The sequence below is a fragment of the Cygnus atratus genome, chromosome 27, assembly GCF_013377495.2.
Source record: "Cygnus atratus isolate AKBS03 ecotype Queensland, Australia chromosome 27, CAtr_DNAZoo_HiC_assembly, whole genome shotgun sequence".
NCBI lineage: Eukaryota > Metazoa > Chordata > Aves > Anseriformes > Anatidae > Cygnus > Cygnus atratus.
This window is the reverse complement of record NC_066388.1, coordinates 2,851,053-3,079,710: the sequence shown is the minus strand read 5'-3', so window position 1 is coordinate 3,079,710 and position 228,658 is coordinate 2,851,053. Positions and strand designations below refer to the sequence as shown.

At 42.3% G+C, this 228,658-nt stretch overlaps 1 protein-coding gene across 4 annotated transcripts; it reads left to right on the top strand.

Annotated features, from left to right (window-relative positions):
• Positions 1 to 22,581: 22,581 nt before the first annotated feature.
• On the top strand, positions 22,582 to 155,337 carry EBF2 (EBF transcription factor 2). 4 transcript variants are annotated; one of them, XM_035562827.2, is made up of 16 exons: positions 22,582 to 22,866; positions 25,067 to 25,223; positions 26,221 to 26,284; positions 26,581 to 26,636; positions 26,999 to 27,072; positions 33,530 to 33,598; positions 119,516 to 119,597; positions 128,939 to 129,056; positions 130,814 to 130,944; positions 131,528 to 131,654; positions 140,446 to 140,534; positions 141,617 to 141,682; positions 141,792 to 141,969; positions 143,441 to 143,626; positions 145,122 to 145,289; positions 154,016 to 155,337. In XM_035562827.2, the coding sequence occupies exons 1-16, from the start codon at positions 22,736 to 22,738 to the stop codon at positions 154,033 to 154,035; spliced, it is 1,716 nt and encodes a 571-aa protein (XP_035418720.1). In that variant the 5' UTR covers positions 22,582 to 22,735; the 3' UTR covers positions 154,036 to 155,337. The 4 variants fall into 4 exon arrangements, with proteins under 4 accessions (XP_035418720.1, XP_035418719.1, XP_035418722.1 ...); XM_035562826.2 differs by having other exon boundaries at positions 153,914 to 155,337; XM_035562829.2 differs by lacking the exon at positions 22,582 to 22,866 and adding an exon at positions 23,957 to 24,245.
• The last annotated feature ends 73,321 nt before the right edge of the window (positions 155,338 to 228,658 follow it).

Below are 228,658 nucleotides of genomic sequence, written 5' to 3'. Positions count from 1 at the left end.
ATAGACATCAACAAAACAAAGTAATCTGGGCTCATGTTTCCACTTGCATCTTGTCAGAAATCCTTCCAGTTGAACGGGAAGGTAGGAAAGTTAACTGATCTTGGAAACAGGCTTTATTCCCTAGCAATCTGCACTCCCTGGGATTATATAATGCTTTATAAACTGGAGCTGCCTTCATTTGATTTACAAGTTGTATCAGTGGAGGATCTGCTTTGCTTAGTACTGACCTGCAGCCATTTCTGGGGTAGGTTTTGAAATCGGTTAAGTAGTAAATAAGATGACAGCACAGATCAAAAAGGGTACTAGAGTTTTTCTTTATAAAATCAAGAGTTCATAATTAGAAGGCTGACAAGGAATTTACAGAATCTGAGTTTTGTTCTCTGTTGTTTCACATTTCACATCATGAGCAAGACAAATCATTTAATTTCTTACTTCCTGTTTTCTACAAGCAGGAGCAATAATGGTGTCTTTAGCTAGGTTTTGTGTGTTTGGGTTCTCTTACTGCACCTAACGTTAAGGACTCTGACTTCTTTTTGTACCTCTTGATGCTACATGAATGATACTGGGATTGTTATTTAATATGTGAGAGCTGAAGTTTATTTGGGTTTAGGTGTAAAATGTATGCTGGGCATACAAGATGTGATGTCAGAAAAATTGCAAAAGACAACAAAATGAAAACATCAGATAAAACTGCTTGGGAAATTCACGGTAGGAAGTAAATACCCTTGGTGGAATTTAGCCAAGATCACAGAAAATAACAACCGGTGCTAAGATATGCAGGTATCGTAAATGCTTAAGAAATACTTAACACGTGGAGGAAAATAAAGTCATTGCCCCTTTAAACGTATACAAGTAGTTAGGATCTTGGTTTTTTTAATCTCCATCAGAGAAGGTGTAGTATTTCATGGGATGTGCCAAGCATGAGGACATGATGCTAGATGGCTCCAAGCAGAATGGACACTTGCTTGGTTATTTTTGGACACGAGTACTCCCGTCAATGCTGCCAGTGTTGCAGCTGTAACAAAGAGAGGCTTCTGTTTTGTTGTGGAGATAAAACTTGAGTGGATGCCTGGAGGAGGGGCAGAAAAGAGGAGGAAGAGTTGTTGGCATGACCCATATCACGTTTTGCTAACAATAGAGTTAACTCATTGCTTAATTAAATAGTTAATTAAGTTCAGTGTGTGGGCTAGATAAAGCAACTAATTGTGGGCTCATTGCATTTTTCAATTTGTTGTAAGAAAACAAAAATCAATTCATCATCATTCCCTGACTTTTGCCTACCTCACAGAGCCCTGACCTAATCGATGTGACACACACTAGCTGCTCTTTATGGTATTAATGGGTCATGCTGCAAGAGATTCCTGTGCTCTAGGGAGAATATTTAGCTCAAGGGGAAAATTCAGAATATTTAGGGAAAATGTTTGAAAACAGGAATGGAAATTTGCTGGTCAGTTTTAAAGAGCGAATCTTGGTATAATGGTTGAAGTAGAGATAAGACTAGGGGGAAGAGCTTGAGTGGACGGAAGACGTTGGAAAATCACAAAAACTAAAAAATACTAAAAAAACCAGATACTTCTAAATATTTAGAAATATCTAAAAGGAATTTAGAATTTATCTAAAAGGAATTTAGGAATTTATCTAAAAGGAATGTTCCTTTATTTTTAGCGGGAACGAAGACTGTTGGTTCAAGTGCTGTGAAACAGCAGGGAAGCCTGGAGAAGTTACAATTAACTTTCAGATCTGTGTAACAAGAATATAAAAGTCACCATCAAAATGTAAAAATTTTATGTGAGGCTTCCAGTTTATGTTACAGTTATCTATGAAATGTTATGATTTTTGGTGGGGACTTGACAAAGTTCTCAAAATGCTTCAAGTGGAAACCTCAGCGGAAATCCCTCCACTCTTTCCCCTTTGTTGAGATTTATTTTGGCTCCCCACAAAAATAAATCCTAGACGGGCTTGGTCAGTCTCTCCCGTTTATGTTTACAAAGGTATGTGGCATTTCAGTTAATACTTAGGTCCAGGAATACTTCCAAGTTCTTCAGGGCAACTCTGGGTATTTGTCCTTGATGTACCTAAGGTTGACATTTGATGTGCGGACAGGGTGTTAGCTGTACCAGGATGGCAAGGAAGTTTGATATGGGAGTTCAGAAATGCTGGATAATTTCTATTCTACACTGCAGTTGTTAAATGAGCCAGCATAACTTATAGAACACAGAATGTCTTCTCTTCAGCCTTCTCTAAAGGCTTTGGTTTATACGTCTGCAATTTTCTTTGTATTTTTTAGGATGAAAACAGCCAGGAGAGGGAAGCAAAAGCATAACCAGATGAGACAGATGTGAAACAACAGCAGTGAGAAAATAGGCAGCTTCCTTTGGGATATTTCTTTACCAGCACCCTAAATACTGAATGTAAATGGGTAAGCAGGAATTCTGAATCACATGAACATATGAAGCTGATTAAGCAGAGACCCAGCTAGCTGAGGGAAGTCAGTTGTAGAGTCTTCTGCTACTACTGTGTGTATGACAGTGTGATGCTGGCTTTGTCTACAGTTAAAAGTTGTGCTCTAAATGTGCTGTGTTAGGGAGTAACCCCCCAGATTTTCTTCATTTATCTCCATGTGTAGTCAGCCATAACACAGATGTATGCATTGCCAGTACAGCCAATTCAAGACTCACAATGAAAACTAAATTATAACAGCTGCATACAGCTGGTCACAGTAAGTGTGTTTTATGATACTATAATTGTATTTAGTCACCTAATTAGTGGTGAAAGACAAAAATACCATACCAAAAAGCAGAAAAATTTGATTAAGGGTGCCTGGTGAGGGCAGCCATAAAGGTAACAATAAAAAACAGCCCTAGCCTTGGAGAGGTCAGAGTCTGTTACTGGTGGGACATTTTCTGAGCAGGTTCACCCTGAATCTCTAATTTACTCACTAATCTGAAGAAGACATATGTTTGCACAAATTTTAAGGAAGACAGTATGCTTTTCCAAAGTCACAAATCAGTTTTTAAAACATAGGTAACGCCTGTTTAATGTTCACCAGTGCAACTGTGCATTGACTCTAAAATTCAGAGCAATATAATGCCTACTAGAGGGACCGACCCTAAGGACACGTGACAGCTGCTTGCAATGCTGAAACTCCAAATGAGTGCTTACCTAGTTTAAAGTCCTCTAAATGCTGCTCTTGATTCCCATGATGTTTGCACCTTTCAGGACTCTTCTCCAATGCTGTGAAAAGACTGATTTAGGAAATTCTGTGAAGATTTCTGTGTTAACCTATACTATGGGAAATGAAATGTCTGGAAAAGGTGAGCTGAAGAGTAGAAAAAGCACTTAATATTTTTTTCCTTTTCTTTATAGACATATTCAATAAAATTGCTGGTTTAGCTCCTAAATCAGAGCTAGATTCATGAGTCAGCTGCTATTTTATTGCTACCCCTTCAATTTTGGGTGGGAAATGTTTTATATAACTGCACTGTGTCACATTTTCAGCTGAGAAAAGACATATATTACTCTGCTCCCCCATGTCCCGAGAGGCCTTCTAACCCATAAAAATGATAACGTTACATTATACTCTCCTATTAGGCACACAGTGAAATATATCCACTGATTGTTTATCTTCCAAACAGATGAAAGATGATGATTGAGATGATATACTCCTTCCCTTCCTCCCCACCTCTATCTGCCCCATATCTATCAGGGACAACAAGGAATGCTCAGGAGTTTAGTAATGGAATCCAATCTTTCCCTTCCAGGTCAGCAGTTCAAATCTAGCCCAAACTGGAGACAACAGTGGATACCATTTACTCTTTATTGGCCTGCAACATGATGACTTTTTTCTGGGTTTCAGTCTAATTCCTGCAGTATGGGTGTCCATGAAAGTAAAAGCCATCATCCTAGCTGATACACTTTATTCATTGAGACATCAGAAAAGTTAAAGTCATGGAAGTCCTTTCTGGGTGATAACCCCCAAGAGGGGCAGCTCTCATGTCAAATCCAACTGACTATATATTACTATTTGGCTCTACGGATACTTACTGGTGGTTGGACTGATGTTTTTGAAAGCATTGGTGTACTGTTGCAGAGTGTCGAGATCTTTTTGGTTCAGGCAAGGCTCATTTATGTGTGAAACAACTCTTTACGAACATGGAAATGTCGATCTCTCCATTTCCCCCAACATCTGAAAATAAAAGTGATTCCCAAGCACATGGAAGATACTATCTTTTTGTACCAGCATCATGTTGGATGTGCCAGCAATCTGAAGAAGCTAGCTATGTTGTTACGTGCACTATGGATATAAGCAGAGAGCTTCAGGCTGCGATTAAGCCAATGCTTTGCACAAACCCTAATTTGGTGGTAGTTGCTAATAGCTTCTCAGAGGGATTACATCAATCATTTTAAAACAGCTTATAGAATACAATACAAACATATAGGAATGTGAGAATTACCAAATTCCTTCCTACCCGTGAGCCATTTCAAACACTATATTTCACATAGTATATAATTATTAGAACAAATTAAATTTTTCCAAAGGCAAAGAAACCCCAAAGAAGACACTTAGGGTAAAAATATGCCCTTTCACAGGAGCCTCATAATAACTCCTAACAGAATCTTAATAAAGCTCTGAAAGTAAAGCTTTTTATTAGTAGTAACAGGCCTATTAAAAACTATAAATTAGCAGTACCAATACCAAGTTCATTATTAAGCCTTATTCAGACACAATTACAACCCTTCTGTTGGATGCTTTTTTTTTTTTCATTCATCCTCCAGGTTTGCATGGCTGCCTGTGTTGGGTGACGGCACTATAGAAAAGTAATTAATTCCTAGAAGGTTTTTCCCATAAGGGAGTTTTCTATCAGTGCTGAAGCGACCATAATGCTCATCTCCGTTTCCTACTGAAACGCTGCAGTAATGCTGCCACCTATGGAAACTTTCTCAGACCCGACCTTTGCAATCTGCCTAATGCATTTGCAGCTGTGAAAACAGGATTTGAACGTGCACAATTGATCTGCAGATAAAACTCCGTATTTGTTACTGGATCTTTGTTAATCTAGACATGAGGCAGCTCAAATTCTCTTCCTTCCAAATAAATTAGTTTTGAAATTGAAATTGTTTCCGGAAATTGGTCCTTAAGACAATATTTTTGCTTGACAGTGGCACCTCCAGGCCCGGATGTGAAATACTGCTGCCCCATTATGCTAAGTGCTGTAAAAACATCAGAAAGAATTGGGCAGCACTTCCAGCCCACTTCTTTTCTTACAGAAGTGAGGATGATGTGAGGAAAAATTCCATGTTTCAAGTATATACCTGATTTACTGCATATATGTTTGTTTTCCATGTGCATGCTAGGGCAGCACACAGGGCCCTGAGACTGCACCATGGCCTTGCCCCCTGACCCGGCGCCATTTTGTGTGCTGAAGGAGGCGCTTGGCAGGGATGCTGCTTATCAGGTACCTTGGTGGGATGAGGCCACATTTTAGGAATAAGGGTGATGTGCTAGGCTGTCACTAGAGGCTCTGCACCCAAAAGGCACTTTGGGGGCATTACTAGCCGTTTCCTGCCCTGAGCTCCCCCCAGCACACAAGAGGAGATCTGAAAATGCACAGGATATGTGCTGAGAAGGGGCCTTTCCCTGCTGAAAGATGTGGGAAGGAGATAATCCCAAATGCTTGAGATAGATCTACAGCTTTAATGTGTTTTTCCTCAGAGGAAAGCACAGCCTTAGCCTCCCCACTACCTACTGACCTTGCATATGGCCTTAGAACAGAGAATTTTGAGGAAGACACAAACAACACATTCATTTTACTCTCTTTGCACCATGTAGCAGAATAGTGAGTAGATTTAAGGTGTGTGAGAAGAAGAAGGGACAAGTTACCTGAGGTACAAGTCACTACAGATGCCTTCACAGAGCTGCTGAGGGGTTCCGGAACCTTCCAGAGCTGGGTAGAACCACCCCGGCCCCTGAGGTAAAACCCCTTTGCTGAAGATATTCTCCTAGTAGGAACTGATTTAATTCATTAATTCTTTCTTCCCTTGATTATGGCTGTTCATTACTGGGTTGTAATCCTGCCTAAATGGGGGTGTTTTCAGTGAGCAGTTTGGGGAAGGGGGGATGGTTGTTCTTGGACAGCCCCCCCCCCTTTTCTTTTTTTTTTCTTCCTTTTTTCTTTTTTCTCTTTTTTTTTTTTTTCAAAGTAGTGGTTCATTTTCCTTCTTTGTGGTCTTTTATGGAATGGGATTACCAGTTCAGTGGGATTTACTGTAATCAACATAATAGTTAAGTAGTCAGCAGAGAAAGCTGCTGTAGGCTGTTGGCACAGGTATCTTGTGCAGGTCCAAGGCCTGCAGATAAATAGAGGAGTTGGCTTATAAATATTAATAAATGTTCTTATTTTCTATTTTAACTTCTTGTGTGTTGAAGAAAACAAATGTAAGGTGCTCTTTTTACAGGAAAAAATGTGTAGGGTGTATATAGCCACTGTGTTTTGTGTTCTTAGCTGTTTAAACTCAAGACAGTATTCTGTTCTTAAGCCATCATTTCTACAAATTTTTGCCTTTTTTTTTTTTTTTTTCATTTCTAGCTAGTGGGATGAGGCTAGGAGAAGGGATGTAGTGCTAGAGTAGTTTTAAGAAAGGGTCATGTCTCCTGTTATGTTTGTGTCAAACAGAAAGGGTGTTGTTACCTGCAGCATTAAAATATAATGGTAGGTAAGCTGTAATACGGCTTTCTCTGAAAGCAGGTACAGGATTTCAGCTGCTCTGTGGAAACGAGGACTCCAGCTCCTTGTTTTGTTCAAATCTAGCTCTTGCTTTTGAAAAGGGAAATTGAGTCTACTTGAACTTATTCATGCACACAAAGGTCTGGAAACACCTCCTTGAACAACCTCAAGTCTCCAATTTGTTTTCCCTTCTGAGCTTGTGTGAGGTGATGGTGAAAAGAAGAAAACAGGCATAAAATAATGACTATGCATGTATACTGATATCTCTTTTGGAAACCTGGTTGGAGGATGAATACCCACTGTGGTCTTAACGTTGTTAGCTGTTTACTCAGATACTCAGTGGCTTGTGATTTGGCATCTGTCTTGCTTGTCCTGTGTAGGGCTGTCACCTTACACAGAGGTGGCAATGTGAGGAGGGACACGTGAAATCAATCCAGTGTTAATGACGGCATTGCTGTTGTACTGTCTAGCAGTAAGAGTTGAGCAAGGAGCAAAGGCCCAGATGCTCAGGTGGTGCTCAAAAGACAGGGTTCAGCAATCACCAGTGTGCGTTGCCTTAAAATTAGCACTTAGTTACTGTGGGTAAGACTGGGTTTGAAACCCTTGGTTTATATTCTTGCTCTTTTTAGGTGACCTGCAGAAATACTTTTAAACTTCTTTTCTTTCCTACTGCCACTCCTTAAAAAATGCTCAATAGGATTTAGGTACTTACAGTGCTTATAGACCCTTAAAAATAAAAAATAAAAAATAAATAATAATAAAAAATATAAAAACTATAGAGATGGAACTGTTCTTAATTGAATGTGCTGCAATATGGCTGTGACCTAATTATGTCTGACTCTTAACTGTATTTCAAAGAGGTTGGTTGTCCCATATGTTTCACTTTTGCACATTGAAATATTTTAGGAAACTTGTTTATTGAGATAAGTATCTGTAAATCTAATGTTATACAGAAGCATTATGGTAATGAATGTCTCCCTCTTATAGTAAGGTATAACAATTTTGTTTGCTACTGACTATTATCTGTTCGAAAACATAATGATCTAAGCTGCCCTATGCTATGCATCATCTAAGACTCAAAAAAGAACCAGGGCAATGATGAGCTGAGGGATATGGAGGTAAATATCAATCTGAGTGCAAGAAATGTCCTAATGGAGTAATGAAGTGGTAGGAGTTGTTCGCTTGCTGGAAATGTTTCTCTGTGCTTGTACCAAGCACAATAGAGTTCTGAGTCTTGGCACTGTAATGATTCTAGAATTGCAAAACTCAGAATGAGCTGTTACACTGATGTAATTTGGAGCTGCTATGATTTGCACTTTTCCTCTGCATCAAGCTTTTAATCTCTGGCTAGTATACTTGAAGATAAGCACAGGTACCAGTGCTTCTCTGGAGGGTGTTAGGACAGATAGTCCCTTACGAGCAAGGATGCAATGAGCATAGGTGTCTTTGTACCTTGATGAGTCTTGGTCTGCTTTTTGAGTTATTTTTTTTGACTTAATGCATCTTCTCTTGAAGTATTCCCTTTGAATTCTGGTGCAGTGACAGGTCTGGGGGGAGCAACTTATATGCCCCAGATCTTTAGGGTGCCTGTGCTTCTTTTCCCCCAAGCAGCAATGTGGAAACCTCAGTGGGGTAGTTCTTTTATGCCATGATTGTCCTCGGGGTGACAAGTGACTTAACTGGGAATGAAGCCCAGCTTCGTGGGCTGTTACAACGTTAGATTGCACCAAGAATTATCTTCCAAAAAATGGCTTGACCCAACTCATGGATTATCATGCAGTGAGTCAAACAGTTCACGGATGTGAAGCCGTATGGTAGCCAGTCACCGTCTCTTTAGCCCAAGGACTGTACGCTTCATTTAGCGGCGGTGTGGGGTGAGGTAGTAAAGCTGGAGTTTTCAGAGACTCTCATTGGAATTCAGACACTATTTGCATTTAATGGGGTTTGAGGCTAATGCTTCTGTGCTCTTATTTTGTGTGTTGGACAGTTCTGGTGCATTCCAGCCTGTTAGGGCTTTGGGCTGCTTTATTTTTACTACCACCAAGTCCTCAAACACATAACACAAGGTGTGGTCTTTTGAGTATTTCAAATAGTTTTAACAAAAAAATATTTAATATGTAAGCATACAGTGAAAGTTGGACTTACATGTGTTGTTACCTGTGTTACATTTTATTAAAGCAATTCCTTTTAACTCCTAGTTCTGTCAGATACTTACTGTTTGCAAATGAAATGCAATCCCTGCACGATAAGGCTATTTTTTTCCCCAATGAGTATTTATGCTAACTGCAGAAATACATATTGGTGATAAGGACCCTATTGTGTTAAGTGTGCTGTGAATGCTGTAAAGAGACCACAGTGTTTGTAATTTAGATTAAGAGATTAAAATGTAGTGCGTGAATGTTGCAAATACTAGTGGGCTTTTGGGAAAGGAATATGAGCTAACTTTCAAAGGAACTCAAGGGACTAGATGCTCAAATGCCTATGGAAATTGGACCTTGGAGCTTATCTGAGTGAGAAAAGTGACAGGAATGACTGCAGGACTGTTCACAGCCTCTTATTTCACTAGCAGATTTCTGAGGCTGCACTGCATGGGCCTGGAAGGCTGCAAGGTAGAAGGAAAGCAGCAAGAAGAGTAAAGGTAGTAGCCTTTGATATTTTTTGAATGAGTTTGTGATGTAAAGCTCTCTGAAGTCTCTGACGATTTGGCAAATGTAAGCTGAACTGCAAAATTAACTGGTAAAGCAAGTATCAAACCAGCAAGGTAGCATGTGTTGCATCAAAGAGCTGTAGTGCAAATGGAGGATATAATTCTGCCCCTGAGGAGGACGCTGCAGACTGTCAATGTCTGTTTTTTGGAAGGTGTTTTCTTGGCTCCGATGTGACCCTGAACCAGGTCTGTGTTGGTCACTGCATGAAAAATTCCTGTAAATGCTTATACGTGTTAGTATCCTGGAAAGCAGCCCAGCTTTACATCATACAGGATGTCTTGATTATATCAGTAGCAGATATCTGAAGTATTTTTATTTCTTCATGGCAGTTTTAGATAAGCTTTTTCTAGTTAGAATAGAACTGAATTTTGCAATAAATAGTCATTCTTTTCCACTGTGGCCAAACATGATAACTTTTATATTATCTGTTTTCTTTTGCTTGTCATCTGTGGATCTGCAGTCGTGCTGCAAAGGCATGATATGCTGATCTAACAGGTAGGGAAAGGAGACAGACATGTTTCGGGCTGTGGAATAACTTGTTAGCAGAGCCTGAGATTGTTGATCTTCCTTTTCCTGGTCAAACTTGTTACTGGTGTGGTCTATGTAGGCACCAAAAGTTGGTCTAACCCAAAAGATAATTCCTCCTTTGGAGGAACTCCTTTGGGTTGTAGGGGGTTGTGCTTCTTGCTGTTTACACGGTGTGCCTACAAATCTACGCTGCCATTCCTGCTTGGAGGGGCAAAGAGTGTTGGTGTGGAGGAAGGGATCTCATGAAGCAACCTCCAAGGGACTTGGCTTTGATTGAGGTCATGGCTAGTCAACACATTTTTGGGGCAGTGCTGTAAACTTGGGCTCCTGCTCTAGTGACTGGCAGAGTTGCCCCCACAAGCTGCGCACCCAGCCTGCTGAATTTGCATGTTACTGTGGGTCTTGGGACTCCGACCTTCAGAGAAACTGCTTGTTGTAAGTTCTGTGCTTGAAACAGGCAGCATGCCCGTACTCTTAGAGCTAAAAGATGGGCCTTAATTTCAGAGGCTGCTGCTATTCCAGAGTAACTGTGCTATGGAGTTGTTTTTTTCAGGATGAGGTGAGTAGGAGGTGTCATGTCCGTTCGGTGGATGCAGCCTGCCCTACTAGCTGTGGTGAGAACAGGTAGCAGCTCTGCAATAGCAGTGTGTGAGCAACCACGCATCAAATTCCACCAGTACACACCAGAAAGAGCTACTCGGGTTGTTCAAGTGAAGCCTAAGCAAAGTTATCTCAAAAGAAAACAGCAAGAGAATACGAGGTTTGCTTACCATTGGAGAAATGAAGATTCTGGTGGTGCCATGACTGCAGAAACCACAAGGTGGTGGCATTGCACAGGTAAACGGTACACGGAACGCTGTCCTTGAGGTTTGTCTTGTGTGCTAGCGAGGTTTGTTTGGGGAACAGAAATCAAACGTGTGATTTTTCATCTGTTCCGTTACTAACCAAGAGTCAGAAGGACCTTTCTTGATGGAAGGGGCTCTTCTTTGTTAGGAAACTTCCCCTTCTGCTTCCCCCAAGCCCATTATTAAGCAATTTGGAGTAACTGCCCTACAGGAGGACTGAATATGGTCGTGGTTTGGAAAAACAGCTCTGGGAATTGGCAGAGTAGGGCTGAGTTCCTGTCTTTGTGTGATTTCAGGCAAGTGGTGGAACTTTTTCATAGACCTCCGTTTCCAATCTGTAAATTAAGAGTACACCATCCTTCTGTTTCCCTCTTGTGCTCTGTGTGGCCTCTTCAGTCATGGCATGTGCATGGAGTGCTTAACTTGCTAGCATCCTTTCTCTTCTTGAGCATGTAAAGTACTCTTGTAATCTTTCCAGATGTTAAGAGGTACAGCACCACAGCATTTTTCTTTTAATTGTTAACACATTTGCACAGGTCATTAAGTACCAGGGGCTCAGAGGAGATGCTAATCAGTGGGCAGCCTGTACTGAGACAGTGCTGAGCCTTTTTTTTGCCATGTGGCCTCTCTCTGTGAGCCTCCAGATTCCCACTTTAGTGCTGTAAAGATGTGGTTTTTTGTCTTCCTACCCAAATTGCCAAGGCTCTCCCTCTAGGACTGGGATCTCCTGCCTGTGTGGGTCTGCTGACAGCTGCCGTTCTCCCCACGTTTCCTCCTAGCCTGCTGAAAGTACCACCAGTGGGATCATCTTGGGTCATCAGTTCAACTACACCTCCGCCTCCTTCTGTTCCTCCACCAAAACAACAGTTCCTCTTAGATCTTTCCATTGCTTCTTTAGGGCCTTTCAGCAGTGCTCTGAGCTGCTGCCTTATCTGCCTGTTTGTCATCGCCTGTACCCTGAGAGCAGCGAAGGCGTAGCCGCCCCCTCCACGTACACACCTTCCCTTCTCGATCATCTATCAGTGTCCGAGGAGAAAGCTGCCTGCCAAGCGCCTCAGACTTTGGAAAGTTAAAACAAGATGGGTAATCTTTTCTCTTTCCTAAGAATTACCTTTCTTGATGAGCTTCACTGGGGTGCTTGTGGTAGGAAAAAACGCAGGTCAGAATTGATCTGCTTTGCTATGAAGAACTTTAAACAATGGTAATGGATTAAATCATAGAATTGTGATTTTAAATCCTATGGATGTCATCTGAATGATCAGTAAGGACTTCTGTTTTCTGCCAGCTCCTGCTCTTACATCTAACCGGCAGGAATATGTGCCTTTGATTGCTCTGACCCATACTCGTTGACTTTCACAAGTTTGAACTCTTGGATACATGGACTGCCTTGCTGGGCCTGACTGCACAGCACCCTATACAAGACACAGCTGGTCTTCTTTTAGATGGCCAAGAGCAAGTTCACTGACACTGAAACTGATGGTAAAACTTCCACTGGTCCAGTTCCCCAAGTGTATCTGTGGTACTCGGGAACAACAAATCTACCTAGGAGACTAGGGGAAAGGAAACCGGTGCAGATGTTGAAATGCATCAGATGATCAAATATTTAGTTCCTATCTTAAAAAATAATAAGTTCAGGTGTAAAATGGCAGTTCTGTTAACTGTTAATACTTGTAAACTACATTCCTCGTTTAAAAAGTGTGGAAGTGGAAACTTTGCAGCTGTTGAACAATATTGTGGAACGCCACAGTAACATTTTATCAATATCTTAAGACTTACCTCTAGTGGAAAGCCAAACTCACATTTATACACATTATAAATGTACATATGTTCACATGTGCTATGTACGTGTTGGTGTGTAAGAGCAGTGATTCAAGTTTCAAGATGCGTGAAACACAAGTCAATGTGTTTGGCTGACTTAACCAGGGCTGGGTGGAAAGGCAAAGGTTGTCTTGTTCCCAGCCCACAGCATGTTCCTCAAAACAGATGTTTGTGTCTTGGCTGTTGAAGGTTTATTTTTTAAATGTTGCTGTTTTGCAGGGTATATGGCAAATGTGCCAATAATTGAGCCTTGGGGAAATACTTTCCCATTCATGGATAGCATTGTCCCAGAATCCAGGAGCTCCTGAGATCCAGCCCCATCCCTGCAGCTGACCTGCTCTAACTTTGGCTTCTACGTGCTCCTACTTCCTCTGTTAGTGAGCAGGAATAATCCAACAGCATTTACCTAATGCAGGTGCTGAGGAGCTTGCCTTTGTGATTGTAATTTTAAAAAAAGAAGAAGGAAAAAAAAAAACAGACAACCATTTTGTAGGGTTTCTTGATATTGTGTGAATGAAGACATTCAGCTTATGAGCTAACCTAACTAACAAAAAACTGGAGGTGTAAGGTAAGTGTGTGTGCTTGGGTATTTATTCAAAAGGCTTTTGTCAACTTATGGATAATGAAGAAATAACTTGTTTGACTGTCGCAGTATTGTACTTTCATGGGAACTAGCTTGCAGTGGCAAGCAGCAAAATAAAATAAAAATTAAGAAATGAAAACATAAAAAAATAAAGGAAAATTAAAAAACAAAACTGCCAGTTCTTCAAAAAGTACTCCTTCAAATTGGATTAACCACTGAAGAAAAACTGACTTTTGCTTGATGATTTGGAGCTATGAAATAGGAAGTGATTCTTAAGATGACTTAGTTCATCAAAAATATTGTGACTTGTTGGTGCTACATGGTGCTTACCCTGCCTGATTGAAAAAGTGACATGCACTAGAAACAGTGGATCAGGGGTTTTTGCTTTGAAACATGAATACGTAACCAACTGGCCAAACTCGCGTAAGTTACATGCTGTACAAGACTAAACACCTAGAAAAAAGTCTTCTCTTGTTTCATCTTGTACTTTATTTCTTGCCACACTGAAGTAGCAGGTATACATGAAACACAATTTTCCTCCTTTCTACTTTCATGCGATCTTTTACATCAAAATAGTTTCCTGTCTGCTTTCTCTCTGGACACGAGTACAGCCCTGTAATTACTTGGACACAGTGGCCACAGGGCCTAGCCTTGGGAAGGAAGCACTGGCTGGCTGTACTGCTGGCAGAGAGCCAAAGCAAAGTTTGAAGCTGTTTGATACCTGCAAAGGCCTTTTATTGCCTGTAGGCTCTGTCACCATTAACGTTATTCATACTCTACATGGGGAAAAATAAGATGCCATAAACCATCTTGTAAAATGCTTTTCCTCTCTGGGGGCTGTGTGAGCTGTGCCTCTTGGCAGCTGGGCCTTCTGCACAGCGCGTGCTCCAGGTACCCTCAGGTCAGGGCCAGCAGAGGAAATCCGGGGTGTAAGGGTGCCTGCGTACACCTCGAGGGGAAAAAGTGAGAACATTTTCTTAAGTGACAACCCAGATCTCATACCTCGGAAGTTCAGGGGTATCTCCAATGCTGTAGCTATTAGGGCACATGCTTGTAGGGCATTAGTTCTTTGTGAGGTTCTCTTCTAGGCTGAGTATGAGGTGGGGCCAATATGGGGAAATGTTTGAGGCAGCTTTCACTGCTGTGGGTTGAAGTTCTTTGCCTCTGTCCCATGGAATACTTGGAGAATGCTTTGACCAAATAGGTGACTTTAGTGAAGGGGAGAATAAACAGATGGCAAGTCTTCAAAAATGTCTGACTGTTCTTGAGATACTCAATAGCTACGCTGCGTGGTCTGAAGTGTCCTGAGTGGTTGTCCTCTTTTCTCCTTCTGGCTTCCCTTTGTCTCTGCTTTTTCTCTCTTCTAACATTTGGCTTGCGAGCAGTGCAGTGAAGGAGCTTTATTTCTTCTGGATTAGACCTAAGTCACTGGGATGATGTAAGGGCAGAATAAGTTGATAGCGCCACCCCATACTGTTTGTACTTCCAACAGGAGGTGTCGGTGGAAGTAGCAAGCACATGGAAAGCCTTTAGGTTGTGTGGCATGTACTTGCTGTAATCCAATTCCTCAGACCATCCTTAGCGATGATAACTTACTGCTTTACTGACATTCGCTTGCATGTAGACGATGCTGAAGGACGTGGCAGTGGAGATATTTCCAAAGGAAAGCTGGAGCCTCTACTTACGAAAACTGATTTTGCTGTCTTGCTACAGATTATGAATGGAAAAAGAAATTATATGCCATATGCTCCAACATATTCTACCCTTCAGATGCTCTGAACACATGCTCTTGAAAATAACAGAGGGTGTTTTCCTTCCCTAAAGCCAAAGAATACATGTGGATGACAAAGCTGTGTCTGCTTAGGGTGGTGTTCCGAAACTCTCAGAACTTGCTCATTGCTTCTGTTGTCGCTGATGCCCTGTGGCTCTGGAGTCACCAAAGACCTCATCTTACCACTTCAGCAAATAGCTAAATGCTGGGGGAGGATGCACATGGAGAGCTGGTGTTCTTCCAGTCCCCTTCTCGCCCGTACCCCGTATCAGGCCACCGGTGCACAAGAACTCTGCAAAGCTCGGGCAGCCCATCAGGAGGGGCACATCCCGAGCAGAGGCAGCTTCTGATGGCTCACAGCGTGTGTGGCAGTCCTTATTCTTCTATCTCCATGAGAACACAAAGCAAAGAACACGTCTGAATGGAGTTACGGTTTCCTGGTCTGCTACGATTCAGACGTCTCGTGGCTCACAGTGAAGCTCACGCAGGGCACAGCTGCCCACTGCCCAGCCTGGCTCTGCTGCGTGTCCCAGAGGTGCCTGTCACTGCCCGAATGCTCCTTCACCAGCGTGAGCCCAACCTGACTGAGCGCTCCTGCTGATTCCTTAATCTGGACTAAATCCTAAAGTGTGTACGGAGATCCACTTCTCATGCTATACATTCATGTTTAGATTTTCCCCCTAACCACTATTAGAAGAGGCTCATCTGCTCACCCAGGTGTGATACTGCCAATCAGCCTTGGGCCCATCACCTTCCACAGGTGTGTGCGGGTTTCTTTATCCATCCTCTTTACTGTTTCTAGTTTTTGGATATGGAAAACATGCTTGAGGTTCCCCACCTACAAGTGTTATATACATACAAACTGTAAAACATGCTAGATCCACTAACGTACAGTACGCCTATCAAAGCTAACATGGGAGCTTTTTCTTTATCCATCTGTTCTGGCTTAGCTAGCTTGCAGGGCACATGTGGTACAGCCTTTTAATTTTTTTAAATAAATGTATTTATTAGCAGTGCTCTTCACTGGAAATACTCGAATAGTATCAGGTTATTTAGTAAAACATTACTTCTCCCTACCTGATACTGATGATGGGAAAGTGATGATGTTCAACCAGGCTGACCAAATACTTTTAAGCAGCAGACCCATTTAGGTACGTGTACATTTCAAAGCATCGATATTTACCCTACGAATGAATACTCAAAAACTGGTGATGAAAGAAACAGTTCACATGGTAAGCTGTAACTGACTAGCACAGAAGGCTTAGAACTCTGGGTAGATTTCTCCCCTCCTAGTAAATAATGTTTAGGCTAAACAAGGTTCTAATCACTTAGAATAAACTCCCAAATGAAAGCTCGGAATTCTAACCTTGCAGAAATCTCTTGTGAGCAGTTGGTGTTGCAGCTTCGTTGCTTGTAATACAAGGATAAATGTTTGCGGGACCAGAATCTGGTCATGTAACTTGGCAGCTTTTGAAATGCCGCTTACTGAGATACAAGTCTGGTTGGCTTTATGAAGTTAGGTGTGTTAATACTTCTGTTCCACCAAATCAAGAAAAAAATGTTCTTCGGATTATTGAATACAGTTCAGAGAAGAACAGAACTGTCTCTCCAAGGTTGTAAAGCTCTAATTATGATATACTGAGCTTTTAACTACCTCCTTCTTGCCTTATGGAAAGAACATAGGACTAGTCAGATTAGATTAAGCTTCTTGTATATTCTATTTTAGCTTCAAGTACCAGATGCTTTAAAAGAAGGCACAGGAAAACTTTGCAGGAGGCAGATGTTTTGATTATTGATCATTCCCAAGAGATATCTTCCTCATCCTAATAATTTGTCCGATGGTAGCACCAATAACCTCTAGCCAGATTCAGAATCTTGATGAGTGAGTTTTTGTTACACAAAATGGTTCAAGTTCTTCCTTGAAGCCTGCAATTGGAGGCTCCTGATAATACAACTTGCTTTAATTCTTAAACCACAAAACTCGACAGCACTTTGAGAACTGGTTTGCATGAATTTCTGTAACTGCAGATCGAAAACCGCCTGCATCAGCACCACATCCATGAGCAGCACAAAGTAAGTAGAACCCAGCCAAGGTTCTTTGTGCATGCATGTTATATGACTGCACACTCTTAGGTCTCATGGGAGGCTCTGTGTATTGGGAAAATGGCCCAGTAAAGGAAAAATCACCTTGGAGATGATGCTGGACCCTTATTCTCTCTTGTGTACTGTGACTTTTTTGGTGCCTCAGCTTCTTGGTCATCAAACAGTGTTGCATGACTTAAGTAAGTTTGTCTCTGCAAGTATCTTGAAAGCTTTACAAGCATTGAAATTTAGACGTAAAACCATCTCAAAGTAAAAGAAACAAAGGCTATAATTGAGCTTAACAGCATAATATTGGTCTGATCCAAAACCTGTTAAGTCAAACCATTTTGACAATGTACTAGGCTTTCAACCAAACCCCGTAACTTCCTCTATCTTTGTGTTGAAACCTGGGATTTATCCAAACGATGAAAGGTTATTGGCAAGTCTGAGGTGTCTGCTTATTGGAGTTATGCAAGGATGAAAAATCAGTATACTTGTTTCCTAGAAAACATATACACATACCCGAGTCTTCTCTAAGAAATATATGCACATATATGTGTGTATGTGCCTGGAAAATTCCAGATTTTGGAAGCAAAGCTTTTCTGGGTAGTTAGCCCTAGCTGGTGGAACTGAAGTACAGCTGTACTGTTACAACAGTACAACCAGGGAGGCTCTAGATATCTTTCTAGATATCTATTATTCACAGGCAGAGCTGGAAAATTAGGAATTAAGTGCAAGTTGGGCACTCCTGCTACAGTCTAGTTTGCATGAAAGTAGTTGTTTAGTACGGTAACTTGAAATTCCAAATGGAAGTGTTAGGCTGTGCTCCACCAAAAGAGCTGCAAGTCCAGAGTGTTCCCAATTCTCTGTATTTTGAAACACTTTAAAAATCAAGTTTTTATCTATCAAGAGGCTTAAGCTGTGCTGACTCTTAAGTAGGCAAAGTGTCCCCGTGGCATCACTTCAGAGTGCCTATTGAAGTAATTAAAGTTAGACACCTGTTTAAGACAGAGCTGCATTGAGTTGAGGCGAGGAAAAAGAGGCCCTCGCTGTGCAGATGTTTAAGCATGAGGTTAAACATGTGCATATTGTCAAGTAATTCTTGTAAGGCCACTCTGGTGACTAATATAGGTTACATATAAGAATGTTTGCAGTATTGGGGACCGCTTTTATTTGATTCATATGTTAATGAGTGAATGTAATTCTGCTCTTCAGTATGTCTGCACTTACCCGGTTCTTGTGGGCAATGTTTGACAGCTGGAGTTGGGTCATGAGTGTGCATCGGTGGTGGAACTAAAAAGGCGTGATAACCTCAACTTCTCTTCTTCCTGAGGAAGATTAATTTGGGTAGCTGACATGCAAAGACATAATAAAAGCTGCCCTTGATTGTTTTCTATAAACTGGAAAATGAGACTACGAGCACAAATATACACCCACTTAAAGCATTTTTCCTGACTATGCCTGGTGGTTCAAACCTCCATGTGGTTAGAAAAACAAACTTCAGCACTAAGACTTCTCAAATCTGCATTATAAAATAAAATGGAACATATACTCCCGATGGTAAAATATTATTTGCTAACGTGTTCCAAAAACCATGCTAGGCAAAAGGCAGTAAAAGTATCTTTAAAACAAAACAAAAAACCTGGATATAAAACCTAGCAGATGTGTTTTTCTGTTCTACTGCAAAAAGCACCTACTTATCAGAGTGAATGGGAAACTCGGAAGAGGATATGATGGATGCAATATTTTCTCTTTTGGGAAAGATAAGGTGGAGAAGAAGTTATTAAATGTTTACTTATGCACTTGTAAGTTTGAAAGCATTCCTTTGTTCAACGCTGCTAAATGTGATCAGTGGAATCTCTGAAACTTGCACACTATAAGTGTTGATCAGTCGGGAGAGTTGACTCCAGTAAATGGCACCTTTACGATGCAAGAGGGAAGGGGGAGAAAGAGGGAGAGCCCAGGTACAGCTCAGGATTTTATAGCTGTAAAATCATGTTTCTAGATATTTCCAAATGCACTTGGGGGGGAGGAAGGGGAAAGCAATTTTATACTTGGGGATTAAACTTCTTCCAGCAATCAAATCGTGAGTTTGCTTCTGAGAGAACCTTTAGGTTTATTGTAAGCCCAGTTTTATGTACCCAATCCAACCAAAAGCACCTCGTTGTTTAAGTCCTTGTTTTGCATGCACCATTCAGTTCAGAGCTCGATTTGCTTACATGGTTTGGTTGCATGCACCTGAACTGCTTTAAACTTCTTGTATTAAACGTTTTAAGAAGCATTGCATATTCTCCTGTTTCAGTTAAATGAGGGTCTTGTAAATCAGGAGTACGTTCCTGAATCGGAGTGGATTTCTAAACCAGATCTTTAAGTGCTTTGACCACGTACCAGGAGCTCAGATCACAACCTGCTCTCGTTTCTGGGAGCCACGTCTTTGGCACAGGGCATCCTCTGCAAGCGAATGATTTGTTTGCTCTGCTCTTGGGCTCCTGAAAGTTCTTTTCGGGGAGCTCTTTGTTTGACAAATACCGTTGTATTTCCAAACATGTGGTGTGTGCTTGCATGCAAACAGCCTGCCTTGTGCAGGACTTAATTTTAAGCTGTTTGTAACGGGAACGTTTATTTTCTGGTGCAGTTGTGAAGGGAAACTTTCAGTGAGATTATTGGATAAAGACGGAAAGAGTTATCAGTGTCAGAGGGAAAAGGATAACTTTCACCTGCCGTCTGTTCCCTTGAGACACCTGAAGGATGCAGGCTTCTCCCGAGTGAGTAGGAACGCGAACGAAACGCTGCCTTTCCAGGGTCTTCTCCAGGCGCAGGTTAGCCTTTTTCATTCCCTTTTTCGCCTTAAACGTGAGAGGAAACAAGCGCGTTTTTAGGGTAATGCTTTGAAAGTACTTGATAATCTCTCCAGCCTAGGTTTCCCCCTGCTGCGGGGCCCAGGAGCCTGGGGCACGCTCCCGGCCGTGCCGGGCGCTTCTCGGAGCTGTACGAGAAGAGGATCGGCTGCTCGGGGCTGCCTTCTCCTGCCCGAGCTGTCCTCGGCAGGGCTCGCAGGGTTTCGTGTGTGCGTGTTTTCTTTGGGTTTTGGTTTGGTTTTACCAGGCTCGTCCCGCCGCCGTTCCCTGGCGGCATTCACCTGGCACCGCCCGCTGGAAGCGGCTCCCGTAACCCTCAGCGCGGACCCCAAGGCAGCGCGGGGGCAGCGACGCCGCTGCTCGCTTCTCTCGGGGAATTGCCGTCAGGAGAGCCGGGCCGAGAGGGGCTTTTCGCAACTCTCCGTAACCCAAGTGCTTGAAACGGGGGCTCTGGACGCGGTGTTCGGCGTTCCAGCAGTGTTTAAGAAGTGCCGCCTCTTGCAGATGCACCCCAAAGGGGAGCGACTTCCCGGCGGAGCGATGCCTCCCCCCGGCCCGGCGCTGCCCTCGGCTCCCTTCATTTGTCCCCGAAGTGCCAAATTCTGGTGGCAGCTGTTTGGGGTGAGGAGAGAGCAGCTCCTCTGACCTGCGCCGCTGCCCTCTGACCCGCCGTGAAGCCCTAAAAGCCCGGCTCCCCGCGGCACACGAGTCCCCATTGTTCCTAAAGCTGGCCCGGCCCCGGGGCTGGGGCTGGGGGGGCTCTTGGGCTGGATCCGGATCCGCAGCCGAGCGGCTGGAGGTCGGGGGGAGCACTTTCCCCATGGGAACCCAGCAGCCCCGCTTGGGGAATTCCGCAGGGTGCCGCTGCCCCAAATAATCCTAGTACACAGAGGGGCTCTTACCGGGGGAAAGGTACCCGTGCCTATTGCGAAAGTAAAACCAAATTCGCTGTAACGCGTCCGTTTACATTGCATGTTCTTATTCTATTACCTTATTATTTTTTTGGGGGGATGTGTCACCCTGTTTCCTGACCGGAGAAATCGCATCGCAGGGCTGTGAACATCCCGGTGTTGGCCTCCGGTCGGAGCAGCGCTGAGCTGCCCGTGCTTTGCTTTATAACGCCCACCTTGCCCCTGGCCAACGTGACAAATTCACCGGGTGCGCGTTGATCAATTTGGGGAGGGGGCTGCGGTGGGAAACGTCCTTGAGCAGGGATCGGGTGAGATCTGGATCACCTAAAAGTCTGTCGCTTCTGTAGGCAGAGCGATCCGGAGTGCCGGCTTTGCCCTGATCGCGCCTGAATTAAGGATACGTTTTATGAAAGTCTTCGGGGAAGGTTTGAATTTGTGATTTTTGTTTCAGGAGAAGGGTATCAAACTTACTGGGAATAACCCGGCATTTAGCAGAAAGGTGCCTTCTGAAATCTAAGTGTGCGCGGGTGGAAGGAGTTAGAAATACGAGATCGATTTCCGAATTAATCTCATCCCGTTAAAAAATAAAGCGGGTTAAAGAGGAGCTGCGGATAATGAGCGAAGGAAATCCTGGCGCTGTCCCTTTAACTACCGAACATCTGATTCCCTCATCTGGCAGATGGTCGCTGAGCACAGATTTGCATTCATTGTCTTGAAATCTGTTTTCGCGTTGCTGTTAGATGGATTTCAGAGGCGGATCTATACACGGATCCCGCTACAAAAGGGCCGGGGGGGGAAATATCAGCGAGACAAAGTGGTTTTAAGAAAAAACCCAACTAAAACCACAGGTAGCGTCCTGCCTCACCGCCGGCTGGGCTGGGGGAGCTCCGCTTTCCTTTCCCGGGCCATCTTTCCCTCGGCAGGACCTTACGAGAAGTTTTAGGGCCGGAGCCGGCAGCGGCTGGAGGAACGGGGGCTGCCCTGTCCGTGTCGCGACATGGCGCTCAGGGTGGCACCCGGCGGGCAGACCCTCCCTGGGCAGCCCCGTTCGTCGCTCGATCCGTTTCAAACCCGGCGCCCCGGCACGCGGGCGGCTGCTTTATTAATTAATTTATTCTATATATTTATTAACGGCTTTGCGGAGCCGCCCGGTTACCGCGGCTGGACCGCGTGGGGCTGAGAGGCTGCAAGCCGGGGGCCGAGCTGAGGTGCCCGGGATCCGCTACCGGACCCGGTTCCGCTCCGGGTCCCGGTCCCGGCCCCACTCCCGATCGCGCTCCTGGACCCGCTCCCGGCCGGGCACCGGGGCCGGAGCAGAGCGGGGGAGCCGCGCCCTGAGCCCTCCAATCGGGGCGGGCCATGCAAATGAGATGCCCTTTTATGGTACCCGGCCCCGCCCCCTGCCCGCCGTGCCCCATTGATGGTGTCGGGGCCGGGAGGCTGCGGCTCCTCCCCGGCGCGGGCTGCCCGCCGCAACGCTCCGGCTCCCTCCCCGCTCCCCTGCCTTCCCCGAGTCATCCCCAGCCCTTCTTCCCCTTTTTTTTTGTGTTCCCCCCCCGGATTGGGCAGCAATCAATCCTTCTCCCCCTGTCTTTCGAGAAACAGGTGATCCTCGTTACCCGCGAGCGGTTGCTGGATGCAGTTTCCTCGCCCGCGTTTGAATGATGATGATCCCAGGCAAGAGTGAATCAGCGTAACTTTTGCTCGGCGAGAGGACAAACTTTTTCCCCCTCACTGAAGGCATTAAAACACACGTAGCACCTAAAAGCAGAAGAAGTTGGTTTTAACGCTGAAGTTCTCCACTTCCCTGGGATTTGTGTGTGTCACTTGCAGAGGCTGCGTGTTTTTCTTCTCCTCCCGCATCCCCCCCCAAGGAAACTGTTGCCAGTTGGAATAGACTTTTTAAATGTTTGGGATTCAAGATACTTTAGGAAGAGGACCAATTCTGAAAGATAAATCTCTAGGTTCTGAAATGGATTCCGTCAGGTCCTGGGTCAGAAACGTTGGGGTTGTGGATGCAAACGTAGCAGCACAAAGGTAACCGTCACTGCATTCCCCCTCTTCTTCCGTGCTTCTTTTTTATTTTTATTTTTAAGCAAACCTTTTCCTTACTCCCTCTTGTTATTTTCATTTGACATTAAATTTATTTTCTCCCTTTCTGACACCCCCCTTCCTCCTTCCCGGTCTTTTCTACTCACTGAAGGCTCAAGACAATACGGCTGTTGCTGGGGACAGGCGCTCCAAACCCGGAGAGCATCAGGAGCCCTAAAATCCAGCGCGGGCTCGGATGACAGAGCTCCGATCGTTTTCCTTTTTTTTTTTTTTTTTTTTTTCCTTAGCGCAGAGGGCTCTCGCTGGGAACCGCTTGTACGCAGCGCTGTAGGCGACCCCTTCCCACTTTCGGGGGCAGACAGCCGAACAGGAGGGAACCGAGTTAAAACCAACTTCGGTGCCGCTCTTCTCCCCCGCCCGCCCCCGCGGTGCATCTTGGTTTCCTCAATTCGGGCGGCTCCGGGGCTACCGGGGGCAGCGGCCAGATCCCACCCCGCGGCCCTACGGCTGCTGCTGCCGGGGCAGGAGCGGACCTGGAACCGCGGGGGGAGCCGCCGGGGCTTGGGGTTGGTCGCTGTGGGGTTTGGGGCCTTTTTTTTTTTTTTTTTTCCTTGTTTGGGTGGGGTGGTGTTTTGGTGTCTTCCCCCCCACTTTTTTCCCCTCTCCTATCCTCAGCTAAATCTGCATAGGACCGCTGTCCCAGTCTCTTCCCTTTTTGGATGAGGTGATAAAAACTCCTTTAAGTACCATATGTCTACTTGTCCCCTCACTCTCTGGATACATTTTTTCCCCCCCAAAAAATACCGGTATAGCGCCGGGAAGGGGAAAGCCGAACGAGCTCGGGAAGCCAGCTGCTTTTCAGTGAATATAGCGACAAGGTGAGGGCACGCACCGGCGGGTGGGACGTTGTAGGAATGGTAGGTACCTCGGTGCCCCCACCCGCGGCCTGACCCAAGGTTTCCCAAGCACCATGGGAGGAGTTATCAGAGTTCTAGGAATGCCGATAGATGGTTTAAAAAACACGGGGGGGTGGGGGGGACCGGGGACGTTTATTCCCGGGAAAACCGAAAGTAAAAGGAAAGGGCTGCGGAGGAGCCGCGGAGGTGCAGCCGCGCTGGGCTGTCTGGGGGCAGCGCCGCTTTTATTTCAGGGATCAGTAAGAAACCCCAAATCCGAGCTCTTCGCTGCAGGGCGAGAGGCAGCCCCCCCCAGGTGCGGTTGTGGCAGATGCGGGGAGTTCACCCCGTGCCTCTCTGGCGAGGGAAAGCACGGGGAAAGCTCCGAAAGCCTTGAATGCTTGTGCCCGTGCAGCAGAGCTGTTGTGGGGACACCAAAGCAACTCTGCCTCCCAGCTTGTCCTGCAGGTAGACTGGATTTGTGTGTTCCGTACTACGGAGGTGCCCACGGGCACCTATTTTCTCTGCAGGAGGTAAAAATCAGCGTTAGGAGAGGGAGGCTCGGCTCGTTTCACTACCAAACAGGGCTGCAGGTCGGGACACGGCGGGCACACAAACATCCCAAGCCGGGAGATGCGTGGGAACCATCGCCGGGGCTGAGCGGAGCCGGGGGCTCCCTAACTCAAATCCTCGCCGGGTAAATCACAAACCGCACGCCCAGGCGCCGGGTCAAATAGCCAGCCGCTAAAGCCCGCGGCGACCAACTTTGCTGCTGGGGCAAGCAGGTGCTGTGCCCGAAGCCGGCTGCCTTGTACCGCAGCTGGTGTCGGTGCCGGTGACAGTCCGGAGGAAACGCGCTCAGGTCGGTTGTCTTCTCCGAGAAAAGCAACCCAGGCTGGGAGGCGCCGGGAGCGCTCCGTGCCCGGAAAGGTGCCGGCCGAGGAGGAAGAAAAACACCTCACCGCCTTCAGCACCAACTTCTCGGGTTTAACGCTCCGAGCCCGGCGGGTTTTTTGCCCTCGGAGTGCAGCTACGCCGCCCGGGGCCGCGCAGGACAGAGCGGCTGCAAATTTGGGCACCGCCGCCGGGGGAAGCGCCAACCTCGGAGCCGGCGGTGGCAGGGGACGGGGGGGACCTGGAGCGGCACCTGCACCGGGCCGACCGCTCCGGGCTTCTCCCCGAATCCCTTCTGCCTTGCCCGCTCGTCGTTTTGCTCGTACTGCTGCTGCACGGATTTGTAATGTCTTTGTCTCTCCCCCCACACCCTATCCCGTGTGTTTCCTCCACAGCGGAGTAGCTTTGTCCAGAGCTCACTTTGAAAAGCAGCCACCCTCCAACTTGAGGAAATCCAATTTCTTCCACTTTGTTCTGGCTCTCTACGACAGACAAGGGCAGCCTGTGGAAATAGAGAGGACAGCTTTTGTGGACTTTGTAGAAAACGATAAAGTAAGGCTTGTTGTCTTTCTTTTCCCTCTTTTCCCCTCCAGATTTCATCTCTTCTCCCTCACAGAGCTGCTCACCTTTAAAAATACCTGTTGTACTGGTCCTTAGCAAAATAAAACCAGCTCTTGGTCCAGGGTTCAGGTGCTTTGGAAAAGCTGCTGCCCTCTGTGTGCTGCTCTAGCTGAAAAGGCTTGTAAGGTTGTATCAGGAATACAAAGGGAATTTCACAAATCCACTAAAAATAGAACAAAAAAATCACGGGGGACAAAGAATGATTGATTTTATTTTTTATTTTAAAAATCAATCAGATCTGCCAACTTTTATTAGTTCCCTAAGAGGAGTGGAATCTGACCTGTAATGTGTCACAGTATCTAGTGGGCTATGTATTTCTCAAGGCTCCAAAGTCAGTGGCAGGATCTGAAAAGCATTTCTTTCTGTATTTTAAATCCGTGTGTTAAGCACTTCATGTTGTTTCATACTATTGTTTTTACAGTTATTTTCTTAGTCATAGAAAAAGACTTTTTAATTGTAAAAGATGCTCATAAATAATGCTTTTAGAAAATTACATTAAAAAAAATCCTGCAAGAAAACACTCTGTAATGTAACCTTCAGGATATAAATATCAATAGTGATTCCAGATAACACTGTTGCAAAGTAATGAACACGTTAAAGACAAGAAGCACTAGGTCTACTCTCAATCTGTTTTATATTAGCTGACTTGCAATGTGCACGTTCATCTTGTTGCCTTGAAAAACTTGAGAGCATAATAGCAAATAAGAGAGGAAAAGAAGTTCTTGAACTCCTCCAGGAAAAGATGTCAGCAGTATTTTGTAGTTTGTCCTGGGTCATTCGGAAGGTTAATATATCCCAATCAGTGAATTCACCTCGCAGAATTTTAATGAACTTCATTGTCACTTCCATCATGATTATCAGTTTTTGCATTTTAAATGTGCCAAATAAGTTCTGGAAGATTTTTTTATTTTTTAAATTCTCTTTCCAGGAGCAAGGCAATGAAAAGACAAACAATGGCACACATTACAAACTCCAACTCCTTTATAGCAATGGTGAGTCCCCTTTCCAGTCATCTTCTGTGGGCACTGAACTGAGGCAAGGTTTGTAGGCACTGTCACGATGATTTCTAAAATGCACTGCAGTTCCCTTCTGTGGTGCCTCCTTATCACAGGGATGGGCTCTGAAGATTACCTCGTGGTGATGGGTTTGGGAAGCACACTAGAGGAAACAAAAGTAGCTGGTGTTGCTGAGGATTTTTAATAAGGCACTAGATGAAACTAAATGTGTATGTTCTGTAAGGAAACGTGCATGTAACAGTATTAATGGCTGCGTTTCTCTCTCGCTCTAGGTGTCAGGACTGAACAGGATCTATATGTTAGACTCATTGATTCAGTCACTAAGCAGGTGAGCACAGCTAATATATGCCAGGCTACCCTGCTCCACCTCATCCTCGCTCTTTTCTTCTCTTCGCCCCGCATGATTTTTCATCTCTGGTTCATTTTTGTCTCTTTTCCACATGTGTTACAGTCCCTATTTTTGCGAATAATTAAATTATTCTCTGAAGTTGTGCCCCCCTGGATTGTAGGGTTTTGTCCACATTTTATCAACACTACTGTATAAGCTGCCTTCCTGTTCAAAAAGGCTTTGAGAAAGGCATTTATTTGCAGATCATGACAAAGGTAAAAAGCCTTCACCTGAAATTTGAATATTATCACCAGCAAGTAAAACCCTGATGCTATTGACTTACCCCTTTTCTTCATTTTTAGCCCATAACTTACGAAGGACAGAACAAGAATCCTGAAATGTGCAGAGTTTTGCTCACTCATGAAGTCATGTGCAGGTAAGGTGACTTTATTAATGGCATACAATTTGTTAGGCTTGCTTGCATGGATGTTGGAAGGGCTTTTCAGATGAAGTTGTAGGCAGGACGAGTTTGATTTTTGAGTCAGAGACACTGCGTGTCAACCGACTTTTTTTCTATATGTGGATAAGATTTGATTTGGATTCGATACAGATTCCTTTTTTTGTTTGTTTGTTTTTTGTGCAACAGATTTAGCAGGCTCAGGCCCGCAGCCTAAGCTGCATTCTTTTTCTTCTGTAAGCTAGGCCTCTGGATGTGCCGTCTAAATTGATACTTTGCGCGTACTTATTTCTTACAAAATTCCTGTGAACCTTTCATGAACAGTTTGACTTAGACATTTTACCTGAAAACTAGAAGGTATTCTCCTTGTAATCTTCTTCGGTGAAATATTCTACTTTTCTTAATTAAATTAACATAATTAATTTTGCTTAGTTCCTCCCCTTCCAAAAATTCTAAGCAAGGAAGAAAACTCTCAAACCAAAGCCCAAATCCTTCCCTTCTATACTTTGTAAGCAATATTTATAGGACTTCAATCTTTTAATTAAAAAAGACACTATTTTTAATATGTAAAGTTATAAATTAGAGGGTAAAATGAGTTGAGGATGCTTTTAATAACATTTGTATAAATCTGAAGTTACATGTACCTTATGTATGTACATCGTGCTTCCATGGTAACTTATTACTTTTCCTGTTCTCGTGTAATTAAATTTTTTTCAATACATATAACAATGCAAACAGTCAATGTTCTTATATTAAAATGTGCTAAATTGTGCGTAGAATGTTCTTTCATAAGATGAAAGGCAAAACCAATCTTGACCTTTATTAAACACATTTTGTGATTTATTGTATTAGTGGGGGGGTGGTGAAGTAGTTGGACTGAATGTTGCTTCTTTTAATGCTGCTATTTGCTACTACTTTTTTTTCCTTCTAAGTCAGCTTCCAAGTTACTATAGTGGTAAGAGCAGCTTATTTGGGCAGGCTCGTCAAGGGGAAGTCTCAGTTTTAGCACTTAAAAGGAACAGAATAATTGATGTAATTGTTAAATGTAATAAGAATCAAGTAAACGCATAGTGTTTATCTGTTGTGCTTTGCTCTCCTTAATTAAGACGCTGAGCATTGTTACTTTTGAGCAATTATCACATATGTATGCGCAAACACAGCTCGTGTTGTGGATGGGCTGCATGCAACGTGCGCTTTACGAGGACCTATAGATGCAGTAGCAAAGATCAAAGGGTTGTGTGTCACTTTTTGGCACACCTGGAGGTTACGTACAGATTTAAATATATGTCCTTTTCCTGCTAGTGAAAGTCTCTTCTATAATTAGCTGAATGTGAAGCAGTAAAATCTTTGAATTGCTACGCGATTGGGTTCTTGCTTGTGAGAATAAAATAAGTCAGCGGACTTTGTCTGTCTCTGCTTTTCTGTACAGAGAGAGGTTCTATTCTAGAAGTTAAAATAGCACAGCAAACGTAGTGCTTTAAAATAAAATTGGCTTGTTTTTCTTCCCTGCTTCTTCCCTCTGCCTTCACAGTATCAAACACTCTGTTCATCTCTTACATACCTGGCCTCCACTGGTGCCTATAAGCATATTCCGTGCTTGATTTAAGGTGGCGTTCTACAAATGTAAACCATTATTCAGATTGTGCTGAACTTTCCTGCTTGATAGATTAGCCAAGGAAGAATTACAGCTCAGGGGTGTCCTTTCCATGTAAAACACAGATTAGTGAACCAAATCAAAAGCGCTCTGCAGCCTAATCAAGACATTTGATTTTAAATGTCTTGTTTTCCTAAAGTATCTCTGAACAGGATGCTGTGTATCCTGAAGAGGCATTATACCTATCACTTTGAATAATGCCCAGGGAACGGATCCAATTCTAGTTAAACTTGACATTTTATTTTATTTCTTTTAAGTACAATAATCAAATGTTCCTCATTGTGTGCTGCTTAAGTGGCAGCATCAATTTTTAAAGCCCCTAGTTTAGTTTGCATTAGTAACAGTATATAAAAATTTAATGCACTGTACCCACTCTGCTGTCCAAATTGATGCCTCCTGTTTTTAAAAAGCAGGGTCTGGCTGTCTTTCTGCTTCCCTTCTTCCAATCTTTGCTAGTTGAAGGTAGGCTCCTTTTTTTTTTGTATTTTTTTCTGTATATAGTCACACACGCAGATATTCTTGCTGTATAGAGAGACAAACGCATCCAAAACTCCGCATCTTCCACTCAGACAGTGACAGATGCATGCTTAGCAGGAAAGTTGTCTAAATATTGATACGGCTACAACAATCTGTCATACCAATTGAAAGTTAAACTCTCAACTCTCTGTAATTAGTGCTTTCCATGAGAGGTTTTATTTATTTATTTGCAGATCTGAAATTTTTCATTTGGGTTATTACAGCCTAATGGGAACAGTTCCTATTAGGTGGATCTCTCTCAAACACGCAGCCTTCCCTGCAGTGGTTGGAAATCAAGGTAAACAGTCTCCTCTCCTGGAATAACTTTTTTTTTTCCCTTCTTCTTTTTCTTCCAATTATCAACTAAGAGGAAACTAGTTGTTATGCTGCTGCCAGCAACCCTCTATGCCCTCAATGCTCAGAGGGTTAAAAGGTATTATAATTTGAACAGAAGTAGTCTCAGGGCCTACAGCTGGCTAATAACAGAGTTGTATTGAGTGCAAGCAAGCCCCACAGCTGTGACTTTCGCCACAAGGCTCAGACTAGACAGGAGCTCTAATCAGCTGGGCCAGGCGGCCACTGGGGCCTGTGTCTTTATCGGCCAGATGGTGTGAATTTAGACACTTTTGTTATGCAATTGCAGGGAGGAGTTGGGGAGAAGAAAACAAAACAAAGGCCACCATGCTGTGAGCTTATTTGAGTTTGAAATTAGAGACAGATTTTTTTTTTTTTTTTTTGGGAGGGGGGGTGAAGGGAGGGAAGTTGAGGGCTGAATTTTAAAACCATTTTAGGCAAGTGTGAGGGGGGAAAGGGGGCAAGTTTGCTTTGCCACGAGCCTTCTGGGGTGTTCGGTTTGTAGGTCTGGTGTCTGTGATAGCTTTTTGGGTTTGGTGTTTGTTTTTAGTTTTGCTTTCAAGACTGTTCGTAATGTAAACCACCATTTTTCCCATGTAGATCTAGTTAAAGAGCAAAGTGGTACACATCAGTCTAGTAGGAATATGTGTAGACAATAAGTCTTTGGCCTTGATATTCCTGTTTTTAGCAAAGGAGCACCTCTGGAGGTGTGTTCCTAATACGGCATAGAAGCAGAAGCTTAAGTATGAGTGAAGTTGTGCCAGTAATTTGCTCTAAGATAATATTGTAGGCTTGGCCCTGGACCCCACCAGGGTCTGGGATTTTTGCCTTTGACTTATATTGGAACAAGTCGATTCTGTTAGACAGCACTTGTAAAACAAACCCAGTGGAAATGTGGACTTGGATACGGCGATGAAACACTTGGAAATAGAGATTTAAAGATTTGAAAGGTACTTTTGCTAAAACTCTGGGCTGAAACTGCCTCAGTCTTTAGAAAGCACTGATTTTCCTGTGAACTAGTCGTTTACTGGAAACAAGTGACTGTTTTGCCTGATCAAGAGATTTCATGTATGTTGGGGCTCGAAAAGTACGTACTGTCCAAGGGTAATAATTGAGATCTCTAACAAAAGTCCATTACCCAAGTGCGCTGAGTGATAAGAATGTAGGTATTTGCAAAATATCTGGAAAAATTAGATTTAGCAGGAAAGTTTACTAAATGTAAAGTTCTTAACTGTGATAATGGTACAAACTATAAAATAAAGTGACACATTTATTTCAGAGCCCAGCCTCATTGCACTCCCATTTCACGTAACTCATTCTGAGCACTTACTGTGCCAGGACATGGCCACCTCGAGGAAGCCTGTATGAGCTGAGGAGATGTGGTGGAGGTGCTGCTACTTTATTCTGCTTGGACTTTACTCTGGTGTAGTGCTATCAGAAATATTTTTTTTATGACCATATGCTAAAGTTACATGACTAAGGGATATCTCATTTAGTATTACCACAAAGAGAGGAAAAGCCAAAAAAAAAACACTTTTAAAAATGGAGTTGCTTTTGTTGTTTTATTACAGCGGCACCGAAACCACAAGGCATTTGTTCCCAGAGTTATTTCCAATGCTTTGTAATATTGGACATGTCAAAAGTATATGCCGAATTTATATTCTTCCCAGCGATGGCTTTCTGTTTTGTTTTCCTTTTTTCTTCTTTAGGATATATCTTGGCTGTTATTACAAAAAAATATGCAGTTCTGTATAAACAATCATTAGGCAGTGAAACGCATAAAAGATACACTTAAAACAAAGTTGGGAGTAGGAGGATTTGGGATATTCTTAGCTAGTGTGAATTACCATAGCTTCACTGAAGTCGATGGAGCTATGACAATTTACAGCAGCTAGAGGGTCTGCCCCAGGGATTTTTAAATATTTAGTGTATCCTTTTATTTTAAAAGGACTAGCATCGATGAATAAGTGCAGGTTTGAGGCAAAAGGAATGTAGAAATGTTGAAACAGTTAGAGCTGCTATTCAAATAGATCTGGTAGTTGTATCTCATCTTGCTGGGCAATTTCAGCTTTTAAATGGGAAGTTCCTGGCACACTGTAACTCATGCAGAAAATGCATGTATTTGAAATCTTTTCATACCCAAAGTGATTTTTTTTCCTTTTTTTTTTTTTTTTTGTCTAAATGCCTATCTTAAGTATTTATTGTTGAATATTCAGGAAGAAAAAAAAGGTGCTCTTTTATATTTTATACTGCTTTCAGTGAATTCAGGCATCTTTTCTTAACTCCTCTGCTTGAAATTGCTCTCAGGTGGAAAACAGTGGGATTCAGACTCGCCTGGGAATTTTGTAAAAGTATTCAGCACCTATTATATCACTGTGCAAAAAAAAATATATATTTTTTTTATTCCATAGGTGTAAATTTGAACAAACTCAGCAGAACGTGAACAATGTAATTTGGAAAGGCTTTTATGCAGCCTAGAATTTGGTCTGGTGTCTTTTGAGGCATATAGGAGTTCTGGTACAGTCTACGTAAAGTTCCACAGCGATACTCTTAACTTCTGGCTGCCTACATCCTTCCCCTCCCCGTGTTAGTTTAGTCAGAACAAACTATTTGATCAGCAAGACAGCTGAAAACTTCTAACAGATTTCTGTGCTGCTCTCAGCCGAATTTTTAAAATGAAGTAATTCAGAGCACGGACTGTTTTTAATATCTATTGAACTTGTGGTACTTGTAGTAAGTGCAGGGAGCACCACTCGTGTCAATGAGTACATCAGTGGAAATCAAATAATGAGCTGGCTCTCATTTTATTTTTTAATTAATTATTATTTTTAAAAATAGATAAGGTAAATGCAGTGATTCTGTTCTTTCCTTAAGCACAGTTAAACTCACTGGGAGTGAAGAAGCCCAAATAGTTTGTGTGGGTTATATTCTTCTCTCTGAGTGTGTGTGTGTATATATATATGTTAAAAAAAATATATTCTGAATGTGCACACGTCTATATGTACACACGGTTGTCTTTGTATAAGCATGAAGACACAGACACAGCCATAATATGGATATCATCCTGCAATTTGTACCTTACTGCAATCTCCAAAGGGCGGTGGCATTATCTTGCATTTTCTTGCCAAGCCAGATAAATATATTTATTTTATGTTGAAAGCTTATCAGAGAGAGTTATTATAATTTTTATGCAGTCATGCAGGTAGCCACACAGTATAAAATGTGCATAAATACAAGATTAATCTCAAGGGCTAATCGTCACTGAAACAATTGCAAAGGGATTTGCAGACAAAATGCCAATCTGAAAAATCTCATCAGATTCTTAATACGCTCTGACTTTATGTTCAGTTTCTGCTTTTTTCTTCTTTTTTTTTTTTTATTTTTTTCCACATTGGTGCTACTGTACTGCTGAAGCTTTTTTTTTTTTTTTTTGTAAGCATATGAAATTTAGGGGGTTACTAAGAATTCAATAAATGCCGAATCAGTTATTAAAATATAACAAATCAGTAAGTTGCTTATAGTCAGTTTTAACACCTTTTGGTGGATTATAACCATACATAGCACAAGATACTCATGTCTGTAATGTTGTTATGACATCTGTTAATCATTTATAAGTCTTTTTATATGTAGTGCCTTAGTCTAAAGTGTGACTATACTGCTGTTCACTTTGGCTGTGAACTTCAAAACAGACTAAGGGGAGCCAACTGCCAAGCTCTGGCTGAAATCAACCAGGATTTGGGCACCCAGTTCTCTTACTCCTTCTCCTTTCCAAAAATCCTAGCCAGAATTCTCTCAGTCACTCTTCTGGGCATATATTGAGCCCTAAAGCTTCACAGAGAAGACATTCAGCTGGTTGTTTTGCTATCGACTGTCACAATAATTCTTCCATCTTGCTTTTCTTCCTCTCTCTAGTCGGTGCTGTGAGAAGAAAAGTTGTGGCAACAGAAATGAGACTCCGTCTGACCCCGTGATCATTGACAGGTAGGAGATGAATCTTCCTTTTTCCACAAAGCAACCACCAAACTGTTGTGTGTCACGGGAGGCAGCTGAAGGTCTTGGTTCTGTTGGCATCTGCTGTTCGGAGGTGTCTGTGCTTCCTGACTCCTTAGAAAAATGCCAGCCTAAAAGCCGGTTACCTTTACCCCATCTGGGCTTGCCTTGACAGAAGTGTTTATTTTAGTTTTTTCAATTATGTTCTACGTGTGTTATTTTCATTGTGACCAAATGTATGTATCTGGAATGTTTTCTGCTCACCAGGCATGTGTTCCAAACAGATCATGGAGAGGATAAAGCTTTGAGCAACCTGGCAGCTTCAATAGCATTTTTTAACAAAATAGCAATATTCCCTAAGAAGTGCAGAGAGGAAGGAAGGGGTAAAGGCAGACGTGCAATGTATTAGCGAGGATTAAAACTGATGGTCTGGGGATTGTGAGCAATTTTATGCAAGACAACAGTTTCATGTATTACTTAGTTCCAGATCCAGCCCTAGGTTCCGCTTGCCAGTTTCTAGGTAAAACCCATAAATGAAGGAGAACAGCATTTTGTTACATGAATTGGTACATTCAAAATTGTCAGTATTGTGGAGGCTTAGGAAACTAGCCTGTGGAATTCACTGACTCCAAGTCTTGTTTGAGATCTGGAACTTAGCAAGATTCAGAAAGGAAAAATAAGAATAGACAGAGCTCTTTCAGAAAGTCCATAACCAAGATCTCCAGGAAGGGAATAGTAAACAAGGAAAAGTCAGGAAGAAGCCTTTTTTCCCCAGACAGATTTTTCTCTATATTAATTGTTTTAAAGAGTTTTTCTCTGAAGCAGCTGGTATAAGGGGCCAGTGGAAAGCTGATGCTGAGGTGAATTGATTGCAGATTCAGTTTTATGTCTGTATGTGTTTGGCATCTTCTATCTACATTCTAATAAGTGTTATTTGTCATAATATTTCTTGTGAATTTGTCTTGGCATTCAGAATGGTCAAGCTGGTTTGAATAAAGAGCTACAATTATATCCTTCATTTTTTCATCAGGGAGTTAATCAAAATTGTTCGTGCTGTGATGAAGTTCTTCCTCCCACTCCCTTACCCCCCTGATTTCCCTTTTATTTTTGTACTTCCAGTTGTGGTTGGGGACAAAGTTGGCAATTCCAGCAAACTGGACTGTTTGCATGACTGCGCGGCGGTGGTGGTGGGTGGTTTCCTGACTAGAAGCGGAGGTCCTAGATAATGCCACCTTGACCTTTTCTATGAAATTGCTAATTCAGTTTTGGCTGTGTTAATGTTTGGTATGAATCTGCATTTGGGAACCTTCCAATCTAAAGTCTGAATTTGGTGAAGCTTGTCTTGCTGCTGGAGAAGCAGCATGGCATAAGGCAACGGGCTGGCCTAGGAGTTGACTGTTCCTCACGAAGGGGTCCTCTCACTACCTGAATTTGTCATCTTGAGCAAGCTGTCCATTCCCATGCAAAAAATCTGATGCTTTCTGCAGGGATTTGAGATCTGTTGATGTAAAATGCAATAGAAGTGAAACAAGAAAAGAGAAACAAGAAAAGAAAGAGCAGGGTGGGTGGCTTTTTGTTGCAGTTGGTTTTTGTGGTTTGTTGTTGTTTTTTAAACAACCGAGTGCAAAATATGCACGACACATCACCGTGGTGCTCAGTGAGTCCTAAGCTCTCCGAATTTGCTCTGAGCCTACAACTCAGATTTGTAACTCCCCTGCTAACTGCCGTAGGCATCCTGCCACTCGCATGGAAGTATCTTCTGCGGTCACCTTGCTGTCGGTTTTCTGCTGTCAGTTCTTCCGCCTCTCTTTGTTTGTGTCTCTTGAAATTGCAGGTGAACTCTAGAGTCCGATAGGGGTAATAATAAGGTAGGTGAGAGAACTGAGGAGTGCTCCCTGATAAAGCTGTTTTAACTTGTTTAAGAAGCAATGTCACCAAAGTGGATTTAGGCCACCAAGGAAAGAAATTACTGCAAATCTGCACTGCTGGCTGGTGGCGGCATGGTTTAGTGGGCAGCGTGGTGAAGAGAGAACTTGAAGCTAAATCTGCCTTGTTCTGCCTCTGGTCCGTAGTGATGCCTCAGGCACATGACTTGCTTTTCTCTATTTCCTGTTACTCCAGCATTTTACCTGGTTAAGCATATTTTGGGGAGTTAGAGATAATCTTGTGCACTATGTCTTGATCAACATCTGAAATGCAAACGTAATAAAGTCATGCTGCACACGGCTGTGCAAAGGAATTTATTGTCTAGTCTGTCATCCTCAGACATTTCCACAGCAGTAAGTACAACTGCCTGGGTGTTTGTCTAAACAGTCCCCTCTCCTGAGTTATATTCAACACGACTGACTTTTCTGCCTTTCACATGAGCAGAAAAGTCTGCTGAGGTGTCATGAGAGCTCTGGACATGCTTGGGAATCCGGGTAGCAGTGTTCTTCTTTATTTAGGGGGACTATATGTAGCTTCTTAGGAAGAAAACATTTATGCTTAAGAACTCAATAGCAGGTGGAATGCCATTTCTAAAACGCAGCTTGCAACCCTCTGCTGTCGTGCAGGCCAACAAATATGGTAAGATTTATGCATGTTTTGCAACTTCTAAATTTAAATGCTTTCTTTTCGGTTCAGTGCTGGCTTCGTACTGTTTTGTCTTAGTTTAAAATGAACTACAAATTTTCTTTAAAATAGAGTAATCGGAACAAAGGTTTTTTGTTGTTTAAAATAAGTAAATATAAAATTTGTCATATAGCAATACAGCTGTTAGATTATCATGCTTTAGTGGGAGGGAAGTAAAATAAAAGGAAAAGGGATTGGGAAAATACATTTGTGTTATGCAGAGCCATGTCTAAACAGCGTGTGCGAAGTGAAATGGGACAAGAGTAGAAGGAAAATGGAGGCCAGATATGAACTTGGCTGTCTGCAGGTGCTAGGTTCTCCCTTTGAGCCTAGGTTAATTAATATGCATTGCTCCTGCTGCAAATGTGTGTGAGGAAATTGTGACTGGCATGCAGGAGGTGCCATCTGCATTGTAATTCTGGCGGTGCGAGGGACCTTCGTGGTTAAAACGTGGCTTGATTGTACAACATAGAAAAGACCCAAATCTTCACAACTGTGTTAGGTGACTCCTAAGGTGTGGGAGCAGAGGTGGAACCCAGTTTTAGGATGAGCTGTGTACAGCTTAGGTCTAGGTAAGTTCTGAGTTTGATTTGCAACTCCTGCAGAGGCAGCGGCCTACTCAAACACAACGAATTCAGGAGGACACCGGATTATTGATTGGTGCTAACCTCTGAGCTGCTCGACTGAAAGTCGTGTGGCAAGCAGGTTCCCTCAACAGCAAAGGAGCTGCAAGGTGGAGAGGGGTTTCGAGTCCAAGGTGAAGCAAGTTCTGCGTGGTAATCCAAGGTGTGCCCCTACTGTGAGCGGGCACAAGTTAAATTAACTACCTGGGTACCTATGAGCGTGGTGAAGGAACAAGCAGGGCTGCTGTTACTGGGTAGAGGTGCACACTGATGTCTGTTACTGCAACTTTATGATTTCCTTTTTTGCCTAGACCAGCTGCACTAAGTGGCTGCATCTGCTGTGCCTATCAGCAGCGTAACTGTGTGCTTCTGACCCTGCTGTAAGTCTGTAGTACAGCCCTCACTAGGCTGGTAAGGCGTTCAGATCAGTGCAGGTTATAACCTCCCACTTCATGTTGAACTGAAGTAAATACCCATGAACTTTAGCTAAGTTCAGGGACTATACCCTAAATTGCTGTAAATTAACTCTATCATTTCCCCCTTTGTTTCTCTTCCCTTTTCCTCACTTTGTACGCTGTCACAGACTAATGCTTAGATTATTGTGCTGGTTTACCTGTTTACTGCTGTAGGGAGGCACAATTCATTTTTGTTTGCCAAAGCATAGAAACTTGCATCCCCGTTTAAAAAAGAAGAAATAGTTTGGTTGAAAAAAATGTCAGCCATATTGTTGTTGTGGTTTTTTTTTTTCTACTCCTTGAATGAATTCCAAGAGTTTTTATACTGAATAAAGCATTTCTGCTGTGACCTTTGCTCAGGGGACTAGATTTAGATACTAAGGAGCTTGTAGTTATTTTTTCTTCACTCTTGGAAACTAGTGCTTTTCTGTGTGAAATGCAGCTTCTTCACTGAAATTCACCACGCACCCTCTCCCCCTGGCAAGTATTTGTAGGGTACACTAGAGTATTCGTGATCCTGCAGCCTCCTTCTGATCCAGAATTCCAATGAAACTGGGATTGGAACCTGACTTCAGGACACTACCTCTGTGCTGACAGAGCTCAAACCCTCCGGTGGTGCTGCCTGCTAACATCTGCAGCGGCAGCAGGCACAACCCCCTCGGAACGTAGGACTGGAAGGAGCACCTGAAGGTACCCAGGAGATTCATGACCAATGTCCAGAGTTGTTTGCAAAATACAGGCTTCAAGTTTTTTAGCCATGGTAACTTCTCAAAATGTGAGGGCAAGCTTTAATTTACTTAGAAGATCAAAATTCACCAGATCTAAACCGGTTCTAGTGTGTTCCCATGGGGGATCCTGACACTGGTGGATTCCCAGGGATCTTAACTTCTATTTCTGCTGTCCTCCTGCTTAATTTCTGAAATTAGTACCTGTGGTAGTCATAGTTTTGACAGTTTTGAGAAAATGTGTTGACAGTTTTGAAAAATGTGTAAATAGTTTTTTTTTTTGTTTTTTTTTTTCCTTGTGGCTGAAGTGGTTCTTCTCAACTTATCTTGTCGTTCATGGAAATTGCTTTGATCTTTGCCTGCTAACGTCTTTCCTTTGTTGAGGTTGTAGACAGTGACATGAAGTGGATGGGGTGGAGTGGCTTTCGGAGAGAAGTGTAGAAGGGTAATTCTTTTGCACAGGATACTTTCCAAAGGAAAACTGTATTTTGTCACACCTATATTAGAATTATTCCCCCTCAGTTATGCAAGTAAAAGGAAACTTGGTCTATCGATTAGGAGGCCAGAGATGACTACAAATGAATTTAATCCATAATTTTACTGCAGATTGTCACTTCAGGTGAGTTGTACGATTTTGGATATAAATTGCCCACCCATCAAGTGTGAATGATATTTTTTTAGTGCTTTGTTTCTTTAAGATTTAAGTTCTACAGAGCATGCTCTTTTGTGCACTTTTAACTCAGTGCTTTTTCTAGTTTTCTGAAGCTGCAATTGAATGGAAGCCTCCAGGGTACTGAAGAGAACTGGGTGGCTTTTTTGGTTGAACAGTTTATTTGCTTATTATTACTTTCTCTTACTTCTAATAAAAGATAAATTGTCAAGAGAAATTTCTACTTAATTAAAAAAAAATCTTAATTCACTTAAAACGATGGAATGTAACTGGGATGGGACAGCCTCTTCTGGGTCTATAGGTGAAATCACTTGGAATAGCACCGTAAAATGTGAGTGTGAGCTGTGTGCCACGTGTAGCTGGGTGTCTTCATGGTTTTACCGTGTGGAGGCTCTGGAGTTTTCCACCGCCTTCAAGCTGGCGGAGCGAGGTTGTTTAGCTCACAGTTACGCTTTTAGAATCGAGCTTCTAGGTTTGGTTCCTGCTGCTTTAACCCAAACTCCTCTTAACTGCCCTGTAAAGAACCCGATGAGGTTTGTTCCCACCTTTTATTTATTTATTGCAAGGGTTGGTGTTGGGATGGGATGGGATGGGATGGGAGCGAGCTGCGGGGCGTGCAGCACAGCGCCCTGCAGCCAGGGGCTGGGGGACTGGGGCCAGGCCTGCAGCTGGCTCAGCGGCATGGGCCTGCCCCAGCGGGGCTCTTGGCACGGGGATTTCAGGAGATGGTGAACGACAGGGTTGGTCCGCTGACACACGCTGTAAATATTTAGCCTTTTCAAATTATTTTTAAAGAATCCCCCAAACCATAAGCACAGCTGGCATGCTTGTTAGCATCCCTATAAAGAAGCCAAAGAGGCTGCGTTATGTTCGTGTAGCGTGGGGTCCGGCCCTTCAGCGCGGAGACGGGGCGGCACGGGTGGAGGTTTCCCTCCCTGCTGACACTCGTGCTCTACCTGCTGCACGGATAAACAGAGGACTGAGCTCTCCCAGGCTGTCTGTCTGGCACGTTTCACAAGCACTAAAACTCTCTTTCGGGAAGACGGCCGTTGCCAGGCATGTAAACATTCTGACCGTGCCACCGTGGTGTCCATGCTGTGCGTTAAAGTGCTCTGTGTGAGACGTCCACATTAATAGCACCGGGCTCTATGTCTTCTTGCGCTGCGTCGCTCCCCCAGTAGGTTAGCTTTCATTTCCACTCCCATCTTTTTGAAAGGTCTGGCCTGAAATAAGTACAGACTTCTGGTGTTTCTCTTTTTTTTTCCCCTTCGTGTCAGTAATCTGAAAAGGACTTTGTCCCTTACCTCTCCCCTTCAGGCTGACCCTGAAATCTGTAGGGTAGTGCAAGGATATTTTCCAGTGCTTTGAGGCTGAACTGCATGAACGGAGAGATCAAATTCCCGCTGACACCGAGCAGTCCTGTCACCTTAAGCAAGTCACATAACTCCGTGCCTCAGTTTCCCCCTTAATGCAAACTGTTAGCAAATGTCAAATCCCTAGCTGTGTGAAATGCTTTCCAGAAAGGCTTTTTTTTTTCTTTTCTTTTTTTCCTTCCACTCTTTTCTTTTTTCTTTTCTTTTCTTTTCTTTTCTTTTCTCCCAGGTTTGTACTGCAAGGAGAATTTCAAATACATGGCAGAGTTGGATTGTTCTTTTTCCACTCCCTTCTTCCTCCTTGTATGCCTGCTGGGGTAGAATAAATGTCTCAAATCTGCTGCTGTGGAGTGAAACCAGGAGCCCCAGATAGACGCAGCCCTTCTCAGCTCCCCACATGCGCCAATCCCCCCTTCCAAGCCTCCAAACCCCACAATGATCTCTTCTCTTGTCCTAAGGAGTCAAAGTCCTTTGTTCACTGCTAAACCCTGCTCTCCTGCAAAGAGCTGCTGTTGTGCCATCTGTCTCTTTATGAATTTTTTAGTAGACTGGATGTTTGTGGGGAGTCAGTAACTTAAAGTGCACTATACTAGCCATTTGACAAGTGGTTCTCTTACTGCATAATTTGTTTCTCTTTCCTTTTTTTTTTCCTCTTTTAAGCAACCAGAAAATTTCCTTACTAGTTTGCTGTCAAAAGCATTTTGAAATTTTTGTTGCATACAGGCATTTAGGTTTGTAAATGGCCAGCAAACTAGCGGCTGGCTTGTGTCACATTATTATTATTATTATTATTATTATTATTATTTGTAATGTAGACAGACAACAGATTTTCCAGGAGGCCAGTGCGTCAAAAGAAGCATAAATATCTCTTGGAGCATGATATAAAAATGAAGAATGGACTTGGGGGTAAAGAACTCGTTTGAGCTGTGGATGTCCTGGGTTCTGCTCTCTTCCCTCCATTGCAGACTCCGTGTATTTTTCTGTGTCCACATAATTTCTGTTTACCAGTAAACCAAGGATGCCTGTGCTTCTCCAGCTTTCACTGATACGGATACATGTGCTGAAAAATGATGGGTGGAAATGCTTTGGGGATGTGGAAACCATTGCTGTTGGGTTGGAGATTGTTTTGGAGTGCTTTACAGAGTTACTCTACCTCAGACTGTCAGTTGCTGCCACCTGGGCTGAAGGTTACCTCTTCTGAAACGAAGCCAAAAATAAATTAGATTAGTTTAAATCACCGCTGATTTCGAGCACAGATTTATTAGGAGGTTTACAGAACTGGAACCTCTTTTCCACTAGCTTTCTGTGTGTGTGCCCCTAGCCGTGTGCTGTCATTGTGTGACTGCAGCCATTTTGTCCTGAGCCCTGCGAACGGGGTGCTTGCTGTTTTTTGGGTGTGTTTGCGTGAAAGTGGGGTTGTGAAGGGAAATATAGTGGGTGGGATTGCTTTGGTCCTACCAAGTCCGTAACTGGAATAGCTGGGACATGTTCTGCTTTCAGAACTGCAAGGTGAACAGGTTGAGCCTGAACCTAGATGAATAATTATGTAATTAAAAATAAAAATAAAATCCGATTATTGCTACTGTTTGGAAGCATTAAGAAAATAAGTCCAAATGAAGACGAGACCAGAAGGATTTTAGCCTCTCTGGACAAATCAGATGAGCTTCTGTGATGTTTTGGTGTACTCTAGACAGTAAGCATGGAGGAGTTCCAGCCTTGCTTAGACTAATTGTGCTTTAGCTGAGATAACGAACATCGTGGTGCTGGCTGTGTTAATCTTGACTGAACAATGCAAAAAATTGGGGAGAGTTAAAACAGTTTGTGGAAAAAGCCTCGCCCACTTTTAAACGGAAGGTTTGCACTGCAGTTAGAAGTTTGCTCCATGTAAGTGCTGAGTTCTCATAAACAGCAAGTGAGGAGCTTAAATGGCTGCATGGCCCGCGGATAACGAGAGGTCTCCGAAGGACAGATGAGATAGTGTGAGGAACCATTAGAATCAAGGGCTTTGGTAGTAGCAGAGGGGAATGGAATAAAAGTTTCCCATGAACTAAAGCACCTCTGGGAATAGGAGCTGGTGATAAATTCACTGTGCAGACAGCACAAGAGAAATCCTGGGTGTGTGGAGCAGGAGTGTGCGACGCGGGGTCTCTCCAAGTCCATTTTTTTGAACGTTGGTCTGTGTTTGCTTGGATCCATCTGCACTCATCATTGACTATGCCAATATTTCAGAGTATCTGCACTCTAATGAAAGCATCCCCTGTATTTATGACCTAAAATGGTCTTCCTTATCACCTTGCCACTCCTCGGCCTCTGTCTAGACCTGGTTTTATGGACTTGTCACTTCATTTGCCCTAACCTTTTTTGTTACTGCCTCTTGCTTCCCTTTTGAACCTTTTGTTTCTGCCCATCCCTTCCCTGTGTGTTTCTGACACCATCTGTTTCTGGTGGGATCTCATGTATTTTTTTACCCTGTAAACATCCCAGGATTTCAGCCTCTTCGAAGTGAGCGTTTCACATCTGAAGAAGACCTCCCAGTGAATGTGCAGTATCTGTTTCCTGCTTTCAGACAGCGTGTGAACCAGTTTTTCTCCTACTCAGAACATCGCCCAAAGTCCTTGTAAAAATGAGGACAAGATTTATACTAAAAGTACATAATATATATCTGGAACGTGAGTCAGTTGGAGCTGGCCTCATAATTTTAACGCTATTAAGTACTTAGGTGATGACCATAAGATCCTGCAGGAGGTGTGTGACACAGTGAGGGGTGCAATCCAAGCTTTGTGTCTTCCAGGCTGGATCGTGTAAGCACGTCCTGGAAATGCATTTCCTCTCGTAAGTGTAGTTCGTATATCCATCTTTCCCTCTTACTTGATTTGGATCCCTAATGTGCTGCTGTCATCCACCCCCACCCCCTTTTCTTTTCTTCCCTCCCATCTTCTCTTCTCCGCTAATTTCCTTCCCAAATAACGAGCTCCATGGGCGTTCCATTTATAACTCCATGTTTGGTGGCTTTTCCTTCAAGTGGAGTCCATTGAGCTTGTAAATTGTGTTGGATCAGTGAGCCTATAATGAGGCTTCTAAGTCCAAACAGTGCAGGTCTGCTGGGATTTTATTGTTCATAAAGCTTCTTCCCTGGGGAGTGATAGAGCCATTAGGTGTGCGCTGTGTTTAATATTTGGTCATGACAGGAAGCAATAATTTTCTATCTTTTACCGTGACTCCCGAGTTGTTTTTAAGCAGTCAGCTTATTTGAGCCTCGGTGACTGTGAACCTATTAGGCAAAAGGGGTTGCTCTTTCCGACCTGGCTTTGTATCTTTCTTACAAAGGCTGTTTCAACAAAATAAAATAAAATGAAGTGGCAACTGATCGCCCTATGGAGGCTTTTAATCACTTGTCCCTCTCGTGAACTCCCAAGCACTGTCACACCTGACAGGAGATGGCATAAAGCTGATTTCACCAGATGATGGCATTTCTCATGTTGAAGGGATTTTTTATTTATTTATTCTAGCACAGAACAACAAGCAGGCTATACATATGGTATGTTGGAGATTTGGGGTTTTATCCCATTTTCATATAAATCCACACCAAGACTTTCTTTAATTTAAATGGAAGCAGGAGCAAGGTATTCAATTATTTTGGAAGTTGTTGTATATAATTTCACAGGGGGGAAAAAAATCAAAAGCAACCAACAATTTTGGGTGCCTCCAGATTTTTTCCAAACTTCAAATATGATCCATTTTCAAAAGGTTCCATCCCTGGATGGCACTACAACTAGCAAAACCACTTCCACTTAGTGGAAAAAAATTCCACTTAGAGTATCTTAAAACAAATTAATGTAACATTCGAAATATACATTTTAAAATGTATTTTTACTGAAAAAAAACCACACAACTCCCCTCCCTCCCCCCCCCCCCCCCCAAAAAAAAAAAAAAAAAGGACTGAAAAAAAGCTTGCTTTTCTAGAAAATTTGGGATTTGCTATTTGGGAAGGAAAATTCTACACTTTTCCAGCATTTTTTTTTCTCTCTGTTTGTTTGTAGCCCTTAGCTTCCTTTTCAAAGAGCAAAGGTATAGCATTATTTTTTAAATTGGGAGTCTGAAGTCAGTTGGTAATTTTCCAGTTCACACGCGCTCCTATTCCCCAAGTGTTTCAAGCTGAACTTTGGCCTGTATTTAACCAGTCTATTGTTTTTGAACCAAGTGCTGTCCAACAGAGCCTCGTGGCGTTTATCCTTAATATATTTCAGGAGAGGTGTGCGGTAGAGGCACCACTGTAACTGTCAGCCAACAGACCCCCCGTTTCATTTCCCCCTTCCAGCAGGAAGTTTTCTCGTGGCTTTAGGAAACGGCAGCGCGGTTCCTTACACAGATTCCTCTTCCTGCACCCGAGGAACCAAACTGGGGCAGCCCGCAGCTGGGGAGAGGCGTAAGGCTGGGTGACAGTGAAAATGTGCCCGTCAGCCTAGGCTCTGCTTCTACTGGGTATGAGAAGGCATTCCCCCATCTGTGAGCAGTTGTTCTCTGGGAAATTCCTGTAGTTCAGAGTGTTATTTAGGAGATAGCTCCTTACTGGTCAGTAAGCAGAACTCCAAGGTAAGATTTCTTTATAAGATGAATATTTCTCCATGGGGAAGAGAAATAGAATGGGATGGAGAATTTTAACTGAATTTAGAAAATCGATAGTCAGATAGCCTCTTTGTGGCTTGTGTTGTAAGGTTCCTGTTGCTCTGTTTATTCAAGATCCTTTACCGAAGGAATAGCCCCAACCCATTTCTGTTACAGGATTCTCACCAGGCAAGATGAAACAAAAAGGCTGAGTTAGAGGAAGCCCACAATGGCCAGTGAAACGGGGAGTTGGCCTTCTGTGGTCCTCAGAGGCACACAGCTGTTAGAAACCCAGCACTTCATGTTAACGAAGCAAGCTTTAGCGGAAGGGATGGAAATTAGGAGGGCTGAAGTCTTGTTTCCCACGGTCTCCTTCCTGTGGCCTGTGTAGGAATTTGGACGAATCACATCCCCCTGAGCCTACCTTGGGGTGCCCATTAAAATTGCAAGACCTTTGAAAGGAGTGTGGCAAGCCAGGTGGGATAAGGGGAGGAGGGCAGTTTTAGCTAGGAGCTGCGTGGGGGTTCTGCAGTGCTAATTGGGACAGCAGTTTGAACAGCATTGCTGGTGCTTGTCAGTGCTGACAGAAGATGTTCTGAGCGTGTTGGTGGCTGGTTGAGGCTGAGCAGAGTCAGACCACGCAGGCTGGCCTGAAAAGAATATTCCTGCTTACATGTTCAGACACCAACCACAGTGTCAGCTAACGGGAGGTTTAGTACACACTGGTAAGTACCAACAATTTCTTTCTGAGAACACAGGCCGCTGCCTGAGCTGGAAGAGTCGGGGTTATAGAAGCGTTGCTGCTCGAAGCATCATAACTTCAGATCCGTATGGCCCGAAGAGGTTAGCGAGCGGAGAACTCCATCTCTGCAGCCAGTGGCATGTTGAGCCCTTTTCCCTCTGCTCCGTTTCTGGCATGAAGGCAGAAACTCCTGCTCTATGGATTTTTCTCCCCTTTAAAGAAAAAAAAAGAAAAAAGAGTAGAGTAACTATTCTCATTGGAAACGTGAATCCCAAGCAAGCTAAAATGATATCATCAAGCACAAGTCTTTTCAGCATTCAGGCTCTGTAGACTGCCAGGAAGTTACTCCTAGTTACTCCTCTGACAGTCTTTCCCTTTTACTCCTGATGCTTCCCTCAAAGAACCAGGCAACTTTCTCCACAGGATGTGCCATCAGTTCTGCGTGCTTCCTCTGCTTTCCATTGTTGCTGCTGACTGCACCACCAAGCTGTTTGTTTTTTTTTTTTGTCTGATTATTGTAGGTGTTCACTTGCTCTAGTTAGGTCTGTTTCTTTGCTCCAGGGGAAAAGTTTTCCACTACCATATTTTCCCTCTGGGTTCTTGTCTTGATCTTTGGAGCTCTCTGCAAGAGGCTTGTATCAGAAAGGGAAGAAATAATTGCCTTGCTCTTATGGCTCCGTACCCAAGAGCAATGTTGCGAAAGCACAGTTGCACAAGGTATGGTTGCATTAGCCAGATACACACGCTCTTTTTGAAAATGCCAGACCTTAGAGGAAGATCACGGACTGTTTGAACAGAGGTGACATAGGGAGGGTAATGACAGAGGCGTTTAAAGCAGTTAAAAGCCAGTGCATAGTGTACAGATGAAATTAGCGGATGGCACAAAGAAATAAGACTTGAAGTTCAGAGTGTTGATGCCAATACAAATTGGATTTAATTGCTTTTGAAGACGTGGATAAATTTTCTTATGCAACGTTGACAAAAAGCTACTTCAGCACATGGGTCCTGATTCAGCAAAGCAATTAGCACTTGATATTAGTTAGCATCAATATCAAGAAACATGGACATAAATGTTTTGTTGAAACTAAGTCCTGAAAAGAAAAATGGAACTGCTAAGATGCCCATCTGAGTTTCTGGCTCATTTCATATTTGAAAACTTTCTATAAGAAATGACAATTTTTATTTTCCTGTGAAAGAAAGGAATAAATCTAGGATTCTCACATTCATCTAAATTTGAGGGGGAAAAAAAAAGTGTTGTTTTGAACAATTGGTAAAACCGAAAAGGTTTGCCCCCTTCACGCATGGGATTTATCTTGTTCTACCTTAAGCTTTTATTCTGGGTAGCTTTTAATGATCCTTGAATTCATCGCTACTAGAAATTTCACTGGGACTTCAAACTAGATTGTGCTAGATACTAAATTTGAGTGTGAGTGAATACTTGAACAGTGATGTTTTCCCAGATCTATATTCTCATTAGGAACATGGGCACTCAGTACCTTGAAGAAAAATAATAACTTTTAAGGTTGAATCCCTGCCAGTGTAAATCATTCTACTTGATGTTGACAAAATATCTGGTCAGTCAAAATTCCTCTGCTAAAGAGAGGAGAAAAAGTATACAGCGTTGTGTCAGTGTCACTTGTTGACATAGAACCTCAAAAAATCCTCTGGGACATTTTTGTTAAAGGGTTTTTTTCTTTTCCCTTTATCTCAAGCATTTCCCAGCATTCCTTCAGGACATCTGGTTCTCTCATTTTCTAGCTTTACTTCAGTGCCTTCAAAAAAATATCACTGTTTCTTTCTATTTAGCCAAGCAACACAAGCGGGCTGATAGCCCTGCTTGATAACTTGCCTAAAACATAGCTGCCCTTCAGAAGCAGCAACCTTAACCATTTCTCTGATGGGTAGAGCGACTCTCTTCCTCTGGCTTTTCTTCTGTAGCTTCAGGGGTTTTTTTAACGCTGATTTTGCCTGTACAGATGAAGATATGTTAAGCTCTCATTTTCTGCATGCGCACGTTTGATGGCTATTTTGCTCCACTTGAGAACGCTGCTTTAGCAAGAGAAAAGCAGAGAGCATTTAAGTGCTGTCTGTCTCCGCAGATCAAAGCGGATTTTAGAGCAGCGTGGATTCTGCTCGTTGGCTAATGTGAACTGTCACGCAGCTCTGACAGTTTATCCGTAAGGTTTGCCTCTAATGCTGAGTGTGTATGGTGCTTGGTTTGGGGCCGTCCTTTTGATGGCCCCAAACTTGCAGTTTTGGGAAATGATACTTCTGGTCCAGAGGACCAGGCTTTGGAGTTTGGTGAGGAATTCTCTACTGGACCAGGAGGCTTGACCGGAAGATTAGGACCTGACAGTATTTGGGTGTAGCTGGAGTCTGGGGGTGAGACAAGAAGCAGCTAGAATGAGCGGGTAAAAATGGGGAAGGGGACTGCTCAGTCAGGGACCTTGTGGTGAGGTGTATGCTGACCTGGTGGGGAGGGATTTTGTCATAATTATGCATTGTATATACCAAAAGAGATTTAAATTAGAGTTGCTTCCTCAACCTTGATTTTAATGTTTATTAGCTTCTGAATGAGATTTACAAGCTCAGTAGTATTCCTGTACTTCAGATCCTGGACATCCTATTTACATTACTTTCAGGTCTGGGTAAAGCTTTGTTTCCATTCAAGCTTCAATATGAGTATTTAAAAATAAAATCTCCTGCGTTTTGAATGCACATTACTTTTTCATCTATAAGAAATCTACAGCTGTTCCAAGAGCTGTTTGGGGGCAGTGGCAGCACTGGCAAAGAGCAAAGCAAGGTAGTTTTTAACAGGGCGTGCAATAGTCTGCAGCGCAGCTGTGATCCAACCCATGTACAATGCCTGTAGGACTTTAACAGACTACTATGATTTTGCTTAGCTTTACCCTACACAAATTGAGTCTGCCCGTCTTCCTCTTTTTTCCCCAGACATAACATTTCAAATGCACCTTGTGTGTCTGTAGTGGTCCCGAACAGGAAAGTTAAAGCTGAAGCCATTGGAGAGACAACCTGATTGGAGTTGCAGCCCTTCCCTGCTAAGACGTGGATCTGAACTTGAAAAATTAACCGAGTCTGCTTCTCCCTGCAGCTGCTTCTAGCCCCCACTGCAAGCGCTAAATCTAAGTGCAGAATGGAAGATGATTGGCAGCTACCTCCTCCAGCAGTGGAGGCCCCACGAAGGACGGTGTGCAGATAATGAATTGGTGTCCTTATCCCAGGAGACCGAGCATTGCGATGCGGTACCCACTCTATTCTCCTGTCACCCACGGTGTAGCGTATCCCCTGGATACAAAGCGAACTCCAGGTCTTAGTGGCATAAATCTAAGTTCTCAGTCTTAAGCGTGCTTCTCCCCCTGCCCCTGAGATCTGTGTGAAATGTGTCATCTTCCCCTGAAGTGGTATCTGTGCCTTTCCGACTGCAGGGGGGTAGCAGCACCTCCTCTGTCTGAGTGCAGACCCGCCTTTGAGCACAAACCCTAAGCGTTGGCCTCCTCTTGCATTTCTTAGAGCAGGGACGTGCCTTTCTTATGACTCGGCACTGTTGCAGGTATCTTTGCTGAATATTCTAGACTTAGGGTGGGGAAAAAGGGAGCTGGGTCTCTTATGCTCAGCATCTCTCTTTGTCAGCGACTCAGTCTCTGTGTTGTCTTGTACAAATTACTCTTCCTTTCGAGGACCTGCCCAAAAGCTCAGGTGCTCATATTCTCACCGCTGCCTTAACCCCATCCATTACCTGGTGTCAGCGAGACTGGAAACAACGTCTTGTTGTCTGTCTGAACTCCGTGCTTAGGTCTGTCTTCAGCAAAGTTGGGTTGCTGGTAGAAATAGATCTGATGGACAATTAGCCTAGAGCCAACTGCAGTGCACTGTTTTGCATGAACTTCTGGGAATGCACTGCCTAAAAGGAGAGAAACCGTTAATACATAGCAAAAATTAAGACCCAGGTCTAATATCATGACTTCTTTGCAGTTTGGCAGTATTAAAAGCCTTAAACTGGGCTCTTGTTTACATTGATTTTAGGATCTCTTTTAAGCTCCTGATGTTTTAAGCCTGCCCAGGACAATTGGCCTGTTTTCTTGCATTTCAGTCGTTCCTTCTCCATCTTTTCTGTTTAGATTGGAAGCTCTGCAGTGCAGGGCTTTTTGTACTTTGATTTTGTACAGTGCCTAATGGATTGGAGCCCTGCTGTAGACTGGGTCTCTAACTGCTCCTAAAACAACATGATGGTTGCTACTGTCCACCGAGACATATTCATTTAGTAAGTGAACTTGAGGGACAAAGTCCCCTTTCTCCCTAAGACACTTTTTTTTTTAATTGATGTGAATTGATGTGAAGTAACTCAGAACTAGCTAAATAACCACTTAAATATTTTCAATTTTTAAAGAAAATTGTTTTCCAGATTTTTCTTAACTTCTCTCCTAATCAGCAAAACATTTCAGTAGGTTCTATCACTTGTTGAAACCATTTTTAAAAAGAAAAAACTTTTCTCCAAAAAATTTTCTTCTGCCCCCAGAACACTGTTGCAGAAGTTTAATTTTTCGCAAAGAAAATGTGGTCTCAGATTCAAAATTTGGGAATTTTGAACTGAAACTGGATTAAATATATCATTAAAATGATTCTCCTTGTATGCCCCAAATAATAACCCCTAATGATAGGGTCTCGTATTTCTGGGCTGCTGGTACTAATTGGCATTATGTGATCTCATCTGTTTGCCGGTCGTTCAGTGGCAACTGAAACGCGAGATGGCTTTCACAATAATTTACTGCTGCAGTAGTGCTGCTGAAGAACTTCTGGTAGTGGACGAAAATCCTGTTAAGTGCAAATGCAAAAACTGGCTTTCAGTCTGTTTTGGCTTGGGCCAATGCCCCCGGCCTGAAGTGTTTGCTGTAAAAGGCACGGCCCTCGCTCCTGCGCGTACGGGGTCAGAGGAGGACGGGGTGGTGTGTACACCTCCCCTGCCTCCTGCCGTCAGGACCTCCCACGGCCTTGGGACTGGTGGCTCCGTATCACTGCGATGATCCGTATGGAGAACTTCCCGCTGGCATTATCCACCAAGAAGTCCACCAGTTAAAACAAAGCTCCTCCCGTATCCCATTGAAAATTTTGTCTGTTGTAGAGTCTCATCCTAAGCCGTGTGTTCTCCTGGAGTTCACTATTGTTTTGTCAGCCCACCCATCACAAAGCAGAGGTCACGTCAACATGACCTTTTGCTGGTACAAGGAGGCTGCTAAATAATTCACGTGGCCAACTTGATTTCGGGGTCCACATTTGTTTTTTCCACTCTCCTAATCAAGATGCTCATTTAATTCTATTCCAGCACCTGTTCAGCAATTAACACCCTACAATTTGCATCTTACCCTGACATTTGCTATCTTTCCAATTAGTTTTTATATCAGTATAATTAGGTAGGGTTATTACAGTGCATCAAGCAGGGTCGAGGATATTCCCAAGCCTTTAAGCTCTTTCCCAGATTTGTTTAGGGAAGCCACTAAGGGTAAACGGTTGATTAGGATCACTGTTTTTCTTCTTCATTCAGATCAGGCGAAAACTGTTTCCCCATGTGGCTCATGAAAGATCAGGGAAATATGTCAGTCTGTAAGAACTAATATTATGTAGTTCGTGACTTTTTGGGTGAATTTACAGGGGATTATAAGTAAGGGTCAGGCTGGGTAGCCACTTCAGTAGCACTCATGAGGGGACATTACGCTCTTGCTTTATATTAAGCTCAGCAAATTGTAACAATGATTTTAATTTTTAAAATCAATTTTTGGAGTTAATGTGTCGGTGGGGAAGAAACAAATCAAAATCAAAGGGCAACCTAACCATATTGAACACTTAGCCTAATTGGTAAAGACTATGGAAGTGAAATGCCTATTCTTAACACCTTTTAAACTTCACGCAGTGAAGTTCTTGCTGTTCAGCCCCTCTCAGATTCGATTCTAGGCACTCTGAGTCCAAAATCACCTTGCAGCCAACGTATGAAGAGTGTCTAGCACAGTGGACCTTCCTAATCCTCCTGCACCGGCAATACTGAATGGGGTGGCTCCTTGTTGCTGATGTTGAATTTTTATCCATCAATATATGATGCTGACATAAGGGGGACTTCTGTGTGTGTAGGGGAAGTGGGACACTGGGAGGCGAGATCTATAGTATGGATCAGAGAGGAGAAGTGTTTTCTGATCTCACACCACCCTGCTCTGCATGGTGCTACTTTTGGTTTGAAATTATCTCCCTCCAACTCCCCAGTTCCCCCACATCTCTCTTAATTCTGTAGGTGCATACAAAGGCCGTATTATCAAGGGGCAATATTGCCCTTGGCAAGACTGCAGTAAAGAAAAGGATGCGATTGCAGGAAGATCACATCTTGCTGGGTAAAGTGAAGAGGTGGATTTGGGAAAAAATAACATAAAATCACGTCTGGTACATCGCTCCTAAATCTGGTTGTTAATTCTGGGCCTTTTTGCAATGCACTTTACTCTAGACCATTTTGGGAAGGGGAGCTGGGAGCCCAGGGGAGGAATCAGCCCATTCGTGTTGCCTGGCCTCAAAAAGCTGGAGGAGCACAGCGCTCGTGTGCTGTATCCCTATGGCCTGAGCTGAGAGCACTTCTAGAGCCCTCAAGTATACACTAGGTTTACCCTTGTTCTATGTAATACTGCGTTCTGTATGAGTTTCATCTCCCCACGTTGTCTTTTTTTTTTTTTTTTTTTCCCTTTCTTTATAAATCTCCAGTTGCTTTGTGTGAACAGGCTTACAAAACTATAGGGTGGTAATGTCTTGGGAAATTGGGGTAATGAGGAAGAAGCGGAACGGAAGAGGAGGCTGGGGATAGAGAAGAAACCTGCGGAGACAAGGCCAATTAATGGGAGTGATAAGATTCAGAACAAGAAAACAGGACCAGCCATTGGACAGGACAGTTTTGAACATTAAACCTCATTTTTGTGGGTGGGCTCTCAGAGTGAGCCATTTTCTCCGATGTCTTGATGTTGTGACTAATTTTTAAGGTTATATCCTTTGCTGCTGCTTCATGATAGCAGATCCTTATGAACGTGTTCTTGTGACCTGTTGGTAAATAAATGAACTGAAAGCCAGTGAGAGGGTTTCCAATAAGGGTGCTTAAAAAAAAACCAAAAAGTTATATGGAAGAGGTATTATTATTTTATTTTCAAAGTAGAACTAAGAGTTTCTGCTTTCCTTGGACAGTGTGGGTGGGTGCACATAAAATACAGTATTAAATTTAAATCCCATACTAGAAAACTTTAAATCTGGTAAATATTTGACTTGGGCTGAAAAATGAAAACTTTCAGCCTTTGTTTATTACCATGGATTGTTCCTGATGTTTCCAAGTCAGAAAGCTGGAAAATAAGGCTGAAGAAATGGATAGGGAGCTGGAATAGCTGCACTGAGGGATTCCCATCTGAAATTCTTTCTTAACCTGGAGATGATAAGGAACGGTCTGAAGAAACTAGCAAGTACACCACGCAAATAAGGCTCTCAGGTCGAAATATCCTGACTCCAGGGAAAGGACTGGTTAGATCCAGACTGTGGGGACTCAACACGCTGTGGTGCTTATTATTATTATTATTTTTTCCCGTTTCAGTGACACGAGACGCCAGGAAGGGGGAAAGCCGAACCTCTGGCTGGGGAACCTTTCCCCTTTCCTGAAGCCTGTGTCAGGCTTCAGTTACATTTCCAGGTTTGCCTGTGTTAGGATTCCCTGGTGGAGAAGGGGAGGATTCCTGAGAGGTTATTTTATGGAGTGGAAGGAAAGGGTTAGGCTTTAAGGAGGCAGAGCAGAACGCGGCTGTAGTTCACTCCCTCTGCTGGTGCAGGGGAACCGGCATTTGCTAATTGCTTTGCTTCATTGCTCTGTGTGAGAGCAACGTCTGATCTGAAAACCAAGGTAGCAAAGAATTCTCCTTTATGACTCTGAACGCCGTATCAAGCTGTACCGGCACAACTCACCTCCTGAAAACACCCGAGGAGGAGAGCAGAAAGGAAAAGGAAGGGAGTTGGGGCAGGGTGGAATCGGCAGCAAGACAAGTTGTGCAAATTCAATTAAAAAGGGGGGAAGAGTCTTCTAGCAAGGAGATTTCCCATCTGATTTTTCCAACTCATGGACTTCATCTGGATGCTTATCTAAGCTAAACCTTGAGCAATGTGAAGTTTTCCCCCCAATGTTCACCTCTGCATATCGTATTAAAATCTGGAGTCTCATGTACTTGCTGGCTGGGTGGAGGAGAGAGTAAACAAATAGTTCGGTTTAAAATGGTAACCATATCCTGCATCATGCAGGGTAATGTCATTATCTGATCACCTTGTCTGCCTTGAAATCTCACACTTCATCTTTTCCCCTTAATAGATTTCACCTTGGAATGCAAATATACTTTGTCACTGCCAAGCAATCTGGTTAATACAGTGCCTGGTCACTCTGGGCCGGGAAGAGACTTTCCTAACATGCATCAGAAATCACTTTCAGAGCTAAAAAGCCAGCAGCTTCTAGCTGAATGGCGTGGAGATCATCTCAAGCTGCTGGTAGGGACATCAGGAATGGTTTTGATTTGTTTGAGTGTGACAGCATCGAAAGGCTGCGTCTTGCTGCTTGCAGGCTGTTTCTTAATCAGCAACTGAAAACTTTCTCTGAAGATGGCCTGCTTAAGGGCCAGGACCCTGAACACTAAAAATGTAAGCTTTAGCTCCCAGAGCACTATTTAGATTGAGATCTTCTGTGTTGCCTAAGAGTTTATAATGGAAATTATAATCCAAATCTAACAGCTAGCTTAGAAATACTTGCCAAAGACAGCAGTAACTTGGGCAAGTTACGGAAATTGCTGGCTCTTCAGCTCTTTTGAAAATGAAGCTGTTCCTAACCTGTTGCTTTTAATGTAAGAATTTGGCTCTAAGTCATCACCTTATCCAAGGGGACATAGCACTGGTGACCTCTTGTCAGGAGAGAGGATGAAGTCAGTTTAAAGAATCTTTTGTCAGTGTCCAAAGAAAGAAATTAAACTTCAGTGCTCAAAACCTGCTCATGGTATTTTTCTCTTTGAATCCTTGGTTTTGTGGCTGACCTGTCAGTGGAATCCTAGGATCATAAAAGTTTGGTCTTTTCCATCCCGCTTAGGTCATCCAGCGCTCTCCCTAGCGTGGCCCTGCCGAGGAATCTCTTGCTGTGTTTTATTAATATATCCCCCTGCTGTAACTCGGTGCGTTGCTTCCCTGCAGGCAGGTGTCCAACGTTAACGGGAGCTACATTCACTGGCAGGGGGACGGGTTAGAGCCTTAGCGTGGTGTCTCTAGGAGTGGAAGGGGAAAGAAGTGAATTAAGTAAATGAATAATAATATTAATGATGTTTGCTAAATCTCTCATCTCGTCTACGAGCCGGTGTAATTGCCCCTGTGCTCTGCGTGAAAGCCAGCAGGCTGATTGAGAAATATAAACAGAATTATTCTCTCCCTTTTTCCCAAACAAGAAGATAGCCATTAATAAGGGCTCTTTGGTTCCTGAAAATAGGAGCACAATTCCTATTATCTAGTCAGCAATAGCTCCGCTGCCAACTGTATAAAATTCCCCCTAGTTTTGGGGGATCTATCAGAGCTTTTGCAGTTGCATTAATAGAAATGAAGTTTCTCCATGTGTATGTGTGTGTGTGAGGACTTGCACTGCTCGGGTTGACCTATTTTTTCAACTCCCAATTTATCAACACATTATTAAACTGAAACGATGTGAACCTCTGCAAATCCTTTTCTAATTTTTAAAAGCAAATTTGGGGGAAAGCAATAATAAAAAAAGGCTTATTTTAAAAGAGGAAACCAAAGTTTAAACAAGAAAGAAATCCCTCCGGTTAGGTAATATCAGGAGGCTATACGGCTTCTCAGTTTCTCCTCCTTTAAATCTTTTTGGATGAGTTCAGTGACTCTAAGCTGTCAGGTGCAAAAGGAGTTGGCTGCTGCCTGGAAATAAATTAATTTGTAGGATGAAAGGTCACACAAAATATTTGGGAATTTTGGAGGCACTGCAGCTGAACTTGGTTGGCACCGGGAGCAGCTGTTTGGCTTGCTGGCTTTCCTCTGCTGGGTCGCTGTTGTGTAATTCTTTTTTTGGGTGGTGGTGGGGAGGGACTGCGATGGAAAAGGGGGAAATCTGGCGAGTATTTGGCTGCCTGGAGCAGGTGACCAAATTGATCAGTTGCTCCCGGGTTTTGTTCGAGGAGGGGTCAGGGAAGAAAACGCGGGGGGAGGCTCTGAGTGGCTGCGTTTTAGCACCTTCTCTGCTAAGCAGGAGGCCAGCTCAGGGTGCTAAATTCCTGTCTGTGGCTGTCTGTGAAATAAATCTGTGTGTTGTGTAGTCCCAAGCTGTCAGCAACGGTTTGCACTGATGGACTCTGAAAGAGGTTTCCTCTCAGTTCATGGAGTAGCCGGCAGCCGCTAGGGAGCTGTCTTTAGCTCATGTTTCAGAGTTAGCTCATTAGACCAATAACAGCAGACACTTTTTTTTTCCCCTTCAAGAATTTGTGAAGTCGGGCTGTATTTATAGAGTTATGGCTAGACAATAAAAACATTGCATTCTCCTTTACCTGTTGTAACAGCCTGGTGAGTCGGATGGCACGGGATTTTTCACAGAGCCTCACTTTCCCGTTTGGTTGTTCCTCCTGCAAGCTGTGCCCCTTGCACCATCGGGCTCTCTCTGTCTCACAAGGAGCTTGCTCGGGATTGCCCAGTTCTTTGTCTCTCCCAGAGTCAGGGCTCGGCCCTTTAGTTTGATCCCTCACTCAGAGGAAGCCCTGACTGACTTCTTCCTCCCCTTTGCACTGATAACAGCAAGCTGAACAGGCTGTCTCATTCCCATTTCTCTTCCTAAACCTCTCTCTACCCCTCGCTCCCGTCCTCCCAGCTGCGTAATGCCAATAACGTCCTGTGTTGGTTCTCAGCAGCCTTCTTGTGATTCATGAAACAGTGCCAGGAAGAACTGCTGAGCTGAGCTCTTTTCTAGCTCCCCCTGTGAAGCTGCTGCTTGGCCTCTTTTTGCACAAGTCTACTTGTCCAGTTACTCTGCTTTAAAATGTTTCTAGTGTCAGCCTCTGTCTGCCTTACGATGGATTTTATAAGAACCGCTACGGGAAGATGTGATGTTATCAGTCTGGCCACTGGTAAACTTCATTCGGTAGGATGTGACCGCGCTCCCTGAAGAGCTGAGACAGTCTTGGTCACTCCTAGCAGGAGAAGGCTTGGAATGACTCCAGGAGCATAAGACAGGAATTCTGGAGTTGTAATCTGAATATCTGATAGCTTCCCTTCCTGGCCTTAACCAGCCATGTCATGTCTTAGGTCTTTGCTTCAGTTTCAGTAGTCAATTTTGACTGTTTTCCATTGGAAGCGTTCAGTTAGCTAAGAGGAAGGAAAAAAAAAGAAAGAACTTTCACATTATTTTTGTTTCACATTTAATTGCAACTTTAACTGATGAAAACCTTGATCTGCAGCTTTTCAGCCTGATTTAAGTACTAGCAAGCAGTGAAACCAGCTTGTTAAACCAGAGCAGCAGTATCGGGGCTTAAAGCTGGAGCGAGCGGTAAAGTCAGCAGAAACGTGCTGCGCGATCTTACCAGGCTACGCAGCGAGCAGGTAGGAATGCTGGAGGCATTTGTTGTGACAGGGAAGGCAGGATGTGAGTTCAGAAGGAAGGATATGAGTGCACTGTGACCTCCCGGTGTAAAATGTCATCCCGCAACGGCAGGCTGTGCCTGGGAAGCGGGGATGTGCACGGGGCTGCTTCAAACTGTGCGCTTCGGCCAGGCCTGCTGTCAGCCCCCGACGCTCTGTGGTTCCAGCCAAGAGGAGAAATGAGTCAGTGTTCCCGTTGTTCCCCGATAGCGACACCTGACGTGTTGGGCCTGGAACAGAGAGAGGAAAGTTGGAAGTAAGATCTCTCACTGGAAGGAGTGTCCTGGGGTTGAGTCACTGGTCTGGAGCCCGGGAGGTCTCGGTGAGGTCCCTGTCAGTCGGGTGGTGGTCGCAGCTCGGGTAGGTGAGACCCCTCGGGCAGCAGGTCCAGCAAGCTTCACTCCGCCTGTGCCGCCTCCTGCAGCCACCTGCCTCTCTGCTGGCTGCAGCACGGAAAACCTGCGCCCTTCCTCTCCGTTTCAGGGCCCCTTTGCCTCAGGGGTGAAATGGAGGACGGTTACACACCCCTAGCTTACATGCTGATGACTGAAGATATTTAGGTACTGAAGAATTAAAGAGAACTGGGGTGTGGGGAGGAACTGGAGGTAAAGACCTGTTTGGGTAAAAATTTGTAGGGGTGGACATTCAGTGGTGCCGTTCGTTTTTCTGAGCATGCGGTAGCACAGAGGAAAACCCCAAACTGAGCTAATAAAAGTCTTACTTTTTCTTGATGAAAATGCCCTCTCAGCTTTGGATCTTGGCTTAAACTTTTTCTGGCAGGGACATCTCCACGGGGGACATACTCCAAATAGGATTTGGGGGCAGCTGATGTTCAAGTTTGCAAGAGTAGCATAACTGTAAAGAAGTTTAAAAGGTTTTTAATACAACGTCATATTGGTTAGGAGAATAGGGTAGTGGTGGCTATTCCTTACCAAACAGAAGATATGGCTTCCTTTGGTGTCACCATCCCCTAGTGTGCTCTCGTGTAGGACCTAAGGGGAGGTGGCTTTGTGCGTGGTGCTGTAGCTATGGCTCCTGGCACCAGAAATCCCAATTGTGAGTGAGAGCTCCTCAGTTGTGTCCCCTCCTCTGCTCTTCCTCGAGGGCATCTTAGCTGATGGGCAGAGCTGGTGAGACGGCTTTTGGAGCTCGCTCCTCGCAGCACCACTTGAATGAACAAGTCCAACACAGCGATAGCTGGCAAAAAGCACTGGCAAAGTGAGTATTAATTAACCAGCTGATAAAGTTTCATTTGGTTAATTTTCCCTGCAATAAAGGACTAATTATATCGAAATGAGAACATTTCTGAGCACTGCAGCAGAATGGGACTGCAATGACCATGATTATTGCGCTGCGTACAGAACCACCCCAGTCCTCCCACGTGCTGCCACACTGAAAGGAACAGAGGCACGAATGTTTTCAGAGCCAAAATATGAAGACTAGCTCGACAGAAAGAGGAAATGGTGGGTTTTCTGTTTGTTTGTTAAATCTTTCATCAAATCTTTTTATTTTCAAGAAACACTATCCCTGCACTTAGGCTGATGTGGGGAAACTTCAGCCCAAATGCACAACAGTGCTGATAATTAGACATGTTTGGAAGTTAGTTGGTACTTTCTGTTTGCAACTGTTAATTTTTAGACTTTTTATGCACAGTTTTCTTTTCTCAACAATAAGCTCTTGAGACTAGAAAATGTATTTTCAGTTATTGGAAGAAAAAAAAAAGGCAACATTTTTTCCTGCCAAGAATTGCTTAGATGATGATGAGCATTTGTATTGCAATACTTGAGGTCAAAATATTTCCTGGAAGGAGCATAACTAATAATGGAGATAACTGTATTGTAACTGTTTTTTTTATTTTTTTTTTTTCTTCTTGAGAGTGTCTGAAAAGAGCTTGGGGATCCAGAGGCAGAAACAAAGACAAAATTGGAGGACATGAAGGAGTGGGATTGATTAGCAGTACTTCTCCAACGAATTTAATTAGCATCTTTTGTAGTACAAAAAAATACTTTTCAGATGCTTATTTTCATTACCAGCTTACCATTTGGCTGGCAGTGTGCTGATTTCAGGGCATCTTTCTTAATTAATAACCTTCTTATTTACAACCTTTGAGTTGGGTTAATGGATTTTGCTTTGGAACATGTAAAACGGCCAGATTCATGGTGCCAAAATCCAGCGATGATTCCGACTTTGATCTGTGCCTTTGGAATGTATGTCTGCAGAATATGAGAATATATGCTAAGGCTGTTTCAGGCATTCAAGGGAAGGTCAATAATCTCATCTTGAAAGTATTACATAATTCTTTGTGACAACAAGTTTGGATTTAACCCTGGTTCTTCACAGCTGTGTTGCAGTTTGGGTTGCTTTTCTAGGCTGTCAGTCTCTTCAGCCTGAAAGACGTGTAGCCCAGTGAATGAAACGGATCAACACGGCAAATGCTTGCGAGTTCCCTCAGACAAATCTACCTTTCTTATGACAATTAGCCTGCTTGTTTGCTTACCCCACCTGTCTGCTCTGCATTGCCAGCAGGAAGCTGTGGTTCTTCCACTAGAGTCTGTTTTACAGGGATGTTAGCCAGCCTACAGCTTCGGTGTCTCGCTCCCTTTGCTGCTGCCTCTGTTCTGTAAGGACCGGGATGTCTTTCCCAATAGCACCCTTCTCTGAGTCCACCAGGCGTGAAGGCAGAAGGAACCCACGTCCTTTCAAGGTCTCTTTCAGCATTACTTTTTTAATGACCGGGAGCAGTGTAACCTAGCTTCCTTCAGATGGCAATAAGGACGAAGCAACATTGAATGATATTGCCCTGGTGGGGGCATTCCTGGAAATGAAGCTTTCCTGGACCCATCTGGCAGTCTGTTGCAGGCAAGTTCTTCCCAGATGTTACCAGGCTGCTAGTTTCATGCATGATTTTCTGTCAAGGAAGCCATGGGTTTGGGTTGTCTATCTCATCCTTTCTCCTCCCCCATCTCCCCCAGCCTAGTGCAGTTGTTTTTTCTCCTCTGAGGTTAAGCTACCGTTAAAGAGAATAAAATAATGAGTGCAATAAGGAAAGGAAACTGGAGTTTCTTTTTAGCATTTCAATTTTATTTCTGTCAAATGACACTTCAGGAGCTGGAGCCTGTTAATGCTCCCTCCAAGGAGCAAGGTTTCTTTTGAGAGAAGAACTACGGGGAAATGCAGCAGCAACAACAAAAGTGCACCAGAATCCTTCAGACCTGGGCATTCTCTAAAGAGCTCCGGCTGTCATAATTTACACACCTTGCCTAATTCAGAGCACATGTCTCAGCTACAACAGGCATTCGTAGACATGCTGCTGTCTTCCTCTCAGTGGGCCTGCTGTGAGTTTGTCAGCAATGCTGTTAACAATGACAAAGTAGTTCATCGATATATTTTTTTTAAAACACCAATATCCTAGAAGCAGTAAAAATCTTGTGCGCTGCTCCTGTGCAGTCTTCGCTCCTGTAGCCTTGGGGAGAGATGCAGTAGGTAGTAGAGGCAGCTGCTCGGGCAGCTTCTGCTGCTGGATACGTTTCAGTATCGTGTTCCGTGTTCTCCTTTAATCAAGAAATTGGCAGATTGACTTTTAATATAGCCCTGTCTGTGGCTCTCTCTCCTATCTGTGAGTGAGATTATCTGGCTTGTTGGTAAGCTGTTGCATTAGTACAGAGCTCAGAAATCCTGCTGGGCCAAGGATTGCAGTGATCTGGAAGCAGCATTAACTGCATTGCTTAAATGTCTACGCTGGCTCCAGGCAGAGCCCCTTGTACTTCTGCATCATGTTTTCCAGCCCTTCTAGACCCCAAAAGGACAGATCGCTTCGGGTGCTGGACTGGGTGGGCACGGCAGTCCGGCTTTTGGAGCTCAGCCTGTTCTGCGTCTCCTGTGTGGTACACAACCAAGGCAGTACGTCGTCCCGGATCCAGAAGTGCTTGCAAATATGATGCAGAGATATTTGAGCTGCCTCTGCAGGAAATCCATCCGGATGATTCTATTTCCTGGGGATTTTCCTACCGCTGCAGTAACTAATGCCACCTGAATTACATTTTATAATCCCAAAACTTGCACTTAGCTTTGTACCTTTGAGCTGCCCGTTTGCCTCAGGGGTACTGGTGGGAATGGGCTAGAAAATGGTTGAGATTAAAGACCAATGGCTATATAGATTTATATCAAGGCATAACTGAAAACTGTTTCTAGAAGTTGGAACAGAGTTTCGCATGGGGAGAAATAAAAGAGAGTAGGACAAAAAAATCTGTCTAGCCTGAAACTTTTGATGAGTCCCCTATGGCACAATGGGCTGCAGGTTTCATCCTGGAAGGAATACTGTAAAAATGGAAATGGATAAAAATGTAACATGAAGGAATACAAAATAATACTTGGCATGAAGCAGGAACATGGTTTATCATAAATTCAGCAAAAAGAGAGATTAAATCAGAAGGAAAGACCTCAGAAAAAGGTGGGATGAAATAGTATTATCTGAGGTATAGCTGCTTCTGCATTCATTCCCAGCTGATACTGCAGAATTGATGAGGCTATCAAGGTTTATAAACGCCCTGTCTGGATGTGATATTGGGATTAGAGAACTGTGTTTTAAGAAGGACACAGCCAACTGACTGGTGAGTTCTGATACTGATGGGTAGCTCTAACCATGCACTGCAGGATGGGATGTGAAAGGTCAAGTCTCATGTCTGGTGTGGCAAGTCCCATGATCAAAGCCTGTGCGAGTTGGCAGAGCTGCTGAAAAATGTCCTCTAAAACAGATTGCAAGACCAAGTTAAGCAAATAAGACAAAAATGCAATGGGAGAGACCAGACAGAAAGCCATCCATGGCCTTACGCCTTCGATTCCACCTTGTTTCACTATGGAAGTGTGACATGGTTCGTAAGGTTCACTTCATCCTCAGTCTCCGTTTACGGCATCGATCTGCAAGCAGCCAGGAGCCCCTGCACCTAAACCCGCTTACCGGTCGTCATTTAGGATCCACTAGAAATTTACTGGCCAATAAAAGAGGGAATTCCACAATTTTCATACTGCTTTTATGAGTTTCTTGTCAGTCCTCAACTTTCAGCTCTTGGCAGGACTGTTTTCAAAGGGCATGGCTCTGTCGCTGCCAGTCTCTGGTGCTGTGGGATGGAGCACTGGAGTGGGGAATGGGCAGCCTGGGAAATTGCCCCTCTCGTAGCTGGTAAAGGAACCCTGCTTACCTCCTCCCCCTCCTGCTGCTTAAGGAGCTTGGTCTGACTCATGTCTGGCCTTTCGAACATGTGGTAAGAGTTAGGAGGAGGGAAAAAAAAGCAAAAAAGTTGGGGGAAGGGGAGGATGGGCAGGTTCCACACAACTCAGTAAGACTGCATAGAATTTATACTAAAACCCTACAGGGAAAGTAGCCACACCCAGCCCAGGATTTGTTTTTTTTTTTTTTTTTTTTTTTTTTTTTTTTCTTCAAGTTTAGAGATGAGAAAAATAAAATTTGGGTGAATATGCCAGAGAAGGTATGGAGCAAGGGCTTGTACAAAAATGAAGAAAGGGATTTCAAAGAGAATTACAAGTTAGACCCTGCACTTCGTGAAAGTAGGCTCAGAGCAGGTGGAGTGGCATTGCATCATATGCCAGCTGGGGTCTGCTCCCCTCCCAGACAGGGGTTGGGAAGACTGCTTGAACTAACGCTTGGCTGTGACGTTGGGTAAGTATTCAAGGAAATGAACGTTGTTTGAGCCAAAGTTGCAGAATCCATGTTTTTTCAGTCCCATCCGTGTTTTTCATGCCCATGGAAGATGGTTTGGAATTGTTTCTAAATGCAAGGATTTGTTCAAAAATACAGCTCAGCTGTGAAAGTTCAAGCCTGGGTTTGCTTTGTACCCAGCCTTTCCACTGCCTTGATCCAAAGTTTATAGGAATTGGTCTCGAGTGCATTGCGAAGTAGGATCTTAGTGGTATGCCTGCTAGTGTAGATCCTGCGGGGAGAGTTTGTGTTTTCCCTGAATGTCTTAAGGACACATTTGCTTATGTTACCTCTGTGTGGGCTTTTTGGCTGCTCAAGTACTAATTTGTTGACACAAGAATAAAATCATCTTTTCAAGCAGCATCTGCTTGTCTTTCTTCCATGAATTCTGCATATTTTCTTCTGTTTTTTCCAAAAGCATTGGGCCTACATCCAATAACCTCTCCCCAACTCTTCCAAAAAGTGTTTCCGGTAATTGCCCAACAGCCGGAATGAGGATGGGAAAAAAAGAGACTTATCGACATGAGAACAATTGTAACAGAGCAACAGCTTTGAATGCAATAAGCACTCCCCAACTCACCCCCTGCCCCCCATAAAAACACCCACACCTCACAACAAAAATGGGGGCAGTGGAACCCATGACAGCAAAATTTAAAAGCAAGACGGTTGCAGCGGTGCCATGAAATCAGTTTGATATTTTCTCACTTTGGGCTTTGATTTGTGTGTGTTTACAGTACATTAGCTTCAGATGGTGCAAAGCTGGTGGAGTGAAAACTGTGCCTGCATCTTACTCCGGTACGGGCAAAGTCTTAGCTCAGCATGCCCCTGAAGGTGTGTTTTAGCTAAGCGAGGTGGCTTTTACAGCTGGCAGCGCTGGTTAATGCTGCTCACTGTGTTCTCCCAGCCCTGTTCTGAGGTGGTAACCCCCAGAAAAGGAGCGGTACGAACTGCAAAGGGCAGAAACTTCTTTCAGAACGCACAGGTGCATTTGTGAGAGCTTGGCTGTCAGCAGGTTACTCGTGCAAGTTCCTTAATGAAAACCAAGTCAATGATACATGAAGTATGCAGAAGATGAACTTCCATGCCACCCTCGTGCTTCATGGCTTGTGAATCCGGATCGTCAAGCTCCTTTTGAAATGAGATCAATCTTCTCATGCAGTGCCAGATATAGCTCTTAATTGCCCTGTCGTAATGCATTATTCCTTTGCTAATAGTTTGAGTTATTTCTTTGTTAACCTTTACACAGCCAATAACAAATTAAACATCATTATCTGAGTTTAAAATAGGCTGTAAATCTTGAAGCCCTGGTTAATACTCAGGTACTTACAGCGAGGGAGCAATAAAAGGACATTTAATGCCACTCTGAAACGCAACATGGGAAGTGTTGCAAGCAAAAGAGAAGAAAACAGGGCAGTTATGAATTGTCCATGGAAAGATGAGTTTACATAAATGATGTTGTTCTTAAACTGTCTCTGATCACAGGGAAAACAAATGTGGAGAGCTTTTCTTATAAGACATTGGGCAAATAGCATGGTTCCAATGCTCTAAATTGCTTTGACTTTGCAAAATTGAAGGCATGTAGTAAAATTCACAAAAAATGTTAGTGTTCTGCAAATAACATCAACAGGAGAGAAATAACATTGACAGTGAGAAGTTGAAATTTGGATCTGTTCTTTGTTATGACTATTTGTTCCTGTCTGCTCCCTGCACCTTTGGTTCAACGCAGACAACCTGTGCTCACCAAAGGTGGTGCTTTGGTTCCGAAGTTACCTGTTACGTGTGCTATTTTAGCAATCCCTGCTTTTAGCATTGGGAGTGGAAAAAGAAAAGAAAAGAAAGTAATGATTACAGATCAAAAAACATCAGAAAAAAATATTTCTATTGCAGGTATAAATATCTCGCACTGTTTGAGGTATTTGTCGTACATCTTTTGCTCGCTTGATCAGGATATGACAGCATTCATATAAGGTGAGACTAAATAAAGACTCTAACTTGGAAATTACAAAGCAGATGAAGGACTGAATAGAGGTACATGAAGTTATGAATGACCTAGGGAAAATGAGCGGGGAGTTGCAGATAACTTCTTCTCATTTCCCCATCAGGTCACCCTAGCTAACCCTAAGGTATGGTCTTCACACAAATAGGAGGAAAGGCTTTGGCGTCTTGAATTGTGGACTTCCAAATCAATCCTAATGAGCAGAAACATGCTTACCAACAATCCAGAGTGTTACGTGGGACTCAGATGTGAGTGTTGGAGATGGGCTAAAAATTTCCCTGCTTTTGGGGTGGAAGGTGACAGGAGAAGTGATGGTGATGAGTTTGGAAAGCGTTTCCCTTTTGGTGTTGAGAGAACAGTTTCCCCACAGATGTGCTAATAATCCACTGCTTGCAACTGCATAAACCATTCCCCTTCTCACCCCTGCAAAAAGAAAAACTGAGAGACCTCAGAAGCTACATCTAAAAACATGAATTTGTATGCCTAAATGTTGCCGTAGAACTAAGTGACATACTGCTGGTAGTCGCAGAATGACAAGAGGCTGAAAGAGGCGACCTTGGTGTGGGACAGTGGGTAGGTCTGGCTCCAGCTTCTTTTGTACCTATTTGGGAATAAGCATCTTGCCACGGTACCGATGGTCATCTGATTTTCCTCAGCATTACATTCCTGTCACTAAGTTTGGGAGCAAGAGGGATAACAGACATACACCCATAACCTTGGGATCGCAGTGGGCTGTAAGTTAAACTGAGCACAGGCCTTTTGAAAAACGTTGTTGGAGGCCATTTCCTCCTGTAGGACTGTGCTGGTGGTGAATGGCGAGCCAGATTTTTAGTGGTGTCTTTATCCAGCCCTAGAAGCTGAATCTTGCATCTTTTCTTCAGTAAATTCCAGGAGCAGAGACCAGAAACAAGTATGCCTGGGATGCTTCCAGGTTTGCACGCATCGCTTGCTTGCTGAAGTTGTACTATGTTTGAAAAAAACCCCAAACTCACACCCCACTGCTAAGAGGGTGGTGGTTGGGGCTGGCTTGGTGGAAGACAGGTTTCAAGTAGATTTGTTGTTTTTCATGTGTTTCCAGGGAACTGCAGTGTGTTAAGCCCTCTTTTATTTTGATTTTATGCTGAAAATACATTGTGGCATTACGATCCCATGATGGTTTGTTTTGGAAGAGGAAATGTTGGCCGTGCTGTCCTAGCCAGATCCCAATTTAGGAACTGGGTCATTGCATTTTCCTACCTATCATTCCTTATGAGGTTATTGAAGCTGTCCTCTGCGGTATGACCTAACCTGTTTTACATGCATTCCACCCCAAAAGTGACTGCATTTCCATGGAGGGCGAGTAACTCATACTTCTACTGGCACTACTGGAAGGTCCTCCTTCACCCAGGTTTTCCCAAAAACCCGTGAGGATGGAATGTGCTGCACCGACACAAGTTGGTAGGCACTAAGGTTGGCTTGCGAGGAGTTCGTTTTTCTTTGTTTTGTGCTGGGAGGTGCTGTTGCAGGTGGCAGCTTTTGTTACCGCCAGCCTCGGCCAAAGACAAGAAGAACCTGGGCGGAGGACAGATCCTGACTGATTGCTGAGTCTGGGCAGGTCTGCTGACCTCCCGCATCTCAACAGCAAACATTTGTGGGATTGTGGATGCAGACAGGATTTTTATTGATTTTTTTTTTTTAATTTTTAGGGAAAAATAAAGCTGGTTTCATTTTTTAACTCTTTAATATCCATTGTCTTCTATTGTAACCTGAAATATACTGAAAAGAAACAAAAAATAGCTGCTACTTGTTTTCGAGCATTGCACAATCTAACACCACAGGCTTGATGTTTTAACTAGTACAAAACCTGTGCAGAAGACTTGATGGTAAAAGCGCAGATGCCTTTAATTCAGCCACATTGCATTGCAGTGGTATAGAGATTAGCGAAGGAGGTGTGAAAATCCAAGCGCTGCACTCGCCTTCGTGGCCAGAAGTGCCTGCGACGTAGCCTTAGCACAGCTTCTCCCTGCTGCTTGGCTCAGTTATTTATTTCCTACTTGAAGGGACTTTGGAAAGTTTGTGGTGCGCGGGGGGCAGCAGGCCGGCGAGGAGGTGGACTGCGGGCATCATTAGAGGTGTCAGAGGTCGGCGATCTCAAAATTGACACACTTGACCCATTTCCTTGCCACGCTGGACCTTGAGTCTGGAGTGAGCTCCCCCAGGAGCAGCGCAGTGGGTTTGAAGCTGAATCTCCAAGCCTTCCTTCCCATGAGGTGTATAATTCGATATTTATAGCCTTTCTCTCCAACAAGGTCTATGGCACCTCGGGGACCCATTCGGTAAAGAATGCTGATTCCCTTTATGAATTTTTGATGGGGGAGGAGGAGCAAGGGAGGCCACGAGGGGAACTTGTGAAATGTTAATATTTTTTTCTTTTTAGCAATATTATGAACAGCCTCTCTGATTGCGTTTGCTGTGATAAAGTTGTCTGAATGCTCCTTCTCCTCGCTTGCCCCTTTCCCTCCTGCAAAGCAAGAACACAGCACCAAGCATCTCCCCCTCCACAACTTCTCAGCGACACACGGATTTTTCAGCTGCTGTCTTCCTCTCCAGATCCGGATGATCAGTAAACAAGCTCTTTTCCTTGAGTAAGATCGAAGCGAGCCTCCTTTGTTCTGCTTCATTTTGGTGGTCCATGGGGGTGGCACTCCAGGGACTGGGAGCGTCCGACTTCATTGCAGTGCAGAGGAGGGAAGGAGGGTTTTGCTTTTGCTTAGCATGTATCAGCACACATTACTCATAGTTGTCATTTTTCTCCTTCCCATCGCACACATAAACAAATGTACACCCTTGCCTTCCTTTTGCGGGTGAAATGTTCACCAGTGTGACTTGAACCACAGTTTTCATCAGAGGAGGGTGTCTGTGTGCCGTTGTGTTTGGATTCAGCGTGGTAGCAGACCTAGTTTATTAGCTGAACAACATGGGTAACCTGTGTAACTCCTGCTGTGTGCTTTTACGGGGGCTAAGCACTCTGGATTACACAACATAAAACTCTTCTGTTCCCGGCATAATTCAAATTTAAAATAAAAAGAAAAAATAAACCCTCCTCTGCCTCGTCGGGCAGGGCTACTGATGATCATTCTGATTTCTTGTGGCAGTTCCCGTGTATTTATTTTGATTTGTGCTCTGCTAATGCTCATGTTTGGCCTCTTCCTACCTCGAGGAACAATTTTGTGCTTGCTTTAGAGTGCCCTTTGAATGTTCTCAGCTGGATTTGTCCTCAGAAACCTTATCCACCTCCTTCCCCCTTTAATGAGAATAAGCCCTGCTCTCTCTGAGCCATGAAACCTCCAAGGTGATGTAAAATGATGTTGCAAAGCCCTTTTGTCAAAAGCTGCGCACTGTGTGATGGGCTGAGCCTCCTTTTCGGTGCAAGGTGATTCAGGCATCACTCCGATCAGTCCGATAACTCCAACCGTCAGCAGGGAATTGAGACTTCAGACCATTCAGGGCTTTTTACTTGGGGTGAGGGAGGTAGTCGGGCTAACATCTGTAATGCATTGTGTTTTCCCTATTGATCGCCTTGTAAAACACTATTTGTGAAAACAGAGGCAATCACTAACCCAGCCTTGATCCTGCAGACGCCCAAAGCACACGCTTGACGTTGCTGTCTTCAGTAGCCCTGGGAAGCACCCACAGGTTTGGGGTCATCGTGTTGAACTGGCAGATCAGAAAACTGGGAACCGGGACAGTCGGTGTGCTGCTTGCTCTGAGCGGCGTGCGCTGTCCGGCAGGGGCGAAGCAAAGGCTGGAGGGGAAAGGACGGGTCTGCTCAGCCTCATCGCAGTGTGACTTGAGCTGGGGAAGAGGTCTGGATCGTTGGATTGGGTTTCCCCGTCTGTTAAATACAGATTGAGAAACTTGCCTTGCCTCCCAGCGGGGTGTGAAGGGTGATGGATTAGGTTGTTTGGCTGCCTCTCCCTTCCACCTGTTGCGTGCTACGTGATCAACCACGCTAGGTGCTGCCTTCTCCAACAGTTTCCTCCACATAACCTTTATCCTCCTTTCTTTCTGCAAAGTCCAACTGTTTTTTTTGGACTTCATTTTCTCTTCTTAGACTGATCGTCCACAGTTTGACTGGTCCAGCATATGCCTTCATTCACCCAGCCCTTTTTTGTATTTTCTCAAATATTCCTGCTGTGTTCTGTCTCCTACATATGCTCCCCAGTTCCTTGCCTGGTCAACGTTTCCTCTTGCAGCTCTTAATGCCCACAGCAGTAGCAGCGCAAGGTAAATGTGACTGCCCGCCTTCCATTCTGGTAACACTTTCCCAGGATGTGTTGTTGCTCCACTACCTTAGAGAATCGCGGGCTCGAGGCCGTTCTTGTTCCTCGCTAACTGTGGGCAGTGTTCTTCTCCGGGTGCTGCGTGCCAAGCTCTCGGTGCCACCTTCAGGTTTCCTCTTTCCTCTTCTTCTTCATCTTTGTTTTGCCTTTGCGCGCCACTGTCTTTGTAGGTGCCTCTTTAAGGCAGAGCTTTCTGTCCCAGTTTGGCACACATGGGTTACTCCAGCCACAGGAAACCCATCCCCATCATTGCAGCCTCCCTTTGCATCCCTCTGGGTTTGAAAACCACTCCTGGTTTCATCCAACCCTCGTGCAGTGCCTCTACCATTTCCCCATGCCCTCTGGCTGCACCAGGAGTGATTTCTTACCTGCTCACTGTTGTCATCCATTTCTGCAGCCTTTTTTATTTTCTTGTTTTCAACACCTTTGAGAACTTAGAGAATTCCCTGTCTTTTCTACCAAAACAACCTTTGACACTGACCTCAGTGATGAGCCACGCTGCCAGCTCGATGCTGCATGGGCTGCCTTCCTCTTCCTTCTCCCTCCTTCAGTGTGTCAGCTCGTGCGTTTGAATAGGAAACCCTGCGGACGAGCAGTGTTTGTGCAGCATATTGCCAACCGCCCTTAAATTTCTACCAATGCTTTGCAAATATTTGCAAAGGGTTGCTTTACATTGAAATCTGGTTGGGAACGGTCTATGGATGTAGAAAGCCTTGAGTATTAGCAGAGATATGTGCGACAACTTTTCTACCTAATAAAAACAGCTAAACACAAAAGCCTTCACACAAACGTGTTAAAAGTAGGCTGTTAGGGCCTCTTAAATAAAGCACCCAGTGTAATAAAGCGAAGCAGGGCATTAAAAACATCCATTCCCATTCTGATGGAAGTGGCCTAACAGAAACATTGATAAAACCCCACACTGTTACAGAAGTAGGCACAGTTCTACCGCCACCCATATAAACCTCCCCAGCATAATAAACGTGGAGGAGACAGCAAACATTTAACAGAAACCTCGCTCGCTGTAATAAAAGCAAATTAGCCAGGCAAATACCGCAGGCATCTGTCAGTAGAATCCCTGATCTATTTTGAGGAACTCGGAGCATCTTGGTTCCCACCAGCCATCCTGACGTGTGGCTGCACTGTAAATTGCTCAGGGAGAAAGCCAGGCATTTAGCAGGCGTAAAAGGAAAAGCTGCCTGCTGCTGCTTCGTGAGAGGGGTGCTGCTTTCTACGCTTTATTTTCGTGCTCCTGCAGGCCTGCCTTGCGCTTAGCTTCAGGCAAATGTGTCTCAGTTTCTCTCTGGCATGTCTGTCTGTCTGTCCTTATGTCGCTGTTGAGTGTTCCGTTTGCAGACAGAAGCTGTGGGCACGAAGCTTCGTCCTGATTTCTGCACTGTGAGAAGCGCAGGGACGGACACGGCTGATGGGGCTGAGGCTGACCTGGCCTGCGAGACCGACAGTGCTGCTGTTAGTCCTGGTCATTACACCACTTGGCTTTCTCCTGGCATGTTGTGAAGCTCACGGGGGAAACATGCTCCGAGTTTTCTCATGCCGAGACGCTCACAGGGCCAGGTCCTCGCCAAGTGCTGAAGGGAGGTGACAGCCCATTTCCCCAGCAAGATGTGAACGAAAATTTCCCACCCGGATCTTGCCACTTAAGAAACCCTTCTTACTCCTAGCAAAGCTGGCAGCAAACTACTCATCAAATTCTGCGGTAGGACAACAAATCTTTACAGGTTTGGTGCCAGGCTCTGGTCCTCACTACCCAACTGCGGTTCCTGGGGGATCAAGCAGCAGGAAGGCAGCAAGCGTCTGCGAGCGCAGCACAGCCAGGTGCTTGCCCGATCCCCTAAATGTTGCTGCAGGACCTCTGCTGCTTTTCTTTCAGCTGGTGAATGTCTGCGTTGTTGACATTCTGGGCTTATGCAGCTAGATGTATGGATTGGTAAGAAAGATCTTAAATGGACCAAAAGTTGAACACTTGGTAGGTGCAGGTATTTTGCATAGCTTGCTCTGGAGATGCTTGTGTGGTTGAAATCCTGATGGTATTCTGCAGTGCGATTATTTCTGAAGGACTTGAGTTACTGCTGTTCCTAACCTGACCTCTTTCCAGCCTGTTTTCTTGTTAGTAAACAGAAAGTGCCAACTGCTGCTGGTGGTTGTCGGCTGCTTGCTGCTCTGGGTTATTTACTTCAGCCCCAGCCTTGGAAATGCCGTTCCTCTCTATTCCCTAATTGGATATCAGTCAGAAACAACCCGGTCCCAGGAACATGAGATTTTAATGTGCAATGAATAAGTACCTTGAGACTGAAGCCTGTCACTAGAACTCATCTGGAATTGCTTACCACAGGGTAAATTTACCAGGAGCTGTGGCTTAATACTGGAGTTTAAAAGGTGGCACCCAAAGAAATCCTCTTAATGTCTCAACAAGCTGATGTCGACAAGTTCTTTGCATTAAGGACTTGTGGCAAAGTCCAAATCCTTGCTTGGTGTGTTAGACAAATAATTATAGGGAATTTTTATCTTGGTACTTTGCTCTGAGGTATCCATTCATAAAATATTTACAGTAGCTGCAGAGAATGCAACAACCATTTTTTGTGTGTGTGTTCCTTTTTCTTCTTGCTTTTTAGAGCCACAATTCTTATTACCATAGAATTGTAAGAACTGAAAATCAAGCCTTGCATTTTTAGCAAACACACTTCCAAGGTGAGATTTAATTTTTTATTTCCCTGTAAACTTTTTTTTTTTTTAAATATACAAAGCCTTGGAAATTCCAAGCACTGGAAAATATATCAGAATAACTTATAAATAAAAGAAAATGTGGGGAATCAGACCCAAATAATAGCCGTGTTCAGCTGAAGCAGACTGTATATTTTTGCAGCTAACTCCCACTTTATGTCATTTTCCTAAGTCTCTTGCCCAGAATATTATGAGTGCTTCTAAAGATGTCAGATAGCCATTCAGCACCTATTGGGGCCTACAAACCTTTATGGAAGTCAGAAAGCTTAGCACTTTAATAGTGTTTAATAGCAGTCTATGATGGGAGGTTGCCAAATTGGCTAAATTGTACTGGTTTTGATTCTGAAGTGGGGAAATAACATGGAAAAACTGTATGTGGTTTTTAAGAATTACATTCAATAATGATTTAACAATTTTAACCACATCCTTTTCAAAAACAATTTATTTATTTTATGAAACACATGATGCAATGTGATTTATCTTATGAGTAGTTTATTTATTAGAATCAGAAAGAACAAATCAGAACTGACTCATAATAAATATTATTTATACATGCTATTTTTAAATTGGATATGGGTTTAAATATTATTTAAGAACCACATAAAGATTTACTACAGAAGTATCGGCTCTTTTTTTGGATTTGATATTTTTCATTGGTAGCTATGCTAAACTCTGAACAACATCTGTGAGAAACCAGAGATATTTAAATACAAATAGGAAGCTTGCTGCTATTTAATATCTATATATACACATATATATATTTGTATTGTGCCTAATTTTTAATTCTGAAAAATAACTTTGCTATAAGGTAGTTAGCAAAAGGCTTGTGGTTCTCTTTAATTCTTTTGGGAATTCCTTTGGAACAAAACCAGCAATGTATTCTGAAAATTGTTATTTAGGTAAATATAAAAACATGCACGTTACATTCGGTTCCTCTTCTCGGTCGGTTATTTTGCATACAAAGCTTAAAGTTCTTCCAGACAGAGATGGGTTGGATGGAATATTTAAAATGTAGAATTTAATTAGTTGCTGATCATATTGAGTGAACACACAAATACAGGTATTAGAGGGTGGAAACTGATTCTAATGCGGGTTCTTAGCTAAGGCATGCAAACAACTCATGACAAAAAGGAGGAAAGCTTGCTCTTATACCTATTTGCTAAAATCATTGTTTCTTTAATAATTCCCCTGTCTAATTTACCAGGTGAACCCATTCGTTTGTAGCTGGAAATAGGAGACACAAGTACTGACGTTGGTTTGGTGGTGTACGTTCCTTGTAGGATCACAGACTAATTTACTTGGGAGAATTTTCAAAACATTAGCCTCTTTGTTCTAGGTGCTTTCTGAGTGCTCCAGAAAAAAAGGACGCTCTCTGTCCCAAAGTAATGGCAAGAATTTCTAATTTCACATCACCCATGGCTGTAAGAAATGTAGAAATGCTTCCCCCACTGTGCAGCTGGGGGTGCGAGGATGGAGCGGGCTGCAGTGACTTCAGCTGGAGACGGGTATAAACTTTTGTGGGTTTTTTTTTGGTAGAAATGGGTCAGAGCTTAAAAGAACGAAAGCAACAAAATATAAAAGAAACTGCCTATCTCAAATTAATCTTCTGCCTCTGGATTTCTCGTTCCTAGCGGCAGTGGCTATTTCTCTAGCCCAGTGTCAGCTTGGTAACGAGGGGGGAGGAACAGGCAGTAGCTTGATTGTTCTGGATGAACTATCAGCGATCCACTGGGAATACTGGTACCTTGACCTCTCTGACCCTCAAAGTGCTGAGTGTGGAAAATGTGAAGTCTCCATGGACCTCAATATGCACAAGATGTCAGAAAAATGCAGTTCTTGGAAAACTGTACCTTTTTTTAAGGTTGCATCGTTGTGCTAACGTTACAAGTTTGCCTTCTTTTTGTTTGGTTTTGTCCCCAAAAGTGTGTTTTCCTTTTTTTTTTTCATACTTTCGGTAACGTTCATATTTTTATTGCATTTAGGGTGTTTGCAATTGTCCCGAGAGAAGAAAAATGTAATAGAAGATTTTAAACACAGTTACATTGCAAAATTGCATTGTGTTTCTTCTCCTGCCTCCACCACAGAGCTGGGATCTCTTTTAATAATGTCTTCCCCACATTTAGCCAAAATCTCTGCTGAACTTGAGTAAACTTCCTACAGCTCCTTTTGGACTCATTAAGGGCCAAGCTATATTTCAATTTTGATATTTGGGCGTTTCCTTGGCAACAGTTTTTTCATTTGGACACACGGAAGGTTATGGATCATACACTTGCTTCTCTGAATTCCCAAGAATTGTTCAGCGTAGTAAAGCACGGCCCGAGACTGTATAATAACAAATCTGATTGCACACTAGCTGTTTGTGACTGATGTTGCAATTTAGGATTTATAAGCATTTCCAGATTTTTTGCCAATATCCCGAAATGTGTATGGTGAGCATACAACTTGCAGCAAGTTTAGTCAACAGTGTAAGATTTCAGTTAGTGAGCCAAGGGTTTTGTTCCCGTTGGAGGAGAGAAGGGTGTATTCAATTTAAAGTTCATACAGTGTGCCTCTTCGGTGCTGTTTTTTTTTCCTGCTATCCATTCATGCTCTCACCACACCTGCCCTTTCTCTCAGCGTGCCGCGCGTATTTTCTTCCCTGTTCTCCAACACGTGATGTGCATGGATTTCGGAGCTGGGAATAAAAGTTCATGTTAGGCTGGCTTGAACAAATTAGTTTTTATTGCAAATGTGTTGGGTTATATCTTGAAGGAGGAAAAAAAATGACTTTTAGGAGGAATTGAGACCAGATTTGTAAGGAGCCTGAGCAGTTTGCTCTCACAAAGATCCGTACCTCAGCCTAGGTGCCGCAATAGCAGCACAGCCTCGTCGCAGTCTGCTCGCTGGGCTAGTGCTGGCACTCCCAGCTCTCGAGGTGATTTCATTAGGGGGTCTCACAGCATCTCACGGAAGAGGGACAGTAGTTTTTGCATTTGAGTGATTTCAGCATGGATGATGATTTTGTGTTTTGTTTTCAAGACGCTATACTGTAATGAGCGCAATCATTTACACGTGCAGAGAAACCCAACCCTTAATTAACTGAAGAAACCAACAGGCATAAATGACATAATTCTAAAATATAGGCACTGTGTACATGAAGTCCTGTTCCCTTACTGCCTTCTCCCCTTGAAATGGGAATGATTCTTATTAAGTAAAGTCTGCTACTTGCAAATAAAAATACTAGAAGGTTGCCAGAGGAGTAATACTTTTTTAAGGCATGCGGGAAAGGCTTCTCCCTTCACCAGGGTCGCTTTATACCACTCTGAAACTGTAAATCACAACTGCTTCTGGTTGTGAGCCTCTTTAACATCATCTAAACAATGCAATGAAACCTGAACACAAAGAAAAATGGGGCTTATCGTGCTGCGTTATAAAAATAACTGCGTTGTATATATTCAGTATTTTATCAAAGGAGTCTTAAAAAAAAAAAAGGCATTTAAATTCTTCATTCCTGCATTCCTTCCTTATTTACCTGAGAGACCAAACATCTCCGCTGGTGGTTTTCTGGTCTTCCAGGTAAATAAGGAACACTTCATAGGACTGCTTAGTTACCTCGCTCACCCAGGTAAAGTGGTGGTCCCTGGCGTAAATGATGTGTTTTATGAACCTGGTAAGAATTAAGTAGACAAAACAACATTTAAATAATGTTAGTAGGGTTATGTGTTTGTACTTACACTTCCATCTGTGTACAAGTGGGCTTGATCCTAAAGATGAGAAGTTTTGGCAGACATTATTTATGGCTCATACCATTTTGTCTTTGCCTTTTATTTTTCATGAGAGCCTGAATTTGTTAGTATCAGCCTTAACTTTCAATTTCCTGGGGTTTGTCAGCTTAAGCCAGACATTTAACCTTATTCAAAACCGTTTTGCTTTATTTAACTTTTTTTTTCAGGTTTTGTCATGGCAGAAATGTTATGAAAATTTGAAAAAAGACTTGGCTCAAACAGCACTGAAGACCAAGTTATTTTTCAGTTGCTTGAAACAAAGGGGAGTTGAAAAATGCTGAAGTTTCACCACTACTCCCAAGTAGGAAAAGGGGAGGTTGGGGAAGGAAAATGGCTTGTCTGTTTATAACTTTACAAATATGATTCTTAAATCCAGATGTATAATTAAAGTCAGTGACTCAGAAAACTGTAAATATTACGGCAGACTTCAGCATGAAGTATGTACGTCTATTGGCTTAGAGGTAGTATCAACCAGAAGAGGAGGTTTTTTGGTTCATGAACCTTTAGCAAGTGTGGCATACATTAACTTCTCAATTTTAGTGAGTGATTTAAAACGCCAACCACCATTTGCCTGCTGTAATTTTTCTTGTAAACTACTCCTTCTGGACTTTCCTGCAATATCATTCAGGGTTCATAAATCAGTATCCAGAACCATCAGGGTGGTGCTTGCATCCTGCCCTGGGTGTGCCGAGAGCTTTGCTGTCGGGAGCGGGTCATTGTGCGGATGGGTGAGGGTTTTTCACTCTTCCCACCTTACAAACACCCCGAGAGGATGCAACTGGTAAGTCACTGGTAAAAAAGCCAGGCCTTTGCCTTGCTGAGCTTCAGTTTCCCATACGTGTTAAGATTAATAGCACTTCTCTACCCCTAGTGCAGAAATTCAAAGACTTCTGCAATTAAATAGTGAAGAGCAATGGACAAACACTTTTGGGGAAGAACTGAAGGTATTCTTTCCACTGCAGCACTACCAGTGCTCCGTTCTGCTCCGAAGCGCTGCCTCGGAGGGCACTGGGCTTTCCCCCAGTCCGCAGGATGCACGGCACATCGGGATCCTCGCTTGTGAGGAGGGGTCTTGAGATTTTTCCAGCCACAAACTCAGATGGGCCAAAATGCGAGGCCGCTGCCCTTTCCCAGGAGCAGAAAGACTTTCAGAAGCGCTCCCTGCTTGAGCAGCGCTTCCTTTCTGCCAGAGGTGTGAAGCTGGGGGGAGCTGACCCAGGAGCGGGTCTGTTTGCTGCGGGCTGTTTTATTGGGGAAAGGAAAGCAACTCTCCCGGTTTGCAAGTCTGAGGAGAGCTTAATTAAACTGATTTTCTGTTGCTGAAAATACAACTACACCTGCTTCTGTGGTGCTCTGAGAGGCTCCCGTTCCCCAAAGGCCCGGGCAGATGGGGGGAAAGGAGTGGCGAGTCGTATTGCAATTTGTTTTTTTGCATCCGGGCTTGTGCATCTTGGGCTTGTCTGTCTGGATCCGACTGTTTGCATGTGGAAAAGAAAAACAAAATTTAGGTGACTTTTGTGGGGAAAATTAACAGATAGTGGCGACTTCTGCATGTTAAAAAAAAATCTTCAAAAATAAACCAGAATGTTTTCTAAATATAATGATTCTAATTTGGTTATTCACAGCTTTGAAAGATACTGCTCAAGCAATTCTTTTTGCTTCTTATTTTTCTTACTCCACAAGTTTGATACAGAAAAACTGGGAGTGGGGAGGAGGACAGGAAAAGGCACGAAGAGGGGACAGACGAGTATTGTCTTAAACCTGGGAAGTAACTGGGGGAGAAAGCACCCTTACTCCCTTACTGAAAAGTTTCAGGAAGGTGGTTTTTTTTTTTTTTTTTTTGCAAGTGGTTTGTAGAAGAGGAGCCGATGAGAGATTTTAAGTGATAGTCCTTGGCCAGCTCAATCTTGTGGCAGGATTTCAGTGCCGTGCTGTAACACTGTGAGCAGCGAGTAACGAGTCAAAGGTAGGCTCAGCGTAATTGCCTTGCATGGTTACATTCCACCTGTAATAAAATACTGTAATGACCAGTGGGTAAAATTAACTGAGAAAGCAGGTATGTTGAAATACTGCCCTTAATTTACTTATTGTCCAGGAGACAGTGTGGTTGTGGTCACAGAGCGTTTTCAGTGGGCTTCTTGTTGCCATTCCCCGTGTGCGGCGTTCCTCCTCCTGCAGCGTTCGGGGCAGCGAGCAGCAGCAGCAGCAGCAGCAGCAGCAGCAGCAGCGTGCCTCTGGTTTATGAGCTCCTTCTCACTCTGCAGACAGAAACTAAAACCGAAAGAAGACGCAGACCTGTGTGTGCTCGGGTCTGCTGAATACTTGGAGCAGGTTATTGAAGCCACCTGGTGCGACGCGGAGGTATTGCACTTGTGTGATCCCAAACGTTAGCAGCCAGGTGAGCGGCAGCAAGCCGTGCATTTCTCCAGTGACACTGTTCGAGGGCTGGAGGAGAAAGGAGTGCTGTGCCTCCCGGCCCTTGGGGCACAGGTAGTGGGTGGGACGAGGAATCAAGTTTTGGTCTCGCTCCCCAGGGTCTTGGTTGACAGCAGGAAGGAGAAAGGTTGTGCCAGGACAGGGATTAGAGCCGTCTGGTTTCCCAGCAGACCTGCAGGTGAGGAGAAACTCGTTTGTGACCGTCCTGGGGACACGGTTCAGTCACACTGGCCACAGCCCCGTAAGCGAGAGGGCTGTGCTCAGCGTGCCAGTGCCCAGGGAGCTGCTGCGCTGACATTGATGGAGCCCCGTGTTGGTAGCAAGTGGTCGCATTAGCATTCCCCGTGGTAAACAATTACTATAAAAGCTTATTACCGTGAGTAGCTTGGTCTGAAACTGGTGGGACATCCCTTCTGCTGGTTTTGTGCAAAGCATTTGCAAGGCAGCATCCTAAAATGAAATTGTGTAGCTGATCCTGTGCTGTCTCTTTAAGGCAAATGTTGCTGTTTCTTGGGGGTGCATGTGGAAAATCGGGGGATTTTTTTCTTTTTTTCTTTTTTTAAATGACTTTCCTACCGTGCATACGCTGTGGTCTCTCTTTGTCTTCTCACCAGCTGAGCCTCAGCTGCAGATTCCCAGGCTCCTCTTTTCCCCTCTGCTCTCAGCAGTGATTTAATAAATATATTTAAAAATCACTTTTTCCTTTCTCCCCCACCCAGCTGCCAACTCCCACCCCCATAATGTGCGTATGCACATGCATGCATGTGAACTGAATTCACATCCGCCGTCAGCGATAGGTCTGATTTCACCAGGATTTGGTACAATAATGACTTTTTTTTTTCACTCTCCCTCCTCCCCCATGTCCTTTGGGCATCTCGGGTCCTGGGGTAAGAGGCCTTCACCCGGTGCGAATGTGACCTAAATCCATGCTGCAGGGCCGGTCCCTTGGCTGAGAGAGGCAAGCTCAGAGGGACCAAGCCACAGCTAGCAGCAGACACAGCGTATGCTGAAGCTTTTGAGCAAGCCTGTCAGCACCAAGTGGAATTCCCTAACCAGGTTTGGTCAGTGTTACAGTAAATATGCTAATTCTGGTTGCTGAGCGTTCAAAACCACATTGTTTGAATGCAGCCTATGTAACGGGATTGCCTAACGTATGCATGTAGCTTTGCTTTCCAGTGCTTGGATATTTGTGGGAATTTTCTGCTTCTGAGAGCCCAAATTTGGTACTCCTTGGCACTGAGCTGCCACAATTCCCATGGACTTTGGAGGCACTTCTAGCACAGAGGCTCCAAAGGTGAAGTTAGCGTGCCCCATGCCGTGTTCACTGTTCTCCTGGCACTGCCAGCGGTGCCAGGTCTGCACACCAAGATGCTTTTAGCACAAAGGGGCCAATGTGCTGTCAGGCCACAACAGGGAAACTGAGGCTTGGGGGAAGGAAGAGACCTGCCCCCAGGTAGGCTACAGCCCCCAAGTGGCCTGAGCCCTGTCCCTGGACTCTTGTCTGGAGTAACCCTTAGGTGAAACTTCCTTCAGCTTCCTTGGTGCAGTCAGTTTGAGTCAAATTAATGTGTAATAAGGAAAGAAAGAGCAAAATTCTTTTCCTCTGGTCACGCCATTCATTCATCCCAATGGTTAATGACCAATAAAAATGGATGCAACGTATGGAGCAGTTGACCAGCAATAAACTTGAGACGGTATGGCCCAGGATTCTGGCACTTGGTGCACTTCTGAAACATGCATATCTCAGCTCGTCGTGATGCCGTACTGCTGCAGTGGTGTACAGCAAAAGCATTAAGGACCTGAATGTAAGTGAAGTAATGTAAGACAAGATCTGTCAGCACAGGCTTTATTGTTGCTTAACAAAATATGTTACAGTAAATCTTTATAGACTGTATAAGTACGTTGAGTTCCAACAAAGTAAACCAAAGTAAACATTTCTCTTATGGGAAATTAAATTCCATGTGGTTAGGGCAGAGCTATGATTAATTCAACGGCAATGAGAATATAGTAAAGTTATTGACGGCATCTGAGAAACAATTTAATGTCAGAAAAAAAGCAAAAAAGTTTAAACAACAAATAGTAGGAGTGGAAAAATAGAGCCGGAGTTTCTGATCTTTAATTATAAATTAAAGCACTGATGCTGTAGGTATTAAAGTCCCATCAGTTATTGATAACGAGCTCACTGCAGTGTTAGTGAGGAACCATCTTCTGCACCGAAGCGCTGCAGCTACGAAGGGGTGTGTGTGTGTGTGTGCACGCCTGTGTGTGCGTGTGATTTCGTTTACTCCCTTAACCAATATCAACAGGAACAGTGAGCACTCGGAGGGCTGTTGGACTGCAGCCTCAGCCAGAGTGCATGGTTTCATAATGTTCGTTTTAACTTTAAATGATTTTTAATATTCTACATATGGTTTCATGGTTTTAAGCCTCCTCACTGGGAATGAACAAGGCTGCGGTATTATGATGAATAGTGGATCAAATCCAGGAACACCCACTTGCTTCCCTACATATCAAACATGTGGCGCTCCCATTAAATATGGGAATCTCTCTGGGGATTAGAGTTGTCCTATCTAATCCAGTCCTATTTTGTTCCCCCGACCCGGATTGAGTAGGATGCATTGTTCCCATACATTCTTCTTTTAATTAAATGCAGTAGATATGTCATGTCAATGAAATATTCCAGGTCTGTTTTTACATCTGTAGCCATTTTCTCCTCCTTTACTTCCATTTGCCTTCTTGGAAGGAAAGTCTACGTTAAATACAGTCTTGGATTAGTTGATTGGCTGTGTGTATGCTGCCAGAACAGTTCAAATAAAAATCTTAATGTTGTTTTTTATTTTCTTGCCTATGTAAAACTAGACTATAATGTCACAGAGTCGCTGTTCCTCTGAGAAGTTTCAGACCCACCAGAAAACCCAGCCTCAAAATTACCTGCTTTGTATTGTTTGTTTTGTTAAGTGGATGATTTCTGCAGCAATCGCACCAAGCGCTTTCCTCCTTGTTCCTCCTGTAATCCCTACAGGTACTAGCTCGACGGACGCTGGTCTGGGTTGTTTTTAAAATTTGCTGGAATAATCTGGTAACCAATCCAATTGATACAAAGCTTCATTATTATTAAAAGAGAAATCCTCTCTGAATATACGCCAGGCAGATTACCCAGGTTTGAAAACTGATCTGCTTTTTAAAATGCCGTGTTCAATTATTATTTTTAAAATGCTGGATTACAGCGATGAATTCTCTAGAGGTTAAACTGCAGCCTTATTATAAGGGGAACTACAAGTAAACATTATTAATTATATAAAAAAATTGCTTAAATTAGTTTTTTTTCACACCTGCTTCTTTCTTAATTAGCTAGTAGTCCACATATTTCAGTCAGTTGAACTCTTTAGTATTTATTCAAGCATACTTGACATTAACATACTGTTTGATGTTTGATATCCTGAGTTTTTAATTTAACCACATGACAACAAATGGTATTTATGAAATATCAGTGAGCTGGAAAAATATCCTGTGTTGCAGTCGTGCGCTGTAGTGAGCTGAAAGCTGTTTCCTTTCTGAGGTTTAAGAAGGGCTTAAAAGCACAGGGGGGAATATGTGCCTTGTGCTGATACCCCTATTTTTTATCCTTAGCAAGATTTACAGGCCGCCGGGGGTGCAGAGCTACCAAGAGAGTAGCAGGCCTGCCGTAGGAGCTGGGAGGGGGAAGAAACACAAAAATACTTTGTAAATGATGTCATAAGCAAGAGGGTTCTTACACAATGGAATTTGTACCCCCAGCCAAGTCATCAGCAAAGTATGTGACATCTATTTGTCTGGGTTTGTTAGCTATTACTCGTAGTAGTTGGATTGTACCTTCTCCCTCCCCTTATGATCACAGTCATTCGTGAGTTTGTCATCGAAACGTACAAAAATTCTGCTCTTGGAGTTCCAGCCGTGCCCACAGACTGAGCTGGGGTCGGGTCCCTGTGCCGGGTGCTGTTCACTGTCACTGAAGGACAGATCCTGCCAACGAGAGCTCGTGTTCAAAACAGCTTGTATAAACACCGGGTGCTGAGCGCAGAAACCACATAGGCATGTGAAACAACTTCCTTAGGATTTCACAGCGGGGCAGTGGCAGCGCTAGGATTAGAGCATATTCCCCAAATCCCAGCCTCTGTTATGATAGCATTGCCCCATGTATTTATCTATATATATATATATTTTTTTTTTAATGGGGAAACTGAGGTATGAAGTGGTCAGCTGGCTTTTTCGAAGCAGCTCCGTGTTAGGGACAAAACCCAGTCCCTCAGCTCGTATTTGGGTGAAGTGTTAACTTCAGGATGTGTCAGCTATCTGTCTCCAAGTGAATAATCTAACATTTGTAACGGCGAGGCCTCCTAGCCAACAATGACGGCTTCTAGAACTGGCTGGGATTAAACTCACAGAGTCTTTGCCAGAATCTTGATACCTGCTGTTTTGGTCTTCGTCTATCATCCTGCGAAGGTTTACAGGGAAATGGTTGGCTTTGCGGGTAAAGGTTGTTAATAAAAGGGTGGGGAAGATCTGAGTCATCCCTTAAATGCGCTACAGATTCTCTTGGGCAAGTCTCATCCTTTTCGGTCTGTTTCCCATCTGACAGCAAACTTTTCTGATGTGGTTTACGGATGTTACATTAAGCAGAATTTAAGTGTTTTGAATACAGCTATCCTGTTAAAGGAGTTTTCAGTTTGTTGGTTAACGTATTTGAGATCCCAAATGAAGAATTTTCAGCAAACCGGAATGCTAAGAATAGGAAATTTGAGGTTAACTTAGAATAGGCCTTTTGTTTGGGTTTGGTTTTTTGAGTATAAAAACAGAATCTTGTTTAAAGATCAAAGCCCTTATTTTACAAAAAAAAAATAATATATTGATGATATTTTTATACTTTTGATACCTCTGCCCACTATGAAAAATATAACAAATTGCAAGTATCCTTACCTTACCCTACCATTTATTTTTGCTTTTTCTTTTGTTTTGCATATTAAAGCTTCACATATATTTCTGTATTTTAATTGTTATGATGGGATTTTATTTTTTCTAAGCCATTTGAACCATTACACAGGTAAGAACCACAAAAGAATTGAGGACAATTACATATCAATTTGGTTGTGACTCTTGCTTCTGGGTCAGGTAGAGTCCTCTAGCGAGAAAAGATTGGCCTAATGCCCTAATTCAGACGGAATTTAATTCTTTGAAGGTTCCTGGATGTTGCAGGAAGCACCAGTTTACTTATCACCTTGATTTGCCAGTGAATCATTTGAGCTTCAGACACGTAAATTTGTGTCCGTGCTTCTTTTCATCACTACCTAGCTGTTACAGGCTGACACCAGACATTGGCTCTGCCTGCTTTCTGTGCCATCAACGTGGTGGCAGTCGGGGAAGAAGGCAGTCAAAGAAGAGTTGTGTTTAAACCCGGCATCTTACAAGAGTTGTGCACGCTCTGCACTGGGGAAATGCATCTGCTTCATCAGGCCGTGCTGGGTAGCAAATGGAGCACGCGTGAAGAAATATTAAGCATGGATTTAGAGAAAATCCCTCATGTTGGTGGAATGTTCTACTAAACCAAGAGGAATATCTTCATAAAATAAATGGGAGACAGATGCATGAATTTGAAGTGGCGGGGTAAATCCCGAGTGAAGAGAAAGCTTGTTTTTAATGTCACACGTGCCACCAGGCCGAGATCACAGCAGAGAAGATGTGGCTTTGTTTCGACTTGTTAAAATTAATTCATAGCAAAATGGCATTGTCTTTGCTAGGATCGTAACTGTTGATAGTTACCTGTGTGTTAATGAACACGGAAGGAAAGGGCATTTATCAGCTGGTCTGTTGCCCCTCCAGCAAAAACAGCTAAACTTCCATCATCTGCTCTATTTCAGAAGGAGCAGTGGTTTAATCAGAGCCCATCAAAACACGGGGCCTCAGAGCGTGCTCCATTGGTGCCTTTGCTTGAACACAATCTTTCCTTTTCTAAGGTGGTGTTCTTCAGTTGGTAAGGCTGAAAGACAAAACGAAACCTAGAAGTATCATTCCCTCTTTGGTTGCTTGGCATTGGTTTGTCAGGATCATGCAGTATTTGCTTCCGAGGCATGCTACCTAACACACAGTCCACAAGATGAAGCCCAAAGGCTGTTGATGTCCATGGAAGCCTTTCATTGATCTCGATCGAGTTTGTCTGGGATGCAGAGCCCGAAGCAGTGTGTTACAGTGCCTTTGACACGCCAATATTGATGAAGGATCATCTTATTTAGGAATTTAGGAAACGACAGATGTTGCGGTGATGAACTCCCAGTGCCAATACAGAGACTTAACACCTACAGACATGGGAGAGAAAGCGGCAGGATTACAGCACAGGTCAGGAGAAATGAATGCGCTCCTGTAGTGTTGTCCTCGCTTCATCCGTTGCACGTTGCCCTTGATATCCTACCGACTGACTCCCTTGTTCATAGCTACATCTAGAAAACATTTCTTCCAAATTCTAACCTTACATCTTCCCTGCTAGGCTGTGTTACTCCTTGTCTAGAAGTTGAACTGCCTTTGTTTTCCTCATTAGATCTTGACTCCAGCAGGTGGACTTGGTCATAGCGTGGAACAGATGCTTGTTGTCTTTGGGCAGAGTGTGAATGAGCTGCAAGATGCCGAATGTTAGCCACGAGGCAGCTAGCAAATGTGGAAACAGGATCAAAACTGTGAAGAAGCATGTTGCTTTTCAAACTTATTGCTTGGAATAGAATAAATAAATAAAAAGAGAATGCAGCTCAGCAAAGTGTGCAACACATCTGTGTCATAAAACCTTACAAGGAGGCAAGCTCCCTTTGAAAGGCTGAGCTACAACCCCAGTGCTGCGCGAGCCAGGGACAGGAGAATGTGTTGGAGCACGTTTCAGCCCCCCTCACACGCTGTGGGCCTGAAAGTTTCCCTGTGTCTGGCCGTGTTTTTAACATAGCTTTTGCTCAAGTTTTCTCATATTTTCTTGCACAGCGAGGTCAAATGAGAAGTTTCAAGGAGAGAACAGGACCTGGGTTTGCCAGCTACGAAAGAGAATCAGCTCCCAGCTCAGCGTAACGTGTGGTGTTCCTCTGCGAGTCCTCAGAGTTAGGTCCTCCGCTGTCTGAAATGAAGCAGAGATACTGGGATAGGAATGGTTAATTGACACCAAATCCCAGATCTCCGGCCCTTAGGGTAAAGGAGGAAGGCCAAAACCTACGAAGGAAGGAGGCGCTAAAAGCTGTGGGAAGAGAGATCAAAGCTGAGTTACACCGGGGGGAAGCAGGAGGCCTTGCTGCTGCTGTTACTCCATGTTTGCAGGCTTGGTTGGAGAGGAGAAGGGGTCTGGGTGCTCCAGACAGAGCCGGCAGGAGTCTTCGTTTCAGTGTAAAGAGCCTTGAATAAAAATGTTCATGGAGTGGTCAGCTTGCGCAAGAGCAGAAGAGAACGCTTTGGTTCTCTCCCAAGGGAGAAGACTTCTCTGAAGGTAGGACAGCTTAGCTGGAGAAGTTCTTCAGCTTTCCCTGCTGCTACTTTGAACGACTGCTGGCACAAGCTGACCTGTAAGAAGACAAGAAGACAATGAAGAAGACTGACAAGAAGAGACAATGAGCAAGGAAGAAAGGCACCAAAAGCAGTGGCCATGGAGGACAGCTGCAGCGTTTTCAGGTCACAACTTGAGGAAAACACTTCATGTGTTTGTTTAGGGCTACCTTTCCCTTAGCATGGCAGTCCTTTACCTGATCCTTTGGTTATCTCTTGGCAGGTTACATCTGCCTAGGGTAAGCGAGAGCACTGACACTCCAGTTACTCTTTATTAAAACAATTCCTCTCATGTGCGAAAAGGGGCACGAAGTTTTTCAAACCCACCCGAACAGCCCGGTGTAATTTAGAACTTGGAAAGTTCCTGCGCTCTTGAGAACTAGGGTGAAGGCTGAAGTTCTGCTGCAGCTCAGCTTTTGGGTTTCACCTGCATAAAACATAGCTTTCATTGAACTGCTAAGAGGATGATTTTTCTTTAAAGACCACAATCTTAATACCAGTTTATTCCGCAGGTAGGAACAGAGCCAGATCAATAGACCTGTGTAAACAAGACACCACAGACTTTCTTGAATTTTTTTTTAAACTTATATATATGTCTATACACACACACACGTATAAAAAAGAGGCTACTTCAGATTCTGCAGAAGTAATAATAAAACCAGACCTAATGGGTCACCATATGTGGAGAGGAGTTCTCTTGGGTCTTAGGATATACACTTTAAGAGTGAAATAAAGAAAAGGAAAAAAGCAGTAATATTGGCAACTGTTGTTAGGTAGTATAAACAATAGCCAGCCATTGGCTTGGAGCAGAGGATCAAGTTCCAATAGCACTCAATAGGGAGCCTTCCTTAAAAAATTAGAAGAAGCTGGGTTGGAGCTGGTCCATGCTGGGAATGGCAGAAGAAGCAAAAACAAGAGTAAATGAATGGAAATTAAGCAGCAGGAAATGGGGATTTGGCACAAGGTTGGAATTTGAAACTGCAGAGAGGTGTCAGTGATAAAGGTTGGATAGAGTTTCTGGCCAAAAACAGAAAGAAAGAATGCAGATGTGTTCATTGAATAAAGTACAGATGTAGAAAGGGGAGGGGGAGGTGGTGGGGAGAGAGGAATAAAGGAAAGGAAAAAAAAGAGAGAAAATCGAGGGGAAATAATGCTGAAAGTAGGTACATTCGCGTTTAGGGGTTTTCTGGAGGTTTTTTTCTCTGAGCCTGTAGAGAACGGCAGGCCCAGGTTCAGTTCGGGTGGTTCAGATGTTCCCCAGGGAGCCTCTTTTTGCTTACTCCTTGTTGCTGCCCCGCGTGTTTCAGCCGCACGCTCTTGGATCGGGCGGTTCCCAACATCCAGGTGTGGGGTGGGGTTGGGACCCCTCACACGTCCTCTTTGGGAAGGGGAGGTGACTGCATTTCAGGAACCACGGGGTTTCTGCTTCTGCAGTCCTTAGAAAGCCACTAGGATGTAAAAGTCTCGTTTACAGTTTTTTCGTCGTTATCATTTTTCTCAGTTGTTTTTGTTCCTTCCTACCTCTCTTTTGTGGAGTATTTATGGCCAAACCTAGGCATATGGTTGCACAATCAAAATTTATCATGTATTATTTAAACAAACCCACACTGTGGCCATTGACGGTGGGTATGTTCTTCCTAATTACAAAGCAGCCTTATTTGCTTAAACTGTTGTGAATATGAACCCATTTTTCCCTGCAGTTGGGCAGGCTAATTACAGTTTTGTTTCCGTTTCTGCAGTTCATCTAATGAGTAATGCTATTGTATTCTTTCCCTAAAGTCCTTTTATGGCCCACATTGCAGTTGCTTCTGAGTACTTCCCTATATATCTGGCTTCAGATTGCCCCAGTGACAGAAGGAAGCCCCGTCAGCCCTGTGCTACTGCTGCACGTGTGGTAAGCCCAGCACGGTGAGCTCGAAGGCATTTAGCCCTTTGTCTCCTATTGATTTAAGCACATAAAACAAGAAATACGCTCTCTGTGACTTGCCAAATGTTCCCGTAGGCTGTAGCAGAGCTCAGAGTAGTATCTGGGTCTTCAGAATTTAGGCTAGGACCATTGAGCTTCAGTGTTGTGCTTACAGGGTTGCAGCTTTGGGAGTAAACAGCCCAGGGATTAAGCAGCATCCTCCTAGCAGCATAGCTGCATTCACCCTAGAGATCCTACAGCCTTAACTACTTTTAATTGGCATCTTATGTCTTTAACTTATTTTAGTATGGGTATTTAAAATGTCAGGTTTCTGAAGGGCCTGATTGACCCCTGTCCTAGGTGTCAAGTAGGGAAGTTAGCATTTGGTGTCTGCTTTACAGAAAGTTGGCATTTTGTGTCTGCTTTACAGCTGGTTGATACCAACACCCGAAGCACAGAGCTGCACAAGACCACAGCTCTCAGAAAACATCAGCAAAAATGAGTGGCAGCCGTTGAGTTGTATATGGCTGAGTTATAGTGTGGTGTATGGATTCGGGGTGTTAGGCCCTCATCTCATAACTTACACCTACTGTGCCCTGTCGCCTTTTTTAAGAGCCTGTCCAGGGAAATGGTTTCACTGCACTGGGACCTAACCGAAGGCAGTCACAAAGAATCGCCCTCACTGATGGGTTAGGCGGTCACACAGGGCTGGGTGACACTTCTTGCCTACAAAGGACTGGTTATGTTACTTCAAAGTTCAATTTAAGGCTCACAAACAAACTATTCTAGTAGGTAGTTTTAGCTGAAACTTCTAGGGAATTCATATCTCGTGTAATCATGGCAATTAAGCTGGTTGTTTTTAAAGCCAATCCTTAAGCAATGTAGGGTCACAATAATGAATCAAACCTTCATATTACTTCTTAAAAGAAATAAAATATCAGCAATTAGCTAAATCATCATAGGCTTGTTTGCTATATTACTCTAATTGCAGCATTTTAGGACTTGGACATCTGATTCTGGATTTTTTTCCCATTAAGACAGAAAACAAGGGATACTTTGGTGTCCGAGTATCATTTAATATTTTGCTCAAGTATGAAATGTCTTGAAGCCGAGAAGTCTTTGTCTTTTGAACTTTAGAAGGAATTTGAAGGGCTTTTTCACAGCTGTTGTTTTGCTCCTAACTACAAGTAGTTGTTGCACAACATTTCCTTTATATTTCAGGGTATTATAAAAAAAATCCAAATATTTGTCTTATATTATTGTCTATTATGAATTTTGCCACTCTGTTCTGCCAGAACCATCATCCTCAAACCCCAGAGAACTCTAAAACTGAGAATTGGCAGGTGGGGAAGGCTTCTCCATGCTGCAATAACAACCCCTTCCCAGCCCGTAACATTTAGATAGTTTTGCCGCTCAATTAATGGCTGTTATGGAATTTACCGTTGAGGTACCCAGCGACTTTTGTATGCCTAACTGCTGTGCAAATTCAAAGGCCCTCGGCACCTTTCCAGGATGTAGATACACAGATCTAATATCTGAGTCCCTGTCCTTGCTGCCCTCCTTGAAGCGCTGCCTAATTTCAGCTTGCAGGAGCGTTGGCTGATCACACAAAACGAACTTTGAACGTTACCACATTTAAAAATCTCTTCTAAGTGGTCTTGTGTGCAGTGATTTAACTAAAGATTGTATCCTGCAAAACATTAAATTCCCTGAAGTTGGAATCAGATGATATACTGATGAGATCCCTTTGCATAGGGCCAGGCCTGTGAAGCACTGTGCCTTCCCTGCCCTTACTCCCAGACTTTCTAGGGTTTCCTAAGGCGATGAGATGCAGAGACTGCGCCTGGTTCCAGTGGGAGCTGAACGCCTGTGCCTGGTACTGGAGCAGCTCTGAGGAGCTGCAGTCACCAAACCGGGTGAGAAAGGTGCTGTGCAAATGCAAGCACAAGCGGATGGCAACGCTAAGGACTTTGCGGCTGAACTCCATTCAACTCCTTTGTGAAGTGTTTGTTTGGTGGCCTAAATATTAGCTGAGAACTCTTGCCTTTTCCTATGTCAAATCCTGGAGGATGTTAATAAACAAGGCCATAAACCTGCAAAATCAAATGCACTTTTAAAGGGACAAAAATCCCGGTCATTAAAGGGATTGTTATCCCTGCTTTTAAAGCAGCATCTGGCCACCTTTCTTTTTCTATTTCTCCATTTCTGCTTCGTCTCTCACTCCCTCTCCTCCTGCCCTTCCCTTATGGAGTCTTTTAAGTGTAGATGCTACTTACATGCCTAAACAGCTGTAAAACTACCAGTGCAAACCCCTGCAAATGCTGAACAGATGCGCGGTGGTGAGAGATACATATGGACAGCACTATCACCACATCGGAGGCCTGGGCTCTTCACCCTCTTCCCCCACCAGAAGGGCAGCAGAAAGGAGAGCACTGCGGCACGTTCAGCTCCTATGCTAGGGCAGGAGAGGCAACGGTGAAGCTTTTGCCTGGATAGCTTGGTAAGGGCGTATCATCTTCTTTTTGATTTAAAAAAAGTAGAAAAGACAAATTAAAAAGTTACAAATGCTGGTGCAAGGTAACAAAGTGGATCACATTTTGACATTCCCTCCAACTCTATCGTCTCTCATCCTATACACAGATTTAATTGTACAGACCAAGGGCTTTCACAGTCCTTTCACCAAACCCCACAATTAGGTGTCCTATCGTCACTGGAGGAAGCAGTGGTGGTGTAAATCCTGTCTCTCTTCTTTAAATAGGTATAACGTATGTCTGGGAGTCAGGGGTTAAGTCCTCGGTGAGCAGTTTGTTAAACTGGTGTTTCTGCTGGCACCACGCATCTTGGAGAATGTCAGCCTGCATGGCGGGGCTGGGAGTGCCTCCCTGCAGCACAGAAGCTTTATGAAACCTAGGGGATGTGGAGCAAAAAATGCTGCAAAAAGCAAGCAGTGTGCTGGATATTTTTCAAGATCATCTTGCTGCGTCTTCTCCATGAAGTGTCTACACGTAGACAAATAGGATTTGCTTCTCTGGCAAAGGGATTTTGTCAGACTTTGCTGCCCTGTCCGTGCTGCAGCAGGAGGTAGGCACAGGGAATTTCTGACAGCTAGATCAGAGGTTTGCTTGGGGGGTCTCTGTCACAGGCTGGGAAGCACAACCTGTTGCTCTATGGCAGTAAGCATCTTTATATACGTGGGAGCTGCAGCTGGCTGGCTGTAACTGTGGGTAACGTTAGCTCCTCACCACTCGCCATCCTGCATGCCCAGACATCTGGCTTAGTGCACTCTGGTTTTCAGCTTTGTGTAATGCATGCATCTGCGGATTCTTTGCAGCACATTTGGCACAGGACTTCCAATTTCAAAGCTAGCCTCTTAGTGCCCCGTTCTCATGTGAACTCTCAAGTTTCTCTGTCTTCTTTGCTCTCCGCCCACCCTTGTCAGCAGTCTCCGTATAGCTGAGGAATGTTCTAGCTACCAGTTACCTAATGGACTTGGTTTGTTTATTTACTTCGGCTAAAACCAAACAAACACAGAGACAAAGAGATGGAGGTTGTGATCGGAGCTCTCCCAAGTATCTGGGAGCACTGGGAGCACAGAGTTGGCTTTCTGCCTTGTGTGAAGTTGGAAGTGAGACCCAAACTGGAGAAGTTCTCCCTAGAGCACTTCAGCAGGACTCACTTCTGCTCAGTGCCTTTCTCTACGTTGTTTTCTGGGTTAACAACATGGAGGTGGGATCTTCTCCTGCTAATTTACCTTCAGAGTCCTTGGGTGTCCAGAACGGTTCGGTCCCAGGAGTAAGAAAGGACATCACAGCCAACAGGTATTTATCTGTGACCCTGAGGGTTGTAGGTGTTGTTTGAGGACAGGTCTGGTCCTACGTCTTGGGCTGACCCTTTGGATGAGACAAAAATGACATAGTAGAAAGTAGCCTTAGAGGATTCTGAATGACAAACCCTGTGCAAATACAAGAGAGAGATATCAAGTGATGTAAAATGGATGCTTAAACCCCCTCAAACCCTGATTAAATGATCTTGCAGTACAGAAACATCATTTGAAAAAAAAAACACAGACCAACAAAACAGAACACAAACAGGTGAGAACTAACAGTAAAGCTTTTGATTTACAGAATTTAAAAAAAGGCAAGTCTGGTGAGAAGTCTGTAAACGGTGGTTGCTGATCTGCTCTTGGCCAGGGCAGGACTTGGTGGGCAACCTGAAGTTTCGAATAGTGCAGCCGGCTGACTGCATTGCCAGGGGGAGCACTGTAAATACCACCACGACAGAGCTCATTTCCACCGGAGTTCTGCAAGTAGATATGTTAAAATATCACCTCTTACAAAACAAAATCAGGAAGAATGTTACAGGGTCTGAAACCAAACGCGGTATGACAGCACAGTTAAGGAGATTTGTTGTGAGCCAAAGGTGATTGCTTTCTTTGTTCCTACTCTCTCCGTCCTCAAGTAAGTGTCTGTTTCCCCATCCTTGCCGAAGATGCATCAGGCACCTTTCCTTAAGGGCCCATTTTATGATTAAACAATCCTTTGCTGACAAAGAAGCAGTGGTTAGTTGAGAAGCAGTCACTTAGTTCAGGATATGTTAGTGCCGAATGGTATCTAGATCAGGGACTGGAAGGTTATGTCATCGAGCAGAAGCAGAAACGTTTCCACAGCTGAGATCCTCGCTGTTAGCCAAGCCGTGTGCAGTTCTGCCTGTGACACAAGTGGGCTCAGTTTTAAAACTGCAGATGTTGGCATGCAGGCCTACAGCAGCCTGGCTTCGCTCAGGCAGTTGTTATCCGAGATGGCTCTCGTGGAAGGAGAGCATGGGATGCGATTCCCATGGAACTGTGGATCTTCGCTTTGGTGGGTACCTACTTTTGGGGTCTATCCCAGCTTACTGGTTCAGATCTATCCGGGAGATTGTTGTCCACAGGATAAGTGCTGTGGGACTTGCCTCTAATTGAGGTTCTCAGCCATTTTGACCTGTTAACAGTGGACAAAGGTCAAAAGCCACAAATTTTGTACTAACTTTCAGGCATGCACATTTATATCTTAATCTTTAAGTTTGCCTGAGTTGGGGAGATTGATAGGGTGATGACTGGGGAAGGAAGATGGTACTTTTCCAGACTCAAAAATAGGACAAGATTTGCTAATAAGGTTGAGAGGACATCCTGACCTGTGTGGGTGGCTAATGTTGCTGTTTTTGTGTAAAAACTATGCAAAAACTGCAGCTGTGAATAAGGATGTGTCTGAGCCACAAGGGCTGGATTCGTTTCCAGATTCGCAGTCATGGGCGTTGGGATGTGATGATACAGTCTGAGCTACTCCTTGGTCCTGATCCAGTTCAGATTATGGTGTTTTCTTTTCTAGCTTGTTTTGTTCCCTTACACTCAAGCTCACAGCAGAAGTTCATGAAGATTTACAAAACTCTTGGATTCGGAGCCTGCTGTGTGCAGCAGCGCGATGCAGAGCTGCAGCCAGCCCACGTCACTGCTGCCATGAGGGGTGTTGCAAAAACACGAAGCTATTGCGTGCCTGATGAGACAGTCCTGGGTCATATGTGCAGGAATGTCTTTCACTAGGCCTGGTGCTTGCATTAAACCGGAGTCATTGTTTCTTGCGTCACGGCTGCGTGATCCTTGCACATTTCCCTGGTCTCGGTTTGTAATGTGCAAATTGCAATTCCGCTTACGGGGAACCTCTGCTGAAGTTCTGTCCAAGCAATTACTGGGGGTCGAGCGGGGCTTCCAGCAGCTCTTGGTGTGCCTGCAGCAGGGACGTGGTGTTGGTGCTGCCCCCAAACTGCAGTTCTGCCTTACCCCCCTGATTTTAGCAGTTTGGCCAAATGTCTAATTACTGCAATTACAAGAGGACATCATACTGCACATCAATCATCTTACATTGCAAATATTTGCACATAACCAAGATTGAGAAGAAAACAAATATACAAAGCGTGCATATGTTCTAATTTCTATGTGAATTAATAATCTTCAAGCCTGTTAATATGCAGCTTGTTTGGAGCAACACTGTTACCAAAGACTCTCTCTGAACTTGTGCACAGAGCTGGCAAAGCCTAGAAGGAGCATCCTTTTGTTAGGAGGTTGTCCAGAGGGGTTGCTGGAGAAGGAGATCCTTTCTACGAGGCTTTCCAGTCTTGTGTGTGCTTATTTTTAATTTTGTCTCTTTAATTTTGTGGTTGAATTCACTAGAGGAGCTGGAAAAAAAATATTTATTCCTTCCCTCTTGGAATTCTACTGAATAAATATCCATAGGATCCTACATGCTAAATTACGATAGAACCATATGGTTTATTCCCAACTGAATATAGGACTTTTGAAAAGGAGGATGGTAGCAGAATTTTTTTTCAGCCTAACCATCATTGTCTATTTACATCAGCTTCGCAAGTATGTATTAGGGAAATGAAGCCATTAAAAATTCTTTTTTCGTTTTCTGTTCTTTTATTTTTTTAAAGGGTCACTGTGGGATGTTGGGAGTCAATTGTGTTTTTTAAGTGGCGACGTTCTGGCAGTCAAGCTTCTGAACAAACATGGCAGAAAAATCTAGAAATGTGTGACTTTGGGCTACTTCTTCATCCTCTGCCATAGGTCTCTTTTCATTAAAACAGGTTTTGCTTTTTCTGAAAAAAATCTCCTCCGGAAGGCGACGTGCAGCAGCACTCCTGCTTCTGGGGCTTTCTCATCTCTCCTGAAAGCTGGCCGATGCTGTTAGCTCTCTGTCCTGGTTGCTCCTTGCTTTCAGGTGCTTGTTTGGGTCTTCCCTTGCAGCTAAAACTCGCTGGCTTGAACAGATTCGTCTCCATCTTTTAAATATTGTACAAGGTTAAGATATTACTCATCTATGTGTTTTTTAACCCAGGCAGACTTTCTAACAGCTGTGGAGCTATACTGATTTATTTTTTTTCTTTCTCCTTGATTTCTTTTGACTCTTGTGGAGGCAGGGGAATAAGCAGAGAGGAAAGAGAAAAAAATAACATTAACACAAAGGAGCACTTCTTATTAAGAGTAGGTGGGTAAAGGCACTGGAAAAATAATACCTCAAGATGCATTGAAACATTTTAGGGAATTAGGGAATTCTGATCTCCTGCAAAAGAAAAAAAAAAAAGAAGGAAAAAAAAAAGGAGGGGGGAGAGAAAATTAATATTAAAGACAAGCTGTGAGTTTCCATCTGGCCTTGCCGCTTTCGACTAACGCTTCCATGACGGAATTCATCTGTCCATCAACTGTCAGAAATTCTCCTGTCAGTAAATCCCTGGGTACTCCTCCTTGCCCACCCCGCTCACAAATACGCCGAGGCACCGCGGGCTCCCAAGCCTGAGTCTCCCCTTCCTGCCCGCCTCGGCTCCCGGTGGTACGGGTGCTGCAGGGCCCGGCTATCGATTTATTGATGTCCTCCTCCTCGAAACGTGGGGTTCCAGGAGCGGGGCAGCGCCCGTGGAAGGGGAGCGGGGAGCACTCAATCATCTGGAGATTAAATTCCCACCAAGATCCTCCTAAGTCTTTCTATTACAGCCTGACAGCAGACAGCCCACATCTGTTTTAAAACACTGAGTGGTTGTGAAGTGTGAACTCCCCACTGTTTAATGTAACTACATGACTATTTAATGTACACAGTGGTAGAGCAGCTCCGAACGCCAAACTGTTGTGACATGCCTGAAGGACATATATAAACATAATATACAGTGGTTTATTGTGACAAAGTGCATCTATGCCACAAATAGAGAAGGATCGCTTGGCTCTCGAGCGGAGTCAAATGGGAGCAGAGCGCTATTACCAGGGCTGGCTCTCCTCATCGCGGACGAATATACATGAAACTTATGTTCCTTAAAATTTCATGCAGTCTACTTAAATGCTCCAAAGAAAGATTGGTAGCTGAGGAGTCACCTGAGCACACGCACCCCGGGTTGTTGCTGGTGATAGGGACAGAACTTCGGGCAGCAGGCTGCTGGCTGCATCGCCTGGCTCTCGCCCCAAGCCCTGCTCCGTTCGTGTTCCCGGAGATGAGAGGCGTTACACACCCCACAAAGTGCTTTTGTGGGATCTCTCTCCAAGCTTGCTTGATCTGAAGTAGGGATTTGATTTCTCTCTTCTTGACCATGCTGAAAACTAAATCTGCATTTGAAGCAGCTGCCTCTTCAGATGGTGGGAAGAGGAGTGGGAGAAACGTTCAATCTCTAAAAGTACATTTTGTTGCAGTGTTTTTCCTTCAAAAAAGTGTTGGTTACTTGTGGCTTCTGACACCTCATTAATCAAGTGATCAGAATTCACTATTTTACAGCAGCAAGACCAATTAACCTTTGCTAGCTACATAGCAGCCAAAAATAATTTCTAATTGTCAAATGAAGGGGGAAAAACCCCCAAACACTGAACCTCTGAAGCATGTGAAGATTGAAGGGGTTTCTTGTTTGTTTTGCGAGCATTTAATCAGAGAGAAATTCTGAACTCCGCATGCGTGCCGTTCTTTTGTGGACTTCTGAGAGTAACGAAGAAATTTGGAGAGAAGAAAGTTCAAAGGTTTGCCCCCGCACAGTTGCGGCGTGCCAGCCTGTAACGTATCTCTCAATCCCTTCGGCTGAAAGCTCGGGCTTTCCTCCCTGTAACTCGAGATTGTGCTTTCTTGAATATGCCCCTTTCCCAGCTAGGCTGTTAGGAGGAGACAAAAGATGATAGGAAAATTTCGGCTCAAGCCGTTTCGGTTCAGCTAAATAACCCGGCCTGTGTGACTCTGCGCGGGCAGCACAGCTCAGGGCGCAGTTCCCTGGGGGCTGCCCTCTGCTCAGGTCCGGCCGTCGGGCTTTGTCTCCTGCTCCCAACCCGATCATTTAACGTTAAAATGAAGGAGTGCTACTTAGGGGTCACTTCTCAGTGAAGACTGACTGCACGACTTTAATCGTTATGAATGATATTTTATTAATATCGGGGAAACCACGGCTTTTAAGGCAATCAAACCAATAAACAGTGCTGTGGGCAGGTTTTAAGGTTAGCAGAGATTTTAAAATAAGTGGAGGCTGATGATAAAATAAGAAGTTACCCATAAAGAGGAAAAGATAACCTAAATTGTTATTATTTTCTGGTTCTTTCTGAAGACTACACAGGGAGTACATCAGAGTTTCATTAGGGATCTCCAGCTACCCACACGTAACCGCTTTGGGGGAAGGGGCCCCACTTTGCAATCTGCTTGTCTACTGTACAACAGCCTCCTGTTTTCTTTATAATGTTAGTAAGAGTTCTCCTTGTTTACCTAATATGGTTTACTTCTTACCCTGTTGCTTAATTCTCTGTTTTTTTTTAATTTTTTAATCATAAGCCATGGGGTGATCTGAATAAGAGCGAAGTCACGCTGAGGTTCAAATCCCACATAAGCTTTGGCAAGGGCCGTCCGAAGGGCACGACTGCAAGCCTGGAGTTCGGTGGGTGGCGAAATTTGCAGTCGGACTCAAGCTCGGCTCCTTCAGCTGAGTGTTGCCGTTTACTCCTGAAGCCTGGCTCGAGGTTTTTCCTTTATAGACTGATAACTTTCATTTTCATACATTCGTTACAGAGGAAAATTTCATCCAAGTATTTGGGTGGACTCCTCTTTAGGAAACATTTCAAACCCTGGGTTTTCCTGGTAGTTGAGTTTCATCAATCAGGCTTTTAATTAAAAAGAAGGGCATCTCCACCCTTCCTTTGGTCATAATGAAATTGTGTAGCGGGGAGGACCTGTGAGCACGGTGGGGTTTTTCTGTTTCTTTTTTTTTTTTTTTTTTTTCCCCTCCAGGTTTCCCCGCCTCCCCCTTCCAGCGTTGCTCAATGTATTCCAAGCAGAGGAGGTCAAAAACACTGGTGCATATGCAAGAGCCAAACAAATAGCCCTTCTGATAGGGTTGGGTGACATGTGTCAACCCCTGTCATCCAGGAACAAGAGAGGCAATGTGCCCAGACAAAGGAGAGGGTGGAATCTCAACACACTGGCAAACCTGACCCACACGCAAGGGCTTTGTGCAGCAGATGCCGCCTCTTATTGTTTCCTGACTCTCTCCCCACCACCCCTGACAACAGCCACTGCCGCTGGCATTCCACCCTGACATCTGTTCAGCTTTATTGATGCTCTCCTGGAGGAATTCCCAGTGTAAACAGGGAATTCTCTACGGGAACCCCATGTTGTAAAAGGGATGAGCTGCATAATGCAAAGATTTAACCACTATTTAAAGGTGTGACACTTGATTGAAAGTGACTTGATTTTTTTTTTCCCTCCCCCACTCCCCAACCACCCTTAACTGTATTTGGCACAAACTGTCTGGGTTGGACTCTTTTTTTTTTTTTTTTTTTGGGTAGGATTTCTCCTCCTCCCTTTCCTTTCTCCCCCTCCTCCCTTCTTTTGTTTTCACGAAGCGGAATTGTCAGGAAGAATGAAAACTAGGAAATGGAGCACACCAAAAATGGAAAACAAAGCGAAAACTAGAGAGAGAAAAAAAAAGTGGGAAAGGTAGGAATGGAAAAACAGGTTTATATGCAGCGGAGTGTAGTTACTCCTGTAAAAGCTGTGGGAGCCCACCCACTCTAAGGGCTGTCAGCAGACATCTCAGAGGTCTTTGTACCTCCTGGAGCCAGGATTCCTTCTGGGGGGCTGAAAACTGGGACAGCATGTTCAACATCTACAGCAATAGGCAGGGAGACGACACACTAAGCCAAAATACATTCTTATTCACGTGCCTTCTCTCTTATTATTTCTATAAAGAAATCTTTCTGTCCACATCCCGCATGCTGCTTTACGAGGGCTTGCAAGCTACCCCTGTGAGAACGCAGATCTGCTCCCGTAGAAAATATTCAGCCGAGTTTTGGCACCAAAAGCCTTGATCCAAAATCCATAGCAGCTGATGAGAATCAGTCCATTGATTTGAATTGGCTTTGGGGCAGGATATTAGATACTGAAGTGGCCAAAATAGCATGAGGACTGGGAATTGCTGTGTGTTCTTGCCATCTAGGGACCGCTATGAAGAGACTAGATCTGGCATTATTTTGACTCCCTGATTTGTTTAAATAAATATGTGAAAATAAACATGGATACTTGAAATGCAAACAGTAGGCTGTCTGCTAACCAGATCAACCAAAAATATACAGAAAACGACGTTCTACAAAAGTCTTGCAGACTTTTAGCAGAATACAACCTAATATTATTTGTTGAAATTGCTCTCTAAAGCCAACATGTCTGGTTCTGGAGGTACAGCTGAGGTTCTTCCATGCACACAAGCACATGCTTATATAAATTAGCTATTCTGGCCTATAAACCCTCATTCTGTGTTAACATTCCTTCTGTGTTTTTTATTCTATGTAAAATTATATGTTAGGTATAAATGTTTGTGTTAGTGGATAAGATAGAGCAATAAGAACATCCCCCAAAATAGTGAAGTACAGTAAAAGAGACACCAAGCCAGCCGTAAAAATCACATGAAGGAAATAAACTGATATAAGTGTGTAAGAGGAACAAGTGCTACATTGCAGTGAAATTTCCCAAGTCTGAAAACGTCACGCTTAAAATCAATTCAGGGTCAGACTGTGTTTGGCTGGGAGAATCCTACATAGTTAGTTTGGTTCTAAGCGTGATATAATGACCCAGGCTAGAGGTTTTATTAGGTTTATGGTATCACTGGGATGAATAAAGTGATTGCAAATTCACAGCGAACTTTCATAGTCTGCATTGGGTTAGGTGTAATGAAACTTCTATGGGAACTGGTACAGGGGAAGGTCTTACTGAAATGGTAATTTCAAGTTTCATTGGACAGTCTGTAGGATTTCAGAGTTAGGTCTGGTTTTATTCTATAATTCCATTGGATTTTTTTTTTAAAAAAAGCTCAACTATGGATAGCATCTGATTTTTTTAATAAGTTTTACAGGATTTTGGAGGAATTTCTCATACGGTTTTTTGGCTAAATTGCATTAATGTCTTTTGGACTTCTCCTTGAGAACGGGAATCAATTTCAAAGCCAGTTTAAAAGCAAAAAAAAAACCCAAGCAGCATCCCCCCTATAAAGCCAACTGCCAACAGAGCATCTTCTCTGCCAGTGAAGCTGACAAGGAATGAGAGGCCTCGGCAGCCTGTGTCAAACCGAGCTGTTAGCATCGTAGGAGGTAGAGCTCCCAGTAAGTCAAAGCAGGATTGGGCCCTTGGAGGTTATTTTGAGACTAAACAGAGGATTGGAGGCAAAGAGATGAGAGACTCCTAATGAAGTTGCAGAGAGGTGGATTTGCCGGTGTTGGTAGGAGTGTCTCTAATTAGAATGTCTTATTTTTCCCCTCACGTCTGCTTTTCCCTTGCCCCTGGTAGCTGAAAAATACCGACTACAAATACCGAAGCGTTGATGGATGGCCAAAGTCGCGGCCAAATCCCACTTTGCTTCCTGTACAGCTTAAACTAAAACACAAAGAGAAGTTGCTACCGGAATTCTCAACAGCAGTCAATCAAGAGCAAATTTACAATAGAAATCCAGCTTCCCCTAGGAGCAAATCACTTAAAGATTTAAAGACATAAACAAATATCTTGCAAGATCTGTTTGAAGCACAAAGTGAGCACAGTTGCATCAGAACATGCCTCTTGACGGTCCTCCGAAGTGCAGCTTTTCTTCCCCTACTGTGTGTATATGTTTGGAGGAGATATTTATTTTCTTAAAAGTTAGCAAACATTCTGTGTATTTGTCTTAATGTGAGAAGAGTGGCAGGAATAATATGTATGTGGATGTGGTTACGCACTTCATACATACATATGTGTGTGTGGGGAATATATATCTATATATAGTAGAGATATAGTATATATGGTATAATATATAGTATAGTATATAGATATAGTATATATGTAGTGTATACATGCATATATATAGTATCTTTGTGTGTGTGTGTGCACAAATATATTTGCATCCAGGTCAAATAACAGCTGTTATTACTAAGTTCAGCTTTTATTATCAATTTGTCTGTAGATTCAAGCACTGTTTAAAAAAAAGGAAAGAAAAAAAAAGTCCACATCTGAGCTTTTTCCTAATCAGTTCCCTCATTTTGCTAATATTCTAACGACTGTCAATTTACTTCAGCGGTGCCATTTGCAGAATTTTCCAATTAGCAGGAAACCTGTTCCACCTTCTCCCATAATTACAAGGGACTCGCTTCAGATCAGCTGTGGCCAGACAGCATATGATGTACTTGCCAAAATCTGTGCACTGTGGGTTTTTGTGTGTGTGGATTTTTTTTTTAACCTTTGCATGAGCTGGCACAGACTTTACGTCTCTGTTTGTAGGCAGGGAGCTCCCTCAGTAGTGGCATGTGTCAAAATATCCCAATAATTTCTAATAAACACACCACAGTGAGAACACAAATAGGAGCCTCTCTGCATTTTGATGGGGCTGCTCTGACGGATGTTCAGTGCCTCGTACCTCTCTGAAGCCATGTGTGTGGCTATGAAAATCAGGGAAATACTCAGGAACTGCTGGCTTCCGCCTGATATCGATGATTTTATTCGAGAAGCATCCATTTGGTTACTTTTTATCACCTTTATGCTTCAGCATCCGTGCCAAGCAGCACAGCGAGGACAACATCGTTCTGCTGCTCTCTGCTATTACCCAGGCTGATCAAAAAGCAATCAGCCCCTTTTTGGGAGCTGCTTAGCCAGCTGATACTGCAGCTGTAACAATGGAGCAGCAATAACTATTATTGTTACATGAAAAGAAAATATATTTAATAATAAGCTCATTGATTTTTAACAGCATCTCTGTGTTGCCTAATTGATGGGAAGTTGTATGTTTGTGTAGCCAACGGGGGTTATGAATTAAATATGGTCGTCATTCCTTGAGGGATGCATGTCAATGCAAGAAAGATGGAGGATCTACATTTCCCCCAAGCTAAACAATCCCCTTGTAACAGACATAGGAAAGCCTGGAATAGGAGGAAGGGGGGAAAGGGAATAAAAAGCATCCATCACTGTTTATTAAGTGCTGCTACTTGAAGGTAAAAGGGGTATTGAACTGTTTTTAAATTGGAAGGAATGTAGCTAGACAAAACATTGATGGTAATATTAGGTTGGTGACAAATTTTATTCTTTTGTCCACATTTATTACAGTAGCAATTTGAAGTGATTTATGCCCCTTACCCCTCTAAGCCCCTCGCTATACATACACACGCATGCAGACGCACAAATCCAGTGTCTGGAGTAATAAAATGAGCTTTTCTGGTACCAGCCACAAAAATATGGGCAGAAAGCATCTGGAATGCTGGACTGTAAACTTAAGGCACTGCACATGCTCGTGCTCAGCACCTGCAGAAAATTAGGCTGTTCTGAAGGTGTCTCAGCCTGGGCACCGGGTACAGAGCCACCAGGCTCTCCTGCAGCCCTGCCTGCCTGGGATGCTAAAAGAACCGCTGGAAATTCAGCACCTTCTCTTTGTCTTTGTCCCTGAGGTGCATCAATGGCAGCAGTTTTGGAAGGAGCCCTTGGCATCCCAGTTATGGGGTCACAAGTGTGCTGAGCTCTTCTGAAGTCTGACTTCCCCAGGGCTGGAGGCGACGAAGCTGTGAGCGGTCACAAGCGGCTCGGTGCCCTGCGTGAGCAATCGCCGCTTGCTGGCCCATGCACATATAGTCCTGTGGTGTGGGCCCTAAATAACAACCGTGCGTTATCGGCGATATATAACCAGGGGTGTTCTCCAACCTGGCCAGCGTCTCCCTTTGGGCATCAGTTCTGCCTCCAGTGAATGTGATGGTTGTTACTCATCCCTCTCAAGTGCCTTTTGCCCACGTTTGGTCTCCCCGTTGTAAGGTCTCCTGCTGTCTGTTGAGGTCAGCCAGACGGATGGTGGCAAGGCCAGGTGAACCTGTGGGCAGAAGTTAGATGGCCACAAGAGCGCGTATGAAAGGATAGATGTCTGGTGGGGCTTGGCTCTGCCTGAGGAAGAACTGAGGACTGCTGGACCACACTGGGCTGGGGAGTTGCTGAACTGCGCTCTAATGGTTTTTAGGAGGTTTACAGATCCTTTCATCTCCAGCATTATCAAAGTGTTCTAAGAAAAACATCTAAATCGTAAATGCCAACTTATTTTCTTCTGAGTACTAGTGTTTTATGGCCAGATCTCTTATTTTCCTGTGATTAATAGGGACTAACATTATGCAGAGCAAAATTTGGAGCAAATGTTGGTTTGCAGGGCATCTACACTGGAGCTCAGCAGTGGGACCGTTTATTTGTTAACCACAAACTTTTGTTGGATCTCGGGCAGGTATTGGAACAATTCCCCCTCCTTGTTGGATTCTTGGAGGCTCCAGAAGGGGGTTATTCTGAATCCTGCTCTTTTATAACTGCAGGGACAATGTGGCCCTGATCCCTCTTTAAAGTTCTTGGACACTGACAGTAAAAATAATTTCTGTCATTGGGAGGGAAAGATGCTCACAAGTCCCTAACTTGGCCAGCTCAGCTTGCCACTCCAGCCTGATACGATGGTACTCTGGTCACGGTGAGCCAGAGCATGGCAGGGAATGGTAGAGGAAAAGCCCTTTATAAAAACAATTTCACTTTTTTCAAAGTTTTGTCATTTTCTAAGCTGAAGTAAAAACACTGCCAAAAATAATAGCTGCGCTATTATTCTTGCTCAGGTGCTCAGGAATACAAGCTTACTCATCAAGTTAAAAAATGAGCAGTTTTTTTTTTTTGTTTTGTTTTTTGTTTTTAAATAGAAAGAAACTGTGTTGTGTGTAAAAGACACTTTTACACTAGTATTTTACTTCCTAATAGGTAAGTATAAAGTAATTGCATAGGACAGATTAAATGGTTTCTAATGTCTCACTCCTAGAATTATAGTGAATGTTTTCCTAAACTGTCCTGTAATTTAAATTGGTCTAATTAAGCAACAAAAAATGTTGTTGGCATTCACTGAATTGTTGCTAAAAAACAGAATTTAGAATTGAAACTGCTTTAATCTTATTATTTTTTTTTAACTATTTTTTTTGGAAGGGAGAGAGGAAGGGAAAGGGGGAATAGAGAAGGGAAGGATCTGTTACTGGAGGAAGTGATGGATCTTATAAAGATCTCCAAGTGTCCTGGCAGAGATCAGAGTTTCTGCCTTGGCATTCATTGGTTTGACGATTCTTTATGAGTGTGATTAGTAGATTTAAACCCCATGAGCTTCAAAGCTATGGCACATCTTTTTAACATGTATATTAAGATGTGCAAGTCTTCTAGCCGGTCTCTATAGTACATGCTGATCTTCTAGAAGGAGATGCAGCAAGATTTTTCTACTAGGTCCCCAAGAAAATGCATTTTTTTGAAATTAATATCTGTGAACTAATCCACTTAACCTTAAATTTTGGCATTAAACTTAATTTGGGGCTGTAAGGATTCAGACAGCAAATGGTACCGTAATTGTTTTATTGAACCAATGATGTAAAGTTACATATACAGGCCTTCTAAGAAGCATATGCAGGCACTGGAGAACAAATCAGAATGGTTTATCAAGTGCTATTCAACCTCACAGCATTCACCAGAGATGTAATTACACATCTACGCATGAAGAAACTTTGCAGACTTGATTTTCTGAGTGGACAAGAACATCTCTGGAAATCTGGTCCTTTAGGGAACACTTCTCTCCTGCTGGCTCTGTATAAAGCAGCGATTTGGGGCCCAGTGGCCATACCTCCTGGAAAAGAGTTGTTCCACAGACATTTCAGTAGCTATTTCTTAACAGATCCAAAGGAGCCGTTGCAAGGGATCACAAAATGATCACAAATGGGGCCATTAAGATATTTTTTGTATATTGGGGGAAAACACAGTTCTGCTATACAGGAGGGGAGGAATGTACAGTAGCTGACTTCCAGGGAACAAGTCTTTACCTGGTTCGAGTTATTGTAACTAACAACTTCTGTACCAGGTTACATAGCTGGGATACAGCTGCAAGTATTTAAACAATTTCAGCGAAAATGATAAATCCTAGTGAGTTCAGTGATCGCAAGGCTGGTCAAACTCCACGGTTACATCAGTGTCATTTAAGAAGTGATTTTAAAAAATCAATGTAAGGAAACTACTGCAAACCTGCATGTAATCCTACTGCCATTTAAACTGATTCGATTTCATAGAACTTAGTGTTGATTATTTCAGAGGTTCAGGTGAAAACAGAGCAGGAGTTTAACAATGGAGACAAAAATTAGGACAGCTGAAGGGTCAAGCTGCAAATTCATGGTGCTTTTAGTAGAGCCCAGGTATGCAGAGGCTGAAGGTTGCACTGTCAGTCTCAAAATCTTAAATCAAATAATCCTATTTGTGTTAAAGTTCTGCACCAACTGCAGTATTTCATTTGGGAGCTCCAGAAATCACGCTTGTTAAATGAGCTTAGTGATCAAGTTTAAAAAGGAAGGGGGGGGAATGGAAATAATTCCTTTTATTTTCCTTTTTTTTTTGTTTTTCTTGTGCAACTAAATCAAACCACATGAAGAAATTAAGCATTGAGAAGGGAAAAGCTCACAATACCCTTTTCATTGCAAGTTCTGTGCAGTTTGTGCTCTGCCTTGCTCAGCAGTCTCTAAGTGCTGTGCTAGTCCTGTGCTGATGCGTAATGCTTTCCACCGAGCTGCATGCCTTCCTTCCTGTAACCTGTCCTGACATTGCAGGGACCGGCTCCTCAGTCTGATGTCTCATCGTACAAGCTCTTTCTAATGACAGTTCTACTCCCATTAGCCTCCCTTGATGTCTATTTACCAGAGCAGCTTTTCAATTATTTAAAATGCAAACATCTGGATTAAATAAATGAAGAAAGCATTCAGCAAATGTTGCATGCACTCTAAAACTTTTCTCCAGGAATTATGACTGCAGTAGAACCTGAGAAGGAAAAAAATCAGAATTCACTGCATGCATCATCTTAGCACACCGGGGATATGGGCAGGAAGTCCGAAAGTTGGGAACTGCCAAGAGACTTTTTTCAGTAGAGAGCACATTGTGATGATGCATGTGGAACGATACCCTGTTATTTAAAGGCTCAAAACAGGAATATTTTCCAGTCACTAAGCCAACTGTAGGCTTACAATCTATGCTCTGCATGTATGTGAGTATGCCTGAAGTTGGGAGGATATAAGACATGAAATACATAGGCATAAAAATATGTCATATGTTTCCAAGAGATAATATGGATTGGATTCACTCCCTGAGAAGCCTTTCAAAGTCAGCAATATGGTTTTGTGTCCAGCTTTAACACTGCCAGACTCTTACAAGAGCCCCATCCCTGGCTTCTGCAGTACCTACTTACACATTGTGTCGAGTCTGTCCCTGTGATCTCTGCAGCTCAGGGGAGAAGATCAGAATTGGAAGTGAATGAGGAGGACAGATCTCAGCTGCCGCAGCTGGAAACATCTGGAGCCCTTGCACAGGCTCATTAGCCCAGGCAGAAAGCAGGGCATTGCAGAAAGCTTCCCTTGATGAGCTTCAAAACAAGCATGAACAACTCGACGCGTGAATGACCACTTCAGCAGGGCACAGGAAGCTAGGGGTTACCCTTTATAACATGTTAATCACGGGCTTGAGTTGTGTGATCTGCAGCTGGGGGCAGAACAGAAAGTTTGGCCAGTTGAGGCTGGTCCTGGCCTGTCCACGTTCAGCACCTTTGGGCAGCTCCCCTCGAGGGCAGGCAGCCCGAAGTCAGGGCTGCATCTGCCGTATAAAAAGACCACGTAATAATATCTTTGTGTTTTTTTGCATCTGGTGCAAGTCCCAGGCCTTGTTTGAGCTTCCACAGGTGGGAGGTCAGGAGCTGAAATTACTGAGCAGTAATTAGGACCTCTCCCAGCAGCTCCAGGAACGTGTTTTGCTCCAGCCAGAGGGTAAGGCTGCATAGCTGACGGTGAAGCTCTGTAACAACCTTATCAGTACACACGTAGACCTGCTGCAGTGATCGAGGGAGATGAGCACTACAGCCTGCACCACGAAGCCCGGGCACTGTCACGGAGCTCGAGGAATCGCCCAGGTACCAGAGGGGTGCCTTGAAGGAGGCCACGGCCCAAACCATCTGAACACATGCACCCATTTGAGTGAGCGGCACATTTTGCATTGTCTAAAGCGAGGTGGGAATAGGTATTACATATACACACTAAAATGAAACCAATCTCATGCTTCAGGGTGTAAATTGATCAGTGGAAAGGTCAGGAAGCAATTTTCCTCTCCTGTTAACATCGCTGCACAGTCAACTTGGGGTTCGTGTGTATGCGTGGGAGAGGGAGAGGGATGGAGTGAAGAGAAGCAATTTCTCCTGTAGCATAAAGTATTTGCCAGAGGCAAAATAACTTGCTGCTGCCATGAGTTTATAGCAAACTGATTGCCCAAGTGTTTGAATTTTACCTTATCTTTATTTCCGGGTGCCCAGTCTAAAGCAGTATGGTTTTCATGACACATTTCATGGAAACCCAGCCTTTTTTTTTTGAATCCTCACATTGTGGACGTTACGAGCAGTTGCACAAAGTGGCTCCTCGAGCATGAAACGTGTGCTTTGAGCTGATGGGGTGGCACGGACATATAGGCACAGAAATTGCATGCTGGTGTTTCGACCCATTCAGTGCCAGAGATATGCACCTTTGGGGACCACGACTTAATACCGCATTATTTCTAAAGGGCCTTATTCTCAGCCTACTGTAGACAGAGCTGATGGTGCTGTGCACCCTCACAACCTCTGTAACTTCTCAGGATAAGACAGCTGCTCTGAAACAACTGAGGAGTCAAACTGGGGGAAGTCCCCTTGAGTCAGCCCAAGCAGAGATACAGAAGCGAAGGGCAGATTACCCTTCTTCTGCTCCCCTTACATTTCTTTTCACTGCAGCCTCCTGCGAAGGTCCTTGGAAAGGCCCATGAACCGTGGGTATTTCTTCAAATCAAACGGCTGCCCCGTTGGAGGCTCAGCCATCACCAGTTAACAGAGTTACCCTGGTACTCTCCTCTGATTCGCGTTCCTACCCCAAAATGCTGCTGCTTTTTTGGCCTCTGGCACCTATGTGCTACATCAAAGGGGACTGAAAAGGTTAATTAAATTTGGGGGCTAGTAAGCAGAGATGAATGAAATGTTTGCAGTGAAATGTGGAATTACTTTAAATGTATTAATTTATTTACTGCACACTAGAAATTTTATATTCCACACCACTACAGGACTGTGCACTATTTTCCCATGGCAAGCTAGTTGGTTTCTGAGGACATGCTAAAACAGAAAAAGGTGGGTTTCAGAGTTCAGATTTTTTCTCTTTAAAGCAAAATTTTCTCTACATATGCACACACATGATCTTTTTTTCTGAGTGCACAAAGCAGGTGATGCAAAGTAGGTAATAGCAAATTCCACCGCCAGAGCCTGGGAAGACGGTGGAAGTCCTGGCCATCAGAAACCTTCTGAAAGATGCGGATGCTGACATATGAGTTTGGCACTATACTATGGCTTCTAAATGTCTTGGAAATTTCTTACTCTGACAAAACAAGAATAGCTTGAAAGGAAAACAGAATTTCAGTGACTTGCTCGTGTACCCTGCTCTGTGGCTCTGGAGACACGGCTTCTATTTCTGCCTCAGCCCCGTGACCTATATATCTTCGGGCCAATTCATCCATGGTCTAAAGTGAGGTGCAGGCAGAAATGAGGAGGGAAAAATATAGACCCAGTCCTGTATGTTTTATTTTCACTCATTACATTGTCTCTGTCTGCTGAGCTGGGATATGGGAAGATAAGAAATAGAAGAATGAGACAGAAAGATGTTTCCTGTTTGTATTTTTCATCTTTTTCTTCTTGAGCTTCCCTTGTCACCTGGTGATATGTTCAGTGGCTATTAGGAAAACAAAGTGTACTGGGGCTGTCCAAAATGAACAAAGCACGGACGCTCTTCCCTGTCTGGAGTCCTTTACTCCAGGGTAATCTGCCACAATGAGCATGTCTCGTGGCATCGCTATGCTTCTGGAGCAGCTGGGATTCCAAGTCTGCAATTCTTCTACAGTTTTAATTTCTAGATGTTGTTTCTTCTCCTAAATATCTTTGTTATACCTGTGCCAAGCACTTATCTTTTCTGATAGATTTACAGTGAGTTAAAGAAGAGCAGGGTACTTTGCTATCTTCCTTGGGCAAAAAAAGAAAAGTTAAATAAAAAAAAAGTGATTTCCCATTGACTGCCCAGTAGGAAATACTAGAATGCGGCTTTGTTGGCACACAGTGCCAAGAACCTGTCCTGCGTGAGCTGGGTCCCTTCCCTCATAAGTTTGCTATTTATATATGGGCATGCACAACCCCAGTCAATTTAAAAGCTATATTTATATGGACAAGGGCACTTGTCCAAATTAAAAAAAAAAAAGAGATTCCAGGCAGAAGTGGCTGGTAAGTATTTTACATCTATCATTTGCAGTAGACAAGACACTTGCAGGCTTTAAGTGGTTCAGGAATCTCTTAGTATAGGAATTCTTTTTATTTTTCTTTTCTTCTTGCTTCCTTTCTTTGGGTCAAATCATGAGGTCTTGCTTCACATTTTGCCTACTCCCAAGTGGAGCAGACACCCAGTGAAGCTGGTGAGCACTGCATTTGGGAAAGATTAAATGAAGACTGAATGGGGATGTTAGTAATAGAGCTGCAATACATATCAAAAGTATATATATAAATACAGTGATTATCACAAGGTTACAAACAATGCTTGTAAGAGTGTATAAATATAAAACACTTCTGTGACTGTTTGCATTCTCATTTGCAAAATACCCTGTGATATTTTGGGATGCTCTTTCCCTCCGACTCTGCTTGGTTATTGCTGGGTGAGATCTCGGGACCCGTTTAAGGTGGAGGGGCTGCCTCGTGCATCAGGAGCAGGCTCCCTGCTAGAGGGGCTGTAACACTGCACGTTGTAAAAAACATATTGATGTGCACATTTCTCTGAATCCGAGCTCTTCAACATTAAAGCGAGACCCTTCATTTTAATCATTACGGAACGAGTCCAGTGCTAATAGCACTTAATTGTTTCACTAGAATGATCTCCATTGGTTTTGGCAGCCGAAATGAAAACAATTCCAAATACCATCAAAGGAGCTCATCCACACACAGCATGTACAGGGAGTGTTTTGATATACAACGGTGCATTAATATCGTAACATCTCCTAATGCTACATGCGGTTCTGTAATCCTTTTCTGTCTCGGGCTATGATCTTGGAAGGTCTGATGGGTAAAAGCAAAAGGAATAAAATAGGCAAGGAAAATCTTGGTCCGTGCCCCTGAAAATAATGCGCTGTTGGTCTCTTGGTTCAGCCCTATACCTATATTAATCCTGACTTTCTTGAAGCCTGCCCGCTAGTTTAAATTTGTATGCGACATCAAACATACCTTTTCACATATGTTCTTTCCAGATTTTTTTTAACAGTTACTTAGCAGTTTATAGAAGGAAGTGAATGATCTCATCAAGCTGCTTAGAAATTAAAAAAAAATCTGTGCTTATTAATTATGCAGGATTAGTCTAATTATAATTCAGCAAATTAATTAGCGACAGAAGGTGTTCTGAAACATTGGAGTACATTTGCATGTTAAATGGAGAGGCTAGTCTGTAATATATGTAAATTTATGCATGGCTTCATAGTTTAATTTAAAAATTTGCAGCTGCATATGGTATGGGAGCAGGTGAAAAGTCAGTTTTAGTTTAATGATGCTAACAAACATTGGATGCTGTCCTGTCTTAGGGAAGGAATGCTCTGAACGTACCCCTCTCTGCCAATCTATAAATCTGTCATAGGAATATAATGTTACACCGGTGTTCCCACTCAAGGTCAGCTGTGACTAGACCCAGAAGTACGACGGGTGCGAGCCTCGGAGAAGGGAGGAGACAAATGAGTGGGGAAGCAACTTGCATGGATGTAAATTTGCCTCTTTAGCAAATGAATGTGTGTTGTTTTTTTTTCATACAAAACCAGTTGAGGGACAGGCAATGCTCCTGACTTCCTAACTGAGGGAGCACTCTCAGCTGAGCGCTACCCACTGTGGCAGGTGGAAAAGAGGTGCCTAACCTTGGGTCTGTTGCTGACAGTCCCATCCCTGCAGCTTCTGGTCTCTGGGAGCTGCAGGAAAGTTGTAATCAGGCCCTACACCAACCGCAGGGTGGGCAGTTTGTATGTGCTGGCCTCTGCCTTCTGGCAGGAAGAGGAAAAGTCGGCAGCCCAGGCAGCAGCAAAAAGCCACTGGTGTCACTGGTGCTGGCTGTGCACCTAGCACGGCTCGGGACATGGGCACTTCAGGAAAATGGAACGAGGGGATCCAAGAGTCAAAAGATAAACCAGGGTTCAGTGGGTGTGGAAAAAATGAGTGGGGATCAGGCTCTGTGCTCGCGTAACACCTCTGCATGCCTTTTCTGGGGTCCATGATATTTGCAAAGTAGAACAGGGTTAACTCTGCACCTGCGAGAGCATCAGGACAAGGCGCTGCCAGCAGCTGGATGGATGCAGCCGGTGCTGCGAGCATCATCGGGCCGGCGTCCATCGGAGAGCCCAGCACTGAGCCATGTGTGTACCGCTGAGGCTGGTCCAGGTAATGAGGAAGAACTCGGCCCTGCTTTCAAAACCCTGCTGAAGGTTAGGCTCTGAGGCAAAGGGCTTTATGAGATTTTTGTCACCACAGAAAAGGCTCAGTAGAGTCGCAGCCGTGGGCTTGCAGGAACGGTGCGTGGTTCTTGGCTGGAAGAGCAGCTCGATGTGCAATGGGGGGTACGTCACTCGATTTCTAGGTGCCTTGACTTCCTTGTCAGTGAAACAAGCTAAACGCCTTTCTTTCCTCCCGTCCTTTGTGTATCTCTCTCCAATAACAATTTCACAACGTGACTGCGCGATGCTTAGCACAGTTGGAGCCCGCAGATCCTGTAATAAAGCAGGGAATAGTATCTGAGCACCCCTTTCAACAGCCCGTCAGCCCCGTCCTCTACTACCTCCCTGCCTCTTGACTCTTGATTACGCTCTGGTATTTGGTTGTGTGCCAAATGGCATGAATAATATGGATCCTACAGCATAAACAAGCTTCTTGCCATTGTCTCCTAAGTTACTGGAAAGTTTTGGTGTGAGAGGAAGAAGGAAAACCCAAAGGGAAAGGGAAACTGCTCGGATTGCAAAGAGTCCTCCAAAGGCTTTTTGGAGAACAATTGCAATTACTAACAACGCTGTTAGTGTTGTGTTTCATTTTCAATTCGAACCCATAGAGTTCAATTATTATTTTCATTAATGGTGTCAGGTTTTCATCAGAGTGCACAAACAAGGAGGTTTTCCTTGGAGATTTTTTTCCTAGCAAGTGTGGCTGTGCCAAATAACTGCTTTCAGCACTGAGAAACGCCTGCCTATAGAACCGGCAGCACACTCTCCTCCAACCCTTGTTTCTTGGAAATGGGATCACTTTGCAAGACAGAATAGGCATTTACCAAACAAGTGGAAACTGCAGTCGTGGAGGTGTACGCCTGCTGCTGCTCTGAAAGAGGGGAGCAGAAGCTACTGCAGAGATGAAAATTGTGCAGAAGGTGGAAAATGTACAGAATATAAATATCAACTTTACTGACGTGTTTGGGGTCTGGATGACATATTGCAGGCTTGCATTCAGACACTATTAGTTTGGAAAGTAAGGTCTTGGAAAAAAAAAGCCACTGGGTACAGGGCAGGGAGCAGTAGGATGTCCTAAGTTGCAGGGAGATGGGATATTTGAAGAGGAGTAGATGTGTGGTTAAGGCATGGGACTGGGAGTGGGACATGAATTCAAGTCCAACCTTTGCTGAGGACGTAAGGGGCCGTGTTCGTCCTTAACCCACCCGAAATATAGGATATCAGCACTTCCATCCTGTACCTTAATACACGGTGCAGAGCATTACTCACCCAAGTGTGATCGGGACCTCTTGGCACCACAAGCAAATTGTAATTCGAAGCAGTTTTAAGATGGGTGCTCCACCCCATAATTTTAAGGTAGAGTTTTAAGGTAGGCTGATCTGTTGGCCTGCCTTAGCTGAACCGCTGATCCTTTTGTGCTGCTCTCGCACCCATCTCTTGGGTCAGCTCCTCTGAGCTCGGTGTTGCAAGGGGCCGGAGACCTACACATCAGGCAGTGTCAGCGGTCTGCTGCCCTCAGCTTCAGGTCTCAATATTCGGCACAATAAAGGTCCCACATCAAAACTGAAAGCCCAAAATCTAATTGGAGTCATTGACTGTGGGTGAAAGAACATGGGATGTTACACCGTAGGTGCTGCTGAATTACATTGGACTATTCAAGCTGGAAGACAGAGTTTGGGTACCTAAAATCATCTGATGTTTCCAATTTGTTTGGGGGATACAATGCCTTGTGGCATTTTAAAATCCTTTTGGAGCTTTTCTTCTTTTTTCAAATGAAAGCACTAATTCCACCTGTTCTCTATTACACTTATCTGATCTGCATGTCTTCATATGCTTTGCACTGCAAGCATCTTGGAAGGAGCGTTCTGCTATTGATTGATTAAATACTAATTTAATAATAACGATGGGCCAAAACTGAAAACTTCTGATCTAGACTTTCCGCAGCGCAAACAATATTTACTCCTGCAGATTTTGGTCCAAACCACCTTGATTTAATAATACAAATACCCAAAGCCTCACATCTTGAAGCCAGCTTCACTTTAGCCATTACAATGCTTCCAACATCAGCACGGTTCCTCCCGACCCGCGCTCCTTAAACCCCTGCAGAAGCAGACCCTGCCTTGGCAGGCTTCTATTTCAGCGCTGGACAAGAACTGCAGAGCACAGGGAAACCTTCCTGTACGGATGGGTTGGGGTCAGTGCCTCAAAGCTGGGAGACGACTGGGGAGGAGGGGTGAGGAGAAAGATGTGATGGCAATGCATTGGCGTGCATGGAGCGGAACAGGAAAATAGGAAGATCCATGGACATCTCTGGGGAGGGGGGTTGAAAGGCTCACTTAGACCATCTCCCCTAGGTTGGCATAGACCTATGCTATTTACTCTCTCCTTTATCGTCTTACAGCCAAGCTGTGAAGGTACAAAGACTGGATAGGAGACTGAATGGGAAGCAGAGGGCAAAAAGAGGCTAGGAAAAGTGTGAGCCTTACAACGGAGGCATTAGTTTGAGGAAAAAACAAGTGATTTGGGAATGTGGTGTTCATTAGACGCAAGTGGGGTCACTGGATCCTACTAGGCAAGGTTCCCATGGTGTTTCAGTGCTCACCTTTCACACACGCTGAGGAGTGCCGTTGTGCTGTTGCTCGTCCTCAAGCGCCCTGAGCTGAAGAAATCACGTTGGACCAAGACACAAGGGCAGAGAAGCGTTCCTCACTTTTCGGATCAAGAAATGAGGACACTGGTGGGGCAGCAGCAGAAGGCAAGAATGCCCACGTGAGTGTTTTGTTACAACTGGAGCCTTTCCCCTAAAAAACAAGCGGCAAACGAACACCACCTCTCCTGGCCCAGCCTGGGGCCCCACTGCCATCCGACTCCTGCTCCCTTCTCTCGCAGAGAATCTCAGCAAAGGCTTCTGACCTACATATGTTGTTTTTCACATTTGTTCAACTGGGTTCACACTTTATGCACAGGAGTTTTGCGAAGATTAATTAGCTGCTGTTTGTGGAGTATCGTATAAATACTCTGGATTATTGTAATAACCTCAATCATTTCGCACACAGTATATGGTGTGTGTTCGTTTAGAATGCCTTCGTGCCATGCCTGATCCCACACTGACTATAACTGCTCAAAAAGTAGGAAATTTGTTCATCAGCTCCCTAATAATACACACTGACATAATAGAGCGGAATTACTCCAGAGATAAATATTCAGATTATAAAGAAGTCTTCTGCTGTGATATTCATTAAAATCAAGATGATGCCATCAAATAAATGCAATTAATTGAATTTAAACACCAGCCTTCAAATGTATGTGCAAAATCTGATCTGGTCCCTTTGCAAGGCAGAGATTTGAAAGCAGATCCTGCTTCGCCACGTTGGGGCAGCGGGTAAGGTTGCTCGTCACACTTATCTCAGAGCTCGCAGTGCCAAGACACACATGGGGGAATCAGGGGGATGGTGTGAGACCCTGACCTCAGAATTTCCTCGCTTTGATGCAGCTGGAGCCAGGCCCTCCTGTAATGATAGTTCCGTGGCTCACTCTTAACATTGTTCAACCAGAGCAAAGATATTCACAGGAACAACTCCAAGCTTTTTATTTCTTTTTAGTTGACTTTGTGACCTCTTGGAAGCACTTTAATTCTTTAATCACGATGCCACCATATAGGGTGCACTTTATATTCTCATTAGATTGCAGCATCCCAGGGTTTGCTGATACCACGATCACACCAGATGGTGGCACATCCTGTGCCATAGAACGGCTGGGGCCAGCAACCCAAACTCTGCAGCAACCCAAACGAGCCAGGACTGTCTCACTGTTTGCTTTACAAGGGATATTTTTTGGAGTGTCTCTCCAAAGGCTGCTCACAAGATCAAGACAGTTGCCTCTCTCAATCCTGCAGCTATGTTTTAGGGAAGCACACGAAGTGGCTGGGAAGGTTAGTTAAGACACAGAGCCAGGAGCCAGGAGACCAGCGTCCCAGTCCCATATCTGCAGCAGGTCTGTGATACAAACAATTCCCTCCCAGTTTCCAGGCCCCGTATCTTGCCTTACACTGGTGGTTACACCACCTGCTGCAGAGGGGGTTGTGAGGCAGAATTAATTGAAGTTTAAATCCCATAGAATGGCGCAATAAAAGTGCAAAGCGTATTTTCTATTTCTGGGGCTCCACATGGTGAGACTGAGCAGTCCCAGGTCTTGTGGCAAGGCTTTGAAAAAACATTAATGGATTTTTTTAAAAAAAAACCCTACACCTTCTGTTTCACGTGGGACTGCTCTTTAGGGCCTGTCTCATCCTGTTGAAGTCACAGAAAGATTTTTTCTGGCTCCAACAGGATTTGATTCAGGTTCTTCTCAACCAGCCGAGATGGAGGAGGAACGTTCTCCGAGGTGGAAGCAGGCTTTCGGATCTGGCCACGTCAGCATGGGGCAGCAGCCCCTTTGGAAAAGGCCTGACAGACACAAGACCTTTCCTACTTTGCCCTTACCCTTTCTCACTAGCCATTGAGAGCCGTCTGCAGGGGAATTTGTCCTCCTGCCGCCTCTGAGCCTCGTTAAGGATCCCACGACGTCGGCCAGGCTGGCCTGCAGTTCTGCTGGAAAGCAGCGGGGATAACACTGTCACCAGTCTCTGGACTGCAGCCAGAGAAGGGCACGTAAATGATTCATCAGCCCATCTCCCCACCACGGTGGGAACTCCCAGTAGGAGGAGCAGTAACTTTTGAAATAGCTCCCTCTAAACCCTAGAAGAAGGAATTTATTTAAGGTGGCGTTTGGGAGACCTCTGCGAGCGCATCAGTCTGTAGATAGAGGGCTTGACCATAGGAGAGAGACAATAGGAGAAAAGAAATGTCTGCAGTATGTCTTAATTAATTTGACATCTATACATGAAGTTAATCAGGTCTTCTATAGCACTGCCAGAACTTTTAGTGGTGGTTATTCAAAAGTATTTAAGTTTTTCCCCAGTGCCCTTCGATGTTGATGTAGGAGATGCCTGTGCCAAGCTCCTTATGCAGTTGTCTGCTAAAACCCAGAGCTGATGCTGGCCTTGGGAAGGAACAAAGGCCAGCTAAGAATCATGAAAATAAGCTAATTTTAATTTTATTTTTGATATATGTGTAGGTTAAGGCCAAAAACTGGCTAAAGTTTCTTATTTAAAAAAAAAAATAATACAGGCCTTCTGCAATTCTCCTGTTCCCCCTAAATCAGCTTCATTTAGAGCTAAACCTTTGCTTCTCTTTGCTCCCCCCAAGTCATTTTTATTCTAATGCTGCAATAAATATTAATGCCTTTCCCAGATGCAACCACTTAAAATATATATGTATATACACCGACCTACCAAATACTTGCTGTGAATGCCCAGTTGCAGCTAAAATTTGACTGGAAAACCTCTGAAAGGAGAAAGAGAGATGTGGATCAACGGGAGGAGAAATTCCTGAGCGTGCATTTACATAAAACTGAATCTAAATGTGGGGTGGCAGGAGGGAAGAGTGTCTTAGCACAGAACACTCAGTGAGCTCCAAAGAAGCTGCACATGTCTAACAGCAATGTACGGGTACTGCCCCGACACTCGCACACTGGGAGCCAGAGCCAGCACTGTCAAAAGTGCAACGAGGAATTACTGATGCCCAGTTTGTGATACCTTTGAGGTACACAATTTCCAGCAGCTCGGGAGCTCAGCAATCCCAGAAAGCCAGGCTCCTTTAGGTCATCTTCGGTGGGATTCTCCAAATTGCTCCTGCCCAAATCTCCTGGCCTGCAGCCTCCAAAGCTCAGCGCGCTGCGAGCAGTCGGTGAGAGCGGGGAATGGCCCGCTGCTTTTGGAGGCAGCCATCTCTAGCAGGAGCTTTGTTTTCTGTGTATCTTTTAGCAGACGCCCATTGGGACGAATCCGCGCTGCTCTAATTAAAGCCCAAGTTCATTTCCACGTATATCGCTGATTTCTTTTAGCTGGGGGTCCAGACCCAAATATTCTGGGGTTGTCTGACAGAAAATAGAAATTGCATTCCTTGCCACGCAACATTATGGTCCGCTCACAGATTTGGTTAAGCACATGTAGAATTTGTACCTGTGTGTGTCTACCCTGCAGGGCTTTGTGCAGGGTGCTGCTGCAGGATCTCGGCTCGTCCCGAGGCTCCCCAGCTGACACAGCAAGTTGGCTTACCGACACCTTCCTGTGCTCCACACTGTGCCGCTCTTCAGCCGCTGTCGAGCCTTTTCCTGACCTGGAGGAATAGCTATACAGCAATTAAAAACATTAAAAACAACCCGAACACCTCCCTGATTCATTTCATCTTTTGTTTTTCCTTGCAAGTCACACCAAGCCGGGAATGTTGGGGGGTTTATTGGATTTGTTTGCAGCCCTCCAAACCAGTCCCTTCTCCTCTGGCTCACTGATTGCCAAGTACAAGTTCCCTGCCTTGGTCTGTTGTGCGCTTTGTAGGCTTTTTCCTGCCTCACTAGATCGCACTAACGGAAGCAGTTGACGTATCTGCAAATATGTTTTGATATCTGTAAGAAGAGGGCAGGAGAACAAGGAGCGTTACCCTGAAATGCGGGGAGCCCTCTGAGCCCCGAAGGACGAGGAGCGACGGTGAGAAAAATACCAGCCTGCAGCACGCACACGCACGGCAAACGTGTAGTGTGGAGGTGTTCAAAGTGTTGGTGACGGATTTAAGGAAAGAAACGCTCAGCGGAAGGATGCGTTTTGTGGCAGGCATTTTACATGACGTTACCGGGCTCGTTTTTGTGGGGTCAGTTGTAGGGAGGTTCTGAAGGGCTTTGGTTTGTTCAAGCAAGGTATAAATGGATCAGATCCTTCACTACCCTTTGTATGGCTGTACGGAGAGAAATGGCACGGTGTGAGCGATGCAAAGAAAGTAGCGATAACAAGGAGAAGCGGATTTCTGCTTTATTGCCTCGCGTTGGGGCTGTTTGGGTTGTTGGTGGTGGCAAAGCCTGGGAAATATACATCTTTCTCCTTTAAAGTTCTAATTCAAGGCATGAATGTGTGAGTTCTGAAGGGACTTAGGGACTGCGGTAAAAAATCGTTGTCATAGTAACAGAAAGGGAAATAGGCCTGGCTCACCTGGGACTTTAACTTACTGCAAAAGCGGATTTTTTTATTTTTTTTTTAAGGAAAGCACTCAGCAAGAGAAATAAATAAATAAAATGTTCTTTGTATTCTAAACCGATTCTTCAACTATTAATTTTTTCTCATATCTGCGTCTTTTTCCTTCCAAACTCATTTAAAAATCTCTGATTTTTTTTAATTGTTGCAGCTAAACCCATTTTGTCCTCCAAAGGGCAATGCACGAGCAGAAAGGAATCACAGAAAATAATTTCATGTAGGATAAAGGATGTCAAAACATTTTCTTGCCTGCTCTGTCTGAATTCAGAAGACACGCTTGTTTTGTTTGTAATCCAACAACTGTGATTTTTGTGCCCTTCTGAGAAGGGCAGACTTCTTTACCTTTGCAATTCACAAATTTAATCAGGTGAATGAGACAATAAAGGGACGAATCCTCTTGTCCCTGGATGAAAAATTTGGTGGAACAGCTTATTTAAAACTGCCTGCCTAATATTTCTAAACTGTAAAATCCATAGGCTGTAACACATAGTGTTGTGTAAGCCCATCAAGCATCCTGAAGATTCAATTTGTGAACACAACAAGCTAAACTCTCCAGAATAATAACGTCTAAAGACAGATATATGTAACAAGGCAAAAATAATCGGCACGAGAACTTTGTGCAATGTTAATGGGTTTATCTGCTTGGCCAGAGTGAGCTGTCACAGCTGACTTCGATTTGTGTTTCTGTTATCCTCTCTGAAAATCTAGGTAAGATTATAATCTGGGCTTCTGGCAGTTCTGCCTCTCTGCTTTAGTCACTGAAATCTTAATAGCTGAAAACATCGTCGTGATGAAATCTCATCAGCTTCTTCTGGGAGCTCTGGTTGTCTCTGTTTTTTAATACCTTCTAAGTAGTTTCAAGGCTTATCTGCCTCGGAGTTGCCCTGTTGGTTTTTGTGTTTTTTACAATAACATTATTCATCTATATTGTTTCATGGAAAATCCATTCAGACAGCGAAAGAAAGACCTGGTATGCATGGAAGAGATAAAGAAAGAAACTCAAATCGTGTGCTCAAACATGCAGTGAAGGAACTGGCATAAATCGAGTAGATATGTTGATTTACATCAACTAATTGCCCATCTCAGTGTGGATTAGGCACGTCAGCTATAATTTACCTGATTTTTATAAAATTGTCTGTGTTTTTTGTTGTTGTTGATTTTTTTTTTTGTAAGTTCTCACAGTCCTGGTCTCCTGATACACCGACATGTAAATCACCGCGATGTGTACTTTAAGATAGAATATAACAACATGTTTTGTTATTCTTAATAACAGTGACACGGTTCTTTATCGTTCCAGATTCTTCTTAAAATTTTTTCTCAAGTGCAATCAGAATTGTTTGAAAACAGCAGGAAACCCAAGAGACATGAGGCGGTTCCAGGTAAGGCTCAGCATTAAGCTGTCTGCTTTTTTTCTCTTTTTCTCCTTTCCTCTCTCCTACATTGTTCATAATAAATATGATGACAGTATATGATAAGCCATATCAGATATTGTTAAAGTTTTTCTCCATTTGTTGTGTTTAAACCTTTTTCCCTCTTCTCTCTCTTTTCCCACTCTGAATCCCCAAGGGGAAGTGATGTACTGTACCAACCAGCAGTGGATATTTGATTTGACACCCTCGGGCAAAGCACTCGCACATACAGCTGCCCACAGCAGGGATCATGTTTGTGATACTTAGATGCCTCAGAATTTTTCAAAGTAGCTCTGTACGTGGTACACAAGCAGTCTCCTCATTTCCCTCCACTCCCTATCTCTTTCCATCTCTTTTGCCTTTTAACTCTTTCACGCCCTCCCTTTCAGCTTCTCTTAAAAAAAAAAGCCACAGTAGTGATGGTCACTTTAAGATCTCACGCAGGAAAGCAACAAGACCCACGGGACAATGACCTAGCTGCTTTGCAGTAAAATCTGCCACTGGTTTCATCATAGCTGTCGCTGATGTATTGTGAATACCAGCTAATAAAAACACAGAAGGAGGTGAAGTGTGTCAGGTTAGAAGCAGCGGAGGAGAGGCAGACGTGGTCTCTCTTCTTCCATACCCTAATCCTTTAAGCAATTACGTTTAATAAATAAGTATTTTCCCTGTAACTTGGCCCTCACAAGAAGCTAAGTGCAATGCTCAATACTTCTAAGTCCTGGGTGTGTGACCAGGTCTTTGTGCAGTGTGAAAAGTGGCATGGAGGAGGATGCTGTAGAGAAGTGGTGCCAGAACTGACCCTGCTCGGGCAGCTGAGAGCTGGGCAGCACAGTCTCAAGGCAGGGGCATGAGATTGCAAGTCACACGGGTACGCTGTCATTTCCCTTGCTTTCAGCCTATACATCCACCTCTCCAAATGGGGCTGCTCACCTCTGCAAAACTTCGGAGGGTTGATTCAGGAAAGGTTTTGGGAAGGCACAGGCATACTTTGCCAGCCAGGGCCTTTGAAATCTGCTGATGAAACAGGCTGTCCGGGTAAACATTTACAATTATTATTGCACCCTCATTGCACCGTGATACCAAGAGGATTTTACCCTACTGGGGGCTGTGTGATTTTCTTGTAGACCCACAAGACTTGTCGGGGGAAGGCGACATGCTTAGCTTTGGCAATTCATGTTTGATTCCTCAGGTGCTTGCCTCATTTTCCTCATTTACCAAAGAAGCAAAAACTCCAGAGGAGTTTACAGAACTGCATAAAACTTTCCACAAAACAGGTTTCCACAGACAATGGATTTTGTTCTATACTCTTACTAGAAATGAAAGATTCACAAGAGGTTTATTCTTATGAAAAAAAAAAAAAACAAAACACAAAAAACTTGTAGGAGAAAGCCAGTAAAGTGAAAATGAGGAATAATGAAAACAAAAATCTACTCTGATCTCTGAAAGCTCCAAAAAATTTAGAGTTTAGGCAAAAAAAAAAAAGTAAAGATTTTTAAAAATTATTTATTTATTTATTTATTTATTTTACGCCAGTGGTTTAAAGAGACCATAGTTACTTTTCCATTCTGTTTTTCAGAGATGGTAAGACATCTGAAGAAAAGAGGTGGCCATTGTTAGCAAATTTTCCCTGATTTTTATTTCACATGGCAATTTCCATAAAGAAAAAAACACCAATTAGACATCATCTGTCAAATATGCGCACAAAGAAGGATTGGTTTGGTTTTGCTCTTCGTACCAAAACCAGCAGCTTAGCACACCCTTGGAGCTTCAGTGTGAGATTTAAGTTGAAACCTCGGAATTAATCAAGGTTAGGCAAAGTCTAGGTTTATCTCACTCTTTGTCAAAACCAAAAATGTTGACTTTTTTCAGAGTTACAAAAACGAACCTTTGAAACAAATGGTATAATGCTTGAGGTGATGTGTGAAAGCAGGATCTTTGTTCAGGCTTGTCCAGAACTGGATTCATCAGTTGATGAGCTTGGTTCTGGGCTACAGAGGTCAGAGTGTATGAAAAAAGATACAAAAAAGTAGTTCCATTGCTGCAATCATATGCATTGGGAGTAAAACAGCCGTGTGTTCCAGTGGAAATCAGCCAGGATGACCGGTAAGGATGATAAGCAAAGTGCCTGGTTGTTTCTAAGGTCAGAAGCACGACTTCCCTGAACGCAACGTAAGAAAGAGCATTCTTGGATGCTCCACTCTCTCTGTCTTCAGGAGCCTCCTTTTTTTTTTTTTTTTTTTAATTTGGACAAATGTTTGTTTGTTTGCATCTTGTTGAGTACGGTCTGTCAGCTACCCTTAAAGTCGTAAGTGGAAAAAAAGCGACATCACTCCAAATAGTAGTAGTGTGCTTGCACGCTGTGAACGTCTTCATTTTCATTGAAGTTGTTAAGAGTTACATCAGGCAGGGCAATTAATGTGTGGGATTGCTTATTGGGTTTGAAGGGACAGTTGTTTGTCCCACCAGTACAAGAACACCTGAGCAGAGTAAAAGCAGGGTCAAAAAGCACAAAAAGCTACTTGACTCGTGATTTAATTCCTTATGCTCTATTCATGGGCCATATCTAAAACATTTGTTGTTTTTTCCTAGTAAATTCTTTGTAGAGCTATTATTAAGACCCTCTTCTTTCAAACATTTCCACACACTCAACTTCCCTTACCCAGACTTCTGCAGCAACGCTGAGTTGAATTTCTTTTAATTTGTACCCGTGTTATTCTAGGGAATCAAATCTCTTCATTTTCAGTGGGATAGAACTTGTCAGATCTCCAGAAGACATTAAGATACTTTTTTATGGTTATAAAGAAAACAGAAGAATGAAACCCTGTCTCAGGCTTCTCATCACTGAAATTGCTACTGAAATCTAGAGCTGAAAGGGTCTCATCCAAACGTTCTCGCTCTTTGAACGAAAGCCCAAAACTCAGGCTTGGTTGTTGAGACACAAATGTAAATAAGAGGCATGGAAATTGTGCCGTACAGTGCCTCTGAGTGAGCTCCTCAAGCATGGAAGAGTGGTTACTCATGTCTGGAAAAGCGTCAAGTTAATGCTTCTGATTAGAGATGGGTGTGAATGTACGGCTTGGGCTTGGTTTGGCTGATAACCAACGCTCCGGGGAGCTGGGATCCAGCCTCCGAGCCTGGCCTCACGCTCAGTACCTCGAGATCGAAGATTTAGCTCTTGTACAGTACAGTTACAGTATAGCAAACTCAATTAAACATTAGATTTCACTTACATCACACCCATTTAAAAAAAAATGGGGGGGGAGAAAAAGGGGTGGAAAGGTTACATTAACGCTGCATTGTAAATTTAATACAGCTCCAGATGCCTGGAGAGGTTTTTTTTTAATTTTTAGTTTGGAGAGCAACGCCAGCTGCTTTGTGATCACGTTAACTACTTGAAATTTGCTTTGATATGAGGTAGAGCTGCAGAGATAAAAAGAAAATCCCTTAACTTTTACAGATTTTTAAAATGTTTCTTACGATGTCTTTCTACTGTTGAGAAGTGTTATACCTCAGAAGTTAAAGGATATGTGATCATTATTTTAATGTTTTTTTTCCCAGTAATAGCATAATTTATTGTGAATCTCAGGCTACTTCAGTGTCTGCCAGTGGCTAGACCAAGGGCAGGGAATCTGTCTAGAACTAGTGGATATCTTCATGGTTATTTGTGTCTGCCCAAGTACATATACAGATCGAGTAATACGTCCTTGGGAATTTAACTGGAGCAAATATTGATCAGTTATCAGCCGAAATATCCCTGAATAAAAAGGAACAAAAATGAAACAACAAAAAAAGCATGTTTGGGTCACTACGCAAACCACACTGCTATGTGAGTTCAGCTAATCTGCAAATCTGAGTTTCCATAGGTATTGTCATTACTGTCACTGCTGTATTCGCACTGAGTGATCTCCCAGGAACAGAATAAAAAAAAACGTGATGCCCTCCACTTAATGAGGACTTCTCCTAGAGAACTTGATTGAAGCCCAATGATACTTAATGGTAATGACCAGTGTGTAATGGGGGACAATAATTCTGTGGAATTAAGATGAGGCACTCCAGCTAAAATGCTTCAGCTGAGAGCTGGTGTTAATGCATTAGCCTCCTGTTGATTGGGAATTCTGCTTCATCCGGTAACACACTGATTAAACAGATCCTACAGTGCCATGTTTGAGGGAACGGTACCAGGCACGAGAACATCAATACATCCTTGAACCAGCGGGATTCTTCAGAGAAGAGAAAGGTCGGCAATTGTCCTCTGTTTTCAGCAGACATCATGACAAGGAATATTTCCTGGCAGGTATCCCTCTCTAGGTGCTCTAGGGAGAAAGAGAAAGGAAAAATAACAAAGTGTGTCCCTGGGGAGATTTCCTTCCTGGCCTCGGAGTGGTTGGATCAGTTCTTCATCAGGCGCGTGAGCCAAGCAGGCTGTGGCTGGGAGCTCCCCCAGCTATGTTCTGGCCCGAAGCACTGAAGGATCTGTGTCGTTTGGGAAAACCGGGGCAGGATGGTGGGCTCGTGCTGTGACTCAAGGATGTCGTGGTCTGCAAAGAAACAAAAAGGGAGGGCAGCAGCAAAACAGAACTGGTCAAAATCAAATCACTTGCAGCCTGATGGTAAAAGGACGTGCTAGAGACCCCCCAGTCAGATTTGGATGTGGACAGAGATCTTTGAACTGCTGTTAGAGAGATGAATACTGCAGGGAGTAATGTCATTACTCACTAATTCCCCAGTTATAGATTGCAAATCAAGAGCAACTGGCATCCAGCTATTGCTGTGTGACAGATCTCTTCGTCAGAAAGTGACAAAAGGTGGTGTTATTTTAGACCCTATATACATGTGAGGGATTGACTGAAACTGCAAAAACAAAACAACAACAACAACAAAACAACACTGAGCTGGTTTAAGACCATTCAATAAAAGCAGCCACATGGTTTAGCTGTCTGTAATAGCAGGAGACTGGATATCAGTGACCCGGGAGTTATCTCCTACCCCTGTGCCCCCATGCCCGAAATAAAGGCCACGTGCACGCTTCCCTGGTAGCCCCGAGTTTGCGGCAGGCCGGGGTATCAGGGAGGATTTCCCAAGGAATTTGATGGAAGGTTTGAGCAGAGAGAAGCCGCTGGCATTTTTCACATTGTTTATCTTATTCCTAATCTAACTCTGAAGCAAACAAGTATCGTAGCATCTACTCCTGTATTACTCGCTCAACCAAAACACCTGACATCAATGGGAGCCCCGTCCAAGTGAAGACAGCAGGATGAGGCCTGACATCTTTTCTTCCGCCCAGCTGGAAAATAATAATAATGATAATTTTTAAAATCCTCATAGTAGTTATTCTTTTGAAAGTTAAAATAACATGGTGCTGGGACTAGAGAGTTATAAGGGAAAGTGCATCAGGAATGTAATATTGTTTCCAGATGTACAATGTCATAAAGAATTTTTTCCACACTTGGAATGGCAACAGGAATTTTTGGGGAGAGATCATTTACACAGTGATGAGATATGTTACATGTAAGTAAACGCCTGTATGCCTGGAATGTTTGTGCCATATGTCTGAAGAGGTGTCTCTGAGCGATGCAGCTTTTGTGTGTTCACTCTCATGTATGGGATCTGAAGTGGAACACGCTTTACAAATATCAATATCATGTATAGACGGGGGAGGAGAGATTGCAGTGCCTCTGTCCAAGCATTCTGAAGCACTTCATGCTACTCTTACATTTTTCAGTGAAATACCTCAGGTAGGTGCAGCACTTGCCTTCCCCACTACCTGCCCTCCACTTTCACGGGCTTCCTTCAGGGGACATTAACCCAGGCTGGCTGCTGCAGGAGTTGAGGATTTCAGCTTTGGAGCTGCTAATGTGAACTGTTGGGATTGAAGGGGGCTGTCAGTACTACTGAATCAGAGAGGTGATCTTTAAGGTACCTGGGTACAGGTTTGTAAGGGAATGCCAACACTTTGAATGGTGCAGAGACATGGAAGAGGGACAGTGCATCTCAGGGATCCCATGTGTAACTGACTTTGGCTGGATGTCACGGTAGGCGAGCCTTCGTTGTGGTTTTTGAGCAGGGAGTGCTTGCAGGAATCCACCTGGGAAGTGAAAATAATGTGGAGATAACAGCACGTGCATTTCTCCAGTACTGCAGCAGAATTGTTGCTGTAAGTCTGTGGCTTCGTAGCCAATAATGAAACCCTCGCAAAGGGAATCCTAAGGAAAATTCAGGGAATCCTGCTGAAAGCCCTGCTCAGAAGGTTGCCGCTCCCGTGTTGTTCATATGGATTGCCCCCATTGGGCTGGCTGAAGGAACAGCTTCATTGCCACATCTGGTCTTCTTGGTTCTTCTTGGTTGGTTGTCCTCTGAAACTCCACCGGGGTGACAAGTTGATCAGCCGCTTGGAGCACAAACTCTTTCTCAATTGTGATGTCTACAGCAAATTTGACTCAAAGCTACGACTACCAGAATCCATCGCCTGATGTATTTTGATGTTCTCATCATTCCCTTAGTCATACATTTTGCAGTAACTACTGATTTTAGCTGAAAGACCATAAACTGAATAGGCAGAGAAGCCAAATTGTCATGCACTAGAAGTAGTGCCATCAGATCAGGAAACAAACCAACAAAGAAAAACATTTGCTGGTAATTCGCCAGTGCTGTAGACATATCTGAGAATTTAAACCTCCAGAGAAGTGTGCGCATCACCTTTCACCAGCACTGCATACAGGAATACAGGTTAAGAAAAAAAAGACCTGAGATGTTTTATGATGTTAGGAGAACAAGTGTTATTGATAAATTTGTGTTCAGAAGGGTATTGGTGAAAATGCATAGAAATGGTTAACAAGGTAATGGTAAGAAACGTTGACCTTGATTTGTTTAGCTAAGATGTAAAGATTTTTGAAGGTCAAAGGTGTTCTTGTGTAGTGTTTTGGAGTCTAACTGTGTCTGACCCTCTAACATTAAGCTGCTGTGGCCTGCAGTTTTGAAGAGTGAAGCAAACCAGGGGGAAAGAGAGAAGGGGGAGAGAACAGGAAATGGAGTGAGGTGTTTCAGGAAGTTGTCAGGAGTTGACTGATTGATTCCAGATGGAAAGGGTCACTCGTCGTGACCCAGGAAATACTCACTGGGGGAAAGCAGTTGGCTTGTGAAAGGGAAGGGCCTGGGAGTTAGAGACCATAGTGGAATGCACATTCCTCTTCCTTTTATCCATAAAACATTGGTTTTTAATCTTTGGTATAAAACAATTGGATTGCCATCTCCATCAGGCGAGAGGGAATGACTGGACCAAACTGGAGGAGTCCAGCACTTTTATGTCCATAATCTTCTTACTCCACAGCAATGAGTTGCCTTGCAGTGTCGTAGTAAGGATGACAAAGGTGTGTGCTGAATTTCCATGGCACCTTGGAGATGCCTCCAAATAAGGTCCAATATTTGAGAAGGTTCTGGTCCAGATCTGAACCTTGCATTTCATCCCGTCCCCGAGACCGCCATATTTATTTACCCTAGGTCCCAGCCTGCGAAATGCCAAGTGGCTTTGACCCTCCTATGATGAATGGGAGAGGTGAATACAAATGGAGCCGCTCGTGGAGAGAGGTCTGAAAGTGCTCCTTCTGCTCCTGCTGTCTCAGAGAACAGAGGATGCTCCACACTTACCTCCTCCACAGAGGACAATTTCTCACTAGTACTCGTACTGCAGGGACCTCTGCGACTGGAGTGTGGCTCTTGTTTTGTGCCCAACATTTACACCCAAGTGGTTATCCAACAGGGAATGTGTGCATACTTGTAGTCCGCGTATATTACAAAAATCTCATACTGAGAGCATGTGTGTGTGTTTATCACATACATACCTTGTGTATGTGAGGTCAGATATGTATATATTATATAATGTAACTGTATATATATGATATACTTTTGATTTACATTTGGTTACAATTTAAACACTTGTCGTAAATATTTCAGACACTGGAATAATTCAGGTCTATTCCCCTGTTGCCATAGTGTGCTCTGTGCTGGCCAGTGAGAGATTAAAATTTATTTCCATTGTTTAACGGAAAATAATGAAGTGCATCTGAGTGGGTTCAGCTATGTCATGCGGGAAATGTTCACTTTGGATAGGAGTCCCACTCCACCCAAATGTGCAATGATGAAATCAGTTGGCACACAAAAGCAACACATTTTGTGACAAGAATGCTTGAGAAATATAAGAGTACGGTATGACAAGAGCCTTTTGGAATGAATTAAACTTGTTTCAAGAAAGAAAGTATTCTTTAAACCAGCACAATCCTGTAGGAAGGCCAGGTTTCTCCTGCTTTATGACAAGTAGAGTTTTACCAACAATTAGAGCTCACCATTCTCCTACCCAGGCCACAACAGCTGTATCTGTGAAAATTCATGAACACAACCGGGGGCAGGTTCTCAATAGCTGTGAAGGGCTGTGCTTGTGGGGCAGCTGAAGGGATTTAAGCTGATTTACCCCAGCTGATGGCCCCAACCTGAAAGTTTCAAAAAGATGCATCTCCTTGCAGTAGGTAAATTCTGCAATTGATTTTTTTCCATAAGACTTGTGGTTTAAAGGTAAGTATATTTCTGGATTTATAGGAAATAGAGCTTTGGATATTGTGTTTTAAAGGGAGAACTAAATGGCCTTCATTAACATCTACGGTTACTTCCTCTATGAATTCAGGTGCCATTGGAGCCCAGCAGCAGAAGTCAGGGAGGTTGAGGTTTTCAAAACTGGTGCTTGGTTCTGGTTGCTCAGGCTTGGGTGTTTCTTGAGAGGCACTGAGCCTGCATATGTAAAAAACCAGACATGATATTAGGTACTTTTTTCACGTAGTAGGAATTTCTATTTTGCTCGGTCAATGGAGACCTGTATTTTTGGAGCAGCTGCGGGTGCATTTGCATGTGTGTGCAGTACAGCAGATGGCTCTGAATCTGCATGGCTGTATCAGAGGGCAAATTGCTGTGGTGCTCTGCAGCCTGCCCTCCTGGTTGGTATATGCAGACCTCTTTGCCATCAGCTATGCTACAGTGCATCACAGGGAACAAATTTTAGGGCCATCTGCAGTAGCTGGTTCATTATACATTAAGGACTTTATATGGTCCTCAGGATGCTAATGTTAAATGGAATTAATGCATAGAGTGGAGGCTGAAAATATTTTCTCCCATCCTTGCTAGGGAGTAAACCCTGTAGGGCACGATTACATTTTACAAACAGAACAGGATTTTAAGTAAACTGAATAATTAATACTTTACAAGCTGAATATCCAAGTAAGTTGTTTACCTGCCTCCCTTTTCCTCCTTTTGCAAATGTCTAGGTTGTGCTATCAACAACAGTGAACGTAGATGGGCACGTACTGGCAGTGTCTGACAACATGTTCGTTCACAACAACTCCAAGCACGGGCGGAGAGCAAGGAGACTTGACCCCTCTGAAGGTAGGATATTGTAGGAAGAACAGCACGCAAACGAGTGCAAAAGCATATTACCCATTCTTCGGTTTCTGTTTGTTTTCAGGAGGGAAGGGGAGCTAAGGGGGAACTACAGAACCTCAGGGGGTTTAGGGAAGGAAAAGGCAGGAAAACAGTGTCTACAGCATGCAAAATATGATCCTCTTCACATCTAAGAGACTGGCTTCCCTCCCCCTCTTCCCAATTCATTAATTAGTTTGTCCAGCAGAGATGAAAAACATAGAAAGATTAAGTATTATCTAAAATTCAGACTTCTTTTTCAGCTGGGATAGATTTGATTTCAGGCAAATTAGGCAACATGACATCTTAGTTAAACAGAACTGTTACAGCACAAGATGTGTATGAAAAAGTGTCACTAGTTCCCTTAAACAAACTATGTGCAAAGCATAACAATGCACAGAAGGAAATTGACACTAATTGATTTTAGTTTGTTTGGCTAAGCAAGACTCATGGCCGTCTGCAGGATGGTTTTTGGACTATATTAAAGTAATTACGACTACTTGTATCTGTTAAGTTTCAAAATGGTTGGCCCCTCCTCTCCCTCTTCTCGTGCATTCATTACCAATGCATTCCACCTCTCTTGTGCAGGCAGTACTCAAAATTACCAGAAAATGCTATCTGTGTCTACTTCTTCCTCCCCTGCAGCTAGTGAAAGTGAGAAGAGCTAGTGATGTTAGTAGAAAAGACAAGCGAGGATATTATTTCATTATAATGTTTTGCTGTCCCACTTCTTAAATGTGCCCTATATCAACCTATAAGAAGAATTAATGAACTGGAAGAAAATGATTGAATCAGTAAAGAATTCAGAGTGGTGTTAATTCTCCCCCAGCGGGCAGTGAAATGGTAGAAGGAAAATCCCAGGATTCCTAGCCTAGGAAGCCATCCAGTTTTTCCTTGACTGATTGGATGTGATTGACTGGCTGTTCAAAGGAGTCTCATGTTTTTGGAGCCCTGCCAAAGTTCCCCTCCACCTCTGACCCTGTCAACATTGGGAATGGAGTGATGGATTGACTTTGGTTATGGCCTGGAAACCATATTGGGTTCCTGATGGGATGTATAGTCCAGAGGCCTTGAACATATGGAAGAGAGAAGAAAAAAAAAATCCGCTCTATAAAATCAAGAAAATTATTAGAAATCGTATTCTGACAAGAATTGGAGGAAACATTTGATATTTCCATATCTCTCTTACCCATTGATAAACTTCATAAATCTTAATCTACCTCCCTTTGCACAGGCTTTAGCTGTTGTGTGATCGTATGCTAATGAGTGTTTTTTTAAAACAGCCTCTGCACAATCATTTAAGCGTTTCATTTTTACACCCACTACAGTTGGCCTATTAGGCTTTAATGACACAATGTTAAGTGCCAGTAATGAATAGGCAAGTAATTAACACTGGCAAGGCAGAAAACACTATTTATTTATATATTTGTTGGGCTTCCTGGAATGGTAAAGCAGCCTTCATGGGTGAATGGCTGGAGGGGACTTGTCCCAGGCCTCTGGCAGCACTGGGGAATTCCTGCCAACCGTGACGCTGCAGCGGTGCAGAAACTCCCAGGAGTGGACAGGTGAAGTTTTGTCTCAGTACGACTTAGGACTGCTTAATGCACACAGAAGTTGGGTGCACACATCAGCTGCAAGGGTTTACACACAGTATTGTGAACAATCTCACAATTGTGCACAAATACAACCCCCCAGCCCTAATCTTAGCCTTTGGTTTTGTTTAGCCACACCGTGCATCAAAGCAATCAGCCCGAGTGAAGGCTGGACAACAGGAGGAGCAATGGTGATCATTATTGGAGACAACTTCTTTGATGGGCTGCAAGTAGTATTTGGAACCATGCTCGTCTGGAGTGAGGTAGGTAGAGGCACCTCCCTGCTACAAAGCTGGAGAAACACTCTGCTGTTATGTGGAAGGTGGAGGGGAGTGGTGTTATTTCCCATTCCAATAACGCTACCAAAATGGTGGCGTGTAAAATGGGCCGTATAAACCTCTTTGAAGGGAATTCATGGGACACGGTTACTCTGTGGAACTCCCTGCTAGGTGACATTACTGAGGCCAACTGCCCAGTAAGATCCAGAATGTGATTGGTTCAGGGGTCTGGAGGCAGGTAAAGGTACAGAAATAAAGCAAGAGGGTATGAATATAGGAAGAGTTAGAGTTTGGGAAGGAGAAAGAATTCCTTTTGGGTCCAGCAAGAAGCCAGCAATTAACCAATAAGTAATACAATTTTCCTTGATGACAATTTATCCTAAAAAGCGTCTTCCTCTCCTGGAGCAAAGAAACTACACCAAATGTATCACGTGCCAGATCTATAGCATCTCCTACGCAGCAATAAGCAGTACATTTACTCATAAAGTATGTTTGGAGGGTGTAAATGCAAGTCGGGGGAGTAACACCAACATATCATAATTGCATCTCTCCTTTTGTTATTTCCCAGCTTATCACACCTCATGCCATTCGAGTTCAGACACCTCCACGTCACATTCCTGGAGTGGTTGAAGTGACATTATCATACAAATCCAAACAGTTTTGCAAAGGCGCCCCAGGCAGGTTTATTTACACAGGTAGGTGACTGTGATTTACAGTGGAGGAGCTTGAGCTCTGAGCCTCTTTGTTTTGGTAAACAGTATTGACAACTCCGTGCTTTGTTTGCTTGCTTGCTTTGCCTCTTGCTGTTTGAAGGCCACTCTGCTAGTTGTGGCATTTGGATACATAAGGAGATAGCTTCATTGCTGTGCAGAGGTGTTAAGGGACTGTTACTACACATGTTAATATTTTTTCCAGATTAGAGCTCATGCTGTTATGATATGGGTCTGTCCGTAGATATATTGAATGTACAGTAACGTGATAGCATTGTTCTGTATATCCAAAGATGTTTTATTTATAACAGTATTTATTTTACATTTCTCTCTCGCTGGGGGTAACCTTTCATTTTCGAGATAATCCCAGAGGACGAGGAGAGTGTCTTGTATTGAGAGAAGCCAATGAGCCGAGTGGAAAATAAATACTTTTATTTATTTATTTTTTTTTTATTCTTAAATGGATTATAAACTTGTTTAGTGCCCTACATTCACCTCTGCTAGCAGGAGAATACTAATATTATGGAGAGAGCAATCTATATATCTGAAAGGAAAAATCAGATGGGGCCAGATGACCATCCCTCACTGAACTGTCAGTACCAGTAGTATCAGCGATGGCGTACCGTGCATACACCAAAACTTCTGTAGCCTGTTAAGCATGGATGGAGAATAATGGTGCACACAGTTGTAAAGGATGGATCTGTATTTAAATTGAATGATTTGCTTCCACCAAATCATATTCAGCCTTCTCAAAATGCAAGGATTGATTTACTTTTTAAAAGCCTCTTATTGCCAACAATATTCATTAAGTAATCATGTACTGTATTTGAAAACAATTAAATCCTAAATTAAAAATAATAACAAGGGTCCAAGAAACATTTTATTAAAAAAAAAAATAAGGCAAAAACTTAACCACGTCTTGAGTGAACTAGTTAGAATTTTTCTAAAACTGGAAAAATTTGAATGGAAATCTGACACTTCAGAGCTTTAGCAAGAACCAATGATTTGTGAAGAACTTCTTACCGCCGTATGCCATTTTATATACACTTTTTAAGTACAAATGCTAAATTACTGTTTACCTATGTATGTGAGAAGGTATTTATTCATAATTGTCATACCTAGAAACCCGCAGCAAGACTTAAGTCTTCCATTATACAAGGTACTCTAAAAAAATATAAGCTTAACGACAAAGGATTATTTTTGTTTTGATAGTGGTCTGATCCACAGTTAGTTGAAGACATTAAAATGATATCCACTGACTGAAACCGAATCAACCTCACGAAGATTAGGACTTTGTTCTGATCTTGCACCAAAATTTGTTCTGGAATTATGCCTGGACCTGTGAGATCAGGATCTGGCCAAAAGCTTTGGAAAGACATTTTCTTCTAAGGCAGTGCGTTCACTCATCAGTCTGTGGGAAAAGTTGAACCTGATGTCTGAGCAGGTTAAGCCTTTCCTGGGTGATAACTGGCCAAAGTCACAAAAGAGGTTAAAATTCCAAATCTGCATGAAAACACAGTTGTCTTTCTGAAGAGAGGGAGGAGATTAATTTACTGGAGTCTAGCAGTACTTAAGCTAGGGAACGCTGTCATTGATGGGCGTGCAGTGAAGGGTTGTAGTGGTAGCGTTAGGTGTGATGCTTTTACCTTTAGAGAGAGAGAGAGAGAGAGAGAGAGAGAGGGACCATTAATTCTTGAGTTATTACAACACGTTGAAACTGCAAAGTTCTCCTATGCCATTTTTTGCTTGCTGAGGCCTTGATCCTCCAGTTCTTCACTACAAGCATTGATCTGAAAGCTGCTGGTATGAGAACTGAAAGAGCTTTAGGAATGGAGCGATGCAGAGATGTGTAAAATAGGAATGTGCATCCGCCTATGAAGGAAAAAGTCTTTTCATTATGGTGAAGCCATTTTAAGTGCAAGACTTACTTGTACCATCCAGGAGGGACTGGAGTCAGACTGTAGCAGTTCTTTCACATATTAATTAGTGTGCTGCCACAAAAAGGGACATGAAGATGTATGTAGGAGCTGGCGGAAGAGAAGAAAGTTAAATATACTATCCCTGTTTTACTGCTGTTACTGGCACAGGGGTATCTGTTAGCATTCTCTGAGGAGTGAGTGGGTGCTCACTGCCATATGTTACAAAACAGCATTTCGCAGAAGATGCCGAGCTGTTTGGGCGAGGGTAGAAGAGACAACGTTTCAATCTGTCTGTTCAGGAACCTGCAGTTCTCCCACCATGGCAGGCAAAATGATAAACACAGCTATTAGGTAGAGGCTCACCTGTGTAATCAATTCCCCCAGGTTGTTGCTGCTAATAGCAGCAAAAACAACTTCTAAGCTATGAAAATAACATGGTGGCATTTTTTTTTTCTTTCTGTGATTGTGCTATCAGAAAACTGCTGTGATCCTGCTGTGAGCAAACACACTGACTTTTAACCTAGGCAAGAGATATTCATGCAGTCGAGGTCCTTCTGCTTGTAAATCTTCTTCAGACCTTCCCTGACAACTTCTGAACCTCTTCACCGGCTTCTGCCTGGTTTTGTCAGAAAGGTAGAAGCACCACAGATGCACAGTCCAAGCACATTTTTCGAAAATGGAAAATCGTAAGAGAGATCTGAATTAACCCATCATTGAAGGAAAGGCTGCAGAGCTCAATCATTATTAGACAAGAGAGAAGCTACCAGAAAACAGCCTCAGGAAATGAGGTTATTTAAATGCCACCGAATGCACGAATATCCATAGCACTCTGGAAAATAGCCTCATATCACAGAAGTGCAGGTATTTGTTGGAAAAAGTGTAGCAGGCAAATATATAAAACACTGAATAGTAGAGTTCAACAGATTTTATAGTCATTGGTGAGGTAGGCCGGTGCATCTCAACAAAAATGTATTTTTTGTGATAATTGAAGCTTATTATTTTCTTGATACTTTTAGCACTTTATATTGCAATATATTCCTCCTAGCTGTCACAAAGTCTGTATCTGACAAAATATCAGAGAATGGAGCAGCTTGGAGAGACAAATAAGACCACTTCTCTCTTCAACTGTCCTTGTCTCTAAAACCAGGAATTTCTACCCTCAATACATCCCCTTTACATTCAGCCTACACTTGACACAAAAATAAAAAATAAAAAAAAAAAAGAAAGAAATGCAGAGACATTAAAATTGAGCACAGGAGACTGAGGAGTGTGAAATCCTGCAAAGTGAAAGCCCGAGCAGACGTAGTTCTGTCAGAATTAATAACAGCAGCAGCAACTAGCAGCCCCAGCACTATCAGGGTCATGTTGTATTAAGTCCTTAATAATTATTAAGTGCTGAGATAACCTCAGATGAAAAGCACAAAGGGTCAAGTCACATGGAAAGCACTGAACAGCTGGCTATGGGCACGTCGCAGGTATAACAATAATAGTTATTCATATAAAGCCAGACCTCAGAAGGTTCATCAGGGCCTCACTGCGTCAGCCGTGGGCAGTTACAGAAGGACACGTGCTTCCATTCTATGCGAGGCACTGTCACAGGAAGCTGAAGAAAGACTGACTGCTTGCCTGTGGTTGTGCAGGAAAGCTGAAGAGAGCCAGGGCAATAGGAGTCCCAGGTCCAAGTCGTATCCTGTAATCACCAGACCACCAAAACTTTTTGAAAAGATGGAAACAAAAGTAGTCATTTTAGTATTGTGCAGTGCATATCTGCCTCTGCCCTCAATATTTAATATACAATCAAATATTAATGTTTGACCTGATTATACTTGAGCTTTTTTTTTTTTTTTTTTAAGGAGTAACAAAAAGACAGGTTGTTTGAAGAAGAAAGTGATAAACTGTTAGAAAGATGAGTACAAAAATTAGATATAAATTTCAAGGGTAAATCTAAACGCCACAGCGGAGCTGTTATGGGAGCTCATATGCGTCCTGTAATGTGTATTTATAATGGGCTCCTAGCGATGTGTGCTGTGCTGGCAGTGCTGCAGTTATGGTGCTGTCAGCATTTCCACTCTTAAGTGCTATCATTCAGGGTGCTGCAACTCAGCCATCAAATTCCTCTCATCGCCCAAATGTGATGCGTGGACTTTTCCATACGGTTCCCAGATGGGAAACTCTTCTAAGAGTGAAACCAACAGGATCCTGTGGACTTGTAACAGTGCACTACAGAGCGCAGCAAAAACCTGGTGAAACGGCTTGCTGCAAGCTAACGGCAACTGCTGAACCAACTTACATCAGTAGTAAGTGTGTACTTAAAATGAGGGAGATAAAAAGTCTGTTTTTACATCACCACAGCTAAGCATCGTCTCCTGGTGAGCCTTAAACTGGTGTGAATGCAGGTAACGCCTACACCTCCCTGTTCAGAGTTACTTTTCTATCATCAGCTGTTCATAGAGTAATAAGGCGTTTGTTCTCTGCTGCTAATCTCACAGTAGCCTCATATTCTGCTTTTAATACTATACAAATTCAAAGTCTCTGCTGGTGTAAGCAGTTCCATTATAGTTCCATTGACTTTAATAACGCTTACCTCAGTTTACGCCAGCCGAAGCTACGTCTCGTAGGCTTTCATATCTTAAGTTTGATCACAGCTCTGAATATGGTTTGTCATAGAGATGCTAACCTGGAAATGTGTATATCAGGGAGATTTTGAACATAATTTTCCTTGCTGAGCAAAAATCCTCCAGGGGTTAACTTGTCAGAGCAATGCAATATAAAGTAATCTGCAGGATATGTTGGACTCCCAGGTTGTGGTGTATCACTCTCTATGCCAGGCACCAAGGATAGGAGGTACTGTTTTGCTAAAGCTTGTAAGTAGATTTGAGAAGGTCTTGTTATCTGATTGTGGGAAATGGTGCTTACAAGGATACAGTGAGCTCTGGAAATTGCAGGTGAGCTCACTTGGCCAGAACGCAACTGATGCGAGCTGAAAGCCCTTGCAGAGAACAGCTCGTACACCGCTTTAGCCTATTAAAGGCGCACGCGATAGGAGACAACGCTGCGTTGGGACCGGGGTATTTGGAACAGCCGTTACTGAAACAGCAAATTTAACACAAGTCACTGCCTGGTAGCATCCCTCCAACTCTACATCTCTAGGTCATAGAGTACTCCTCCGAGCAGGCTGACCAGAACGTGTGTACTTCCAGGCACCCAGGATTAGCAGGAGAGCTTCTGTAGCCAGCGACGTGGCAATGTTTTATTGTGTAGGGTGAACACCAAGCATCTCTTCACTGGTGGTTTGAGTGAGGGTAGTCCCCAGCGCATGGCTGGAATTATGTGTTTAGGTCCAGGGGTGCCTTGTTTTCTCTGTGCTAACATATCTAAGGTTAGCCGTCATACCCCAAATATTGCACGTGCTCTCTGGGTTCCAGCTATATCTAGAGGTATGCATTTGTTGTTTCTCTCATTCATACTTTGCAAACACGGGACTTGTTGGCCTCTGTTCTACTTTGTAGAGTAAAGCAAAGATGCACAACTTTGCTGAGGTCTTTGAATGAGGCCCTTCTTCAACTGGCGGTGAGGGAGCGTGCACAGCTCCCAGGGCATACACTGGCACTATCAGAACGAGCTGTCACTCATGGGGAATTGTGCAGATCTCCATAACATTCTCCTTCTTCCACAGTCTCATGTGCTTTGATGTGTGGTGAAATAATTAATACTTTAAATGTCAGCACTGTTCTTGTTGGGTATCGGAGTTAGTACCCATTGAGGTGAACAGGACCAAGCTGTTGGTTCAGGTTTTGCAAATAAGACAGATGTCGTGGCATCAGTTGCTCAAGTGTGAGAGGTTTTTATTTCCAGTGAGTCTTACTAACTGGAGACTTGTGTTTGAAATGGAAGCATAGATTTTGGAGGCTAAGGAACGCTATAAAAGAGGCAGCTCTTTGCCATACTCTATTCAAGTCTCATCATAAATTAAGTCAGGCAGGCTGTGGAGCATTCAGACCTCTCCCTGCTGCTGACTGTAAAATTCTGTTGTTAAAACAATTATGCTGGAGTGTGGTTTATAAACTAACCGACAGTTTAGTTTATTCACTAGATGGTTGCTCTTTTTTGCATACATTATCTCATGTCATGAACAGTTTTTTAAATTATGTTCTGGGAAATTCAAGAGACCCCTTGTGCCTGAAATTGTGCCTGAAACGCTGGATTTGAGAGTGCCCAAAGGGATTTTGCTGTACCTGAATCTTGTTTTTTCTTGGGAGTTTCATTTCAGATACCTATCTGATTTGTACAAAATAATGAGCAGCCTGCTTCTGTGTCAGACTCCTTTATGGTCTCTGAATCCATAAAGCCAAAAGCATTTGGATATAATTTTCACGTGTCTACATACCGCGCAGATAAACCACTGCTGATCCAATAGCTCTTTTCTCAGTGGAAGTGGTATTGTGGTGGAGCCGTTAAAACTTGCTGGTGGAGCCTATATCCTACCTCTCCTGTTGCAGCTTCAGCTGAAATGGTGCCATTTACTTCCACAAACGCTGGAGGTTGTTTCTTACCAGGACTTCATGACAGAGAGATTTTTGTTTCCTTAATGAGTAAAACTAGCAGTAGGCAATTTTGTTGCAAGCTGTACAGAAAACCTTTTGTGATGAGAGGCATAATATATGCATTGACTCAAAATGGTTGATTTCTTCTCGGAACAGTTCAACATTGTTGAGAAATGATTTGCTGCTGTTTATCTATCAGAACAGAATGAAAATGTCTGTGTCAATACTTCGGAAAAATGTTTGATGGATAATAGCCAATTTTTTTTTCCTGAATTAGAATGCTGTATATTCCCATTAGCTATTTTTAGTCAACTATATATACATATATGTATAAATTCCTGTATATTTTACATTGCTTTTGCCTAGCTTAAGATATAAAACTTAACTGATTAGGCTTGTAATCAAGAAGAGAAATGGCACGTAATGATGTATAGGCTCTTGAGAGAATTGGCCTATAATTCTCAGGATTATTGGCAAAAAAAATCCAGCTCCCCCAAAAAAACCCTCTTCCCAAATGGGATGTAGATTCTGTGGCAGTTGAAATGTGTATTATTAAACTCCTTAAGCAAACCAGAATGGCTCCCAGTGGAGAGCAAAGACATTCTAAGTATAGCCAAGACTAAATTCTCAGGTCTGGGTTTTCTCTTCTCAATTCCCACTTGATTATCTCCTGTAATATTTAAACTTCATGCCATGCCATAATTATTTAATAAAAAGTAAATATAAAATGTATCTCAGTGGGGAATATGACCTTTTACCTTCATGTTGTTATACCAAAGACAGACACAGATAAACAGAGAATTTGGAGCGGTGTAACAGTCTGTCTCACTTGATAGTTTCATTCTCCCCGTATCAGAAATGGTTATCATGGAAGGTGCTGAGTACATTTGGGAAGATGAAATAAGTGCCATCAGCATCTCTTGGAATCAGGTATTTTCAGCTGTGTTGATGTCACTGGTTCTTTCAAAAAAAAAATTTTTTTTAAAGAAGGAAAAACAGTACCGGAAGATGGAAGAAGCCAGTACTGAATGAGGATATTGCTAAACGAGCTACATATGTTACTTATTAAACACTTTGTGGAATTCTCATCAGGATTCTTAGCATGTGATTGCATGAACATGTCATTTATATTATAAGGCACATCCTGAAGTATAAGGAATTTCTTTAAAAATACCTATAATTGTATTAGTTAACACTAATACTCCTAATGTATTAGAGGCAAATCCTATACGCATGCAGAATTCTAAAGAGCTGACTTTGGTTTCTGTATCAATTTGAATCAGAGTTTAATTCTGAGTAATCAGAAACTGGATTATTACTGTCAGATGCAAAGTCGAGAGTATCAGAGTGTCTGAAGTTTTCTGAACTTACCAACATTGCTGTTAGGGCTCTACCAGCTTGTACTGAGGATCTGGGTTAAAATGTTGCAGTTTATACACTAGCTATTAACACCATTACAGTGAAGTGGCTATGTGTGCAGAAGAGCCATGCACGATTTAAGAATTGTATGTGCATGATGAAGGGCTGCACCCTAGTTGCCTGCTGTATCTTTCAGATTATTCACTCAGCCTTCGACAGGTGGTAAGTCAGCACTGACAATTGAAGCAGTTTGAAGTGTACAAGTCACACATTTTCCCCTTATTGACTAAGCCAAACTCACTAGAGTTACCTTTTGTAATGCTTTCAGTTAGAAATCATGAAAGTAGCATGCAGCATTCACATACATTTTGTCATTTGTGTCAATGTATCTGCCTCTGAACGCATTTTTCTGGAATACTGGCAGAAGATGAGCATGTGCGTTCAGTTCAGCTGTGCCCACCAGAAGGAGCAGGCAGAGGGGATGTGTGTGTGTATATATGCATGAACGCACAGAATTCTTTCAAGAGTTAGTTCCAAGCAGGAAGATATCTCTAATTCTTTATTTAATAAATTACAGACACACTGAGGGATTCTCCAGGACCATGCAGTTCATTATACAGATAATGCAGAAACATCTGTACAATTAAATGGGTGGAGTTGGGGTAGCAGGAGTCGGGACACCTGGTCTGTATAATATGGTCCAACATTAATAGCTTCTGTATTGCAGCTTTTTTAGTGGTACAACAAGTAATATCATCAAAAAGAAACTGGGATGTTCGTGCAGAAGTTCTTATATAGTGTCACTTACCGTAAATCTTGTCTCACACAGAGATCAGGGCTCACCTGAGTACTAGGCAAAACCTGGACAAGAAGAGGTTTCAGTGCAGCAGCTGTGAAACTCATCTTTTTATGATACATATTCATATAATACATTGTTTTCTGTTTTCTTTTCAGCTTTAAATGAACCTACCATAGATTATGGTTTCCAAAGACTGCAGAAGGTCATCCCAAGACATCCAGGTGACCCTGAAAGACTAGCTAAGGTAAAATATTTCCAGGCATTTTAAATGAGCCCACAAAGTACTTTCTTCCACTTCTGGCTCATAAAAGAGAGAAAATGATATCTTAAGTGATGATTACACCTGAACGTAAATCGACCAATTGGTTGTAGGTTCAAACACCAATTTGAGCACGTTGACCCCACAGTAATTTTTACCTGTTAGAGCTCAAACACTTTCTGTGAACTTCTCTGCCATTTGTCTTTATCCACATCGGCAAATCTCTGCACCTAAGATACGTGATGAGCATAAAGGAATTGTTGCAGAGGTCTGTTCTTAAGGGAATCTTTTAGTAAAAAAATCACTCGTAGCTCAGCTTTTTCTGTAGCCACAATTGTAGCATGTATGTGTTGAAACAATTGTAGCTGTAATCTTACACGCCGTGTTGATTTAGTACCCAGCACGATGCAGGTGGCATTAAAGACTCTATTCCTTGTTTTTAGTGCACTAAAAGTAACTATTATTATCTTTGCATGGTGACAGGCTATCGTATTCAGATATTATACTGTGGTGTTTTTTTTTTCTTACAACCAGAGGTGACAGAAGATATCTACTGGCTAAAGTGTGTTATTTGATTGATTACCATTATTGAGAAAAAATAACTGGACATAGAGATAAAACAGATTTTATTATTATTATTATTATTTTTACATCTGTGCAAAAGAATATATTGAAATGCATTAGGAAACTGAGCTCCTATTTGAAATTGGGTTATGTCTGAAAATAGTCTCCATTTCTCAAGAAAGGGTGCTTAAAGCAGCTTCAGGACTATGGAGAGCTCCAAGGCCCTGCTGAAGTCGGGCTGTGCAGCACAGCCAGCGGCAGCCGATTTGTCGCACACGCAACACTTTCTAGAGTGACCAGTGATTTTGTATGTCTAGTCTGAGATACTGCAAGGGGGATGATTTTTCATTTAAATGCCAAATAATGCCTCTTTAAGGGACTCACTTCTGAGAATGACCCCACGTAATCACTCATGACCTCAGAAAATACTAGCCCGTGGTTTTATTTGTACTAAAATCCTTTTCTTTTAAAATGTCAATTTTATGTATCTGCTCATCCTGTAGGAAATGCTATTGAAACGAGCTGCTGACCTAGTTGAAGCACTGTATGGCACGCCGCATAACAACCAGGTCAGTGGAACCACTCTCAGCAGGGTAGTGGGATATGTTGAGATTTTTGTAATCAACTCTAGAAATTTTCTCTGAGCACATTCATGAAGTTGTGCCCTTCATTGTGCAGGACATCATTCTGAAACGAGCTGCAGACATCGCAGAAGCTCTCTATAGTGTACCGAGGAATCCCGCACAGATCCCCGCACTGTCCAGCTCCCCGGCTCACAGCAGTATGATGGGAATTAACTCCTATGGCAGCCAGTTAGGCGTCAGCATTTCAGAGTCAGCACAGGGGAACAACCAAGGTAAGCACTGCAAGCAGCAGTGTTAGTTTAAACAATGAAAAGCTAAATCGTAGTCATTTCCGTCCTAGTTCTTTAACTTCTCTGCCTACTCAGCTTCTGAACAGAAAGATGGCTTTAAGCTGTCAGCACTAGGAATGGACGCCTGGTGCCATTTTGGATGCTATTCCTACACACCAGGTTCCAGTCATCCAATTAGCTATGGCTCAAGCCATTCTTGGGTAGATTTGACATCAACTTAACCCTCAGTTCTCTCCCTGCTCCCCTCAATATCTTTTGTTAGATCTCTGTTCTCATAAAAGACGAGGACAACAACTGAAAAAACTCTCACTTAAAGAGGTGGGGAATTTTTCTTTTTTTTTTCTTTTCTTTTTTTAAAGGTTTCTTCCTCAACGTTTATCTTACCAATTTGCAAATGTTTTATATATAAAACGTAATATATAATTGATTTTTAGGAAAAAAAAAAGGCCATAAAATGATATATTAACATCACAGGAGTAATATAACCTTTGGGCGTTTTCTGACTCTTGAATACTTAATTTCTCAGGTTAACGATGTGTTCTGGTAACATAAGAATCTGTGGTGTCTGACTGCATGAATAGCTATGATTAAAACACTCTAAAGCGTTAAAGCCATGTCATATGAAGTTAGTATTAAATGTGCCATGCCAAAAGTAATAATGTAGATAATTTTGTTATTTTTTTTAATAAGGTCTTACCAACCCTGAATTAGAGCTTCATAGTATTAATGGGCAGAAATAACCTGATTTAGTTAAATGGTAACCACTTTTGTATCTATTGGATCATATCTTTCTAATGAAAGCTTTTCAGTGGAAAAAAAATTGTTGCTGTAGTAATAGCCTTGTGATAATAATAATAATGTGTACTAATAGCCCTAGAGTGCTGATAACTAAGGTATTCTCTTTTTGTAGAAAAAAGGCTAAGAAAAGAAAAACACCACACAAATATTTTTAGAATAAAAATTTAAAGACAAAAAAGGGTTTTTATTTACCCAGTTTATTCTTTCTGTTAACTGTAAACTACGTATTGGTTATAATTTCCCCTTAAAAATGTATGTGATTTATCTGTAATTCATCAATAATTTGAAAAGTATAACCTTCCCCCTAAAATTACAGAAAATCACACAAATTGTACATCAGAAAAAATGAGCACACATTTTTTCTAGGTTTCAGAACAGATTTCAACTTAAAAAAAAATCTAGTTAAACAAATATACATAAGTTCATCTAAAAAGTTTAGTTCCCTACCTTGCTTTAAAACTTAATATTGCTTAACTTCAAAGCATGTGCATACAAAACACTGAATTTAATGGTACTTGCTTGACTGTTTAAATTCATCTGGATTTAAATAAATCATTGATTTAACAAGGAGAAAGTATTTTTTTTGTATTTATACAGGAAAAAAAAGTTTTAATTCAAATTCATTGACATGCTGTGAAATGTGTTTTATTTTTAGGTTACATTCGTAATACAAGCAGCATCTCACCCCGTGGTTACTCATCCAGCTCCACGCCTCAGCAGTCCAACTACAGCACTTCCAGCAATAGTATGAATGGCTACAGCAATGTCCCCATGTCCAACCTGGGTGTTCCAGGCTCACCTGGGTTCATTAACGGCTCTCCAACAGGATCCCCTTATGGAAGTATGTGCTTTGGTTCTTTTATAATTGGTGCCTTGTCCTGCTAGCTTAATTTACCACATCAAAAAATGCAGTGAGTGATGTCTTTCAGGAGAAGTTGTCAAGATTTAGTGAAATCCTTTGATTCTAATTTTCTGTGATTCTAAATTTTTGTAAAAGGTTCTGATTTGTGTTCTGGTACGTTATAGTATGAACTAGCAAATGTTCCCATTTTTCAAGAGGTAACAGGAATATCGAATCCTACCTATGCTTTATTCATTTTTTTTCCTTATGCAGATTCCTATGTAAGTGGCAAAGGCTGTAGAGAGAGAGGAGGCACAATTTGTTACTTTAGATGACCAAGCAAGTAGTCAGCACTTAAAGCAAAGAGGCTACTCTGAATCTTTCTCAACGGCAGTCTATGTGTTTTTTATGTCCATATAGAAGTGTATGAACTGCATTAGCAATAACAGAGCTGAATTTTGGATTAATTTCCTGTGAAATTATTTTTACCTTGATAACAACAAAAGCGTTACTGCGTTTCCAGTTACTAGTGTGACCACAAGCAAGTCACTCTTCCTTCCATGCCTTGATTTCCCTCCGTAGGAGTGTGTGTCGATGTGTGTGTATGTACATCTATCTACACATACATGTACACACAACGTTTTTATATTTTTATCTCTGTATATATGAAAGGGCCAACAGTGAAACAGTTTTAATTTATTTATTATTTTATATTATATTCACATCCTCTGTGTAAGGACTGACCCACTTTGCAGTGATGATGAAGGCTTCTTGCCAGTCTGAAACTTGCTAAACAGTATCTTCACACTTTGAGTTGTAATTTAAGTTGCAGCCCTAAGAATGTTCAGGTACTTTGGATTCTTCCCCTGTTCTGGAGCTTTGCCATTGATTTCAGTAAGGAAAGGACCAGGTTTGCAGCATATTGGTGTTCTTATTTCAAACTACTACCTACATGAGACTTGGGGATTTACTTGAAACCACACGAAATATTGTCACTTGTTCCTTCTTTCCAGAGAAATAGCTGATATTTTTCTAGAAGGTAAGCTTACAGTTGCTGTGCAGTGGGACTTTTTCTTCAAAGACACCTCTTTAAAAAGAAGACAATTTAGATTCAAATCTAGTTAAGAGCTTAAAGCATCCCCCCCTAAACTCCAACCAAGGAAGTCTTCGTTTTAAAAAAGCCAGGGAATGGACAGGAGTTATTTATTTTCCCAATTTCGGTGCACAAACTGTAAGTGCACATGCCATTACTCTCTACTGGTTATTCACATTGACTCTCTCTCTCCCTTGCTGACTTACCATTTTCTGATGTCCTCCTCCCTCATTTTAAGATAATTAAACGTATTTTTTTTCTGAGCTAAAATATTCAATATAACTACATCTTTACCTCTAGGCTTACCTTAAGCAGCCAAGTCAATGGATCAGACATTTTCAACAGTTCTACCAAACTTCTAAAATTGCATTTCTGATGAGGATTCACTTTTTTCTTTTGCAGTAATGTCTTCAAGTCCAACAGTTGGCTCCTCCAGCACTTCTTCCATCCTTCCATTCTCCTCTTCCGTCTTTCCTGCTGTCAAACAGAAGAGTGCCTTTGCTCCCGTCATCAGACCCCAAGGGTCTCCTTCTCCTGCCTGCTCTAGTGGCAATGGAAATGGGTTTAGAGGTAAGAAATGTACAATTAATATTCAGCTGGCACATACAGAGCACGCTGTGTTAGCCTCGTAAATACAGTAATCATCTGAAGACCATTACACTATTACAGCATTCACTAGTGAAAATTCGACCCAATTCAACTGGATTAAAGCATTGCTCCAAGGTTTGTCTATTCTGAGTTAAAACAATGGGGGACAGACACTCATTTAAACCAAGAAAGATTTGACCCACGCTGCATTTAAATACCAGCTCTTCTGTGAGGAACGGCTTCTCCTTAGGCTTCAGGGACTTGTAAAACCAACGTCTGCCCTGCAGAGTTAATAGACAGCTCTGTACACAACAGCCAACGTCTTGAAACCTGCTGCAAGGTTTAGGCTCATACAGGGAATTAAGCCCAATAGTACATTTACAGCCTTTTTAAAGGTGATCTGCAAAACAAATGTGAGTATTAAGATAAGAATGGAAACCTGTACTTTCTTTTAACAGGCTGTGGGGGGGCATGCGGCACATAAATACACTCCAAGTCTCCATAAAAAAAAACCTTTATAGGGCCTGAGAAGTCATCTGGCTCCTTCAGACTTCACTAGAGATACCATAGAGAAAACAACTCTGGGAATTCAGCCATGCCAAGAGCCAGTGGTAATTCTAAAATGAGTCCTACAAACCACACCTGTTGATCTGGGTGCATTATAAATCCTTAGCTAGGCCACAGGGACTTACATAAACTGCGATTATTTTATATAACAAGGAAATTTTAGGTGTGTTGAACAAAAATAATTACATTTTTAAAATCTAACTTACAGAATTCTGCTATATATGTGAAACAGCTTATTCCCCTGCCCCAATTTTGTGCCTCTCGAAGATCATCTCCTTTCCCCAGTAATATAACATATTAATATATCCACGTAAATGCACAAGCATCGTATTAATAGGGAACACAATTTCTCTCCTACTCTGGCTAAAGGAGAAGAGTAGAAGGATTTGAAGCAATTTTTTAAATCTATACATATAGAAAGCTTTGTTGGCCCAACAGCTGTGACTATTTAGCTACACCATTTAGAGATGGGTTTGTCTTTGTTAATGATGTATGATCATGGTCTCTAAAGTGTTATCATCACTACCTGGCCTGCAGTTAACTTTAATTCCTTGAGTTCTTCATATCAGCTAAAGCAGGAATGTATTGATTTCACTGTGCTTTTTTTAAAAATAATTTTTAAAAGCACATAGTGAGATTTTAGGTGTTTTAGGGAACCAGTCCAAGGTTATGTGATTTTAAACAGATTTAGTTAAACGTTTAACTAGGAAGGCCCGTCAACTTAAGAGTAGTTTGCTTGTTTAGCTTAAGCCAGTTGGACAGTGCTCTATAATCCAAAGACAAATCACTCAGGAGTTGTTGCGCGTTCAGAGTAGATTTAAATCTGATTTAAATTTAAACTTGTGTAACTGCCATGCTGAGGAGGGCAAATTTTTAAGAAATTACCCAAGGCAGTGCTAACTGCAGATCAGCTCAGTGAAAAAATCACTTTGGGAAGACTGTTTCTGGGAGACAGAAAAAGGGCAGGATAAGAAAAACATTGACTTTTTATTTAGTTAATACTTTTCCTTAACCTACCATGTCTGTCCTGTCTGCCTAAGCCTGTGCTTAGCAAGTTTGTTATTCTTCCTTAACCTTCTTATAAACAGGTGAAGTACCAGAGTCCTTTGGTGCTGTTCATGCCAGTTAGTGTTTACAAAATATTTTATCCAATCTATAAATTGGTAATAAATTCTAGAAATGGAAATTTAATATCAAGTATAACATAAAATCTCAAAGATAAAAACCCAGGACTCTCATGTATACATTTCTTTTACTGGCAAAAGTCCACTATATCCCCTTCTTTGCAGGAAATCTCCTTGTATATCAACACTGTGATAAATAAATACAGTAATATAGGTACAACTGTCATTTAAATAAGCTTTCGGCAGACACCGCACCTAGTACAATGAGACTTGTCAGTCAGGCAGCAACAACAAACAGCAGCTGTGACTCACCGCACAGACAGTAGTTGAACATGTCTGCCCAAGGTTCATTATGCCAGATCTTCATTGCTATTTAACTATTTCAGCCATAGATGTAAATTTTTTCCAACTGAAATATTTAAATTGATGCAAGCTGGGGAGCACATGCTTTGGAAAGGATCCAGATCCACGCAGCCTGATATCCAAATTAACGTTCCCACAGTGTTGACAGACAGATGTGGCCAGAAAGTCAACAGGAGGGTCCCAAAGAGGCTTCTTGAATGGACTTACTGTGCTGCAGCAATGGGAGACTGTTAATCTCCATTGCTATGCCATCACCCTATGTTATATAAGCTAAGAATAGGTGTGCTGGTAATGTAATATTTATTTTTATTTTATTTTTAATATAGGAATCAGCAAAAGCACAGCTCAAGCAGTAAGTATATAAGCAGGCTCCATCCCAAAGCACATCATACAAGGGTTTTGGTATTGCCTCTCAATTTCCCTACCCATAATTCGTGGAAAACATCTCCCCAACAGGGATTTTTTTTGAACTTTAATGTAATGTGTGCAATGTTGTACTTTGGCTACATCTATTGTTCAAGGGCAAAAGTTTCCTAGTAATACAGTCTCCATCCTACTTATTGCATCCTGTTGCCGTGATATTATCAGAAATATTACCAGCACCACAGGGCATGCCACTCTACTTACAAGGAGCAACAAAAATCTTGAATATAGCTTTTGTGTATGTTAACCACAGCCATGTTTAAGCTTTTATCAAAACTAGCTTAAACAGGAGGAGCTCTACAAGCTTCATCGTCAGATTAGCATTCTTATTATTCCTGGCCGTTTATAGAGTTTACAGTGCTCGCGGTATTTATTTTACAAAAATCTTTTTGAAAAAAAAAAAACCAAAACAGTCTTGGCCATACTTAAAGCTTCTGGAGACAATAGGCCAGCTTGTAAAAAATATATTGTAAGTCAAAAGTATTAGCTAAGCATGGAACATGCATATCGACTGGCTTTCAGCTTTGGGCTACACAATACAGCCAAGACATGTGGACTACCCTCAGATAACCCCATCCTGTGCCATGTGTTCTCGCTTACCTCTTTCACCTGCCATCTGCTATACATTCTGACAGCGTAACAGGACATGATAGGTAGAGAACAAGCAGCAATCCATACTGGACACCACTCAGTTCTATATGCTCTCCAAATTGATAGCAGGTGATCTTGATCAGAACAATTGTTTGCTCCATTCACGTCATATGTCAAGGGAGTTTAAAAAAGGCACTGGGAAGATATAATGTGACGTGACGCAACACGGCATGATAAGTACACAAATGCCTAATCAACTCATCTCAGATGGAAGGCAGCTGATGGGGAAAAGTAAGCAAATTGGAAACTGCTGGAACAGCATGGACCGCTGACTGCCCAGATTACCCTTGGCCAGCTCAGCATATCTCAACATAAAAATGCAAGCTCAGTTACAAGGAATAGCAGGCAAGCCCCAGAAGGTCAGATGTTCCATTAACCACCAGGATCCTGGCCAATCCAAAAGGTACTGAAGACTGATATGCTTAGGAACAGCCTTAATTTAGCAGCGGGGACATCTGCACTATTCCCTAAGGAAATACAGGTATTTGAGTTAAAGACCCTAATTGCTCATATCTTGTCTTGACAAAGTTAGAGGTGTCAACAGCACAGGGAAGTCTGGTCCACTTGCATTAAAAGGCTGTACAAACAGGTAGAGAATAGCTGCTCTGAAAAGTTTGTAAAGGGTGGGATTCTGAACAGAGCAATGGTTCCTGATTGGTACCAGTGCCTGACCTGCTGTGCTAGCTTGAAGCCTAGCTTCAGTCAGCACGATGCTGCATTTTAAAATAACTCAGCTATTCTGACCAGGTAAAAATAACTAGGAATGTTCAGCAATATGCTTCTGTCTGAACCAGAATAATTCCAGAGCGTAGCCAGTGCTCTAAGTATGCCAAAGGCTGTAAATGATACACCCATGATGTCAATATATACAGAAAATATCTATCTGTCATCTGATTAAATTTGATATATAGGAAGGATCAAGTACATTTTTCTCCCCAGTTTATTGGCAGAGATGTATGGTGCACAGACTGCCTCTAAACAAAGAAAACCTTGAGATATTTACATTTCTTGTTAACACTTAGCTAAAAAATCCCTCCTGTTCCTATTATTTACTTATCTTTCATTTGATGGGATGTTAATTTTGGTAGCTCATCATATGTCACAAACTTACTCAAGTGAGACAAGAGCTCCATTTTTCATGGGAGACCATAAAAATCTGCACCTATTTTATTTATGGAAAGACATATTCAGGCCTATTATATGTCACAAAAAAAAAAAAAGAGGACTGTGGGTAAGATTTAATGCTTATTTCTCCTTCACAGGCAAAAACTTAGCCACTTTCTAGTCCATCTGGAAACATATGTAACTGCAGAGGGGCTACACATTCCTGTGCTCTTTAATAATTAAGCTAATGCATATCACTTTGCAAACACGTATTTTGATTTTTAAGGCTGTTACTAATTAAATGGAACTAAATTAAAATAAGTGTTCAGGCAGCCTTTTGCACATGTACAACTTAGCACAATGCAGAGATCTGTAACTACTGCAGTATAACTCAATAGCTGAGGCCGAGTTAGCTTTTCCATCTCTAACTGGCAAAAGTTTTGTCTATATTTTTAAAAAAACATATTAAAAAACATAAAATATGGTTTAACCTGCTTATCTTCTAAAGCAGAAAAACACCCGTATTTAAAAATATTTTACTTGCCTGTGCAATCATCTCCTTGCATGTGGCTGAATGCAAATCTTCCATCCAGACACAGATTTTTGCTAAAAGAAAAAAAAGTTAATTTCTTATGGAGGAAAATATAAAAAGAAAAAACAAGTATTTCGTTATTACTTTTTAGTATCTTAGCTAGAACTATCCTCCCAGGTCCTTCACAGATGCTACAGTTTATTTCACTTATAGTCTGCTGTAAAGGATGGTGGTGCCCATCATCCAAGCCACTGATGTTTTCTGCTTAAGTGAGTCAGCTGTTTTCCTCTGGAAGTCTTTTCTTTTCTCTAGCCTTTTCAGCTGATTACTCCATCGTAAAACGGTGCATTGTTTTACAAACTTCTCCCTGGCCTTAATATTATAAGTGAAACTACACATATTCTGGTTGTAGCCACGATGGGAGTCAAAGATCTCAGTAAGGTGAAGCCTGCACCTAGCAGCTGCATCTTTTATGAGCTCAAAATGAATGACACGACTGCTAGCTCTGGTACCAGCAGCTCGGTGGCTTGCCATGTACAAACCTACCTTTATGTACAGGACAGCTCATGCACAGAGATGTTTCTGGCATTGCAGGACAGGAACAGCCGTTTAAGATGCTCATCACAGCAGCACTGCAGCGCTTCGTTCACCTCGTCAGTGAGCTGCAGAACCACAAGATTTGGGTTTGCTGGGAGCTTAGTGGCAAGAGAGGAAACCTGAGTCAAACACCCAAATGAGAGGGCAACACACAATGGCTGAAAATGCTCAACACTCATCTAAAAAGCACAGCCTGTAAAACAGGGCATAATGTAGGCCCCAACAAAGCAGCAGACGTCCAAAGAGCTAGATCAGGGTGTGCACACATGTAGGTGCATACATTAACACAGCACCGAGCCCCTTTCCAGTTCTTCCCAAATGCCTGTGTGAATTGCATGCCGAGTTCTTTCCACGACAAAGAAAGACAGCATTTTCAGGAGCCACTCGTATACACTAGGCTTATGATCATTATTAATTACACCCATTAAAGGTGCCTATCACCATAGCATCTGGGTACTATCCATGTTTGATTATTTATTTATAAAAAAATTCTCCAACCTTGTGACAATTTTAATCAAGTGTTTCAGTTGATAATTGCAAGCTGTCAAGGTTAATACAATAAGGCTCATCTCTAATTCTTTTTCCATTTCCCTCCAAGAAAGAAAAAACAACCCTCTGGGATAATGACTGTGGTTTCTATATTCCCAACTCATCAGGGAGTGTCCTGCATTGAACCACCTTTATTGAAAAGTTACATCGATTCAATATATAGTAATACAGGCAAAAATAATTACAGCTTTGCTAGCAGTGTAAGACCTTAATCCAAACCTCACAAACATTCAATAAAAAGCGATACAGGCTGGGAATAGGCTTTTGACAGTGCAGCCCCAAAGGGGAGTGGAGGTGGGGGTGGAAATGGACAGATAAGGTACGCAAAAAGAGAAGCACGGAGTGAGGCTGTTTACATGAGCTGTGGAAAAAAAGGTGAGAATTCCTCAACTTGTTCTTTGTTGCAGAAAGGGGTGAAGCTGCAACATTGGGATGAAACACCAGGGAAGCGATGAGGCTTTTTGCCTCTTTTTGCCTTTTAAGCATCATCTCTTTAACTACACCGTGAAAATGTACTTGTCCCTCAATTTAAGGAACTTCTCATAATGCTGCATCTACAAGTAGTCTTAAAATATTTTTAAGAGAAATGGAAGAAACTCAGATTTGGTCTTTGATCTGCTGGAAAGTTTTCCTTGGTGAAGAGAATGAAAATAATATTGATAAGAGTAGTATCTGAAAAAGCTTTTATGCCAGTACAACCAATGCCCCTTGGGAACAGAGTTTAAACTACACTGACAGCAGACCCTGCATGTCTCACATTAAGCCATGTCAGCTCTACCAGGGTCTGCTGCCTCTCTGCCCAGACAGCCTAAAAGCCACGGACAGGGGCTGTCTCTGGCTGTGCCAGGAGAACAGATTACCCCCGTATGGACCGACCAGGTACAGGCTGTGTAAGTGCTCCTTCATTTGCTTCAGGCAAAAGACCCAGCCAGGATACCTCAGACAAACAATTTAAATTCTTTGAGCTAACTTGGATGATTTCGCCTGGAGCAGATTAGGAAGTGCTCATGCAGACTGCTCCACTGGGAAACCTGCGGGATGGCCAGGAGCAGCTGAGGGCACTTACCTCTTCTGCAGCCCAGCGGAGTCTGGACGAGGGCATCAATCCAAGACTTAAATCAGACTTTCTGTTCTGGAGGGCTGAAAGGCAGGCATGTGGTTAATGCACAGGGAGAGGGTTCTCCAGGCTGGGACACCACCGACCCTTGAGGAAATGAAGGTCATTCTTCAATCTTGGGAGTGAGGAAGAGGAAAGGATCAGCCTCTGCAGTGCTACAGAAAACCTCTCTTCCTCTAATGTGCACACTGTCACCTCTCTCCTCCCTGCCCCCTCCTCCCCCCAAACAGGCATACAAAGATTTACTTCCCTTATTTAGCGTGATGTAATTGCCTGCTTGAAAAATCTCTGTTTGAAAAATACTAGCAAATTCCCAGGCAATTACAATGGTAGAAATTTGACTTGACTATTCAGTTTCACTTTCTTTTTCAACTATCTGCCAAAATTGGCAGGAAATTTTAGCCCTAGTCACTTACAAAATATGAAAATATTTATTTTCCTATTGTGTTAACTCACAGACCATATCCACAGTTGTTTAAAATCAACAGAGCTCCAATAAAAGAGTCATGTTAGCTGAGGATCTTGCCCTGAGCATTTTTTTAAACACTATGAACATAAGGGTGAAATAAATTCTCAGAGGACAGGGCTTTAAACACTTGAATAATCCCACAAATTTCAGTGAACGTAAATCTTTGCAGGATTAGGACTTTGCACTACACTGAGGCCCCTTTGAAAAATGTGACTCACTCATTTGTTATATAAATACGTATAAACTTAACTTACCCCTCAAAACCTCTGGGAGCAGCACCAGTTCCAGGCAGCTTCAAATGTTGCTGTTGTCAGTTATGAAGCATATAGCTGCAATTAAAGGCACCGGGAGTGACTAATAAATAATTTACATAAGCCCAGTGTTCTGGGACTGTGCCAGGTAAGACTACAGTCATTCAGACATATGGGCTAAACCAAGCGAGAAAGAGAGGCTGGTCCACTGTTTCCACTGGAAGTAAATGAGCAAACCCCAGTTCTGGTCATTCTCCAAGGAATCGGCACGTGTAGTTCTGGGGCTGGGTCCCAGAAGCAGCTCAGGGGCCAGTTCCCATTTGCTTTCCCATCGTCCTTCCTCACTCACAACATAACCTTGCAGGTTGAGTGGGGAACAGAGGAGCCTCCTTGATCCTGATTTTTAAAGAGTGATTTTTGGCTCTTCAACTTGAGAAAGCATCAGAAGGCTGACATTTTGGGGACAGCTCTAAGCAATGGCCAGCTCTGAGAAGTCTCAGGACAACCACCCCAAGATCATTAGGCATTTCTGAAAATTCATGTGCTAAGATTTGAGTTAATCCACTACCTACCTCTTTTATCCACTTAAAAACCACACTGGTCCTGGCCTTTCGGTGAATTGATGATGAAATAACACATTGGCCATTTTCTGGGATCACTGTCAGTCTTGCAGAGTTAGTTCTTCTCACTAAGCATAAAAATATTGGAAGAAACTGAAGGTCTTTTAATGTAGTAGGTTAACCTGCAAATACAGCCCCTGCTGCAAGGCGTGACTGCACACAGAAGGGTGAAGGGCTCAAATAGAGTTTGTTCCATAAAAATATGCCAGCATTTCATCTTTGTCAATTTTCTTTTTCAGCCATGACTGGTCTTGTCGTTCCCCCGATGTAAGGAAGAGGCAGCTTTGCTCCTCTCCCTCTTCCCTTTTTTCCTCTTTTTTTTTTTCATTTTTCTTTTACAGCACAAAACTACTTATTGTGATGGACCACTAAAAAGAAAAAACATAGCACTACAAGCTCTTTTTTGGGGGAAAGCCAGGCCCATGAAAAAAAAAGGAACATTTTTTATGGATTGGACAAGATAGAAGGCTGCATCTTTTACCTGTTTCATATTTCTGACACAACCACATCAACTCCTAAAACATTGTAAACGAAGAATCAGCCAAGAGCCAGGATGACCAACAGTTGGCAGAACGGAATCAGAAATGCAAAGTCTTTCTTGAAAGACACGAAACCTTCCTAAGATTTGTAAAATATTAAAAGGAAAAAGAAATTGGCAAAATGATTCAAGCTCGATATTTTGGATACAATTTGTTTTACTTTGTAGGGGTAAAAAGTTGAAGTTTCTATTTTCTATGGAGCCTTTCAGATATCGATTTAGTTTATGCAGAAAAAAATTCAACAAAACAGGGTACCAGCATGAAAGAATTTCTAGGACAAACTGACACGAATGATGGAACTTTGGTGTATGTGTGTATTTGCTTATAGTTTAACCTCTTTAAAAAATGTAAGATGTTTTACAATTATTTAAATAAATAAACTTGTAACTTATTGTATGTAGAGGTAGAAATTAAACCTTTTTTGGATTTTTTCCTCCAGTTGTACAATGAAGAAAAATGATGCAAAAATGTAGTGACAAGTTCAATATATATTATTACTGCTGCAGTTGCTCCTCACTTCTTCCCTCTTAGTGAATTCATGTGCAAGGATTTGTAGCATTCTTTCTGATTAACAAACTCATCAGAAACTTTTATACGCATTGTGGTATACAAACACTAATTCATTTATAAATTTTCATCCTCCTTATCTTTCCCCTCTTCCATTTTTTCTTTCAATTAAGATATTCAGGTACTGGGATTGTCTGGTGAGTTTCAAAGACCCTACTGGCAAATGAGCAGCACTTGGGGATTTGGACGAATCAGATTTTTCATGCGGTAGTGAGTTTATTTTATACATTCAGTGTATGAGTTGGGAGGGAAGGGGCTCTCTGACATTGTTTTTCCATGTAGTTAGAACAGTTATACTTCACAGTAAGGGTGCATTTATAAAGGGTAAATATGTATTTGAATAATTTATGCACTTTTATCCTGAGTCAATAAAAATGGTAAGTATTTTCCATTTATATACTAAAGTTTATAGAAATAATTGTTTTGAATTTTTCTGCATTTTAGTGTAAGAAAAAATGAGTTCTCCTTTGCTTCTTCTCTCCTGAAATTGGAAGGTGAGAAGGCAACAAAACCAATCACTAGTTATCTGACCAAACAAGAGAACTTGGTATTGATCAAAGAACTCAATTTTGTTGGAAGCCATTTTTTGAGGAAAAAAAAAAAAGTCAGCTATGCTACTCCCCACTAAAATATATAATAACAATATCTGCACAAATAGTTGTTCCTATGATATCTTTCTGCTGATAGATAAACCCTTAGTGTATGGCCCCTGAAACCACCCTTGTCCATTTGCCCAGTACTTTTACTGATGTGTAAGTAAAATGGGATTCTTGGTGATCCAAGAATATATGGTAGGTGATGTTCAATTCAGTACTGGACTCGGGATGGAGAACACCTGTGACAACCTACACGGTTGAGGTAATTTGGAGCCCATTTGGAGCTAATTTGGATTAGTAACAGACTAGGAAGTCTGTATCTAGAGCCAGGGTTCAAATCCAGCTGCAACAGTTAGTGACTAGGGCTTGGTGTTGTGTGTGGTATGACTTCATTATGGACCCTCACTGCATGGACAGGCTTCTGGCATAGGACTGCATTCTGCAAATGTGTAAAAATCATTCCTGTGAATAACCCAGTGCAGGAAAGCTGACTCCCTGTGACCAGACTTCCGAGTCAAACTGTGTGAGAATAGGTCCTCCTTGGAGCTCGATTTTCATGCTGTAGCACAGAGTTCAGCTAATGAGAAATGTACTTGGTATACACGAATATTGACAGGCTGTTTCTTAACCAGAATGCAGCGCAGGAAAGAAGCCAGTGGAGTGCAAAGCCAGTGACACTGGCCTACTCCTGCCATTCCTAGAGGTGATGTGCTTGTTGGAAGCAGCTCTGTACTACTCCTGGCTGTGCCGTGACGCTTCAGTAGGGGATTCCTTAGGTGCTTTTTCAATGCTATTGAATTCCTTTTTTAAATGTGAAGGGGGGGGGGGGGGGGGGGGGCGGGAGTTACTGCCTTCTAAAACTCAAGGCTCAGTTTATCTGCAAAAGTGGCAATTAAAAGCCACTTTCAAAAGAGATTAGGTGAGAACAACGTGTTTTTAAGAAGCATGAATATAGTTAGTCAGAGTCTTGCTGTCAGGTTAGTAAAAAGTGTCTCATTCCAGAAATAAACTCCATGAAATAAAATAACTCACCACTGTTATGGACGTTCCTTGACACTGCAGGCTCTCTGCGTGCCCTTCATGCCATCAGGGAAGCAGCAGTCACTGGCAGTCAGCAAAGCAAGCAACATTAAAGCCAAGTGCTCCCTGGAATATGAAAGAATCATATGTGTTAAAATGTCCGGAGTTGTACCACAGTACTGCCCTACATTCACCTTTGATAGCACAGTAGGGTGCACTAGCTAACCTGATAACTGCTATTCAGAACAAGAAAAATGAATTGCAGACATCCATGGGTACCAATATCCCAGCACAGCTAAGCATGGGAGGTCAAAATTCATGGTTGGATTTCTGCAACCATACAGGGAAAAAAATACAACAGCTTGAGGCTTAGGAAGAGTTGGGGTTAAGAATTCCATCGCGTCCTAGATTTCCAAAAAGTGTCTTCATCAGATTAATTTCTAATATATCATCTCCCTCCCCGCATGTTCATGTACTAAAGCAACTCAAAAACCTCCAAAGCATAAAGGTGTTGGATTTTTTTTCCCCTGCCCCTGTCTGAACAGGCTGTGTTCTAATTTTATATTGCTGTTTATACTCAAAACTCCAAGCCCAGCAAATATTCCAGATAGGAATTTCCAGACCACAGGCAGAAGAGCAGCAGCTCGCAATGACTCCTCACATTTTTTAACAAATAAGTTTTTCACTACAGAATTTCAGTCAGAAAGGTTCCCAATGAAAAACAGAGACATTTCAAGGAAAGTGATCTATTCTGTTAATTCCCCACCCTTCTTTTTTTATTATTGCGTAGTCAGTGTATGGACCTAAAAAGAGATCACTGAAATCTCAGGAAGATTCAGGAAAAAAAAAAAAAAAGTTGGCTAAAAAAATAAAAGGTTGTGAAATTCTCAACATTCCTTTCACATTTCAGTTACTATTTTATTGGCTCCGTCCAGTTGCACGTGTGGGAGAGCTGTCAGTCCAAATAAAAATAAAAAAAGAGAAAAAGAAAACCTCCCTAGAAAGCTACTTCAGGTACTTACAGGAAGAGAAACAAACGTAGCTGCCTAAGTGGGTGTAGACAAGGGAAAATGACTCGTTCGGGTTTGATTTGAGCCAAACAAATGGAAAAAAAGGAAACATAGGAATGATGTAGAACATGAATTTTGCTCATGCATGCAAATCCTCGTACTGCAGACAAGCGTAGAAGTTACTGGTAGCTTTACAAAGAGAAAAGGTGTGTAAATAAATGCAATCAAAAATCCTTGAACGTGAAAAGAGGACTTTGGCAGTGGCAAGACACCCAACAAAAAGGAAAAGTAATGTAAAAAATTTCTGTGTAAGGATTTTTTCAATGTAATAAGCGAACCTGTCCTCTTTTACTTATTGCTATTTACTATTCCCCAACAGCTTTCCTTTTGTCACTAGGAAGATGCAAGTGTTGCAATAGGTAATTACAGATTTTATCATAACTTGGAAAGAGTACATTTTATTTCATTATTTATCTTGGTATAGCATCTTACTCTCCCTATTTCTTTGCACACTTCCAATATGCATGGTTTTTAAAGACCGTTTCCTCCCTTCTGTAAATTAAGGCCTCATTTCTCCCCACTGTATAGTTTTTGGGTTTGTTTGGGGTTGGCTGGTCGTTTTTGTTTGGTTTGGTTGGTTTGTTTTGTTTTGTTATTTTTGTTTGTTTTTGTTTTTGTTTTGTTTTGTTTTGCTTTGTCAGTTATATACGGTATGAAGTTGCTATGCACAGAGCTTTTGTAAAGATAGCTTTTTTTGTTTACTGTTTTTAATGGTCCTACTTATGGAAGAATATCTTGTTTGTAAAATGAATATGTCTACTTCAGTTTTAAACTTTAAATTATCCTAACAAAAAAATAAAATTTTTGTACTGTAAACAAGGGGGGGAATTATCTTAATTTCAGAGTACTCAATGTGCTTTTTTCTTTATTTTTTTCTCATCCCCATGAGTCAATCAAGGCACTGTTACAGCAACGACTCCTTAAGAAAATGTGAATTATACGCTGGGTGACAGGTTCCACATCAAGTCTCCATGCCTGTCTGTAAGATCTCCCCCCAGCATTTGGGAGAGTGAAAGCTGGGTTATACCAGGCACACCAAGGCAGTAATGGTCTCCTCTGACCTCTTCCTTATTACAGCTAATTTACAAAGCAGGCAGCACCTTTGTGAGAATTTCATCCATTTTGGGGTGGGAAGGAACCAAAATGTAGAGCAGATGTAATTTCTTTTTCAGAAACCTTCCCTTTCTGCTAGTCCTTACAGTTAGTCAAAGCATGAATCAAAAGCCAAAGCCTGGAGTGACGGAGAGGGGCCTTTCTGGGCCTGCCCGGGGAACTAAATTTGTGTTTTGGGCCTTGGGCCTCCTTTAGCCAGGTCTTCACGCACACCTCTGAGCCATGACGCTGTGCTGCAACGATGAGTCCCACTGCCACCCACAAACTAAACAAAATAAACCACCATCACCACAACAGCAAAACAAACAACAAAACCATCAAGGATCAGTTAGATTGTCGTGCTGAAGCTATTTTAATATCAATATCTCGCCCAGTTCGTAAAAACACGTGGTGAAACAATTTTTCTTGGTCTCCATTAAGACAAATACAGGCTAGAAATCTACCACCTTCTTAAATCGTAATTCACTAAGCTGAACTCAAGATCAGATTGTTCAGTCTTCCTTTGTAAGACTGCTGCCATGCAAGCAGAAAGAATTTAATGGCATGTGCCCTGTTTTCCAAAGGCAAGTTACTTGGCTAGCCTTTATCTTGTCCAGCGTCCTGAAGGACCGCGTGCTCCTGGCAGCAGCGATGAACCAAAACTCACCTACGCTGCCACCAAAAGCACAGCCAGACTTCGCCTAGGAGCAGACAACTACAGCCAGGCGTGCCCCTGTTGCACAAAAGCCCTCTAGAAAGCCAGATTGGCTCCCACTCTCCTCTTCCTTTACAGGTCTCTTCTAGATGGCTGTTTTGTCAGAACTTGAATTTCACTTTAATAAATGGTGAAACAATAGCCACTCTCTCAACCACTTACGCAGGGCAGCTAGGGAATTGCCAGACCAGTTAAAATATTTATCTCAGTGACAACACACAGCTGTTGAGGTGCAAAGATCTGAAGCTTTAATCGCACCGGGTTATTTAAGTAGGAATGTCTCATTAACTCTGCTTGCAGAACTGGATTAAACAGACAGCTGGTGGCCAGAAGAGAGGGTGCAGACAGAGCAGCCATGACAGAGACAACATTGAGCAAACATCAGTGTAGATAAGGGGATGCAGGAAACCCAACACTTCCCCCTCCCAAAGTGGAAGGCACCAAAACGCTGTCTCGTGGAGGCAACATAAGGAGGTTGGGGCAGGGAAACCGTATCTGCTGGCCTGCTTCCGCTGTGGTTGTGCGAAGGAATCTCCTGTTTACAACACTAACAGAAAAAGGCACGGGAATGGCAAAACACAGGCCCGTCCATTGCCAGTGCCTCTTCCTGTGGTGGCAGGTGGATGGAGCATGCTATTTGCTTATTAGTCTGTGAGCTTTATGGTACGCCTACTTGGGGACACATCCCAGCTCATTTTTGTCCATGGTCTCAAACTCAATCCAGTGTAGCTGCCACTACTCAAGTTTGAATTGAAGTTATTAAGTCTGGCTCTGTAATGAGAAGGTGTAATCTCGACACCATAAAAATCAGTGGGTTCAAACCTACCAAATTTAATCCCGGATCAAGGCTCTAATTAACGTGATTCTGGTCAGAAATGGCGAATTCTCTTCCCTGGAAAAACACATCTTTTGTTTCAAAGAGATCACATCTTCTGTTGCAGTTTAAGTTTAAATGATGTCACAGCAGAACACTTTCCTCTTACTGAGCTGAAACAAATCAAAACATGCACGTTTAGATTTTCTTTATCCTCCTATCCATTTATTTTCAACAGAGCTGTTCTTTTCAATAGAAAAACTGACTCACCCAAAGGCATGCCAGCCGATGCCATGAGTTTGCCTCCTCACCGAAATAACTAACTAAATAAAGCTGCCTTTTTTTTCAGTATTTAAGGTGAGAAAAAACTACCCAGAAGACTTCAGCTACAACACTTCAACCCCAAAATGGAGCAGGGAAAGTAACTACTTTCCACGCATCAGGAAAGAGTTGATCTTAGCCCCAGGACCGATCCCCCATTTAGCTCCTGGGCTTCGTACCAAATACCAGTTTATAAAGGAGCTTCTACACGCAGTGTTTGCTGTTGTATGTATGCAGTTCACTGTGTAACTTTTGTCTATTTTCTAATTGTCAACCTTCCTTAGTACTTGAGGAATAGTGAAAAGGGAGGGGAGAGTGGAGCGGGCGAATAAATAGCTAGCACAAGCCAGAGAGATTGTCTATCGGTAATAATAGCATCTGTCCCTGTTTACAAGCAGAAAACTTGACAAGACATGGGCCGGATCCTCAGCTATCATAAACCTCAGTGAGTGGAGGTGTACCAATTTATGCCATCTATAGAGCTGGCCATATAATTACTTTCCCCTCTGGCCTGCAAACCAGAAGCACAGCTACAAAATAAATGAAAAAAAATACAAGCACTGGATTTCTTTTATGTTCCTGTTCATCCTAGCACAGCACCCAAAAGTGCACACATCACTTTCATTACTTACACTACAATGGTGTGTGAGGGTTCAAAATCCATCCCCACCATGGAGGGCGATGTATAAACAAGTAATGAAAACGCTTCCTGACCCAAAGAAGTTACCATCGATTTTCAGGTTAACACACTCTGCTTGGATTAGGAGCTGGAAAGCACAGGAGGTGGGACGAGAGAAAGGAATGACTTTAAATATAAAGGTGACTTTAAATATCAGCTCTGTTGCCAGTTCTCATGCTTACAGTTTTTTTCCAGTTTGAAGGTCTTTTGCAAATGTCTAACTTCCAGAGGCAGAGGAACTTGAGCTCCTTAAGTAACTCTCTGGCCTGCTAATTTACAGAGGAAGATCCTGAAAAACACAATTCAGCTTTTCAGAAAGGCACCTATGAGTAAGAATAAAATTAACCACAATTGTAAAGTCATGATTTTCTAGGAGATGACTCCTAATTTCTAGGATTAATAGAGCCTACGGTATACAGAAATATTTCCAGTAGCAAGTAGGCTTTTGAGAGTGCTTCAAATCCATTCTGAGAACGCCACTGATCTTGATGAGAAATTCAAGCACCCCTACTTTTCTCAGGAATGTTTGGTTTAAGTGGCTGCAGCAATGCACCGCAACAGACTGCTGGTGCTGCAGGATTCGGATGTAGAAGGAGTTATCTCAACACTTCACTGAGATCGCAGGAACTTGATTGAAATTTACCAGCAGGGTCCCTATGACACTGCAATTGCTGTAGTCATTTCTTTGTCTTTAAAATGCCATATAATTGCTAATGTAATTAGTGATGTATACAGAGGGGGCCTGTGCAATTACCAAGTCCTAAGATCAAGTAATTAATGTTCTGTCAACAAAACTGCAACTGTTTCATTAACAACTGTCTGGATCTGAAAACAGATCAACTCAGAACGTTACCCACTTGCCTGAGTTTTGCAATAGCAGCGAATTCAAACCCCAAAACGTACCAGCCCAGATCAGCTAGGATTGTGGCATCCTCCCCCTAGCACTGCCACTCATTTCTCCTCCCAATGAGAGTCCTTCACACCGCCCACAGAGATAGGTAGTCTTTGTAGTCTGCTTCCATGCTGCCAGCTGAGGTTGCCAGTACTATGAATCTCGAGGATTAAACTCTTGAAAAGGGTTTCAAGGACCTGTAAAATTTTATTAAACATTGTGGAACTTTTTTTTCTTTTTTTTTTCTTTTTTTTTTCTTTTCTTTTCTTTTTTTTTCTGATAATGCTTCCAATTCTGCAGTCCTTTGAATTTGCTTCATATTGCCAAACATTTCTCTACCAGCATGGACACTTATCTCCTAAAGTAAAAGTAGGAGCTGGGTGTCACCTTGACTTGATTTGTCTTTCTTCCTTTACACAGTTGGTATGCTCTGCAGAGAGGAAACAAAGCTGTGCCTTGTCTTTTCCTTACAGCTACTTTCCTTTTGACACATCCCATCCCCTCAAGTGTTAACCAAAGCACTTGTGTGTCTCTCACTTACCTCCTCATTTCAATGCTCATACCAAGAGGCCATTTTCACCAGTGAAACCCAGACATTCAAAGACTAGCAGGAGCTGTACTGCTCCATGACTCAGGCCTGTGCAGTGCAATCTTGAGCACCATCTACTGGTCCTTTATCTCCCAGTTTGCTGCTTAGAGGGGGATTAAAGGTCCTCTTCTCCCAGAACACACCATGGACTCAACACCCTCATGCACCACGGTGCATTTCAAGCTTAAAATACGGGAATGGCCCCTGCAGCTTACATACACCACTTGCTGAGCAATGGGCTTTAACACCACCACTGCCTTCAACCCTCAGATGAGTTCTGCACTTCACAGCCTCCTAATTCACCAGATGATGAAGTTTCCATCATTACTGTACCTGGGAGCCAGCTTCAAAGCCAGGCCTGCTCTCCCTGAATGCGTTTTCCCTGCCGCAGAACTGCACAGTGTACGGTTAACAAGCTAAGTGGTACACAATAGCTGCGGTGGTAGAATGGAATTAAGCAGCAGAAGCAAGAGGGATCAGCGAGGATTTCCGGTGAGATTTGAAACACAAACAAGCATGAGGAACTCTAAAAGTACACAATTTTTCCTCCCGCTCTGTGCGTGTCATTTTATTACAGGGTAATTAAAGAACACTTTAAAATTGTGATTAATAGGCTTTTCAGCTTCAGAGAAATCAAATCTTTGATGTCAGTTGCTTAAACATTCAGTTTACTTTGCCATTGAGGAATGCAAATAAATACGGAATGGCAAGAGAAGGTTTTTTTTTTTTTTTCTTCCTTTCATTTTACTTACTATAAGAAAGTTTTCCTTTCTTCCTTCTTTCGTTCTCTCCTTCTTTCCTTCCTTCCCTCCTTCCTCCAATGAACCCATCTGGGATCTGTACACAGGTGGGGGATGGCTGGGTTGGTTTCCTCTGCCTCTATTCCCACTGCCTGCTGCAGCCTGCAGTCTGAATCATGGACTAGGAAGTCTGCAGCATCTTCAGTACACAGTTCCTGCCCTATCCATGTCATCCTTCTTTATCTGCAGGCCTGCCGAGATCCCCTGAATTGAAGGAGAAGAAGAATTTCAGTCTTGAGGGGTCTTGTCTGTAGATCAATGCAGACCACCAAGAGGTTAGCCTCTGCACATTGCCAAACCCAAGAACTTTGCCTTGTAGACTTGTCTTGCCCTGCTCACTGGGAGATGCGGGTGTCAGCTCGTACATGCTGCTGGACAGGAGGGCACAGGGTCTTCAGATAAAAGGCTGCAATTAGAAGAAGCCACCTTTTCAGAGATACGCTATTCCCTTTCATCCCAACATCTCTTTTATCCCAGTGGCTCAGCCACGAGGTTGAGATTAACCTAAAAACACAGCACACTTCAACAAGGCAACATTCACTGGGCTCGGGGCAGACCGGTTCTAGGACAGAAAGGGGCAGTACACACAGTGTAACCTAAGGATGCAACGCAATCAGGAGTGGAGACAAAGGGCCACAGCCTTGTCTCACACATGCCAGCTGCCCAGCACCTCAAAAACTCCAACATGCCGACCTGCACAAGAGCAGAGCTGCACATGGCTCAAACAGCAGCTGATACTCACACCCAACTGGTGTACAAGACGCTGAACAACTAAATCGTAGCCCTATGCCAAGCTTTGCAGTGGCTGCCTCTGCGCCATCTGACCATACGGTTTTAAGGTTCCCTTTTCGAGAAAGCTCCAACCCAGCAGCAACGTTTCTCATTTTCTCTTAAATTTAGTTTTCAAAGGAGGTGAAGGTAGCAAATGCAGTGGGTGCAGATCCCGAGCCAACACCAGGTGGCTTTGCAGCCCGTTCCCTGGGGATAAGGAACTTCCCCGGACATCACCGAGGGAACGAGCTGCTTGCTCCCTTTCTCTGTAGCAACACTAGCACATCTCAGATGCACAAAGCTTAGTTTGCTGCTTAGTTTGAGCCACTGATTAAGCAATGCCCCTCTAGAGTGGTTGTTTTTATTTCATAGAACTGTTTTTAACCGTGGCTGAATTTACACATGACAGACTTGAGGAAGAAATCAGTTCCAACGGCCCGTATTTGCCCTTTGGTTTAAGATATGGGCTCCATAACCACACAGCATAACCCCTGGTAGCCTGTATCGCACACCTTTTGTCCGAAAGATTCTGGAGGTGCCCATTCCTGTAGCAGTATTTTCAGCCCACTGGCAGCCTATATGGACAATAGTTTTTCTTAAAGAGTAATCGTTACCTTTTCTTTTCCCCCTTTCTTCACTCAGCCTTTCCCTTTACATCCATAACTATGGCTCTGTCTGATGAACATACCTGACCAGAGATCGCTGACACTCCAACACCTGAATGCCTTTGAGGATCTTGCCCCCAAGTGATTTGCCTAAAGCCCATTAGGATGTCTGTGGGACAAGCAGAGACTTAAACCTATGCCCTAGAAGTGACAGAGGTACTTAAGAAAAGAAATAAAATTAAAAAGGCAGGTCTCCAAGTTTGAGCTGAATGTCTGAATCCATTATGCACACACACAAGCATCACTCTCTTTAAATGTTCTTGAAACATTACTGGCAGTGATTTTCTTCCTGGTGCTGTTTACTCTTTCCTTGAATCCTGCCTGACACACCCCCTTCCTCCCAAATATTTGTAACCTGTCACACCTATATGCAGGTTAAAATTATGGATGCTTTTCATTCAATTGCTCTTGGAAGAAAAAGGCGGGGGGAGGACTGGGGGAAAAAAGAGAGCCAGGTTTAATACTCTACAGTAGCACAAACCTCTTGGGCATAAAACATTGTTCAGGTAGACACATCTGGTGAAATGCATCACATCAAATTAGTATCAAGGGTATTGAGATTCTAAGACGACTGGCAGACAATTCCCCTTCTAATGTACTGCTTTTTAGATTGTTGAAGAAACTTGAATCCCAAATCTCCTGTGAAATGAGTGATACTAAACATGCCTGCTCAAATACTGAAAGTGAAGATCAAAGACGCAGTGTCCAAATTGGCTTTGCAAACAAAGCAAGCCCGGAGACCCCCAAGGGAACGTGGTGCTAATTTTATCAGATCTCCTTGACTTCTTCCTCCCAACAGTTTGTCATTTAAGAAAAATAATAATAACGAGAATGCATTTCTCTTTATCTGTCCGGAGCCTTGTTGTAAGACAAACAAATTCATTCCCTTTTAAATATATGCTCTGCAAGTCACCTAATAGTCTTAATCTGGTTTAAATGAAAAAAGAGCCTTTCACCCCCTGAAAGATACCTACATCGAGTCCCCCAGCCACACAGACACAAACACACACGGCCATGAATATTTCAATACAGCTCGGCCTTTCAGATCAATACTGGCAACTCTCAAGTTCTATTGATTTTTTTTTTCAGAGGTTTGGCTCACAAGGGTGATAAAATATTTCTCAAGTTATGAAACCTGAGTTAAGGAGCTTTTGCTGACACTTCAGCATTTACTAGACACATCTCTCTCCCTCCGTCTCGATTTATGACTAAGCAATAAGTCTTGGCAAGGCGGGCAATATCATCCCATAGGGCCCACTTAAGGTCAAAAAGAGAAGTCAGAATAATAGGACAGCCCTTAAGGTCCCTAAACTTCTGTTTTCTGAGGTAATCACTTCTTCTTTTCCACATGCCCTCAAAGTCCTTATTCCAACATTCATTAGGCAGTGAGTGAAATTCCCTTTCAGTGCACCTCTGTAAGCTGTCAAAAAGAAAGGGACACTAAAGCAGACACCAAATAAAGCAACTCCCTGCTGAGGCAAGGAAGCTAATCGTCTCCATATGGAAAGGAAATATACTTAATTATGTATTTATGCATGTCATTGCAGGCTTATATCTTGTTTCACTTTCATCCACAATGATCCAAACCTATTTAAATATAATGAGTAAACATTTCTGTTTTTACAATAACATAAGCAAATGGTTTCTCAGCGTTTCCCAACCATTTCCTCGCAGAACAAGGCAATTCAGTGTAGTTATTATTATATGTACTGAAGCAGCACCCAGGGAAGCTAGTCCTGGACCATGACTCCATTGTGCTGAGGTGTTTGTAAGCACAAAAACCAGAAGGCAATCACTGGCCCCTAAGAGTTTACAATCAAACTGAAAAGCATCTTCAGTTAAGAGGTGGAATCTGTGGATTCCAGTTCCAATATTCCCATTATTCCCTCGCAAAGTGGGTACCTCTGCACAATAAAGAATTAAAGTTTGGGCCTGGTGGATAGCATATGGGCTAACATACGGGCAATTTGGGGACCAAGGCTCTGTGCTGACCCCTGCCAAGAGACCTGTTGCATACAACAGGCTGATAATGCTCCCTGCTCACGTACCTCAGTTTCCCTTTCTCCTCTTTGTGCTGTCCCATCTGCTTACAGTGTAGATTCCTGGGTGTAGGGCTTGGCTACACCAGGTCCAGGCAAAGGCCTGATCTCAAGAAGAGTAGAATATACACTAGCTATAAATCTTACATCAGAGTCTACCCAGGCAACATTAACCTACTTAAAAAATAATAAACACATTTCAAGTATTAGAACTCTGCCGCTGAAATCAAAAGCACCACCTATTGCTGGATGTGTTTGAGGGCAGGCTGATTAGCGGTGGATGCACAAATCAGTTTGCATGCACACATGCACAGATGAGAGCCAAGGCTTAATTCAGTTCCCCTCTTTGTTCTGATCCTTGTTAATAGTTCTACACCTATCATGACACTTATCACTGAAGCATCACAAGGCATTTTTGTAAAAAGATGAGTACTTATCATTCCTTGTGAACTGATAGCAGCAGAAGGAATAAAAACGAGGTTAACTGACTTGACCCACGTAAGTGATCCAGTCCACAGCAGTTCTATTGATTCCCCATTGCCTTCTCCAGCTTTCCCTCCATTTTGTATTAGCGCCTTTGTTTGCAGGAATTAGGATTCATCTGTCATCACTTGAAATTTAAAGACCTTTCTCTTGGAACAACCTCATTAAGCAGGACAAGTCCTACAGACTCTCATTACACACCAGTGCCATCTCCTTTGGAGGACACATATCGGTGTTTACCGCGTACAATAGGCAGGGCGTTGCACGAAATGCTCTCATTACCTTCAAATGGGCGATCTGAAATCTCAGCGTTGCACGTTAAGAGATATTAGCAGGATGGTAATTACTGGCTAGTAGACACAGAAGCCATATTACTTTGTCCATGACCCATTTTGCAGCAGTTGAAAATCTTTGTGGACCGGGACGTTGCTGTGCTGTGGGGCTGAGAGCGAAGGACCACATGCCGATCCTGGCCCTCCAGCAGCAGCACGCCCGCTGAGACCCAACCCTCCAGGCTCAGTTCCGCCTTTCTTATTACTTACCCCGCTTCGGGACCCTTAGGAATTCGGAAGACTTCCATCAACCACAGCAGGCCTCTGGTCTCAGTTTCCTTAGGTAAAATAATTTCAGCTGCACACAACTGTCCTCTGCCACGAATACCAGGCGAAGCCAAGGCAGCAGCTCTCCGACGTGTGTCCGACCTCTCCCCTAGAGCAAATACTCTGCTCCCTGTGAGGACACAAGCATATCTTCAAAGCCTCACTGAACAAATAAAGCAATGCAATGATCAGCCATTTATTTATTTTTTAAAAGTCCTACCTATTGTTGCTTTACACTCTGCTTTTTTTTTTTTTTTTTCCCAGCTGCAACAATATGATGGCATGATGGCTTGAAGGACTTTACTACCACAGCCCCTAAATCCCCTCCCTGATCAGTATGCTGCATGGCTCCTCCATTTAATATGTATTCTCACTTTTGGTGCATTGCCCCCAAGACTTAGCATTTTATATTTTTCTGCATTAAAACAGCATTACCCATTTATTGGTCTCAGAGTCAAGCCCTTCTAATGGAGATAGCAGTACTCCTTGCTCAGTACATCCTCTGCTTTTGGAAAAAATAAGCTAAAATTTATACAGTTCTCATACATACACAAGATAATACTGGGAAGAGAAATTCTCAAGAACACCTACATAACTTCAAATCTCAAGAACACCTACATAACTTCAAATCTTAAAGCATGTAAATACCTTTGAAATACCATGCCTGTGAAGCCTTAATTCAGAAGTACTAAGCAAATAGTTATTATGATACATAATACTTCAGGGAAAAAAAAATAAAAATCAAGATAATTATTTATCCTAAGACACAGTTTAGTAAGTTAACTTCTGGCCTCCTCCCTGAAATTATCACTAAATCTTTTCTGATATATAAAAAAAAGTAAATTAATTAATCTTGTTCCAGATACTAAGTTGCTTTTTGGTAGTTCAGGAGTATAATAATATCTCTGCTTCTTTGTTTAAAACAATATATATATATATATATATATTTTTTTTTTTTGTTCAGTAGCATCAAGAAGCCTTGAGGACTTTGAGACCAGGGACACACTGTGCTAGCCACCATCCACCATGTGGCAGGAGTCTGTCCCAGCCACCTGTGTGTCACAGAGGAGGTTTGAGGGGGAACAAGAGTGCAAAGGAAAGACCTGGCCAGATTCACAGGCTCAGTGGCCAAGGCCAGGTGGAAGCCACAAGAGCCATTCTCAGAGCTGCAGCCTGCAATGTAAAAAGGCAACACAAGGAACAGCAGCATTTTACTTCCAAAGTGATTCACACAAACAGAGGATTTATGTACCTAGCAAAGACCCACTGATAGTTATACTCCTCTGGTCTACGTATGACCTCCAGAAATTATCTGAATTGCATTTAGATATAGCAGTGCACCTAGGAAAGCTCATTTGGGAGACCCTTCCTTGTGGTCACAGAGAGCTTGGCATGCAAGTCCAACTCTTCCAAGCTCCATTTCTCTGCCTGCTGTGATAGTCTTCAAGACTTTCAGGCAGTAGGAGGCAAAAAGAAACCCACTTTATTTCATTTCTTCAAGCAAAACCCATCTTTTCCCCCTTGCCTGGCTAAGAGGATTCATTATTCCCTCCATTTAAGCACATTTCAAGTCGATTCAGCAGCCCAGCTCAGTGCAGGTAAGAGTAGCTCTGTAGCTGCATCCCAGCTTGCCACTTCAGACACGTAACACAAGCACACGCCGCCCAATCTGGACCCTCTGCCTCCCATGGCAGCAATACCTTTGAAGAATTCCAAGTTAGTTAAAGCCTACCTCAAAAGCCCATGTTGGCCATCTCTAATCAAATTACACTTTCCAAGCTGTTCACTTACAAAACCTCCTGAAATGGTTTCTAATATTTTTCCCACAACTGGTGTTAAACCGTAATTGCTTGCTGTATCTTTTTGCCCCTCTTGAATAATGGGTGTTAGATTTGCCACTTTATAGTCCTTGAGAATGTGACCTGTCATTATAAAGCTTCTAAAAATATCAGTTAACACTTCACAATTTTCTCTCCTTTATTTCCTTTAACAGCCATGGATGTACCCTCCCTGGACCAGATACCTGATCTGCCTTTGAGCGTAAAACCTTTCAGCAATAATTTTTGCAGTCATTTGCACACTAACACCTTTAATGTGCCTGGGAATAAAAAGTCAGGTCTTTAACTGATGTAAACTGGCATCACTCCACTGATTTAAACAGTTACCTCAGTTTACGCCAGTTGAGGAGTTTGGTAACAATTTCTATACATTTACACCATTTAAAAGCTCAAACAAACTAATTTATCATTATTTAAAAGAAAAGATGGATGCAATTAACTTGAGCACTTCACAGAAGACCAAATCATACAGTATGAATAGTTGTTACCAAACAACAGATAGCCACTCTAACTCAAGAACGCCTTTCAGGACATCTCTGAGTTGAGGTCTAGCTGTAACGACCATTACAGCTAATTATCTCCCTGAACTGGGCCCTCACTTCATACGCTCAGGGTCTCATCTTCTAATGGGCCAAGAAAACCCATTTCCAGCGGCAGCTATAGGGGAGCAGGGTGTGCACAAGTAAGCTTTTCACCAGCAGCAGCCGAGGCATCTGTACAGGTCTGTACATATTTTCAGCAGTGGCTGGCACTCTGCTTCCTACCTCTAAATCCTTGAAGCACAACACTGTTTATAGGGCTATAACACATATAACTCTGTTGCTCTAGCCAGCCGTCTCTTTGTAGACTTACCCTCTGACATCCCAAGCCACACTGTCCAACTGCAATATTTAGAAGCACATTTCTTGACCAAGGATTGCCCAAGCTCTTTTAAAAAAGGATGGCAGGCATAAGCAATCCTAGACTTACATTCCTCCTTCCTAGCACGGCCCCCAAGTGGTGCTAGTGCAGCCTCATCTCTTAGTTTAAGCACAGGAATCATACCAACACTCTCGTACAATAAGCCCAAACCTCAAGAGGAAGGGAGGAAGGAGCGAGAGAGTCGGCTATATTCAGCATTGTTGCTAAAACTCCACAGTAGGTTGACCCCATGGCCTTTTCCAACAATCTTTAATACCCAGTGTTACATGATTCCTAACGGCACTTTTTTGGCGCTGGACAGGGCAGAGGTCAAGGTCTGGAATGTCACCAGGGCTGCTACTTACTGAGTAAAGACAATTAGACGATTGTCTAGACAACTGAGCTTTGTGCTGTGTGTGATAAGCATGCAATCAACTCTCTGAGGTGATATAAACAAGCTGCCTCGGCGCTGAATTTTCCTTTTCAGCCTCCTCCTTCCTTTTCTGGGGATCTCTTGTATTCTTCCTCTGTATGTGCTGGTCTCTGCAGCTCTCCTTCTCTGCATCTGGAGGCTCTGGTAGTAGAAACAAGCCAGCTGAGGATATTACAGTTGCAGAACACAGAAAACACTTCAGCCGCTGAGACAAAGAGCTAGCTACTGTAATTCTCTAAGCTTAGGGTTTGGTGATTTTATAGATATTACGTATATTATAACATTATTTATTCGAAATAATCAGTAACAGGATAGATTAAGAATTCCTTACCCTAAACTAAAAGCCATCTTGGGCTGACACATGTCTAAGAACTGTGGATTCAACCACTTAAGAGAAAGGAACTGAAACTGCATTCCTGGAGTTCAGAAAAGTACATTAAGGCATCGAGTTATTGCATTTTAAAAAATAACAAACCAAACAAAAACGTACAGCCAAGCCATTGTCCTCTAACGTCTCCAGAAAAATTCTTGGTCAAATACATTTAAGGTGACCTAAACTCCATGTATGACTTGTTGGAGGTAATGAAAAAAGTGCCCATTTCTGGCCAAAAATCCATGCAGAAGATAAATAAGTTTCTGAAAGCATCTTTAGAACAGAAATAAAGAAAGGAGAATGGAGAATTTGTTCATGGTCCCATGCTGTAAAAATTTGTGTCTGGCCTTCTGATGCCACGCAGCCATGTTGCATTCAGGTTTAAAGGTAAATTTTATTTTTAAATGACTCTGTTTGCCAAAATATATCTGGGGTTCGTTTTTGAAATGCTTCCAGTGTTACCATGGTTTATTTTACTGCAAAACATTGATATATTTTACTGCAAAACACTGATAATGACACCTTGCAGTCCTGTAACACCTCTGTTCCAATGATCCTAAACCATTTTTTTTGTGGCCCTAGTTCACCAAACAATGTAATCACAGAATTAAAACCCCATTGACTCCAGTGGAATGTGCTCAAGTGCTTTGCTGAACTGGGGACTAAACTATTAAAATTTACATGCCTTTAAGGCAGAAATTATCTACCCTGTTTCACAGATGAGAGGAAAATGAGGCTTGCAGAGAAACTCAGACTTACACACTGTGATTCCAGATAGGCCCAGCTCAAACAGAGGGATGCACAAGAATCCCAAACCCACAGGCCAGAGGCAGACCCTGTTTTCAAGAATTTTATATTTTCATCCCTGTGCCACAGAAACCAGACTTGCAGGCATGAGAAGAAACAAAAGCATATGAGAAAGATAAGGCCATCAGCACTGAATACACGTAGTCTCGAAAAATCATCTTAATTGTTCTCTTCCTTCAAAACAGGCACCCAGTTCTAGTCTTAGACCTAGCAAAGTGTCACAGACTCAATGTGTCAAACCCAAATCTTGCCTCTGCGTTCACAAAAGGATTTATGGAAATACGAGCCATTTCAGTCTCTGCTAGGGCCTGCAGGAAGCCCCCTGTGGATGTCTGTCTTACCCAGAGCTCTTTTATAGGACCTTCTCAAGCCAAATTTGCAACACACAATGTCCTGGGAATCCTTCCCCCAGCTTTCTAAACGGGACTTCTAAATGGAAGAAATGTGTCTCGGGAGAATCCTTCCTGGGTTTTACACCGGACCCCACCCCCGTGTAAAGGGAGCATGTTTCAGCCCCATGCTGTGCAGATACATCAATAAAGCTCACAGTTCTCTCCCTCACTATCCATTCTCACCACCTCCATTTAAAGAGCTCCCAATAACTCGGGACATAACATCCAACTTCACACAGAGTGAACATTAAGCAAGGACAAATTCCCTCATATCATCCAAAGGCAGACTACATACCACTTAACAGAATATGCAGGATGTGTTTTATTTACCTTTCTCAAATAAGGCACCTGGGCTTTTGTTTTGTTTGTTTTCTTTTGTTTTTATGTGTATTTTTTTTTTTCTTTTTTAACCAACCTTTGTCAGATGAGTTCGTCTGAAAATTGCTTGTAAAGCCCTGAGCAGGTTCTGCTGAGTGAAGCCAGGGCTGCATTTACTATTCTCCAAGCTTCCAAGGCACCTCCTTGCACTGTAATCGCACCATGATAGAGCAATGATATAAAACAGAGGGAAATGAATCAAGGCTGCTAGTATCCAAACTATTAAACGTAAAACTTCTGTTTGTGAGCCTCAGAGGTTTCTTAAAGTGTAAGGGACGTCATCAGTCTAACCATGCTAGGAACTGCGAGTTGTTTAAAGCCTGATTTAGCGCAGTTTCTTGGAGGTTCAGAGCCACTTCAGATGAAGTTGTGCCTCGCATGAAGTTAGAAGTTTTATTAAAATTGGGAAAGAAAGGCTCACTTAAAAAACATCTGTTCAAATATTCTTTGTTGTCTAGACCAATGATAGATTCAGAGCCAGAGGAGTCCAACACATGTGCTTAAAGGCTTGGAAAGACTTTTCAGGGGAGGAGAAATTAAAAAAAGACTGGGGGAAAGGGAAGGGGGCATTTTTCAGAGGCATCTAAATGACATAAAAGCTTATTTGCTAAATACAGACAGGAACATAGGTGCAGTAGAGATTAACTTACCCGCCTTCCTGATAAAAGCTAAATAAGCTCATTCCAAGACCTGGGCTGCCAGAGGCACAGTGCTTCCAGTGCCACACCACTCAGCTGTTACTTCCAAGATTTCAGTGGAACAATAACCTGGAAGACATAAATAAGCTCTGCTGTCTCCAGTAGAGTTTCAAGATGTGGTGGTCAGCATGATTAAATATTTTGTAGCTTCTTCTAGATGACTGTCCACATGTTTCTGTGCCCGACTAAGGGGCTGAGGAAGAGACACTCCTTAGCTGTTTGCAGTGGTGTGTTAGATGCAGGTTATCCACACAGCCCTACGACAGCTTTTGCTTTGATGAGATCAGAGAAAAAGTTTAATGCTCTGATCCTCTCTCTACCGTAGCTGGAACAGCCACAGTTCTCTGTGACCTGAATGATCCTGGGTGTCAGAAGATTTAGTCAGGGACCATCGTTTTGTTCCTGAAGTGACAGATCTTTGTAAGTTCTACTGCATTTATACAAACAAAAGGTGAATGTTTGCACAACCCGTGCAGACTTATAGCAACTGCCTACAATACGGGAAAATCCTAACTGATACTGCTACTTCTGTAATATGCATTAAATCAACTTCCATTGGTAGCAAGTCTCCTGCAGAAAGAGGGCTCTTCCTCCTTCCTTCATATAATTTGACCCCCAGGGCATAAGAGCTTTCTCCTCTGCAGCTCCTGCCCATCAGTGCATCTTCTTTGCATCTCTTTTCCCCTTCAACTCATTCACACTCTCTTCTGAACTCAGCTGGAAGCATCTCTTTTCCCCCTTGCCCATGACTCTTAATTTCTCTCTCCCTTGGCAGTTATTTAACTCATTAACTGAATTAATTTTAACCCTAAAGCGCTTTGGGTGAATAGATTTTATGAAAGATCTGATACAAAATAAAGTCTTGGGGGCTTTATGCCACTGTAGGTGCACAAAGGAGCCTCAGTGTAGCTGAGAATCAGACCCTTATTTCACGGATCCTACAAGGAATTTAATCGCAGTGCGACTCACAGATTCCATTTAATGACAAAGTCAGTCTTTGATTGATAAAGGTCCCATGCCTCTGACACAGACTAAATAGCCAAGCATTCTGAAGAGTGGAAAAATTATTCTTGGATCTGTATGAAGTAGCCCTCTCCATCATTTCCCACAAACTTGCTTCTTAGCAAAATTCTGTTTCTTTTTCAAATGCTGCTTTATTAGGAAATGTTAAGAGGAGGGTAGAATCCAACACGGTGGTTTTGCTTTTTGCTCTAAGAGGTGACTGTTGGGCAGGGGAAACAAAACAGAAATTCAGCATAGAAATAACATGGAAGTTGCCCTGCAGAATGTTTCTTTTACTAGGTGCGCTGATGGCTTTGAAAATCAGTTAAATTTCTTTTTCAGGTCAATTAAACTTTTGTTCAGCAAAATTGCACGGAGACAAGAGTCTAAGAACATGAGGTATTGATTGTAACCTGCTAGCACCCAAAAAGGGGCATTTTCAGCTGGCTATGCAAAAGTGGTTTCTGAGCTTACAATTTTCCACATAAATGCTCAGAAAGGGAGGAGGGCACCCTGCAGAGGCTCCAGAAGTGTGCTTGGTGCAACCAAGGGGATTAGGGCCCTTCAGTAACACTTACACCCTACAGAGCATCACAATTCCTGATTCGCATCTTCATGGGATTTTTTATATAAAACCATATATATATGTATATGTAAGCATATAAATAAAAATACACAAAATTGCCTATAAGTCTAAAATGATGATCATTCCCCCTGCTACTCTTCAGCACTACGAAGATCACGGCAGCGAGAACAACACCCCACTTAGCTGCAGCCAGTTCTCAACGCAGCGCCGATCCCTGCAGGACACAATGTAGGTGCATCACAAACCTCAGCTTCAAAGTGCATTTCTTCACCAACAAAACTCCATAAAACCTGTGGGTTAGAGACCAAGAAAAGAACAAAAACTGAGAAAACCGAGAGAGAAGAGAATCATATTCTGTTTCCCACTGCGGCCACTGACTTGCTACATAACCCCGAGCAAGTCACTGCCCAAGACACTTCTTCCCAAGGCTTCCTTGCTCAGACTATCAGCTACTTGGGACAGGGACAAGCTTAAGGCTGTGAAGTCTCTGGAGGTAAATAATATGCTGTCACCATAAACATGCATACAAGCACACAAAGAGATTGGAATGGGTTTTCAGACATAAATAGCTGGGAAAGAAGTCATGGATGGCTACCATCCTGCTCACTGAAAGGGAAAGCAGTGTCTATTTGGAAAGCCAACCTGGGACACACGTGCCTCATCCCATTTTTATTACAGTATACTTATTTCAGTGTGGTTGAAAATTTCATTGACTTCTGTAGCAGGACTGCTCTGCTGATGGGCTGGGGAAAAAGGAAAAAAAAAAAAAAAAAAGGAGGAGGTAGAGGAAGAAGAAATGGAACCAGTCTGGGACTGCTGCTAGTTTCTCCATTACAGACACTCACCCACTGTAATCACGGGCACTAAAGAACCTGCTCTGATCTTCTCAGAACAGATGACCTCACAGCTCTTTCCTCATCTGTAATTTCTAGATTTCAGCTGATTTAAAAGACTGCTAGGAAACAAAATAGTGTTCATAGATCAGTGCCAAAGAGAAGCCCTTGTATCAGGAACACGTCTGTCTGTTTCTGATACATGGAGCAAATTGACCCCAAATACAGCCCTGGACTCGGTGGTCGTTTTCCCTCGGAGCTGTAAATAAGGAGCAGAGCTGAGAAGCTAAGCCAAACTAATTTGGCCAGTTATTATTTGACTGAAAGGTGATACTGAACGTTTAAATGGTTTATCCCCTTCTTGTTAGTGGCATCATTCAATCAGGAGTACTAAGCCTCCAAGTGAACGGATTGCAACTACCGAGGGAATTCCTCCCTCCAACCAGGAAATGTGGGGTTTGTTAGTTCAAACAGCATCTGTAGGAAGCTGGTAAACAACAGCTGAGATGATGAAAGATCACATCAACTCCTTGCTTTGAAGTAAAAGATATTAAAACCACGAGTGTATGAGTTCTTATTATAGCTTAGCCCCCCCCGCCTGCTGATCCCCAAGAACCTGGCATGGTTGTTCTTGCTGCATAACAAGCTGTATAATAAAATTCCATAAAAACATCAACGATGCACTTGAAAGTGACATGAAAAAGCGACGGAAGCCTATTTCTGGTGATGCTGCCATTAAAGGCAATTTGTTACTTTATGCCTGGAACGAAATCAAACACTCTGCCAGGCCCAGAGTGACGTTTTTAGTCTCAGAAACTTAAGATACGTTGTCACCTGGATGGGCACTCTATGAATATGCAGAAGCAGAACCATCAGCATCATTTGTACATGGAGTGTGTGTCAGGTGATTTGCAAATGAGCACAAGGACGAGGGGTCATGTTTTAACAGCAGACTCCTAAGGCATTAAGGGTGAATTCTCCGGTTTGCAAAGTTGGTTAGGTACTTGCTGATAATCACAGAAGCACACAAATAAGTAAGGTGCAAATTTCCCTTGCACAGTAAAGGGCTGCAGGTTAAATGCCTACTATGCTTTTGAAAAAGCAATGGACACAGTTGCTGCTGGAAGTTATTTCCAACTCCTTCACTCTACCTGAGAGTACTGAAAATTAGAGAAGATGCATCTTACATTTCTGTTACTGTCAGATTCTATCACTTTGGTTCACTGTAGCTATGGAGAAAACTTTCCCCACTTACTCCTTACCCAAGATCTGCTTTCTCAAAGTTTGGTATTGTGTTTCTTTTTTCTTTCTCTGCCAATAACCTCTCCACCTTGCTTTTCCTCTTAGCTAATACATTCTAACGAGTTTTTCAACCTTAAAAGAATGGTATCTACAGAATCCAGTGGATGAGGCACTAGACTGAGACTGCAGAGACCCAGGCTGGAGCTCCAGGTCTCCGGTGGTCCTGCGGTGCAGTCATTTCTCTCTCTCAGCCATTCCTGTATAAAATAAGGATAACAACTTACATCTTCATTTGCAAAATGCTTTGAGATGTCTGCATGAGAAGAGCCAAATAGCAATCATGGATAAGATCAGATAAGAGAAGGGTTTTATTCTTCGTCCTAACACGCTGAGTGAAATGTTTTATCTATGCAAATATTTTTCCACAATAAGTTGCTGTTAATAACAGCCTTTCCCCCTCACTTTTTAAAGCCTTGGGCTTTACAAATTTAAAAATGCCTTCTCAGAAGGATCTCTAAAACCCATACCCCTGATAATGGGGACTCTCCCAATGCCAACTATCCCCCTCCTGCCTCCTCCTCCCCCAAAAAGGCACCCTAGATCACGTATGTTTCTAACAATGCCTTTATATGATCAGGGTAAAATAAGCACATACAGTCCAACTTGAACCAGTCATGTGCATATGTCAGAAGGTGTCTAAAAGTTGAAGAAATATTCTGAAGTATTTTCCCATCTAATTTGTTTGATTAGGTGCCTTTCAGCATGTTTAAGTACATTTATTTAGGGTAGCATAGAGCTTACAGAGACTACCAAAGTGCTTTAGGATACAGCACATCCTGCTTCTGCAGAAAATGAAGAAACATTTTAGATTGTGATCTTCAGACAAACCCCTCACAAGCAGCTTTATGTCTTTAATACAGCCATGTTTAGGACTTTAAAATCCTAAAAATAACTGATGTTCACAAATGAAGGAATGCTTACAGACGTGGATCCAGCTATGAACCCACGTCTCAGAGATACCACGTTCAAACAATACCTTTCAGGTGGGATCTTCTGAGAGTCTTCCTGGCCCTTAAAAATGATGGTCAAGCAATGGCAGCCCAAACTCAGTGCAGAGTCCATCTACCCCTGAAACCTTTGGGCAGGCACCCTTACAGCAACAGAGTTCAGACCCAATACAAGCAGGTGCTCCGGAGAATCAGAATGCAGACATCTTGCATCCTTATTCCTTCTGGTTTTTCATGCAAAATTGTGATATCAGGTTTCAAACCCCAAGTATAAAGCCCCCAAATGGATGGGAGATGCAGCCAGACATCACTGCTCACCTTCACCTCTGCCCTATCCCTTTATGGAGGCTGTAAACTATCACATTCACTCGCCAAATGCCTACACATAACCACAAGCCATAGACTGGCAGCAGGTAATGGATTACTAATTACTGCTGACAGACGTAGCAGTGGCTTTCCCTTAGTTTCCACTTCTGGGTAGAAATCTGCACACTTTCCTTGAGCAAACAAAGTGGCTGTGGCACAACCTGCCTTTTTCCACCGACAAACCTGAGCACAAATAGGTCTCGATTTTGCTTGTCAAGCAGTGCCTACCTTTGCTGACAGCATTGAGCATATGTTGCAGGGATTGAGGAGCAAAGTGAAGCACGAGGAGGGCTTGGCTCTGCATAGTCCTGACCTAAGCACTGTTGTTAGTCTACAAGAACACCTCTTTTTCCAACACAGAGCTGCTGGGTCTGATTCAATCAGCTTTGAAACAGAGAATGTGAAAACAAATCTGTTCAGGTTCTCTCCCTCTTATTACAAGACTTAGCACCTCTGCAGAATGAGCACTGAGAGAAACACACACTCTGCAAATGAATTAATTAGACACCATGAAAGAATATGCAGGCTTGGAGGGGTGTTTTACTAAGCAGTTTCCAGAGTAACAAGTGGTGAAAAATCGCATTCCCCGGTGCCCTAAATATGACAGATCAGAACAACCAGGGTAGAGAGAAGCATACATGTGTTAGGACTGATACGCTGATCATCATGAATACAGATCGATTCGAAATGATTGTACAGTCAGCTGTCAGAACACGCTGGTCTTTCACTTCCCCCCTTCCCTGCTCTAAAGGTATCTGCCTGCATTATGGGGCTACAAGTAATGCAATAAAAAAAAAAATTCAAGTTTCATTTGACTCTTGTTGCACTGTACACCAGAGCTGCATGCTTTACAAGTCTACTAGAGTGAAATAAAAAGTAAGACTTCCTGTATGTCTGCACCACTTCTCAGGTTATGGGGCAGAGAAAAAAAATCAGTAATTGCTTTACATATAAATGTGAAAACAATTTTAGAACTCCCTGGTCCTGTATCAACATCCATGCATTTGTCTTTTACCAGCTCTCAACTGCACATTATCATAACACGTCATGATAAAGGAAAGGGTTATACTCCATGGCTCTGTGTTAACCTGTTTATGTCCAAGCATTTGCAAAATTCCTCTTTTCCCCTTGAGGTGTGCAGGGGATGCTAAGGGCTCTACAGCTTGTTTTATTTTCTGAGGGGTTTCAAAGGAAAAATCTATGACTATCTCCCCTAGCCTTGTATCCTCCAAAGTCACAGGGTGCAACAGGAGGAAGAACCTAACACATAAGCTAGGGTAGGCACAACTCCAGCCTTCATCTCAGTGCCTGGGTGCTGCTGGCTGCATTGTATTGCTGGGGTGCTGCAGCAGTGCAGAAAATATGACAGAGAAAGAGGGAAGTGCTGGCACGTGCGTTTCATTAAGTGAATCAAAAGAAAAGCCAAATTCTAGGTGGCAGACCAACATACTTTCACCAAAATCACTGAATGGGTTTTAATTCATTTGTATTGTTATTTCAGTGCTAATCTATCCACATAATCCAGCCCCATATTCTGCCACATCCATCAACAAGAGAACACGCACTCCAGCAAGAAAAAAGAAAATCAATACTATGCAATTAAAAATATTTAAGTAGCGGTAACCTGCCTTTTCCTTTGGCAAAGACAGCCAAAAGCTTGCATAGTACATACAGAACAAAAATAAACCCAAGGGGACGTTCTTCTCAAGCATTCATATGGAAACCCTAGGGAGGTGAGTGCCACTTGAGGGAGAAACAAAGCACTTACCTCAGTGCGATGCATTGCCAGAAACCATTAAAACAAAACAACAAAAAAAAGCAGAGCACTATAACTATTTGCCATGCCTGCTGCATATGGCCCTGCCTTCTAGTTAGATCCACGTAGCAGTAGTTAAAGCGCTTTGAAAGAGGATTGAAACTCAACAACCGTATTAATTAATGCATTGAATAGCGAGCACGTGCACTGCCGACAGACTGGGTTTCATTTGTATTATGCAGAGAAGTCCTCGTGGCCAGACCTCGTGCAAACCCACTGCAATTAACGGGGATCTGCAAAAGTCCTTGCATGGGCCCAGGAGCCTGTAGAGTTATTTCTTGGGTTTTGAGGCCAGTCAGTGCCATTGGATCATTTGGCCAAATCTCCAGAACAGCACAGGCTAGAGAATTTCGTCAACCAGCCATGCACTGAGCTCACCAGCTTTTGCTTCACTAAAGTGCATCTTCCAGGAAGAAATGTAGTCAAGCCGTGGAGAAGGTGAAAGACGGGGATTCCCAAAGCCTTTCTCAGAGTAAGGCTAAGGCTAAGCAGTGGACAAACCAACTTGGAAAAGAACAGAATTTGGCTGCAATCTGCACTCGATGGCCCTAAAACATCACAAAGCTTTTCTGAGCCAACTGAACTTTTTTCAGTTTGAAGGAAGTGCAGAATTATAAAGTAAAATACGGGGGATCACAACAAAAGCATGCATGATATTTGTAATGAGCTGTAGTTTGATATTCTCCTGTCCTTTCACACTGTTTCATTTCTAAAATCAGTTCACCCTGGATCCCATCACATGAGAACATGGCTGTGGCTTGTAGGGGGTACTGAGAAGGAATTTTCAATGCCATCACTACTATTTGAGCACACCCTAGAGGGATTTTCTTCCCCAAATCCTTATCCCTTCCCACTCTTCTCTCATTCTTTAACTTCTTTAACACTTCTCATCATATCTAAAATTTAAAACAACAACAACAACAAAAAAAACAACAAGCACAGTGACAAATTTAAGTATCTGAAATCTGAAGACAGTGATAGACATCCATCTAGGTGCTGTATCTTTAGTTCTGTGAAGTCACTGGTGCTGGATTTAACCAACATTTTTTGCATAAAGATCTGAATAGGAACATATTAAAAGCCCTAGCCTAGCTCAGAAACTGTGCAAAATAGTGAGTGTTTTATTGCTAAGCAGAGTAGAAGATCAACAGGCAAACTAAACTGGACTTGAACTTGAAATGTCATAGACTACTTGGATGCCAAAGACGACAGGCTGAACACTGTCCAGAATGCTTATGGCTCTGATTTAGTGCCCACCGAAATCAATTATTGATTGGAGCAGGCGCTGGAAGATGCCTTATGTGAGCTGCTCAAAGGGACGCGGGAAGTTCATGGCAGAGCTGAGAACCAGCCCTGATCTACAGACTTTCATTTTAACCGTATGTCCATCTGTCCTTTTAAATTTTTCTGTATTCTTTTTAAAAGCAATTCCCCCCACTTCTGCCCCCCCTACTCCGCTAGGAAGAAGATGGCACTTTAACTCTCCTAGCTGCGCTCTGTCAGCTTTCACTGCCACTTGGGATGTGCTGTCGCTTCCATGGAAACAGAATCATGAATCTTTTTCCCAGGAAATGCCTCCAAACTGCCTTCATTTTGTTTTGTTGTTGTTTCTAGGCAAGTCTGTGTGTGTGCATGTGCACATATGCATGCCGAGGCTGTAGGACTTTTGCTGCTATTTAACAGAGAAACAACGGTTTGGAAACTGAATTAGGTGTGACATTAATCCAAGTGTAAAATGTTCTCTCCCTTTTCAAAGGGTTTCCCCTCTTCTGACTGGGACTACTTTGCCAACATTGGTCTTGCAATTTGGATGGCAGGAGAGTACTAAAATACTCAGCGATTTATCTGCATCTCTTGTGGTCGAGGAAAGGCAGTTCTCTGGTGCAAGGAAAGAAGGGGAATGTCTGCCACAGCAAGTCCAGGTAAAACTATGCAGTTTGCTCTAAACTCTCACATTAACATGTGCTTTCCACCACCTTGGTCAGCGCTGGGGATTGGACTGGAACAGAAAACTTGACAGTCTACAGCCTGGGCTGCCACAGCAGCTCCGACCGCTTGAAGTTGGGAAAGCTCAGCAGCACGTACGGAGTCAAGCCCAGAAGAGGCAATGCAATGTACACTGACAGTGATTTACAGCCAGGCAGGTCCTCTTACACCTGAGGAGAAATTTAAGAGGAAAGAAGTCCCTAGAAAAGACTGCAGAGCATATCAAGTCACGGCGCTGCAGAGACAACGACCAGCCTTACCCATCCCGTACAGGTTTTTCTCCATCACTTTCACTATGCTGCCAGATCTAAGCCAGGATTTACCAGCCAGGTCTGCAGCCTTGCAATCTGTACAGAGTACAGGGCTATGGAAATCTTGAGCTCTGCTCCTCAGAAGTTCATTGCAGAACAAGCAGGACACCACGGGGCACCATTGCTTGCATATGGTCTTAAATTCTGCCTCATTTATTTTCTGCTTGTTCTCTCATGGTATACCCTGTACAAGGGAAAAATAGATGCATGTTTTGTTGTGTATCTAAATATTACTATAACAGACAATTTTTTGTATCTGAAAAATGCATATTCAACTAAAATATCATAAATTTCTCAAAATTTAGTTTCAAAGTGTTAACAAATATTTCCTAGAAGTGAACATTTTTTGAATTTTCATACTGAAATTATACTCGGTTACTACATTTGCCTCAGTTTCACTTCTAAAGCATGAAAAATTCAAAATGAAAACTATTTCATTTTAACCAAATAGCTTAAAAGAAAAATTGACAACATTTTTTTTTCCAGGAAATGAAGCCTCCACTCAAAGTCAAGAAGATTTTTTCTGGAGTTCTGAATTTTAGCTAGCCTGTTCTCACCCTTCATTTTCTCCCTCAGATCATTTATTCAAAAACTCTTAGATGTGACCAAGGCACAACAAACAAATATAATTCAATCACTTTGGCTTATTTTTCCTTTTCTATTCAACAAGAGTGAGGAAACAAGAATAAAACCTTTTCATTTACTCCTCAGGGGCAGGAAAACGAACTGGTTTGAAGGGGCCGAAGAGTTAAAGTGGGACATGGAGCCCGTAAGCTCCAGGTCACAGATCTGAATAGCTTTTTCCAGGAACATGAGGCACTTGAACTTAAGAAGTGCTCCTGTTATGGCCGCCACCAGAAAGCCCAAATTCATTCCAAAACACACGAATTTAACTGCATGTCAAAATTCAGTGTGACACAAGTACTCGTGGTCGTGACTCCCGATCCCACACAATTAAGCAGTGCTTTCAGCAAGTCCTCAGAAAACTGGGAACCAACAGTAGTGACCAAGGCAATGCACCTTCCTGTTAAGAGCACTTTAAGAAGCCAACTCAAGTACGACAAGGGTTGAGCTATTCGACATAGTAAAGCTGTATGTAACGGGCAGAAAAACTTTGCTCTGTCATGTCCTTGTACCAACTTGCAATGTACAACAAATGATTTTGGCAGCAAAGGAGAATTCTCCCACTGTTATATCTGCAATGCTAGTGCAATCCACAGAAACCATGTTGGTTTCATGTATCATAACAGCCCGAGGGAAACTTTACTCTTTTTTTATTTCATTCCTCTCTCTTCCTATTTTTTTCCTCCATCCTGCAAACAATTAATTATAAAGCTACACCTAAATTATAAATTACCAACTTTAGGGGGGAAAAATTTACTTGAAATTCTGAAGGGCTGATATGTCAAGATCGGAGAGAAGCAGCTGTTTTGGAAATGTTGCCTTTTTCTTTGTTCCGAATGCTATTTAAACATTGGCAGGGGGCCTCATTAAAGATGAATCGATGAATTAGTAAGTAGTGTTGTAGCCAGAAGAGACAGCATGTGCTCCTGTGGTGAAAACAGATTTACACAAAAGAAAGGAAGGGGGGAGAAAATATCCCATCTCAATGTGTAACAAAGTACAATATTCTATCAGAGCTGCACCAATCCCAGGCAGGATCCATCAGAATTTCCAATATAAATTCATATTTGGGGATGGAAGTTGGAACTGGATGCAAAGTTTCCTCTGGGCTAAAATGTAATAGACAAGTTTTGAACCCTAGAGCATTTTAGTTACCAAAATGTTATGAAGTGTGAAATAATAATAATTAGGAATATAACATGGGAATCACAAAACATGAAGACACAAGCCAGCTGAAAAAGCAAAGAGAGATATCAGATCAACTATCACAATAGATGCACGCATGCATGAATATGTTAATAGCACCTTACTTTTGGCAACAGACTTCAATGAAAGTGTAAGAAAAAAGGATCAGCTTTAGCCATGGAACTGCAGGGGGGGCTCAGATAGTCCAAGATGACGAGGATAGAAATATCAAGGGACAGACCAAAAGTGGAACTGCTTATCTGACTCTGAAATGCAAAGAAGTCAGCGAAGACAAAAGACCTGTCACAGCTCCTGCCCTCAGCATGATGCTCACTCTTTTGGCCTTCATCTCTTGCTGCAGCACCAGGAGATGCAAAATAAGAGCAAGGCAGTGGTTCCACGCTGTCGTAATGGGAATGGTGCTTCCCATCATGTAGCTGAACATACCTTTCACATAACCCTTGTCACAGGCATGCTTCTATCACCTGAGCTGAGCAAACCCATCAAATACTTGGACATCCACCCACCTTCTCATGTGCCACCAGATGTTTTATCATCAGGTGAGCAGCAAATTGAGACAGTTGCTCTAAACTTAATGACAGAAACCAGATCCACGTGCCCTTGGATTTTTTTTTCAAAACTCCCAGGATGACTTCTGAGGAAAGTTTTAAAGAAAATTAGTTTCTACCCTTTCCCATGCAGACCTCCTACTGGAAAGGCACTTAAATATTTTGCCAACTAAGAACAAAAATACAGCAATTCAAAAGTTACTAAAAGTGCATTTGTATTTGAGACAAGTGGAAGAGAAGGTGCTTGCACTGACCTACACACTACGTAACTGAAGCCCGTGTTATTCCTTGATACTTTACTTCCCTAAAATTATAATAATTTGGCCTCTGACTAACAAGTAGAAACATGAAAATTTAGCTGATGTTTTTTGAAGACTATAGAAGGATGAGAGAGAAATAATCCATTAAGATATTGTCACCTGTGAACTGCTACTAGTTGTTCTCCTGTTGTGCTAGGCACTGTACTGGCATAGGTTAAATTAAGGATGTACACAGCCCAGAGAATATTTCAAGTAACTTAGATTAAAACAAAAACAAACACAACAGAGTAAGTTTAATTTCCAAGGTCTCAAAATGAAGAATGTACTCAAGGTCACCCCTGCAATCCGTAGCAAAGCCAGAAGTTGAATCCAGACCTCTCATATTCAACACCTCTTCATCTTTGCCACATCCTAGAAATTATGACACAAAGGACCCTAAGCAACTACCAAGAAAACAAAAGATCTCTGAGTGATTCCTGTGGGTCTTCAATGCATATAAAATATATATTTATCGCTCCGTCTTCCTACACTCTGATTCATTTCAGATCTATCACTATTAACAAACCTCAAGAAGAGTCCTAAAAACTTGCAAGACATTAGTTGCTCTTTTACAGTTACCAGAGGACCACTTATCCTACTTTGTTAGGCATAAAGAGTCAAGGTCTTCAACTGCTTTAATTTTTTACCCATGTCAAAGATTTGGGACAAATAAAACATTAGTGTTATTTGTGTCTTGAATGCCACAAGGCTGGGCTTCCTCTGTTTTGTTCTTTTAAATCATTTACAATTCAGATCTGGTTCAAAATACTGCGTGTGATGTATTTTGCTTTCCTTAGAAGGGGAAACCCCAAACCTCCATGCTGAACGCTGACAGAATTACTGACCTTCACACAGGACAAACTGAGGCACGGAGCAGTGAAATGACATAGCACTAGCACATGGGCATCCTGAGCCAGAACTAGGACTCAAACCCAAAATGCTGCTGCTCTCTCAGAACCCCAAAACAGAGGACACAGCTGGAACAACTATCACTGTATAAGGGACGTATGCAAGTTTTTTCATTTGCATTCTACTTCCCCCTATACAGAGGCACAATAAGAGAAATATAAAGAATAACAGAAAGTTCCTTACAAAATAATCACACACTCAAGTGATAATAGCTAGCAGGTTATGCCAAACATGGAGAGCGAAGAGTTTGACTTCCCTTTTAAACCAACTTCTGAGATCTTTATGCCATTTTAAGTTTGTTATTAGGGATATTAGGAACAGATATTTTTTTAATTAACTTTATGTCCCCTGACTCCTCCCCAACTGCTTCATGTACTTTATTACTCACGTTGACTCCCTGTGACCATGACCCAGATTCTCACCAACACAGAGATCTGCTCAGGCAGAACTGAGACCATCAAGAAGCCTCCCCGAATCACACCGGGCAGCCACTCCAGACCTAACTTGATGGCTTAAGTTAGAGCAGCCCAGCGGTTACTCCAACTCCATTAAGGCAATCAGTCTGATTGAGACCCAACTGCACAGGAAAATTAGGTGCCACCAGATTGTCTATCTTATAATGTACGTCTGTATAGGAATACACTACCTTAAAATTTCCCTACATGAATAATTGCCATTGACAGTTAAAATCGCATCACTTTGCGTCATCTGGGCAAAGTAAAATGGCAAAACACGAGCAAGTTTTGCTATTTGCTTTCATAGTAAATAGCAGTTTGTTCCTTAAAAGTAAAATGAATTACTTGCAAAATAAAACACCACTTACCGTAAATAAAGGGAGGGATATTTTGCCAACAAATCACACTGATTTAAATGAGCTTAGAAAATAGGGATGTAGAAAATTATTCATCAGATTGTTTTCTAGCTCACACTAAAAATCATCAAATTAAATGCCAAATGTAAGATCAACTCTGAATTGTTATAACTATTTAAATCAAGGAGGCCAAAATGCTACATAAGGCAGACAGAGAACAGCTAGAGAGTACAATATTTAAGAAAAAAATGGTGGTAGAGAAATAATCTGGGTATTTAATGCCAAAGAAATTTTAGGGTTGCAGCCCAGAAAGAGTTAACACATCCTTGCAGCAGAACGTGCCTTAAAAATAAATAAATAAATGAATAAATCTTAGCTTACTATTCTTCTAAACCGACACGGCTTCCATTCAAAATGTTTGTTTCATACCATTGCTGTTCCTCTGGTTTTGCTGTACTTTCTCTAGGTAGGGTCATAAAAAAAATATTGTACCTTAAAAAAAAATGTACTTGAATCTATTGATTTCTGCTGTACTAAAGCCCCTGACATTCTGGCGCGATGAAGATATTGCTCTGGACCCTGTGTGCCTCCTCATACTTCTCCTCTGCTTATGAGGGTCTCTAAGGATGGTATTAAAGATATTGTAGTTCCCACTTTCCGACTCTGGGATATCAGCGAGATTCTCCTGTGTAAAGAATAATTATCAGCACTGCTGTTACCTCTAGTAAGTGTGTAATTACATGCTCTGTTTTGTGGGCTGTAGGCTGTGCAATTTTAAATTATACAGTAATGACAAATTCTCTCTTTTTCACCACCTTCTTCCAAATAATAATAATAATCATCATCAACATCATAATGAAAGAAAGAAAACCTTCTTCTCCTGTTAGGATTAGCAGCTTACATTTGGTTGTGGATTTATTTATTTTTCTTTAAGTCTGAAAGGAGCTTTGAAATCTAAAATTTCTACTGAAAAATAGGAGAAAGCTAATAGAGGAAGAGGGGGAATGAATAAACGCACAGAGACAGTGAATACAGAACAAACCTTAACAGAGAGAGCGAGCTCAGGCAAAGAAGAATATTCGATTCTATTCATCCAACAGAATTTGCCCTGCTTTTATTGGAAATTCTGGTCAATAACAGGAGCCCAATGCACACTGGAATCCTTTTCCAGAAATGGAAAGAATCTCTTTACAAGCCCCAAATTGAGATTTCTTTGCAAGAAAGAAATCAGCACTCAGTGAAGGAAATTAGCCTGACCATGATAAACAACATGTAGTGCAAAGTGCGTGTAATCAGTTCAAGAGATCAGATGTCAGAGTGCTCCCTCGTCTGTCCCTTGATCATCACACCAATTAGCTATTAAATATTAAAACAAGACCACTGTATATGTGCAGAGATCGCTAGAAGCTATAAGTATGCTTCTGTGCCCACACAGACAAAGGCACAAGACACGTTCAGGGGTACACCGAGCAAAAACAAAAAGTGACAAAATCCATTTGCAGCAATGCAAAAGCAACATTCTTCTGTGCAGTGGGGAGAACCTTTCCTTTGTGAACCGAGAAGCAGATAGTCAACTGGTTTATTTGGCTTCAACAGAGTTAAACCAGTTTATATTTGCTGAAAATTTGGCACACAACTCTATTTTTATTTTCCTGCTGCTATGAAGGTTTACATATATTCACATTCCCTTTGGGATAAGACTTATACAGGTTACTAGGGAAAAATGCAAAAGGGATGTATACAAATACCCCTCTAAAACCTACAGGATTTGAATTAGATCTTTTCCATGGGTTATTTCAGGTATGAGGCTTGAAGGCAATTCTATGGAATTTAATTGTTAAACAGAATCCTCAGTGAAATTGTCTAGGAATGTCACAAAATAGAAAATCCGTTATGATGTTATTTACTACTCAGGCTTCTTTTTGTTTGTTTCCACCAGCAGGATGCTGTTTTCCCTCCCAATATCACAAGATGTAATCTCATGTAATCACATGAACTGTTGCTATTTACAGTACTGTTTCCAATTAAATAATGTTCACATGAGGAAAACACGCAGGGTCAGGTCCTAAGAGCATACAGGTATTTCAGCAGCAGTCTATCAGGATAGTCTTTGCTGTAATGGAAAAGAGTGGGTTAATTTGAAAATTCTGGCTTGCAGACCACTGAACAGTCCTTAGAAATGGAAACTCGTAGTTGCTTTTGCAGAACAATTATAGAAGGCTACCTGGGCCCCCAAGTCTGTGTTTTACTACTCAACCACTAAGTAACACTAGAGCGATGAAAACAACTTGGGTTTTACCTCAACTCCTTCCTTAATGTCCTACTAGGAATTAATTCTTCCACTGCAGTAGTATTCAGAGGCTCTGATTAGGGAGCATTATGTCAGGCCACATGAAATAAATTGCAAGAAGAAATTCTGAAGGGAAAATAAGTCCTATGGTCACGAGAAAATTCCAAACCTGGAATTCAAGATTCCTGCCTCTCAGCCAAGTGAGTAAAATAGTAAACTTGTTGACTGGATTAACCAAGCTATCTCAGCTTCTCCAGCTCCCAGTGGTAGGACAATCCTGCCTCAAAACTGGTACAACCCAATGCATTGGGTTGTTAGAAAATATAGGGAGCCTTTATAGCTGTTCCATGGCACCTCTGAGGCCGAAAGGCTAAGTTTAACAGAAGCATCCCATTCATTGGCATTTGGATCACTCTGTGACTAGTTCCTTCTGTCTCCGAGTCCTAAATTAAGCAGACCATCACAGCACCAATATAAAAGCCCTTTGGCAAACACTGTCACCGACAGCGAGATCTTGCAAGACACTGAGCATGCTGGCCCCGTTCCAAACTGCAACTTGCATTTAAGTGCAAGCAACCACAAGGAGGTAGGACTTTCTAGAGAGCAGGTGAAAAAAATCTTATTTTTTCATTATGTTTTTGTCTGTATCAACAGTAGTGGAAAACTATCTCCTTTTGTACTATTTCTTGAGCATTTTGTAGGACTTAATACAGGACTCCAGAAGGCTTCAACTAGCACTAAGAGATCTCTTTCTCCTCCTTGGTTTTATAGCTCTTTTAGTCATTGTATCAGAACACTTCTGACATGGAAGGCAAAGGGGACAGATTGGAATCAAGTCCCACTGAAAGTCAGTTGGATTTGGGGACTAACATGCCTTGCAAAAATACCCTATGTTAACATCTGTTGGACTAGTTATATACTTATGTGTGTTATTGGATCAGACTCAAAAGACAAGAGTCAAGCCCTAAAAGGACAAGGTGAGGGATATGCACGATTGGGACACGAAAAATAGGAATTAAGTCAAGCATGCAAAATTGTCATTAAAATTTACCAGTCCAGGGACTAAATATATGTCTCTACCTTACAAAGCCTCATGGAGAAAATCTTATAAAAATTAATAGGCACTGAGTCAACAGCAGTCTACAGGAATAAAATAGGATGCCATATAAATTACTCTAAAATCTACAAGGAAAGGTGAAGTTTCAGAGAAGTTTTATTTTCTTCAAGGCTCATATTTTAACTTCTGCAATCACAATAAAGGCCTAAAAAATGTCTAGAAGAGGAAATAATTTACAAGTAAATGTAATGAAAAATGTTGTTGTACTTGTCTTGAAGAAAATGACTTGCCCATAGATAGTAGAATTTTACTCTTGAGTTAGATCTCACTTAAACCTGTCTGGTATTGTACTGTTATTGATAAATCCTAGAGGAAGTTCATTTAAATGGTATCTGTAAATTATTAGCATTATCTTATTTATTCTGTTCTATGATACAGAAGTTCTGCACAAATTTAACAATAGGTACCTCACACCCAAGAAAGAGCTAATGCTCCACAAATTAGGGAATGAGACTGCAAGGCAAATGGCTAAAATGCTTACCAAGACAATAGGAAGTCTTAGTTCAAGGGCACACCCTGCCACCGCTCACATTACTTACTCCAAACGGGGGCGATACCTTCTGTATTATAGAGGTGTTGAGAAGATAAACGCAGCAAGGACCGCGAGCTGTTCCATTTACAGATGACCACAGATGGGGAAAAAATTCTGTAGGAAAACAGAATCAACAGCAAACTGATTCAACTGATTAAAACAGCAAACTGATTAAACTGATTCATCAACAAGCAATGCTAAACATCTCTTCAAGCTAAGTTAAGCCTTAAACTTCAGGGTGTAACCCAATTACCACTGGGGAGTTGATATTTAGATCTTGATCTGAAAGATAGCGTTGCATCTATCTGCAGACCCACCAAAACAAGGCCCAAGCTATCTGAAGAAACTCTGCTGCCTTTTACATGCCGTACAGCACTACGTGCATTTATGCTGCTTGTTTTCTTACATTAAAAGCTCCAAATGCCAACTCCAGCCTCATGTAACAACACACGGCATTATGCAGCTCTCCAGGTGCTCTGTGGCTATTTCATCTTCCCCTGGAACATTTGGTATTGAACATTGCCAGAGGCAATGGACCTTCTGGACCAACAGCCTGCCCACTATGGCAAATCAAATGCTTGCCATAATTTTTCAAATGGCAGAGGTTTAGGTAAGCAAACATCCCCACCCTATCACCCTAGACAAAACATGAATGCACTGCAAAGCTGTGCTGCTTGTCTCATGTGAGCCCTACTTGTAATGTAAAGCTGGCAAGGTGTGACAACTGCCTGAAAGGACAGTGAGTGTTGGAACAGATGTAGGTCAAATTTGTGTCCAGGTACCAGAATACACTGCTTATCGATACGTGCTGCTTTGTTTTCACTGAAGGCGTTCTGTTCCCATTAGAGTAACACAGATATTGACAGAGAAATAAAACTAATGCACTGCAATAGATGCCCACATCCTTTTCCTCCAGGAGTTTAAAACCTATGTTGTATTGTGAGCAAGCTACACACCATGCAAATGGAAAGCGCTGTTAGAAGGAATACCCTCCCCATGAGAGCTTGTTGTCTGTCGCAAGAGTCATTTAAAACCTCTCTGGATGATGCACTGGAAAAATAATCTGCTGGGAGTACAGGGGGAGGGATGGACCTGATTATCTAATAGGTGTTCTCTGTGTCTAATTATTAGGCTTGGGCAAGAGATACGAGGGAACACAGCAACAAACCAAAAACAGCTTAGAAAATATTATCAAAGCGTTTTTCTACACAGTTACACAAGAATTTCAGGATCTTTACAAAGCAGGTTGTTAAATTCTGTGCTTTCAGTATGCCCGTGTAAAGGGGACTCTGACCGAATGCCCAAACCTACCATCAGTCACCTGGAAATCCGGGGCTCACTGCATTTCCCTCGCTGGGTGGTTTTACCTCTAACAGCCTCTGTCAATATAACCTTGGGCTTCCAGAGACAAAAATAACTGCAGGTTTCCTTTCTGCACAACTAGAAAATGCCAGCCTCTGGCTGAAAGGCATTTGGGAATGGGACTCTCTTCTACTTCTGCATACAGGGGCTTGTGCACCAGAATCTTGAATTCAGAAATGATTTAAGCAGTAGTCATGAGGTCAAATAAGCTCTTTCAAAAGATCTTCCAGTAGATTTTTGTTCACCATTATCTTTACAAGATGGGATGAGGTTGATGTGAGTGCAATGTTCTTCAAACTGAAGGGAAAGGAAGGGGAGGACAAACAGAGCCAACGGCAGCGTTTTTGGGCAACCAAAATGCCTTCTCCCCCCTCTGCCAGATACAGCCATCCATGGTTTTCTTCTTGCCAGTCCTTTCCAACAATTTGCTGCTTTGTGACTGCTGCAACATTAGCATTAAGGATATTTTGTAAGATAATATATTTGAGCCCTAAGAAAACAAATGTTTGGAGTATCATAGGCAAATGGTAAGAAGTGGGAACAGAGGCTGCAACAACAAAAAAATCACTTTCCCTGGTGCCTCAATTCCCCCTTTCTCAAAATAAGCAATATTCCTGACCTCTTTTGTGAAGTGCTTTGCAGCCAACAGAATTAAAAGTGCCAGGTAGAAGCTATGATTCATTATTACAGTGAATGAATTTCAAACAAAATGTATTTTTGGACAAATCCTGCAAGTCTTCTGGTTAAGTCACAAACAGCCTCTGTTTAAGTTAATCTGGGGACTCAGCAGCTTTCAGGATCAAAAAAATACCAAAATAATGTAGTCTTTCTATATCTTAGTTTGACCATTACAACAAGCACAAGCAGTTATTTGTTTCACCACTACATCATCAAGAGGCTTCATTAGCGTATGTAGCATAGTTCAAGATCCTCTGTTGAAAGATGCCCCATAACTGCTAAACATTATTCATTAATAAATACCTTATATATGCACATGAGAATTTTTTCACTCTCCAAAAATAACAGGTTGTTTTCCTGCCCTTTCTGCCACACAACCACATATGTATTAAGTGCAGAGTTTTTTCCCTAGCACCTCTACAAAAATTGTTAGGACAGATTTAGCTCCTCTGTTTCAACTCAGTTAGGAAAAAGGCTGTAAAAGTTCAGCCATGGATGATTTTTTTCCTCTTAGACACAGAATATGATCTAATTTCTTTGTTGCTGACAGGCTTACAGAGACAGTTTTGAAAACTATCCTCAGGCTCCCCATCCTTTACTTGGGGTGCGCATTTCAGATTTTTGAATGAATCCCTTTTCCTGGATTTTAATTGACAGTGAAAACCTGATTTCTGAAGCCAAGGTAAGGTACTGAAGGTAAGTGATCAAAACACTGCCCCTGTAATAAATCACTGTAGTCCAGGTCACGGTTTGGAGTGTGAATGCAGCGTTCAATAAAGAAACACACTCCACCTTTCAGCTTCAAGCCGACCCCAGCTAATTGACCTCATTGTGGTCCCCCCATTAATCATTCTGGCACAAGGGGCAAGAGGCAGCTCCACTGCATAGACTTTTGCGGGGTGGGGGTGGAAATAAAAGGTAAGAGGAAATCATAGACAATTCTTCCTTAATTAACTCATTGGATTTCCTGCTTTGTTAGATGTCACGGTTTTACCAATGCAATATGAAGAACGGTATGGATGGTTTGTCCAGTTTGTGCTCATGTAGCCCACGGATGCCCAGCGCAGCAAACAAAAGTAGATGTGAACAACTGCCTGGTACCAGGTCCTACAAAGACACAGAAGAGTACAACAGGGTTACGTAATTTTTGGAAAACCTGAAGCAAACCATGCTACCGTTTCATAAAAACTTCCCTTCAAATATTACGAGTTCAGTTCTGTGCATGACCCTGCTGTCATTCAAATAAGAGCAGAGCAAATGAAATTACTGCTATATCTGCATAGGGTTTCCTATAAACACTGTGTGAAGAGAATATTGTGCCAGAGCACATCGGGAAACAACGAATCAACATCACCTCTTAGCAATTTTCTTTCAAGATTTCAACCTTTTTTTTTCAGCTATAACTGACATCACCTAAAAGTTTATCTGTTTATCTAATAAGTCAGTGTGATCACCCAGAGAGCCATGGCCATGCTCATGTGAAGAATTTCAACAATTTAAGTTAAGGAAGTGACCCTATTGACACAGAACTGAAGTCTGCACATAGACTGAGAGAATGTGTGCCATTTCCAAACATAAATGAAGTTTTGGATTCCAGAATGATCAAGTTAACAATATTATTTAGATGTATAGGTGCACAGACACCTTTAAAAACCAGGTTAAAAAGTCATTGGGAGCCAGTGGAATATAAGAAGTGAAGTCTCTAATAAAAAAGGAACATGGAAGAACTTTCGTATTTTTTATCTTGTCTTTCATTTAGGATTATGCCTACTTTATTTTCGATCGGTATAAATCTGTTCATAGGCTGTGAACAACCAGATCTAACTTTAGTGGCCCTGCTTTGAGAGGGGAATTGGAGCAGGTGACTTTCAGGCATGCCTGACAACTTAAGTTATCCTACAACTGCATTAGAAAAGGTTTTAGATAGACAGAAATAAGCCTTCTAAAGACTGAAATCGGAGGGATCTAAACATGAACATGCAATTGTTTGCTAAACCGCCAACAGTTTCTGGGGAAACACCCACCCCAATGCCAGGATTTTCACAACCACCTAAAGGATTTACTGAAAACCATGAATTTAAATTAAATTAAGAGCTTAAAACTCAGGGACATAATCACAAGTAACAGTGACAGAGAATATTAACCATCCTCAGAAATTGCTGAATATTCAGGAAGAGGATAAAATATTTAGGAGCTCCATAGTCCTGTCATCATACAAGATGTCCCACTGAACTTGCTCATCTAAACAAGCATTATTATATTGCAGAGATTTCACAAACTGTGGTGTGCCATGAATGCACAGAGTTGGGATCATCTTCTAGCTCAAGCAAATGTTATAGTATAAGGCTATTAGAAATTTGAATTTGCAAATAATCGGTGTTTGATATCCAAAGGCCCTGGGTATGTGAGCCAGGTTGCTTGAAACAAGAATATCGGAATTTCTGCAAAGTCAGATCCCTAATCTTACATTTTTGAAGACATGCTCCAGTCTTTCCCGAAACTCTTTACTTCTCCATTTTTCTCCATTTACATTGAGTGAATGCTTGAATGCTTCCCCGCTAGCAATTCAAAAGAAAGGACAATCCCCTTGGAGCGTGAGACACAGAACCTATTAATAAGCAAATGGAAAGAGCTGGCATATATTCCTCATTGTTTAATTCGTCAGCCACTAGAGTCTGAAACATTTCTCTCCAGGGCCTCAGCCACGTAGAGTCAGTGTGGGAGATGACTTAATGCTATTGTCTTGAGCAAACTCTCTCAAACTCTCACACACAGCAAGGACTCACAGGATGAAGGCACTCATTTAAACAGACAGGTCTAGATTTTGGGGGAAACAAGCCTTTAATCCTATACATGCTGCCCACACCTGTGCAAGATTCAATTTTGTGGGTGAAAGGGAGTGCAGAGCTTTAGGGAAATGACACACTCTGCAGAACTGATGAACTGTGTGAAGATGGCTGGTGAGAAGATCAAGCCCTTATCCCCAACTGGAAACCTACCACTTCAGTTTGTGCTTCTGGGGCTGTCTTAACCCTCTCCTCCCTTGAATCTGATTTTCCCCTTCCCCTCCTGCAATACTGAGCAGTCTGAACAGATTTCAAGTGAGTGCTGCCTGATACTTACTTTCCTCTCTCTGCCTTGGTGATAACAGGGGGCCAACGTTTGTATTGCATTATTATTTGCAGGATTATTTCCATTAGGGGAAAAAATGGAAAGGAGAGTCTTTTCCACTTATGGCAACAATTAATATTTTTTGCCCTCACACTTCACAGATTTTGAATAACTACACCTAGGACCCGGCCCACAGAAACATCATTCACTGGGGAAGGAATGCTGGGTTTTAAGTCAGGCTCAAGGAGAAAGAGGCAGTGCTGAGGTCTATACTCACAGAGTTCTTCTATCTTTCTCCATCATCTTTCTCCATCTTACAAGCATTTTCACCCCCATTGCCCCTGTATAAAAAACAATATTCTGCCAAGCAACAGGAAGTATCAACACTAATACAAGAAATTTAAAGTTCAAGAACCCACTTTCCTTTGAATTGAGAACACACAAGTGTTGGGTCCAACAGCATGTTGTATTACCTGTCTGAGGTTCATCTCCTGCTCAACAGGTTGAACACTTCAGCTTCAGTCCCTTAAAAATCTTTGAAAGTCTGTTGCATTCCTGCATCTAACACACCCAGCTTGTTTGTGGATACACTAGGAACTTTCTGTGGTGAGAAAAAACAAACAACAACAACAAAAAAACCCACACCAACAGCCAACCATCTGGATAATTTCCTTCCAAAAACATTTCCCCCACATACTTGTTATGTCTCCCTAAACCTTCTATCCTGGCTCTTCCCATCGTGTGATCTGCTGTGTATTTAAATTTCAGTCTGTGTGACAATACTACTGGGTATATCCTGTACTTAAATCATTTACTTGTCTTTCATATTGACACTTTCTCAAATGCAATCCCATCACACAAGTGCTTCAGTGACATGTTGAATATATAACAGACTCCCTAGCGGACACTGGTCATTTTAATGTTGTGAACAGCTCGTCACACCTTTCATCCTCCTTCCACCTTGCTGCATTTGCTATTTCTACTGTATAAATTGGGGTGACCATGGAATGACAATAATCTCACATTGATGCACCACTTTTCATCCCACTGGATTCCTAAGTGATTTACAGATTTCACATATGATTCACTGCATCATTTCTGTGACAGAACATAGGCTGAACCAGTGCTCATATTAGGTGAAGCTATCGCCATTTGAAATTGCAGGTTAGGTTTTAGAAAGAAAGAATTTGAATAACCCCATTAGAAAAACATGCCAGTCAAAACACCCCTGAAAAAATGCACTGGATTTTTAAGAATCCCAAATGTTTAAGACAGTTTATGATTCATGCTCAAGCAAATAATGCTCTTGGCATTGTACAAAGACGACAAAGCATTTGAGCTGTCAAGAGGGAAAGGCAGATAATGAAATGTACATAGGAACAGCCAAAACATTTAGTGTGTGTGTATTTCATCTATATGTTCTCTAGATATACAAATATACACAGAGTTTCAGGTGGAGATATATATATATATATATATATATATATATATATATATATCCACATTCATGAATATTCATCCATACACTTACACGTTTGCCTTAGGAAGGGTTTGTTCCACATTTGTTTTCAAGCTTTTTGCATGAACGTATTTATTTTCTAAAAACCAACCGTAGGTACATCTGTATAGGCAACGGGACATGAACAGAATTCTCCCATTGATAAGTGCAGTAAAGTGTTCATAGTTCATATTCTGAACATGCAAAGAGCCTTCCAACATGAATTCACACAGAACACTCAAAAATTGCAGTAAACTCTGAATATATTAAGGGAAATAGTCACTGGAAATCCACGAAAAACAAGAAGCTAATCAGTTCAGGAAGATCCATACTTCTCACTGACAATGAAAAAAACCCTCTATCTTACACTATACCTCTACAGTTTTATTCAGCAAAACAAGCCAAAATTGTCCCAATTTAAGAATTGAAAGGAATTAGTATTATTTTAAAATTTTACAAAGTCTGATAGCAGGCGGGAGTGTATCCACAGAAATGTTTGTGTGACATGTAATTCCTTACCTGGCATCTGCAGACCAACAGGACACCTCTGGCTGCAACAATGGAAAGTGCCACTCGATGAGCTACATTAGCCTGATAAAGTACAACACAAAATATTAAATGTTTTGTGTAATACTATGGTTCAACTTTATCAAACATTATCATTTAAACAAAACTTTTAGCATCTATCAAAACATTATCATTTCAAGCTCAAGCCTTTGCAGTAGACCCTGTGAAAATGAAGCCACCTGTTTCACTACCGTTCTAATTTATTTGAATAGTTAAAAAATACACTTTTCCTCATAAAATCAGCTCCACCGAAGCCCCCAATTTACTCTGCTTGGAGACACTGATATTCTTATGCTATGAAGGGTGACCAATATGGGTCACTACCAGCCTCAGAGATGACCATTCTACTGGAAATACCAGCTCTCATCTGGGGAAAACGCTTGAAAGCAAAGCTTTGTAAATGCTCTCTAAAATCAATCTTAACGGAACACATTGACTTGAGAGCTTCTCAACAGCAGCAGCACTGGAAAAGCAGACCGGCAGAGTCTTGGACTGTTGAGTTGTTACTGTTATGTTTTACCTAAAAGGTGACCTGAACCGATATGTAACAGACGTCTTTTAATATAAAATCATGTACTGCATGCACATACAGTCACTTGCCCAAACAGAGAGAAACTGCAGTTAGTTTAACACACTGCTGTAGTTTTACAAAGAACTACCTGAAGCCTTGTCCAGAGTTAAGACAACAAACTCAAATCACATTCACTTATAGCAGAAAAACTTGTAAATTGCCTTGGGGGAAGGCTTAGGCATTGCATGTATGTCATCAGCACAGTGGAAGTAAGCAGCCTTTAATACACTTCAGATTTTCTCAATGATCTCAATGTGCTGGCTCCATAAATGTTGGAACATGTAGAGATTTTTTAAGTCCCTCATTTCAACTTCTACGGTCAGCCAAAACAGGAAGAGTAATGAATGGCGACACTGCCCTTAAGAGGACCAAAGTTATTAGCCTAATGCATCGGGAGGAATGATGCATTAAGACATTAAGAATCAAAACAATCACATTAATGCTTGACAGCGTAAGCAGGAAACAAAAGATGAGAGCTGTAATACAAACCATATGGCTTAATAACTAATCTCTCATTTAAGCACCATTATTAAAACACCTCCTAAATGTTTGGGCCTTAACAGAACATCTCAGCATCATTATTTTCCATATTTATTCTTTTATTTCCTCCTCCCCCGCTCCTCTCCCTACTCTTTCCCCTCTCTAATTTTTTTTTTTTGAAAAGATCTTCAAACTGCTTCTCCCTTCACAAAGTCCAAATCCTACGTCAACCCAATTAAGCCTACACAGTCATAATAAATGAGGGTTGTCAGTTAGTCTCACTTGAGACACAAACTGTAGCTAATATTACTCAATATGCAGATGTTTTCTGTCTCTTTCCGTTGGAAAAAAAAAAAGTATTATTCAAATGGATTAATGATAAATTGCTATTAATACAAAGAGGATATGCTACAGAATGACACAAGGTTGCAGAAATGTCAAGTGGAGATGTGTGTGAACAATGAAGTCCTTTCACCATGCTGATGTGTTCCAGTAATTTATATATTGTTGTGGTTCTGGACCACTACAGCTATCCCTTGAAAAAAAAAAAAAAAAAAAGAACAAAGAACAAAAAAAAACAAGAAAAAAAAACACAAACAAACCTAAAAAACAGGTTGCATAAAAATGTTAGACCCTCTTACGTGGGCTTCAGCCAATTCTCAGCTTGTAGGTGATGCTCAAACGGATACCAGCTGGGGATCTGTCAGAGGGAGACTTTCCAGTAAGAACTGCTGGGCTCATTTTCAACTCGTACAGAAGTTGCTGGGAGTTAAGAGCACTGCGAATTCCTGAAAACCAGATTGCACCTGATTCTTGAAAGCAAAGCGGCTGGAGTATAAACCCAGCGGCTGTAGCTCTGATGAGTTCAACGCAGTTAATCTCCACACCAATTCAAACTTTGTCTTAAAATTTAATTATCACCAATATTATCAACACCAACTTGAAGTATTAAAAGTTAATTAATTAAATGCCTCCATCAGCATTTGTTTTCCTCAGTCCTTGAAAGAGTCTTTCTGTCGATATTTGAATTTTTTCTTTGATTTTCTGCTGCTCTTTCTACAGCTTTCCTGATTTTTATGCAAGCATTTCACAGATTGAAGCATAATGCTAATTGCAGAAAATTTGGAGCTGAATTTTAAGCATTTCGAAGCTCAGGAAAGCATTCAAATCCTGAGTCAAGGACTTAACTTTGAAACAGAATTTATATTTGAGTAACAGATGCAGAAAGAAACCACCAAAACGCAGGTCTGGGAAAGCACTTCAAGAAATCTTTTAAGACAATATTTTTAAATTTATTTTTAATTGAAGAAATAGCTTTTTGGAGGAGCTGAAGGGATGCAAGGGGAAGGAATACATACCATCTTGTATTGCACTATTTTCTTGCCAAGATTAGGGCTTCATGAAAGTAATTCAGAGTTTTGCAAGTTTTCCAGAAAAAAAAGAATCAAGAAGTACCTTTACAGTTTTGCTTCCTCCTCAAGTACCAGCTGCTGCATTTTGTGCTTTAACAATCACATATTCCTACCGAGCTGCTATATAAATGCTAATGATTATGATCATTCTTTTCTTTGTTTTCCCCCCTCTCCTACAGTTAAAGATTTTTGCAGTGTAACTGAATGTGCTAATTTGTCTACGTTAGAGCCAATGTTTAACTGAAGACAGAGTAGTGTTTTCATTCAAGAACAGTTTGCTGGAAAGCACCCAGAGTTTGAAATTTTGATGATGGGTGGGTCTTTTTCCTCTTTTTTCCACCCCCCCTTTTTTTTTTTGGTGTTGTTTTCAAAGCAATTTAATAGGGGTTGAAATGTTATAGAAATATCTAAGTTTCAACAGATAAGTACCAAAAAAAAATTTTTTTCTCCTGTATTTAACCAGTCTTGGCATGAAAGCAGATATGGTAATTGTTGAAATTCCAATTATATCTGCTGTTACATAAACAATAAGATATTTCAACAGAAAGTTACTTCTACCAACCAAATTATTTTAAATGATATTCCAGTAACTACCTTGGGCTGATACTTCTACTTACTACTGAATTAGAGTTCTTCAGAATGAAAGCAGGAGTTATGAGAGCCACAGTAGATTCTACTCTAGATTAGATGTCAGGAGAGGTGTGTAAAATCAACCAGCAATTTACATTTTTTTTTTTTAAAACTTTCCTCTGGCTATTCAATATATACACAATCTGCACATTTGTTACTACAATAAATGATCTATCTTTCAACATCTTGGACTTCGTCTCTTCTGTGGACAGAGCAAAATGGATTTGAATGCAGATATTGGCAAATTAAAATATAAAATACTACTCAAGGTTCTAAAAGTGAGATACTGTAAATCAGCTTTTGATCTTAAAGCGTAATGGTGTTGACTGTAGCAGTTTCAGTAGCACAAGAAGAAAAGGCAACAAAGTCTTATAGTAAATGAAATTGAAGGTTATCTACTGGATCATGGACTTCTACAGTATTTAATATATCACCTGTGCTTTGGTGAAGCTTAACATAACATGCTTCCTCACCATTTTCTGCATTTTTAAGTGAATGAGAAGAAAATCACAAAGGAATTATGGTTCCAGACTGCATAAGTAAATGCAGAAAACTTTAGATTATCTTATTTAATTTTTTATTCACTCATTTTGCATCCTCTGTTTGGAAAGAGTTGGCTAAGTATGTCAGTTTCCTGCCTTAATTGGAGTCTCTGTCTACTGAGATCTACAGTAAGTAATAAATAGATTCTCACCTACCTACTTTCTGAAGCTATTCAAAGCCCACCTGGGCTACTGATGTTCTTGCTTACAATGGAGAATAGAGAAGGAGCTGAAGGATTTGACACTGCCTGAAACAGACACTTAATAAATAGTGTTCTCTTGAAATGATTAAAACCAGCTGGCCTTGGTGAAACAGTGTAGAATTTAACTTGGGAGACTGAAATAAAGATAAAGTCAGAATAAATTCATCTTTTCTTCCCAGCCTTGCCTTCCTCATCCTGCTCCCTTCCCCCAAGGCAGCAAACCTGTTTTTCATAACTGTAAAAAGAAAAAAAATAAAAATAAATCCTGGAATTCCTACTAAAAGAGATCAGCCAAATTTAAACTGTTCCAAAAAACATGAAAACCATTTGAAAATCTTTCGAGTCTCCAAGAGACTAGTAATTCCCAACATTTGGCTGCTTAGCTTCAAAAACTGAGAGGGTAAAAAAAAATGGAAAAAAAAAGGAAAATTTAAAGCACAGGAACAAGATTTCCAGTCATGAGTAATGATTGTCAGGGACCCAGGCCGAAACACACTGAAGAACACCTGCCTTACTGATAACCGATTCCCTTTAAGATATGTCAAAGTGGACTGCCTGGAACAGATTCACCTAAAGTGAAATTTTTCACTTTGAAAAAAACTCTCAGCTCTGAGATTTTCCATTAAAATACCATCAATCTTTTTTATCCCTAAAGGAGTCGCAAAGTGCTTCAGAACCAGTGCTTAGGGGAACCTCTGTGTTCCAGCGAAGTCCAGCTGCCACGTGGGTGACAAGCAGCAGCTGCCGGACACCACGCCGCGATGCTCTCAGACCATTCAGCAGATCACAGCACGCCACCTAAATGCAAGTGCAGAGAAAAAACAATTTAGAGCATTGCTAAATAGCATAAAGTTTCACCAGCCTGACAGGTCCAGCAGCCATATAGGAAGCTTTTAGAAGTTCTTCTCTGACCACACGTTCGTGCTTTCCTGCCCTAAAGCTACACGTCTCCGAGCCTCCCCACCCATAGCCACACCTGAGCTGCGAGCACCAGTTTAACAGAAACCCTGCCTGAAGAGGGATTGCCATGGTACATGCTATAACCCCCCTGGGGGTCCAGCACCTGTGGCAGTAGAACTAGAACTGAATTAAACCAACGCAAGCTGATTGTTGCTTGCCTGTCATCTTTTATCCCCAAAATGAGCTCTACAGCATATGGGATAACACAAGGATCAGCTACCCAGCTAATGAAAGGCTGCCCATGATTATACGTGAGGAGATCAGTGCAGGGCATATAAAATGACCAAACCGGACCCGAGCACTTTTCCCATTCAGATTTACAAGAGCATTCACCCTTTTAACCAGGAGCTAAATGTTTATCAGAGGGGGCACACCATATTGCACTATTAAAGACATTCACTGAGCTTACAGCCTGAAGGGTTGTCTGTACACAAGGTTTCTGTCCAAGACTGAGGCCAGAAGTTGTTTTTCAGACAGAATAGAGTAAAAAAGAAAAAGAATATTCTTAGAACTATCAGTGCTCTAGGAGCTCATTTGTCATGCGACACATGATAACTGACTTGAAGAAACGCAGGCACGGGCTAAAAACAACAAAAAAAATACATTAAGTTTTGAGCTTGTATTCAGGGGTCAGAAGCCTGAGGTTGAGAGGTAGGGGAAGAACATTAACACAGACAGACAGAGAGGGAAAGGTTCTGATCCTTCTTAGAGTGATATAAAGCTAGAATGAGTCCTCTGAAAGTTTACCTATTAGTAACTTATTTTACATGAACCTCTTATAAAAGTTGTTTAAGAAAAATCAGAAGTTGCAGGCCTTGGCTAGGATCTCTGACAACCACACCTTGAACACATCTCACTTACAAGACACTGGGTTTTCTTTTTTAATCTTTTTTCCCCAAGACACCAGTGAAAATTATGCACCCAATTCTACAGCTGAAAGCAGTGGATCTGGAATTGAAATTGCTGTCAGTTTTGAGAGGGAAAAAGGATTCTTTTCATTTTTTAAGGAGGTTTCATTTGCAATGAAGAAAACAGTCTTTTTAGGTTGAAAGACATTAAAAAGCCAGCATCAAATCCAAACGGAATTTTCCAATTATTTTTGCATGGAAGTCTTCCTTTAAGAAAGGTTTTTAGGAAGTGATCTGCTTGCAACAGAAGTTTAGATTTTGACAAAATTAGTTCTAAGCAGAAAATAATAACATCAAAACTTGTCTGTCACCTAACCACCATCAGCTTGCAGCACAGTCTGTGCCTCTGAGCCTTTAGTGCTACAGCAGCTGCAGTATGTGGCACCTCCACATATGAGACAGAACGCTGTCCTTCTATTGTGAGATTACCTTGTACTTTGTTCTTTATGATACCTTTATTCAGTTTCCCTTAGAAGTTTCCTTTTTCTTCTTTTTTTCCTTAAAAAAAATCCATTTGTTTTGAAAAAATCTGGGCTTCAAAACTGTGGTCACTTAGGGGCCTAAATTTTCTTCATTTTCACCAGACTAGAGTTTCCAAAATGATACCAAAACCAACACTACTTAAAAATCTTTATTAGCATTCCTACCTACTTTACGAGACTAATCATTAGTCACTTGTTTACATGGAAAAGCTATGCCAGCATAAGCCAATGGATGAATCTTAATAATTCTACTAATATAAATCCCCCCGTGGAACCTATTCTTCCCTTATGACTCCTTCATGAATCTCCTTGGAGGAGCATATATACAAAGAAGTTATACCTGCCCAGCTGTAGTGGTAAAAAATTTCACAGAATCTAACAGAAAAGATTCCATTTTAATTAAGTCAAATTCTATAAATTCACTCTTACATGAAGAGGATAAGTATGAGAAAAGTGCATCAACAATATCCTACCACATCTTCTTTCAGAGGAGCTTGTAACATGAACATGGAATGCCAGTAGAAGTGAATTAGACTGCAAGGAGCCCAGCAGCTTATTTGGAAGTGCCTACAAAAAAAAGTATACAAAAAAATCACTTAAGATTTAACATTTCACTGCAGTCAGCATTTCTATAGAGGAATTTAACCTTCCAGTTACTTCTTCCACTTTTCCCACTTTCAAAATCCACAAACGAGGAGAATCCCCAGCAACGGAAAGAAAAATCAAATCCCATCAATGCATGCTCAGAGCAAAGGCAGTAAATCAAGGCAAGACAGGCACTGAAACAAGTCCAGTGGCTGGGGGTAGCGTGATGTACCCGTACAAAAAAGCTGGACGGCATTTCCACAATCTGGAACAGCCAGATGAATTGATAACCCTACGGAGTGTCGCTTTATGCCTGGCAGTACGCAGTCTCCCTGATCATCCTTCCCTTACCTGGAACAGCCCTGGTTTTGCCAAGACAATGCTTCCCCGTGTGTTCCGACATTCTTGGCTTGATCCAAAGATAACAGTCTTGGGAAAAGAAACAGGAGAGATCATCCACACTTTTCTTCATAGCCATAAATACTTGTCTCATAAACTGAAGAGTATAGGAAGTTTGTTTTATAACGTGGTGTGCTGTCCCACTCAGACAATGGGAAGTGCATGCCTTTTCCCCTTTTCTTTCTACTTTTCTTTCTAGAAAGACAAGTTAATTATCTGCCAGAATGCTGCATTTTATACCAGGTTTAATTTTAAAAGAAGTTTTTTTTTTTTTCTTTTTTAAAATGAAGGTTATATCAAGAAATTTTGCTAAAATACATCTGCATCTTTAGCTACCCAGGCTGCTATTTGTTGGAGAGGTGACGTGTGCTTTTCAGAATCACATGGCAAGCATGACTGAAAACCAGAAAACTTCTCAAACACCAAATTTATTTGGACAAAGGGCCCCACTTAGCTCCTTTTGCCCCATTTCCCAGTTAAGCACGGTTGTTATCTAAAAAGAACAAAACACCAATACTAATTTTACTGCATCCACAAGGGTTTAGGCTTCCAGTTGCATTCATTTTATTAGGAACTGGGTGATCAAATTCCTTGGGCAGCCTGGGACATTCTGAAAGCAACATTTTCACTGAATTATAACGCGAATAAAAATCCCAGTTGGTGAAAGTAAAATACTTGTAAAGAACATGTCACCTCCTCAGCTGCTGTGGTTGGTTGGAATGGTCTTTAAAAGCTTGCTTCCGCAGCCAGTTAACAAAACGACACCTCCAGCACGATTCACACAAGGCTCTGTTGGTGCCGAAGTCCAGGGTTCAACTTCTGCCAACCACCTGCTATAGTGGTTTCTTTTCACAAGAGCTCTGACTGTTCGGGTTGTTAATCTAGGGGCAAATTTATGACCCATTATGCACCACTGTTCACCAAGTTTTGTTTTTTAAGGTTAAAGCTAATAGTCAAGGAATTGAACCAATGAGACTGACTAGGATCAGGTCCTAAACATGTATGCTTTCAATTAATTTTAATAAAACAATGTTTGGCTCTGGCAAAAATCTTTCTTCTGTAGGTTTTAAAGCTATTTGTGGGACAGAGCCCCTGTCTGTATGTCACAGATAGGAAAATGGAGGCAGAATGGTGTATGATGACTTGTCTAAAGCCACGTAGGAAGCCTGTAAGAGAAACAGAGGTAGATCCAGACAGATCCACATTCCAGTTCTCTCCATCCAACAGTGTTTAAAGTCTTTGGAATATCAGAAATATGCTACAATGCGCAGAAGTCTCAGATGAAATGGTGCTTTCTCTCACTGCAATAGCAGAACAAGCACTGAGAGAGAATGTCCTTGTCCTGGAAAAAAAGCCTCCACAGAGGGGGGAAATGGGGAAAATAAGGCAGGAAAAAAATGATGGGTGGAAAAAAAAGAATTGGTCAAAGGAGATACAGACCAGAAACAAACCTCCTCTATCCACTGCTTCATCAGAGGGGTAACAATCCCAACTGAGGTCTGCCTGACTCACTGAGCATACAAGTCAAAAAGTAAGAAGAGGAGAGAGAAAGAGAAGAGAAAGAGCAGAGAGAAAGAAATTAAACATGTAAACCTCTCCCTCCCAAAACCAGACAGTTGAAACAGACACCCTCTAAATGAATGCCCTGCTAGTGATGGTGTGAGCAGTGCAGCCGTCCCAGCAGCAGGGTAGACCTCCCACACCTGACGTGTTGCAGAGCTTACAAATGCTCCACAAGACTATCAGGAGACTGCAAATCATGAAGATGGCAATCTTCAGCCCCCCCACATGCCATTACCGGTATGAAATTAGAAGACAAGCCTTGACTTATGGAGGCTGGATGATTCCATGTCACTCACTCACCATAAATCGATTAGGAGACAGCGAGGACCTGTTAGAGAAGTCATATTCATGCAGTATTTATCGCCTGATCTTACAGAAGCTCATGGGGACACCATTAATTGGGATCAGCCTTTCCAGGGACGAGAAGCCGCCCGGTGCAATGGAGTCACCACGACTCTGTTCAGGGACACATGGAAGAGATGTGCTCCAAGGTGGGACCTACAGATGGAGAGGCTTGGACAACACCAGGCACTTCAGCAATTAGCAACAAAGTTCTAATCGCTTTCAGTAGGCTTGAAATCGGGCTGAGTGGGTAGGTAGAGAGCTGGCAGTTCCCCAGAGCCAGAAACCTGAAATAGTCCCTGCAAGGTGGATTCACAGCCTGGTGAGTACATCGCTGCAGCTACAGCTTCACTTGCGGGGAGCAGCATTTCGAACCCTCCTGCATTTCCCATGTGTTCTACCTGTTTACCGACGAGCGCCAGGACCAAGACGAGGAGCGCAGAGCTTTTCATCTTCAAAGGATTCTGCAAACCTGCATGCCTTTGCCACTGCTACAGAATGATAATTACCGTAAAGCAGACAGCATGGATTTGTTTAAGTGAGAGAAGAATCTCAGTCTAATTTTAGGGATTTGAACAGAAGGCGACACTCCAGCTGGGAGAAGATTTCCACTGAAAAGAATTTTTTGATGAAAACCAGAGGGTGAGGGGGGAGTTTCACAACATTATTTCCCTCCTTTTCCTAACCTGCTCGGTGAAATACACATGGGACACTCATTGGTAACAGCCATTATCACTGAGGGAACCGTGATGGTCCCTGCAAAGGCTGTCAGCAGAATTTGAACCAGAGACCTTCTGGAACAAATATAGATCTCTACCAGATAGTTTAAAACCTAGCGAGCCGGGCAGCACAGCGAGACAGAGCACACTTTGCAAGTGGCTTACATGAGGAGCGGATCAAACTGGTGGCCTCGAAGAAGAGGACCCTTTGGGATACCGGACACAACCTCAGCACCTCAACCAATCCCTTCGGGTCTGTGAACAGCCCAACACAGAGCAGCCAGGAGTTGCTGTTGCCTTAAACTGAGGCAAAAAGAAAAGGTGCTTGATCTGCTGAAATATATGTCATTGATATGTCATTCCCCTCCTCCAAGCCAAAAAGAACCTGAGATTTTTTCTTTTCTTTTTTTCTTTTTTTTTTTCAGGGAAAGCAGATATTTGGCAGAAATTTTCACTTAGTGAAAATAGCAATTTTTTGCAGAAAAGAGTTAAAAAAACAGGGTAGTTTTCATCAGCCTTAGTTCTACTTCACGTGCCCCACAAATAATGAAGATTTTCCCCTCTTTAAGGACAAGAAAAAGGTAGAAAATCCTCTAGCTAAGGAAGGACATTCATTCGTTTTAAACCACAAAAATCACTTCTCTATGGAATGTACACTTAAACTACAGAACAAAACAAAAAAAAATCACCAAAGGTTTGCAAAATCTCTCCAAACTCAGAGCTGCTCTTAGAATTGATATTCTAGGAATAGCTCGACTAGGAGGAAACGCACCGAGGAAAGGCTGGACAGAATTCTCCCTCTCCTCTTCACACACGCTGCAGCAGCACAGACCCATGCGCTCTGCTCTCCCTCGCTCTGGAATGCACGCAGAGAAGAAATGAGACAACGGACCCAGGGCGAATGTCCCTTGGTGCCCATCCAGCTCTGTTCCAACTGAAAAAAAAAGAAGAAAAAAATCAAGTTGCTTAAAAAACCCACATGAGTATTTATAACTTCCTGACAGACTGGATTGCATGAAGCTTTAAGATCCCTGTAAAGTCTGCCTTCCCTTCTGGCTCTCCCTCTCTCCTTCTAGATGATAAAACTCAGAACTCTTCAGGGACAGCCATTTCTCCCCCAGATCCCGAAACAACGGCTGGCATCCGAAGACACCCCGCACTTTTCACACCACCTTGTTGTCAGCGTCTCGAGCTGTCAGATCCCTCTGCCCCCCTCCCGTGGCCAGCTCGAGGCTCTGAGTTCCATTAGCGAGTATTTCTTGAGCAGCCTTGATTTAGAAGATAATGAGAGGAACAAGAGGAAAGCCTTCTAAGTGGCAGGTTTAAGCGACAGAAGAAGCATGAATCCTGGCAAAAGCCATGGTGGGACTGCCAAGAAATTCTATATGATGCAGGTGCAAATAGTTTTTTTAATTCAGACTCATTAAAATATGTATTTTGCAAAACGAATTAAATTAAAACATCTGGTAACTAGGGGAAAAGGCTAGGGGCTGGAGAGAGCAGGGCTCCGCGTGTGCGCACACACACACACAATCACTTCACCTCCAGTTAAAAAGTGGATTTGAAGGCCCCAGACTTCATTGGGATCCATAATTGTGGGAAAGTAACCTGAAGATGCCAAACAACAGGAAATTACCAGAAGAATCTGTCAGCACAATCAGCTGCTATTTTCATTGTTCTTTGGCAAATTTATACACAGTCGGGAACACCTGGGCTGGCACGCAGCCCGGCTTTGACTAATTGCCAGGGGAGAGGAGCAGTCATTTGTCTTCAGTGGGGTTTCCTACACTCGCTCCTCAAAACATGTGGTTTCACTTTTCCCCTCTCTCTGCAGGAAATGGCAGGACAGTGAAACGCAGAATAAATGAGTTCGATTCCAAGAGGTTGCCTCCTCAGAGGCCACTCCAAAAATAACTGTCTTGTGAGAGGCTGTTAATAACCAAGACTCTATATACTGTCTTCAGCAAACAACATTTCAAAGGCACACTGTTCCCTTTTCTCCCCAGACCTAATGTACATTAAAAACATTGTGGGGGGAAGAAAGGGAAGGGAGGGAGAGGAGGACGAACCTCAGCAGTTAAGAGTCCTGTATATTTTTGTGGGGAATTCTCACTCCCTTCAATCTGCCTTGCAAGATTCCCCAAACCTCAAGGAAATTGCTTGGATTTTCCTGCCTGCCTGAGCAAAATGTTGCTACGGGTTTCCAACATTGTTTGAGGATGAGCAAGCAAGTATCTATTAAACAACCACGCCAATCTCGATGGTCATTTGCTGAGACATTCCTCTAAATGTTGCATTAAGGAAGCCTCTCTCCCTGTTTCATGCCTCCTGTGCCCTGAGGTCTTGGCACACCTGATCACAGCAGGATCCCACCTACCTGCAGCAGACAGTTGGGGAGTCCCAAGAAATTCAGGCACGGTCCCACCGACAGTTCCCAGCATGAAGTTAGTCTTCTGATCACACACAGTAATAAGGGTTATTCTAAGATTTGTAAAAGCCACGCAGTAATGAGGGTTATTCTAAGATTTGTAAAAGCAAGGCCATTGTTTCTAGGCAGTGCATTTCAAGGACTCATTTCCAACTTGCTAACTATTTGAAACAAATATTCGCTGCATGTGTCTTATATTAAAAAACCAAGTCCCCTTCCAAATGCAAGTTTTGAAACAGATTTTAAAGCTATATGACAGACAACAGAAGAGTCCCTGCAATCACCTGCATTATAGCTTTATCTCTGCCGAGACGTTGTTTTTGACATTGTAAGACTGCACTTTAAAAGATCACCTCTTTACAAGAACCACCTGTCTAAAGCGACAGCTTTTTCCTTTAACCTCAGAACATATTTTTAAGGTTAACATACCACTAAAAAAAATGCCCCCTCCTCCCATTACCACTGATTCTTAACAAATCCAGGCTAAGATGTCCCCTCCATGTAGCAAAAACACATTTTATGTATTTCGGTTTTAAACCTGGACTATTTTCTAATTCAAATTGCATAGTATTTTACCACTTTGGATGGTGTTATGTCACAGCAGCAGCATGTTTTATATTGAAGTGTACATTCATGTTGGTATATTTTCACCTGCATCTTGTCCAAATCCTACAATGATTTAGTATCTTGGCGATAGAAAAGAAAAGAAAAAGAAAAAGAAAAGAAAAAGAAAAAGAAAAAGAAAAAGAAAAAGAAAAAGAAAAAGAAAAAGAAAAAGAAAAAGAAAAAGAAAAAGAAAAAGAAAAAGAAAAAGAAAAAGAAAAAGAAAAAGAAAAAGAAAAAGAAAAAGAAAAAGAAAAAGAAAAAGAAAAAGAAAAAGAAAAAGAAAAAGAAAAAGAAAAAGAAAAAGAAAAAAAAAGAAAAAGAAAAAGAAAAAGAAAAAGAAAAAGAAAAAGAAAAAGAAAAAGAAAAGCCCTAAAAAAAAAACACATTTAAAACATACAGCAGATGATCATTAGGTTGGGTGAAGGAGCTAAAAGAACATTTGGGTTTCATTTGGTTTCAGTTGCAGACCCCTTAGCAGGGTAGAACTAAACTGTAATTCTAAACTGACCCACCTTTTCTTTCCTTTCCTCAACAAAAGGTGAAAAATGTGATAGAACATTTTACAATATGCAGCACATCAGTTACACTGCAGCACTGATAGAGTTCAGACTTGGCTTATTTTCTCTACGACTGAGATGTTTTGACATGTTTATTTGTTTAATTTGTTTATTTTGACTAGCTCTGATTATAATTGGCAGCAATGAGCAGAATTAACATTAGACAGTGTCTTAGACTTGTCGGTTACAATAATGCAAAAGGCATGTGAAGACAAATTCTCCAAAGAAGTGACAATAGCTAGAGAGTTTGGTTCAGCTGCGTTGTGGCTTTGCTAATGGGTGGCGAACAACTGACAGAACAGTACTGGAGCTACGTTTCCCCCTGATTTCAGTGACACAAGATAAGACCCTTAAACACCTGAGAACACAACATCTCAAAATCATAAAATTTCTTGCTAGTTACTCAGAAAGCAACAATCTAAGCCTGAAATAAAGAGAAGATCCTCCAAACCAACAGGATTTGGATCGGAGCCTCTAGGTGAATATTAGATTATATGCACAGGGCATTTACCTTGCGCTCCTGAGTGTTATAGACAATAAAGAAAGGGCTCTTCAGCTTTCAGAACCAGATCCTTGGTTCATTCTTCACTCGTGTCAGGGAAGGAAGACTCTTTGACTTCACTTTGCTGTGAGCTTCATCACCATTGTTCCTTCCTTGCACGATGATTAGTAACAAACTTCTGGATTTGCCTTGTCTTGTCTTTTTTGTTTGTTTGTTTGTTCTTTAATTGTAGTCACTGAAATGTTGTGAGAGTTAGGAAGGAGGGAGCAATCTATTCAAGACCCTGTAAAGCATTTTCTTCAAGCCATAGCAATCCAAATGTTTTGCTTCAGTTCAGTTTTAAACAGCATGTATTTAAACTGTCAAAAACAAGAATATTTTCTGAGCTGCCGCATCCTTCACACAGGCTACTCTGCCATGATATTGCAGCCCATATGTTCCACAATATCACACTTCTCACTGCTACCTAGGTAAACGATAACGCTAACAAATCCCCTTCTGTGCATGTAGACAATACAGCATGTGGGTGATAAATCTGGACCCAATCGATGGAGTTTACTTTCCGTATCTGAAGGTGCTCCGTGAAGGTGAAGGCACCTTATCCCCTCCGAGTTTCTCTCCTGCTCCCTACCCCAACACAGTGTTTCAGGCCTCAAGTCATGGCTGCATTCTTGGCATCAGAAGATAGTCAAATGAGAAAGCTGTCAGAACACTGTGTTGCTACACTACTGAGTAACCAAAGCATTCTCTGAACTACTGAACTTGAACACCATCCATAACCTCTAGCAGGTAAAGACCAAGACCCAATATTCAACCGAGATCCTTCCCATTTGTCAGGAAAAAAAAAAAAGGAAAAAAAAAGTGCAACGTACCCCTCAGACTCCAGCTACAAAATCCAGATACTAAGGCACCTTTCTGAGAACCTGACATTTTTTAATTCAGAGTCAAAATATCTTCACGTGCAGGAGCTATCCAGGCCAGATGTCTACGTCTTCCTCCTTCTCACAAGGATCTTTCAGATCTGAGATCATCAGAGATAATTGTATGACACTTGCACATCACCTGCAAATCACAGAGAACTTTAAAAGGGGAAGAAATCTAAAATAAACCTAGTTTTTCAAGATGAGAATCTGAGGCACAAAGGAAAAAAAAACATGATGTCAAACAAAAGAAAAGACTATAGAAGCTAACTGCATGTTTCTGAGTTTTACAAGATCACTCTTTTCCTTTTCCTAGAAATGGGCATTATCACTTAGGGGAGCCTGCTGATGCCCACTGGTAATACAAAAACCTAGCAGTGAAAATAAATATTAAACTACTAGTTAAACAGCCAAGCTGTTTAAATACGAAGAATACAATCCACATCCCAAAGAATGTGGCAATTGGATGGAGAAGATAAAGCAAATGAAAGCTTTAAGCAAGTGACCAGATTAAATCTGTATTTGCCATATTGACCACAAAGGTATTTTTTATGCAAAACCTCTCCAAGAAAAGCAAGTCATCTGCATATTCCACCGCTAATTATCCAGGAAAAGCAAAGATGCTGCTTTACTCATATTTTCAACAAAATATTTTCTCAGTGTGCAGCATGTCACATTATTATGTGTGAGACCATATGTGTGGCAGTGCAGGGGGCCAAGTTAAGGTTCTCACGTTCACACCAAGTGCTACAGAGAGTTCACCACATTGAAAGGGTTTGCTTCTGATACCTTTGCTCATTTGCTTTGTACTTTTTAATTATTTTTAAAGTGATTTGAACATGATTCCCCCTTCACCAAGTCCTGTCTTCAGTTTTGGGGTCTCTCCAACTGTTATTTAAAATATCAACAACACCTGGAACTCTCCTAAAGCGGAACGTACTTACTCTTGGAGTCAGCTGCTGGCAGTTGCAGCAGAAGGCAACAGATAAGAACACAACAGAAAAGTAAAATCAAGTTATGTTGGACTCAAAAAACAAAAACTGCAAAGACACCAAGAATTTATTCTCACATGAATGGGAAAGAAAGATTAGGCCCTACTGAAGAACATACCATTTTTTTTCCCTACTACTTATATGCATTTGGAGTAAAAGAATCAAAACATAACTCAAGTTTAACACATTTTTTATGCATTTTTATGATAGCCACATTCTTCTTGCAGCAATTCTTGTGCCGGATGGTCAAATGTAAAATATGCTTTATAGAAAAAAATAAACTTCATCGTATCATCTACAGGCTTAAGTGGAATTTAATTAGTGCATAGCTCTCAGGGCAGTTCTTTGAATTGGGGGCAGCTTCATCATAGTAGTGAAACCGAACACTTCAATTATGAAGTCAATATTGCATCATCTGCACTGCACTGGTACTCTCCCTGCATTTATCAGCCAAGGAGTTGCTCCTCTCTTGGAGCATAATACCTACTTTCTGAGAGCGCAGACAACAGACACGCTGGATGCAGCAAAAAGAACCTGAGAACCAAAATTTCTTCTTCAAACAAACAAGCAAACAAAAAGCAACCCACAAACTCTGACTTGTAAACACATTCCAGAATTTGGAGACTAGCAGAGTGAAATAATTCATCCTGGCAAATTATTTGCCTAGCTCTGCTATTTGCCTAGGAGCACACTGTCAATGCTTACACAGTAAAGAAATCTAACTGGCTTCAAACAAGATAAAATCTTATTTTATTGATTTCACAGAAAACGTTGGGGCATAGCGGTTAATAGTGAATAGCATCACAATGAGAAATTGTGCAATTACACAGCAGCTTTGCTTCTTATTATTCAACAATTATCACTATTTCCTATAACTGGAGGGTTAACACTGTTAGAAAACAAGATACTATTATACCCTTGATTTCCTACCTAATACATGACACAAGAATCTCAACAAAAGAACAGGTATCTTTATGCTAAGATCATGCTCACTCATAATGTCAATATATCTATAGAGTTTCGGCGTGTATAGTTACCAGGAACCTCCACGAATTTCAGCATGTGTACAATCACTGCAAGGACAGTGCAGTCGTAATGGGGGACCCCATCTGTTAAGGGCCCTGAAGGTGCAGTGTTTTTCTTTAGGCGTAGAGGAGGTAGCTTCCCTTACGCAGCCTGTGAACGACTCTTTATGAAACGATTACATCCAAGGCAGAAAAGCCAAGAAAACCACGTCCATCCGTTCCCAGATCTTCAGCAAGAGCTCTGTAGAGATGAAGACTGAAGATGTGCCATCCACACAGGTCTGGAAGGAGCCGTACCAAAGCACCTCCTACACGGGCACAGCAACCTCTGTACCCTATCACTGAACTTCAAAACACAGCTTAACATTCTTGGTGCTTTATACATCAGTTGCCTGACACAAGCAGAGCTGCCTGATCTTAAGGCTGCCTTCATTCCTTGTTGGGAATATTAAGCCTTTTTAGGGGTCTCAGGTTCAGTACCTACAATCAAGAGTCACTGCTGAAAATCTTGGCCTGTGATCCCTGGCCAGAATCTAACTCCTGCTGCTAAAAGGCTGCGGAGTCCCTCATAGCACTCCCTGACCACTATAGTCCCCCAGACTGGGCAGATTTAACCAAGTAACTGACATTTTGGTATCAAGATGATTCATACGAAAGCAGATAGACGGTTAGGAGCACTGTGTGGGCCAAACCCTCCTTGGCTCACTCACCTGCCAGGCAGTAGGACTTTGCTGAATGAGGTGAGCAGGTTTTGGCCTCATGGTGAAGAACAAGATCACCAGCTGTGTGCATTCAGTTTAAATATTCAGCCAATCTTTCAGCGAAGATTCATTTGTCATGTCCCTTGGCACTTTCTAGTCTAATTATTCAAGGCTATACATCCCCCCTGCCCCCCAATGTCTATTGTTTTTAAAGCGATAGCATACAGCTCAGTCTAAACAGAGAAAAATCACGAGATGATCTCCATTGGAAACAACTGAGGAAAGAGGCAGAAATTTCCATTTCTAGCCTGCACTTGTGTAGAGCAGGGGATGAGAGATAATGGCCTCAGGCCTACACAGAAGACGTGTCACGCAGACAGCTTTTGCTCTCTAGCGGACAGTGCTCAAGTCCACCTGAAGACAAAATGGGAATACCCCGTTGGCGCTCATGACAGAGCAGTTTGGAAGATGAACATGCCTTGGTAGAGATATGCCTTTCAGGGGAGTTGCAGGAAAGGTATTTCTCACATTGTTCAGGCTTTTGAATCCTAAATATACACTATAATATTTTGCCACTCCACAGCATCCCTCAGTGAGCTGTGCTTTCCTTCACATCTTACCTTCACATATTTTTCCCTTCACATATTACCTTCTAAAAAAACAAGCTAACAGACTAAAACCACAACATCTGCTCAGTCATGTTACTCCTACAGCAACATTATGCTCTAGATCTTCTACAGAGTTGTCACAAAAATGAGTCACGAGCAACCCCCGTTTACAGGTGGGAAATTGAGGCTGGGCAACGAGGCAGCTGGACAGAGAGCCATCCCCCAAGGTCATACCTTAAATTGCTTATGAGCTGGAAATGCGTCTTTTCTCTCAAAACATCCAATGACAGTCCTTTGCAAACAATTCTACATGTGCAAAGGGGATAAAAAAACCTATAAGAAAATTTGTTCTACTGGGGAGCTTCCCCGGGGGGTTTGAATGACAGAGCATACACCGCCTTGACAGTGTCTATTTAAACAAAGGAAGTACATTGGACATGGCTCAGACATTTCTCCACAGAGTTCAAGGCAGCAAAGGTCACTGTATACTATACCTTTAAATAAAGTAGCCAAGCTAAATGGAAGGAGCCTGAACTAGGGCCTGCCCGTTGTGATGACAGAGGGCTCTGTAAGTAGCTGTCTGTTGCCATCTAGTGGATTAAAAAAAATAAAAAATAAAAAAGTCAAAATACAAGCAGTGAGGGTCCAGAGTCCCCTCCTCAGGAAAATTCAGTACCTTTCCTTTTGGATTACCTTTGAACTCGAGTTCCACTATGCTCCTAGCTGCCTGTTGGCTTTAAAGCTAAAGAGTGTTTTTATTGTTGACTGAAAAATCCAGTGGCAGAAGAGCTTGAATCAAATAGAGAGTTCCTCTAACAAGTCTGAAAGAGGCTGGGGAAGAAGGGGGAGGGATGAGAGAGAAGGGGGAAACAGATTAAACTCTTACACCAAATGGCAAACAAAGGGTTTGCTTTGCAATTTCACAGATCAAGCACTGGTCAAGGGGTGAACACTCCTAAGTGAAAAGTTTAAAATGGTACTAAATTAACATACATTGGAAAGCCAGCTAAAAGTTTTCTTTTGTCATTAACAGTTATGATTCAAGTTACCTCCTGGCTCTTCCTCTCCTGTTACAGTTTACCCAGAGGTGAAAGCGTTTAGTGTAATTTATGCAATGCCAAGCTACGGGACTATGTTGACTAATTCTCTAAAATAGGATCTTTTTATGGCTGGCAGCCCTTTTCAAGTCACAGGGTCACAAGAGTGAACAGTAAGAGAGGGAACAGGGAACTCTGCCTGTAGGAGTTGTTATTCCTAATCCCACCCTTTGAGATTTATGCATATTGGCTCAGATCGAGAGACCGGACAAGCCCAGCAGCAAACCAATTACAACAGCTAATACATGTGCATCACTTGACATTCAATCCAGAAAAAGTCTGCCTCAGTTTCCCCACTGAAGAAATTTCAACAGGCACCTTGCCTTTAATTTATTAAACCCTTTGAACTTTACAAGTGCAAAGTGCTACTAAAAATGAGCCATTACGAGCATATCTTCTATAAAGATCCTCTAAACTTGACTGCTAACATGAGGTCAAGATGATAATGTCAATGTAAATGTCCACATTAGAATAGTAAAGGAACGAGGAAGAAATAAAGAAGATGCCATGAGTCAGGTGCTGACAGAAAGCTGGCCATACTCGTATTTAGGCAGCCAAAGAAGGGACCCTGCAGAGACACAGGCCTGCTTTGACCACTTGTGTCAATCACATACAAACCCAGCTGCACCAGGTATGCTTTCAAGCGCACGCAGTGAAGCAGATTATTCAAGTTAATGCCAAACCAAGATGGTATCCATACATATCACAACCCTAAAAGGAAATCTTAACTCACTCTCAAAAACACAGGGCTAACACAGTTCCACATCTGGAACATCACCCTATTAGTGCAGTAACTTAGTTGGGAATATCTACCCCACACCTCCATGCTCAGAAATCAAACACAAAGAACTCCTAAAACTTACTTGGCAGTATTAACTAGGGCTTGTTCTATGGCTTTTAAAGCACTTCTGGCATTGATTGTCAGCATGAGACACTGGGAAAACCCTTCCTAAGGGTTCGCTACCCTCAAATGCCATGCTGGGAACACACAGTGTGATATGACGTAAAGAAAGACCTTAATTTGAAATGACCAGATCACACTACCTATTAGCGCAATACCAAACACCCACAGATCTCTTAGTGTATTGACATTTAACACAGCTTCTCTTTTAAACAGAACATCAGTTAAGTAAATTAATGTCCAATGGACAATATACAAGGAGTAGGAAAAAGGTTTTCCCATTATACCATGTCCCCAGGCAATGGAGATGATCATTTTCTATCCTGCCAGGAAGGACATTACACCATTAAACTGTAACAAATTAGTTCTGGGTTTCTTGCTTTTACTTAAGTTTACCATGTAGTAACTAAAACTTCTATGTTATTTGACTACAAAGCAGATCAGAAACAGTTCTGGCTGTCCAGTGGAACAGACTCAGAGTAACGATTACTCCTTGCTCATTGCTGGATTAGAATCAAGCCTCGTAATGGCTTCCACATGAACATCTTTGCTTATCTTAGTCCCTTACTCTGCAAACACACCATCAGATTCAGAGGGAATACTCACCAAAGTACACGCTATCCAGCAGACGCTGGTGTTTATTCACCTTCCTTTTCCACCTGTTCTTTAACTAGCTGAAAGCATCTGGAAAAGCTGGTCCAACAGGTAAGACACCAGAGCAGAAGTCTATGGAACGGGGTTCTTCTCTTGGCTTTGCTGCATGATTTTTAGGAAAAAAAGAAATACAATAGTCTTTGTGTTTTGTGTCCTTAATCTCATGTGCTGAGGTGCTAAGCTGTTTGGGGAAGAAATGCTACTTACTGTATGTACAAAACAGCACTTTGTCTTCAAATGTAGTCTCACGAAGAAGCTCTGAATCTACCCCAAAAGAAGGCAGCTGGAGAACTAGAAACAGAAAAACAGTGCTGCTGTATTACAGCTGAACGTGTCCCACGGAGAAACTTGAGCTGGATAAATAACATACTAGTTTACCTTTCCAATGGTGTTTGGCAACCTGGGCTCTAACTTCTGGAAAGGGTTCCTGACCACAGACCTAATTCTTGGTCTTATTGTAGAGCTCTCCAAATGAGCTCTCATGGAACAGCTGTTGAACTGATGTAGTCTAATATAACCCTCAATGATTTTGGATAACCCTAATACCTAAAACTAGACAGTTTGAAAAGGGAATTGTCACAGCTATTTCAATTTAAACTCATCAGTCAGAATCCTTACTTTGCTAGGATGTGTTGGATTCCTGGCTTGCTTATTTCCACGTGACTAATGTGTCCAGGAACATTTTCAGTTGGTAAATCAGCAAGGTTTTCACTATGCCCCCTCAGCTCAGGGAGTTCTGTCACCCTCAGCTGACACAAGAGTAGGAACCCAGCTGCACAGCATCTCGAGGGAGTGGACCACAAAGTAAAAAGTCCTCAGGGAAACGTGTTTTGTTCTGACCGTAGCGAGTTCCTCGTTGATGATGCATCCAGTATATACAGGGGTCAAATGCACCACTGGATCCATCAGCATCAGATGAAATAGCTCACTTGAATCAGGTAGTTCGGTTTACACCACTGCAGGATATAAACCTCAAACCTTTAACCTGGGTTTTGTGCACACCATGGAGCACTTCAGCAGTGGATGGTGGCGGTAAGTTCCACCAGTAGACTCCCCACATGCTGCTAAGTACAAGAAATCTAATAAGTAAACTACTGTGGCGAGATCTCCAATGCAATTTCTGCAGATGTCCTGATAAATATCCAAACATTTAGGCAGTTCTCCAAACTTCTGTTGCATTAAAAACCTTCGCAAGACCTGCTCCATTGTTATTCTTCAAAACACTGTCCAATTTGGAGCGTTAGACATTTAAAGACTTTTTTTTTTAAAAGTGCAAAGTGAGTGAAATGAAAGGGGAACAAACCATCAGCAACCCACACAGCTATATTTATTCTGTTTTGTATCATTTAAAAAATGAGCACTAAAAGGCTGAGTGGAGCTCAGCCGACGGTTTTTAATGTACTGTAATTTCTCAGGAAAATGCTTTGTGAAAAGTAAGCAATATATCCTAGCGTATAAGTATGTAACCATAGTTTCCCCCACCATGCAAAACATCTGTGACCTTGCACAGAGGTCATCTCTGCAGTAGTGTTTCTCTTTACTTTTAAAGAAATGTCAGGCCATTTTTTATACAAGACTTATGACAGGGTGCTGTTTATTGTATCACAAAGCCACTATAACTCCAGCACAAGGAAACTGCTATTATTTGGAGAATATATATCTTTTTGACTAGCAGTAAAGATGAAAATAAGAAGGGTCCTTTTCAGAGAGGGCAAGTCAGAGTACCCTCAATGATACCAGCATCTTCTCCCTGACCGAAAACAGAATCTTTATTGGACTGCTTGGGCTGATTCAGGCTCAAATTTTATGCTGAGATTTTCTATTAGGCCACACAGCTTGTGCTCATCTTCCACTGAAAAGGCTGCCGAATTCCCAATTTTTTGAGGTTCCTCACTAGACCATATAATCACTTCAACCATTGGACTTAAAATTTCAGCTCCCTTCAGCACAGATGCGCTTCTCTCCCACACATTATGTTGAATCAAATATTTTGCTTCATGTGCAAAATGTTGGAAAAAATGCCAAGGACAATCTGGGGCAGAAAGAAATGATTCCCAGTCACCTCTATTTCCTTTTTACCTTTATCACGAAAAATTGCTTGTGGCTTTTTGTGGCAGCTCTGATTCAGTCCTGAATGAGTACACTGTGGGGCACCAGGCTGGGAGGGCTGCATCTTCTAAATGAGAAGTCTAACTGAGATCCTAACTAGTTGTGTTCATTGAAGGTCCCTCGGCACTCTTTGTAAGACTAACCTCTGTATCCTGGCCAAATTCCAGCTCAAGTAATTACAATCTACTTTCCTAAATACCCCTCTTCTTTCCCTGCAGCACTTTCAATTGCATATGAAATTATTCTATTATCTAATTATAATAGTGCCCACAGACTCCTGTCAAGCTTGGGGACTCTGCGAGGTGCTATAGAGAGAAGAGACGCGCACACAGTCCTCTGGTCTCCCAGCAGCATATTATGCAAGTGTTGAGACCTGTGACTACCTTACTGTGACACTGAAAGGCTCGACTGAAGAGCAGGGTTCGATCTGAAACACAATACAGTAAAGCAGAATAACAATAAAAAGTGAAAGAAAAAAATATGTAAGTTTGAGCAAGCGAAAAAGCAAAAGGACAGGTCCCTGCTGGTGGTGTTTTAGGCTCTGTGTGCAATTTATTCTGTACCACCTCCCTACAGCAGTTAGATGGGACAGCAAGTCTCTTTCCTGACCATTTTGGGAAATCAACTTTGAGATGTTTAAAACAGAGTTGGCCATTCATTCACTACAAATTGCATCCAGCACCCAGTAGCAGGAATAGCCGAGTAAAATAAAGTGATCAGAAAAACGTCATTGACTGTTATTAATTGGAAAAGTATATTTGTGGCTCTTTGTCGCTTTTTCTTTTTTCCTGCTATCCATTTCTGCTATCCATATATATATCCACATATTTACATAGTGCTATGATGACATTTCAGTTTAGATTGTTGTTACATATGTACCTTTAAGCACAGGTTTTAAAGCGTGTTTCCTTATAATGCTATAATTTAACTTCAACATTTTAAAATGAAAATGGCAGAAGGATGCAGCCAGCATATGCTACGTAGTCCACAGAGGGCAATTATTAATTTCCCAATGGATACCTTTTCTTACGGTGACTGGCAGTGGTGCTTTTTGTTGTTGTTGTTTGCATTCTTATATTATTATTATTATTACTCATGCCTTTTATTTAAAACATTCCTAGATGTCTGTATCTCAATACACCTGCTGTGCCAGTGATTACACTGTGTTTAATGGCATGTCTGTCTTGGGAGAGTGTAGCCAAGTATAAGAGAGGGCTGGAGAGGACAATAAAACAGCTGTTGAATTTGTACATCCCTGCATTCCATTAGAGGAGCTGTCACCAACCTGCTAGGGCCTGGCAAGGGCCTTGGTGATAGCTGAGCTCCAGTCCTCATTCTGACATTAACAAACTGTTAGCTGCAGTGGTCTTCCTCAAACCTGCAGCTATCATACAAGCTTCTAGGAAAAAGGCTGAAAAGGTGCAGGAAAGAAACGAACGAGGTTTTCCAGAGGTAGCTTGTACAAGCCTAAATCTTCTGCTGAACATGATAATGGACACGAGGACAACGAATTACCAGCTATGCGAGCACCTTCAAAGCCAATGGAAACATTTCAGCAGAGTATTTCCAAAATAAAGCAAGCTTAAAGACCACCCCTAAACATGTAAATCCTCATTATAGGCCAAAATCAAAGGACAAATTTCACACTCGAACACAGACTGACAATGTGTGAACCTGGACTAGGAAAAAGCTTGTGCAGTGGCAGAGTAATGTATAACTGCAGGTGTACAAGGACTGCACGAACTTGCTGCAGTCCAGGCTTGACGCTTTGATTTGGTTCCTTACCTCAGAAAGGGCAAATGTGGAGATGGGTTTTTGCTTGTTCCAAATATAATCAGTCCAATCCTCTGCACCTACATAGTCATCAGACAGCAGTGGGCTAAAAATAACACACAGCACCAAAATCCAAGCTTTAAAATTAAGAAAGAAGGAAAAAAAAAAAAAAAGAGAGAGTGATCAACCAAATTTATTCCATTTTTTTCAAATGAAGTATGAACAGATGAATGATTCTACCATATGAAACCACTGTTACCCCAAATGCTTCTCCACTGTGTGTATTTCTACTGGCTTCTCACCTGCAGGCAACAGAATAAGGCCAACAGCCGTTCTGCTTTTTTTCTTGGTTGAAGTCTTCAGTGGGGAGATCCACGTCAGTGTATCCTTGTATCTATTTTAAGCCCCATTAATTTTAACAAATAGTGAGTGACACAAAAGAAACCACTTCTGCAGATTCAACCAGAACATTCATTCCTATAACGCTGTTCTTGAAAAAAGTAATTCCAAAAGAGATCCCAGTTCCAACACAGCATGCCAACATGGTGATAAATAAAAAAAATGGGAAGTTTCACAGACTACTGAACGTGTGTCATCAGAGCTGGGAGGTAAGTTACATGTTACAGGTACCAGCAAAAGAATCACTGGGAATAAAGATTTGATTCTTATAATACTTGGACAACTCTTTATTAAAAAAAAAGAAAAAAGGCATTCCATTAACTGCATCATTTCTAAGTGGCCTCTTGTCATACTTGAAGCTGAAGTAGTTACTGAAGAAAGATCAAGGGTTAAGCTGCATACTGCACAATAGCACAAGACTTTAAAAGAAATAATAAAAAAAAAAAGCTTCATCCAATTTTTTTTTCCAAATTAAATCAAGAACATTCGTAATTAGTTTTTACACCGGAGACATCTAGTGGGAAATGAAAGAACTGAAAGAGCCATAAGCTGCCTTCGCCCTTTCATTAATATTTGCTCCCAAATGCAGGTCAAATAAATCTAACTCACAGTTTGAAATGAGTAGCTTTAAAACTGATGTATTACTTTCTGCTCGGATTTATGCCACCCATTTTGGATAATTACTCCCAATGCTTTTTCCCTATTGTATTCCCAGCTTCTTCATAAGAATGAAACGAAGTTGGGTTCCTTGAGATCTCTTCTGCTTTTAATAACTTTTCATTCCCCCCCACCCCTCCCCACCCTCAAAGATTACTTCCACCTTTGCAATTTAAGGCAACTGGATTTGTGCTGGCAGACACCTTGCGCTCATTGACGGGTGTGTTTTGTTCCCTATTACAAAAAATTGCACTGCCCAGGCACACAGCAAAAGACCATCCTGCCCTGCATCCAAGGCACCGATCCTGTGAAAATTTACCCATGTGCTTGAGTTTATACATGGAATAAATTTACTGACACACGCGTGTAAGCCCCGTTCTCACAAGATTTATGCACATCAATAGGGTTACGCACGCTGCATAAAGTTAAGCACGTGTTTAAGTCATTACAGGACTAGGAATGAAATAGGCAAAGGGTAAAAGGGAAAATGGATGCACAGAAAGGAAATAACTCGCCTGATGTCATCATGGTTACGTCCACGTGGCGTGATGCACCAACTGCCCACAGACACCTGAACTAGCTCTAAACCTCAGCTCTTTCCCAGGCAGCAGTTCAGTCCCCCTAGCACAGCAGTCTGCTCAGGCTGATGTACCTACTAGGCAGGGTGGCTAATTAGTCTGAGGAAAGCACCATGCCAAGACAACTGCAGCTTTCAGAAGCTGCACTAAAATAGGGATCACAGAGGAGCATCAGAGAATGCTTGTTAAGAGTACAGAGAGACAATAGGGTCAGAGCTACATCTTCTACTCCATGTCTGTTTTTTTGTCTCTTTTGCTCCATCAATACGAATTAAGGTAAAGCCACCCTGCCAAAATCCACTGCAGAAGCACGTCTGCATGCCTCGGTGTGATGGAAGAAAATAAATGTAAGGGAAGCACCTACCAACTTTTGTTCTAAACATCTGATGCAGAGAGAAGCAGAGGTAAGAAGTGAACACCTGTAGGAAGATGCAACACAACAGATTGCTCAGGGTTTGATACCGCAAACAAGGCAAGAAAATGCGTACTCATGAATTGTCTATGCTCACGTAGAAGAGCCAAAATACCCCCAGAATCTGTCCTTACAGATCTGGGGGCACACTGAGGCCTTTGAAGTTGATTCACCGGGGACATCTAGGTTTGCATGTCATTACAAACGAGTTTGGGCAATAAAGCCTTCTCTGCTTTCTCTCCTTTGGTATCTGCAGGCTTTCAGAGGTTCCACAGATATTGTCCAGTGACGTAGTCAAATCAGACTCTTTCCACAAAAGGTGGTTGCTGTTTATTAGTACCTGGCTCCTGCATATGCAGAGGATTAAGGAGAGGAACATGCTAACAGCTGTTCGCAGGCAATATTTGGAGTTAGCAATTGTGTAATATCGGATCAGCCTGGTGCTAAGCTGCCTATTTAATTATTTGACTTCCAAGATGCACATAATTGTTTAGCTATGGCTTTATTTTAATTGGTCTTTCTAAGATGTTTAGCTGCCTGCTTCCCTCCCCATCAAAATGCCAGGCACCAGGTATCTGAAGCCAGAGGTACCAGACCCCTTTTTCAGCCAGGGACTTGCAGCACAAATGGGGAAGAGGAAATAGGAAGACAAGACGGTTGTCTGAATTCAGCTCACCTCACACCCAGCAGCGTGTACAAAAAGTAATGATATCTAATCTGCTCGGGTCTTACACTAGAACCCAAACCAGGAACAAGCCTTTCCTTTTGTTCTTTTACAGACCACGTGCACTGCACAAGCAAAAATAAATCCTCTAGGGTCTTCAAAGCCCAGAACTCCAATTTCTTGTTGGGCTTTTATCTCCACTGACCAAACATCCCAACACCCTGCTCTCCTAACTGCAGAGTCAAGGTGCTACTGAGACACCCCTGACGTTATCACAGCTGTGGACAGTATCTAAGAGCATTTTACAGGGCAGTTTTTCCACTCCAATGAAACTTCAGTCGCTCTAAAACCTTCCAAGAAGGAGAGGAGCTCAAGCAGCCTGACAAAAACAACTGAGACTCACAGCTGGGTGAGGATGACCCAGCTACAAGAATTGGATCCTTTTTTTCCAGATATTATTTAGTCAGGAAACTCGCTTCAGTGGATAAATTTCATTAAAAGCCACAAAGCCAGGGCAGGCAAAGAGCTTCAGACAACTTCTAGCACCGAGCAAAACCACTGTGGGAAGAAGACAAGCATTATCACTGTTAGCTACAACCACACCGTGGTTTTTTTTTTTACTCAAAAAGCAATACCACATCCCATTCACTAGGCACAAAACAAGGTTTGCACTGAGCTAGCCCATTTGTACCCCATACGGCACCCCAACAAGCTTACAGCTTCTCATTTCAGGTATAAAAAATGCATGTGTTAGATCAGAGAACTGGAGCAAAAGTAAATATAAGAAGTAATCTGAGGGGAAAACCTTCTCAGAGAAGTTATCCTCTGTAAAACCCCGTGTCACCTACCCCAGTGCTGAGGAGCAGCCTGTAATTAGTGCTGATGAGCACCTGAGCCCAGCCAGCTCCACAGGTGATGCGTGAGTCCACAGCACAGTCACCGTGTGCTCGGTGCCCTCCTGGCCTTTGTGAGAAGAGGGGGTGCTGGCTGTGAGCAGCAGGTGCAGGGCCAAGTAGCCATAAAAATTTGGGCAGGAAAAAAAGGAGAAAACAGTATTATGCTTTCTCAACTTCAGCATATGTGGAGTTAAAGCCACTTGTGTTGTGAAAGGGAGAGTTAACCTGTGAATTTTTGGAATCCATTTGAGGTTCACTGCAGTCGTTTAATCGTTATGGTATTGATTTCTGTGCATGTGGATACATTTCTCTGCGTGCACTGCTCTTTGACCTGGCTAAATGTCTGAAATGGACAGGCCAGCGTGCCCCAGTGTGCTTTTTCTCTATGCATAGTAATTGCTAAATCTTTAAGAAGCTTTTGTCTGCAGAGATTTACTGTTCTGAGGTGTGGCTTTCATGCAGCACATCACAGAGGAAGTGCACACCCTTGGCAATCATGAAAGTTTGATTTCTCTACTTGTTTATTTCTTTGCTTGCCTTCAGCACATTCAGTAAGTAATTGTGAAGGGAAAACTTGTCCTCCTCCAGAATTAGAGGCTCTGTGATATTTGAAAGAATATATATATATATACATGTATATATATATGTAAATCCAACCAACCAAGCACCACTACTACCAACACCAAAACAAAACAAAACAAAAACCATATTTGCTTACTTCTCTGGAGAGATTAACTGAAGTTTTGCCAGTAAAAAGTAAAAAATCTAAAGAGTAAGAAGAGGATAAATAGAGGGGAAAATAGGAATGTATTCAGGCAGGCAGACTTTTCCCACCTGCTGGAGAGGAAATGAAATTAATTTGTCTTTGTTTTGTCTCTTCCTTTATGATAGGGCTATGTTATGTCCTGTCCCTACCTGCTGGTAGCAGAGAACCACCTATTTTTTAGGTAGGGTCACAGAAGAGAATGTTTAATATGGAAAACCAAGCTGCATGGTGATGTAAGGGAGGGGGAAATTTGAGCTAGGCAGAGATATTAAGCAGTTTGCTGAAGTGCAGCTTTGGCTGAAGCAGGTAAGATGCATGTGGCACTTGGGCTTAATCGTGAGTCAAACAGGCCATTTTCCACAGGCCAGTGTGACTTGCAGCTGCCCCGAGTGAAAGCAGGAAATTGCATTTTTGCTATTTATAAACTGTGAGAGTGAAATAACATGCATACTGTATGCCTCTCCTGATCCCCATCTGTGGGGTTTTAAGTATCTTATAACCCCCAGTAGATTGTGCTCCTCAGGTCTTATAAGGGCATTCTCACTGTACCAGCCCATAACATGGCTCAGCGTAATTGCACTACTATCTTCCATTAGATGAGGCTGGAGAAGTTACCTTTTGGGTCAGAGCTCCTGTACAACTCGAGCTGAAGTGGTGCGTTCTGAACAAGATGGCTGGTGTATCTGCACGGACGGCATGGCTTGTCGAATGACAGACAGAAAATCCTAAGAGAGCCACAAACTTGTTTACAGGGCGTATTTTCTCCTGGACTAATTCACACTTTGTACCTTCATGTACATCAAAAACGCAGCACAAAACCAAAACATGCAGTCTCAGGTGAAGTGAGCCTAACACGGCAAGGATTCTCTCTTAAGTAATCCAGTTTTTATGTAGTGTAATGCAAAACTGTCTCAGAACAAATCCATGACATTGCAAGGCAACTGCTGTGGCAATAAAAATGAATGGGTCTATTTCCATTGTAAATGTGGGGTTATTCCACCAGCTAAACATTAATATACTGCTTTTTGCTGCAAACAAACCTCAAACTTAGGTTGGCTACAGTAAGATGTATACACACAGACCATGTAACTTGTCAAGGGGGTAGGTCAAGTTGCAAGCAAGACCCCATATTCTGTAGCATTTCTGTTCATTGCTATTTCCCAGATGAGTCG

Coding starts and splice junctions, on each gene's coding strand:
- EBF2 (XM_035562826.2), top strand. CDS start 22,736: ATGTTTGGGATTCAAGATACTTTAGGAAGAGGACCAATTCTGAAAGAT. Junction 27,073..33,529: donor ACTCATGAAGTCATGTGCAG/GTAAGGTGACTT, acceptor TCCTCTCTCTAG/TCGGTGCTGTGAGAAGAAAA. Junction 119,598..128,938: donor GAGACATGAGGCGGTTCCAG/GTAAGGCTCAGC, acceptor GCAAATGTCTAG/GTTGTGCTATCAACAACAGT.